The following is a 244205-nucleotide window of genomic DNA, read 5'->3' on the forward strand; positions in this document are numbered from 1 at the left end:
CACCGTATTTAAGCCACTAAAAATAAGAAAACAAAAAAAAGGGAGAATTCCATCACAGGGGGCTTTTTTCCCTTTAGTCTTTTCTCCCAGATGGTAATGATTAGTTGGATCGCCTGTGTGCACCTGTCACTGTTTATATGCATGTTCTACCTGCACGGATGTGTGGGGAACCTTCTGGAAGAGTCTGCTGAGGGACGCAGGGGATCCAATAGAGCCTTTGCTTGCAGGATCCATCCCTTGAGTCTCTGGTGTTGAGAATACAGCCATGGTGCTGGGGGACCCGAGAGCCCTCTGTGGCGCTGCATTGAGGGTGCCGAGAGGCTCAGAGCAGCAGCCCTGGTGGGTCCCTCCTTGGGGGTGGCCCGGCAGAGCAGCAGCCCTGGTGGGTCCCTCCTTGGGGGTGGCCCGGCAGAGCAGCAGCCCTGGTGGGTCCCTCCTTGGGGGTGGCCCGGCAGAGCAGCAGCCCTGGTGGGTTCCTCCTTGGGGGTGACCTGGCAGAACAGCAGCCCCAGAGGGTTCCTCCGGGAGGCCTTGGGGGCGGATCCCTCCTTGGGGGTGACCCGGCAGAGCAGCAGCCCTGGTGGGTCCCTCCTTGGGGGTGGCCCGGTGGAGCAGCAGCCCCAGAGGTCCCTCTGGGACGACCTTCACGGGGCCGTGTGGCTGACCTGGGGAGAAGAGTAGCAGGCTGGAGCCAGCTTGATGAAACACTGCATTAACAAGGTCGTGATTTGTTGGGATTTTTCCCCTTCTTGCACTAATAAGCACTGTTAACCTACTGGTCTAGAGTGCTTATATTTAATCATGCAGTGAGTGACACTGATTCTTTCCACCAGCCTGGAAGGCAGCTCTTAGGCCTGGTTTGTAGGTCAGGGAAGAGTCTGAGCTGTGAGTAAACACATTCAATCTGGCCAACATGCAGCAGGTGCCGCAACTAGGCGCGCTCTGCATGTCAGCACCCCACCTCGCCAGGCTAGGCCCCACCCAGCAGCGCGTCAGAGCTGCAGCAGCTCCTCCAGCCACCCACACTGCAGAATTCTGGGCTGTGGCCTTCGGAGTGGGAAGTGGAGGGGGAAAAGCAGTGCTGGAGTAAAAGTCACAGTTACAGACATGCACACCTGCATGCATGGGAGAGAGAGAGAGAGAGAAAGAGAGAGAGAGACGCATCCATCTACTGGTTCACTCCCTAGAAGGCTGCAATTTCTGGGCTGAAATTGAACCAGGCCAAAGGCAGGGGCCAGCAGTTTCTTCTGGGCCTCCCCTCTGGGTGCAGGGGCCCAAGGACTTGGGCCATCCTTCACTTCCTCCAGGTGGATTATCAGGGAGCTGGATCTGAAGTAGAGCAGCCAGGGCTCGAACCTGTGACTATAAGTGATGCCAGCACAGTAGGTGGTAGCTTAACTAGTTTTACCATAACACCAGCCCCAATTCCTCTCTTAAAACCTTTCAGTAGGGGTGAGTGCTGTGTACAGTGGGTACAGCTTATCCCTGGGATACCAGCATCCCATATGGGCACTGGTTCAAGTCCCAGCTGCTTCATTTCCTATCCAGCGCCCTGATAATCCACCTGGAAAAGCAGCTGAACATGGCCCCAAGTGTCTGGGTCCCTGCTTCCACTTGGGAGACGCGAATGAAGCTCCTGGCTTCTGGCTTTAGACTGACTTAGATCCAGCCAATTATAGTCACTTCAGGAGTGAACCAGTGGACGGAAGAGCTCTCTCTCTCTCTCTCTCTGAGAGTGTGTGTGTGTCAATATTTCTCTCTGTAATTTTGCCTTTCAAATATTTTTTGAAAAAGCTATCACTAAAATCACTCAATTGTCTACATGTCAAAGTGTTAAGTTGTGCCACTGCTTATGTGTAAGTATGTTTTCACTTGTAGGATTAGTAGACAAAGCATCATAGAACTTATTTTTATTTTCTTTCCCACTTTGTGTATTTCCTAAGTTATGACTAATAGAACAGTGGGATCTGAGGGTACGAGCCAGAGCACAGGAAACCTCACTGTGTCTATGTAGTTAATGTGGCTTTCACCTGCAACACAGCATTTTACAGCGACAGGGGAAACTCTGGTTTATAGGGAGGAGGCATTGGTTTGAAATGAGTGGAGTTCTGAGCCAGAGCCGTGCCAACCACAAGCCCCAGGTCTGAGCCCTGTATGTTACCACATGGATCGGGGGCCGGGTCGGAGGACAGACACCAGAGATCAGAGAGGGATGTGTGAGAAGCAGAGCCCAGGTTTGGAAAGTCAAGTTCACAAAACTGAGCAGGCCATCAGCGTGACTTGACACCTGCAAAGCTTCCAAGTAGGCAGGGTCAGGTGGAAACAGAGAAGAAGCAGCGATGGTCGTGCCAGGGTTCACGCTGATGCTCTTGGACAGGTGGGTGGCTCAAAGAGCTTGTGGATGAGTTCATTCAATCCTCAAGACACTAGGAAGGAAACTCAGTCCTCCCCACGGTACAGATGGGGTGAGTGAGGCAGGAATGGTTTAAGTAGGTTACTATGCTTCACAGGACTAGCAAGGAGCTGGGCCAGACACGAACCCCAGCCTGGAGGTGAATCAAAAAGCTTGTAGCAGACAGACTTCAAAGATAAGTTTAACATTGGGGGAAAATATACTCTTTGATATTCATGCATTTGAGGAATCTTCAAAAAAGTTCATGAAAAATGTGTATTATAGAAGTAAGTGTATAGATTTCTTTCTTTCTTTTTTTTTTTTTTTTTTTTTGGTATACAAATAACTTAGCTTTGAACTCCACTATTCACATGCCTTTTCAAGTGTCCTTCTACAAGGAGCACAGTCTGGGAGGGCAGGATGTCCCAAAGACCAAGGGAGAGAAAGGTACAGCTGTGTGTTAGAACAGGAGAGCTGGCTGTTGGCACCTGCTTCCCTAGGGGAATGACGTCATGGCAATCGGCCTAGGGGCAGGGACGGGGGAGGGTCCAGTTCTGGTCCTTCATTCCCCAGGAAGATGAAAGCTGGTGATGGATCCATTCTCAAGGACACGGGAGTCATGGGGGAGTCTAACTCGGGACAGATGCAGTGCAGAGGCTGGGGGAGTGTCAGGAAGACCCTCCACGCTGGGGTTGGAAGCCTGGCTCAGCCTGTCTGCAGTTCACAAACAAGGCGCTGCAGGAGTTTGAACAAACAGGAAGAAGCATCCCCTCTACTGCCTGTCTTCTGCTCCCTCCCCAGCCCAGCGAGGGGCCCTTCAACACTGAAGCCTTGAAGCCTGAGCAACCACAACCCACGCAAGCCCGCAAGCCATCCAGTGTGAGTGGTCCAGAGCCGAGCTCTGACTTGCTCATTCAGTGATGCCTGGGGGATGTGGGGACCTGAAAGGCTGGGGCAGGGCAGGAAGATGAACACAGCACAGAGCCCACGAGGGCAGGAGTGTGGAGAGACACCGAGAGTAACGGGAGAGCGGAGCACCCCAGGAACACACTGACACATTGGGGCAGTCCTGGTGCCACAGCATCTCGGCACAAGTGCTTACAGCCTGGCCATCCGTGCACAGAGCAGGCGCACTGCAGGGCCAGTGTGTGCCTGTCACTGTCCCTTCTTCCATCTCCACTTGCTCTTTCAGGATCCCCATTCCCACACCCTAACCTTAATCCTAACCTGCCCCTGCTTCCTCTTCTGCTGTGGGCTGCGTTCTCATGATGTCACTTCCCATTCACTCTCCAGCCTCAACTGGCTGCATCCACCCCCTCCCCATGAGGCATGCCCATGCAGAGCTGCCAGGGACGCCCGCAGCATGTCGACTGTCAGCAGTGCCCGCCGCATCCCAGGCAATGCCTGGAACTGGGGAACCCAGTGCCTCATCCATTGTCCCCAGGCTGTGCTCTGCAGAGGACAAAAACCCCAAGGCACAGCTGAACACTCAGTCTTTTTGAAAAGGTCAAACTCCCCCAGTGTAAGGATGCCCTGAATTTACCATCCTAGGAAAGTCGGCAGGTGCCAACCAGGCACGCAGCTCCCCTCAGCTCACAGGCTATCCTTGCACATCTTTTCAAACAAGACAGCCTGGGTACCACTTCATTCTCTGGTGCCGGGTTGGGGTTGGAGGCAGGACAGGAGATGCGATCTGACCACACATGCTCAAGGATGAAGTTGGACTGCTTCCCCCTGGACACTAAGGCAACTTAACATGGATTAAATTGGTCAACCTATGTAACATGAAAGCAATGAAACTCTTCGAGGAAAATAGAGTAAGTCTTCATGATTTAGGTAATGCTGTCTTAGCTACAACACCAACATCATGAACAAACAGATGCATTACAATTCATAAGTTAAAAATGCTTGTGCTGCAAAAAAGGAAATAAGGACATACAACATGTGAGAAAACATTTCAAAATCACATATCTGATGAAGACATTTGTATCCAGAACATGTAAGGAACTCTTACAACAAGAGCGATGAGATGTGCAAGTGGCTGATAAACATACACTGGGCATCAGGGAAATGTAACGAAACACAATCTGAATTTAATATACTCTACACATTTTAAAACATTCATTTATTTTTATTTATTATTTATTTTTATTTTATTTATTATTTATTTTTATTGGAAAGCCAGATTTAGAGAGAAGGAGAGACAGATTTTTCATTTGCTGGTTCACTCCCCAAGTGGCCCCAAGTGGCTGGAGCTGAGCTGATCAGAAGCCAGGAGCTTCTTGGCTTCTTCCGAGTCTCCCACACAGTGCAGGGTTCCAGGCCCTTGGGTCATCCTCCATTGCTTCTCCAAGTGACAAGCTGAGAGCTGGAAGGGAAGTGGAGCAGCTGAGATACAAACTGGTGCTTATGTGGGATCCTGGAGCATGCAAGGCAAGGACCTTAGCCACTAGGCTACCACGCCAGACCCTCTACACTAATTTGAGGGCTATAGTCAAAATGAAAGACGATGAGTATTGAAAAGGATACAGAGAAATTTGAGTCCTCATAAGGGGGTACAGAAACTTTGCAAAGCAATTTGGCAGATCGTCCAAATTGAGGATCCAGGAATTCGACTGCCGAGTGTGGGACCTTGGAAGGAGAAAAGTGACGCATGCTTGGACACACATGTTCAGACCAATGCTGTTGCTAAGAGCTTGAAAGCAGAAACCATAAAGGACCAACAACACAACGCAGCAGGTGCATGCAATGGGACACGGGCAAGGAGAAGGGGCTACACGTGCCACAGCAGAGGCCTCTGCCAGTGAAATGCCCGGAGAAAACCACGTGCTGTGTAATTCTGCTTACAGCCAATGCCCAGAGCAGGCACACCTACCAAGCACAGAACCCATCCGTGGTCTCCAGAGAATGACAGCTGGGGCAAATGGAGCCCATCAGCTCACGAGACGTCTATCTGGGGTGATGGAAATGTCCTAAAATGATGTCAGAGTTCCTGGTTCAAGTCCCAGCAACTTCACCTGGGAGGTCGTGAGGTGAAGGGCTGGGCCTCAGCTTGCAGGAGACCTGCCGCCCACAGGAGGGGCCAACACACCCCAGCTCATTAACTGCCACCCGCGGAGGCCTCCCCGGCAGCTGCTGAAGACCTCAGGATTGTGTTCCAGACCAGGTGCCATCTCCCACTCCTGGCACTGGCACAGCGCCCCTTGGCTCCTGACAGCTTGGCTCTGCTTCTCCTGCCCTGGTAAGCAGTCTGTCTTTCACGTGTGTGCCTGTTCACGAGTGGCCATGCGGCACCACCAGCAGTAATGAGATTCACAGGGGATACTCCTGTGAGAGATGTGGAAAACACTGGCTCTGAGAGAGCAAGCGAGTGTTCCACAGGGAGAGGTTCCACCTCCTGGCAGGTCCCTGAAGCAAGGTGGGCCCCAGTGCAAGTCCAGGAGCACCATGACAGAGACTGGGCACGAAGGCTGACTCCCTCAAGCCTCGGAGGTGAATTCTTGAGCTGGGCTGCAGCTACTGACAGCAGAGCAGGTGGGATGTGCCAGCAGGAAGAGCTGTGCACTGCAGAGCCATGCACTCAGCCAGCGACAAGCACAGTGTGCCAACTGTCCCAGGAAAGACCTTGGGCCTGCCATGATGGATGCAGGAGCTTTTCCAAATCTATTTCTGTCTGCTGGCCTTCTGCTGGGTGGCCTTTGCAATACCTCTAAGAACAAAGAAATTGGGATGGGGAGGGTGACATGGTAGGTCTTAGGACGGCCCTAAATGTTGCCTGCTGCAGGTCTAGCATCCCTTACCCTAAAGGCTTGGGGCCACAAGGGTTTTACCTCTGGGATTTCTTTCCCCCAAGATTTTTAGAATATTTGCATATTCATGATAAGAAAACTTGGAAGGCAACCTAAATCTAAACCAGAAATCCATTGCTGTCTCATCTCAAATGTACATATGCAGCCCAAAGGTAATTTTATACAATATTTTTAATAATTTTGTGCATGAACCAAAATTTCATGGTGTGGAATTCTCCCTCTGTAGGATCGTGTTGGCACCCCAAAGCTTTCAGATGCCGGAGCCTTTCTGGATTGCACATTTTATAATTAGGGATGCTCAGCCCGCACAATGACTTCAGCTGAGTGGGCGAGGCAGAGCGCAGGTGACTGACGTCAACAGGGTCAGCAGGGCGATTGCAGAAAAGCTGAGCAGTGCTGGGCTTCAGGGAGGAGCCAAGAGCTCAGTGGGCAGGAGGAGCAGCGGATCGCTGGCAGGTGCAGCTGGGGCGGCCACGGCAACACACCCTCGGTGGCGGGTGGAGGAGTGTCAGGCCCTCTCCAAGGTCATGGGCTGGCACCCTAAGCCTGCCATGATGGCTAAGCAGCCCTATGCCCTTTACGTGTCATTCTGCACCCCTGGCTGTAGCAAAGCCACTCTGTGTCTGTAGATTTGCCTACTGTGACGTTTCATATAAAAGGAATCACGTAATCCTGTGTGTGGTCACCTTGCTTTTTTCTCTTATTGTCTCCTTTCCCAAGCAAGGAGCAGAGCTTCATTCCTTCTCACTGAACACTGTTGCACAGCATGAATCCACGTCACTTTGTTTATTCATTCACGGGCAGGGAAGCTTTGGGTTCTTTCCGCAACACTCCGAACTGTTGATCTGAACCTGTGTTTGTATTTTTCTTGAGTCTAATCCTAGGAATAGAATGCTGGGATACATAGTATGCCTAACCTGCTGAGTGAATTCCAGACTGTTCTCCGAAGCAACCACACCGCATCCCACCCTCACCAGCAGTGGATGAGGGCTCCAGTTTCTGCGCATCCTCACCAGCATTTGTTGCTGTCCTTTCTAATGAGAAAACTAATACAAACAGGCCTTTACTCGCTTTGAAGTGACACCTCGCTTCAGTTGGATTTGCGCTCCTCATGGCTTGTTGTTGAGCATCCCATCATGTGCTTGGTGGTCACTGCCAAGCTTCTTAGAAGACGTGTCTACTCAGGTCCCTTGCACGTTTCTCTTGAGGTTCCGAGTGTGCACACACAGAGATCTCAGGCACACCACTTCACTCCACAAGCAGACGTTAAAACCCTAAACTTGAGCAAGCTTTTGAGTAGAAACAGATTACAGAAATTCCAGAAAAAAACCCAATCCTCCAAGTGGAGAAAGGCTAGCAGGGCCCAAGTACGTGAGCCATCTTCTTCCGCTGCTTTCCCAGGCACATGAGCAGGGAGGTGGACCCTGGGTGGGAGAGATGGGCTCCAAACTGATACTCTACTGCAGGATGCTGGAACTGCAGACAGCAGCTTTACCAGCTATGCCACTCTATCCCACCACCTTCTGAGTGCGTGATCTCCTCTTCGTGGCGGTGTTTAGTTCTAGCTTTCCAATGCCAGGAAAAGGACACAGGGAAGCCAGGGCAAAGCCGAGCTGCTGATGTTCAGGGAACCCTACTGGCTGCTCTGAATCTACATGGACTGGAAGGTTTCTACTCATTTAAAATTGCATGTGTCTGTTTGAGAATACTTATTTTCACTTTATTTGAAAAGCAGAAAGAGGAAAGAGAAGTAGAGAAAGGGGGAGGTAGAGAGCGTGAGTGAGCTCCCACATCTACAGCTTTACTCTCCAAATGGTCACACTGGCTAGGGCTTGGCCAGTTCAAATCCAGGAGCTGAAAACTCAATCTGGGACTCCCGTGTGTAAGCCAGGACCAAGAACCTGAGCCGTCGCCTGCTGCCTCTCAGACAGAGCAGCAGGAGGCTGGAAGCAGACCAGACTCCAGCCGATGCTCGGATGTGGGATGCAGGTACCCCGAGTGATGCCTTCACATTGCTTCCAACTCTCGGCCTGGCACATGCCCTGCGGAGGAATGCCAGCGTTCAGGTTGCCACATAGCTATCACTCACCACTGAACTGCACCTGAATGGTCCAGAGCAAAAGTTACTTCCCCTCCAAAGCTTTTTATAGCCTCAGAAGACCTTGAGAGTCCACATGGACCTAGGAGTTCTATTTAGCATGGCTGGGCTCTGTGCCCTTCACCCTGATGGCCCAGCTGGGGCACCCTCCAGGAGCAGAAGCTGTGAGCTTGTGTACCCAGTCTAGCTGTGTCTTTCCATCTCCCGCTTCCTGGGTGGCAGGCTGAGCGAGGGAACACAGTGTTGTCAGGCAGATGTCTTAGAGTACAGGAAAAGTAAAAAAGGAAGTGGGGAGTTTGACAGACCCAGAGCAGAATTAGCATGCGCCCCAGACTGGAGGCACCCCTGTTTGTTCTTCTGCCTGGAACCTTAGTCACTTTGCACAGACAAGACAGTCTGTGCAACTGTACCAGGATCGGGAAATGCAAAGGAAAACCATGGACTTGCATCCATTTTCCCAACTCAATGTGTCCCGGAGGCTTGTGCTGTGAAACACACCGTACTAGAATCGTAGCATTCGTGTAGGGCTGGGGAGGGGGAGGAGGAGAGAGCTGGGGCTACACAGAGTCACGGCTGCCCCGAAGACCTGGTCTCAAATGGCATGGATGCAGACGAGCCCCTGCAACTGTTAGGCACCCAACTTCCCTGGGGAGGAGAGTGCTCTTGGGTCATTCCCAGCAGCACGGCTCCTGGTAGGTTATCAGCACTGTGAAACCTGTTTCCTTATATGCAACACAGGAACAATAAAATTACCTAATTTATAGGACCATGAGGGTCCTTCAAAGAGGAGGCACAAAAATACGGTTAAAATAGAACTTTATTTTGGTCCAAATATTACTAAAAATCAATGCATTTTTTTTTTCTCATGTGCCTTTTTCTTGAACTTTCTGAAGACATCCTCAATAGGTACAGTTCCTGGGAGGCATCATCAAGGGAGTGGAAATGACTGTCAGAGCAATCTCTATAAATTGACTTTTTATCTTTGTATTGTGAAGCAAACAAACACAGAGACGAATTCCCTACCATAAGTATAGACACCCATGTGCCACCCTGGCAGCACCATCTGTGTCCCCCCGTTGGCCAGTGTTCCAGCCCAGTACCCAAGGACCGGCAGCAAGCTGCTCAAGTAAAGCAGGAGTCATTTCAGCCTGCAGTCTTGCAGCATCGCCACTGTGCACGGGCTGGGACCCACGGATGGAGCTGTCTTGTGACCTGGAGGCTGGCCAAGTACAGCCCGTGCCAGGGACAAGCGTGGGGCAGTGCTTGGCCAGCAGAGAGTGACTAGGGTCAACCTGGCATTGACGGCCAAGCGTCCTTCAAGGACATGTCTGGATGACACCAAGGAGCTCCCACGAAGCCCACCTGTTGCACTGGATTGTTCCCTTCCTCGTCGTCTCAGTGCCGTTAACATCAAGGCATCGAGGCTTAAACGAGCTCAGGAGCCGCATCCAGTGTAGACAGCACTTCCCATCATCTCCCCTTGCTCCTCCAGAGAGGGTAACTGAGCTGCATTCAAGATGACAGCTCATAATTCACCCTGTCTTACCACACCCTAAACACCATCTTCAACTCCTAAGAAAGGAATGAGGAATTAGAGACAGTATGCCATCTTCAGCATTTCGTGGCTTTGGCTCCACAGTGAAGAACTGTCATGGTGATGTTATCCGTTTGCATTGTGTAATACCCCGTATGCCTCAGAACGCTTCTTCTTGTCACTGAGATGCACGTTTGGTTGTCTCTGCGTTGCAGTGATCACACAGCACGTAGGTCTGTGCCTAAGAATGGTCCTGCTGGGTTCTAAGCCTGGACACAATGTGCCAAATCTGCCAAGTTGTGCCCCACATTGGTGGTAAGATTGACTTTCTCATCAGCAGCGTAGGCAAAGCTGCCCATCCTTGTCAAACTTTGTACTTTCCATGTAATTCTATGCCAGTATAAATGGTAATGTCTCATTGTGAATTTAATTTGCATTCCCCTAATCAGTCACACTATAGAGGGCATTTCACATGCTTGTTGCCATTTATTTCCTTTGGATGAAGTGATGATTTCAACCCTGTGCCCCTGGCTGGTCCAGCTCTTTTCCTGGTGGACCTGCGGGGATCCTTTCTGCAGCCTGGGGGAGGCACCTGCTGGTTACACCACCTGGGCCTTCCTGCTCAGCACTCAGCATCTCTCTTCACGCCATCTCGGGAGGACAAGCATTCCAGAATTTCAATGACCTTCCCTGTGGCTAGTGTTTTGTTTTCTTTGCATCCTGTTGAAGAAACACTTGTTCTGGGGCAGGCATCATGGCATGGCAGGTCAGCCTTAAGCTGTGATGCCAGCATCCCTTACCAGGCCTGGTTCAAGTCCAAGCTGTTCTACTTCTGATCCAGTTTCCTGCTAATGTGCCTGGGAAAGCAGCAGAAGACGGCCCAAGTCTTTGGGTCTCTGTACCCATGTAGGAGACCTCGAAGAAGGTCCAGGTTCCTGGCTTCGGCCCTGGCCCAATCCTAACCCTTGTAGCCATTTGGGGAGTAAACCCATGGATGGAAGAGTCTCCTAGTCTTTGTGTAATTTTGCCTTCAAATACAATTTAAAATAAAATGAAAGAAACAGCTTCTTATACTGAGGTATTCTACAGGAGGTTCTAGAAGCTTCAATGTTGTACATTTACTCTTAAAATTGACAGTTCCTTTTTTTCCCATGGGGCTGCCAAATGGATCCAGCATAATTTAAAAAAACCAACTATTTGTTGATCTGAAAAGCAGGATTATGGGTTAGAGGAGAGAGCAAGGTTGGTGCAGGTGACAGAGAGAGAGAGAGAGAGAGAGAGAGAGAGAGCGAGCTAGCTGCTGGTCCACTCCCCAAGGGCCCACAACCGCTGAGGCTGAGGACAGAACCGGGTCCTTCTGGGTCTCCCAAGTAGCGAGGAAGCCTGAGACGCGTCAGCAGGAAGCCGCATCAGAAGCAGAGTGTCAGGATTCAGACTCGGCATGCCCTATCCTTCCCGTACAGTACAACCTTCCACCCCAATTTCTTTCTTTTTTTTTTTTTTAAATACTTCCTCTGACCTACAAGATGCATTTGGATTTGGTGATAAATCTACCAACCAGATACGTGTGCTCTGTGTCTGGACCCTCCATTGTTGCAATGAGGTGGCCTGTCTCACGCTCTGAATTATTGCAACTCGTGAATGACCTTGGTACAGCACTTGCCCCCATCTTGCTCCCCAGGACTGACCTAGCTGGAAGCCCAGCTTTGGGGTGACAGGTTAGGCAGCCACATGCACACCATCCCCTGTGGGTGACAGTTAAATCCAGCTCCCTACTACTGCTCCTGGGAGTGCAGCTGGCTCCTGCCTTTGGCCTGGCCTGGCCTCGCCAAATCAAAAGTAAATTTTAAGAGGAGTGCTATTTAAGTAAGTCAGACTGAAGCTTCTAGAATCTCGCATAGAATACCTCAGTATGAGCAGCTACTTCCTCATTATGTTATTTATTTGAAGGCAGAGGTAGAAAAACCTATCTCCCCCGCCACTCTAATTCTGCCTTTCAAATATATCTTGTTCTTTTAAAAAAAAATGCCTTAGCTATTTCTTTATTTATTTTTAAATTTCCTTTACTCTTGTTTACTTAAAAATATATATAACTTGGGGCTGGCACAGTGGCCTAGTAAGTTAATCCTCTGCCTGCAGCACGGGCATCCTACATGGGCCCCAGTCCGTGTCCTGGCTGCTCCGCTTCGCAGCTGCTCCCTGCCTGCAGGCTGGGGAGCAGTGGGAGCGGCCAAAGCTGTAGGCTGCTGAACCCGCGTGGCAGACTGGAGCAAGCCCTGACTCCCAGCTTCGGATCAGCTCCACTCCGACCAGAGAAACCACTGGGAGAGTGAGCCAGCAGAAGCAAAGCCTCTGTCTCTCCTCTCTGTATAAAATCTGCTTTTGATATAAAAATAAACTAATATACACAATTATTTTGTATACTGAAATGATGTCAAACATATCTATGTATAGCTATGTGTATATATATATATATATATACATATATATATATACATAGATAAATATATTATATATAGAGAGAGAAATTTGAAAAGGCCAAGTGGTAATGAGGGAGACACACAGAGATCTTCCACCCACCAGCTCACTCCACACATGGCTACAGCAGCCACGGCTGGGCCAGCGTAAGGCTAAGAAACCTGAACTCCATCTGAATTCTCTACCTGGGGGCAGGGTCCAAGACATGTTAGCAGGGAGCTGGGTGAGAAGTACAATAGCCAGGACCTGAGCCAGCACTCAGATGTGGGACGTGAGTAACGGAAGTAGCTGAACTTGCTGCAACGCAACCTGGCTGCTGTCACTCCCTTATCTGACCATGAGAAACCTCTTACCCCCTCAGTGTATCAGTGGGTTGCATCTCTTGTGCCCCACGCACACAGGCGTTATTAACTTGGTGGCCAGTGAAGAATGCCTGGGCACTGTGGCTAAGCTGGCAGGAGCAGCATGTTGAGCAGTGCACACTGGCCCCACAGGCGACACACAAGCCTCTCCTGTCCCAGGCAGGAGGTGGACGGAGGTTATAGAACCTCTGGAAGACAGCTTTCAGTACTCTTGTAGCATCCTAAGCATGACAGTCTCTCACAACCCCTTCCTCTGCTTGGACACCTAACTGCATGGATACACCCCCGACCACCTCTGGTCTGCATCATCATTATTCCCAAGCACCTAAAGGGCCAGGAGTGTGGGCTCTTTCATTTGGGGTTAGTATTTAAGAAGGTGTTCTTTTTTTTTTTAATTTTATTTTAAATTCATTAATTACATTGTATTATGTGACACAGTTTCATAGGTACTGGGATTCTCCCCACCCCTCCCCAAACCCTCCCACCATCGTGGATTCCTCCACCTTGTTGCATAACCACAGTTCAAGTTCAGTTGAGATTCCCCCATTGCAAGCATATACCAAACATAGAGTCCAGCATCTTATTGTCCAGTCAAGTTCAACGGCTTCTTAGGTATACACTCTCTGGTCTGAAGACAGAGCCAGCAGACTATCATCCCGATCAATTAAAAGCTCCAACATACCATCAGCAAAAATTTACATCACCATGGAATTAATTGACATAGTAATGAGTAACCAATATGTTAAAACTAAATGCGAGTTCCCAGCCACCTTCTGTGACCACCTCATTGACATTTCAATTTTAGTTTATACACAACCTATAACATTCAAAACATAACAGGTTATACATAAGATCATATCATCTTAAATTAAGGCAAACATGTGGTATTTAACCTTTTGGGATTGGCTCATTTCCCTTAGCATTATGGTTTCCAGTTTGGCCCATTTGGCCACAAAGAACTGCATTTTGTTTTTTTTTAATAGCTGAGTAGTATTCCATGGAGTAGATGAACCATAGCTTTCTTATCCAATCCTCTGTTGATGGGCATTTTGGCTGCTTCCATGTTTTTGCAATTACTGATTGTGCTGCTATGAACATAGGAGTGCATGTTGGTTTCTCATAAAACAAGTGTTCTGGATATATTCCTAGGAGTGCTATTGCCGGGTCATACGGTATGTTGTATTTGAGTTGTTTGAATGTTCTCCATACTGATTTCCATAGAGGCTGTACCAGCCTGCAGCCCCACCAGCACTGGAGTAGGGTTCCCTTTTCCCCACAACCTCGCCAACAAGTGTTGTTGGTGCTTTTATTCATGTGGGCCAGTCTTACTGGCGTTAGGTTGTACCTCATTGATGTTTTAATTTGGATTTCCCTTATTGCCAGGGAACTTGAGCATGTTTTCATATGTTTATTTGCCATTTGGGTTTGTTCCTTTGTGAAGTTTTTGCCCATTTCCCATGCCCATTTCTTGAGTGGCTTGTTTGTTTTGACATTTTGGTTGTTTTGTAGCTCTTTGTATATTCTGGAGATCAGCCCTCTATCACCTATGTCGTGTGCGAAGATCTCCCATTCTGTGGGTTGCCTTTTTACTTTGTTGATTGTTTCTCTAGCTGTACAGAAGCTTCTTAGTTTGATGAGGTCCCACTTGTTTATTTTGGTCTTGATTTCTACTGCATTTGGAGTCTTTTTTAGGAAGTGAGAGCCTACCCCTAAGTGTTGCAGTGTGTTTCCAACATTTTCTTCCAAAAGTTTGAAGGTTTCTGGATGTAGGTTTAAATCTTTTATCCATTTAGATTCGATCTTGGTGTATGGTGAGAGATGTGGATCTATCTTTTTGTTTCTGCAGGCTATCAACCAGTTGTCCCAACAGCATTTATTGAACAGACCTTCCCATTTGCCTGGGTTGTCGTTTGTCTTTTTGTCAAAGATTATTTGGCTGTATTTGTGTGGGTTTCCTTCTGGTGTTTCTATTCTGCTCCATGGATCTTCTTCTCTATCTTTGTGCCAGTACCAGGCTGTTTTGATAACCACTGCCCTATAGTATGTCCATAGGTCTGGGACTGTGATTCCCCCTGCTAACTTCCTGTTCTTGAGAATGGTTCTAGCTATTCGTGGTTTTTTGTGTTTCCAGATGAACCTTTGAATCATTGTTTCCAGATCTGTGAAGAATGTTTTGGGCAATTTGATTGGGATTGCGTTGAATGTATATATTGCTTTTGGCAGTATAGACATTTTAATGATATTGATTTTACCTATCCAGGAGCATGGGATGTTACTCCATCTTTCTAGATCTTGTTCAATTTCTTTTTCAGTAGTTTGTAGTTTTCTTCAAATAGGTCTCCTACATTTTTGGTTAGGTTAATTCCCAGATACTTCATGCTTTCCTTTGTTACTTTGAATGGTATCTTGCTGGTTAGATCTTTTTCCAACTTGGGGCTGTTAGCATACACTATGGCTGTTGATTTTTGTTCATTAATTTTGTACCCTGCCACTCTACCGAACTCTCGTATAAGTTCTAGTAGTCTCTGTGTTGAGCCTTTTGGCTCTTCCATATAAAGAATCATGTCATCTGCATATAGTGAAAGCTTGACTTCTTCATTTCCCATTTGGATTCCTTTGATTTCTTTTTCTTGTCTTATGGCCTCAGCGAGTACCTCTAGAACTATGTTGAATAGCAGCGGAGAAAGCGGACATCCCTGTCTTGTTCCAGATCTCAGTGGGAAGGGTTCCAGTTTTTCTCCATTCAGTATGATGCTGGCATTGGGTTTTTCATATATTGCTTTGATTATGTTGTGGATTTTTCCATCTATGCCTACCTTGGTTAGAGTCTTTAGCAGGAAGTTGTGCTGAATTTTGTCGAAAGCTTTTTCTGCATCTATTGATACTATCATGTGATTCTTGTTTTTCAGTTTTTGGATGTGGTGTATCACATTTATGGATTTCCGAATGTTGAACCATCCCTGCATTCCAGGGATGAATCCTACTTGATCTGGATGAATGATCTGTCTGATGTGTTTTTGAATTCTGTTGGCTAGGATTTTGTTGAGAATCTTAGCATCAATGTTCATCAAAGAGATAGGTCTGTAGTTTTCTTTCTCTGTAGGATCTCTGCCCGGTTTTGGGATTAAGGTAATGTTGGCTTCATAGAATGAGTTTGGAAGGGTTGCTTCCTTTTCTATTGTTTTGAAGAGTTTGTAGAGGATTGGGGTTAGTTCTGTTTGGAATGTTTTGTAGAATTCTGTAGTGAAGCCGTCTGGGCCTGGGCTTTTCTTTGTTGGGAGGTCTTTAATCACTGATTCAATCTCTGCTTCAGTTATGGGTTTGTTCAGGTTGATTGTTGCCTCTGGGCTAAGTTTTGGCAGGTTGTGTGAGTCTAAGAACTTTTCCATTTTTGGTGGTCTTCTGATTTGTTGGAGTACAGTGCTTTGTAGTAATTTCTGATTATGTTCTTAATGGTTGTAATGTCTGTTGTTATGTTGCCTTTTTCATCTTTGATGCTGTTAATTCTTGCTTTCTCTTGTTTTTTCTTTGTCAGACGGGCCAGCGGGGTGTCTATTTTGTTTATCTTTTCAAAAAACCAGCTTTTTGATTCGTTGATTTTGTGTATGGTTTTTTTTATTTCTATCTGGTTGATTTCCTCCCTTGTTTTGATGATTTCTTGTTTCCTGTTGTGTGTGGGGCTCATCTGCTGCTGCTTCTCCAATTCCTGGAGGTGTGTGGTTAGTTCCTGTATTTGGCGACTTTCTTGGGTCTTGACATGAGCTCCAATTGCGATGAGTTTACCCCGTAGCACTGCTTTGGCAGTGTCCCACAAGTTTTGGAATGTTGTATCAGAGTTTTCATTGGTTTCCATAAATTTTTTGATCTCATCTTTAATTTCTTCCCTGACCCATTGTTCGTTTAATAGCATATTGTTCAACCTCCAAGAGTTTCTGTATTTCCTTGGGCATTTTGAATTGCTGATTTCCAGTTTCATTCCGTGGTGGTCTGAGAGGGTACATGGTATGATTCCTATCTTTTTGAAGTTATTTAGGTTTGCTTTGTGTCCTATCATGTGGTCGATCCTGGAGAAGGTGCCATGCACTGCTGAAAAAAATGTATAATCTGTGGTCTTAGGATAAAAAATTCTATAAATGTCTACCAAGTCTAGTTGTTCTAATGTTTGTACGAGCTCTGTTGTTTCTTTGTTGAGTTTTTGTTTTGTTGATCTGTCTATAGTTGTTAGCGGGGTGTTAAGATCGCCCACTATTATTGTGTGTGTATCTATGTCTCCCCTTAAGTCTGTAAGTAGTTGCTTCACGAAGCTAGGCGCATTGGAATTAGGTGCATATATGTTCACGATTGTAATTACTTCTTGATGGATCAGTCCCTTCACCAATATATAATGTCCTTCTCTGTCCTTTTTGATGTCTGTCAGCTTGAAGTCTAGGTCATCTGAGATTAGAACAGCTACGCCAGCCTTTTTTTCTCGTCCATTGGCATGAAATGTCTTTTTCCATCCTTTCACTTTAAATTTCTTACAGGATTTTCTGGTTAGATGTGTCTCTTGTAGGCAACATATAGTTGGGTGCTGTTTGATGATCCATTCCGTTAATCTATGCCTTTTGATTGGTGAGTTTAAGCCATTTGTGTTTAGAGATAATATTGAGAGGAATTGGTTTTGGGCTGCCATGAGTGTAAATGTGCAAGTGTGTATTTGCGACTATTAGAGTTTCTGATTGGTTGACTTTTCTTGTATGGATTTTAGTTGGGAGGTCTTCCCATTTGCCATCTTTGATTTTGGTTTGTATTTTTTCTTTCTGGGTTTAGCACCTTCCTGAGGAGATTTTCCAGAGCTGGTTTCGTGTTGATGTATTCTTCGAGTTTCTCTTTACTGTTGAAGTATTTGATTTCATTCTCAAATATAAATGAGAGCTTTGCTGGGTACATTATTCTTGGTTGGCAGTTGTTTTGTTTCAGGATTTGATAGGTTTTACCCCATTCTCTCCTTGCTTGGAGCGTTTCTTCTGATAGGTCGGCTGTGATCCTGATTTCCCTTCCCCTGAAAGTAATCTTATCCTTTTTTCTTACTTGTCTTAGAATGGTTTCCTTGTATTCACTTGAAGGTAGCTTGAGGACCACATGTCTGGGAGACAATTTGTTTGGGTCGTATCTACTGGGGGTTCTTTGTCCTTCCTGGATTTGTGCTGGATTTATATTTCCAATATTCTGGAAGTTCTCCTGTATTATCTCATTGAGCGCCCGTTGCAAGCCTGTCTCCTTTTCCACTCCTTCGGGAAGGCCTATTATTCTAATATTTGATTTTTTGAGGTTGTCTTTCATTTCCTGTATGGACCTATTGGCTTTCTCTAGATTTGTCTCCAACTGTTTGATGAGCTGCTGCCTTTCATTCTGATTGTCTTCCAATTCTGATATTCTGTCCTCTGCTGTGTTCATTCTGTTGGTTAGGCTTTCAATTTTGTGCTCTATATCGAGGATTCCCTTTTTGACTTGATTTATTTCTGCAGTGATATGGTTTTCGAATGCCTTAGACTCTTCCCAGCGCTTTTCACTCTCTCTGACGAATTTCATCATTAGCTTCTTAAAGTCCTTATCTGATAATTCCTCTATGTCTTCATCTTGCATCTCAGATATTGAGATTAGTTTTTGGTTGTATTGGGAGGGAGTGCTTGATCTTTCTTCTGGGTCATTGCTTTTTCTGATACTTCTCCTCATTGTGTTTTTGCTTCTTGTTGTTTTGAGATTTTAGCGGTGATTCAGCTGAGCTGGCTCTGGTTTGGGGTCTCCGGCTGAGCCCAGCAGGGCTTACTGCCTGAGTCACCAGCTGCTTTCAGGGTCTGTAGATCACAGCCCCGAGCTGGGTCAGGAGGCTTTGTGGGCCAGCCCTAGTGCCAGGCCCCTTCCCCTGTGGCTCCCTCTCAAAGGCAGTGCCCTACAGATTCACTCTGCTGAGCCGCGCCTGGGCTTTGGGTCACAAGGCTAATACAGCGGGGGTCTCTGCCTCAGTGCTGAGCCGAGACTCTCCTTCAGGGCTTGAGGTTAGCATAGCAAGGGCTCCTGCTGCTCGGAGCCTAAAATCCCCAACCCCGGCCTGTGCTGGGTTGGAAATCTCTGAGGCCCCAGTGCCAAACTCGGAAGCGCCGCTCCACTGAGGGCTGCAACACCACAGGCAGGTCTTTCCGAGCAGGCTCCTGCTGGGAAAACCTGTCTGGCCAGTTCAGCTGAGCCCGCTCTGGTCTGGCCTCTCCAGCTGAGCCCAGCTGGGGACTCAGCCCTGAAGAAGCCACTTCCTCAGCTGCACTCTCTCAAGGATGGAAGCGGATCTCTGAGAGGCACAGAGCCCTTTAGGTGAGAAGTGCCCCCACTAGTCTGCTCCTCTGCCCAGGACGTGAGGCCCTGTCGAGCGTTGCCCAGCCTCTGGGGCTCAGGGCGAGTCCAGCAACAGGATCCACTGACTCTCCCACAGCCAGTCCACAGCTCGGAGCCGATATGGGGATCTCTGAGCCCCAGTCCCACAGCGCTGCTCCTGTTCCCTCTGCACTCTCCCAGAGCCGCTGAGCAGCGGGTAGGCAAGCCTCTGGGAAATCTCCCCTGCTTTTCCTCCACTTCTGCAGGGATAATGCACCCAATGATCAGTCCAGTAGCCTCCTCTGGGGGCTCCTGCCTTCCAGGGGACTGGTGCCCCTGTCGGTGTGGGCGCCTATCCTTCCAGCCGCCTCTGTTTTCCCTGGGGCGGTTGAGCCTCTGCTGCCTTCCCCCTGCCTGGGATCGTGACTCACCAGGTTTCTCGCGGCATGCTGTATTTTCTTTCCTACTTTTTGCGGCTGTTCCTTCACGCTGTGTAGATCTTCTTGCTTTAGTGAACTCCAGTGACCTTCTCGCTCTTCTCCCTACAGTTTCGCGCCTCCTGGCCTGTTTCTCTGCTGGATCGGCTCCCCTCCTTCCCTACTCCACCCTACACCAGCTCTCTGCAGTGGGCCATCTTTTTCAGTCTTAAGAAGGTGTTCTAAAAACACAAAGGTACTGAAAGCAAGCTCCTGGCCACAGTGTCGGCACCATTCAAAGTGGATTCCCAGCTCTGGGTCTGTCTCCTGCTGCAAAGCTGGACATAAAATGACCAAGCCACTTCAGCTCAAGGTTGAATTCCATTCCAAGGCCTGGGTGGTCAGGCTAGGGAGAGGAGGGACAGGACTCTGGCAAATGCAGGCCAAGTTGAGCACATGGGGTGTGCCAGCCTGGCTTTCTGGCTTGGATGCCCATGGCAGGGCAGTGAGGAGAGCGGTCTTACTCTGCTCTCACAGTGCACAGGGAGCAGATGATGGACAGGGGCCCTGGTTACCCAGCCCTTGACCCAATCGCCTGCATTTGCAGGGAGGAACATGTGTGTGCCAGAGAACTTTGCAGCTGAGCCATGGGTACTGCCCAGCAGCAGCCTGGCTGGAAGGCTTGTCTGAGAGGAAAGGGGACCCTGCCGCAGGCCCCTCATCTTTGGGGCCCTCTGCGGTACAGCCTGGGAAGGAAGGGCAGGGCTCCGGTGGTGGTGCCCAGCAGCTACCCACTGACCTGGGCCTGCACATTTGCATTACCAAGCTATTACAGAAATGTCATTCACTTGGAATTCAGGGTTACACTGAAAGCACACAGCACCCTTGGCTGCATGACAATGACTACAGCCCAGTCAAGGTCCTCCCAGGAGAGACGAGACAGGAGAGGCTCTAGGGGGGGCGGTGGGGGGAGTTGAGCTTTTCTGCATGGCAAAATCTTTGAAGCATATGGAGGTCTCACCCAATCAAACTTGCTGCAAGACGCTGGCGGCGCTTCATTAGGTTGAGGCATAGCTGTTTTCCATTTACAATTGACTTGGTTTGAGGGCGCTTCAGGGACTGAACTTAATAGCTTCAATTTCCAACTTCCTTAACTGAAAGGCATAAATATGGCGACCGTGCCTCTGGACTCCGGAGCAGGTTTCAGGCAGCAGCGCCGCTCGGGGGTGATCAGCATGGTCTAGAGAAGCCCATGGCTTCATGCAGAAGTGTCGGAGACAGGAATGCTTTTGGGTTTAGATGCTGCTGACCCTCTCCCCTAAAACAAAGCCATTCACCTCCTTTTCTGGGGCCCTGGGAGCAACACGGACGCTGGCAGCGCCAGGCCAGGCTCCAGGTGGAACACACTGTTTCTGCTTCCGACATTGGCCGGGACGGAGGAGGAGGAAGTGGGTGGCTGGGCCTCTGGCTCCCAAGCCCCAGCGCCCTCCGGCTCTAGGTTTTGGAACATGGTGAACTTGATGGGTCCTCCAGTTGTCCCAAGCTTTGGCCACATTTCCCGGAAGAGACTCTATCAAATCAGTGGGGTGTGCCTCACTCTGGGGACTAGGGAAGAAAGCTGTTCAGTGCCCACTGTCATTAACTTAGCTAGCTTCTCATGAGCCAGGGGCTGTCCGAGGAGGAGCAGGCAGAGGCAGTGTCCTGGGGTGTGGGGAGGCTCACGGAGCCCCTCTAGCCTCTACCTCCTCCAATCAGAAGGGACAGGCTCATCTAAATCGGGATCACTCAAAGATGAAGTTTCAGGGCTGGCACTGTGGCACAGCTGGTAAAGCCTGTGCTGCCAGCATCCCACATCAGTGCCAGCTGAAGTTCTGGCTGCTTTGTTTCTGATCCAGTTCCCTGCTAATGTGCCTGGCAGAGCAGTGGATACGGGTCCGAGCGCTTGAGACCCTGTACCCACGTGGGAGACCCAGATGAAGCTCCTGGCTTGAGCCTGCCTAGTCCGTTATTGTGGCCATCGGGGAAGTGAACCAGCAGATGGAAGGCTTTTTGTCTTTCTGTAACCCTTTCAAATAATTAAATGAAACTTCTTAAAAACTGGTCCTTCATGTTGTCATGAGCCAATAATAAGAGGTCGGGATCAAAAGTTTCTGGGAGTAATATCCAGCCCTCAGTCTGAAGAACGAGCTTGTTTGAAAAGAAGAAAAAGAAACCCCTCTCTACTTCCTTCTAGGTCACGGTGGGGAGCCCCTAGCCCCGGGGTCACGCAGGGCTCACAGAATCATCTGGAAGGCCCTACCAAGGCAACTGCAGGCCGGACCCAAGATTCAGTCAATGTGCAGCACGCTGATTGTGAAGACATTAACTCTGTATAGCTCGTGTATGATTTTACAAATACCCAAAGGCCGAGAGAGAAAGGCTCCCTCATCCCTGACTCACATTTCAGCCACTGTTGCCCCTATGCCTTGTCCTGGGAGGAAGAGTCATGCCAATGCTGGGATTCTGAAGGTCACAGGGAGGAGGCAGGAGTGCACGCATGCGTCAGCTTGGGGTGACTGCGGCCAAGCACCACGGCAGGCCGTTACAGATCATGGTCTTTTGGCCCAAGGTCTAGGAGTGTTTGTAATGCCCTTGTTGCCAGCCAAGGCCTCAGGTGGCACAGAGAGATGGGCAATGCTGCAGCTCTCTCTGTGGGTCCCACCTGCCCCCACCACACCTTTTTTAAAGATTTATTTTTATTGGAAAACCAGACTTGAGACAGAAAGATCTTCCATCCACTGGCTCACTCCAGAAGTCAGGAGTTAGAAGCTCTGTCCAGGTCTCCCGTGAAGTGCAGGTCCCAAGGCCATCCGGGACTGCCTTCCCAGGCCAGGAGCATGGAACTGGGTGGGAAGTAGAGCGGCCAGGATACAAGCAGCACCCATATCGGATCCTAGAGTGTGCAAGGCAAGGATTAAGTCACTGAACCATCGTGCCAGGCCTGAATTTTTTTTATCTTAAAGACATATTTTCTATTTGAAATGCAGATTTACACGGAGAGGAGAGACAGAGGTCTTTTATCTGCTGGTTCACTCCCCAGATGGCCATAATGGCCGGAGCTGGGCTGATCTGAAGCTGAGAGCCAGGAGCCTCTTCTGGGTCTCCCATGAGTGTAGCAGCCCAATGACTTGTCTGTCCTCTACTGCTTTCTGAGACCATCAGCAGGAACCTGGATGGGAAGTGGAACCATCAGGATTTGAACCATCACTCAATATGGAATGCTGGCACTACACTTAGAGCCTTAGAATGCTATTTCCCATTCTGGCCCTCATACTTCCCTTATAAAATTTTGTATTTAAAACGCAGAGAGAAACAGAGATCTTCTATCTACTTGTTACTTCCCAAATGCCCAAACAGCAGGACCTGTGCCAGGATGAAGCTAGGAGTCCCAAACCCTAAACTCCCCATGCACTATCACTGCTGTTCCCAGGGTGTATCAACAGTTAACAGGAAGTTGGAACTGGAAGTGGAGGCAGCATTCAAACACACGCACTGGTGGGCTGCTCAGGCGTCCCAAGTGGTGTGAAAACCACGGCACCCAACGCCAGCCCTGTTGCTCCGGTTCTTACATGTCTGTCTCTGGCTCACAGAAACATGGTTCTCTGGCAAAGGCTTCTATAGCAGCATCCTGGAAAGTCTCATGCAAAGAGCTGCATGTTACAACTTCAAAAACACATATTAGAGAGAGAAAACTGCCGCCTGTTGGCTCACTCCCCAACGCCTGCACTGCCCATGGGGTTGCAGTCAGCCAGACATCAGGCCCTGGCCACGTCCTCAGGTGGGTGGCAGGGATCAGCTGCTTTCACTGTCATCTGTTTGCCTCCCAAGATGTGCACCTTCACAGGCAGCTGGAGTCAGGAGCCAAGACGTTCAAGGACATACACGGCTTCAGACTGTCGTAGAGAGTCCTGTTCACAGAGCAGCAGGCCATGACGTGAGGTTTTTAGCAGTCTGCATCTGCTTGCCACGATTAGCCAGTCCTCCCACAAACCATCAACAGTGGCAGGTTTTCTGTAATGTAGAGCTGACTTGCCAAAGAGGCGACTCTGTTCATCAGACATTGGTTGAAGCGGTAGCATCGGACCAGTTTCAAGCACTGTATCCTCTCGGCTTTGTGAGCTAACTGGCGACGAAGGGGTATTCTACTCAGTGGAGTCCCTGACAGGAATATTCCACTTCGTGAGCTCCATATAAGCCACAGCAGCCTCCCCAATCCAGACCTGCACTGCGCAAGCAACAGGAAGGCCTCCCACACGGCGGAAAAGGCATCTCCCACCCAGCCAATGCCCTCGGAGTGCTGTTCCTCTCCCCCTTTGGCGACATCACAGGGTGCAGACGCCCAGCCCAGTAGCCCGGTGCGTGGTGGCAGAAAGCTGACCCTTCCCCAGGGACTTCGCCAGCTCCACCTCATGCTCCCCAGAGCTGCGTTTCACTGCCAGCGGCAAGACTGGTAGTCTGGCACATGCCAAGCTCTTGGCTCTAAATTACAAAATGCAGCGGCACAGGAGGGAATCTGAGTTCGATGATTTGCAAACACTGCAGCAAGTCACTTTGTAAACATTTGTTTCTGTGTACCTGATTTCCCTGTTACCTGGCTGCCACTCTGATGGCGCCAACATGTGCTTCTCCCAAGGACTCCTTCATTCACACTGAACTCAGCTGCTTCTGCACCATTAAAACAAACTCGCACACACCCCAAACAAAAAGCCTTCATTAAACAGTAATCAGAGCGTCTCAGTAATTACCATAGGAGGGTCTCTCATGTCACTCAGTGTGAACATCAGGTCTACAGGTGTGTTCTCAAGTGTACACAAAGATGTCACTCGAATGCAGCCAACTCAGGCATGAGGACAAATTACAAGCTACCGTTAGGTGTTCTGGGCTGAAACCATCCCATGACAAGAAGCCCATCCGGACTTTCCCTAAACCAGACACTGGGCATGCTCTGGACTCCACAAATCAGTTCCCTGAGTAACCAGACAACCCCTTGGCTCCGATGGCCAGCCTGACCTGGTGCGGGAGGTGAGCCCGTGTACCCTTCGCCACCGCCATCTGTGTAAGAAGCGGTGGCTTGGCACGCAGGGGAGTAAGAATCCCTCAAAAGCATGTTCTACTTTTTAAAAAGGGTTTATCCGAAATAAACCAGGGCAAAGCCAGGAGCTGGGAAGTCCATCCCAGTCTCCCACACAAGTGGCAGGAACCCACGGACGTGGGCCGTCACCTGCTCCTCCTCCGGTGCATCAGGAGGCAAGCTGAGCAGGAATTCAATCCCACGCACCCCGATACGGGATGCAGGCATTCAGAGTGCTTAACCTGCACTGGCGGGAACTGAGAGATCCATTGGACAGGCGACACTTCCACAGCGTCTGCAGCTCATCTGTCCCCTTCCTCCAGGCATCTCTCCTGTGCAGCCACCGCACACCTGGCTCTTCACTGAGCTCCGAGGTGACCAGGCCCATGGTCAGGTGCTGGGGAGACTGCTACACACTCCCAGACAAAACTAAGGAATAACACTGAATAACTGGCAACATTTGACTTCTTTGCTAAATACATGATTTTTATTAAATAAGTAATATGTTCAGAATAAATTCAAAAGGAGCAAAGTATATTCCGGGAAAGGTGGTTCTGCTCCTCTCCATTCCCGGCACGGAAGGCAGTGGTGGAGGGAGCGGTTCTGCCAGTACCGGGTCTGGGAAACATCCCAGATCTTCCACAGCAGACACAATCCACGAGAGGGATAGGCTGGGCTGGGCAGGCTGGGCCATGGGGGCAAGTGCCCAGGTGGGCAGCAGCTCAGGACAGGAGGGCAGAGGATGGAGAGGCCTCATGCAGGAAGGGCGTGGCTCAGGAGGCAGCAAGAGAAAGAGTAGCACAGGAGCCAGGATGCCGTCTGAGGAAACAGACTCCGGGAGACGCTTCCCACCCAGGAGGAAGGCTGGCTGACCCCCGGGACCTGCTGCACCTGACAGTGGGGGATGTGGAGGCCCAAGGACTGGGCAGGAGGAGCATGCCAGAGACCGAGAAGGGGAGGCAGGGGTGATAGCTCAATTGGAAGCAGAGCTTCTGGGATGCTGGCACTGTGGGTGGGGGCTTCAGCTGCCCAGCACTGGCCCCTCAGGCCCTTTACAATCTCTGCAGACAGAGTGGGCAGGGCTGCCATACTCTCAGCCTTGCCCTTGTCTTCGTCCTCCCGTAAGCTAACCCTCTGCTCAGGGTCGTGAGCCCTGCCATCGCTCCCAGACAGCCGTCCTCTGGCCTTCGGGTCCGCGCTCATCCCCAGTACTCCTAGCCTTGCCTTCCCACTCCACTCCCCTCACCAGGCACAGCCCCGCACTTTCTGGGATGAAGAGCATGGTGGTGTAGCAGGAGCCTCGGGCTGGCAGTAGCAGCCTACATTTCCTAATGGAGTTTATTAGGTGGCAACGCACGTTCGTCCAAGCATGGCTGAGATAACTGCTTTTCACTTCACTGATTTTAGAGAAACGGTGAAACTGTCTCTAACCCGCATCGTTCCATGGCTTTGGCTTCCCCAGGGCTATCCAGAGTGTGAACTCAAACAGAGTGTGTAACTGTGGGAGGCCGGGCAGCAGGAGGGCCCATGGGCACAGTGACCTTCTTCCCGAGTGAGTGATGCAGGCTGCCAAGCAAAGCCCAAGGGCGGAGGTACAGGAAGTGGAGGTGCTGTTCTCCTACACCCGCTGCGAGGGTGCATGCTTGGGCTCAGTGCCCCCTGCTCCCACGCACAAAACAGCCAGGAGGCCCCCTGTGGGTCACCCAGTTCAGGCTTTTAATCTGTCAAAGAATAAAGCTTGGGTCACCACGACAGTGAGGGTGATCACACTGTTTTCCCATCAACCTTATCCTCTGGTGAACACAGAACGTTCCCCAAGAAATCAGCCAAGCTTGGGTATCTTTTCTGTTGCAGTAGTTGCAGTTGGGGAAGAGTTGAAGTGCTGAAAGTTGCTGCAGCCAGAGTCTACAAGCCAACAGGGTGTGGGTTGGGGCCCACAGGGCATGGGGTGGGGCCTAGAGAGCAGGGATAATGCATACCAGAAAGCAGGCCCTCTTTTCCCAAACAGGTGAACCAGACTGAGTGGGTTTTAGCAGTAAGATGCAGTAATCCAGTTGTAGGCTGCTTAAGGAAAGTTAGCAGGCTGAGCAGAGATGAGAGATTTAAAGACAGACGTCCGTATCCGTCTGTGCCTCGTTTTTAAATGCTCTGTCTTACAGAGCTGGCAGGCAGCTTTTACGTCTTAGAAATAATAATTGGGGCAATTTAAAATCTCTTTATCCTCATGAAGAACACATAACCTAATATACTGGAAATAATATTCTGAATGTTTCATGTCAACCGTGAGGAGTTGTTCCAGAAGAACTCAAGATTGATGAGAGTAAGTGGTCGAACAGAAAGCAGGATCGTCAGGAGGAAGAGTGTCCAGAGAACTTCCTGTCAGTGGCAGCCTCCAGAACAGTGCCCAGAGGCACGTGGCAGGCGCCTCTGCGGCTCCTGAGTGGAGTGGGCCTGGTGAGTGGGCTTACCAGAAAGGCACTACGCCGGAGCCAGCAGGGCACGGCCATGTGTAGGCAGTCTACCTTGCTCTCTGGGCCGAATGAAAGCCTAACACCGGTTGGACGGCCTGCCCGGAAAGGCCAGACAGCAGTGCACATGCGGACCAGGCAGAGCTGGGGTGGGATTGGGGGCTCACTCGTTCGGATGAACCTCACAAACAGCATGAGTGTAACGTGGTGCTCAAGGAGTACCAGGAAACACTGCAGGAGTGCTCCCTCTGGCCACCCCCCTGGAATCTTTCAATGCCACAGTTCACGCCACCCCCCTGGGATCTTCCAATGCCACAGTGCACAGCCACGCCTGTGAGCACAGGCCACAAGCCATTACTTCCCTCACTGCGTTATCACAGTGAGTTCAGGGGTCCTGTGCAAACACACCCACCACCATACCACACACCACTTAGTCTATTCTAAAATTTGGTTTTGATCTCATGAAAAGGTACACTTGGTCTAGCTGTGAACTTTACTGCCTGACTTCCCTGAGCCCCAGGGCTCTCGACTGTGAAATGGTAAAGGTAAACCCACCTCTATCTACATCTCAGGCTGCCATAAAAACCAGGGAGGAGAGCGGCTGTGCAATGACCTTGAAATCTTAAGAACTGCAGGAAGATAAGGTATGTCTGTCTCTTGGTTCTTGCCCATCACACTGCTGCCCATCTTGGGATAAAGGTTTTATGGATTCGTATCTTTAAGATTACCTTGTATTACACATTTCCTAATAAATGGATTGAAACAAATACCACCCCCTCCCCGCACTAGCTGGAACTTACTGATAAACGATTTTGCAGACTGGGGAGGGAGGGTGTTTGGAATCCTTAGCAATAATTTGATGCTTTTGGCTGATGCACTGCTTTTCAGTACAAGTAACGCAGCTGAAGAAGGAAGGTAAGAAAGGAAGCTTTTTTTTTTTTTAAAGATTTTTTATTATTATTATTATTATTGGAAAGCCGGATATACATAGAGGAGGAGAGACAGAGAGGAAGATCTTCCATCCGATGTTTCACTCCCCAAGTGAGCCGCAACGGGCCGGTACGCGCCGATCCGAAGCCGGGAACCAGGAACCTCTTCCAGGTCTCCCACGCGGGTGCAGGGTCCCAAAGCCTTGGGCTGTCCTCGACTGCTTTCCCAGGCCACAAGCAGGGAGCTGGATGGGAAGTGGAGCTGCCGGGATTAGAACCGGCGCCCATATGGGATCCCGGGGCTTTCAAGGCGAGGACTTTAGCCGCTAGGCCACGCCGCCGGGCCCAAGAAAGGAAGCTTTTACACACATGGAATCATTACATTATTCCAATTCACAAATGGCAAAGTCAAGGCCCCAAATCACAGAGCTGGTCTGGTGGGGGAAGGCTTGGATACAAACTAAACAGTGCCATTTCCTGAGGGGCTAACGCCCCTTCCCACAGAGGACAAGGACCAGGCCTTACCACGCAGACAGCACAGCTGCTTTGCCCCAGATTCCTCTGTCGTTTCCTGGAAACACACGCCACTGACGGATCTCACGAGGCCTGAGTTAGTGATGCACCCCACCCTAGGCAGGCAGAGTGGGTCCAACACTCCACGGGCTACTTCAGGCAGGCGACGGATCACAGAGGAAAGGGGGCGCTCACACACCAGCAGGGACTCGACTGCGTCCACCGGCTGACTACTCAGCTCCATCTCAACCAGAGACGCTATTACCAAGTGAGGACAGACGGGAGGTCAGCCTACAAATCCACAGTGCTGTGCCTGCTTCTTCAGACTCGAGGCTGGAGCTTGTTAAGAGCAGGTCAGAGCTGCTTTAGACAAATAAAATGCACTAACTGCATTAATAGTGCTGCCTCTAACGAAGACCTTTGAAGAATGCCCGGCTTCCTCCTAAGGACAAGTCCTGCTCTAAGTGAGGAACACGAGAAAAAGCCACAGGCTACCAGGCCTTTACAAATAACCCTTTTAATACATCTTGAGTATATTTTTTTCAAGAGTGTTACTGTTATTTTCTAGCTAGCCAGACAATACCAACCCTCTCATCAGATACTGAAAAGGTGTTAGAAATTTACTCTAAGTGGTATTATTATGACGACAGAAAATTAGACTGCAGAAAGACACGCTGTGTTAACTAAAACACTACATTAGTGGGGTGAGGTCAGTGCTGGGGCTCTTCAGCAGAGATTCCCGTCTCTCAACAACTGTCCACGATTCCTGTCTCTCAACAACCTACATCCAACCACTACAACAGCTAAATGACAGGCAATTATGTAACCTGGCAGGACGGGCAATTTGCATTAGGGTTTATCATTAGTTTTCTAAAGTATATAAATTAGAGAAAATCCAAATCCCGTGAGGACTGTACTATTCTGATCAGAAGGGTCAAGAGAAAAACGTGGTGGCTGTGGCACACGAAAGCAGTACGAATTCCTGTCCAAATCCTGTCTCTGCTGTCCCGTCCCTGGACCGGAGGACACAGCCGACCAGTCCACACGCTGAGCGCTGGGGGAGCTGCAGTTCTTTCAACCAGGCCCATGGAAGAATACCTGACCTTCATGGAGCCAAAGCTGTGTGTCTCCCAACGCAGATACTTCCTCTCTGCTGGCTTTGAATACTACTCTACAAACACACCCCTGAGAACACAACTGTCTGAGGACAAAATTTCAAGGCAAGTGGGAATGTGCGTTGAGTTCAGCAGTGCCTGTTGCAGATGGAGCTGAACACACGGAGACCACAGGCTCCTCCTCCAAGGCCCTGGAGGCAGCCACACCCTACCCAACTCCTTACAGCCCTTCTCAGTGATGATTGAATGCTTCCATCCAGCACGTTCACACACACTGGCCCAGGAAATCCTGCCCTTCAGCTCCACGGTCCGGGAGCCCTGCCCAGCCTGCCCGGCACACTCACCTGTTTGGCGTGATTGACACACTGCATGTAAAGGTTGGCCAAAGCAGAGCAGCTGAGCGTCTGGCGGCTGTTCTGGCGGTAGCACTGGAGAATTCTGGCCTGCAGGTCAGCACAGACTGGGTGATATTCATACCGCCTAAGGACACAAACAGAGACCACTCAGACAAAGGGCCTTGACTTAGAATACAGATCAAAGCTAGAGAACATATAAAACACTAAATAAGGTGCAAATGTTGCAGGTGCAGAAAAAACCAATCATTTTCTTCAGGACTTTAAAAAGGATATATCTAGACCTGGTGGTGGTAGCCTAGCAGCTAAAGTCTTCACCTTGCACACACCGGGATCCCGTATGGGTGCTGGTTCTAATCCCGGCAAACCCCGCTTCCCATCCAGCTCCCTGCTTGTGGCCTGGGAAAGCAGTTAAGGACGGCCCAAAGCTTTGAGACCCTGCACTTGCGTGGGAGATCTGGAAGAAGCTCCTGGCTCCTAGCTTCGGATCAGCGCAATTGTTGCCACTTGGGGAGTGAATCATTGGATGGAAGATCTTCCTCTCTGTCTCTTCTCTTCTCTATATCTGCCTTTTCAATAAAAAATAAATAAATCTTAAAAAAAAAGATATATCCAGGGCTTGGCATGGTAGCCTAGTGGCTTAAATCCTCTCCGTGCATGTGCCAGGATCCCATATGGGTGCCGGTTTAAGTCCCAGCTGCTCCACTTCCCATCCAGCTCCCTCCTTGCAGCTTGGGAAAGCAGTGGAGGATGGCCAAAGTCTTGGACCCTGCACCCTAGTTGGTGACCCAGTGGTTGGAAGATCTTTGTCTCTATATCTCCTTTTCTTTGTAAATCTGACTTTGCAATAAAAAAAATTTTTTTAAAGAGATATAAAAAATTATTTCCAGAATAAAGATGTATACAAGGTAAATTAATTTGATGAGATTGCATGTATGAACTGCCACCGTGAGTCACCTCGGGACACTGTAGCCCCAGCACGTGAATGGTGCCAGCTCTGTTCGGCTCGGTCGGCTGTGCCAGCACCTGTCAGGTGCAGCTCTTCTCTTCCCCCCAGGGACTGACGGCCTGGTTTTTCTCCCAATATTCACTGTCTAAGGTATCTCCTATTCTCACATCCTGATTCAAGCAATGACCTCCAACTCCTGATTCAAGCAATGACCTCCAACTCTGCGCTCGCATCGGACTACCGGCCAGTCTGTCCGCATCTCTCTCCACCACTTTCTAAGCAAAACACAAGGTCAACAAACAGAGTTCTTGCCTACCAGGCTCCTGCCCTCTCTTGTCCCTTCATTCCCTACCCAGAGCTGAGACCCTGAACCAGCAGTCTTCCCACTAACAGCACCAAACTGCGTTCTCTCCCTACCCTGCTTACAGAAACACGCTCATGTCTTCATGTCCGCCAGGCCTTCCTGCACTCATCACCATGCCTATGGACCTGGAAGACACTTTCTCACTGCAACCCTCACAGCGCTGAGCAGTTCTTGGCTCCCTCCAAGAGTCACCATTCCCTGTGGGACAGCCCTGCCACTGCCACCTGCCCTCTCGGATGAGCCTGGAATGCCATGCCAATCTGGTGGATCTGGGCAGCCATTGTGTACTGGAATACTGATGCCACAGACACTGCCCTGAACTCCCTGAGTCCTCGGCTTAAATAAAGACACTCTAGAGAAGCCAGACCATCAATGTACTGAATGAATACAAATGAGTGTTTAAAAATTCCCAGAGTGAAAATTTTCCTATTTATACTTTAAGGTCTCAGAATTTTAGATTGCTTCTCAGTGAATACACTATTCCAAAGATAAATGTTTCTAAAATGCTCACATTGTCCCACTTCAAAAATCATAATGGCAAGACAAAAATCACATAAATGAAGACAACAGAAAACAAAATATCTTTGCTAAAATAGCATGTGGAGTTGTATTAAAAGGACCACATACACACAGGGAAAATGAATGATAGTGACCTTTTTAATCTACAAGTTCTTATTTTTTTTAAATTAGCTTTGTTTGACGCAAGAATCTTCCTTCCTATCGGTTCATTTTATAAAATTTAAATTTGTTATTTCCATTGTAATCTTGAAATAGCATTATTTAAAATTTAATGGGTTCTATGAAAACCCCTGGAGGACACAGGGAATATTTCCCATCAATAAGGAAACCTTTGGGTGACGATCTGTCTCCTCGCTACTTTTATCCAACACACTAACCTAATGTATATTTAGCTAGAAGAGAAATGCAAGCCAAGTTACTGGTCCCTGAAGGATTTGATTTCCTCCGACCCACTAAAGAACAGAATGCAGGAAGAAGAAAGGAGGTCCACAAATTTTACATAAGTCTTTACTTTTTCATTCATTACCTTATTGTTCTGTCAAATACCTATGAAGAGAATTTAAATCCAATCCCAGAAGTTTCGATTCTTTTTAGGATTTCTAAGTTCAGATAGCTGGGAATTTTCTGGACACAGCTTTCCCTAATCCTCTCCGATGCACATCAGCATTTACAAGGGGTCAGCTGAGACAGAGGTGGTCGGGCAGTTGGCACTGACTGATTATACTAGGGCCCACACCTGGATAAAGACTGAATGAAATATGGTTAAGCGACAGGTGAGAGGAATCCAGTAAATCCTGCTTCCAAGGCCTCAGCGGATGGGCTGGGGAGAAGCAGAGGCTGGAATAAACCCGCCCACAGGAGGCCGTCCCCGCTGGCCCTGACACCGGGTGCAGCGGAAGGGCTGGAAGAATGAGCGCCCAGTGTTGTCCGTCAGAAACAAGACCTTTCCAGTGGGATCATTCCCTTCAGACCATGGACTTCTTCGAAAGACGTAATTTAAGTTGTAGGTGAGCATTAACCCTGAGATAATCTATTATTATGCAAGTTGAAGTCCATGAGTTATTTATGATTTGAAATGTGTCAAAATATACTTTTATCACCATGAATCCAAGCCACTCATTTCCAGGGCCCTTGATTTCTGGTCTGGCCGCTGGGGTACGTGTATGCGTGCACATGCAATCCCCCGGAATCCTTTTGTACACATTTCAACCTGTACTGATGATGGGATGGGCAGAGTAGGGGCAGAGCAGTGGAAATGAGCATAACTGCCCACCAGTTCCTGGAGTAGACTCCGGTACATTCTTCTTGGATTCATCTGTTAAAGACAATACCCTGCCTCGCTATTGATCTAGGATGCTTGCTATGCCGCCCTAATGCAGTATTTTCACACTGGGAAAATGCTAAACGAGATTACCAGCTAACATTAGCAGGCCATAAAGCACAAGCCATGGAAAAGGTTTCCACGACGTTTCCAAGATGTGTTATGGTAAACCCACCACACAGCCATGGAGTCAGCAACTGACTCACTGACTGCTCTCTTCTCAGCTGGGAGCAAATAACAGAAGGCAGAAATCAAGGCTCCTGTGAAGGGAAATTAAGTCTTCAGCTGCAGAGGAGTTTTCAACAATGTAACTGCACTGGATGTAAGGAAGGTTCTAAGTTAATGGTGAACTGCAGCTTTAACTGAACAATGAAACACACAGACCCAGAGAACTCAGAACAACGGTGGAGACGTAGCGGCTACACTAAAACTTGCTTAGCCAAAGCGAATTGGTAGAATACACTGACCTTTGAAAATACACATTGATCAAAAACAATTAAGAAAAAAAAATGCAGTTCTGTGATCACTTGAAATGACAGGACATTCAAGGGCCTACCGTGGGCATGGCTTTCTTTCTCTGTAAGATCTATTTTACTTCTTTCAAAGGTGGAGCTACAGAAAGAGGGAGAAACAAGACATATTCCATCTGATAGTTCATTCTTTTTCTTTTTTAAGCTTTATTTTATTTATTTTTATTGGAAAGTCAGATACACAGTGAGGAGGAGAAACAGAGAGGAAGATCACTCCCCAAGTGACCACGATGCCAGAGCTGAGCCGATCCAAAGCCAGGAGTCTGGGGCCTCTTCTGGGTCTCCCACATGGGTGCAGGATCCCAAGGTCTTGGGCCATCCTCGACTGCTCTCCCAGGCCAAAAGGAGGGAGCTGGATGGGAAGTGGGGCTGCCAGGATTAACCAGCGCCCATATGGGATCCCGGTGTATGCAAGGTGAGACTTTAGCTGCTAGGTGCCAGGTCTGACAGTTCGTTCTTCAAATAGTTGCAACAGCCGGGGTGGGGCTGGGCCAGTCTGGAGCAAGGAGCCAGTATCTGAATGCTTCATCCATGTCTCCAAGCACTTGGTGTGTCTTCTGCCACTTTTCCAGGCACATCAGTAGGGAACTGGGTCGCAAGTGAAGCAGCCAGGACTCAAACTGGCATCTGCATGGGATGCTGGCTTTGCAAGCCGCCACCAAGCCACTGAGCCACAAGGTTGGCCCATCTCTGTTTATTTCTTGTACTCCTCCTCTTGCTTCCCCTCCTCTTCCAAGCTCTAGCAGCCTGCTCGCCACAGAATCCTTCCCATCCCCAAAGGCTGCCGACAGCAGGTGGAGGCAGCATTCGCCCCAAAACTCTGACCTGAGCGCCAAATGAAAAGCAGCACATCCTGGCAAAGATTCTGCAGTTGGCAAAGCATTTTGGTGGCTTTGTTTACAGGGCATGGAAGCAAATAGATTCGTGATTTTTTTTTCACAAGTCCATTTTTTTTCTGACAAGTCCCATTGTAGAACTTGGGAAAAAGTGAGGAAAACGAACAAAAACTATACCACCATTTCTGAGATTTCCTTTGGAAACACTTGTTATAAACTGGGTTAAATACAGAACACTGAAGGTGAGTTTAGCAGAGTTCATAACTTACTCCTTAAAGCCCCAAATGCACTGCTAGAACAGCCGGTGACCATAAGCAGGAAGCTGGAGTGGAAACAGACCAGCTAGGACTTGAACCGGTGGCCACACGGGCTGTCAGCGGCACAGGAAGACACCGTGTCATGGCGGTGGCCTCTCGGAATAACTTCCACTTGATGCTCAGCCTTTACGATTTTCTCTTTTACTAGTGGCATTTGTAACCTCTCTACTGCTTTATTGGTTGAAATGTCCAAGAAAGAGAAAATCGAGAAATTGGTTCTGGCCAACAACCAGATTCGGAGGGCAGAGTGTTGCCCAGACGGGGAACACAGGAAGCAGTAAGAACGTGTGGGAAGGGGCAGCACTGAGGCATGACAGCCACTGTCTGCACATTAGCACTGGATATGGCTTATGCGGGGGTCGGTTCTGACCCAGCTCTCTGTAACGTGCCTGGGCAAGTGAAGAACAGCCCAAGTGCTTGGGCTCCTGCACCCACGTGGCCAGCTGGATGGGGCTCCTGCCTGACACCTGGCCTGGACTCAGGCACTGTGTTCAAGCACCCACGTGGCCAGCCGGATGGGGCTCATGCCTGACACCTGGCCTGGACTCAGGCACTGTGGTCAAGCACCCATGTGGCCAACTGGATGAGGCTCCTGCCTGAGGTCTTGTCTAGATTCAGCCACTGTGGTCAAGCCCCCACGTGGCCGACTAGATGAGGCTCCTGCCTGAGGTCTTGTCTGGACTCAGCCACTGTGGTCAAGCCCCCACGTGGCCGACTGGATGAGGCTCATGCCTGACGCCTTGTCTGGACTCAGCCACTGTGGCCACTTGGAGAGTGAACCAGATGACGGATGACCCCCATCTCTCCATTTCTTTCTTTAGCTTTCAAATAAAATAAAATATTTTTTGAAAAGGAAAGATATTGGGAAGCAGAATAATCTACCAGAATTAGAGGGGAATTCTGGAGGAAAGAGCGATAAGGAGTCAGGAACCAGAATTGCTCAGACAGAACAAAGGCAGAGGAGCTGTGCACTACGTCAACCCGAGATGGGGTCTCCAAAGAGTCTGATCCTGGGACCTGAAGGGATGTCACCCCTCTGCTCTGACCCCAGGGTCCCCAGAGTACATCACCCCCTCTGCTGCCCACACTTTTTGCAGGAGAATCCTCAGATTCAGAGGAAGCAGAACTGGATGGCAGCCAACACAGGTGATTCCAGAAACACCCGAGGCAAGGTACCAGACCTGGCAATCTCCTAGGGTTTTAGGCAACAGATGTTTGCAATGAACCTAAGATCTTCCATGCAAATTGAACCAAACACTAGACTGAGCCTTCTGGTGATCTTCGCAGAGCTGGGACACACTGCTGTTCTGCAAACACCATCCTACCACAGTCAGAATGCAGGCTAACAGATGCGGGCAGCCCTGCTTCAGGGGGCGGAGGCAGCATTCTACGTAGACATGTTTGAGGACACACATTCATGCAAAACTGCTAGTTTTAGGTGCTAAAAAGTTTTCTAAAAGAATTACTGTTTAGGATGGATTTTTTTCATGCCTGTTCTCAACTGGGGGCTGACGTTGGGGCTGAGAAGTCTGGTGAAATCCCATCTGTCCAAGCACAAGAACACGTCTCGGCACCCTTCCCCACTCCTACAGTGATCAAATGGAAGAGGGAGCTTCTCGTATCACCATGTCAAGAACAGCTTAACTTCGAAATCCTGAAACTTCACATATCGACGAGGACTGTGACATATTCTAAAAAAAAACTAGGTTAAGACTAAAATTTAAGCCTGTAGAGAAGCAGTGTGTTACATTATGTTACGTGATAACTCTTTTACACTACAGTTTAAAAGCAAGCTTCAAATTCCAGATACACATCGGAAGAAGCGTGTCTAGCTCTCTCAACAAGAATTGCCAATATATTTGTTTTCGTGACAAGTAAAAGTGGGGTGGGGAATTCGTTGTGCTGATTCGCCCTTTAAGTATCACAGGGCTAAAAATGAGTGAAGGGGGCTGCAGCCGGGAGTCTGCCTTGCACCTGTGTTTCAGTTGCTTACACACAGCCACTGCAAGGAGGAAGCGTACACCAGGCCATGCCAGAAAACCTCCACGGCACGAGGCTTCCTGGTGGAAAGAATGCCCCATGAACAGCACTATGGCGGGCAGTGCGGAGTGGGAGTGCAGGCCGTGCAGAGACGGGACACTATGTTCACCTCCCCCCAGGAGGAGAAAGGCATGCTTAGAAAGGTCAAGATGACACTGCCAGTGGAGGCATCAAAAAAACCACCCAGCGCCAGTGCTGGGCTCAACAGGCTCATCCTCGGCTGCAGCACCAGCATCCCATATGGTGCCGGTCTGGGTGCCTGCTGCTGCACTTCCCATCCAACTCCATGCTGGCCTGGGAAAGTAGCAGAGGATGGTTCAAGTCCCGGAGACACTGTACCTGTGCAGGAAACCCCAAGAAAGATCCTGGCTCTTGGTTTTGGATCAACTCAGCTGCGGATGTTGTGGTCATCTGGGGAGTGAACCAGTGGATAGAACATCTCTCTGTCTCTCCTTCTCGCTGTAAATCTGTCATAAAGAAAGGAAGGAAGGGAAGAAGGGAGGGAGGGAGGGAGGGAGGAATGGTCCAGCCAGAGCAGAAGGATGAGGAGGTCAAAAAGCAGCAGAATGTTGGGGACCAAGTGGTGTCCAAGCACTTGGGACATTAAAGAATGGGCTGGATATCAGGAGGCTCAGTTGGAAGTGACCCTGTACCCACCCCGTACACACACGAGTGGTGATCTGGCTTTTATGGCACCAAACAGAGAATCCCGAGCTTCATAGAGACAATAATGAAGGTGGAGGGCAGTCGGCAATGCATCCGTGTTTCACATCCCACCGACTCTGAGAAAGAGACTCTGAAACTGCTGAAGCTGCAGGCCAAGGCCTTGGTCGGAAACATGCAGATCTCAAAAGTCTAGAGGATTCCTCACCCATGAACTCCTTACAGGTTGGCCCCTGTCCTCCCTCTCCTCACTGCAGCTCCTGAAGCTGGGGTGAAGGTGGGTCTCAGCTGGCTCTCCTGTCTCCCGCTGCATGAGCTCAGGTTTCAACAGGCTCTTCCACAAAACACACAGGTCCCTGAAGCCAGGGACTAGACTCCTGATCCTCTTCCAGTGCCCTGAATTTGGAGAACTCCATCGCAAGCACTGACAGGAAACCTCTGGTTTATTCTTCCCATCTTCTCATCCATTCCAGACTCACCTTCCAATGTTAGCAGCAGTGAACCATTAGCTCAGCATCAGGCAGGGCGCGTGGGCTTCTGTGCTGTGATCGCCATGAGGCTGGCAGGTGTTCTTTGAAATGCCCTTCACCGCCAGCCTTCCCTGTGTCCCCTAGCATCCCTGGAGCCAAAGCTGGCAGCTCAAGTGGATGCCATTACTGCAGCCTCCAACCTGTCTTCCTGTTCTAAGCTGCCTCTCTTTCCTGCTCCCCAACATCAATTCCACTCAGACCAGAGGCCGGAAAGTGCCAACCTTTCTCCACAGTCAACCAGGATTCCTCCTCCTTCCTTTCCTTCACCTCCCAAGGGGACCCAAGTTCACTTCCCAAACTCCCCAAATTCCTCGTCTCCTCACGAGCTATCACCTTGTGGTGCCAGGTGGAAGTACCCATGGAAACTTGTACTAAACCCACTGTTTACCTATGCTGGCCCCAGAGTGATGCAGATGGTGACATTCGCAGGGCCATTTTTAAACACAATCTGGTACAAACCAGTACCCGACAGCCAGAGAGCACAGCGACATGTACTCCTAAGGCCAGCTCCCGGCTCGGGCTACAGAGGAAAGCATTCGCTGGGCTGATTTCATGTTTCACTTGTGAGAAACAAGAGCATGATCTACTGCAGTGGTAAGTGTCCACAGGAACTAAGTTCACGTCCAGAGGCTGAACACAGAGCTTTCTTACAGGGGCTCAACCAGCCACTGTGCACAGGACGCCTTGTATCCTCAAAACTCAGAATATTATAAATACCAACCTTCTCATTCCCTGGAAATCAGATGGCCTCTTTTGCATTCTGAAGATAGATATGTTTAAGGAAACAGAAAAGGAAAAGCAGAACTTCGAATTTTGAGTTGCCAATAAACTATATTTTAGCTCCAGCATTAAGCATTAATCATATATGGAACACTGTCTTTTCATACTTGATATCCCAGACACAGAATGCAAAGATTCAAAGAAAATACACTTTCAAAGAGTTTTATAGCTAACACATGTGAAATGTGTATCTGGTCACATTGTACACCCACACAGGAACTCCCCTAGACTACAAACTCCCCTGTTTTCTGTGTTGTTCTGGTTAACTGCAGTACTCAGTGTCAGCGTCCATGGAGTCTCTAGGTCCCAACACATCCCATCTCACCCTCTCATGCTACACAAATGGAACTAAAGCATCATGTAGAGGACAGGCAAGATTCAGAAACTGGCTTAACATCAGAGGCTACTGCTGAGACTAAAAGGAAGCAGACCAGGCATGAAGCAGACAAGCACGATGCATCTCCTGCCATGCGGAGCGGACGGTGCCCGAGTGTCCCCACGTGAAGGCGTGACGAGGCGCCAATGCAGGCCTCGCACTGCAGCTCGCAGTTCCCGTCTGGACTGGATTCCCCATGCTGAGCTCCACTAGCTTCACGCCTCCCTAAGGGTCCTGACTTGGCCCCATGAATCTAAGCCATGACAGAGTCCCCTACGGATGTCTGCCTCACTACCACGCCTTCACACAGATCCCCAGTGAGTGCTTCTGGAGAAAAACCACAAAACCAGGAAAATGGGAATGACTACAAATTCATACGTGGACACCAAATCCTTCCCCCAATGTCATCTCATTTTGGTTCAAATCACTTCCCCATTACTATGATTATTTATTCTGTCTTCAAATTTCTCAAAAATCTGACCCCATTAGTTCCCCTGTCACTCTAGGCCAATGACGCAAGCTATCTTTACTTTGGAGAAAATCCCTTTACACATACATGAATCCAACTCTGACATCCTCCCACACCATCTTCCAGTTTGATTCTTGCTGATTCTTGCATCTCCGATAGCTTTCTCAATCTGAGCATTCCTACCAGCACACCAGTGTTCTCCAGGAACTGTTTGCCATGATGAAATGACCAATGCAGTGGCCACACACATGGTTACTAATACATCACAGAAGACGCATTTTTAAGGTACATAATTTTAATACACTTCACTCTAAACAGTCACATATAGCTAGAGGCTACCAAGTTGTGGGTGTATGGTTCTACAGGCTAGGCCAGTCTGTGGCACATGCTGGCACGAGTGCTGCATTCCAGGACCAGGTTCAAGCCAGGTTGGCTTAGGTCTGCAACACCTGCCATTTCAAATGAAGGCTGGGGACGGGGGGCTGGTGGGGGTGAGCTGAGCCAGGCTGCAGTACCTGCCAGCAAACATCCCAGACCAGGGGTGAACCATGTCAGATGTGCTGCAGTACCTGCTGGCACACGCAAGACCCAGGCCTGGGACTGGGCCTGGTAGGGGAACACCAGGGACTCCCTTGTTAGGCCACTGCTTCCACTGGTGTGCATGAGAGCTGGGACCAGGGCTTGGGACTAGGGTTAGACTAGGCTGGGCTAGGCTGCTGCACCTGCTGGCACATATGAAAGCCAGAATGTGTGTGGGCTGGTGGGACTAGGCAATAGCACCCACTGACAAGTGCTGGGACTGGGTGTTAAGACATGTCAGGCTGGACTGCAGTACCCCCCGGCAAGGTGACAGGAACTGTGGGTACTCTACTGCAAGGCTACAGCTTCTGCTGTTGAGCACAGGAGCCAGAGCTGGGGTTGGAGTCGGGTGGATGAGGCGGTAGTACCTGTCGGCATTTCAGTGGGCCTGCTCTGGGGGTGGCTGGGCTGAGCTAGGCCATCACACCCATAACTGTGCATGAGAGCTGCTTGGGATGCAGGCAGGACTGGGCTAGGCCATAGGAGCACATGCCAGCAGATGCCAGCGCACGCCAAATTTGGGGCTGGGGCAGGCCTGCTGGGGGTTACTGGGGGTTGTCCTGACTTGGCTGTGATACCTGCTGGTATACATAAGGACTGGGCCTGTGGTGGGCTGGGGACAGTACTACCCAGGCAGCTGTATCCAGCGGTTATGTGCAATGGCTGGTGCAGGTGACAGATCAAATCTGACCCTGCACTGCTGATGGACACAAGAGTCAGCGGGAGGTCACTCCAGGGGAAGTTTCTTGGGGGGACATCCCCACTTGGATCATTGGACTTGATTCCCAGCCACAGGGATGTACTGGGACTGGGCCTCCTCAGCTGTGGAGGCCTGTGCAGTGGACAGCAGGCCCTGACGCACACAGGGACATGACAGCCAGCTCATCTAGGCTGGCGAGGGATGATGACTGCCTCATCAGAGGATGGAAAGCAGAACAGGTTAGACCACTCTCCTGGCCAAGCTTTGGGTAACAGCCTGGGAACACTTTCCTACATCAGGGTCTTGAAGGTGTCATCAAATGATTGCCCTCCATCCCCAGGTGTTCATGTAGTTTGACAGCAAGAGCGACCTCCTCCCCTTCGTGCTGGAGGAAAAAAAAAAAAAGGTAGGAAACATTTGTCCCACCTTCCTCCATCTCTCGAATCTCCCCATTTTAATCAATGGTCCACATGGGTGGGTATCCCTCTCAACTCTGTAAACAGTATTAAAAATAAAATAAAATAAATTTGAATGAGAAAAAGGCCAAAAAAAAAAAAAAAAGTAAGGCTCCAGCACACATGCTGTTCCAACAGCCACTGCTGCTTCCTCACTTTCCACCTGCACCCTGACGCTCGACACTCACCTGTCCAATGGAGCGGTTCAGCTCCTGCTACAGTCAGGGACCGGCCGGTGCATAAGTCCATGGACCGCTAACAGACACCTTACAGAACAGGCAGCGCATGTCAGTTCCAATGATGTGCCTCTTTTCAGGGAAGACTTTTCCTGGTCTCCACAGGCCTGAACCCACCTGCCTCTTCCTCGTGGCTCTCTGGCTCATCTAACAGCTCTCGTACTACTGGAGCTCATCAGGTCCTGGGCCTGGATCACTCTGTTCTCCCTCTCCAGAGGTTTCTCAAAGATTTTCACAGCTTTGCACGCCAACTGTGTCCCAGTAGCTAGCAGGTTTGTGTCTCCAGCCCAACTCTTGCATGTAATTCTAATCTTTCTTACCCATCAGCCTGGATGGACCCTGCAGGTGCCAGGGTATGACTTTTCATCGGTTTCCAGTGTCTCAGCTTGTTGTTCTCCAGGAAATGCTTAGCATACAGTAGGGTTTACTAAGTGGAGCTGCTATTATTATTCCAACTAGAACATTTCTGAAGGTTATTCTGGGACTTGTTTTCATCCTAATTCCAAAGGAAAATGGGTTTGTGCTTTCAACAAACCAAAGTATTAGAACATAACCCATCTGAGAGCTGGTGGGGGCTCCTGCAATCTGAAGCTGCCCACACAGTGTGCAGGTGGTGGCGAAAGAAGGTTGCTGAAAATGTTTTGGATAAAGGAGTCAAAGAGCTCTGCGCCTGCTACCAATCAAACCTTTAGCAGGAGGCAGATAATTAACATAAACCTGCCTTTTCTTCCCTCCGCACCAAGTTCTCAGGGGAGCCACTGTGCTTCCTGTGAATAAACGGAATTGAGTTAAAGTGATCACGCTGGGCACAGATCTGCCCACTGATGGGGGCATGGCTGCCACTTGCGACCAAGCAGGAAGGGGAACATGACAGAATGGATGGCAAGCTGCTTTAAATTGCTTTAATACCACCAACACCTGTCCAACACACGTTGGGCATTTGCAGAAGAATAAACAGCATGCAGTTAGAGTTCTCTCACCGTTAAGCCAGTACTCCTGCAGGCCAGAAGCTGGGTGAGGTTCAGGTTCTTTGCTGTCATAAATGTCGCTCTGTAAGGTCAGGCTGGCGGTCCTGAGCAGGGGGAAGAGAAGGGCCGGCGTGCCCTTTTGCTGTGAGGGAGTTCTTCCCCTCCTCCGCCCTGAGAGCTCTCAGTCCCAAGGATGTATCAGCAGAAACAAGAAGCGGGGCAGGCGTCGGGGTTCTCAGATCATTCCCTTTCCAAAGGTTCTAGATGGGCAGGTCATGACATAGGGAACAGGCCCTGCAGTCTGGTTCCCAAGCACAGATCAGGAAAAGCGGGTCAGAACATGCACTGCAAGGCTGGGTGCAGAGATCACCCCCATAGAGGCAGAGATGGCCTTGTCTGGGCTTGAGTGGTCTCTGCGAAGCATGGAGGCGTGCAGCCTGACACAGCAAAACCAAAGAGTGTTGAAAAGTCACTTGGCCAGCAGGAGTGGGGCCAAGGTTGTGATGCAGCGTGTTAAGCTGCTGCCCGCCACACTGGAGCCCCATGTGAGAGTCAGCTGAGTCCCAGACAAGCTGCTTCTGATCCAGCTCCCTGCCAACGCGCCGAGGAATGCAGCAGGAGGCGGTTCAGGCGCTCTGGCCCTGCCAACCACACGCAGGACCCAGATGGAGTTTTGGGCTCTTGGCTTTGCCTGGCGGCAGTCATTGAGAGAGTGACTAACAGATGAAAAATCACTTTCTCAGCCTTTCAAATAAATAAGTCTTTTACAAATATAAAATAGATTAATAATTACATATTACTTGATGCTATAAAGTGCTTGGAATATAGTTCTACTGTACCATGATCATTACATATATCATATAAAATGGCTATACAGGAGAACATATGAAAAACTTTATCAAAGTTTGTCAACATGAGGATAGTTTATGATACTAACTTCTATCAAATAATGTCAAATCCCTCACATTCAGATCTGTAATATGAACTACAAGCACCAACAGGGAGCTTGACAATACTACTTAACAACTGGAGCTTTTCTTATGTGCATCACTTAAGAATGGATTTATTCAAAATCTTATTTCCCTATTTTTTTTTAAAGATTTATTCATTTTATTACAGCCAGATATACACAGAGGAGGAGAGACAGAGAGGAAGATCTTCCGTCCGATGATTCACTCCCCAAGTGAGCCGCAACGGGCCGATGCGCGCTGATCTGAAGCCGGGAACCTGGAACCTCTTCCGGGTCTCCCACGCGGGTGCAGAGTCCCAATGCATTGGGCTGTCCTCAATTGCTTTCCCAGGCCACAAGCAGGGAGCTGGATGTGAAGTGGAGCTGCCGGGATTAGAACCGGCGCCCATATGGGATCCCGGGGCTTTCAAGGCGATGACTTTAGCCGCTAGGCCACGCCGCCGGACCCTTATTTCCCTATTTGTAAACATGAGATTGTATTTCAGAAATGTGCTGAAGGTAACTGTTTCTGCATGTATCACAAATGATAAGCAACATGCAATGTTAAGAGAGTTCCTTGTTTATTACAAAGGAACTGGCAGGTCAGACTGCACAGGAACAACAGTTTTCTAACCTGCGTTACCTCCTGTAGACGCCCAGGCAGTCAGCTCACCCGCTGCAGGAGCAGGAACGGGCTCTCCAGACACCCAGGCAGTCAGCTCACCCGCTGCAGGGGGAGGAACGGGCTCTCCAGACTCCCAGGCGGTCAGCTCACCCACTGCAGGGGAAGGAACAGGCTCTTCCTCTAGGAGTCTTTCCCTCTAATTCCCTCCCTCTCCTCTAGCTGAGGCAAAGTAAGGGGTGAACAGGCTTCTGGGTATGCAGGGAAAGCAAGAGCCAGAAGGTATAAGGGAGAAAGTCCGACTCTTGCTGCTTGTCATGGACAGGCGTCACCCATTGACCCCGAAGCCCCAGGCTGTGCCTGTCACACCCTCAGAGTCCTCTTCTACAAAGTATGGCAGCCAAGCTCCAGTACCAGCTGGAGTCAGGTCCTGAAACCAAGTGAACTGGCCTTCCCTTGCATGAAATTTGCCCTTAGCACTCAACTCGAACACTGGGTCATTCTGTGATGTTAAAATTCACAAGGGCCTGATTCTTTTCTAATACTGCCTCATATAAAAACCTAAGGTTTTGGAATGCCAAAAAGATGCAGGGTAGCACTCCATTCTAAACTTCATCTGTCTAAAAGGGAAGCAGAACACTCCCACACCCACTAGCTGTCCTGACAAGTGCCTTCCCCACACACTAACACGCTCACACATTTGGCTTCACTATTCATTGCACATGTTTTCCACAGAGCCCTTACTGACACCAGCTCCCATCCACCCTGCAGCATTTGGCACCCCAGAGCGGGGCTGCCTGAGCCCTGCCGCCCTGTTGTTGTGAGCCAAATGTGACTCTCCCCAGCTGCTGCCACATTCCCTCCTTTAGAGAAAGGGCTTGGCGGCTCACTCCAAGTCATTTCAGCATCCAAGGCCTTCCAGGCAGCGGGGGGCCACACCATGCAGCCCGCTTGGGCCAGGGCGTGTTCTGCAGCCAGCAACAGCCCAGGCCTGCTCCTGTTGCCTGCACTCTTTCATTTTGCTGTCTGTGAGGGGGCTATCAAGCTTACATGAAAGATCTCCCTAGATATAGAAGCTGACAGAAGAGCAGACAATGGCAACATTTCACCAGAATTTAATTAGAATAAATGGCACATTAATTCCTCAAAAATTGTTTATCTAAATGGAGGCAGGGGAGTGGGCAGTTATTTTAGCAGGGGTGGGGAACTGTTTTTTCGCCCAGGGCAATTTGGATATTTATTATATCATTCTCAGGCCCGTCTAAAATTATCAATTAAAAAATTAGCATGTTACTGATGAGTTGCATTTTGAGTTCTGCCTGTGGTTGCCTTGGCAGGGCCTTAACTGGCCTGCAGACTGGTTGCTCCTCTCCTTTAGAGGTTAAGATGCCTACGTCCCAGCTATGTCCCAGGGCTGCCCCTGTGGCAAAGCAAGCAAAGCCACTGCTTGCAATGCCGGCATCCCACACAGGTGCTGGGTTCAAATCCTGACTACCCCACTTCAGATCCAGCTCCCTGGTCAAGTGCCTGGGCAGTGAGCAGCAGATGGCCACAGCCATGGTAGCCCAGGCTCCTGGCTTTGACCTGGCTCAGTCCTGGCTGTGGAAGCCATTTCAGAAGTCAGTTGGTGGCAGATCTCTCTCAGTAACTGCCTTTAAACAAGCTTATAAATCAATCTTAAAGAAAGAAGAGAAGAGGGATGCTCAGGACCCACGTTGCAGTGCCAAGGTACCCATCCTGACTAGCTTCCTGCTGCTGAAGACAAGCCTGGAAGGCAGAGGGGAGCCAGCCAACCACATGGAGGACCAGAAGTGGTGTCCGACTTCGGTCTCCTGCTGGCTGCAGCACCCAGGGAGTGGCGCAGCACTCAGGAGCTCGCTGTGTTTGTGCCTGAACGTGAGCTGGGGACGCACTCAGCCAGGACCGACAGACCCAAGCTCCACAGCACAAAGGCATCCCCGTGTGCACCTGGGAACTAAAAGCATGGTGGCCACTTCCGTTGCGTGTGCTGCTAACCTACAGCTCTAGACAGAGTGCTGGTTGCGGCAGAGAGCCTTGCAGAGGGCACCACTCAGCTACTTTAGAGCGAGTTGAAAGATGCACGTCATTTTCATGGGGTCCCACGCTTTTAATTGGGGGCGGGGCACACTACCCATGGGATAAACAGAGATGCCGTCCCCCACAATTACATTTGCTTGAAGGAAAACACAGCTGTCTTTCCTGCATATTAAGATGCAACTGGAACCAGGGAGACCACACACAGATTTCAAAGGGAAGAGGTTTTACAGCAGAAAAGCCACTCTGCCACAGCAAAGTGCACAGATGCCAAGAAATGAAGGTGGTGATGATTATTCTCCTGGGGGACAAAAGTCCTATTGAGTGGAAGCTCCAGGTGCCTTTTCCAGGCGAGCCACCTGCTACTACTTGGCATTACTGCAGAGATCCAGGTACGAGCACAGCGCATTCCTCCCACCACGGGGGTGCTTGTGGCAGTGTGTGCACACACATGTGCCCTGAGGCCAAGCCAGCAGGGAACTGCTCTACTGCCACCTTGGGACAACTGACCATCAACTCGGCCACTCCACCGGGCCAGCAGCACCGTCAAGAGGAAGCCTTTGGGAAACACACTCCTTCCCACCAGCCGCCCCAGTGCTGTGGGTGGGGGGAGAATCAGTTCTGTGAAGGGGGCCTACCCCATCCAGAGTAGAAAATGTAGCGAGAAAGGATGATGACCCCAAATAGAGTTGTCAAGAAGGACAAGTGCGTCTCATAGCACTGCTGCTGCCAGGGCTGTTCCATATGACGTCTCCCTCACCAGGGACATTTGATAAATCAAAGGCAGCTTCTTGTGCAGCATGCCTGACAATAACAGTTAACACTAAACCTGAGCTCTTATCAATCTTTCTAAATGTGTCCATGATGCGGCAAGTCCGCTCCACATCACAGCGAGGCTGCCTCTAATGCAGGCAAGGTAGTGACCCGCTAGGTTAATGGGACTTGACAATCAGTACAGTTTTAATTGAGCCAGAAAAACAAATGGCTCTCTTCTCCTTTTCTTCAGGTGTACAGGAGTTTCCTCTGGGCCTTGCTCAGAAAATGTCCAGGGTGAAGCTGCGTGTGGACTCAGGTAGGCGACAAGGAAAAGTCCATGGGGAACATAGAGGTGTTCTTTTAGAAAAGGAAGACTTGCTATGACGTATTTCACTGACATTCTTGGTAGAGTGCTTCCTGTGTTCAGCTTCAACCAAAAAAATGCTACTTTGGTTTTTCAAAATACATAGATGTGTCTTGTATTAACAGAAAAATAAGTCCTCAAAAATGTCTCAAGTGCAAAAAGGTCTTAGGGACCAGTAAGGCTTCCCTGCCACTGCCACTACACTGCCATTTGACCTGGGAGGATTTCCAATTCATGACAAGCCTTGGTAACAAATTACACTTCCCACATTTTTCATTTGTTATAGTCCTAACTTTTCTATTGATACTGTCAAGAAGAAAGCCTGGCTTTTATTTGGCAATTAGCTAACATCCAATAAAATCAGCTCTTATGAATGCTTCATAATGAAGACCATTGACAGCCAGGTACGGCTGGACACAGAGGTGTCCACATGGTCCCGGCCTTTAATCTGCTGAATGAACCTTTGCTAGCATGCATTTCCCAATACAGCATGTGTGCTGGCTGCTGTGGGAAATCTATACGAGTGTAAAACACAATTTCTCCCCCCCAAATGGTTTCAACTCAACAGAGAATGGAGAAACCAAGACAGGAAGCAGATATGTGACCTCGGCCCGGCTCTGCAACTCCCAAGCATCTGCACATTGTCCCCATTTGTCAGCCAGTAGCTTGCCCCACTGTCCATTCAGCGCGATTTCGGGTTCCTTACAGAGAAGGCGTTAAGAGGCACACATGTTCTGTAACAGTTGGATTTAATGCGGTCAACAGAGCACCTACTAAGAGCACCACTGCCAAAAGATGGCGGGGATGCAGCTCGTGGCTCACAGGGTTCGTACTCCCAGGAGCTGATAAGGATTAGACTACACCAAGTGCTTGAGTTCCCTGAGACAGACAGACAGACAAAAAGAGAGAGAGGGAGAGAGAATGTGTGTGTGTTTAGTGGGAAGAGATGTGTCTAAAAGGACTTCAGAATTTATCAGGAGAAAGATGGGGGAGGTATGGTAATTGCTAGAAAGTGTGCTGTGTGGCCGCGGAGGCAGAGCGTGGCAAAGGCAGATGGCAAAGGCCGAGCAGGTGTCACACGCCACTTCCATACTGCAGCAGTAAGACCTAAGTTTTGGGTGTCTGTCCCGACTTCCCTGTCATGATTGATTAGACTCTGCCAGTTATTCAGCTGTGAAGCGGATGCCATTCTGTTTCCCATATCAGAGATCAGACTGATGGATGAGTATTTGTGATTGCAGGGCAAGGTTTCTTCTTTTTTCCCCCAACTACCAAACTTTGCAAATCAGGATTATCACAATATTGCAGCCAAGCCAAGTAAATATATACAGTTGGGAGCAGATGCTGATATAAGAAATGTAGCTAACATCTTCAAATCCGACTTTTGGAACATTACATTCATGAAAAAGCCTACCTTTAGTAAATGTGCTGCTCAAGTGAGCACAAAGCCTTACTTTTAAAAAGAGAATTGTTTTATTTATTTCATATTTGAATGGCAGAATGACAGACAGAGAGATCTTTTACCTGAAGATCTGATTCACTCTGCAAATGGCCTCAGTGACCAGGAGCTGCTCCCAGCTCTCCCAGATGGGTGCAGGGGCCCAAGGACCTGACCCATAGTCAGCTGTTTTCAAAGGCCATAAGCAGGGGGTTGGATCGGAAGTGCCACAGAGGGAAGCATAGTCTGCTATGCCACGTCGTTGGCCTCTGCCCTCTTTATAATGAGTAAAAGTTGCAAATCAGCTTAAAAATCCTAGCTACTCTAATAGAACAGTATCAGTGGTAGGTATCAAGATTCTATCCTCACTTCATGTGAAAATAGGATTCCACTAACTGCTAAAAACCATGTTGGGGGCAGGCTAGTAGCCTGGCAGTGAAGATGCTGCTGGGAGGCCACAGCTCTGCTCCCCATTCGAGTTCCGTGACAATGCCAGGGTGTGCTAGCTTACTCTAGTTCATTAGCTCTGCTGGCCAGCTCTCTGCCACCCACACTGGAGAAGCTCCCAGCTCCCAGATTTGGCGTGGCCCAACTATAGCTACTGTAAGTGTTTGGGGAGTGTATTAGCACATGGGAGCTGCACTGAAAAAATGAGCAACAACCAAAAAAAGGTTTGAAAAACCACAGGTGGTCTGAGGACAGGGAGGGAGGTGCGCCGGCCAAGGCTGTGCCTGGTGAGGCCACCAAAGCTTTCTGCTTCTTCCCTAAATGCAGAATGGAAGCAGACACAGTGTGCTGCCTCCTCCCTTCCTCGAAGTTTGGCTGTTGCCCCAGTCTCTTGCCTCCAAACAGTAACTGCAAACACACAGGTGTTAAAGAGGCTTTTGAAAAAGGACACTCACCCACAAGTGACGTTTTTATTTCTTGGAAACATTACGGCCCATAAGCTAAAAAACTGACTTCAGAACAAATTTTACAGTCTTGTCCATTACAGACTAGCGGTCCATAACTGTCTATAATTTCAAATTAACAGAAGCATTCTGAAGGTGTGACAAATATTAGATGATAATTCATTGTGAAGTGATAATAGCTTGTCTGAGCACAGCACTCTATATACATTTCTGACTGCATTACATAGATTTCATTTAGCATGGTAAAATAGAATTACTACTTTGAGCAATGTTGCAAACTGTTGGCTAACGATTTGACAGAAAGCAATTGTTAGGCCCAAGCATATTTTGTCAATTGCAATTTCATTGTTTTCAGGGATTATCCCGAAGGAAAAAAATACCCTGGCTTGAATGATGGGCAGGAATTAAAACAGTACCAAAACTCACTCAACTCGATGACCTTCCTAATGAGCTAACCACTGACAGCCCAGGGTGTGGTGAGCAAATGAAGTCATCTGATGTACTCCCACAGAACACCGCAGCTTGTCGAGGCCTCACAGGTGCAGGACGCCGTGTGCGTAGTGGGATGAGAGGCCTCACAGGTGCAGGACGCTGTGTGCGCAGTGGGATGAGAGGCCTCACAGGTGCAGGACGCTGTGTGCGCAGTGGGATGTGAGGCTCACAGGTGCAGGATGCTGTGTGCACAGTGGGAAGAGAGTGGGAGGGAGGAGAAGTACCTGCTGGAATGAATCAATCCACTGCATTAGCTGTGGACGTCCACACATGTTACTCCCCGTGAAAATCATGTGCTCACGACTGTTACCCGTCATGGCTACACTGACAGGACTAGAAAGACCGTAAGAAGCACTAATAAATTAAAACATTCAGACGAGCAAGAGCCACAAACATGAGAAAATGAGCACATTTTCTCAGAGTTGTTGCACCACATTTTCCTAAATCTACTTCCTAGATACTAGATCATACAAAAAGTGAACTGAACGGCATGAGGTACAAACAGATGGATCATTAATAAGAACAGATCAGCCTCTCTCGAAACGCGCTGCTTGTACATCTCCTAGGGATTCTGGCTCTAATGCACTCTCCAGAGCAACAAGCTCTTTTCTTCGCCTCATCAAGTTCTGAGCATGTATTTTTCATTTATCTTGTCACCAGTTAGGAGAGGTGAAGGTGTGTATACATTTTGGCTTTCAATCCCCCACCAAGTCAGCTTCTCCGTGCTTCAGCCTGCAACGCTCCGGAACAGGGATGCATTAACATTTCTGCAAAGGACAATTTTTTGCTCTGCAGTTTTTCCTGGAGTTAATGGAAAAAGTTCGACCACTAATCTTTTCAATTCACCTCGAGGGAATTACAAACTAGCAGCAAAAACTGTAGAGGTTTTCCCAAAGTGTAATATTTTTAAATTACACAAGTCAAAATTTTTTACAAAACAGGATTTCCTTTTAAAATATATAAGACAGAGGTGTGGGAGGCTAGAGTTTGATTCATACTGTGATGCAAACTAAACTTTTCTTTTAAAATTAATTTAGAATCAACCAGAAATGCGCAAGGACAGAGGGAGGAGAGGGGAGTGCTAGGGTGGGGGGAGAGGGGAGTTACAGGGGTGGGGGGAGATCAGGAGAGGGGAGTGCCAGGGGTGGTGGGAGAGGGGAGAGCTGAGATTCATTCACTGGCTCATTCCGCACATGACCACAAAGGACAGTGCTGTACCAGGCTGATCCAGGAGCACTGAACTGAATCCTGGTCTCCCATGTGGACACCAGGAAAAACCATCTCGAGTTGTCCCCTCTGCTTCCTGGCACACACAGCAGCAGGAAGCTGAATCAGAAGTGGAGCCGAGACGTGAGTCCAAGCACGTCTGGCGACATGGGTGTCGCCAGCACCATCTTAACTGTGCCAGACACCTGCCCCAGTAAAATTAATAAGCCTAAATAACCTGGACTCTGATCCCACCAGAGTCCTGGAGAAATTATGTAAGTAGCTATTTCCCCAATATTTTTATCTATTTTTAAAATAATTTAGTTTTATTTTTATTGGAAAAGCAGATTTATAGAGAGAAGGAGATACAGAAAGATCTTCCAACCACTGTTTCACTCCCCAAATGGCTGTTAACAGTTGGAGCAAAACCAATCCAAAGCCAGAAACCTCTTGTGGGTCACCCAAGTGCATGCAGGGTCCCAAGGCTTTGGGCCGTCTTCTACCTTCCCAGGCTACAAGCAGGGAGCTAGATGGGAAATGGAGCAGCCAGGACATGAACCAGCATCCATATGAAATTCTAGTGCCTGTAAGGTGAGGATTTAGCCATTGAGTTGTTGCCCTGGGCCCTTTATCTATGTTTTTAACACACAGCCCTATGAAGGATTTTTTATACACAGTAAATCAGCAAAAACAAGATCCGGAGGTTAAATGAACAGCTAGTGAGGAACAGAGAGGCAGACCAGCCAGAGGGTGCCCTGACAGTCCTAAGTACCAGTTCTTGAGACGCAATGTATGGGTTTCACTGTTGCTTGTTTTTGTTCTGTCAATAAAAGCAGCATTTGAAACAGTTTGAATACCTGTTGGTGGAGGAAGGCTCAATTAATTACTGCATACCAAAATGCCGTTGGAATACCATACAGCTCCTGAGAGGAATGCCGTGGCCCTAACGTGCCATTGGAATACAGCTCCTGAGAGGAACGCCGTGGCCCTAATGTGTTGACTGGGGGAGGCAGTCCACGACGAAAGGCAGTGGATGTAAACAGGGTATGGTCTCATAGTTTTGTAAAAATAAAGCAATATATATGTTTATTACATTTATATTCATTGAGATAAATGTGGAAGGTCAAACACCCCGTGCCTTGACATGCTTCTTGATGAAGGGGTGTTCTGTAGCAAGCAGAGAGAGGAAGAACTATAATTCCCTCATCAGAAAATACAAGACAAAATACTACTTCACCAATTCCTTCAAAATCTGTTAGTGTATATTAATTCCTTCTTATTTTCACTACATTAAATCTCTGGGAAGGCAAAAGCCGATCATAAAACTCAATGAGAAGAGAGAATACTTAGAGATGTTCATCTGATAATGTTAACATCATCAAGTAGACTGGCAAGAGAAATCTGACCTAGGATGTATAATATGGATTAAGGGTGCATTCAGAGCAATAAATGTGGAAAATAACTAAACACCCAGATAAAACATATCTGAATATATACTACACACAATTTGCCTCAAACACATTCTTTGCAACAGCATGCAGAATTCGGTGATACTTGAATGCTTAGGGGCCGCCATTCAAAGAAATGTTGAGTAGGAGCATACCAGGCAAAACAAAGACAAAGTTCCCCATGTTGAGCCAGTGTGAAAAGAGGGGGCTCTTTCCCCACGAACACCCTGACCAGCAAGTATTCCAAGAACTCTCCTCCTCAGCTCTTTGACTGAGGGAACTCTTTTCTTACAAGCTTTCATGGCCCTGAACAACTGATACAACAAGATAACACATACCTCTTTTTCTAAGTGCTATTACAATAATAATCAATGTTACAATAAGTTGTCATGATTAGCATAAATGCACAGAACATGCATGCATCCAACATCATACAAGACTTCTAGAAAAACAAAACAGCTGAACCTTCACACTCACAACTTTACTTCTTAAGATGTATCAGGTGTGATGGCTCAGTTGGCTAGCCTCTGCCCACACTGGCATCCCATACGGGTGCTGGTTTGTGTCCCGGATGTTCTGCTTCCCATCCAACTCCCTGCGAATGGCCTATGAAAGCAGCGGAGGATGAGCCAAAGCCTTGGGACCCAGTAACCACGTGGGAGACCCAGAGGAGGCTCCTGGTTCCTGACTTTGGATCAGCTCAGCTCTGTCTGTTGTGGCCATTTGGAAAGTGAACCAGCTGATGGAAGATCTATCTCTTCTCTCTGAAAATCTGCCTTTCCCCCCCCCCAAAAAAAAATTAAAAAGCATACATTTTTAAAGCAACAACAAACAGAAGTTCTTCAACTTTTGATACAAAGCTTCTTTACTGTTCCCATCTTCCACCTTCATTCCAAGCATTCCCGGGAGATTCAATTTTCTCTTCTCAGGTAGCAGTTCTTTTTCTTCTGACTTCAATAAAATCCCAAGACGGGACGATCCCGCTGCCAGTACCCTTGGCCTGCCGTCAGAGTCTCTCCAGGCTTCCCCCGTTGGCACCTTCACGTGAACACTCACTGCAGTCTAGTTACTCTGTACTCTCAACTTGCACAAACCATCTGCAATGCAGGAGTTAGGATTCTCATACCAGGTACCCACATCTCCACGGTAGAGCTGATAATCTCAAGGAGGGTTTGACTTTGCTTTTACAGAGTTATTTATTTTTATTGTAAACACAGATTTTTACAGAAAGATCTACAGAAATAAATCTACAGAAAGTTCTATAGAAAGCTCTTCTAACTGCTGGTTCCCTCATCAAAAGGCCACAATGGCCAGAGCCGAGCTGATCTAAAGCCAGGACCTTCCTTTGGGTCTCTCATGTTGGTACAGGTTCCATGGCTTTAGACCATCCCTGTTACCTTCCCAGGGCACAAGCAGGGAGCTGGATGGGAACACGAACCTGCACCCCTGTGGGATCTGAACACTTGCAGGAGCTGGATTAACCAACTGAGTGTGCTGGCCAGTGTCTCGACCACTGTTCTCCACTCCAGCATGCACAGCACCCACGGCCATTAATGAAAGCGTTGATGAATTTGATGTGGTTAACAAGAACTTAAGGAAAGCTCAAGAAAAACCATCACATTAATATCTTTACAGAAACAAACAGGTGCCACTGAGCTCTTCACTGGCAGGATTTCCTAAATGAAAAAGAACATCTAATCAGGAAAGCCAGTGAACGTGGTCTCGGAGAAAAGCCAATTACTCCAGCTCAAAGATTTTGATGATACGCCCAAACCAATACCCAATTAACCCAGCAGAAATCACAAATTAAATCATTTATTGACAAACATTTGGTTCATGACAACTAAGAATGTCTGAAAACTCTATTTTATAGCCAATCATGTTCCTTTCTTCTTCGTATCACCACCTTCTGTGTTTGAGAAACAGCAGCAGGAAAAGAGAAGGGCTGGTTGGTGAGCAGCACAGCCAGCGAGCGGTAATGGAGGCGCTAGGAATGCGGCTCAGGGAAGCCTGGGGCAGAGCTGGTGGCATCTGGGCTTGCTGCTTGCAAAGTAATGAGACTGTGTGAAGTGCTGGCACTCACTCTGATCGCTTCATCTTGTTCAAGAGCTCGGCTGGGGGAACAAAGGTGAGAGGCAATGACCTCCCACAAGAAACAGGAGGGGCTCAGGGGCTGGTCCTTCTCTCCTCCTTTTCAGAACGGATGCTTTCCTGGTTGGGGGCCCAGCAGAAAGCAGGCTGAGCACGCTTCTGCCATAGGAAACCTTGTGTCTGAATATGTCTACAGTAATTAGCATTGCATTTTTCATCCTGAAAGCAGGAACAGGTGTACGCTGCCTTCAAAATCTCAATTATAAACCACGAGGAATGCATCTCAAACACAGGCAATTTTCTGTAAATCTAGGCCACTTAGTGGCAAGATGGTGGATTTTGCAGTCTCTAGACAGATCTAGCTCCTAAACAGGTATGCGTGTGATCACAGGGACCAGAGGAAAAATGAGGAGCAAATGGCAGCGCAAAGGAAAAAAAAAGGAAAATTCCTACCACACCACAGCAGCCCTGGTCTTCTTTGTGTAAATACTATAATTAGTAAATAACAGAATTCTTTGTGCTTGCAAGAGCCTACAATGCATGTCTAACATACCCAAGAGGTGGCCCTGATCCTTGACGAAAGCAAGCCAGCAGCCAGACCACTGGTGGGCTTCTCGCCAGCTCCACCCAGAGATGCCAGCGGAGGTGACGTGTGAACTGCAGCCAAGAGAAAGAACTCTCCTTAATGAGCACTTCTGCCAACTTTCAAGGGACCCAACTGACTACCAGCACTTAGATAAACACTCTCACAAAGGCACCGCAGCATCTGAGCCAGGGCACGCACGCAGCAGAACTTCCAGCAGCCATGGGAGCAAGTTGGTGATACTTGGCTATGCTTCCACGCGGCAACATGGAGGGAAGGCCAAGATGCAAGCTTGCACAAGTTCTCAAGCCTTTTGCCAGGACTCAATAAATAGTAGGAGCAAGTTGCTAGGGTCAGAGCTCCTGTACACGCGCTTCCCTTAAAAACACTGCCTAAAAAATCCTTTGACCAAAAATAACTTTCCAACCAGTGCCAGGTCTCTCTAACAGAGAGTAAAGAGATAAATAATTTAATACGGGGAGTGGGCAGAAGGGAAGACGGGTCAGTAACACGAGCAAGATTTATTCCTCTTTTTCTGCTGTAGTAATAACACAGGGAGCAGCGACTTGGAGACAAGAGTTCCTATTTCTAAGGAAAAAATAAGATTATGGAAAGCACTAGAAAAGTCATGGTTTCTGAAGACTGATCCATACACTGAACAGATTTCCTAAGACAAATTACACTCATAAGCTGAGGACATTCAACAGTTAGGCTATTTTCCTTAATTAAAATTAATTTAATACAGAATTCAGGATGAGTGGGGTATAGTTAGCTAAAGAATGCACTAACCTGCTTTTCCCTCCAGCAGCCAGGCAGTGTAACTCTGGGGGAGCGCAGGCCCTTGGGCTGGGGACATGGGGTCCCTGTGGACGGCGCAGGCTGGGGCGAGTGGGGACCTGAGAGCTCATGTCCAAGTGAGGAATGAGTAATGAGAGACTTCCACAGACAGGGCAGCGTATTTGCAGGTAAGTGGGGGAGGGGAGGGTTGGGGGGGAAGAGGAGGTAACCTTTAAGGGTAAGACTTAAGTAGCAGCACACATGGGAGACCTGGGGGCTTACCCGATGGGATTAGATCACGCTACCCGCTAGCACGCAAGGGAACCACGTCTGGGGAAAGTGTCTGTGGGGGTTGGATGTGGACTCACCCCTGTGGAACTGCAATCTCTGTTGGCATGAGCAAGATCTGCGGCTGATGGGGGAGCTGATGGCGGAGGCCTGATGGGGGAGCTAAGGGGATGTCCCTGCTGGGTTGGGGTTCCCACTGGTGAGTGTAAGAGCCAGAATGTGGGCAGTGGTCTGGACTGGTTATGGCTGCATTGTGTCCCTTGACATGGGTGTGGCCTGGCTATGGGGAGTACCAGATTGAGCACCCACTGGTACTCGTGAGAGCAAGGGTGGATGTAGAATGGCTGGGCTAGGTCTCAGCTCCCGCTGAACTACATGAGAGCTGTGTCTGGGCGTGGGCCAGGTATGGCTGGGTTGTAACTCCCATGACTAACAACCAGAACAGATGTAGGCTGACTAGGCAAGGACATGCTCCTGCCAGGACAAGAGGTAGGCAGAGTCAGCCCGAGCCAAGGACCCACTGGTGTGAGCAAGATCTACTGTTTGGAAGAACCTGAGGAACTTGAGAAACTTCTTTTGGATGCAGTCCCTACAGGTGAGCACAAGAACCAAGGAAAGGAGCACCTCAGACCAGGTCAGGCTAGTTCAGAACATCCACTGGCAGATCCGAGAACCAAGACAGGGTACGGGATGGACCACAGGGTTGGACCACAACACTACCAGTGAACATTAGGGCCGGAACTGGGGGCTGGCTGGGCCAGGTCAGGCTGCGTCACCCACCAGCAGGAGCAGGCTGTACCTAGCCAGGCTGCAGCACCTGCTGGTGGATGCCAGGCCCATGAGCTCCAGGGACGGGGGTCCAGCAGGGCCCAGGTTACATAGCCTGATTCCTTGGGCCCATCTTTATGGTGGGTGCCAGGTCTGTGGGCCCTGGGGTGGGGAGTTGGGGTCACCTGTCCTGGGTCCTTAGGCTTGCCTGCGCAGTGGGTGCCGGGTCTGTGAGCTACAGGGCAGAGGTTCTGGCAGGGCCCTGGTTGCCTGGTCTGGGTCCTTGGGCTTGCCTGTGAGAACTGTCCTCCTCAGTGGATGGCAGGCCATGAAGCACATGGAGGATATTGCAGCCCACTGGGGCCTTCAGAGGACATCTAGCGCCATGGTGGAGGAGGGAGAGCAGAACTGGTTAGACAACTACCCCAGTCAGGCCATGACAGCAAAGATCTGGACAAGTGGAGACTATAAAGTCAACTGTGTCAGCCAATGGATACTGGAGGGGTTTCCTCAACCTTGGACTGGAGAGGCTGACAACATGTCAGGATTATCCAAACCATCCGGGCGGAATGCTCACCACACCACGACCTTGGGTTGATGTTGGGTGGCCATTCCCCATCTCTGGATGCTGGGACAGTTGGGAGGCTGGCTATGGCTTCTTCCTTTATCTCCTCCTCCCTTTCCCCAGAAACAGGAAGAATAGAAAATTTGGAAACAATGAAAAATAAAAAAGAAAGAAAAAGATTGCACTAATCTTACATGTTCAAATTGCATTTATAAATGTACATATCAGACCTGGCACAGCAGCCTAGCGGCTCAAGTCCTTGCCTTGCATGTGCTGGGATCCCACATGGTGTCCAGTTCATGTCCACATTGTACCACTTCCCTTCCAGCTCCCTGTCTGTGGCCTGGGAAAGTACTGGAGAATGGCCCAAAGCCTTGGGACCCTGCACTTGCATTGGAGACCTGGAAGAAGTTCCTGACCCCTGACTTCTAACTGGCTCAATCCAGGCCATTGCTTGGGGAGTGAACCAGCAGATGGAAGATCTTCCTCTCTGTCTTTCCTTATCTCTATAAATCTTCCTTTCCAACAAAAATAAAATACCTTTTTAAAAAAATGCTGTATCTGTAAGTATATTAGCAGGACCTCAGAAAGCCCACTGCTTCCTTTTCCATGAGGGGCCGCTCCATGCTCATCAGCCACTGTCCAATTTCTACTTCAACAGATTCACATACGGTCCCATTTTGTGCTTCTTTCTGCTTACCATAATAAAGTTTTGGAGCTGTAACTCTGTGTGTGTGTGTGTGTGTGTGTGTGTGAGAGAGAGAGAGAGAGAGAGAGACAGAGAGAGAGAGACAGAGAGACACAGACAGAGGCTGCTCCTGACTCAGCGCGGCCGATCGTGTTGTACTGAGCAGCGCACAGTCCTACTCCACCTCGTGCTACCATCTGTGTGGTTTCACATGTGAACCTGCACTGAATGTTCAGGTCTCCGTGTGGATGCACACTTCCCTGTTCTCTGACTAAATCACCACAACTGGAATTGCTGGATCACAGACCAAGTGCATATGCAGATTTTTAAGAAGGTACCAATATTTTTGTAAGAAGGTGACTTTGTATTTTACACACGAGAATTCTGACTTCTCCATATTTTTTGGTCAACTGATAGCGTCAGTCTTTCTTATTTTTAGCATTCCAAAGGCTTTAACTTGAATTATACTAACAGTTAGTGTACCTGGAACTCCTGCCTGTCTTTCACTCCTCCTGTCTTTCACTCATTTAAAAAATTATCTTACTAATGCCCTAAGATGAGCAGAACTTTTAAATTCTGTTCCAAGGGCCTGGAGCGATAGCTTAGCAGCTGAAGTCTTCACCTTGAACACGCCAGGATCCCATATGGGCACCAGTTCTAGTCCCGGCAGCCCCACTTCCCATCCAGGTCCTTGCCTGTGCCCTGGAAAAGCAGTCGAGGACGGCCCAAAGCCGTGGACCCTGCACCCGTGTGGGAGACCCGGAAGAGCTGCTGACTCCTGCTTGGCTCAGCTCTGGCCATTGCGCTCACTTGGCGCGTGAACCATCGGGTGGAAGATCTTCCTCTCTCTCTCCTCCTCTCTGTATATACGCATTTCCAATAAAAATAAATAAATATTTTTTAAAATTCTGTTTCAAGTTATCCTGTCTCCTATTTTGTATGCTAACTGCCTTAGGAGAAACTGAATGAGCCAGAAATAGGAATCCTTGATGAACAGAAGCCACAGGGGTGATGTGACCAGCATATACCCAAACAAGGGGGATCAGATGCTTAGTTAAGTGCAGACACTGTGGTTCAATGTGTGGGTCCGCAGGCACAGTGACTGGCCAGCCATATGTGATTGGACGGATGCAGGGAAGAGCTGCTGGCATTCTAAACGGGTTTACCAAATTCTGGAGTGAGAAAACCTAACTTGATATCACAATGGAGTTGAACCTATACAAATTCCCAGAGATTAACTTGAAGACTATCATTTCTGTGCACAAGTAAATTTATGAACACAATTTTTAATCATATTTGAGTCTCAACATACATGCTATAAATTTGATACAAAGAAGTTAAAAGTCTAACTGGACTGTTAACAATGCAGCAGAGTAGTCACAGATGAATGAATTCTAACTGGCCCTCCCCAGGTGTGTTTGAACTCCACCTGTAGCTGAGTGCACTCCAAAAGAGAAATAATGTTTTCTTGTTAGAAGCATTAAAGAAAAGCAAAAAAATTAACTTCAAAATGAACTTAAAAACAATAAACGCACTGGGAGCAGCAGGGTGGCACGTGGGGTCTGGATGCCGCCTGTGGGTACCAGCAACCTGTCTGCATGGCAGCTCATGGGGTCTGGATGCCACCTGTGGGCACCAGCATCCTGTCTGCATGGCAGCTCATGGGGCCTGGACGCCGCCTGTGGGCATCAGCATCCTGTCTGCGTGGCAGCTCATGGGGCCTGGACGCTGCCTGTGGGCACCAGCATCCTGTCTGCGTGGCAGCTCGTATCCCATCTGCTCCACTTATGATCTGGGTTCCCACTCACTGACCTGCACAAGCAAAATCTGGTGCAAGTACTCGGGTCCCTGCATCCACACAAGATGCAGACGAAGCTCCTGGCTTTGGTTTGGCCCAAATGGCCCGGGAATGGTGACCATCTGGCGAGTGAACCAGTGGTTAGAAGATCTCTCTTTTTGCCTCTTCATCTCTCTAATTATGGCCTTCAAATAAATAAACACATAAATCATCACCATCTTTTTAATGTGAAGGAAATCTAGTCAGAATCAGCCATAAGTGAAGCTCAGTAGTTACCAGTTAGAGATATCTTTTGGGAATAATGAGCCAGGCAGTTAATTACTCCAAAAAGCAAGGATCAATAAATTCCAAAACATCATGTACTGTACAACCCAAAATTTTATCTAAAATATCATGCTGCAAGGAAAGAAACAGGTTTTCATGTTGGCATAATTATCATTTTTCTAAAAGTATGCAATTATTATTTCATATAACCAAGTATTCTAGATTCTTAATGAATTGCATTGATTAAAGAGGAAAGTTCAATGCTATGTTCCTGTAGGGGAAACAGAAGGATCTGTTATCACATGGGAAGGAACCATGAACCTAAGGGCTGAAACCAGAATGGACTTGATGTTTTCCACGTCACATTCGGGCAGACAGCATTACTGTGAAACCAGCACAATGGCAGAGCTGAGCTCCTGGTCATGGATTTACAATCGAGTGCAGCTCCTGGGAGTGAACCTTTTCCAGCTAGCTCAGCACTAGGGAGCCATGACATGGCGCTGAAGGGGTGACAAGGTTGCCACGGTGACCCCTGATCTTGTCGCCACCTGCACAGGTTCACAAGATGGCTGCAGTTTGTGTTGCCATCTGAGTAACCGAGAGTAGTGTACGGTTTACAGCCCTGTTCCTGCCCTTGTTTCGGCTTTCTAGAGAACTCCAAATTGCTGTCACTGCTTCTCAGACTTCACTTCCAATACCATAGAAAATGGTAAGCAAACTGAGTACAGAGCTCGAGCCCAAAGAATTGAAGACACTGAAAACCTGGATGGGTCTAATTAGCAGGGCTCCATTCCTCCAGGGGGAATGGGTGGCATTAACCATCTAAGGTTTCCTTACAAGCAACATTCTAAACGTATAAGCAGCAGTAGTGGATTTCCAGGCAGTCTCACGTTCCTTGGTTTGTTACGCGAAGCTTGCTGGCTGGGGTTGAACACGCCAGTGATAAAACCATCTCTGACATACCTTAACCGCTACGTGTCCCGGGGCCGAGTGAGCAACAGCTTAAGACTAACTCTTAAAATAAGGATGAATGGCCATGCTAATTTCTTAACTTTAGACCGTTATAGCTTGCATGCCCTAAAGAGCATGGCAGTTATATTTTGAAGATGGATATATTTTATATTTTGCAGATGGAAGGTACAAGTCAAAGATAAAACGGCTGGCCTGAAGAAGCGTTTCAAGCAGATGAGCCCTCACCATTGGCTTGGCGCACACAGCACACTCTGCAACACCAACATCCTTCCCTTAATTCCAGAACACATGCACAAAATGGAGAACTCACACACGGAATACCATGGAGTCTGACACAGGTGAGTTGATCCTTGAAGAATAACCTTGAACTTCTAAAAAGGCAGCTGTAAAACAAGGCGCTCATGCACACTGGAGTTAGATTTTGCCTCTTCAATTCCCGAGTCTCTTCTTGAATAATCAAGACATCACTTGGCTCCGAGGACCACAGGGAGTAAAATGTCACACAGCAGCTGCTGTGCTTCCTGCTCAGAGAAAGGCCCAGTACAAAGGCAGAATTTAATTAGTAAAAGCCCAGATCCTTGCCCCAAGCCCAGTTCTTCCTGTAACTCAACATTCTTTTCTCCTTGTGTAAACTTTTCATTAGGAAGGAGATGTCTCCTTAATACAATACCTCCACTTACAATGGAACTGCTGGTAACCTAACTCCTGCATACAACAAGGCACCGTGTTCAAGTCATGTTTTTTTTTTTTAAGATTTATTCATTTTATTACAGCCAAATATACACAGAGGAGGAGAGACAGACAGGAAGATCTGTCCGATGTTTCACTCCCCAAGTGAGCCGCAATGGGCCGATGCGTGCTGATCCAATACCGGGAACCTGGAACCTCTTCCGGGTGTCCCACGTGGGTACAGTGTCCCAGTGCATTGGGCCATCCTCAACTGCTTTCTCAGGCCACAAGTAGGGAGCTGGATGGGAAGTGGAGCTGCCAGGATTAGAACCGGCACCCATATGGGATCCCGGGGATTTCAAGGAGAGGACTTTAGCCTCTACGCCACACCGCCAGGCCCTCAAATCATGTTTTAATACAATTTGTGCTGAGCAGAAACCAAGTCAACCTGGTCATTTAGAATTTGATCAATGTGACTTAGTGTCTCACTGAGATAAATCATTTGATCATTTCAAAATTGATCAATGAGAATCAGAGATAAAGCATTTATCATGTATATTTGGCATATTAGATCCATTCACACAGTACTAAAGCAGGTTATAAGTAGACATCAATAAGTGTTAGAGAAGATGTGCAGGGCCTCTGTCAGCTACAGATACGGATGCACAAACAAGGCCACATGTTCTTAATCCTACTGATAAGGCAAGTGACTCAGTGAGACAACCTGGCGCCAACAAGAAATTGCTGAAGCTCAACTTCAGAGTCCCTCTTAGAGACAGGGCAAAACTTCCTGGCTCAAACTTTTGAAATAACTCTTCACTAAAACTTTCAGCAGAAGGCCTGGTGCAGTGGCCTAGTGGCTAAAGTCCTCGCCTTGAACGCGCCAGTGATCCCATATGGGCACCGATTCTAATCCCGGCAGCTCCCCTTCCCATCCAGCTCCCTGCTTGTGGCCTGGGAAAGCAGTCGAGGACGGCCCAAAACTTTGGGACCTTGTACCCGTGTGGGAGACCTAGAGAAAGTTCCTGGCTCCCGGCTTTGGATCGGCGCAGCGCTGGCCGTTGTGGTCACTTGGGGAGTGAATCACCGGATGGAAGATCTTCCTTTCTGTCTCTTCTCCTCTCTGTATATCTGACTTTGTAATAGAATAAATAAATCTTTAAAAAAAAAAACTTTCAGCAGAAAGGGAAGTAACATAAATTTACCTGACTAAACTTCAAAAGAGTTTCAAGACTATTAATCAGAGTAAACTTTGCACTTGTGGCACAATTAGTTCTATTAATCTAATACTTCCAAATTGAAGTCACACTGACATCAGGCATACTGCCTTATGCATCTAACAGAATTATAAATTTGCCAGTCAAAATCTTATTTAATAGTTTTTACAGCCAATTAAGCAGGATCTTTAAATTCTGTTGCTTAGAATTGTCCATGAGTCACATGTGTAATTACAGAGAACATGAGAAACACCTGCTGATACCACTGGTCTCACTCTGTGCTTCAGAAACATGCTTGTAGGACAGCTGTTTAAAACACATATCCAGAAGACACGATCTGCCAGTCAAAGCCCAGTTTAAAGGGTAACAGAAAAAAAATTTAAGTACACACTAAGACATATACAACCTATTTTATATGAATAAATTTTGCATAGCACCCCTCAAATATGCCAGATCATCTAAGTATATCTACAGGGTAACTTTTTTTCGGCGGGGGGGAGGGATACTTTATAAGAACAACTAAGCTTCTCCCATGAGCCTAAACCTTCAAGTTCAGGTTCAACGACTTTGTTCAAGGATAAAAGCAAAAACTTCTAAACTCTGGCACACAAAGGTAAACTCATTTATGTAATTTCATAGACTTTGAAGGTACTGTGACTTTCAAAGAAACTGAAACCAAGTTGCCAAATTACACTTGTAATGCTTGAAAGCAGTCCCCACCTATTTTCAGATATGTCACTTTGCATACACATCTTACTTCTTGCATTTTTAAAGAACTTTTATGGAACAGAGATTGGCTCCATCATTAAAAAGACAGCATGGGATGGAAAGAGCAGTTGCCTTTACAATGGGTTTCATTTGTCCCGCTATTACAGTACAACATTGCTGCTAACACAGTTCAGAAGCCTTGGCTATTACAGCTGTATAGAGCGTGTTAGTCTTACAAGGACAGCCTCCTGCCCCTCAGCACTGTGGGACACTCCCTCTGCAGGTGCAGCCTCCTGCCCCTCAGCACTGTGGGACACTCCCTCTGCAGGTGCAGCCTCCTGCCCCTCAGCACTGTGGGACACTCCCTCTGCAGGTGCAGCCTCCTGCCCCTCAGCACTGTGGGACATTCCCTCTGCAGGTGCAGCCTCCTGCCCCTCAGCACTGTGGGACATTCCCTCTGCAGGTGCAGCCTCCTGCCCCTCAGCACTGTGGGACACTCCCTCTGCAGGTGCAGCCTCCTGCCCCTCAGCACTGTGGGATATTCCCTCTGCAGGTGCAGCCTCCTGCCCCTCAGCACTGTGGGACATTCCCTCTGCAGGTGCAGCCCCAGTCCACCCAGGGGATCTGGTTGGAAGCTGACGTGACACATGGCTGTATTGCGTTTTAGTAATTTTGGCCACATATGAAGTTCCACAGGGAAGAACTGGATCTAGTATCTTGTTTTAGGAATTAATAGCACCTAATTTTTATTCAAAAACAAACCCACAATTTTCTCCCAAGGTATGACATCATAGTTTGAGTTGAATAAAATGGTAAAAGCTGGACTCTTGAACATGTGCTTTGTGCGAGCCCTGCATAGGCACTGTCCATGACACCTTATGCAACGTGATCTGCACTAATTGCCTGTAAGGTAGAATATAGGTTAGGACAGAACATAATTCCATGAGCCTCAGCTGGAGCAAGATGCTAGTAACTCATAACTGGGATCCAGCACTGTAAGTTTCTGTATTACACAGAAAATAAGAGTGTCCCTCATCAGGCTCCTCAGGCGCCGTTACAGTGTGCTGGGTGAATCGGACATCACCGACACGGGTGAGCTGCGTTCCGGAAAGCCCACTGCAAAGCTTTGAGCAAAGTTCTTTTCTGTATAAAATTCAAAACATATCACTTAAAAACATTTTTTTTCTTTTTTTATTAATTATTATGCATTATGTGACAGTTTCATAGGCTCTGGGAATCCCCCCACCCTTCCCCACGGCCCTCCCCCCTGGTGGATTCCTCCACCTTGATGCAGTATTACAGCTCAAATTCAATCAAGATTCTTTCCTTGCAAACATATACCAAGCATAGAGTCCAGCTACTTATTGTCCAGATGGGTTGAACAGCTTCTTGGGGAGACCATTTCTGGTCCACAGTTAGAGCTGGTAGAATATCATCCCAGTCAATTAAGAGTCCCAATATAACATCAACAGCAATTTGTAACATTATGGAATTGACATGGCTTTGCGTAACCAGTATGTTAAAAACAAACAAACAAACAAACAAACAAACAAAATAACCAAAAAAACAAGTTCTTAACCACAACCTATGATTTGCTCATTGACAATTCAATTTTAGTTTGTATACAGGACCGGCTGCTATATACCTTAAAATGGCTATAAGGTACCATTCAGCTGTCTCGTGTCTATTTCATTTTAGTATTTAGCCATTTGGTGTGTTGAAGTATAATTTTGCTGATCTTGGCAGATTTTAGGATAATCTAGACTGGCTTGTAACTCTAACAAGACATTTGTCAACAATTAAGGTGCAGAACATTTTTTTGGGGGGGGGGTGTGCAGGAAAGTCCCCAACACCACGGTGAAGAGTGACTAATCTTCGTGTCCTACCCAGCAAGGCATGAGCCAATCCATGCCAGCTCTTTCCTGTCAGATTCCAAGCTCTACTTTTTGTTGTTTGTTTATTTATTTTAGGTTTTTTTAGTTTGTATGATTGTTTGTTTGCTATGAGGGGTTTTTGGAGCGATCCTGATGGTCATTGCAAGGGAGGGTGGGGGTCAGAGAAAGCTCTCCTCCCTGGTCCCGAAGGACGTTTATTGTTCTTCTGTTTCTGCGGACCGCTCAGGGCTTCTGGTTGTCTTTCCAATGACGTTGGTTTCTGCACGGTAATGTTTGGACTTCTTCCATCCCTAGCGGGAGCTCCAGTTGGGGGTGGGTGGCCTCAGAGTACTCGGCCTCCGAGGGCATCCAATTCCCTGTGGCCTCCTCGGCAGTTGGGATATAGTCCTTGTTGCTCATATTAATAGTTTGTGGTGAAGGTCTGGGAGTCTTCATGATTGGAATCTAGGCTTTCTCCTTGCCACCTGCTCCACCCTGGAGTGCCCCCCTGCTCCACGCACATGACCTCCTGTTAAGAGGTTGTCAGGATCGCACCCGATTCCCCCCACATGCACTGGTATAGTAGTTTTACTATTGTTTAGTGCCGCTTTGAGTCTGTTGTATATGAATTACCAGATTTGATCATGATAGGCTATATTGTACTTTTTCCTCACTCTTTTTATGGTCCTGAAAGGGTTCCCTGCACTCCCCCCCATTGCGGATTAACATAGTGTATTGAGGGTATAGTAGGTTTTACAGTTTTTTGATGTAGATCTTAAGTATTCTGACATTAATTGTTGGTTTATAGATTATATCACATTATCTTATTGTATTGGATACAGGTTATTAGAGATTGCAATAATATTACAATATACAGGTACTATCTTTCAGGTTGTCATCTTTTCATCTCAAATTAAGGCAAACATGTGGTATTTAACCTTTTGGGATTGGCTCATTTCTCTTAGCATGATGGATTCCAATCGGGCCCATTTGTCCACAAAAAACTGCATTTTGCTTTTTTTAATAGCTGAGTAGTATTCCATAGAGTAGATGAACCATAGCTTCCTTATCCAGTCTTCTATTGATGGACATTTTGGCTGCTTCCAGGTTTTTGCGATTGTAGATTGTGCTGCTATGAACATAGGCGTGCATGTTGGTTTCTTGTGTAGGAGATGTTTTGGATATATCCCTAGGAGTGCTGTTGCTGGATCATATGGCATGTTGATTTTCAGTTGTTTGAGTATTCGCCAAACGGATTCCCATAGAGGCTGTACCAGTCTGCAGTCCCACCAGCACTGGAGTAGGGTTCCCTTTTCCCCACATCCTCGCCAACAAGTGTTGGTGGTATTACGTATGTGTGCCATCCTTACTGGAGTTAGGTGGTACCTCAAGGTTGTCTTCATTTGGATTTCCCTCATTGCCAGGGAACTTGAGCATTTTTTCATATGCTTGTTTGCCATTTGGGTTTGTTAGTTTGTGAAATGTCTGCTCATTTCCCATGCCCATTTCTTGAGTGGCTTGTTTGTTTTGACATTTTGGTTGTTTTGTAGTTCTTTGTATATTCTGGAAATTAGCCCTCTGTCACCTAAGTCGTGCGCAAAGATCTTCTCCCATTCTGTGGGTTGCCTTTTTACTTTGTTGATTGTTTCTCTAGCTGTACAGAAGCTTCTTAGTTTGATGAGGTCCCAATTGTTTATTTTGGTCTTGATTTCTACTGCATCTGGAGTCTTTTTTAGGAAGTGAGGGCCTACCCCTAAGTGTTCCAGTGTGTTTCCAACATTTTCTTCCAAAAGTTTGAAGGTTTCTGGATATAGGTTTAGGCCTTTTATCCATTTAGAGCTGATCTTAGTGTATGGTGAGAGATGTGGGTCTTTTTGTTTCTGCAGGCTATCAACCAGTTGTCCCAACAGCATTTATTGAACAGACCTTCCCATTTGCTTGGATTGTTGTCTGTCTTTTTGTCAACGATTAATTGACTGTATCTATGTGGATTCCTGTCTGGTGTTTCTATTCTGCTCCATTGATCTTCCTCTCTATCTTTGTGCCAGTACCAGGCTGTTTTGATAACCACTGCTCTATAGTATGTCCAGAGGTCTGGAACTGTGATTCCCCCTGCTAACGTCCTGTTCTTCAGGATGGTTCTGGCTATTCGTGGTTTTTGGTGCTTCCAGACGAACTTTTGGATCATTGTTTCCAGTTCCATGAAGAATGTTTTGGGCAATTTGATTGGAATTGCATTGAATGTATATATCGCCTTTGGCAATATAGACATTTTAATGATATTGATTTTACCTATCCAGGAGCATGGGATGTTACTCCATCTTTTGAGGTCTTCTTCAATTTCTTTTTTAAGTGGTTTGTAGTTTTCCTCAAATAGGTCTCCTACATTTTTGGTTAGGTTAATTCCCAGATACTTCATACTTTTCTCTGTTATTTTGAATGGTATTTTGCTGGTTAGATCTTTTTCCAACTTGGGGCTGTTCGCATACACTATGGCTGTTGATTTTTGTTCATTAATTTTGTACCCTGCCACACTACCGAACTCTCGTATAAGTTCTAGGAGTCTCTGTGTTGAGCCTCTTGGCTCTTCTACATAAAGAATCATGTCATCTGTGTATGGTGAAAGTTTGACTTCTTCATTTCCCATTTGGATTCCTTTGATTTCTTTTTCTTGTCTTATGGCCTCAGCGAGTACCTCTAGGACTATGTTGAATAGCAGCGGAGAAAGTGGACATTCCTGTCTTGTTCCAGATCTCAGTGGGAAGGGTTCCAGTTTTTCTCCATTCAGTATGATGCTGGCGTTGGGTTTTCCATATATTGCTTTGATTATGTTGTGGATTTTTCCATCTATGCCTACTTTGGTTAGGGTTTTTAGCAGGAAGTTGTGTTGGATTTTGTCAAAAGCTTTTTCTGCGTCTATTGATACTATCATGTGATTCTTGTTTTTCAGTTTTTGGATGTGGTGTATCACATTTATGGATTTCCTTATGTTGAACCACCCCTGCATTCCAGGGATGAATCCTACTTGATCTGGATGAATGATCTGTGGGATGATTTTTTCAATTCTATTGGCTAGGATTTTGTTGAGTATCTTAGCATCAATGTTCATCAGAGAGATAGGTCTGTAGTTTTCTTTCTCTGTTGGGTCTCTGTCTGGTTTTGGGATTAAGGTAATGTTGGCTTCATAGAATGAGTTTGGAAGGGTTGCCTCTTTTTCTATTGTATTGAAGAGTTTGTAGAGGATTGGGGTTAGTTCCGTTCGGAATGTTTTGTAGAATTCTGTAGTGAAGCCGTCTGGACCGGGGCTTTTCTTTGTTGAGAGGTCTTTAATCACTGATTCAATCTCTACTTCAGTTATGGGTTTGTTCAGTTCGTTTGTTGCCTCTGGGTTAAGTTTTGGCAGGTGGTGTGAGTCTAAGAACTTTTCCATTTCTTGGTGGTCTTCTGATTTGTTGGAGTACAGTGCTTTGTGGTAATTTCTAATTATGTTCTTAATGGTTGCAATGTCTGTTGTTATGTTGCCTTTTTCATCTTTGATGCTGTTCTTGCTTTCTCTTGTTTTTTCTTTGTCAGACGGGCCAGCGGGGTGTCTATTTTGTTTATCTTCTCAAAAAACCAGCTTTTTGATTCATTGATTTTGTGTATGATTTTTTTAATTTCTATCTGGTTGATTTCCTCCCTTGTTTCGATGATTTCTTGTTTCTTGTTGTGTGTGGGGCTCATCTGCTGTTGCTTCTCCAATTCCTGGAGGTGTGTGGTTAGTTCCTGTATTTGGCGCCTCGCTTGGGCCTTGACATGAGCTCCAATTGTCATGAATTTACCCCATAGCACTGCTTTGGCTGTGTCCCACAAGTTTTGGAATGTTGTGTCAGAGTTTTCATTGGTTTCCATAAATTTTTTTATCTCATCTTTAATTTCTTCTCTGGCCCATTGTTCGTTCAATAGCATATTGTTCAACCTCCAAGAGTTTCTGTATTTCCTTGGGCATTTTGAATTGCTGATTTCCAGTTTCATTCCGTGGTGGTCTGAGAGGGTACATGGTATGATTCCTATCTTTTTGAAGTTACTTAGATTTGCTTTGTGTCCTATCATGTGGTCAATCCTGGAGAAGGTGCCATGTACTGCTGAAAAAAATGTATAATCTGTGGCCTTAGGATAAAAAGTTCTATAAATGTCAACCAAGTCCAGTTGTTCTATTGTTTGTATGAGCTCTGTTGTTTCTTTGTTGAGTTTTTGTTTTGTTGATCTGTCTATTGTTGTTAGTGGGGTGTTAAGATCACCCACTACTATTGTGTGCATATCTATGTCTCCCCTTAAGTCTGTAAGTAATTGCTTCACGTAGCTAGGCGCATTGGGATTTGGTGCATATATGTTCATGATGGTAATTGCTTCCTGATGGATCAATCCTCCAATATATAACGTCCTTCTCTGTCCTTTTTGATGTCTGTTAGCTTGAAGTCTATATCATCTGAAATTAGGACAGCTACCCCAGCCTTTTTCTCTCGTCCATTGGCGTGAAATATCTGTTTCCATCGCTTCACTTTAAATTTCTTAGAGGCTTTTCTGGTTAGATGTGTCTCTTGTAGGCAACAGATAGTTGGATCTTGTTTGATGATCCATTCCGTTAATCTGTGCCTTTTGATTGGTGAGTTTAGACCATTTGTGTTAAGAGTCAATATTGAGATGCTGCGATTTTGCCCTGCCATAAATATGTGTCTTTGTGGGTGTTGGTAACTGTGTAATTACCCCTCCTTGTGTGGACTTTAGTGGGGAGATCTTCCTGTTTGCCATCTTTGGTTGTGGTTTGCCCCTGTTTTTTCTGGATTTAGCACGTTTCTAAGGAGATTTTGAAGTGTTGGTTTTGTGCTGGCATATTCTTCAAGTTTCTCTTTGCTATGGAAGTATCTGATTTCATTCTCTAATTTAAATGAGATCTTTGCTGGGTACATTAATCTTGGTTGACAGTTGTTCTGTTTCAGGATTTGGAAGATCTTTGTCCATTCTCTCCTTGCTTGTAGGGTCTCTTCAGAGAAGTCAGCAGTGATTCTGATTGATTTTCCCCTATATGTGATCTTTTCTCTGCTTCGTACTTGTCTCAGGACTCTTTCCTTGTCCTCATTGGAGTGGAACTTGAGCACCATGTGTCTGGGTGAGGATCTCTTTGGATCATATCTATTGGGAGTTCTCTGTCCATCCTGGATTTGGGCTGGGTTCATGTTCCAAGTGTTTTGGAAGTTTTCCTGTATAATTTCGTTGAGCACCGTTTGCATTCCTGATTCTATTTCTGCTCCTTCGGGAAGTCCCATAATTCTGATATTAGATTTTCTTAGGTTGTCTTTCATCTCCTGAATGGTCTTATTGGCTTTGTTCAGACTTGTTTCTAGCTGTTTAATGAGCTGGGTGTGTTCATTTTGTGTGTCTTCGGTTTCAGAGATCCTCTTTTCTGCTGTATTTATTCTGTTAGTTAGGCTCTCAAGTTTGTGCTCTAAGTCAAGGATTTTGTTCTTGACTTGCTGTATTTCTGTGACTATGTGGTTCTTGAATTCCTTGAAGTCTTCCCAGTTCTTCTCATTGTCTCTGACAGCTTTTAACATTATTTTTTAAAATTCCTTGTCTGGTTGAGCTTCCATGTCTTCATCTCGTATCTCCGAAATAGATATCGGCTTTTGGTCTTTTTTTGGTGGGGTACTGGCTCTCTCATCCGAATCATTGCCTTTTCTGAAGTTTCTTCTCATTGCGTTATTGTTTCTTGTTGATTTCAGGGATGTATTCTCTGATTTGTTTATCTACAGTTTCTGGTCTTTGTGCAGTAGTTTGGAGTATGTGTGAGTTCGCTGCTTCCTTTAGGTTTACTTTTGAAGGAGAATTTCTTTGAGTTCTATTGGAGACGTTTGGTGAGGGGGGGGATAGCTATATCAACCCCTGAATGTCTATAACCCTCTGTAGCTTGGTTTCTCTAAGGTCTGTTGGTTAGACCTTTCGTCCTGTGTGCGTCTTCAGGGGTAGGGCTTAGTAGCAGCACTTTGTAGCTTCAGGGCTCCTTGTCTGTAGTTTTGGGGTGTATTTGGAAGACCCCTAGCATCCCTCAGGCCTGTGGGGGAGTATGTGTCAGGCCGTCGGGAGCTCTAGCTATGTGTATCTGAGCCACTGTTTCAGGGCCTGCAGTTGTGGAGCTGCCCATCCCTGGCCTGATGTGAAACTCAGATGCTGGTGTGCTGAGGGATTTGCATAGAGGGATTCCTCAGAGGAAATGAAGCTGCACTTCCCGCCTCCGGCGCCCACCTCTGTGGGGCCACAGGCATTCAGCAGTGAGAAGCTGTGCTGGCTTGCACCCCAGATGCTGTTGTTGTGCTGGGGTAGTTTTCCTAGGGGAATTGAAGAGGAACTGAAGAAGGAACTGAAGCAGCACTCCCCACTGCAGGCGCGCACTGCTGGTGGCCACCTCTGTGGAGCCTCGGGCATTTAGCAGTGAGAAGCTGCGCTGGCGCACACCCCAGAAGTTGTTGCTGCACCGAGGGGCTTCACCCAGGCAGATCCCTCAGAGCAACTGAAGCAGCACTCCCCGCCACAGGCGCTCGCTGCTGGCGCCCACCACTGGTGCCCGCCTCTGTGGGGCCACAGGCGTTCAGCAGTGAGAAGCTGTGCTGGCTTGCACCCCAGATGCTGTTGTTGTGCTGGGGTAGCTTTCCTGGGGGATCCCTCAGAGGAACTGAAGCAGCACTCCCCACTGCAGGCGCGCACTGCTGGTGGCCTCCTCTGTGGGGCCTCGGGCATTCAGCAGTGAGAAGCTGAGCTGGTGCGCACCCCAGTAGTTGTTGCTGCACCGAGGGGTTTCACCAAGGCAGATCCCTCAGAGGAACTGAAGCAGCACTCCCCGCCGCAGGCGCTCGCCACTGGTGCCTGCAGCTGGTGCCCTCCTATGTGGGGCCACGCGCTTTCAGCAGTGAGACGCTGTGCTGGTGCACCCCAGAAGTTGTTGTGCTATGTGGTCTGCCCAGCGATGTCCAGTAGAGAAAGTTAAGCTGCGCAAGTCTCCTGCACCTTACCACTGGGGGACCTGTAGGAGCTTTACGCCCTGGCTCCCACACAAGTTGGAGCGTTCAGTTCTCGCACAGCCTCAGACTGGGAGAATTCTGGGGGACCGGGAGCACTGAGCAGGGACAGTCTCCGTATAGTTCTCTCAGGGAGCGAAAAGCCCGAAAATCGGGGGGTTTTTTCACCTCTGGCGCACTCCACCTCTCTGGGTTCCTGTGCGTCCCGGTGCCACAAAGCCGCCAAGCTAGGTGCCTCCAGGGGCCCGTGTTGCTCAGAGCGCCAAGCAGTCTCACAGCTTTGGTTGCTGGAAGTTCTGCCAGGAGGGGAGGGGTCGCTGCTACTGGTGGGGGCCTTCACAAAAGGCAGCCCGTCCTGCTGTCTCCAGCTGCCCTGGGTCCTCTGGGCTTCCCGCTGTTGCGCCCCCTTCCTGGGATGACTCACCACTTTTTTTTTTTTTTTATATATATATATATATATATTTTTAATTTTATTTTAAATTCATTAATTACATTGTATTATGTGACACAGTTTCATAGGTACTGGGATTCTCCCCACCCCTCCCCAAACCCTCCCACCATGGTGGATTCCTCCACCTTGTTGCATAACCACAGTTCAAGTTCAGTTGAGATTCCCCCATTGCAAGCATATACCAAACATAGAGTCCAGCATCTTATTGTCCAGATAAGTTCAACGGCTTCTTAGGTATACACTCTCTGGTCTGAAGACAGAGCCAGCAGGCTATCATCCCGATCAATTAAAAGCTCCAACATACCATCAGCAAAAATTTACATCACCATGGAATTAATTGACATAGTAACGAGTAACCAATATGGTAAAAGTAAATGCGATTTCTTATCCACCTTCTGTGACCACCTCATTGACATTTCAATTTAGGTTTATACACAACATATAACATTCATAACATAACTTGTTATACATAACATCGTGTCATCTTAAATTAAGGCAAACATGTGGTATTTAACCTTTTGGGATTGGCTCATTTCCCTTAGCATTATGGTTTCCAGTTTGGCCCATTTGGCCACAAAGAACTGCATTTTGTTTTGTTTAATAGCTGAGTAGTATTCCATGGAGTAGATGAACCATAGCTTTCTTATCCAATCCTCTGTTGATGGGCATTTTGGTTGCTTCCATGTCTTTGCAATTACTGATTGTGCTGCTATGAGCATAGGAGTGCATGTTGGTTTCTCATAAAACAAGTGTTCTGGATATATTCCTAGGAGTGCTATTGCCGGGTCATACGGTATGTTGTATTTGAGTTGTTTGAATGTTCTCCATACTGATTTCCATAGAGGCTGTACCAGCCTGCAGCCCCACCAGCAGTGGAGTAGGGTTCCCTTTTCCCCGCAACCTTGCCAACAAGTGTTGTTGGTGCTTTTATTCATGTGGGCCAGTCTTACTGGCGTTAGGTGGTACCTCATTGATGTTTTAATTTGGATTTCCCTTATTGCCAGGGAACTTGAGCATTTTTTCATATGTTTATTTGCCATTTGGGTTTGTTCCTTTGTGAAGTGTTTGCCCATTTCCCGTGCCCATTTCTTGAGTGGCTTGTTTGTTTTGACATTTTGGTTGTTTTGTAGCTCTTTGTATATTCTGGAGATCAGCCCTCTATCACCTAAGTCGTGTGCAAAGATCTTCTCCCATTCTGTGGGTTGCCTTTTTACTTTGTTGATTGTTTCTCTAGCTGTACAGAAGCTTCTTAGTTTGATGAGGTCCCAATTGTTTATTTTGGTCTTGATTTCTACTGCATTTGGAGTCTTTTTTAGGAAGTGAGGGCCTACCCCTAAGTGTTCCAGTGTGTTTCCAACATTTTCTTCCAAAAGTTTGAAGGTTTCTGGATGTAGGTTTAAATCTTTTATCCATTTGGATTTGATCTTAGTATATGGTGAGAGATGTGGGTCTATCTTTTTGTTTCTGCAGGCTATCAACCAGTTGTCCCAACAGCATTTATTGAACAGACCTTCCCATTTGCCTGGGTTGTCGTTTGTCTTTTTGTCAAAGATTATTTGGCTGTATTTCTGTGGGTTCCCATCTGGTGTTTCTATTCTGCTCCATTGATCTTCTTCTCTATTTTTGTGCCAGTACCAGGCTGTTTTGATAACCACTGCCCTATAGTATGTCCAGAGGTCCGGAACTGTGATTCCCCCTGCTAACTTCCTGTTCTTGAGAATGGTTCTAGCTATTCGTGGTTTTTTGTGTTTCCAGATGAACCTTTGAATCATTGTTTCCAGGTCTGTGAAGAATGTTTTGGGCAATTTGATTGGGATTGCGTTGAATGTATATATTGCTTTTGGCAGTATAGACATTTTAATGATATTGATTTTACCTATCCAGGAGCATGGGATGTTACTCCATCTTTCTAGATCTTGTTCAATTTCTTTTTTAAGTAGTTTGTAGTTTTCCTCGAATAGGTCTCCTACATTTTTGGTTAGGTTAATTCCCAGATACTTCATGCTTTCCTTTGTTACTTTGAATGGTATCTTGCTGGTTAGATCTTTTTCCAACTTGGGGCTGTTAGCATACACTATGGCTGTTGATTTTTGCTCATTAATTTTGTACCCTGCCACTCTACCGAACTCTCGTATAAGTTCTAGTAGTCTCTGTGTTGAGCCTTTTGGCTCTTCCATATAAAGAATCATGTCATCTGCATATAGTGAAAGCTTGACTTCTTCATTTCCCATTTGGATTCCTTTGATTTCTTTTTCTTGTCTTATGGCCTCAGCGAGTACCTCTAGAACTATGTTGAATAGCAGCGGAGAAAGCGGACATCCCTGTCTTGTTCCAGATCTCAGTGGGAAGGGTTCCAGTTTTTCTCCATTCAGTATGATGCTGGCATTGGGTTTTTCATATATTGCTTTGATTATGTTGTGGATTTTTCCATCTATGCCTACCTTGGTTAGGGTCTTTAGCAGGAAGTTGTGCTGAATTTTGTCGAAAGCTTTTTCTGCATCTATTGATACTATCATGTGATTCTTGTTTTTCAGTTTTTGGATGTGGTGTATCACATTTATGGATTTGCGAATGTTGAACCATCCCTGCATTCCAGGGATGAATCCTACTTGATCTGGATGAATGATCTGTCTGATGTGTTTTTGAATTCTGTTGGCTAGGATTTTGTTGAGAATCTTAGCATCAATGTTCATCAAAGAGATAGGTCTGTAGTTTTCTTTCTCTGTAGGATCTCTGCCCGGTTTTGGGATTAAGGTAATGTTGGCTTCATAGAATGAGTTTGGAAGGGTTGCTTCCTTTTCTATTGTTTTGAAGAGTTTGTAGAGGATTGGAGTTAGTTCTGTTCGGAATGTTTTGTAGAATTCTGGAGTGAAGCCGTCTGGGCCTGGGCTTTTCTTTGTTGGGAGGTCTTTAATCACTGATTCAATCTCTGCTTCAGTTATGGGTTTGTTCAGGTTGATTGTTGCCTCTGGGCTAAGTTTTGGCAGGTTGTGTGAGTCTAAGAACTTTTCCATTTCTTGGTGGTCTTCTGATTTGTTGGAGTACAGTGCTTTGTAGTAATTTCTGATTATGTTCTTAATGGTTGTAATGTCTGTTGTTATGTTGCCTTTTTCATCTTTGATGCTGTTAATTCTTGCTTTCTCTTGTTTTTTCTTTGTCAGACGGGCCAGCGGGGTGTCTATTTTGTTTATCTTTTCAAAAAACCAGCTTTTTGATTCGTTGATTTTGTGTATGGTTTTTTTTTATTTCTATCTGGTTGATTTCCTCCCTTGTTTCGATGATTTCTTGTTTCCTGTTGTGTGTGGGGCTCATCTGCTGCTGCTTTTCCAATTCCTGGAGGTGTGTGGTTAGTTCCTGTATTTGGCGACTTTCTTGGGTCTTGACATGAGCTCCAATTGCGATGAGTTTACCCCGTAGCACTGCTTTGGCTGTGTCCCACAAGTTTTGGAATGTTGTATCAGAGTTTTCATTGGTTTCCATAATTTTTTTGATCTCATCTTTAATTTCTTCCCTGACCCATTGTTCGTTTAATAGCATATTGTTCAGCCTCCAAGAGTTTCTATATTTCCTGGGACATTTTGAATTGCTGATTTCCAGTTTCATTCCGTGGTGGTCTGAGAGGGTACATGGTATGATTCCTATCTTTTTGAAGTTATTTAGGTTTGCTTTGTGTCCTATCATGTGGTCGATCCTGGAGAAGGTGCCATGCACTGCTGAAAAAAATGTATAATCTGTGGTCTTAGGATAAAAAATTCTATAAATGTCTACCAAGTCTAGTTGTTCTAATGTTTGTACGAGCTCTGTTGTTTCTTTGTTGAGTTTTTGTTTTGTTGATCTGTCTATAGTTGTTAGTGGGGTGTTAAGATCACCCACTATTATTGTGTGTGTATCTATGTCTCCCCTTAAGTCTGTAAGTAGTTGCTTCACGAAGCTAGGCGCATTGGAATTAGGTGCATATATGTTCACGATTGTAATTACTTCTTGATGGATCAGTCCCTTCACCAATATATAATGTCCTTCTCTGTCCTTTTTGATGTCTGTCAGCTTGAAGTCTAGGTCATCTGAGATTAGAACAGCTACGCCAGCCTTTTTTTCTCGTCCATTGGCATGAAATGTCTTTTTCCATCCTTTCACTTTAAATTTCTTACAGGATTTTCTGGTTAGATGTGTCTCTTGTAGACAACATATAGTTGGGTGCTGTTTGATGATCCATTCCGTTAATCTATGCCTTTTGATTGGTGAGTTTAAGCCATTTGTGTTTAGAGATAATATTGAGAGGAATTGGTTTTGGGCTGCCATGAGTGTAAGTATGCAAGTGTGTATTTGCGACTATTAGAGTTCTTGATTGGTTGACTTTTCTTGTATGGATTTTAGTGGGGAGGTCTTCTCATTTGCCATCTTTGATTTTGGTTTGTATTTTTTCTTTCTGGGTTTAGCACCTTCCTGAGGAGATTTTCCAGAGCTGGTTTCGTGTTGATGTATTCTTCGAGTTTCTCTTTACTGTTGAAGTATTTGATTTCATTCTCAAATATAAATGAGAGCTTTGCTGGGTACATTATTCTTGGTTGGCAGTTGTTTTGTTTCAGGATTTGATAGGTTTTACCCCATTCTCTCCTTGCTTGGAGCGTTTCTTCTGATAGGTCGGCTGTGATCCTGATTTCCCTTCCCCTGAAAGTAATCTTATCCTTTTTTCTTACTTGTCTTAGAATGGTTTCCTTGTATTCACTTGAAGGTAGCTTGAGGACCACATGTCTGGGAGACGATTTGTTTGGGTCGTATCTCCTGGGGGTTCTTTGTCCTTCCTGGATTTGTGCTGGATTTATATTTCCAATATTCTGGAAGTTCTCCTGTATTATCTCATTGAGCACCCGTTGCAAGCCTGTCTCCTTTTCCACTCCTTCGGGAAGGCCTATTATTCTAATATTTGATTTTTTGAGGTTGTCTTTCATTTCCTGTATGGACCTATTGGCTTTCTCTAGATTTGTCTCCAACTGTTTGATGAGCTGCTGCCTTTCATTCTGATTGTCTTCCAATTCTGATATTCTGTCCTCTGCTGTGTTCATTCTGTTGGTTAGGCTTTCAATTTTGTGCTCTATATCGAGGATTCCCTTTTTGATTTGATTTATTTCTGCAGTGATATGGTTTTCGAATGCCTTAGACTCTTCCCAGCGCTTTTCACTCTCTCTGACGAATTTCATCATTAGCTTCTTAAAGTCCTTATCTGATAGTTCCTCTATGTCTTCATCTTGCATCTCAGATATTGAGATTAGTTTTTGGTTGTATTGGGAGGGAGTGCTTGATCTTTCCTCTGGGTCATTGCTTTTTCTGATACTTCTCCTCATTGTGTTTTTGCTTCTTGTTGTTTTGAGATTTTAGCGGTGATTCAGCTGAGCCGGCTCTGGTTTGGGGTCTCTGGCTGAGCCCAGCAGGGCTTACTGCCTGAGTCACCAGCTGCTTTCAGGGTCTGTAGATCACAGCCCTGAGCTGGGTCAGGAGGCTTTGTGGGCCAGCCCTAGTGCCAGGCCCCTTCCCCTGTGGCTCCCTCTCAAAGGCAGTGCCCTACAGATTCACTCTGCTGAGCCGCGCCTGGGCTTTGGGTCACAAGGCTAATACAGCGGGGGTCTCCGCCTCAGTGCTGAGCCGAGACTCTCCTTCAGGGCTTGAGGTTAGCACAGCAGGGGCTCCTGCTGCTCGGAGTCTAAAATCCCCAACCCCGGCCTGTGCTGGGCTGGAAATCTCCGCGGCCCCAGTGCCAAACTCGGAAGTGCTGCTCCGCTGAGGGCTGCAACACCGCAGGCAGGTCTTTCCCAGTGGGCTCCTGCTGGGAAAACCTGTCTGGCCAGTTCAGCTGAGCCCGCTACGGTCTGGCCTCTCTAGCTGAGCCCAGCTGGGGACTCTGCCCTGAAGAAGCCACTTCCTCAGCTGCACTCTCTCAAGGGTAGAAGCGGATCTCTGAGAGGCACAGAGCCCTTGAGGTGAGATGTGCCCCCACTAGTCTGCTCCTCTGCCCAGGACGTAAGGCCCTGTCGAGCGTTGCCCAGCCTCTGGGGCTCAGGGCTAGTCCAGCAACAGGATCCACTGACTCTCCCGCAGCCAGTCCACAGCTCAGAGCCGATATGGGGAATCTCTGAGCCCCAGTCCCACAGTGCTGCTCCTGTTCCCTCTGCACTCTCCCTCATCCGCTGAGCAGCCGGTAGGCAAGCCTCTGGGAAATCTCCCCTGCTTTTCCTCCACTTCTGCAGGGATGATGCACCCAATGATCAGTCCAGTAGCCTCCTCTGGGGGCTCCTGCCTTCCAGGGGACTGGTGCCCCTGTCGGTGTGGGCGCCTATCCTTCCAGCCGCCTCTGTTTTCCCTGGGGCGGTTGAGCCTCTGCCACCTTCCCCCTGCCTGGGATCGTGACTCACCAGGTTTCTCGCGGCGTGCTGTATTTTCTTTCCTACTTTTTGCGGCTGTTCCTTCACGCTGTGTAGATCTTCTTGCTTTAGTGAACTCCAGTGACCTTCTTGTTTTTCTCCCTACAGTTTCGCACCTCCTGGCCTGTTTCTCTGCTGGATCGGCTCCCCTCCTTCCCTACTCCACCCTACACCAGCTCTCTGCAGTCGGCCATCTTTTTCTCTCTCGACTCACCACGTTTTAACCGGGTCTTTGTGTTTCCTGCATTCCTTCTCTGGATTTCTTCCAAATTATGTGTTTCTTCTTGGATGCTCGATGTCCAGGGAGCTTCTGGCACTCCTTCCTGTGGTTCTTTAGTCCGCAGATCTCTCTCCAGCCGCGCCCTGTCTCTCCTTCAGCACTTCCCTTTCTATGCCCGTCCTCCCAGGTCGGCCATCTTCGGGACACTCTCTCCACTTAAAAACATTTTAATCAACATTAAACTAGTATTTAAAAAACACGTTGGGCCCGACGTGGCCTAGCGGCTAAAGTCCTCGCCTTGAACACCCCAGGATCCCATATGGGTGCCGGTTCTAATCCCAGCAGCTCCACTTCCCATCCAGTTCCCTACTTGTGGCCTGGGAAAGCAGTTGAGGATGGCCCAAAGCTTTGGGACCCTAGATCTTTCTCTCTGTCTCTCCTCCTCTCTGTATATCCGCCTTTCCAATAAAAATAAATAAATCTTCAAAAAAAAAAAAAAAACACACACACATTGCACTGCCACTTCAGTGTTACTCTTTTCAAATGTTTATAAGCAAGGATAAGGAAAAAAGCCAGAGCCCAAGGCAACCTTTCAATCACGCTTGTCACAACACCTTTTTTTTTTTTTTTTTTGCTTGTCTAATGTGCACATGTGTTGCTTACAGGGCTGACACAGTAGAATCACTTATACACCCAAGAAAATTCTGAATGATGCCTTCTTACCTAATGTGAGAACTGACAAAGAAATATGAAAGGCTGAGGGTCATGGACACTAATCCATCCATTACAAAGCATTCATTTAAACATCCTAAGATTAATAGAGAGCAATTTAACATCACCTTCATAATCCAGGGCAAGGAAAAGTCTATGACTTAAATACTCTCAAGGTGGATGTTAAGAAATGAAAACAGTTTAAACATGCTAAGATGGACACCAAATTTGGACATTCTTGTCATTTTACTGTACAAAAGTGAATGGTTTCTATAGGTTTCCACTAATACAGGTAGCAATTTAACATTACCTTCATAGTCAAGGTCAAGAAAGAATCTACGATTCATCCTCTCACAAAATGTGTGAGAAAATGAAAACATTTTAAGCATGAGAAGCCAGATATCTCAGCTTGGACACATCCATGGTTTTACCATATAATTCTATTAAAAGAGATAACAATTTAATGTCACCTTCACAATCAAGGGCATCCTACCTTTTATGTCATTCCGATTTAAAATTCTATTAGTATTGCCTTCCATTTTTCTTCAGTTAAGAAAATAAACTAAATGGCAACAAGCTTGTATCAAATATCTTTCTGTTCAGCAAGAGCAAATAACATGGCCAACATCTCGACCACTCAGAAGCTTTGCCGGCTGTTCTACAGTGTGATACAGCTAACTGTCTCTGGGTGTTCGTCCTGTGAAGTACTGTAACTGTTAAACTTACTTGAACTTGGCTTCCACCTCTTCAGCAGCTTTCTGATACTGTTCAGTGGTGACCTGGTAGAACTCTGCACTCTGTGAACAAAGAGGAACAAGGGCTTTACTCTCCAAGAGTACAAAACATGTGGCTGACTCCCACTTTCAAACAGTACATCCAATCTCGCTCTTTCAAGTAATTAAAGGATCTCTTGGTTAAGTGGCAGGGAGAGTTACAGAAATACACATTTAGATAAATAAACAGATTGTAATTACAGAGTAAACTTTCACAGCTATAAATCATCATTGTTTTATCCTTCTGAGAAAATTGTTAACATTTTTTTAAAAGATTACTTAGACCTACCTTACTTGGAATGCACTACAGCAAGATCAAAGAATGCTTGAGATCAAACAAAGAAATTCACACAATTCATGTTTGCCTATTATTTCATCAGTGTTCCAAAGAGGATATGAAAGGATCGTTTCTTTTACATAATGTATTTGTCCTGGGAGGGATTCTTTATGGAACAGAATTTATTCTAACAACTCCACCTGACAACAGCAGCACCAACATGTATAACAAATTATTTAATAGGAAAAGGTGGTAGATTTAGTTAATTTGCATAGAAAACAAATGTTTCCACTGTCCATGAGTGAACACCTAAACAAGGTAAGCCAAGTTGCAGTGGCAATGCCTTTTCTGGGGCAGCAAAATTAAACATTAACCACTCTGACAAACAACTCTGAGACAGTCTTCATGCAAGGGGTGGCTGAAATGTCCCTATGTGCCCTGAGACTCAGTGAAACATCCTGCAGAACACAAGGTGGTACAAAAGAATCCTGCGCAACAGTGGGCTATTGCGTGCCAGACTCCCTGATCACTCAGGCTCGTATGCATGGCCTGGGGTGGTTTCTTCTTTTAATGCATCATCATTGGCTGGTGAGAAAATGAAAATGAAACCCTCTTCACAGCACCGACCCCTTTGCCTTAACAGTCCGGGCTGCCCAGGGACAGTAATATCCAGGCTTCTTGGATGTAGATAAAATCAATAGCTATGTGATTAGCCAGCAGACAGGGTGGCTGAAGCCAGGGACAGGTCACCATCTGAGATGATGAATGGCTTTCTATCAACCCATAGTCCCCTACAATGCTAACATTTACTATAATCTTATTTGGACTACGATTTATCTTTCTTGCAGTTGATCAATAAAGATGAACAGAACAGTTGTAAGGATCGATTGTAATTTTTCATCATTTTCAAGCACAAAGGTGCATTTCTGACGCGAATAGTCTAAGTGTACTGTTTCTGTATTTTCTAAATCGCACTTTGAGTAATCAACCGCACTAGTCCATATGCAGAGGGGTCTTAATTCAGCTGCGGGTCTAAAGCTATCAAAACGCCACCTGTCGTCATGGCGGCTCTAACCTGGGGTTATTTCACACCTTCCTACCTACTGCATTTACAACGTGTTCTTTCCTTTAAAAGACACAGCAGTCTGGTTCAAGTTTTTTTCAGAACCCTTTTCACAAAAAGGACAGTTACTAATCTATCATTGATAATGAAGCGAAACTCCCAAATTACAAAGATGAATTGTCAAATGGGCATTATATTACTGAATTATCTATGAAAATGCTGGCAAACCACTAATGAGTTTTGATTAATACTTTTATTTCTTTTAAGCCCCAAGACTCTCGACAGTGGAAGGACACAGGGTGGAAGCACTGCTGGTTCAACTCTCCGACCTTGAGAAAGTCGCATCATCTCCCCAAGCTCGCCTTCCAGTGTGTCTAACTGGCGCAATACGCACATCAGCATCGAGCCAGCTTATCCCCACTCCAAGCTGCTGCAGAAAGCAACACAGACAAAAGAACTGGGAAAGTGGAGAGATGTTCTTGTAGAGTAAGACCAACAGTCAGATAGAATAATTTTAGAAGTAAATAACAACTTTAGAAAACTCCATTCTGGGTACCGATTCTAAATGTCCAAAAGTAAATATTAAATCCTACAATAATAAAGAAGCACAAAAGAATTCTGCCACAATGCAAATTCGTGAGGTCCCCTCTGCAATGCAATGGTCAATTCATGTAAAATATCACTGATTCTGTCAAAGTTTCCCTTCATTTCTGCAAGTGTTTCCTAATATTTGTGTATTTATTTTAAATAGATATTTAAAATAAGATTTAAGATTTGTGTATTTATTTTAAAAGAGAGAGGGAGGGAGATACAGAGAGAAGAATGTCCACCTGCTGGTTCACTCTGCAGATGGCCGCCACAGCCAGGCCTGGACCAGGCAGGAGCCAGAAGCCAGCAACTTCTTCCAGGTCTCCCATGTGGGTGCAGGGGCCCAGGCACTTGGGCGATTCATTAGCAAGTGGAACAGCACATAGGATACTGACATTGCGGGGGGAAGGGGGTAAAGGGGGCTTTACCTGGTATGCCCAAATCAGAACCCTCTGCAAATTTTCTTTAAGTGAAAAAAAATTTTAAGAGCCCCCCAAAACAAAAAACCCACACATGCCCTACCTGTTAACTTAGTATAAAGTTCTCAATTAAATTATAATCTATACTCCCACCATATGGACCAGTTTCATAAATTAACAAAGTCCCTAGGAGGCAGCACCATATAGCAAATACTGGAATAAGATCTGGAGTTGATAGTGTCTCTGTTATTAAAGCATTTGCTTACAAAATCCTAAGAACATTCATTCTTGGGATTCAGACTCTCAGGAAGCTTTGCATCTGACAAAGAAGAACAGACAAGTAGCAGTGGAAGGCCACCAATGCCAAGTGACCAACCATGGATTTGCAAAGCTGTGAAGGACACAGGTCAGGGAGATTCTAGAAGGACATCCAGTCTGGGTGTTGCCTGCAGTGACACCCTGGCCATACATCCTGGGGTAGAAAGAACCCCGCAGGAATGAAGCAAGTTGGTTTCAGGGCGGCCAGGAGATGCTTTGAGATAGGCACAAAGCTTCATCAATCTTTTCACATCCATCCACAAGTCTTTCTGCAGAAAAGACTCCCACGGTGTTCTGACCCTGTAACAGTTTATAATGACATTACTGTATACTCAGGCCTCAACGCCAACAATCTTCATCTACTCTATCATATAACCATGAAAGCTGTGAGTTGCACAGAGAAGCTTTTGTGCACAAAAATCTTCACAAAAGTAGGTTGCTATTTTGGGGAAAGCATAAATTCTGCACAGCCTGATTGAAAAGTATGGATCAGGAGGTAAACAAATGAAAACACAAAAGAGGGAAAATGATGAAGCTAGAGAGGTTGAACAGGAAGTCAGAGCCTGCCTTCCCCATCAGCTCTCGGCACTTGGGGTTGCCGACTCCACTCTGTGGGAACTCTTGGCACAAGGCACCCACCCACTGTTGGGAAGCGCAGGTGGCCAGGCTGCTGGCAAGGGGATGCAAAGAGGGCAAGCATCAAAGGTTCCAGATCTTTCCTTACATGTTTCCTAAGCTCCAGCTCCAGGTTTCCAGAGAATAGCCCCAAGGACTATCACACTGCTTAGTGAGACCTCCTTACAGACCAGTGGAACAAGTCTGTGTTTCCTGGAAAGACTCAGACCAAATCCCAAGGAAAAGGGAACATAAACTAACGTTTTGAAATAAAGGCCTCAGTGATTCTTAACAGACTAAAGTACCAAATTCCAGTCCCCTGCCTGTGGCCTGTGAAAGCAGTGGAGGATGGCCCAAAGCCTTGGGACCCTGTGTCCATGTGGGAGACCTGGAGGAGGCTCCTGGCCGACTGCTGCAGCTGCAGGTGCCCGTTCTGCTCTGAAGGAGAAAGAGGAACAAGCAGAGAGCAGCAGAGGCCTTCCGCACAGATGTGCACTGGCTTCTATGTGGCCAGAACTGTCATGCACCAACCCTGCTTCCATTAAGCCTGAGGAATGGACAAATGCTTCTAGAGAAAAGCGAAGGCAGGGGGGCTATGGAATGGGTGCTAAGGGGGTCAATTTATCGCCCCTGCCACAGTGGAGCAGAAGCACGCACAGAACATGGCTGGTTCTAGATGCATTACTCCCATGTTTCTCTCCGGTCTCCAACAGATTTGCAACCTGGGGTGAGTGGGAGATGAGTCCATGTGGTACTCTGAGATCCAGGAACAACGTTTTCAGTGCAGGGAGGAAGGGGGGCAGCAGCAGTGGGCTGCACCCCCACATTTCCTTGCTCTGGCTGTGGTCCATCTTTCTCAGTGTGTGAAACACTGGCATTTTCCATTTTCAGAATGTCTCCCTTTTCAAAGTATACATTAAAATGCACATGCACAGACACATGGTACTGCTAGATTGGAAAACTATCTGTCTCCAAGCTCTACATCAGAGCAAGAGCAAGCATGCTGTCTCACACACAGTTTCCTTGCAGCATGTTCTGGTTTTCAGTCTCATTCCTGCTCTGTTGGAGCTACTGCAACCATGCCTGTAGGCGCAGGGAAAAATCAAAAGCCAGGGGAATGTTAGTCCGCTAGCTTCTGGAAATTCTTAAAAAAAAAAATAATAAGGCTATTTGGAGATGAGGATGTGACCAGCTACCACACTGGCACAGAAGGCAGCTTGGAATCGTGCGACTCTCGCTCAAGGAGCACACGGGGATGTTAGCAGGAATGTCTGATTCAGGATGTAGAGACTAGTCACACAATCCACCCCAACACAGTGTCACCAGCTCCAACGTCAAAGTGTAGACACCACGGGCAACTAGCCTCTTCCTACCTTTCAGTAGCTACATTCAAAGCAATCTTATTTCTATTATTACTATATTTACTTTTTGTTGTTATAACACTCACCCAGGAACTAATGACACATGATTGGCCAGAAGTAAGTACATGTCCTCCAAGGTGCCAGTGAACTCTTGGAAACCCAAATTAAAGCTGTATTAATTGCAGCTCAGGTAAAATACTAAATCAAAAAGCCCTAAAGCAGTTATCAGGTGGCCAGAGAGCATCCTGTCTTTTTACAGAAAAATCCAGAATCAACAGAGTGGCCATACACTATAACAGCACTTTTACCGCACACATTTTTAAAGTTGTAGGTTTTTTGTTTTTTGATCTCTAATGGTCCAAATGCATTTCATGTAACAGTTTCAGCATTTCTTCAGAGAAAGCACTGTCCATGAGCAGCACAGCTACTAAGGCCCAGCTTCCTGTGCTCCTAGACGCTCTGAAGGCCGAGATGGAGGGTGAACCAGCACCTGAGGGTGGACCAGCACCTGTGCTCCCAGATACTCTGAAGGCCAACATGGAGGGTGGACCAGCACCTGAGGGTGGACCAGCACCTGAGGGTGGACCAGCACCTGAGGGTGGACCAGTACCTGTGCTCCTAGACACTCTGAAGGCCAAGAAGGGGCGTGGACCAGCAGCTGAGACTACACAGCACCTTGAACCTGCAATGCCAGCAGCTGCTCTCGGAGCACCAGCTCGACTTCAGGACCTCTTCCCCCGACCCAGCACCCTGCAATGTGCCTGGCAAGGGGGCTCAAGCAGTTGAGTGTCTGTTATCCACGGGGGCCCCCGATGGGAGTTCCTGGCACATCTGGGAAGTAAACTAGTGAATGAAACATCTCTCACTTTCTCTGTCATGCTTTCAAATAAGTAAATCATAAAATGAACATTAAAACAATCTTGCCAACACTGGTTCAGATCCCCAGTATATCAGATCCAGTATTCTGGTTCTAAAAGGAGTGGTATGAAGTGGTATGAAGTTATTTACAGTTGTTAACATCCAAGGAGGACCTTACAGGACACAGGAGAGAACAAGAGGTCCCTGGGGTTCTGGTGACTGTAACACCAGCATACCAGCTTCTGGTCTGTCACCTCTAGATCTCTCTGAATGAGAGGAAAAACTTTCTAATTTAAGCCATGCTAGTTTTATGACACATTCCAGGTAATCAGGACTAGTTCTCCTTTAAGCCCTGAGATGTTTGCTTTTCCTTCACCTCATGCAGAGCTCCAACAAAGTCAAATGCAGCGAGATGTGGGGAGCCTCTGAGCTTGACAGTAAGGTCCACCTCCACCTGTCAGACACCTCCCTCCTTCTCTGACAAGGAACGTACGGATGTAGAGAATTTTGCAGCCATGTTGGACTCCAACAAGCATCCAATCGTACCTCCTCTAAAAGTCACACCTCAAGAAGCCCCCATCGTCTCTCGGCTACCCTGGCAAAATTAATGAACTGCTTTCGTAACTGCCCTTTTGCTGCATCTCTGTTCTTTCTCACATAAACAAACAGGGCTATTCTGAGATTTTCCTAGCATTTCCAGTTCGGTTCCAGGAGCTTTAGAGACTTCACTAATTAGAGTTTGGGAGGTTTTATTTTCTCCCCTCACTTACTTTTCTAATTAGAACAGGAATCCTAAATACATCAGCAGCCTTGCCACTAAACAAGAATAACAGTTATATCAACTCATACCCCAACTTCTGCACCTGAACAATTTAAGTAAGCTCATGCGCCAACATCTTTGCATTCTAAATCTCATTTCTTCCTTCTACAAATAATGGACATTGTTCTGGACACTGGGTCAGGGACATGGGCTCAGATGCTGGGCAAGCAGGTGCATGGGCCTACTTCTATGGAGTTCCTGGTGTAATGGTGGGGAAAGACACACATTTAAAATCATGCCAATAAATTTACATAATCAATTAGGAAATAGCTGTGGTCTCACAGAACCACTGTATAAGTTTTTATTTCCAGGGAGTAGTTTTGCTAAGGTCTCGGAAGCTCTGTATTTCTCTGAAATATCTAACCCCCCCTTTCCCCAAGTTCTTAAGGGTAGCCATGACTTTGTTTCCTCATCTCTCTCAGACAATCCCAGCATCTTCTCAACTTCTCTGTACTTGTAAGTTTATTCTGATCCCGCTAGCAATAAGGGAGATTTCCATTTAAAGCATGTCATAAGGAGTTCTCAAAAGTATGAAAACAGCATATAGCAAAATACCTGTCCAAACAGGGGCTTTTACACAATGTTAAGCACACACACCTGCACACAGATGCCCAGAAAAGCTGAGGCGTGGCTGTTATCAAAGAGGTGTGTGAGCAGGAAAGAACCTCTGTAACGACTTAAGATCAAGAACTCGTACAAGTTTTACAAGAAAGCTAATTGTGCCTGGATTTCCATCAAGAATTCTGAGTTCCTTCTCACTTCTCCAGGTATTAGCTGGAAAGTGGCGATCCTTTCCACCCTTACTTCCTGTTTCCACGCAGCAAGGCATGTAATTTCCTTCTGTGTTACTCTGTTCTGTACCCACATCAGTAAAAGAACCTTAAATCCTGCTGTGTTTGCTATCCTCCCGGGGATGAGACGACGCTGCTGGGTATTTGCCTTCTGGACTGCCACGCTACACACCGGAGCCCTGGCTGCTGCTGATGGGGCTGCAGGCCTCCCCACTTCCTCCAGTGAGGTGAGGCAAAGCAATTTCACAGTTATCAGATGGGTTATCATGAGAATTTACCGTGATGTCTTGCAAGACCCAAGAGAAACCTTAAATTACTGCATGTCGCCAGCGCCAGAAGCTCTCATTCTCTTGCGGGCTGTGTGCTGTGACACAGTCACGCTCAGGGTCATAAGTCTTACACAGGAAGTGCTCAGGGAGGGGCTGCGTGCACATCCAACAGTGAACCTGCTGGATGACTTCATACAGAAACTGTCACAGCTGTACTGCCAACACACCTGTGGCTTGTGCCCCTTTTTACCCTAGCTGCTCTCACGTCATCTCCTGAGCAGAGGCATCTACAAGCCTCACCTGCTCAGGACAAATGCTGGTGCCAACCAACCGGCGCATGCAAGCCTCGGACCATCACTCCCCCGAGCAGTCAGGCAAACAGGGTCTCACTTACCAGCAATGCCGGCAGCTCTCCACATGTTCAGACTTCTCTCATAATCGGACAGATTTAGAACAGATGTTCACTTGGCTGATCTTGGCTTTACTCATTTACCCCTGTCCCGTCAGCCTCTGGCCAGGCTCACTCACAACGCACTGCCATCACTGAGTGGCAACAGGCCCAGCAGCAAGCCCTAGGGCTGCCAGGTGCAGGCCTCTGGAGGGACTGATTGGTAGAGGCAATGGCATGACCTGCAGGTAGCTGGCTTCATCGGCACGTCCTGTTAGTCTAAGAGAGTGCCACATGAGTGTGCCAAGGCCAGGGCCGACTGCTGTTAGACTGGCCATGTCCATTCTTCTGGCTGAAGATATTATTCTACCAGTCACAGGATGGAACATGCCAATGTGGAGGACTCTAACTGGGAGATGAGTCCTCTAGCTTATGTCCTTGGAACCCACACTGAGAAACTGAACAAGCCTGCTTACTTTCATCAGCGGGGAAGGAAGCGTGCAGCTCAGAGGACTACTGCGTGCAGCCACAAAGGGCCCGCTCCGAGGAAGCAGAATGTTAGGGAAGACCAGGGCTGCTGACAGAGGAGGGCAAGGCCAGGAAAGCTTGCCTGTGCCCTGCTTCTGTCTGGAACCTTCTCTCGGAAAACAGGACTGCGTCAGATGTCTTCAGTGAGACTTGCCAGGAATGGCTGAGAACAAGAGCTCATTCTAATTCAGAAAACCCACTTACAGGGAACTTACCTGAAAAATGGCACAAACCACTGAATTCTTTCATAGACAAAGCTGGTGCCTGTTCTCGGTGGCCCTGATTGAAGCTCTGTCTTCCAGCACTGCAGGGCCCAAGCAGCTCTCACACAGGGTGAGCGCCCTAAAGCAGCTCCGAGGTCTGGGGCACGCACCTCACTCCGGGGAAGATGCCCACAAGCTTCCAACTGAACTGGGCTCAGGCCTGATGAGAAGTTGATCTGACCATGCGCACAGGGCAAAGCAGTCTGGAGCATCCAAGGAGTACGCTATTGCTCGGCACAAATGTTACACAACACACATGTACACGATGTGCACTCGGCAGCGTGTGCTTCTACTGCATACACTTACACTTATGCTCAACCAGTCAAGACTGGCTGGAACACGGTCCTCCCAATCATGACAGCCCCTTCCATGGACCTCTATCTTGTCATCGCTTGTGTAAAGGCAAAACCTCAAAACAGAAGGCCTGATTTTCTAAGCAAATAATTCACCTAACAGAAAAGCTTGCTTTTACTACTCTCCTGCTGAGGGCAGGGGGAGGGATGGAGTGTGTAAGGTCTGGCATTTAATTTTACCCTTTTCAGACTGGCTTTAACTGTCAGCACACGGGGAATGGGCAACCCAGCATCTGCCAGCGTGAGCGCAACTTGGCACAATGTATGCTAAGGTGGCCAGCACAACAGCCCAACTGGCTTATCCTCTGCCTCTAAGCACTGGCAGCCCATGTGGGCACCAACTCCTGTCCCGGCAGCTCCGCCTCCCATCCAGCTTCCTGCTTGAGGCCTGGGAAAGCAGTAGAGGATGGCCCAGAGCCTTGGGACCCTGCACATGAGCTCTTGGCTTTGGATCAGCTCAGCTCTGGCCATTGTGACCTCTTGGGGAGTGAAACAAAACCAATTTATGGCAATGTGTTTCAAATGTCTCTCCGTCATGAACTTTGACTCAAATGCTGCATTTCTAGAAATTTCCAAAATAATCATGGATGATATGAAAATTAGTTAAAAATTTGCTCATCAAGACCTTCACGGATCATACAATAGAATGAGAGGAACTGTGTAAGGCTTCCTTGTTAATTTATTTATATAAGCTGTTATTTCTTTCTCTCTTGAAAAGAGAGGAAATGTTTCTCCTTTTTCTAAGTTTTAATCCTTGATGAATAGCTTTTAGAATAAGGTAAACAGGTACATGACAGTTTCTCCTCTAAGGCAAAAAGAATCAAACCCCAAAAGTCTGGCATTTCCACATCCTACAAAACACATCTACCCTGAGGTGCACAGAGATAAAAGAGTAGGGATTAATTCTAAAGTGATGGATGGGAGACAAATCTTCTCAAAATTAGAAAGGTTTAAAAACCTCTGAAATCATTCCGTCCTGTGTTAAGTGGGTCAAGGTCCATACTTGCTTCACTCAAACACTTTCTGACATTCAACTCCTGCAGAGCAAGGGACTAGAGGCTGAGGGTTATCGCAGGAGAAAAGGAAAAAGGAGAGAGTAGTTGTACGTCCCAATGCTTGTAAGGTAGAGATGGGGTGCCCCTATGGGAAGCGCTCTGTAGACCTCCCCTATAAACAGATGGGGTGCCCCTATGGAAAGTGCTCTGTCGAGTCTCCCTGACATCAGAGAACAGCTGAAAATTCTGGAGTCTGCTGGAGACCAGAGATACCCCACCCCTGCCTGATCAACAGCAAATGTTGTTACAAATCAATTAACAGTTTTATTACATTTGATTGTACCACGACAACCAAACAAGTAGAAGGTGGGGATAGGGGTTATTTTTTTCATTTTACCTGCCACAACTAGTTTGTTTAAACAAAGATACACACTTGCTTGGTGCTCCTACCAGTGTTCAACCCTAGAAGCTGTTAGGTCTTGAGATTCAAAAAATACCACTGTTTTTGAGGTCAGTGTGGTGGCATTTCGGACTAATCCCTCGCCCGCGATGCCAGCCTCCCAAACAGGCAAGGGTTTGCCACTTCTGTTCCAGCTTCCTTGCAATGGCCTGAGGAAGCAGAGGGGGCTGGCAGAAGCCCTTGGCTCCTGCATCCCCATGGAGACCCTGGAGAAGTGCCAGGCTGCAGCTGCAGCCCTGCTCAACTCCAACCCCACTTGAGCAGTGAACCAGAAGATGGAACATCTCTCTGTATCTATCTCTATAATTCTGACTTTCATGTAAAAAGAAATAAACCTTTAAAAAACACTTTCATTTCTTAAATGCCAAGCAGCGGTGGAGTCCCTGGCCCATGCACACTTTCCTGTGGCTCAGTAGCAGTCATCTAACAAGGAACCCCAATATTTAGCAGATGATGCACCTTTCTCAAACTTTAATTTCCCATCACAGATCTGGCCACAGCTCAAATGTTAATAACAATTGTGATAAGGTTCTCCTAAGTGCTAGCCATGCGTGTAACCTTGTACCAAAAAAAAAGAAAAAGTGAAAAAAATCAGACTTAATTTAAGGGTTAAAATTCTTAGTGGAAAATGATTTCCAAAGCGGCAAGAGAGGTCACCTGTCCATTCACAGGTCTGTTCGTCTTTCTGTGTTTCAGAGGAAAGGCCTTTTGAAAGGCTTGGCAGAGAAATACGCATGTGGACAGAGGCACAGTGAACGTCCTCCCGTTCAGAAGTAATGGTTCTCCTGCAGAAAGAGATCTGTGGAGGCGCTGCAAGGTGCACTCCTCATGCTGCCAAATACAGGGGAAGGACCCGCAGGGTCACCTGGGCCCAGCTGCTATCTGATGACCCATTAGCATTTTCCTGCATAGTGGCCTAGAGTCTATTGCCACCTAAGTTTCGCCTATGAACCCTGGAAATGCACTCATTCCTGTGGGACTGAAACACTGCGTTGTGTTTGAAAGAACAAAGTGGAGGGTGTGGAGCAGGAAGGAGCACAAGATAATTCTGGAAAGAACACAATAAGCAAGTTCCTTAGCTCTCGGAGAAATATTCATGAAAAGCTGTCCCTGAAACGGCTGCTACTCAATAGCCAGTCTCCGCCACGTGACTGCTGTGAGGCATGTTCTTAGAAAGATTCCACAAAGGACAGACAGACGTGGCTTCCTGGTGAGCTGCCACGACCCTCCTAGGGCACACTTCACTGCCTGCATCCTCATCAGTGCCACCCAGCATTCCACGGAGTGCAAGTCCACATCCTTCCAAACCAGACCCGTGACAACACCTCTGGTTAGCAGGGACAAAGCAAAGGGTCCCATTCTCCTCTTGGTGCAGGCAGCAGGGGCCACCCGCAGGCTTCAGGAAATGTCACATATGCTCCAGAGCAAAGATATGCTTGTACCTGAACCCAGCTTGGGGGAGAGAGACAGAAACTCTACTTCAGAAAAAGCCTAATAAAGAAAATAAAAGTGAAAAAACATACATGGGATCTGGCGTAGATAATATAAATTAGAGCCTGGAACCATATCCCCTCTCCTTGCACACACTCAAAGAAGCCACAGAGCCCAGCTGAATAAAGCCTGCAGCAACCAGGCTGTGTCTGAATCTTGGCTATTGCTCAGCATGGCGCAAAGGTACCCAGATCAAATCCACAGCAGCTGCAGGTGGACGGTGTGCGCTACGCTCTGGGTTCAGCGGGCATTCTCTTTGCCTCGTGAGCACCGCTCTCCAAACAGAGGCCACGTTATTAAGAAATCGTTTGTCATCTTAGATCGGACTGATCATTTGTTTCCCTGAATTCTTTTTCTCATCATTTACTCATTACACGCCTCCTCCTGATGGAAGTAGACATTTATTAGCTTCTGCATTTATTGTATTGGTAAACAGAAACATTCTGCTGCATTTCCTGGGAGTTCACTCATTCATCTATCGGATAAGAGACTGAAGGTTTCTACAGGGTAGAAAAATTAAAGTATCAGTCAAGCTGACAGGCAGGAGAATGAGAGCCTGTGCAACAAGCAGCTTGTCGAGCTTTCCGTTCAGTGAGGAGCTGCGAAGGTATTGCACCAAACTAGCACTTCATATATAACGCAAAAGGTAGGCTATTAGCTGGAGCCTAACATGCCAGAGGAGTAATACACACAGCACGGCAAAGCAGCTCCGACGCAAGGTTAGCTGCTATTTGAGACAGAAAAAACAGAAGCAAACGATCCCAGGATGCATCTACATACAGGAGCTAAGGTGAGGGCACAGTGCACGTTAAACCCATGAAACTGGAGCTAGCATAGGAAAAAAAATTCATTATCATTTTAATTTAGTTGAAAGCCTTAACTACATCAGAGAGAAAGATCTTCCACCTGCTGGTTCACTCCCAGGTGGAAGCCAGGCACCAGGAACTCCAGTAGAGTCAGGAGAGTGGCAGGGCCCAAGCACTTGGGTAATTTTCTGCACGGACCCCCTGTGGAAGACCCTGATGGAATTAGGGGCTCCTGCCTCCAGCACAAGCAAGCTCCGGCCAATACGACCATCTGCGGAGTAAAGCGATGGCTGGAAGATCTTTTTTCTCCTTCTCTGTCCTTCTAGCTTCCAGATGAATTAAATAAATCTTGGTCTCTCTAAGAAATTAGCTGTCCTCACAGACCCAGAGCCCAGAAAAGTCATTCAAGGGCTCCGTGAACGCGTCCCGTCCAAAGGGCTACAGCAAAATGGAGCAGGGCTTCCCGAGCAGGGGCGGCACGCGGGTCAGCAGTTCTGCATGCTAAGACCCCAGCCCTCAGCCAGGGCGCCAGAGCACACCCCCTGCTTGCCCCGGCCTTCACTTCTCAGGTGGACGGCTCATTCGAAAAGTCAAGGCGATAATGCACCAGAGTGCCATGGCAGGTGTTGTCTGCCCCTCAAGCAAGTCCTCTGGCACCTCTCCCCTCCCCCCTCCCCAGGGCTCCCGCCCGGCCTAACACTCTGGTACCAGCTTTCTATTCAACAGTGTGAACAGGCTGGTATTGTGCCAGGAAAGTTATACAAAGAAAGATCAATTATTAATGTTTAGTCTTCCTCAGAGGTTATACATTGGAAAATTCCAGCTCTCCTGATACAATTTTGTTTGCAATGCGTTCACAGCACTTTAGGGATAAGAAAGACTGCAAAGGTAATGCTAATATCTTCACAAATCAATGGCTCCTTTTACTTAAATGTTCACATGGACTTCCCTGCCCCCCGAAACAGCTCTTAAATCTGACCTGAGGACAGGCATGTCAGTCAGGTTGGTCTGCACACAGCTGTGCAGTGAGCACACAGCCTGAAGCCCCAGTGGACCAGCTGTGAGATGCGCAAGTCCGAGCCACCATCAGTGAATGCAGCCACGGAAGTGATGCAGCCAGACCCGGCAAGCTCACTCAAGGCCCTGCAACTGTCAAACTCCTCAAAGATTAATTCACACGCTCCTTGTTTCTGCAGTTACTGTCAGTGTAAAGCTACAGGACATCTCAATTAATATGTTTCTGATCCCAAATAATAAGGGTGCTAGTCTTACGCATTTGTGCTATCTTTTCTATAGCCAGCTTGGATAATGGGTAATACAGGTTCTTCACAGGTATGTCTCAGGTTAAACATTCCCACAGATTCCATCCCACAACACAGAGTAATTAGGTTTTCAATTTAGTCTCATCACTTATCTTACACAGGTATCGGTCTTTCTGAAACTGGGCTTATTTCTTAAAGAAAAAAATGATTTCAGGTGCTTCACTCTGCACGAGATATTCTAGGGCAAGACTGCAAAGATCCTTGCCACACAACTGCTTCCCTCAGTGCACACAGAATCTTCCAGAGTTCACCTGTGCTAACACCAACATTTAGGATCTGCGGCCTACGTGTTTCATATGGATTGTCTCGTTAAAGCCTCACAGTAACATCAGCAGGTTGGTAATATTATGCCCATTTCCCAGGTGAGGAACATGACATCCGAAGAGGTAGAATATACAACAGCTGGGGCCTGGCCAGGCGGAAGCCACAAGCCTAACACTCCACCTGAGTTTTCCGCTTGGGAAACGGGTCCAATCACCTGGGTCACTTTCCACTCTCTTCCGTGGCAGAGCCTCATCAGTGGTGCAGTTGGGGCTCAACCAGTGCTCACATGGAATGCCACCATCACAGGCAGTGGCCTAACCCGCTGCCAACACTGGCCCAGAGACAACAGTCTTAACAACTATAGCATAATGATGTCTAAACAGACATAGAAACCTGATCCGGGAGGAACTGTGAAAGGAGGTGGCATTTAGTCTTCAGTTAAATTTTATTAACTCACTTCAACCTACTATCATATTTTCTCATTTTAAAATTCCTAATCATATATATTACTTAGCTTACAATGGGGCATGTGTGACATATTTTATTAGATTTATAAAGTCCTCTGACAAATTAGAATTCATTTTAGTGGTCTTTCACTATTTTTGAAACAAAGTTTGAGCAGAACTCTTCCAGTGATCAGCAGAGAAGCTGCTAACATTCTTCTAAAAAAGGAGTGCTTGGTTTGGACAAAACAAGTTAGGTATGCAAAACAATATGAAAGCATTTCCACTTTTTGGGGGGTCATCTAAAATTTTTTTTTGACACTGTAGTTTTAATTTGACGTTTATCATTGGCACTGATTTTTAAATTGATGTGTTGGAAATCAGTATGCTTAATAGGTATCTGAACTTAGGAGGACAGCCCAGTGATGACTCGGGCTTAGGAGTCAAAGCTGGGAAGGGCCACACGAGCTTCCCCTAAGCTTGAGCCCACGGCTGGGCCTGGGCCACGTGAGCTGCACCCAAGCCTGAGCCCACGGCTGGGCCTGGGCCACGCGAGCTGTGCCCAGGTGCTGCTGCAACACACTCTCCACAGCCAAACAATCATCAGGAAGTCCCATCTTTCTATTTTAATGGTGGGGGCAGAGGCGTGGAAGGGACAAGAGTGTGCACTAGGAAAATAAAATCATGGAAGGGAACGCACTCCAATGTGAGAGAAGAAACACAACAAAACTACAGACTTGGTGCAAGTACTAGCTGTCCAGGCCTTGTGTGTCTGGACATGGAGCAGGCCAATGAAAGGCCCATGCAGGCGACGACAACCAGATGTGCCAACCTTGACGCCCTGGGGACAGGCTGACCACTTCCAACCCACAGGCACTGACGGGGGTCGGGCTTCCGCCTGAGTAACAACACAACATGACTGTGGCCAACTCCTGTGTCTTTAGCTACGGTGGGAATGTGGAATCCAAGAGCTCACCTCAGGTCCTTTGTGTCTAATGGAATCCCACCCCAAAACTGAAGCTCTCCAGGGAGCAGTGGAGAGCACCCAGTGCAGGATTACCTGGCTCCACCAATCAGGTAACCTTGGGACCCTGCACAAAGTGTATGGCAGCCCTGGGTCTCACTCTCCTCCCTCATAAAATGAGGGTTAAGAATCCTGCAGAGCTGGAAAGGTTAAATTAAAAAAAAAAAAAAAAAAAAAGCAGCCTTGCAGGGCTGGCAGAACTGGTAAGCTCATGACAAATGTTACTCTTCCTTTCAAACAGAAGGGTAGGATTATGAATGTTGACCGGGGGCTCGGAGGGGCTGCTGGGATGGAGAACACAGCCATGGGGAGCACCACGCACAGTCATTCGCTAAGAGATGCTCACAAAAACACTTCCATAGTCGCTCAAAGACTCACCTGTTTACTATTCTTAGAGAAGAAAAAAAGGGGGGATTAGAGCCACTCTTTAAATCAGAGCACCATTTGAACTCAACATAGAACTGATCTGCTAACACAGTACTGACCAAAATAAGTATCATCTGCCAGGCTTGGCAAGATCAACAGTGTATTTGAAAAGCAAACCTGGCACTTTCTGAAAAGACAGCAAAGAATACACCAGGGCAATACACAGCATGGTGTCAGTGCCAGAGGGCCGGGCAGCCAGGGAGCTGGGCAGCTAGGCCTGGCAGGACCGCCAGAGGGCAGCCAGGGGGCTGGGCAGCCAGGGCCCAGCAGGACCCGCCAGAAGGCAGCCAGGGCCTGACAGGACCCACCAGAGGGCCAGGCAGCTAGGGCTCAGCAGGACCCACCAGAGGGCCCAGCCAGGGCCTGGCAGGACCCTCCAGAGGGCCAGGCAGCTAGGGCTCAGCAGGACCCGCCAGGGGGCTAGGCAGCCAGGGCCCAGCAGGACCCGCCAGGAGGCTTTTCCCCAGTCACATGACAGGCAGGCTGGCTCACTGAGGGCCCTGTTTCAGCAACTTCCATCACAGCATCTCCAGCCCCACCCCATGCCCACCCTCTCCCCTTATCTCGAGCCCTTTTCTATATTGGTTATTGATCACCTTACATTAACAGATTGTTAACACCATGGAAAGAGGGACGGTGCTTCCTGTTGCGTCCCCTGGAGCCTAAAACGGAGTCTGCCACATTGCAGGTGCTTAATAAATATTTATGAGACTGAGCCTGGGTTACCCTAACGGTGACAAATAAAGCAAAGGAAATTACAAGGACACGTTGTAAGTCTCTTAAATTGTTACTAACAAACATAATAAGCTGTATGAAAAAATAATGAAAATATTGTTAAAAGTAATAATTCTTTTAAAAGTTTACAGCAATCCAAGCAAATTATTAAAGAGCACTATTAATCATAGATTGCAGCAAGAAACTGGTGAAGTTATTCTTGAAATCAAGGCAGTTCACAGAGAAACATACAAGATGTAAACAGCCTCTTCAGAGTTTTTGAAATTTCATTTGTTAGCTAAAATCTATAAACTCTTCACTACAAAATGTCAACAGATAATGGTTACTACAGTGGTAGGAATATGGTCAGTAAAAGCCAGAGAGTTGTTTTAAGTATTCTGTACACACAGGGATTTAGTGATTACTGATTTTAGAATAAATAAAGGATGAGAATAAGAGCTATAAGAACTGTTCAGCTATATGGATAAGCTTAAGAGAAGACATTTTCTCAAAAAAAAAAAAAAAGATTTTCTTTGAGTAACAGGGGAGTCAGAAGCACCGTATAAAATTGGAAGATTTTATAGTGCAGTGGGGGTATTCAAGGCATGACGTCACAGGCGTTTGGCCGTATTTTGTACCACTGAGAAAATGGGAATCAGAAACAAGTTAAAGCAGTAGCCGCGCTTTCCTCTTTACACTGTGGCACGATCCCAACTGAGCAAGTGGCTTTAAGCCCTGGAATACTCATCACTTCCAGTGTGACAAGTGACTGCTTTCATCATTAAAATACACTTTACCATTAGGAATTGAAAATACAATATACATGTATAAACATGCATTCATGTACATGCATAAACACACATGTATGCTTGCTTACACAGTGTAAATATGTAAACCAACTTAGACTCTACCAAATATTGTTTCTCATGTTTGAAGGTGGAAGCAATAGAGGGAACAGGCAGTCACAGAGAACTACCAAAAAGGAACTGAAGTTATATGAACAAGAGATCTGTGATCTCTCAAGGACATTTTAAAACAATTATTGTTTGCTGCATTTTAAGGCTGAAATAGTCATTTAACTTCAATTTAATAATTCCCCAATCGCAGAATGCCTATTGAAGAATTCAGTCCCAAAGGCGCAATCGGCAGAAAGGCAACAAGGCCTTGCGTGGCGTTTTCCTGAGCCGGCCGGCAGTATGCAGAGAGCCTAGCTTTACCATTCCAAGGACTTCGGTGCCCCTGCTCTTTGGCTAGTACTTTTAATTGACTCTTGCATATGTGGCACAAAATGATGGTACATGCCAGCTGATGGGATCTGCGTATGCAAAGCCCTGCCGTCATGTTCCAAAGCCACGGCCCCAGAGATATTTCCACCTCTCAGGACACAATCTAACGGGCTGCTTCTTTAACAGGAGAAACTGGGCCACACAGGGTCCGACTGCAAGGGCAGAGACCACCCGCCAAACACTCCTGGCATTCTCTCCTCGCTCTCCTGTCTCCAGGATGCAGGAACTGGTCCTTACCCATCTCCCACAGTGGCTCCTAGTTGCTGCCCCATACACCTCACTCCCCAGCCTCATCTGGGAACTGAGCTAATCTAAAGCCAGGAGCCCCGCGCCTCTTCCGGGTCTCCCTCGTGGGAGTAGGGTCCCTAAGCTTTGGACAGTCCTCTACTGCATTACCAGGCCACCAGCAGGGAGCTGGAATGAGGTAGAGAGGCCGGAAGACAAACCAGTGCTTACGTGGGATCCCGGCACATGCAAGGCAAGGATTTAGCCACGAAGCTACTGCGCTGGGCCCCTCTGTTCTTTGTATAAGCTAGGCTTATGTTCCCTCAAGTAAGTGCACCTAGTCTAGGAGGCAGCCTCTGTTCCAAAGAGAGGCCTTAGTGAGTGTCCCTTGCTGTCCCAATTACTACTCTGACCCCAACACAGGCTCCCGGACTGGAAGGGAAATCCACACAATTGAAATGCCATTTGTCAATAAAATGACGCACATTACAGAAACACAAACCATCTGAAAGACTGGACAGGCTTAAGCGCAGCTGGCTGGAAATTATTATTTCTGCATTACAAAGATAGTTTTACAGTGAACTAATGATGCTCTCCCTTTTGGCAAAATCCAATACAACATGTCAACGTAACGAAACAATGGAAAGATATTTCAAGTAGAATTCAACAAGCCTATTTGTCCATTCTTTTTTCTCAACAGGAAACCTCAAACAGCTGTGTAATTATCAACTTCCTAGACGTCACTATTAGCTGGTACCTTTCCTAATTTAATAAACCATAAATCCACAAATGATTTAGAATCTTATTTTAATTACACACACACAGTTTGTTACAAGGGCTATATTACAGATAAGGAATCTAAGTGCCAAACAGGTCACACAATCTTTCCTAGCAAAGAGAGCTGACAGCAGGAGCTCGTGAGGCCCAATCGGTAACCCCTCGGGCACATTCACATGCCCCTTGAGACTCTCCAGGGAGGCCGGGGCTCAGTCTTGGATGTGTTTCAGAATCAAAGAAAGCCAACTTCCTAAGAGTCTAAGATCTGGGATTTTTTTTTTTTTTAATCTTTTTAAAGGTTTATTTTACTTACAGTTAGAGAGAGAGCATGAGCGAGTGAGAGTGCACTGCCATCTGCTGGTTCACTCCCCAGGCCGAGGCTTCTGGGTCCTCTGTAAGTGCAGGGCCCCAAGGCCTTAGACCACCCTTCCCTGCATCAGAAGAGGATCCACAGGGACTCCAACCAGTGTCCACAGGGATGCTGGCACTGTAGGCAGGGGCTTCACTGCTTAAGCCACAACACCACATACACACACACACATGCACGCACACACACACACGGATTATTCTTAACTATCACATGATTATGAAATGGCCAAAGACAAGTTCTAGGAATGACTGCTTTACAAGCACTGGTGTTCTTTTCCTCGGTTAGAACAAATCAGATAGAGGGCTGCGGGAGAGGACGTCTAGCTCGGATCCCGAACCCAGTCCGCCATGTGCCCATGGCTCATGGCGGGCTGGGCCCGGACATGCCTGGGTGCGGGGCCTGCTTCCTTCTGGGGTGAGTACGCTGAGGGGGGAGGCCTCCGTGACTGGGCATGTCCGGGGCCCACCCGCCACCCTCATTGGGTGGTGAACGGGATTGGGGAGGGGCGCAACCTCGGGCCTGCAGGATTACACCTCCGGCTGCCAGAGGCGAGCCGAGGGCTGCGGGAGAGGACGTCTAGCTCGGATCCCGAACCCAGTCCGCCATGTGCCCATGGCTCATGGCGGGCTGGGCCCGGACATGCCTGGGTGCGGGGCCTGCTTCCTTCTGGGGTGAGTACGCCGAGGGGGGAGGCCTCCGTGACTGGGCATGTCCGGGGCCCACCCGCCACCCTCATTGGGTGGTGAACGGGATTGGGGAGGGGCGCAACCTCGGGCCTGCAGGATTACACCTCCGGCTGCCAGAGGCGAGCCGAGGGCTGCGGGAGAGGACGTCTAGCTCGAATCCCGAACCCAGTCCGCCATGTGCCCATGGCTCATGGCGGGCTGGGCCCGGACATGCCTGGGTGCGGGGCCTGCTTCCTTCTGGGGTGAGTACGCCGAGGGGGGAGGCCTCCGTGACTGGGCATGTCCGGGGCCCACCCGCCACCCTCATTGGGTGGTGAACGGGATTGGGGAGGGGCGCAACCTCGGGCCTGCAGGATTACACCTCCGGCTGCCAGAGGCGAGCCGAGGGCTGCGGGAGAGGACGTCTAGCTCGGATCCCGAACTCAGTCCGCCATGTGCCCATGGCTCATGGCGGGCTGGGCCCGGGCGGCCAGTGCGCCATTTGTCGCCAGGCTGAGCCTGCTGGCCGCCCGGCCGGGGAGCTCTGGGGTATTGGACGTCTGAATAGCTGCTGAGGTAGCTCTAGAGTGACCCCACTGTTTCTGGGATCTGAGTCAATCCTAAAGATTCCCAATACCAGCAACTCTTCCTTTGAAGAACTTCCAATCCCTTAATAATGCTGAGCTTTGAACACCTATCAAGTAAAAGATAAGCTCCGGCTTGTCTAGCAGGCTGGCACCTAATGGTCCTTGGAGCAACCACGTGCAGGTGTGTGATTTACGGCTAGGAACGGTCCCAATCTGGGAGGCCACAGCTGGGATGAGGTTCCCACCAAGGGGTGTATGTGCTGGACTGGGGGCTGCGTTCTATCTAGAAAACAGTTGCAGTCACCCGAGGCACTAGTGTGGGCTGGGATTGGATGCACCAGGCCGGTTCAGATCCCAGCACCATCTGGTGTTATGGAGAAACAGGGTAGATGTGGGACTGACTAGGCTGGGTCTCAATCCCCTTCTGAGCCATGTGTGAGCTGTATGTGGGTATGGACGAGCCATGGCTGGGCTGAAACATCCAACAACAAGAGTCAGAATGGGGTGAAAGCCAGCCAGGAAAAGCCACTGTTCCTGCTAGGACAGGAGGTGAACTGAGTAGGGTTGGCTCAAGAACCCCCTGGCAAGCGCAAAATCTGGCATTGGGAGGGGTTCTGATGGAGGAGCCTGGGCAACTCCTCTGGCAGGACACAGTCCCTGCAGGTAAGCGCGAGAAGCATGATTGGAAACAGCCCAGAATAGGCCATGGAAAGTTTCCCACTGGCATGCATTCGGCATGGGTCAGGAGCAGACCAGGCTGAATCAGTTCATGTCATCCTCTGGCAAATCCGATCACCAGAACAGAGTGTGGAATGGGCCGGGTTCGGTTGCGACAAAACCAGTACACATTATGGAACGCCAGGGCGTGGTTGCCTGTACTGGATATGAATGCAGCACCCATCCAGCACACGTGAGATCCAGGAAGGGAGGGGCAAAGCTGGCGGGGGGTTAAGGGGCTGGTCCCCTCGCTGGACAGCCACTCCCACTGGAGAGCGTGGGCTGGGATAGAGACAGACACGACTAAGCAAGGCTACAACACCTGTGCGCTGCATGTGGACTAGATCAGGGCCACAGCTTCAGCTGGCAGAAGCTGGCACTGGGGACTAATTCTGTCGAGTCAAATCACAGGACCACCTAAAGAGTGCATAAACCGGGACAGAGAGACCTGGGAGGGAAAAAGTGGGTTCCCCCTTCTTGGGTCACTATTCCCGTGGGAGGGCATGAAAACTAGGACGGGGGCTGGGATGGCTAGATAGAGAGGTACTCAACAATATCTGTGAGGGCTGGATGGTTGAGTTGGTTAGATAAAACTAAGCTTTAATACCCATTGACAAGTACCAGAGCCAAATGGGATGGGGGACAGATTGGTCTTCTGCTACACATACTGGCAAACCAGGATAGGGGGCGGTCTGGTGGGGGTTATTGTGGGTCGCCCCAACTAGGCTGCAGCTCCCACTGGTTGATGTAAGGGCCGAACCAGACTGGACTGCAACACCCATTGGTTCCAGTGCAACTCGGGACTGAAAACAGAACCAACCCAGCAATTGCAACCACCAGCTGATCAGGGTGATGGACTGTGCCGGGCCCTGTGCTTGCTAGAACACACAAGAAACTAATCTGGGAATACCTCAAAGTATCTTTGGAGATCTCCCCACTTGAACTGCTGGACTCAGAATTCTAACCAAGAAAAGACAGAAGACAGAATAGGACAATCATTCATCCCAGCTACATGTTGGCAGCGAAATATGGGACAAATGGGGACTTCATGATGGACCATATCAATCAGTGGACCACCTCATCGAGCGAAACTGGCAGTGACTCATAACTGGAGAACTATTAACTCCACTTGAGCACATATCTCAGAGCATGCCCCACATCCGGGACTTGGGGTGGGCGGGAAACCAGGTGGGGCTTCTCCCTCAATATCCCCCTTTACCTCAGATACATGATGGAAACAATATGGACATAATAGCATTGCCCACCTCCCTATCCCCCTGAACCTTTTTTTTTCTTTTTCTTGTTTTTCCTTCAACTATAGTTAACTATGTAAAGATTGTCAACAACAATACAATAAAATGGATAAAAAAAAAAGAACAAATCAGATAAGTTTCAGATAACTGAAAGTAAATTTTAGATAATTGAAAATCCAATTCATTCAGTCCAACAGTCAACTTTAATATGGCAAACATATATGTCCAAGACATCAACAGAGCTGGTGAAATCTTATCTGATTTTCACAAAACCTATGAAATGATAGTCAACAAATTATCACTTTAAATCCTCTCTGCATTACTGAGGAGGTCACCCCCATGCAAATCAGCCCTAAGTACCTTCACAGGAGATACTGGGTCACTTGCCCAGAACTGTGCGATGGGATAGTGAGAATAACAAAGACAGACAAACAGCACAGCCACCACACTCCTGCCAGCGACATAAAGCCCAGTTCAAGCCTGCAAGTTCCTGCGTCCTTGTTTTTAGAACATGCTTCTGGGACCAGAGCTGTGCGGCAGCGAGACAGCTGGCCCCTCCCCCGGCAGCCAGCACCCTGTCGGGGGCCAGTCCTGCTCCCCTTCTGCTTCAGCTCCCTGCTAACGCACTCAGGAAAGCCAGGCACTGGGGAAGCCTCGAGAAGCTCCCAGCTGCTGGCTGCAGCCAGGCCCAGCCCTGGGCATCACAGCAGCAGAGAGCCAAGTGGGATCAACCAGTGGGAGAAGATCCCTCCACTTCTCTATCTGTATAACTCTCTCAATTAATAAAATAAATATTTTTTTTTCTAAAGGAAAAGCATACTTCTCTATTGGGTGAATGTTAAAGTTCCAGGAAGAACATATTTCATTTCATTAACACATTATGCAAGTTGCTGTATCCATATTTGGGCAAGCCAATATTCAGGATAGGTTTTTTTTTTTTTTTTAAGATTTATTTATAGGAAAGGAAGAGTAACAGACAGAAAGAGAAGACAGAGAGAAGTCTCCCAATCACTGGTTCACAGCAGCCCACAGGCTTGGGCCGTCTTCCACGGCAGGCTTGCTACCAGGGAGCTGGAACAGAAGTGGAGCAGCGGGGACTCAAACTGGTGCCCATATGGGAAGCTGACGCGACAGGTGGCAGCTTTACCCATTCATTATACCACAGTGCCATTACTTCTCTCATTTTGTTGTCTGGCAAGGCATGGAAGCCCGAATTTCACAATTGCTGCCTCCATTTGGCCACTTCTAAAATGCTACTTCATTCAGAAAAGATCTGCATACTCACTCTTCACACCTAGCATAAAACTCATATTTTTATAAATGTAGTTGCTTTATATAATTGAACCTTTATTTAGACTGAAACCCTAACCTTTTTGTTCCTTGCTGACATTATTCCTTTGGGAAATGAGTCAGGGTCAAATCCAAATGGCACATAATGCAATTTTTAATGTACTCAGTGGTGAAATGGCAAGCTCTGTCTTTAATTATATACTATTGAATTTTAACAAATAGCCTGGGGGATGTCTGCCAAATTTCGACAATTTAGAGCATCCATGCCATGAGAACAGACAGCTGAAATCATTATGTGTTATTTTGTTGGAATTGCAGAAGCACTCATTGTAGTTCTTACAATTTCACCTTAGGGATAAAATTAAGAAACTTTTTCTCAACATATGGATTTGTCTACTCCAGGTGATGAGCCAGATGTTGTCTCTCCACTGCCTTGCCCTCTCCACACTCCCATTCCCACAGTCACAGAGAAGCCACCTTATGATTAAGTCCTAGATACAGGCAACAGAGACGGCATGAGCCAGTGTGAATACACTGTCCTGACTGGTGACTGCGTTCATCGCCGTGCCTACCACGCACAGCATCAGAGCTCATCGGTGCGAACATCGCCTCGGCGACTGGGCGGCTGGTTGGCTGGGTATGGCTTCTCCCCTCATCTCCCCCATCCCCTCCAGACACAGCAGAAGAAAAAGAAAATTTGGAAGCAATAGCCTCATCCACTTTCCCGTAACCTTCGATCCTTCATGCCCTGATCAACTAAGTAAGTATCATAAAAGAAAACTCACCTACTGAGTGGGCACCCCAGACACAGGGCAGAGGACTGTGCGAAGAGAAGGCCGGCTGGAGGATTGCCCAGGAGAACAAAGGCGGTGCCCAGGACAGGATCTGCACCAATGCAGCCACGACTGAGACTATTAACAACCAAAGGGGATTTAGTGCCTTAACCTAGGCCAGCTGAGGTCCAAACGGTTCCAGGATAGCAGAATCATCTTCGGTCTGAAACCAACGCATTTAAACAAGGATAAATTAGGTCTTGAGAAAGAAAGTGACAGTACACGTGCACTTGTGCAACTGCAGTCTGGCTTGTGGACATGCATATCCTGGGGTCCCGTGGCTCACAGTTCCAGCAGCAGGTGAGGCAGGAGGGGCTGCTGCGGCTCCTGGGCTTCAGCACTGCATCCAAGGTCTGCTCTTCACACTGCACCTCAGCCTCACAAACCGGACAGAGCTGACTTCCCTTATGACTCACCAGTCCGAAAGAGCTGTGGTGCAGGGGTGGCGGGCAACACAGTGGAAGAAGTCCTCCATCCACCGATGACCCCCCAAAGGGCCTGAGCAGACTGACGTCAGGGTCCTCTCGGTCTCCCACATGGAGACCAAGCACATGGGCGACCTTCTGTTTTCCCAGGTGCATCGGCAGGAAGCTGAACCAGAAGGGAGCAGCGGGCTCTCCAAGTGGTGCCCGTATTCCATGCTAGCACTGCGAACAGCATCCTTTCCTGATATGCCACAAGGCCGTCCTGTGGCTATTTATTGATTTGCTTATTCCACACTTTTCAAAAAAAGATTGATTCGAAACTCAGAGAAGCAGACATACAGAGACAGAGAATTTTCCATCCACTGGTTCACTTTCCAGACGGTCACAATAGCCAGGGCTCTGCCAGGCTGAGCTTCTCCTGGGCCTCCCAAACGGGTGCAGGGGCCCAAGCACTCTTCTGCTGCTTTCCAGAAGTGGAGCAGCCAGGGTTTGAGCAGCACCTGTATGGAATATTGGCATTACAGGCAATGGCTTGAACTGAAATGCCACAACACCAGCTCCTCACAGTGTTTGTATGATGTGCTTCTTTCTGCTGCACTCTGAAGAATACAACACAACCCACAAACTGTAAGAGCTCCCTGAGTCTCAGGCCCATGGCCCTACAGGCATACCAAACATGCTCTGTAATTTCTCTCTGAATCTGACTATTAAGTCAGCCTATTGCTATTTAGCTAAGAGCGGCCAACTACTAAAGCTGCTAAAGGAAGCTCGGTGAGAATCTACTACCTGACTAGTGCTCTAATGAAAAATATTCCATCATTACCTGCAGAACACCTTAAAAGGAGGAGACAGAAGGGCCAGGGAAATGTAACTGCATCCTAAACTGAAAGCCAAAACTCCTGGTGCCCAGATCACCCACTGCCATCAAAGGCTGGGGGAGAACTCGAGGCAAGGTGCCAGCCGGACAGCCTGCAGGACATTCTGCTAAACAGCAAGCAGCCCATCCTGACACGTGTTTATGACACATGGGTCTGTGAGCTTGGGTCCAGCACGGAGCAAGCCAGGATTCCAGTCTCAGAGCGTACACCAACAGTGCCCACCAGCAGTGCCCACCAGCAGTGCTGGAACCCTGCTCCCAGCCTTAAACTCCGGTCCTCAGCTTCTGCAGAAAGAACGGAACCACAGAGCCAGTGAGGGCTGGCCTTCACCCCCAGGCTGCCGTGCAGCGGCAAAGAGTGCGTTCCAAGCCAGGCAAGCCAAGCTTACAGCTGCTCAAACACAGCCAAGCCTACGGTTTGTGGGGCCAGGCCAGGCCCACAATGCTGTGTCTCAGGCTTGCGTCTTGGGAAGGCTTGGGGGAAGATTTTGAAAACTGGACAGAGATAATAAAATATTTATCTAATCTGATTCCTGTCTTTCTTTCAGAAAAGGACAGAAAATCCCTCTTGAGGCCCTAGGTGCTTGGTGGCACTCTGCTGATCCCTGAGGCCTGATTCTCTCAATAAAGAAAAAAGGAAAAAAATGGGGGGAGGGGTAGAGGGTAGAGGAAGGGGCATGTCTTCCTTTTGGGCTCACGGCCGGACACTGAATCCTGAAACACCATACTCCCATCACTTCTAATTTTTGGGAGGCAAATGCTGGGCAAGCCAAGCTTAGATCAGGAATATCTTCAAATACATAGACACGTGGCATAGTTCCCCCAAAGCCCCTTGGACTAAGCATTTTGAAGAGGAACCGAGGATCCCCACAGTCAGGATCCCAGCCATGTGCCCTTCGCTCCTTGCTAACTGTGGTGTTTGCTTGACCGGGGGCTGTGTGAGCTCGCAGGCCTCACAGCCTACGTGACAGATGGGCAGGCCTCGTAGGCTGAGCACTCCTCAGGAAGGAGGCCCGTGGTGTGCTGCTTGGACACGATCTGCTCTACCCCACAGCCCACCAGTCTGTACTATTGAAAAGTTGCTGGCTTAAAGTCCACCAATAGAAGCCTGACAACTTGCTCTTTTTATAAGTTAACAGTTAAACTGACCAATCATGACTGTAATGTGTGGAACTGGCCTGAAGTATATAAAAACCCTATGCTGTCCAACCTTGGGGCTGCCCAGCGCCAGTCCTGCTGGGCTGGGGGACAGCTGGGAGCCCAGACCAGCACGAATAAACTGCCCTTATGCGTTTGCATCAACTTCAGACTCCTGCTGGTTTCCAGGGATCTCAAAATCTGGGGACAACAGAATCAGAGCACAGAGGACATGGTCCTCCTGCAGTGGCTGTGAAATGGAGCTCACCCAGGGTGCCTGCAGGGTCCCAGGGCCTGGCAGCTCAGCTACTATATGATTCCATGACTTCTCTATCCAGAACACATGTCAGCAACTCAAAGGCTATCAGGGTGTCGAGCCAGTACCTGGCACACCTGTCCAGCACACGCAGGAATGGCCACCCCGTGCTTCTGACCAGCCTCTTGCTGCTACCGTGTCCGAGAAGCAGAATGCGATGACTCACGCACCCACCACCCACCTGGGATGCTCAGCCTGGCACAAACCCAACAGTGGCATGCACTACTGCTTCTCAACCCCAGCTCAGTCTTTGAGAAAGTAAGGGAGGGAGTGAGGAAAGGAGGGAGGGAGGAAGGAAGGAAGAGAAGAAAAAAGAGAAGAGAAGAAAAAGGAGGATGAACAAATGGACATAAAGAGATTTGGAAGGGTGCACAAATATCAATGATGCATTTGGATAAATTAATTAGTGTTTCCTAAAAGGAAGATGCTACATGTGCAGTTTGAGGTCATGACGGCATCTGTGTGCAGCTCACCAAAGAAGACTAACACATGTGCCTCTGAATGAATGGGGACTACTGAGAAGTCTGTCATACAGCCCTGCTCAAGTCTTGGTGAGCGCACTGGGATTGGGTTTTGACACACTGCTCTTGATCATTCAAACCCGCTGCACATGCCCCATTCAACTGCAGGTGCTTCTCATTTGACAGTGCTACTAGCTAATATCTGCAAATGTTGAAATGACCAAGTGCATTCTTGTACCATGTTGAAACAATGTCTCCTAGAGGCGCATCTGTCTCATGATCTGACCATAAACTAGGGCTGAGGGGCATTTTCCTAACACCAGTCCTGCAATTTTCTCTTAAAAAACTTAGTACTGGGCCCGGCAGCATGGCCTAGTGGCTAAAGTCCTTGCCTTGAGCGCCCCGGGATCCCATATGGGCGCCGGTTCTAATCCCGGCAGCTCCACTTCCCATCCAGCTCCCTGCTTGTGGCCTGAGAAAGCAGTCCAGGACGGCCCAAAGCTTTGGGACACTGCACCCGCGTGGGAGACCTGGAGGAGGTTCCAGGTTCCCGGCATCGGATCGGTGTGCACCGGCCCGTTGCGGCTCACTTGGGGAGTGAAACATCGGATGGAAGATCTTCCTCTCTGTCTCTCCTCCTCTCTGTACATCCGGCTTTCCAATAATAATAAATCTTTAAAAAAAAAAACAAAAAAAACTTATTACTCATGTCTTTTAATTTTATAGTCAGTAAAATAAGGAAATAAGCATGGGTTGGTCTGCCTAAAAGGAGTATACTTGAAACTTATAAATAAACAGGACATCAGAAAGCAAAGCAGTCACTAATTTTGAAGCTGAATGTGCAGGAAATGCCAAGGATTTAGCCCATCTTCAAACAGCGATTTCCTGGCTGTAGCATCTTCCCAATGGCAAGAAAAGATCACGAAGAAAGGGGACCATGCATCACTGTTCAAGCAAAACAGCCTGTCACCAGCCTCAAAATACACAGACTCATTAACAGTGGAATTAATTCTTGTGGACTTCACAGCACTTCCTCACTCCATCTTTCAGATGACATAGGATTTCTGAGAAGCCATCAGAGGGAGGGAAGCTAATGATTTCATTGTGTCGTCTATCGGAAGGTAAAGGCAGCGTGCAGAGGAGAGGAAGCACACAGGCACACCGCAGGCACTGCGGCATTTAGGATCCCTACAAGCACTCACAGAGAGGCCACCAGGCCTTTAGGATCCCTACAAGCACTCACAGAGAGGCCGCCCAGGCCTTAAGGATGGACATACATCAGCCGCGGGGCTACACTGCAAAGCACAGGGGTCCATTCCAAGCTCTGAATGGAGAAAAGAAGAGATCATTAAATCACAATTTTCATGCACAATTGGTACAAGTATTTCTTACCAACAGATTAATGCGAAAGCAAGATCCCAGAAGAAAGCTGCTCAGCAGAGAGAATGGTGGTTTAGTGCTGTGTAAATCTGATTTTCCTGAAAGCCCTGACACATCATAACAGTGAAATCCTATTTAGTGTAGCAGGCAGGATGGATAATGCTATTTAATACTTGGTGCACTGCGTGCCATCAGCTCACAGCTTTGTACTCAGGTTCTCATCATACCTTAAGGTTAATACTTCTTGACAGCCTCCATGGCAAATAGAGCCCCAAATTAAGTGCTGACCCCATGATTTGCAAATCTTTCCTCTAAACTTAGACATAGAAAACTGGCTCCAGCGAAGGAGATCATATTAATGGGATGCACTCTTCACAGCTCACCACCACCGCCACCAAGAGTCAGTCTCACATCCTTAAAGCCAGATTAAAAAGCAAGTCAAGGTTATCTAAACTACATTTTCCATTCAAAATTTCAGACAGGTTAACAGAAAAGCCAATTCCCTTGGAAGATTTATTGACAATGAAATGGGGCAGAAGGGTTGAACAGCCCTTCTTGCTCGTTACTTCTGGAATATCTGAGCAGACTTTAAGAAAGCGGATATGAGGAGAAAATGGGAACAGCCTAGTGGCACAGTGGGTAAAACTGCCCTCTGAGGAGCCAGCACTCCATAAGGGCGCAAATTTGAATCCCAGCTGCACCGCGTATGATCCAGATCTCAACTAATGGCCTGAGACACTCAGAAGAGGGCCGCTGTTTCCACATGGGTGGCCTGGAAGAAGCTCCTAGTTCCTGCCTTAGGCCTGGGCCTGCACTGGTTATTGAGAGCATATAGAAAATGAACCAGAGGATGGAAGATCTTTTTGTCTCCCTCTCTATAACTCAACTTTCAAACAATAAGCCTTAAAAAAAAAAAAACAAATTGAAAGTGAGTCAGTCTTTCCACCTAAATCATACATTGCTATACCAATTATATTAACAAAAGTGAGAGTAGGCCTTATAAATTTTTCTACCCAACAATTAACATCTATGCATTTATGTGAACTATCATTATCTGCTAATGATAAGAAATTGGGAGTAACTTGATGGACACGCTCCAAGTCCCTTTACAAAAGCCTCTCTTGCAATGACATTACAATTACAAGTGACACTCGCACCTGTTGCCTTCAGCACCCCAACCCGCGGTCCAGGGCACCTCAGCTCTGTGTGCAGCGCTCGTAACTACGGAAACCACAGGGCAGCTGCCCTGACTGCAACACGCTCAAAGGACACCACTCTGGAGGGTGACAAGTATAACCCGCGTGGGCACGTCCGCCAGCAAGGCACGCTGTCAACTACTGTGCTAAACTTGCTGCCTCACACAGAATGGTCAGCGGGAGCTGCCTACATGACCTAAAAGAAGGGACAGCTGTTTAGACAGCACCTCAGCAAGAAAATATCAAAGCGGCATTTCACTTGATACACTAAGTTGATTAAGTTATTTCCTTTTTCCTCCAAAAAGAATTGCTTGCATTTTATTCATCTCAGACTTCAGTGGTTTGTGATTCTATCCTGCATTCATCTCCTGAAAAGCTTTCATTTACTGAAATATTTTATCACAAAAGACTCCAGCTATAATAAAAATTCATAATGATTTCTCCCTAAGAATACACTGGACTGACAATAAGCTGTTCTGTTGTCATTTTCTCTTTGTTATCGTGGCTGGTGGTCTTTCTCCCCAAGCCTTGCACAAAGAACACCAAAACAAAAATACTAATTGATAAAGAAACAAAAAAGCCAATTAGTCATGCAGATGAGGCCAACATTTGATAATGCAATAGAAGATACAACACTTACCGGAAGTGAGCGACTTAACATTTGCTCATTTGATGTAAGCATGACCTCCAAACTTAATCAGCAAATCTCTCCTCACCGGTTCTCTCGCATCCCTTTCTTCCCTCAGTCTGGGCATTGCCCTCCTTTGAATTCTGCGGGATTCCTTGCAGTGTGGAAGCCAGGGGACTCCGCACACTGGTGGCAATGCCTGCTGTAAGCCTAGGCTGATCTGAACGCAGCGGTACTCCCAAACAAGCACTGGGCGCACCCTCAGCTCTGCTCCAGGGCCATCAGGGCGATCATGCCTCCCTTCATGGCTGAGCAACACAAGGCAAGAGCAAATCAACTCTCACAAGGAACACTGACCAAGCATCAAAGAGACCAGATCTTGGTGCGGCCTGCAGACAGAGTGGCCTTCACCCTGGGTGATCTGGGGAGAGCCCGGTAGGCCCTTCCTCCCTCCTCCTGAAGTAACTACACACACAAAACTCAGACCCTAACGAAATCAGCCCACAGTTTACTAAAGGTAAATGAAAGCTGGTTTTCTTTCTAGAAGATGGAATGAGAAGACTATCCTTTAGTAAAGGTTATCAAAGTGTGAGTGAATGAACAACTCAAAAACAATTCAATAGCTGCTGGAATGACTGCGAATGGAAAGAAGTATAACCAGGTATTCAAATAAATCTTAGGGTTATTGTACTGCAGGTGTTAGGTAGCTCCTTTTGTGAAGGGTCCCCGGGAAACAAAAATTCTGCTTTTGGGAAGGGGGAGAATAGGGGATAGTTACATATGTCTGAATGTTCATTATTTTCAGGTTATAAGATCTCATGAATTATGACATCAAGACTTCAAAAGTTGCATGAGAAGCCAGAATAACTTACTTCCCACAGAATTAATGCTACAATCAGTAGGACCTAGCCTTCCCCACAGCGTACCCACTTCATGTTAACACTGAACAGTGGCCATAAGCTCAGGGCTTGCGCCTGGCGCAGACTGACACGTGTAATGTTTTGGCTGTTCTGATATCTTGCTTGGCATTTTCACCTAAAGAATGGACAGACTCACGGGGTCACAAATGACCCTGAGCTAACTCATGGGAAGTGCCTAACACAACATGAATGCTCATTAGTGAACAAAATGCTGTTATAAATAATATCAAATTATTCACAACTAAACTGAACTTCCTCATAGGGCGTAAATTAAATGACTAATAAAGAGATATGAGACATCTTGGTGTAGATATGAACTGATGGTAGAGGCTTAGCCTGAGAGCAGCTGCTGTACCCCTACTGCGTGTACATTTAGGAAAGGAACAGGATGGACCCTGCCCTCAAAGAGGTTAGAGGAAAAAACGCCCAAATGCATCACAATTTACTATAAATAAAATGTGGCACCATAAAGAATAGTAGAAAGGGTTAAAATTTATATGCTGAATACATAGAAAAAATGGAGGAAGTAAAAAGGAATTCCTGGATGTATTTACAGAAAACTGCCTTAAACACCGCTCTGGCCTTCTCCCACCAAGCCCCCAAACAGGGATTAAAGTCCCTGAGGTCTCCTAAGTGTGCTCTCCCGGTCTCTTCCACCAAATCCAGGAATCAAGCACTCTCCAAGTAGCTGAGTAGTAAGTCACACACCTAAACTTGACACCTCCAGTCATTCTAAAATACAACAGCTTACTTTACTATTTATGATGATGCTATCTGATACATGATCAATTGTGGAATAAAGGTTTAAATTTGAAGAACTCTTCAGCTGGCTTGATGCTCAGTCAAGGGTTGTTGCTTTTGAATATTGGTTCTAAGGAGGACCAGACTGGCACCCTCTTAAATTATACTTATCCATTCTTCTAAGTTATTAACCACCTCTGATTCCTACTTGACTGGCCACTATCACTAACTGGCATGGCAAAGCCACATTCCTACCTGGGGAATCTGTGACTGACCAGGACAAACCTACAATGATCCAGGATGAGAAGACAGAACTAAACCCTCCAGCGATGCCCCTCTACCCACGAAGGATGGACCACCTGGGGTTTACAGCTTCACTGTTGCCTTTCACTGAACCAAGAGAGAGAGGTGTGTGCACAGATCTACTTTCCAACTGGGACAACCCAGTCGAGATAGGAAGACAGACAATTCTGCATCGTGCTATCTTACACTGTGGACCCTAACCTTTCAAACTGTGCAGACACCACACACGGCTAGACATCGCGCTTCTCACTGGCATCAGACGACAAGAAAAAAATCCCTTCACAATCTTTTGCACTAAGCCTACAAAATGCCTCCTCATTTGAGACTTACATGTCTCTTACATTCCTGGACAAAATCAAACAGGAAAAAACAATTGGCTTAGTGATTTTAGAAATGACAGTAACAAACAAAAGGAGACTTACAGAGAAAGGCAGGAGACTTGAGGCGCTGAATAATACACAATAAGTTTACAATTATTAGTATGTTCAGTCCTACAGTAAATACGATACTCTTTCAGGGTCTTCTCTGTGTGTAGTTGTCTAACCCATGAAGGTGACCCAGGAACAGAGTACCCTGAGATGACAGACATACAAAGAAAACACAACATATCAACATGCTGCAGAAGTTCAGGGTTTGTTGTCTTTACATTAGGGAATCACCGTCCAGCACTTACACATGAAAACTGCCTGCTCTCATCCCAAAGGGAGTGTTTAGTAGCTCAGGCATGGGCCATACCTGGCCCTTTACAGGGGGAAAAACAAAATCAAAAAACAACAACAAACCCTGCTGACCTTTTTTGTTAACCATTTTCCTCTAGGCCTGCCTATTCAACATCTCTACTTGCACATCTCAAGTGTTCAAAATTTATATCCAGATTCAGACCTCTGGTTTCCTCCACCACCCGCATCCTGTATCAGATATCAGCAGTCTGGAGACAAGGCGAAGACCGGGAGTCGCTCTGGGCCTTTCACCCACCTTCACCATCGGGAGCTCTGGAGGCTCTGTCTGAACCATCCACCACACTGCTTACCTGCAGAGCAGCCACTGTTTTCGGAATTAGTGCCATAATCTCTCACCAAGTTCCCCTTGCTTCAATGCTGCGGTCAGACGGCACTTTCGAACATGCCAACTAGCTTCAGGGCTCTGAGGAACTTGTGGGTCAACCAGGCCAGGCCTCTCCAGGGCCACTCCTCAAGGAGCCCTTCAACTGTCCCGCAACCACATACCCCTCCACCCTGGGAATGTCTTGTCCCCGCCACCTTATTGTACCATATTATCACAACCTAGCACACCAAGGCTCAATGGAATGGAAACGCCATGAGGACAGGTGTCCAGTCCATCTTCTCCAACCTCCAACACGCGACAGATGCTTAAGTAGAGACATTCATTTCTTACAGAGGCAGAGCAGCTGAGTTTTCACAATGGCGATACTTGTAAAGCCATTAAAACTTGATCATTTTTAAGAATGTCAGAAGTTATATCAATCTTTGGGGGGAAATTAAGGATAGAAATGAACTGTTCTGGAGGAAATGTAGTTTGGACATACTAGTAACAAAGACAAAACTTTGGGCAGTACTTGAGCAGTGGAACGGAATGCATGAATCAGTAACCCACACGACCATGACCAAAGCAGAAATGGAGTCGTGAACCTATAAACTCTTTTGCTTGGCTTCATCACAGCCTAGCTTCACAAGAAAAATCAGAGTTGTGATTTATTCTCTGTAAATAAATGCACAGGAGAGCACTGGGAATGGTAAGAGCAGAGAACAGCCATACCCTTTCCTCCAGTCTAGCCAGCTGCTCTTTGGAGAATGCATCCTGCTTCTTGATCACGCGGTCTTTCTCTTCCAGCTGCTTGGCCTAAGACAGAAAGGAGGAAGCCGCAAGATGAGCAAGGCACGAGTCAAGTCAACACTGACGAGGAGTGAGACAGAAAGCTCAGTCTAGGCGAATCAGGTCTCTAGCAGGGAAAACAGGAATATGATGATGACTGCTGTATTTAATATAAAGAAATGAAGCTGCATTGTATTTTACTGCCACTATCACAGCTGTGCCCTACTCTGTCCAAATGTATCTGGAAATGTCACAATACAACACGTGACAGTGTCATACTAAACTTCTCTAAGAATAACTTCTAGTATTAATATTTCACAAAACAAAAATTTGATTTTATTCTGGGCATACGCTAACATGGCTATAAAACGTCTTTGTCCACAACAAAAAAGCCTATTTCACATTTTTCACATAAACCCTTTGTTTGTGATGTCTCAAATTACTCAGTGAAATTTGCATATAATGACCTGCATTTGTTTAGTTCTCTTTAAGCAGCAACAGTCTAAGGGAAGGGGGAGGATCTAAACCACCCTAACTGTTGGCTTGAATAATTTAAAGAGTAAATAAAGATAATTCAGTAAGCCTTATTTAGTCACATTTCTAATCTACAAGATCAATTCTCTATAAATTAGAAACAAGTACCAAAATATTTTAGAAACTTAAAAAATTACAAAGATGGTTATTTATGAAAGATTTTTAAGATTCATAACTATATTCATAAAACTTGCACTATTTTGTTATGTGGAATTGCATGTTTAACTGAGTTATCTCTGATGTTCAGAGTTACAAAACCATTTCATTTGTTTTCTCTGTTCAGTCACTGCTGAATACCTGCATGGCTGTAATTACATGAAATAAAGCACATTTATTTTTGTGCCATGCACTAATATCACCAATTTTAAAGATTCACTCATGAACTGGTTCATTCCTCAAATGGCCACCAAGAGGTGGGGCTAAATGAGGCCGAAGACAGGGGCCAGGAATTCCACCCAGGGCTTCATCATAGTGGGTGTCAGGGGCCAAGGACTTAGGCCACCTTCGAGTGCCTTCCCAGAGCATCAGCAGGGAGCCGGGTGCAGCAGAAGCACATGGACATGGGATGCAGGTGTCTGCCAAGGAAATCAGCCAACTCTTCTACACTCTGACTCCAGACTCCGCACTAAGAACACTCTCCCTAAGCGATCAAGCAGTGGCTGGCTCAGCACACATCAGCCGAGTGTCCATGCAGCTACTCGGTTGACGGTGAACCCATTTCTACATTTTAGGTGGTTGTGTTGCTACTTATTTTGTCTTCAATATCCTGCAGCATGTTAAAAAAAAAAGTTAAGTAGTGATTTAACATATTGCTTTTTCCTATTATCACAGAGACATCTAACAGATACCATCCAAAACATGAAGGCAAGGCTGCGGTAACGGGTGGGGGTGGGCAGAGAGCCCGACCCTGTGCAGCTGAGGGCAGCAGTGCTGCTGCAGTGGGAGCTGCAGACGTCAGGGAAGCGTCCGCAGCCTTGGAAAGCGCACTGACAAACAGCCAACTGCAACACACCCACACGCAGTCCTCAGTCACCCGGTCGGCCAGGGATGCGAGCAAAGGTCTCCCAAAGCTCCGCACTTACACCCACAGCACAAACACAGCAGATGGAGAACCAAGGGCAAGGAAGAGCCTCCATGAAACAAAGTTTTATTTTAAAAAGTAACAAAAAGATGAAAAGAAATCTTACCATGCAATCATTTGAGCTGATTGCTTAACATATTAGCAATTTATAAAATAAATCTTAGGTCTCCTTCCTCTGCCCCTAAAAAGCCAGAAGAAAAGCCTGTAACACCCCAGGCTGAAATGGTATTTTAAAAGAAATATAAATAATAAACACATGACAAAAAAACAAGCTCTTAAGCAGTCAAATAATACAAATTACAGTAACATGTTTCCATTATCCATCCATCATATTGGCAAAAACATTAAAATAATAACAGGTAACATTGCTGAAGATACAGGAATACAACTTTTCCCATAGGCTGCTGGATGTAAACTGAACATTTTGCAAATCAAGTGACTAATGAATACTTAATGTATACACAGAAAGGCCCGGAGCGGTGGCCTAGCTAGGGTCCTCGCTTTGCACCCACCAGGATCCCACAAGTTCTAATCCCAGCAGCCTGTAGCCTGGGAAGGCAGTCGAGGACAGGCCAAAGTCTTGGCACCCTGCACCTGCGTGAGAGACACAGAGGAGGCTCCAGGCTCCTGGCTTCAGACAGGCACAGCTCTGACCTTTGTGGCCACTAGGAACCTCTTCCAGGTCTCCCATGTGGATGCAGGGTCCCAAGACTTTGGGCCATCCTCGACTGCTTTCCCACTCCACAAGCAGGGAGCTGGATGGGAAGTGGAGCTGCTGAGATTAGAACTGGTGCCCATATGGGATCCCCATGGGAGTAAGGCAAGGACTTTAGCTGCTAGGCTAAAGCATCAGGCCCTATAATACATTCTTAAGACTCAAATCACAAGGAAAAAGACAAGCCACCAAGGATCATCAATAAGTTCTGGTTTTTGGATGACAAATTGGGGGTGGGGGATGTTACTCGGAGGACAGGGACACAGAGGTTGACAACTGGTTACTGAGACATGAGCAACGGTGAAATGCCGGGCAGATGCAGCCGGCAGTTAGAAGATGCACAGTCAGACACAGTTCTTAAATGAAGTGTTTCTGTTTTCTATAAGGAATGATTATTTCTATATCTATAAGAAACATCAAACATTAGTATTACATGCTTTATACTTGACTATGAAATGGACATCCAACACAGTATAGAATCTGAAACAGTGGACTACTGAATTATCATTTTAACAATTCTATTTTTTTTTGTAAAAACAAATTGAACAGCTATGGGTAGCATGAAAATAATTTTACCTACCAGAACTGGCTGCCTTTCCCATTCAATGTAGGACATGACTTACCATTCTTAAAACACTTGTAGTAAAGAAAAAGTTTCCTTTGCTTCTAGCGTGAGCTAGAACAGTACTGAAAAGCAAAGAAATCATAATAGTTGTTCCATGATGGCTATTTAGAAAACACCTAGAAAACTCAACACAACCACTATATTGCTCAGCCTTACTGAGCGCCCTAGAAAAACTGTCAAATTTAAGTTCTAAAGAGCTGATTACAACCTAAGGGTGTACATAATCTTTTACTTTCCTAATATACATTCTTTAGAAAAATTTAAAGCAACATGTCCAAAGGTCAAACGTGCACATGGCAGAGCAAAGACAGGCAGCGCAAAGACCTGAGAGCTCCAAGGCTAACACCACAATCTCAGCTTGACTGCAAATCCAATCAATAGTTCAAGAAAAACAGAGCAAGAAGCATGGCCACAACACTTTAATGGCACAGTGCTCTGAAACAGTTAATGTGATGCTGGGCGGAAGAGTCACACCACATGAATCCTGAGGCTTCAATAAGCCTGGAGCACACTGACCGAGCTAATGGCAGCTGAGGACGCACAGTTACTTCCAGCTTAAGAAAAAGCAGCGACCCAACTGCAAGGGAATAAACTCCCTGGTAAAACTTTCCAACAGATGTATAGAAGCACCGTCAATGAAGAAATGGAAACAGATTGTAACATTATTTATTGTTATGGTAGAATCATTTCTTAGGAAAATGAAGGAGTCCTTGCCAAGTGGCGTTAATAAACAACGAACTATGTTCAAAGCTTTGCAGAGGGCTTTCCGGAGCGCAGCTCACCCGTGTCGGCGATGCCCGATTCACCCAGCACACTATAAAGGCGCCTGAGGAGCCTAACGAGGGATGATGCTCAGCCTCACTCACGCTAGTGCCCACTAACACTAGAGTCTTACACAGGTTGACAACTGATTACGGACAAAATGCATTCTCAGCAGACTTCTTCCTTTTACCTCTGAAACCAAATTCAGGCCCACAGGATGGATCAAGTCAGTTTTTGCTCTGCCATCCCCAGCAAATGCCAGGAACTGTGTTAACACTTTTCTTGGCATTTTTATAGTTAATAATTTCCTTGAACTGGCCAATTGAATATGCACTCTGCTACTGTGGGGTCTCTCTGCTATTCTCTTGAAATAAGAAAACAGAGGAAAAGATGGATGGTTTTTGAAGCAAAAGAAACAATAAATCCAACAATGACTGAACAGAAGAGGTGGTTGGAATATATAAATTTAAGCTAGAAAGCAACTGGGTGGTAGTTTTTCAGAAAGTTTCCAGAAGTTCTCCTTTAACCTTGGTACAAACTGTAGTACTTAGCAAAAGGAGCAAAATTAAATGCTAGATTAAATCGAGAGAATTTTACAAGCTTCCTTCTGTAACTTGAGGAGAGATGTTTTTAAACTATGTCTACTTCATTAGTTTTCTGGTTTAATTTCATAATTCAGAGTGTATTAGGACAATGGCATAACAGGAACCACACTGGCAAAGAGACCCCGCTCTCCACCTTGACCCTTTAAATCACCACAGGACCATGTGTTGGCACGACCCATCAACCACATTCCAAAAGGGCTTTCAGCTGTCATGCCCTCACCCTGCGTCGGGCGTGGTTCATTTCTGAAACATTTGACACTGACACTGGAGTTAAATCTCCACTGTAAGGCCTAACCTAACTATGGTGTAAAGAGATTAGATAGTGCCAACATGATGCAGTCTCTGTAACAAGATGCTAGGAGTTCCCTAAGAATGGGATAGGGATGAGGACACGCCCACTCCGGCTCCCAGGCTCACTATCTGTCAGCAAGAAGGCCACCTCCAGGACATCGAGCAAAAATACACCTTTGTGCTTTAGGATGAGCAGAAAGCAGATTGACAAAACATTTCTCATACATTTAATGAAATCTCCTGACATTGCTTTACAGCATTTATAATAGGCATCACCTCTCCTTTCTACTGGCTACTTCTCCATCGCTCCTGTCCTCACTTGCAAACACTGACAAGCAAAAGGCATGCCCTGCCCCACATGTCTGACTCAGCCAAGTCAGGACACACGGTGGATGAAGGGGACCACACCGAGGACAACAGCTGTGGGGAGGAGAGCTGCCACGGCAGACACTGTCATATTCCGTGTAAGTGGTAGGTTCCTGAGGCAGGTGCCGCTAGCAGGGGAGTTGTACACTCCAGGAGTGATGAGCAAGGTGTTGGAGAGTTACATTATTGCAGAAAGACATACAGAGAGGAAGATCTTTCATCTGCTGGTTCATTCCGCAAGTGGCCACAATGGCTGGAGCTGAGCTGATCTGAAGCTATGATCCAGGAGCTTCCTCTGGGTCTGCCACACAGGTGCAGGGTCCCAAGGCTTTGGCCCACCCTCCTCTGCCTTCCCAGGCGACAAGCAGGGAGCTGGATGGGAAGTGGAGCAGCTGGGACATTTACTGCCACTCATAAGGGACCCCGATGCATGCAAGGTGAGTACTTAGTCACTGAGCCATTGGCGGGTCTGCAAGCATTCTTGTTGGAAGCTCAGAATTGAAATCTCAATAGGCGGCCTGGCGGCATGGCCTAGCGGCTAAAGTCCTCGCCTTGAAAGCCCCGGGATCCCATATGGGCACCGGTTCTAATCCCGGCAGCTCCACTTCCCATCCAGCTCCCTGCTTGTGGCCTGGGAAAGCAGTTGAGGACGGCCCAATGCATTGGGACACTGCACCCGCGTGGGAGACCTGGAGGAGGTTCCAGGTTCCCGGCTTCGGATCGGCGTGCATCGGCCCGTTGCGGCTCACTTGGGGAGTGAATCATCGGACAGAAGATCTTCCTCTCTGTCTCTCCTCCTCTGTGTATATCTGGCTGTAATAAAATGAATAAATCTTTAAGAAAAAAAAAAAGAAATCTCAATAGGTAGACGAGGCCACGACGTGGGGTCCATTCATCAACAAGGATGTTTTACTGACTAGCACCTTAATGCTGGGAATGGGGTTTCATTAGTGAAAACAGTTCATTAATCAATGTGATACACATCAGATATGGGTTTTTTTCCCAGCAAGAAGCAAGTTATCAAGAGGAGATTACATGCTAGCTGCCATGATGTTTCGGGCACACGAGCAGGTGACCAGTATTCGACGGGACCGACGGCTGAACACCGAGCAGCAATGTGCAGAGATTTCTTGGAAATCTAGAAATCATCCTTCTCTCACGTGGAAATTGTCTGGGGACATCCCTGGCCTCCGCCTGCAGGACGCGGGCCCACCGCCCCCGCCTCTGGGGACATCCCTGGCCTCCGCCTGCAGGACGTGGGCCCACTGTGCCCCACCCTGAGCTGCTATAAGAGGACTGTCACTTGTCCCAGACCAATTAGAAGCAGCCGCATCTGCCTCAGGTGAATCTTTTCCACAAATAAAGCATTTTTAAGAGCAGACAGCTGGGACTGGGTTAGGTTTTACATAAGGGGCTGCATGAATCATGCTGTGCTTGGGGGCACACACAATATAATTTAATAAATGTCTGCACTGTAGAATTGGGCTTGGGGGCTGCTGGGAGGGTTGAACTGTGAAGGCATCACGTACAAAAAAGCCACAGGGTAGCTCGCTCCCATGGAAAGCAATGAATCATGTCCCAGGGAAAGAGAAAACTAGAAATTTCAGTTTCTTTATTCTTAAACTGCAGAACAGGAAAGCAAGATGTGCGTTTCTACAACTTTCTGTAAAACCCAAACCCAGGTCTGTATTACGATCTAAGCCCATTTCCCTCATGGTCAGCTCAGCCAGGACTGACGGCTCAGATGAACTGGAACTGGCTGATCAACATTTGTTCTGCGTGGGCAGTGACAATGCCACACCAGCTGTTAAATATTTGATACCTCATTCCAGAACACAGGGCAACCTGAGGTTCCATCGTAACTTACACAACTCATGCTACATGAAATATGCAATTTTCACAAGAATCTTCAACTGTAAGGTGCTGAGATATACCATGACCACTGCGATGTTCTAGGCTCCTCTTCCCACAACTGCTTAACACAAGAATACCCATCACGATCCTCCATGCGTAGGAAACGTGGTGCAAGTGCTGCAGCAAAAGCAAACTGAGCTGTTATGATTTCAGAGTTCTCCCAGAAATAGTTTTGTCTTTGCTAAAGGATGCCAGTTTCAGCTACCATAAGTTTATGAAAGACACAAAAGAATATAAAAATGCATCAAGCCTGAAAGCAAAGAGCATGTTCAATCAAATTCAGCAACAGGACGTAAAACGCAGCTCCAGCAGGGTTAAGTGCTAGAAAGGACTCTATGTCACTCAATCCTCAATGAGGTTGCGAAAGTCAAAGAATTACAAGTGAAAGACGGAAAAGGGCTCATACTCCATAAAGCCACTGCGTGATTCCATGGACTTCACTCTGCCGCAGCAAAGATGGCTGCTGTCTCCTGGCAAATACAGCTGTCTGGGCTCCCGGTCACAGCTACTGAGGTGCAGGTGGGGCAGGGGTGCTGAGCGTGAGGCCTTAGGCGATAAGGTGTAATTATATTAAAATCTCTCTCTCTTCTTGTTCCATAATACTGGGAATAAAACTTCCACTTCCAAGCACTTATGTATAATCTTGTTTTACCAGGGAGATTAGGAATCTTAGACGCACTCTGATACAAGAGTACTTACACTGCACTAACTGTGCCAAGGTATTTGGTGTCACTTCTCTGACAAATAAATTGGACAGCAACACAGAGACAATTACTGTGAAACTTCTAAATTCCTTTTCTTTTGTATTAACTTGTATTGGTTCAATTTAAATTTAATGTTCATTCACACTATTGGGACCAACTGGCCAATGTCTTCTCTTGTCACATGACCCAATTTATTTTACATGGAATCAGTAAGGCTCTCAGTTCCTTCTTATCTAAGTGAATTCTGCAAGGTTGGGAAGACATTTGGTTCTAGGATTCCCCATGAAAGCAACGTCCTCCCCTTCACTCTATTTCTTGCCACATTAGTTTGAAATGAAGAGAAGAACAATGTAAAATGACTAATTAAATATCTGCAGTTATTTTGGGCACTACTCAACACAAGGTTTTTTTTAAGATTTTCTTCAAGAGTTAATGAGATCATTCTAAAAATACCTTCGAAACCACCTGTTTCCCGTGTCAGTTCCAGTACACCGGTTGCAAATATTGACAGAGAATTAAAGCACAAGAGACTGCAGGGAATGCATGGGCAAGACGATGGCCAGGGGGCTAGAGCAGGCAGCAGGACCCCAGGCCAGTTGTGGGTGGATGGGGACAGCCAACAGCAGAGGGAGGGTAGGAGACCAGCACAGCTCTGACGAAACTGCAAAACCATGGCCAAGGCCAGGGCTCCACACGGCAGGCTCTCTCTCAAAGACTGAGCTGAAGGGTACATGCCCATGACTGCCCCGCGATCTGATCTGCTAATTAACCCGAAGCAAAATGATGACAACAAATTGAATGTCAACTTGCAGCTAGACAGAGATCTCCACCTGCAAGTTCGGAGTGGCGGTCTGCTTGTGGCTATCGATCCCCTTTAGAATCGGCTCTCTTAGCAGCAACACAACTTGATCTCTTCCTGTGTCAGAGGAAGAAACTACAGTGACAAAGCTTTGTGCCATCGAGGCTGCCAAGCCATGGACTGTGGCAGATCACTTAATATTCTTCGAAGATGAGCAGAACGGTATCTGCGATTTCCCTCTACAATCCACATTTGATGCATTACATGTACCACAACATTTCTTTCATTATCCACCTTGACTCTATTACACAGCAAGACCAGCACAAATTCAGAAGATGTGTGTGCTCTGACGAACTGCTTGGATGCAAAAGCACACGTTCAGGGTCATCTGGAACCACGCATGTGTGATACCTGCTTCCTGGGGCAGGCACCCATCGGCAGCAAGAGGCAGCAGGAGCACTGAGCTTACACCACTGCAACCGGGTCTGAGCCACAGTCCCTGCAGTGCTGGTGGGACTGAACACAACCCGGCAGGTTTACAAAGGTTAAGGCTGGGGTGAACAGAGCTGCTTCTCTCAAACAAGTTCAACTCTGTGCTACTAACCAGAGCACACTGTATCATTCTATAAATAAGAATAAGGCCAATAATTAATCATTACTGTTACTGTAATAGCTATTTCTCACAGCATTTTGGATCTCTTAAAAGGTTATCTTTGCTTTTTTTCTTTTTTGGAATGCTGGAAGACAGACGTATGCTCTCGTGAAGAAGGCATACACCTATGTCACACATAGGCACACGGTCACATGAAGGCATACACCCATGTCACACACAGACACATGCTCATGAGAAGGCATATACGCATGTCACACAGAGACACACACTCACATGAAGAAGGCATATACCCATGTCACACACAGACACACACTCACATAAAGAAGGCATACACCCATGTCACACACAGACACACACTCACATGAAGAAGGCATATACCCATGTCACACACAGACACACACTCACATGAAGAAGGCATATATGCATGTCACACAGAGACACACACTCACATGAAGAAGGCATACACCCATGTCACACACAGACACACACTCACATGAAGAAGGCATACACCCATGTCACACAGAGACACACACTCACATAAAGAAGGCATACACCCATGTCACACAGAGACACACACTCACATGAAGAAGGCATATACCCATGTCACACACAGACACACACTCACATGAAGAAGGCATATACGCATGTCACACAGAGACACACACTCACATGAAGAAGGCATACACCCATGTCACACACAGACACACACTCCCATGAAGAAGGCATACACCCATGTCACACACAGACACACACTCACATAAAGAAGGCATACACCCATGTCACACAGAGACACACACTCACATGAAGGCATGCATGCATGTCACACAGAGACACACACTCACATGAAGAAGGCAAGCACGCATGCCTGTGACCGTCCGTCTCGCTCACAAGGGGCAAGTCCTTGTCAGACCCACTCCCATCCAGGAGGAGCACTGCAGAGTGGTCACAGGTGTTTCAGACTATAAAGCAAACTGGCTGCATGAAAATATATTCCCTGAGAATAACAGATACATATGCTAAGCATAGCACAACCAAGGCAGTAAGAGAATTATTTCCACTGAAAGCTGTGGCTTGGTACTTAAAAAATTTTCAGTATTATCCTGCTATTCAATTTTATAAAATGTTGAATGATTTGTAATCTCTTGCCATTTGTCACCTTGCACAGAATATTCTAGGCTACAGTAAAGAATTAGTGCTTTTTCCAACTGAACTTTTGCTTTGAAAACTGTTTACTTTGAAAAATGGCTACCACCTAATATTAATCTGAAACTGAAAACAAGCAGTGTAATGACATTTAGCAAGTTAACACTCGTTTCGCCACATTCGTGAAAGAAGAAAAAAAGTGACATTTCATAATCAACAAAATATTTTTAAAATTTCTAAGAAACAGCTTTTTGTTTTACTACTACTAATGACATATGAGATTATTAAAAGCAGACCCTGTGGCCATGCAGTGTGACAAGCCCGGTTGAAGTGCTAAAGGAATCCTCTCCCAAGTCCCCTCACTTTTCTCCTTTCTTCTTCCTCCTTGCTATAAGATGAATACGGCAGTAACAGCGACATGATCAAGGGACAGCTGACAAGCAGCGGGGATGCTGGTAAAGAGACCGCCCCGCTGGTCTTGGCAACAGACCAGCTCTGCCCGGCTGGAGCTCTCTGTCACCTGAGAGAGCACACAGCCTCCAGAAAGGAAATGCAACATGCACCCATTAGTTGATTTATTGTTCCAATGGTTACTCTTGTACTTTGAGGAACTTGCCCAGTTTGGTCGGCAGAAGGGCCCAGCCTCCAGCTTACTCAGTTCTTGCAAAGCACACAGCCAGAATGGGAGCGTACTACACAATTCAATCCATTAGTGACTGGGGCACTCCCCATCCTGGAAAACATGAATCATGGGACATAGAACTACTAACATGTTGCGTTAAATGCTAAAGCAACCTGCCCATCGACGACAATCCCCAGACACTGGATCGGCAATGGTGGGTCACAGTGAAGCTCCTGCCTTTGTGTTTCATCCAGTGATTGGGAGCACCACTTTCACAGTTCAACCACGGGGAATCCAGTTCTGTCTACATGCTTTCCAAAAACTTACAAACCAGATCAAAGGCAACACAAGAGCTGTATGCACAAGCCCGAAATGGAAGGTCAGCCAGCACTGCCGGGGAACGGGAGGACTGGGTCAGATGAACTGAACCGTGAGAGCGGACAGACACAGCAAGGAAAGGGACAATAAAGAAAACCAAGCAGGAAGAAAGGAAGGGACAGGAAGTGTATGGATGGACCAGAGAAGGACTGAGATGTGGCCAGTGAGGAGGCAGCAGCGAGGCTGGCAGAAGGCAGCACTGTCTGGCAGGAGGTGTGCACTGCACCCTGTAGGCTGGGGGTGGGGGGCTTCAGGTTTCTGAGCATTGATAAAAACTGCACTATACGAAGATGAGTTTTGATAGGTGGAATTGATTAAAAGAGAGGAGGAATGCCAGTCAGGAAACCATTGAGGGAGCTGTCAAAGGAGTCAGGTGTAAGAACAGGAGCCACGGGCGGACCGCCAGGAGCACTTACGGAATGTCACAAGAAGTGAACGCAGAAACTCAGGAGCGGACAGCAAAGTGCACACCTGCAGACACAAGCCAGGCTCATCAATGGGGAAATGACCCAGAATCAACACACCAGCACTCCGCTGGCCGTCCGAGGAGCCTAAACTCGGACATCTGGGGACAACAACTTGTAGAAGCAATGGTTAACGAAAACCCAACAACCAGCAGCACTCTGGAGTTTGTAAAATTCTTCTGGTTTCAGACTATATCATTCAATTCTCAAAACAATGCTAAGACTCCAAGTCTCCAAGCTGTGCTTAGAATACTGCATGGCAGAGAAACAGCTAAATAAACTAACCCTGCCAAAACCGTGGTCCTGGTCACAGTGCAGCGTGCTCAGGGTCACAGAGGTGAGCAGAGCCGTGCACGTCCTAAGGCTGATGCAGCTCAAGACAGTTCTGCTTCAAAGCAGCAGCCCCTCTCCCACTGTCAACAGAGATGTGTCCCCGCCTTCTCCACTAGCACAGCACAGAGGCAGGAACAAGAATGCGGAAGTAAGCAGAGATTACACAGGGCAAATTTGCATGCAGGAGTAACATAAGCATAGAAATCACTGTAAAAGCAATAGTGAGCTCTAAATTCCTCCTTCCCCCAACCGAATGACCCTGGTCATGCCTGGAGGCACACAGCAGGCAGAGATGCCTCCCAGCAAGCCTTCCCTCCATCACCTATACTTGTCTACACTGCTCAGGTGCTTGAAGAAAAGGAGGGTTTAGCTAAAGGCACACCCTCTATTTTTCCACTTTCTTATATTTTGTAACTACTGGGACTTCAAGGAATACATTTTTGACAGAGAAAGAAGAGTAGGAAAAGGTATAATTTTGCAGTTCCCCTTTGAGTGTTTCCAATGTAAGACTCTGTTTCTAGATGGCTTTTGCTCCATCTCTCATTTCTTTTTTTTTTCATTTTTTTTATTATTTATTGTTTTTAATTCATTAATTACATTGTATTATGTAACACAGTTTCATAGGTACTTGGATTCTCCCCACCCCTCCCCAAACCCTCCCACCATTGTGGATTCCTCCACCTTGTTGCATAACCACAGCTCAAGTTCAGTTGAGATTCCCCCATTGCAAGCGTATACCAAACAGAGTCCAGCATCTTATTGTCCAGTCAAGTTCAACGGCTTCTTAGGTATACCTTTTCTGGTCTGAAGACAGAGCCAGCAGAGCATCATCCCAGTCAATTGAAAGCTCCAACATACCATCAGCACAAATTTACATCATTATGGAATTAACTGACATAGTAATGAGTAACCAATATGTTAAAAGTAAATGCGAGTTCCTAGCCACCTTCTGTGACCACCTCACTTACATTTCAATTTTAGTTTATACACAACATATAACATTCATAACATAACATGTTATACATAACAAAAAGGCTCCAAGGAGACAGCTTACTATTTCCATTCCTCTTGACCTGTCCTGCCCCCTCTAACTCTATCAAAGTGAACACAGCAGTGCATGACACACCAGAAAAGGGAGTAATTGCCTATGTTCCCAAGGGGTGGCCCAGGGAGGCCGTGCTAGTGCCGACGCTGCTCAGCTTCACTGCCCTCTACCCATGGAATCTAGTGCAGCTCCCATCACGGCACGTGGGCCAGCACTAGGAGCTGGCAGCTTGCTGGAGGACTCGCTAAGAGGAGAAAGAGGAGTACAAGGGGAAAGGGACTGCAGAATTAAGCCCCCAAAGCAGCACAGACCATGCCGGGCTGTAGGACCTGGAGGACACTGAGTTTCTGGGACATCGCACTCTCAGGAGGCACGCCCAGCACCTAACGAACACTGGAGCCCGTGCTGTGCTAGGGCAGGGAAAGCCACCATGTGCAACGCCAATATTATATACGGGTGCTGGTGCAAAGCCTGGCTGCTCCACTTCTGATCCAGCTCCCTGCTGGAAAAACAGTGGGAGATGGCCCAGGTAGCTGGGCCCCAGCCACCCAACCCAGGTGGGACACTGACATGAAGTCCTGACCCGTGGCTTTGACCTGGCTAAGCGATGGCCATTTCAGCCATCTGGAGGTTGAACCAGTGTCTGGAAGATCTCTCCTTCCCTCCCTCTCTTTCTCTCTCTGTAACTCTGCCTTTTAAAATAACTAAATAAATCTTAAAAAACAAACAAAAAAACAACACCAAAGTATCTAATAGAACATACCATCACCAAAGCGGGAAGAAAGGGCATAGTTCACAAGGTGGAATCACAGACTGACAGAGAAAAGACAAGAAAACATCCTGGCCCCAAGGAGCCAGGAGGGGCCTCGCCACTCCACCCCCAAACAGAACCAAGGGCCTCCCCAGAGCACCACGGAATACCTGTTGCCGTGACCTGTAGGCACAGATTGCTTCCTGATCCAGAGTTGAGAAAGTAGGGGTGTCCTGTGCCACTCAACCACCAGGATGCAGCTGGTAAAGGCAGAGGTTGACCGTGGACCCCAAAACAAGGGTCTAGAAATCCCTAACCAAGCGCAAGTGAAACCATCCTCATTTCCCTAAAAGTCCTGTGGGAAACCAAAGCGTGACCCAGGAACACATCAGAAGTGAACACATCAGAAGTGAAGTGGGAAAGCACAAGTGTACACATGTTGCTTAGTCCAGGAAGTTCATCTTGGGGCAACTGCCTGCTAATGCCCCAGCAAAGCTGAGCAGGGTGCTCCAAGTGCTTGGGCCTTTATACCCACATGGGAGACCCAGAAGAAGCTCCTGGGTCCTGGCTTCAGGCAGGCCCAGCCCTGGCCACTGCTGCCATTTGGGGAGCGAATGAGAAGATCTCTGTCTCTTACCTCTCTCTGTAACTCTGCCTTTCAAATAAATAAACACATCTCAAAAAAAACAAAAAACAAAAAACAAAAAAAAAAAACCAGAAACCCAGCTTCCAGTGGTTAAAGGTAAAGTAACATCAAGCATTTGGGCAATAAAGTGTAGGGAAATTAACATAACTCCAAGCTCAAGCTCCTTACTTTGAAGGAGCTTTGCAACTACTCACCAGGAGATATTGGGCAAATTCTTCAACCTTCCCTGGCCCTTAGCTTCCTCATCCCTAAAACACACTGTTAACTCCAACTCCTCCGTAAGGTTGCTACGATGCTAAATAAAACCAGTGTGTGACACACTCTATCCGCCCCCATTCGAGAAGCAGTCACCAGCATGGTGGCCAGCCAGTGCTGATCGAATGTCCACACACAGAGACAAGCTAAGCATCACAGCAAATAACACCATCAACCATGTCACACAAAGTCCTACGTCACCAATCAAACGCCAGCTCTGTCAAGGACAACGGGACAGAGGAAGCTGACGGCCCCATGAGAGTGCAGGGAACCCACTTGCTTCAGAGGTCTGGCTGCCCAGAGTTCAGCAACCCTGGGCACTTTTAAAAACCCGATTGAAGCAGCTGGAAGTCTAACAAAGAATCAACAAAGTTCCAAGTCATAATAAAGGATGCATGGAATTTAAAAGAAAGAGATATTACATCCATGGAGTCAGTGGGTCTTCCTTAGGGGAGGTGGACTCAGAGCTGGATCCAGGCGTGCGGGTCGCTGTTCACCCAGCAGATATGTGGAAGACGCAACACATGAAGACACAACGCTCTAGGGAGGAAGGACAGATGGCTCACGGTCCAATTTGACGTGAGCATCTGACTAGCTTCCCTCGCGTTGTCAAGTTAAGGGGCTGCCAGACAGTCTTCCAAGGGACCAACTTCTGACACGGAGGTAAGGCTTTCCTGGCACCTCATGCCGAGAGGAACAAGTGTGGAGACCGGAAGGCAGCAGGATTTGAGCTCAGAGGCACCCGCTGGATGAGGCACCCGCTGGACAGCAAGGTGACATCGCAGGGAAACAGGGAGGTGACATGGACAGCAGCGATCCCAGCATCTCAGAGATGCAGTTTTAAGGATTCCCCACAGCAAAAAGGCTAATTAATTTAGGCACAGCAGCCACTAAGGAAAGGGGTTGGCATGGTGGCTTATGTCGACGAATGCCTAACACGTCTCAAATATTCACAAATGCTAGGACAACCTCGGTGATCTAGCCCTGTGCTTAAAACTGCATTCATCGGGACTGACCTAAGAGCACTACAGGCTAATCTTCCGCCTGGAAGTGCTGCCATCCCACGGGGGCGCTGGTTCATGTCCCGGCAGCTCCACTTCCCATTCAGCTACCTGCCTGTGGCCTGGGAAAGCAGTGGAGGATAGCCCAGGGCCTTGGGACCCTGTACCCACATGAGAGACCCGGAAGAAGCTCCTAGCTCCTGGCTTCGGATTGGCTCAGCACCAGTCATTGCAGCCATTTGGGAAATGAAATAGTAGATGACAGGTTTTTCTTTTTGTCTCTCCATCTTCCTGTAAAACTGTATTTCCAATAAAAATAAATAAATATTTAAAAAATACATTGCATTCATCCAGGGTGTCCCAAAATTACCACTATTCTGAGTATAGTCAATAGGAAATTTGTTTTTCCATAGAATGGGGAAAATATTAAACAAAATCTGGTTTACTGCGATTAATTCAAAGAAATATTTAAAAAGAAAAAATCTTTCATATTCTGGACAAGTCTTCAAAATTCCTCAACTATAAATCTACAAGTAAGAGCAAGGGATACAGGTCCAAGTGTGTCCAAGAACGCAAGCGAGTACCTATCCATGAGTACACACATGCACTGGAGCCGGAGAGGATGGACTCTAAAGGATTCATGACCAGACAGATGAAATAAGTCCATTTAGAAACTGCAGGATGGATTCACTGACCAAACCGAAGGGAGAAAGAACTCCAGCAGAGACCCACACAGCTTTGAAGGCAGTTCATGGAAGAATGGCCTTCCAGAGAACATGGGGTCAGAAGGAGGCGCCCTTGCAGACAGCTGCCGTTATCTCCCCACGCAGACACTCTGCCCACGCAGACACTCTCCCCACGTAGACACTCTCTCCCCACGCACTCTCCCCACGCAGACACTCTGCCCACGCAGACACACTCTCCCCACGCAGACACACTCTCCCCACGCGGACACTCTCTCCCCACGCAGACACTCTCTCCCCACGCAGACACTATCTCCCCACGCAGACACTCTCCCCATGCACTCTCCCCACACAGAAACTCTCCCCACGCAGACACTCTCTCCCCACACAGACACTCTCCCCACGCAGAAACTCTCCCCACGTAGACACTCTCTCCCCACGCAGACAGCTGCCACTGTCTCCACTCTCATTCTTTCTCCTGCTGCTTCCTTTGGGACTTCTCACCACATGGCCCCCATCCTTCTACCTTCTTTGCTCATTTCTCCTTTCACGATTTTATTTCCTCACTCTGTTCTTGCCTTGGCTGAGCTAAGGTGTACACAGCGTTGGAACTATTAAGACGTTCCAAGGAAGTGAAGTTGAGCATGCACCCTAAGAATAGGATCAGAACCCTTCCCCTCATCACTTCACTTAGGACCTGATTACTTTCTGTCTGCAAATATGAGAGTACACTAAAGGTTTATGGAAATAAAACTAGGCTTATTTGGGGGCAAAAATATTGAAATGCATACAGGGTATTTTTTAAAAAGATTTATGCATTTTCATTGGGAAGTCAGATTTACAGAGAGGAGAGACAGTAAGAAAGATCATCCATCCACTGGTTCACTCCACAAGTGGCTGCAATAGTCGGAACCAAGCCAATCCAATGCCAAGCACCAGGTACCAGGAGCCAGGGGCTTCTTCCCAATCTCCCTTGTAGGTGCAAGGTCCCAAGGGAACTGGAAGGGAAGTGGAGCAGCCGGGATATGAACTGCTGCCCATATGGGATCCTGGTGCATACAAAGTGAGGACTTCAGTCACTAGACCACTGTGCAGGGCCCCTGCGTGTTCTACAATTCATATTTCCCATTAACTTTTTCAAAATCCCTCATAATTAGTAGCATTTCAGGGAAAAGACTCCTTACCTGAGTTAGCAAATACATTCTTAGCTTTTTTCATCTTTGCTCATGTTGATGCTTGTTAGTTTTTGAACCATTTATCTAATTTGAATGCTGCAATTATGGAAAACAAGAATGTTAAGGATACAGTATTGTGGTACTTGGTATAGAGATATAAACAGTAATTTTTCCCAAAAAGTAAAAAGTTTTAGTACAGAAAAATGCATCTACTTCTGATAATTCAACTAACAGAATTAACACTTAAGTGTGACAGTCCAGTGAACGGCCGTGCGTCTCCACTGAGGACGGATTTGCAAGAGTCTCTTAACAATAGATTGCCTATTTTTCCAGTAATTTCCCAACAATCTGATTAAACAGTAATTTTTATCTCTGAATTTCATGTTTTTATTCTGATTTGTAGCTTCTAAATTTATCGTCTATTCTTCCACTTTACATTCTAACTAGTTCAGCTGCTCTCCGGCCCAACATTACAGTGGCTTTTCAGAGTTAGAAATAATGGCTAAGGCACCTAGGAGAAGAGAACAGAAACTGCATTCCCAAACTTTACTGAGAAAACTCTTTCCACAGGAGTATATCATTCCTATCATTAGTGTTTATTTTCCTTAGAAGGAAAAAAGAAAAACTCAGAACGTAATTTAAAACAAAATCTAGATATACAGTGTATTTTGAGTATATTCAAATGTCACAGGTGGAATTCAAGTTCTTGAGTCCGCTGTTTTGAAAACTGAATCACTGTACATAACTGCAGAATTTTGTTCTTGGCTTGCCAGTTTATTACTCTAAATCTGGACAGAAGCTAAACAATTGTTCTATCCTCTTCCACAGAGAAGATTAACCAACAGAACTTCCTTCTGCCAGAACCGGTTCCCATCTTTAATCTAAATCCCTCCTGCTGAAATTGAATCCCTTAAAAAAATCCCATACGCTGATATAGCTGGAAAAGAGCCAGTGGTAATCCCCTGTGTCACCTGGGTACACACAGCAGGAAGAGGTAAGCTCCCAGCCTCTCCTCTTTGAACTAAATATCTGTATTATGAGCAAATATTTCTTCACTCAACCTATCAACCACAATGTGGGTCATTTCTGCAGTTCAAACTCTGAGTACTTTCAGTTCCTTTAATTCTGCAAATCAGTCTTATCACCTACAAAATGGGGCTTTTTCCTATCCTATTGTCATGCAAGAATCAAACTAAACATATGCCAAAAGGAACAGACTTTAACTTTAAAAAATCAGAGAGAGAGAGAGAGAGAGAGAGAGAGAGAGAGAGAGGAAGGAAGGAAGGAAAGAAGCAATTGACCATCTACCAACGAGACGAGTTCACGCCCCCAGATACCCACAACAGGGCTGGCTGGACCAAGACGGACCAAAGTCCATCCACTACTCCCCTATGGGCAGCAGGCATTCCAACACTCCAGCCACTCCCTGCCGCCTCTGTCCCTTGATCAGCAAGAGCAGGAAGCCACAGCAGAGGTGGAACTCCCATATGGATGCAAACATCCCAAGGGGGGCCCAAGTGACACCTTCATTGTTGCCACTGCCCACCACTCAGAAGCACTTGTCAAATAGGCCTGTTGGCACACAGAAAAGGTCAGAATGTTGGAAAGACATTGGGACCATGCATCTAGGGCTTCTACCAAGCTTCCTGGGTATATTCCTACACTGTACTAAAGCTAGTTGATGCTGTGACAAATTTCCAGTTTAATTCAAATAGAGACTGGTTTAGTTATTCCTAACAAGTTAAGATCTCATCCAGGATAGTATTTAAAACAATAACAACAACAAACTACAGCATTCCAAAATCCGGAGTGGGCTACAGGCAGAAGGATGGCAGGACTGGGCCGAGAGGACCCCCCAAACCCAGGTGTGCTCCTAACTAGGATGTGGGAATTTGGGAAATTCACTGAAGATAAGCTTCCCCATCAGTAAAGTAGAGGAACAGCTGAGCCCTCCTCCACGGACCCCGGGGCTGTTCAGGCAAAGCTCTGTCACAGAGCACGGATACACGCACACTGCCTGGTGCTCAGATGCTGCCACAGTCCGGATCAGTGAATACAAAACGGAAAACAACGAAAAACAGAAAAGATGCCTGTACTTTCCACATTAGGTGGCAAGAAAATATTAAGCAACAAATTGTGCAGGATGTGTGAATGAGCTCTCTCCATCGTGGCTCTACTGACTCCCCGAAATCTTTCAGAGCAATTATCTTGACAATTTCAGACAGTTTTTCTTGAAAGGTGAATGGGAACAAGACCCTCCCTGGCAACCTGAGAGCAGACTCACCTGCTCTTCCCCACTCACTCCTCAGCAATGCCAGATGTGGCCTACATCACATTCACCAGAATGGCCAAAGCATTCAGCTCATTTTTGATAGAAACGGAAACAGCTGGCACAATACTGAGTTACATTATCTAATAGTAATTTTTTAAAAACCTGACAAATCTGTTTGGAAGCAAACACTTGCCTTTTCCCAAGTGTGCGCTTCAACAGGTCAGGCAGACATGTCTGATGAGCCCTAAGGGGCCAAGAACATCACATAGGAAGGTTTAAGAGAAATGGAAAGCAGCTTTCTCCTTTAAGCAGAGTCTGTGGAGGTCAGATAAGACTTGATGTACCACCATCACCATCATCATCTTCACCCTAATCCTGTACCTTTAAGTTTACTCTTGGGAAAGCCCACAAAAACTTAAACCTTTTTTCTTAGCCAAATTATATGCTCCAAGACAAGATAACCAATTCCTTCCTGTCAGATACTTCCAATTAGTGTGCAAGGCCTGGCATCATGGCACAGCACATAAAGCCGCTGCCTATGATGGCATCATCAAATGTGGCCACCAGCTGTTTGTGCCCCAGCTGCACTACTTCCAAGCCACCTTCCTGTTAACGGCCTGGGAATGCAACGGAGGACAGCTGAAGAACCTGGGCCCTACCAATCCACCTGGGGCACCTGGACGAAGCCCTGGCTCCTGAACTGTGTTCTAGCATTATTACTAAAGGTGAGCAGATTACGGCTCCAATTATGACAAAGATCCAAGGGCTCACACTTATATATACATGAGCAAAGAGCTCAGCTATACTCCTAATGATGCTCTGACTTCACAAATTCCTTTTCTACCAAGGAATTCAAACCAATTATATATTCCTGAAATATATTCAGACTACTATTTTCCTCCAGGCTCTGAAATTTCATTTAAGAAATGTAATAAAAGTAAGTAAATTCCAAAGACTGGGACAAGTTTCAATATTCAGCCCCTGAAACAGTTCCTTCCCACGCCTCAGTCAGATTAATAACTGCCAAGTGTCTGCATGTTGAGGCCCTGCCACAGTAAACCTTTGATAAGCCCACTTCCTGCTCGGACGAGGTGCTGAAACGCAGTTTACAGGTAAACAAACTGCAATAAGGGAGAATGGGAGACTTGCTACTGAACAGAAACACACAACACACACGCACAACAAAAATCACAGACAAGGATTAGAATTCCGAGTGTCTGTCACCAGGACCTACAAGGGCTTCTTCCCATCAAGTCTGAGGGGATGTCACTAACTCGTCCAAAGTCTCATCTCCTAAAGAACATACAACTTAAACAAAGAACTTTATAGTCTCACAGGACATGAGAAATCCTTCCTCTACACCTCTGATCAGAGCAGAAAACACGCCTTCGCTCAGAGTAAAGCATATCCAGGGAGCCAGGCAAGAAAACGTGTGAGCGAAGCAAGGGAAGTCACTGTGTCCTGATGGGCACAGAAACAGCCAAAGGGCAGGCAGGTCCCGGGCACTGTGCCCAAGACAGGGGAGGGGGCTGGCCACTTCTCTACCAACCCAAAAACCTCGTCTGTGGCATTACACGTGACTTCTCCAAAGCATCATCAACACCATCCCCAAGAACGTCTGCTCATTAACTTCACCTCCTTGAAATCAAAGGTGCCAAAGAGAAAACCAGAGCTTCAACAACTGCCAATCACTGATGTGCACCAAGTCCCTAGCTTAATCTGCTTACTCAATTAAGTGGGTCTCAATACTGTATCTATGCTTCACTTAAAAATAAAAAGCAAACGCACTAGCAAGTACTACTGATATATTTTAACTCAGATCACATGCCAGTTATGACTTGGAAAGGCGTGAAGCCGTATTTGGATGTTCGAGTTCATAACAAATGGGTTGGCTAATGTTTAGGAAGTTTTCATTTAGTCTCAGGGTTCAGCTACGGTCAAGCTTTCCAACTTCACCTTGGGTTTAGTTATAAATAACTACACTAAATTTCAAGGATGTGCAAAGCTACCAATTCTTTCTTTTCTCAATCACAATCTTCCATCAAGATAAGGAAATGTTATGACAAAGTATCTTGTACCAACAAATCAACCATTCATGAATGTGCCAGTGTGAGAACCTCTGTGTAAGACCATGTGAACTCCTAGGAGTTTCACACACGCAACCTCAGAATGGCCGAGCAGGACAACCCTAACCAGAGCCACCGCGACCAGGACTTCAATATGATCGCGATGTCGTCCCCAAACAGGAACCAAGCATATCACTTTCAAATACACATCACAGCAGACACCGCCACAGTGACTTGATAACCACCTTATTACACTTCAAAAGCATCATTAAAAATTTCTTAAAGGGCCAGCATCGTGGCCTTATGGTGAAGCCTCCTCCGGCCCCACCCCTCCACAACACTGGAATCTCCTTGGACCAGAGCCAGAGTCGCAGCCTCAGCCACGTCACTTGAGATGCAGCCCCCAGTGAATGCATGCAGAAGTGCAGCAGACTGCTCAAGCACTTGGCCTCTGCCACCCCCGTGGGAGGCCGGCTGGGATGTCTCAGGGATTTATCAGGAGTACTTGCACAGGTGGCCACAGCCGGCCGGGCACTGTGAGCTGCCCTCCAGCCACTTCATGATGTGCTGCAAGTGGCCGCCATGGCTGCAGCCCTGGCACCACACGAACAGGCCCTTGACCACATGGTGGCGGACTGCGCATGTGCTGGCGCAGTGGTGGCACCTGTCACAGACCCAGCCGCGGCTGCTCATGGGTGGCTTGCAGTGGCTGCAGTTGACGTGCAGCATGGTGGAGGCCTGGTTGAGGCAGCTAATTGCCCGGCTGGTGCTCAGCTTGACCACCTCGTTGGACACGTTCCAGAGCCAGAAGCGCTGCAGCAGATCCACGTAGGATATGTACCAGTGCTCCTGTGTCTGCTCGTCGATGTCTTTGCGCACGCGCTAGCCCAGCACAATGAGCACGGACACGGCCATCTGCACGTCGCCCCCCCTCCACGTAGAAGTGCAGCATGTCCCGCACCAGCACCCCAAAGAAGTCGGGGGCCAGCCGGCTGTCGTACAGCGCGTGGGACACAGAGAGCAGCGAGAACGTGTCCTCAGGGGCCAGGGAGGCCGTGTTCGCCACGCTGCCGCTCACATGTGGGGACTCAGCCTTGTCCTGCAGCTGCTCTGGCGTGTCCACAATCTCGTGGCGCAGCGAGAAGGACTCCTGTGGCAGCACGTACTCGGGGTCCTCGGGGTGCGCGTGTTCGGCGTCCAGCAAGTACAGCTCCTCCTCGTTGCCCTCAGCATCACCTAGCAGATAGTCGGCCGGCACATCGCTGCTCTCAGTCTCCTTGTTGTCCTCATTGGTGAGCAGTGTGGCTGAGGAGTCAAGCAGGGCTGTGTCACTCCGGGCATCTCCCTTGCTGCGGTCCAGTCGTGTCTTGCTGCCCAGCCCCGGGGCCACATCTTTCAGGTTGAAACTGTTCAGGAGCGGCAGGCCACAGGTGCTGCTCTTGCCCGCGCTGTGGTTGACACTGGAGGCGGATACTGGCCCCGGGCTGCAGTAGATGATCCACAGCATGGTCCACGTCTGCGCCACCTGGTTGCGACCTAGCTCCCGCGCCACCTTGGCATTGTGGTCACAGAGCTGGGCCAGCGGCCGCCCAGCCAGAGCATAGCGCTCGGCCGTGTCCACAAATCAGTGCATGCCACCGGCTGCGGGCTCTGTCTCAAAGACGCTGAGGGCACTGGAGGCCAGGCCCGAGAAGGGCTCAGTGGGATCCAGCTTGCGCTTAAAGAAGATACGAGGGCGCCGGTCACTGGCATAGGACCTACGCCCCCCATCAGTGGTCACCAGGCTCTCCTTGGCAGCAAAGGCCAGGTCCCCAAAGAGACCGTAGCAGAGGCCCTCGGGGTTGGCGCACTCCACAGGTTGGCTGGCATCACGGAACAGGTGCTGGCACAGCGTGCTGTCCTTGGAGCCCGACAGCAGGAAGCACGGGTCGTGTGGGTGGCGCCAGGCGATGCCAGTAGTCACGTCACGGTGCTCCTCGAACATGGCGGCTGGCACAAAGCGGCGCTGCACATCCCACACATAGATGTTGTGGTCCACCATCATGGAGCAGGTGGCCAGGTGGTGGCGGAACTCAGGCCTCCACTTGACCTGGGCCAAGGAGGCGATGGTCTGCACGCAGTGCGGCTCCTTGGCCCGGGGCGTGCTCATGTCCCACACCTTCCCCATCTTGTCCCGCCCACCTGTGGCCAGCCAGCCCCTGTCCTCAGGATGCCAGTCACAGCAGAAGACGGGCCCGTTGTGGGCCATGAACATCCTCTCGCAGCGGTCTGGCCGCCGGATGTCCCACAGCTGCACGTTGCCGTTCTCGAAGGTGGATGCGAAGGTGAAGTAGTCGCGAATGCTGAACTGGACGTTGCGCACGCTCTCGGACTGTCCTGAGAAGGTGCTGACAGAGTCTTTGCGGCCCAAGTCAAAGCACTTCATGAAGCCATCCTGGGACCCGCTGAGCAGCACGTGGGCCTCTGTGGGGTGGAAGCAGACCTTGTTCACTGTACGCTTGTGCTCCGTGAACAGCTGGTCCTGCTTGTTGCGAGACAGCCGGCCCAGGTTCCACGTGACCACCACGCCGTTGGTGGCAGCCGTGGCCAGCAGGTTCTCATCCATTTGGTGCCAGACCACGTCAGCACAGCTGAGGTTGAGCGAGGGCTTACGGCCCACACGCAGGTTGAGCCTCTCCACGAAGCCCTCCTCCTCAATGGCATAGATCTTGAAGATGCTGCGGCCAGCCACCACCACCTGCGCTGCGTCCCGGCACACGCTGATGACGTTGGCCGGAGCGTTCAGGTGGCAGTGCATGGTGTGGCCCGTCAGCGTGCCGCCACCCAGGGCCGTGGTCACGCGGGACATCTTCTCCATGGCCGCACCCCGGGTGCCCCCTGGAGCTGGGCAGTCAGCTACAGAGGTTGGTCCCCATGTCACTCAGCCAGGCATTCGCTTAACTGTCAACCAACCCCAGCAGGGGGCCAGGCCCCAGTCCGCAGAAGTACAAGGAAGACAAGGGCTCAGGCGACAGAGACGTGGGGCTCCTGGCCTCATTAGCTGCATGATCTGGTCAGCAAAACCAAAGGATGGATGACCTGTTCCTCTTTGCGCTTGCCCCTCTCTGTCACTCTTACTTTCAAATCAACACAACAAACCTTTGAAAACAATTTTAGATTTAAAAATTCTCTAAAATTCTGCTTTTTATTTACTTAGGAACAGCAACACATACATTAACAGATGTTCTTCAAAAGTTGCATTGACATTTTAGTTGATTTTAAATGTCTATATATTTCAACGGAGTTGGATTGAATATGGCTATCCGTTTATAGATATATTTATGTGTGATCGGACACTTCAAACCTACTTTTTCCATATGGATTGGATGGATAAGATTAGATATAGATAGAAGTAAATATGCAAAATCTTCAGAGAGAAGAAAAAATGTTTAAATCCCATTTATACAATGATCAGATTTCTGGAACATGCAAGCAGTCAGAATACAGTACTGACTTTGAATAACAGAATTAAAAAATAACTCTTAGCACTCAGAGTACCAGAATACTTAAGTCTAACTTCAAATAAATGTTTTAGTGCACCTTAAGATCCTCATCCAATAAATCATATGTAAACTACGACAACAAATCAGGAACCAAGTTATAAATCCAAATAAACACACCTTTTCAAATATGTTTTATCAATGGGAAACAGACTATCCACTAGACAACTGACATTCGGCAGCATTTTTGGCCTTTGTAAAGTTTATCTAAACCCTTTCATCACCCTGAGAAATGGACACGCAGAAATTCAAATGGATTTAGAGAAAGAACAGAAAAGACAAAGCACAAAAATTAATGCAGAGATGAACTACTTAAATATTCATCAGCTCATGCAATAAATAAATACTCATCAGTCCTATGCAATAAGTGAATATTCATCAATCCATGCAATAAATAAATATTCATCAGTCCTTGCAATAACTGAATATTCATCAGTCCATGCAATAAATGAACGGGGTATTGCATTTCTGAAGAACAATGCAATCCTTTGCAGACAATAATGATAAACTATGGAATTCATCAAAACCATAGGAGTAACATTTGTTTTCTCAATTGTGCAGTAGAAAGCCAACGCAACTGGAGGCAAATGGCACCTTGACCACAGTTGGAGAAATCAGCAAAGAAGGCAAAAGGAGATCTCGGCATGGAGATGTGAGTCTTCACACAGGTGAGCACTGTGAACAGTGAGGGTGAGCGACAAGGAGGAGACCGAGTGAACCAGAAACACATAGCAGCTCCTGCGTAAATTCCAGGTCCTGAAAGGACCAGAGAGCGAGACTCCTGCTGCAAGCCATAGCTTTGCCTGCTCTCACGATGACACCACGACATCAATTCAGGAACCCCAGCAGGCAGGGCAACACAGATTCCAAATGAGCTCTGTTCTTTCTAACATCAGCCTGTCAACGTCTCCTAGCCCCAAGTCCACATCACTGCTCAATCCTCACCCAGTCGACCAGTACTTCAACATGAGGGTATAAACCACCTTCCAAAGCATTTCCAAAGATCTCACTGGTTTTTGGTCATAATAAAGAGTGAAAATACTTTTTTAACTGCTTTAAATTTAAAAAGGCCACTCAACTGCGCAATAGTCTAACAGCATTCTAACAAGACCAGAGTTCAGACTGTAGAGCAGACACTTTAAAATGAAGCTCTTCAAAGAACTCTCAACTCCATTTAAACAGAGACAAGTAATGTTTCCACACAAACCCATTCCTCTGGGATATACATCTTTAGGTATGTCTCATAAAGTGTATAAAATGCCAAATTCCCAGCTCTTTTACTCCCTTAAGACACATGACGCCTTCCGCATGCAGTAATGCCCAGCCGCCTGAGTGCCACACGCCTGCAGAGATCGAAAGCTGCAACAAATTCAAGCAGACCTCATCTCTCTAAGGTCCAGAACTCGAAGAACTGCCCCACACGGGGGTGAACCTGCATCCCTTTGATCGCCACTGGAACAGAAAAGCAAAATGACGTGCTCAAATGAAAACCCCTTTATAATGGATGAAAGAGGGGTATTCTTGCTTTGAATTCTATCTGTCCTGGAGAAAAGAATGGTGAAGATTCAGCGAGGAAAAATAAATTCTCAACACACAAAACAATCCTCAGGAGCTGAAAACAGCAATGGTGGCGTAGGGGGGAGAGAGCAGAGGTGAAGCACAGGATGTGGGAAGCTCACTGCCATTCCCAGGCGGAAGGAGAGACGAGAGAAGACTCTCTCAGTCAAGTTCAGTTCATTGTAAAACAAGCACGAGCCACATAAAGCCATGGACTAACCGCTATGGCTCACCTTGAAATGACAACTTCATCGCCATTCTCCAGTTGTAATTTGCTATTTCATAATATATACATAATTTTGTTTAGCTTAAATGGTAAAATCAAACTTAATTAAAATGTTTTGTTCACAGGGGACATTGTCTGCCTCCCATACTTACTCAGTTACCACCTCTGGACAGTAACATGAAATTTTTATTTAGTTTGTGCTTATTAATATAAAATTTAACTGTCACTGGTTATTTTCCACTTTGCCACAACCTACCAACACTTTATCCTACTAAGGAACTGTTTCAGTATCAACCCTTTTCTTTTCAAATTAACCAGGACGACTGAATCAATATTACAGGTCTACCGGCTTAATCTTCTTAAAGGGTAAAGAGTCAGTGTCACACAAAACCGGATACGAGTTCCACAGGAGGACACTGAGCTGGTCAACAACGAAGTGACTCGCCAACCGTGTGGTGGTCAGCACGTGCTCCCCACACACGTGTGTGCTCTGGACCCCTGACGAGTGCTGCAGGGCCCTAGCTGGCCCTCAAGCTCACTGGGGAAGCGGACAAAGAGAAACAGCAAGTGTCACAGGGACCACAGAATGCCAGCCAACACGCTCCCAACACATGGGGCAAAAGATGCAGGAGGATAATCGCAGACAGACATCAGAGCACGGAAGGGCGGGAGTGTGGGAGAGCCCTCCAACCACCTGCCAGTGCATCGGGGCAGTGGGCAGCAGCTTCAGAAAAAGGCCAGCGGTCGGGGAGCATCGCTGCTAAAGGGGAGAGCCTGAGAAGTCCCATTCTGGGGCTGCTGGGTTCAAGCTGGCACCAGAAGTGACAGTGAGGCTACAGCTGAGGAATGAGAAGGAATGCACAGATTTCAAAGCAATTTGCAAGAAGCAAATGAGACTGTGTATGCAAACACATCCCTCTAGCTGAACCTTTGATATGCAGGTATTATTGTTTTAGCAAAACCTCAGTATGCATCCTGGTTATTGAGAATCTCAGCTAATACAACAATATGACCAGAATCCAGAGTGGGGCCTGGTGCAATAGCCTAGTGGATAAATCCTCACCTTGCACACGCCAGGATCCCATATAGGCATCAGTTAGTGTCCCAAATGCTCCACATTCCATCCAGCTCCCTGCCTGTGGCCTGAGAAAGCAATGGAGAATGGCCCAAAGTCTTGGGACCCTGCACCTGCATGGACGATCTGGAAGAAGTTTCTGGTTCCTGGAATGCATCAGCAGCCACTTGAGTAGTGAACCAGCAGATGGAAGATCTTTCCCTCGTACATCTGCCTTTCCAACGAAGAGAACATTAAGTAGCCAAGTCATGAGAACTGTCCTCACACAGATTCCATACCAACCAATGCCTTCCTGAGTGGACCCAATCAGCAGGCCAGCGGCCTCTTCCTCAAGGCACTGCAGAGAGATCAGTTTCCCTGAAACCCTGAAATGGTCTACAAACTGCACTTGCTTCTGGGCCGTCCCTGGGCCGCTTTTACTCACCTCAGCGAAGCTTACTAGGAAAGTTCCTTCAGCTCCAGCACAGGTGCCCCAGTCCCCAGAGGCACTGTACTTGTTTCCAACTTGCTGACAGCCATTAACCAGACCCACCCGTAACATACACACGTGGACGCGGAACGATCCTCCCACATCTGTAAATGCAAGGTGGGCTGGTGCACCATGCCATTTGCAAGAAACCCCAGACCCCTCGAGTTTCCAACACTGTGCCACTTTCAACCTCTTACACGACCGTGTCTGGCAGCTGCTGCTAAGATGGATGGAAGCAACTGATAAAAAAAGTTTGAATTTCTAAGATAAGTGTTATTTTCTAAAAGTTGAAGACATTTAAAATTGCTCCATCACTTGCATATCAGACTCTTTATAACAGATATTCTCTATTTGAGGAATGTTCTTGAACTGGATGTCCACTTCTGCTGTCGGAAGCACTCGAGGGACAGAATCTCAGGGCTCATCGGCAGATCCCACCAGGGAGACAACTAACCTCACGGACAACCGATCCGGAAGACATTGCCATGACTGCATTCTAATGTGTTCTTTTTTTTTTTTTAAAGATTTATTTTATTTTTATTACAAAGTCAGATATACTGAGAGAAGAGAGAGAGAGAAAGTGGAGTCGCCGGGATTAGAACCAGCGGCCATATGGGATCAAGGCGAGGACCTTAGCCACCAGGCCACGCTGCCGAGCCCTCTAATGTGTTCTTTAAAAGAAAGTATCTCGGGGCTGGTGCACTGCACAACCAGCTAATCCTACAGTGCCAGCATCCTACAGTGGTGCTGGCTGGTAGGCCAGCTACTCCACTTCTGATCCAGCACCTAAGGGGAAGGCCTGGGAGAAGCTCCTTGTCCCAGATTGGGATCGGATCAGCTCAGCTCTGGTCACTGCAGCCACTTGGTCAGTGAACCAGCTCAAGGAACACTGCCTCACTCTATCTCTCCTTTTCTCTCTCTCCATAAAACCTGCCATCTGAATGAACAGCAAAATAATAATAATAAAGATGTATCTTTCCCAAGAAACAGTTTGATCTACCCCTAAAAATCAACAATATCCATAAATGGGAGGAATGTCTAATGTATTCATTTATTTATGTAAAAACACACTGACTCCTACAGTTGCAGAAGGATCCAGAGGGCCGCATCCATCCCATTTTATAGCAGTGGCTAGACTCTGCAAGTGAGCCCACGTCCAGCTTTCAGGGCCTTTGCCTGCACCCCGCACAGCATAGCGGCTGCAATGACAGGACGTCACGAGTGCCCTGTGAGAAACCAGGAGGGCGCCGAGCAAGTCTCACTCAGGTCTTTGGATCCTCAGCTCCCTGCATGCTGCTCGAGTCGCTGGTTTCCTGGTTTAGCAATAAACCAGAGTGGCAAATAGTTCAAATCAAAATGTGGTGTTCGGAGGTCTTCAAAGTTGGAATAATGTTTACGGTGTACCTCCTGTCTGACTTGCAATGCCCCATTTTCTAACCTGTGCACCTTCACAGAAAATCCACCTGCTGGACCCTAACAAGCAGGCCTCCATCTCGGGGCGCTTCTCTTCACTCAGGAGCCAGAACCCTGTGTCTGACAGAGTCCACTCTTTGGTCCTCTCCCGTCCCCCCAACATCCTCAACATCCCCAACAGGCGACAGCTACACCTGTTCTCCACCTTGCGAGCTTATCAAGTATTACCACACTGCCCTTGAACAACCTTCCGTTTCTCAGCACACTCCGAGAACCTGCACTCTCCCCTCACGAAGCCCTTTCATTCCAGCTGCTTTCTTCTTTTGGATACCAAACACATTTCAAATCTGTTTAAAAATCCCAGCTCACACTCTTACTGTTCTAAGAAATCGTGCCACTTTCTCTCCTCACTCACCCCATGACCTGAGCCCATCCCTCCTTCAACCCCCAGCATGTCTCAATGCTGTCTGTGCATGCGCCAATCTTCTGGACTGCAATTCACCACTCAGAAGCCAGATCGCCTCTGCACCCTCACGGGTGCCAGCACGTGGCAGGGCACTTCAACCCTGTGGGTCCCTGGCTGTGCCAGGGTCAGAGGGCACCCCACAGGCAAGCTCAGGCTCTCCTCATTGTGTCTTCTCAATAGCATGGCAAAGAGTCATTCTAAACACTGGGTTCTTCAGGGCCCACGCCAGATCATCTACAGGAAAACTCTTCAGAAAACCTGCACAGTGCAAACCAGAGATGGAGAGTTAAGTCATTTTCACAATGTTTGCTGAGAGTGACGCAAACCTTTCCTTCCGCAACAGAAACATTGTTGTAGAAAGGATGCAAAGCACAGTCCCCCAAACGAGCAGAGATAAAACGTTCCAGAGAACTGCTCCTGGTAATACCAGCTCTCCTAGGACACTGTGCTGCTTGAAATGCCCCTGAAACTCAAACTTCATCAAAGGAGTAAAACTTGAAATGCAGTATCCATCAGACTTTTGAGACTTCCAGTATTTGAGTAAACCGGCTTTTATCTTACACTCTGGCATTTTCCTAGGACTCCCCACTAGCATCACTGACCTGTCCAAGGGGCAAGAGCCTGCCTATGGTGCCTGACCACTGCCCACAGACGCACATGCGGCAGGTCTGCACCCGCCCCAGGAGCCTGCTGTGCAGCAGACGCGCATGCAGGTCTGCACCCGCCCAAGAGGAGCCCGCTGTGTAGCAGATGCTCATGCAGGCCTGCGCCAGCCCCTAGGAGCCCCCTATGCAGCTGACACTGGGAGCACAATGCAGCTGTACATGGCACCATGGAAGCGGGACAACAGCCACTGTGAGTGAGAAATACGGCAAAGTTTCCGTCGTAAACCCGGGGACTTGAGCCAATACAGAAAGTGCTCAATGAGGACTGGCTGGCCACATCTCAGGCCCACTAGGGATGTTCTGGAATATAGTTAACCTTTTAATTTTACTTTTAAAAGCAATAAACCTGTTGGTCAGACGGAAACCTAGCAGTCACAGCAGCTGCTCTATCAATCAATCCAACATGGCCTGGCGTCCCCAGCTGCCCTGACACCAATTAGGAGCTGCAATGGGGAGCTGCTGCTACCAGGTTACAGTTTTGCCAATTAGAGCACATCGTGGGTGAGCAGGCCTGACGCTGGTACTCGGGTCAGGAGATGGGCAGAAAGCACCTTGTGTAATGCGACATGAAAAGGAAGGACACTGCAGAGCAGCAAGACGGTGTGGAATCCAACAGCACACTTTATCGTGTACATGTCAAAGCCATGCCAGCACTGAGACAAAGCGACAAGGCCCTCCGCCTCCAGCCCAGACGGCAGGGCGCTGCTCACCGGCCTGCACAGCTCGGGGCCAACACATGGCAGTGCTGAAGGCGCCACCTCCAACCGCTCCTTTCAGTGGGGATGCACAAATCAGGGCGGCTCAGGCAGGGCCTTCACCTCAAAGGCAGCCACTGCACCGAAGTGCAGCAAGGACAGGATTTCACATCAGGCTCCTCGTTAGCACGCAAATCCTTTCTGGCTACATCTTCGCATTTTCGGCCTACAAAATTTGGGGAACCTTCCATTCATTCCACCTGAGACCTTCTTCTGAAACGCTGACTCACAGCTCAAACTTTGGAAAATATCCTAGGACCTCAAAAATCTTTCCCTTGAGTCCCTTCCCGGAGCCACGGCTCTGCTCTCAATTCCATGAAGATCACGTGGCTACGCAGAGCTCCTGGCTGACTCTATGGGCACCAACTTCTGAAAAGCTTCCAGACAAACCAGCAAGGCTAAGGCAGAAACTCCCCAGAAGCAAGTCTGGGACTGAAGGGCTCATGTTGTAATTCATGTGTAAAACCCAGGTCTTGACTCATGCCATAAATCTGCTAAGCCGATTCTAAGCTGCAAAAAAATGTGCTGAAGTTTAAAACGATCTGCTGGGCTGGCACTGTGGCGCAGTACTTCAGAACCTGGCAGCGTGCACCGGAGTACCCACTGAAAGTTCCAGCTGCTCCACTTCCAAGCCTGCTCCCTGTTCATGTGCCTGGAAAGACGGCAATACAACGCCCAGCTGCGTGGGCCTCTGTGACCCACGCAAGAGACAAGGATGAAGCTGCACACTTCTGACGTCAGACTGACCCAGGCTGGCTACTGCAAGCCTGGTTTTGAGAGATTTACTGTGCCCACCCTGAGAGCAGCCACAGGTGAGCATCACTACTTAGCACAGCCCTTCTCAGTCTATAATTTGTGTAGGGATCCACCTGGGATCTTGTTAACAGGCAAATTCTGCCTCGGTCGGTCTAAGCCAGGCTGGGGAGTCTGGATTTCCACTAAGGTCCCAGGCAATGCCGCAGCCACTGTTCCAAGAACCACTCTTAGTACTAGTCACAGAGGCATCATCCCTCGAGCTGCACATGGCTCAGAATTGAAACTGCTGTTCTCTGTCTCGGGACTGGGCTTACACATCAAGCATCTCTACGCAAGAGAAATTAATTACCCAAGGGATGGACCTGTAGCCCACCTGCATACATCAAATCACTCTATGCCACTGTTTCTCACATTGTTACTGCATTCTGAAACTCCCTCACTGGCAAATACACTCTCAGAGAGCAGAGATTCAGTTCTCATCGGAAGGGCAGACCTGGAACGGGGTCCAGGACAGAATGGACATTCAGCCCATGTCCGCTCATCAAGAAGGATTGGACCCTGTGCCAAGGCACACTGTACCAGTCCTAGCCACAGGTTCACTCCAGGCCAGTGCACACAGGGCAGCAACCCCTAGCCAGCCTTCCAGTGGGCAAATCTGCCTGACATGCACATGACCGACAAAATGATAATAAAATCGTCCTGTATCTTCCCAGCTTCTATGTACAACACATTTGGTACATTGTGTTCAGCGCAAGAAGGGGGGAAGAAGAACTAAAGAAAAAAACCCTTTTCTACTTCAGTTTCCTTCAACTGCTACAAGGATCCTGCTTGTCATGCAAAAAGTTCAGAAAGCAAGAGAAGCAGCCTCTGAAAGCCAGGTTCTGGCTGTAGCAGTGGAATCTAAACTCTACAGCCCCCCAAAGGACTATGATGAAACTCGCCCAGCACGGCAGCGCTCTCAGCTGTGCTCAGCATCCAATCCCTCACCAATGCCCACTGGCTAGACTAGTCAAGGGCTCACAACAGTAGAAGTGCAAGTACCTAAGGTGCCCAGGAGCAGAGTCAGCTGGTGGTGGTGGTCATGGCAGGAGGCGAGGACAGGGGGATGGGCGGTGGAGATGGGAAGTTGGCACCTGCCAGCACAAAGCCCAATTCCCCAAGGCTGGGACTGCTTCTCTGTGATTTCTCAAACTGCAGTCCCATTGGGAACTGCCAAATCATTTCAATGGGATGCAACTAGCATTTTTTAAATGAAAAGAGGATAAAAGAGAAAACAGAATAGGGCAATACATAACAGAATAAGTCATATATGGTATTGTCTGTTATGTATGAATAAATGAACGTGTATACAGTCATGATACCACATAATACTGTGAGCCAAATGTTGTTAAAATTTTATAAATATGTATCTATACCAACAGTTATTAGGCCTCATTCAGTGCCCATGCAGGAAAAATCAGTGTTCACCACTGTTTAAGACTCCCTATTTATACCCAAGAGGAATACAGCATGGCCGTGCAGAGCCTCAGCATGTGAGCGATGACTGGGGACTGTGGATAAATTACTTCGTTTTCCACCCCCCGTTATTCCCATTGTAGAACAATAATATCATCGCATGCTGCCATGCCGTTAATCCTGCATGTGGGCTGCGTAGTATAGCACCTGCATAAGGCAAGCATTCAATACATACGAGACCTAATTATCCACTCTGAAATGCCAATCTGACGTGCTCATTTCCCATTGAAGATGCCACTTTCACTTGTGATGGGGTTATGTCCTGATAAGCCTATCCTAAATTGAAAATATCATGAGTCAAAAATGCATTTAACCCACTTCACCTAGTGACCACCCTATCCCAGCAGTAGAAATCCTTCGCTCATGAGCAGGGGCTGACTGGCACCAACGATCACTGCCCAGCATCCTGAACAGAGGAGTCGGGAACTCTTGTGCGAGACTGTGACTGTTCCTTCAGTGACAACAGAGATGCTCATCTAATTCTGGAAGAAAAAGCTGGTCATGGCAAAAAGGATGAGAAGGGAGAGAGCAGGGCACTCACGGAGGCGCCACGGCCCGCAGCGAGGGAAGAACACAGGTCAGCAAAGGCACAAGTTCAAGTTTCACACTGGCAATGCTGAATTTCTTCCTACAGTTTGCTCTCCCTTGAAACAGCCTTTTCAATCTGGCCCCTAAGAGCAGGTAGGACCTTAATCTTGCCTTAGTTCCTGATCTTATTCAAACTGAGAGGAACCACCTGCTGTGTTTTTTTTTAATTTAATTTTTTAAAATTAGGAGCCCTGGAAAGTTGGACAGCCGCATTATTATTAAATCCATATCAAAAAAGGGATGTGAATAATTATTGCATTTGTTTTCCCAACTGGTCTTGCTGAAACATACTGAGGTTACTCTTGCCACCAGTGTCAGCACTGGCAAACACTCAGCTGGCTGGCACGCTTCAAGCTCCATCACTTGCAGTGAAACTCGCAGCTTGTATTAAGTTAAACATGGTGTGGTGGCCATTGTCAAGAAAATTGGAGCTGCTCAGGCATGAGAGAGTTAGTGATGCTATTTGTTTGGAAGCCTTGTGATTTAGTGTATCAGTAGCAATTGTTAAGCAAGTAATTAAACCATAAAGCCAAGCCCTGTGACTTTCAGTCTTTTCAAAGCAATACTCATTAAAATTCCAAGTACCATATACCTGGTTTCCTTCTAAACATGCTGGCAACACTTATGTTGTTGTCATTCAATCCAGTTGTGTGGTATATAAAAGCTAGATTATGGTCTTTATAAAAATGATATACTGCTCAACCACTCTGCTAAGAGTGAAAGGCAGAAAGGGAGAGCTCACAAGAGGTCAGGAATGAGAACTAGCCTTGCATTTGCTCACCTATATGGCTATCGTAGGCTTAACAACAACTCAAAAAGTCCTATACTTAGAAATCAAATACTGAAATAACCAGACTATTGTTCTTATACCCTTTGCCAAACACAAGAATGCATTATATAAATTTCCTCTAAGTGCCTTTAAAATTACAAGCAATTTAGTCTATGATTCACACACCACACTGACTGCATACAATTCTTTTTTACTTCACATCTCAATTATATCTTAATATTATGGGGGCTCTGAAATGCATTAAATAAAACACATTTCACAGACCTGTGGGAAACTAACAATACCACATGCATTTCAGAAGCAATTGGCCTGCATTATAAACTCATCCGGTGTCATCACCTGCCTCTCCACGCCCACTTGGAGCCACAGACAGCAGTTCTGATGAATCCTAGGATTGCCTGCAACTGGCAATTATCAGTGCTAGTTAATATAGTCCAATATCTATAAACAGCAATTTACTCGATATATAAGCCAGCTCTTGTAATTAGCGAAACACTGTTGCTGATTAAGATTTAATAAGATGGCTCGTATTGCTGCACTGTACAACATGTCTTTCATTAGTAAAGGACGCTCCACTTTCCAAAATACCTTATTACTGGAATGTGTTTTCTTTAAAAGCACACTGCCAAACAGAAAGGTAACTCACTGAGAAGTCTGGATAACTTTACCATGCCCCAGAGCTCCTATGGCACACCAGGAAGCACGTGGCGTGGTGGCTGAGTGGCCACTTGGGACCGCAGCATCCTACGTCTGTATGACAGCTCCTGGCTCCTCTGCTTTTACTCCAGCTTCCTGCTCATGTGTGTCCTGGGGGGCAGCATACAATGCCTCAAGCAGTGAGGTACCAACATCTGGACAGTGCGTCACATGACGGAAGATGTCTGTTTCCCTCTCTCTCTCCCACCTATCACTCTTTTTAATAATCTTAGCAGCTATCTTTAGAAATTTAAAGAAAATTTACATTGTCTTGGAGATCTGACAAACACAACTACTGCACTCACCTTTCTAATCATTAAATACTGAACGTTTGTATCTTCCATTTACATTGCTTTCTGAACACGTCAAGGTACTTCTATGTACAGAATCTCAGAAAATGATCGTGATGATTCTGTGAGGGTTGCACTATAACTCTGAATCCTCTTCCATTTACCAGACAGGCCAGGGCCCCTAGATGTCATGAGTCTTGATCAAGGACGCAAAGCTTGTAAGAACGAGGACATGCACTCTAGCTGCAGATTCCAAGTCAAGCCTGTAGCCTGGTTACAACTACTTCCAAAGTGCAGACTCCAAAGATAAGGAAAGATACACAGTCAGTATGCAAAAGCCATCTGGCATGTGATTTTAAATTTTTTAAATTATTGCAGAAAGAACACTTAAGTCACTATCCAGCCTACAAAGTTCTTGGTTAATTTACGATCAACCAGAGGACATCTCCACAAATAGCAGTCCTAGCAAACCTAACCAGTCTAGGGAAACATGCAAGCCACACGGTCACCAGAGTTACATCCTCATAGAAGCTTCCAGGAGTGTCCCCAGCCAGCAGCAGAGAACAGCAAAGAAAGTTCTCAGGACAGCCACTGGAATCTGTGAATCCTGGAGAAAAAACCAGTGTTCCAGTGGTGCCGTGAGGACCATGTGAGCGCTGGTCTTACAGGTAACGCAGTGGGGGGGTGGGTGTGCACACAGCCTGAGGACTGGGAGAAGCCGGCAGACAGTCTAGAACTTTCACAAAGAGAAGAGCGTTTGCTAAGGTCGTGAACAGAACCCAGCCAATGTCATGACCCTCAGTGCAGAGAAAATTCCCAGAAAAGACTGTGTTAGATGTCAAAAACTAATCAATGACTCCAAGCAGGAGGAGTCTGTGAAGGAAACAGGCCAACTTGAAGAAACAAAAAGGGGCAAATGGCAACGTCAATAGCTCATGGCAAAACAGCAGGACGACAAAGGCTGGCAGGACAGACACACGAGCTACCATCCATACGAACTGCCACCTTGACTTCTGTGGGGCCACTCACAGCCCCTGCGGACGCAGCCTGTTTTGAACAAAACTGTTAAATGCACAGCTCCATGAATGTATTGCAGGGAAAATTACAGCCGCCTCCTAGGAGCTGGTTATCTAAAAGGCGTGAGTGATAGAAGGGAAAACAGAATACATTTGTCACTCCCATTAGCAATATTAGTGCTAATGAGAAAGTACATGAACAAGGACACACGCCTTTTAATTTGAATGTGTTACAAATAAAGACTAGATTAGTCACAGCTACTCGGATTACATTTTAGCGCTTAACGCTGAAATACTGCATGAGGCAACGCTTATAGTGGTTTTGCAGCACAATTTCAGCTATTAAATTACAGTTTTCAAAGCATTTCACACTTTCCAGCTCACAGAGGAACTAGAAGTGGCTCCACATGTATGAGAGAGACCACTCAGGATTTTAGGTATAATTCAGTTCTCTGATATCTTCGTTGAAGAGCATTTTCTATGTAACTGGAAACTCCCTTTTGGACACCCTAGGTCCTGATGAAATTTTTAGCCAGCAGTAAGGGAACCCTTTCCACACGGTCTTCCACGTCCTTACCAGCCACTGGACAGGGAGTGGTGAAGTGAGTCATGGTTTCCTGTTTCATTTTATGGGTGAACCAAGGCCAACATTGGAAATGGTTACCACCAAATGCCTTGATACAGTTCCTGTTCGCATTGTCTCTCTTCCTTCAATGTCAGGCTTTGGAGCAGGTGCTGTGATGGCCGCCACTGGGCACATGCTGAGTTCCGAAGTTCAGTCCCAGGGTGGGAAGGCATGGCACAGGTTCACCAGGCCGAGGGGACAGAGTGAAGCAGATGGCTTACTGAGCAGTGTCCTTATCACCCAGGATGATGAGTACAGGGTCATTCCTACCTGCAGGTGCTGCTTTCAGTGCAAAGAGCAAAGGGGAAGCTGAGCCCTGAGACTTGGACATTCTAAGACCCAAGCAGCATTAGAACAAAGAAGCCACTCACTGAACAGACACGGCTCCAAGGACACTAAAGCCCACGGTAGTCAATCGCCCATGAGCTCTACCCTGAAGGATGACCTGTTTTCGTCCATTCTTTCATGTGCCACTACTGTACACAAGGGCAATCTAATTTTCTACTAAGAGCCAGTTTGGCATTCACAGGCCATACAAAACCATCAACTTAAATATTAGCCTGCTATCTATACTTACTGAAGCTCGAGTCTGCTGGCAGATGCCTTAGCAGGACCAGACTACATGAATCCTTGAGTCTCACCTGGCCGGACAATCTCCAGCTAAGCCTTACGCCCTAAGTGTTCAGACAGGAGGAAAAGGCTGTGGCAGGCAGCAGATCGCTGCAGAGTTGTTGAGGCAACTCTACGTTCTGTGTGGAGTTCCTATGCCTGCATAGGAAGTGGTGGAAATAAGCCATTAGAGTCACAATTCTAGGACTCAGAGCCATCCTCGAAAACAGTACTTGAGCCAAGACACAGCTTCATGCAAGCTGGTTCCCTAGAAGGCAGAAGCACACGTGTACATCATCCTCAACAGGTGACACTCCCTGGTGCTCACTGTCACCATGCTGCAGCTCACAGAAACGGCTTCCCCTGTCCTCACACAGCCCATGAGGGTCAGCCTCCATGCACAGCAAACATGGCTGTAGATCACACCATGACGTGGTCTTCTGACTTGAGATCCTTTGTCTCTTCAATCACAGCCTCCTTATTCTTTCTGTCCTTCCCAAGCACACATTCATTCTTCATCAACTCTCCATCTTCATCAATCAAAAGCTATCTTTTTGGAGATAGGGTTTCCTACATTTAGGCCCCAGAACCGAAAATACAATACAGTGCACCAGCCTAGGCCCAGCCCCTGAGACAGCTGGCAGACTCCCAGGAGAGGGACCCACCCAGGGAGGCACAGAACACAGTGAGACTGCTAACCGCTGCCCATGGCCTCCTGGCATGTAGCTGCAGAGTCCGTCTGTGGCTTGCCTGTCCTTGTTAACATGAACTAAAACCACCACAGTAACAGGATTTGACATGGAATAGAATCACAAACTAAAAAGCACTTCCATATATCTGTCTGATTTCTCAACTAACTCCTCCCAAGCAAGGACCTGTTAGAGTTTGAGTAAGACATGGCTCCTGAACTCATGGAGGACTTGAAATCCCAAAATCAGAGGTGGATGTCACTAAGAGGATGGAGACCTTCCCCATCTACCGGCAGCGGACTCTTGTAGTTGGGAACACGCCCTAGAAAAGCACTTCTCTCCAGGGCTGCTCCAAAGGACCTGAGCCAAGCCCAACAGCTCTTTCTTGGCATCCTGGCCCAACACGATTTCATTTCTCTGCTTGCACTCTTATCACGCCCTCATCAAAGGCCAAAGAATGGGACCACTCGATCCTGAACTTGAACCTTTAACACTATAAGCTACTTAAGTCCTTTCTGTAAGGTCAGTTTTGCCAAGTATTTTATTGTAATCATACACACATAAAACCTGACTAATGCAAGATCTGTACTGATCTGAAGATGAGAAGACTGGGCCCAAAGGTGTGGTGAGCAGTTAAACTGGGCAACACATCTCCCCAAGTCACAGGACCCCCTGCGATGCCTTCTCTGGATGTCTGTAATAACAAGGCCTACAGTCATTGGCTGGAAGCCATCAGCAGGCATCACCTCCTCCCTAATAAGGAGGTGAGGATGGGAGAAGGGAAAGGCACAGAGCATCCCACACAGGAAAAAAGGGAAAGTACAACTGCATACCCTGAAAGCACACTCTACTGTGACTAATGTGTCATTCTCAACAAAGAAAATGAACACAGGAGTTATTTATACTGCATAACAGTTTAATGGAGTATAAAATAGATTTTTTTTGCAGTTGGAAAAAGTTGTAGGGTTCTTCATGTTGCCATAGCCAGTGAGCATGTGTACTTCCCATCCAGACTTCTGACAGGAGCATCAATTTTCTAAATTGTTCTCTAACAACTACATGTTAAGAAAGGAAGAAAATTATTCACAGTGTTAGTAATTGCAATTCTCTGAAGATTCTAAAGAACCCAACTGCAATTTTACATTATTGAATCCAGTTGCCTTTATATATCAGAAGCATTTTCAGACAGCTTCTGAAATAGAAAGTACTCCATGAAGTACTGTGAATAGCTAGAAAGTGGTATTTGGTGGTCTAGGCCAATGTTACAACATGAAAATACTGCATTACAATATCTGTGAAACCTCATGAGAGAATTGGATGATGTAAATGTCCCTGTGAGAATTCACACATGTAATTCTCTCTGCTCATAACGAACCAGCAAAAGTTAGCTGGATCAAGTTCACAGGAGAACAAACCTACATTGTATAGTAACAGTGTCTATCATGAGGCACCTGATCAGCTGGCTGGGAGGGATCACCACTGACTCCAGAACATCCACGATGCACAAACAGTAAGTGGACTGGTAGCAAATACAATGAGAAGGACCCAAGCCAATAACAAGAGAGGGAAGCAGCAAGTAAGGGGATCAGCATAAAAACACCCTTTAAAACTCCTCCTGGGGAAGGCCCAACACCTACAGGCCATCAGGAACTCCTGGGGGAGCCCCAACACCTACAGGTCATCAGGAACTCCTCCTAGGGGGTAGAAGCCCAACACCTACAGGCCATCAGGAACTCCTGGGGGGGGAGGCCCAACACCTACAGGCCATCAGGAACTCCTGGGGGGGGGGAGGCCCAACACCTACAGGCCATCAGGAACTCCTCCTGGGGGAGGCCCAACACCTACAGGACATCAGGAACTCCTGGGGTGGGGCAACACCTACAGGACATCAGGAACTCCTCCTGGGGGGCAAACGCCCAACACCTACAGGCCATCTTCTGCTGCTTTCCTGATGCATTTAGTAGGAAGCTGCTCAGAAGCAGAGTCCTGATATGGGATGTAAATGCTGTAAGCAGTGGCTTACCCTGCTTTGCCAGCCCTAACAATAATACTACTATAAAGAGCAAGCCATCATTTGTGCAACATTTTCTTCAAGAAAGCTCAATCTCCTTTAATAAAAGTTTTCGTTAAACGAGAATTTGCCAGGAAAAGCTAAGCTACTTGGATATGTATGCTACTACCAATATGTGCATCAAAAGTACACAAAGATTTTCTGAATTAAATTTGAAAAAAATATATCACAATGCGCCTTTTCCTCTCTAAGGATTATTCAAATTCCCCTACCCACATCCCACCCAGTTCCCAGTGGAAGATGTCCCAAGTCCTGGAGCTCCTGCACCCACATGGGACACCCAGAAGAAGCTCCTGGCTTCTGGTTTTGGCCTGGCCAAGTGCTGCCCAGTAAAGCCATCTGCAGAGTAAACCAGAGGATGCAAGCTCTCTGCCTCTCCCCACCTGACCCTCCAGGTAACTCTTTTAAGCCAAAATAAATAAGTAAATCCTTAAAACTAAAACAGTGCTCCAGGCTCAGCATGATGCCTCAACCTGGAAGAAGCTCCTGGCTCCGGATCAGCTCAGCTGTGGCCATGGCAACCACTTTGGGAGTGAACTAGCAGATGGAAGATATCTTTGTCTCTCCTTCTCTTGTAAATCTGCATTTCCAGTAAAAATAAATAAATCTTAACAAAAATCATTAGTTTCATATTTCTGTTTTATAAATATACAGCGAGTGCAAAAAATGATATCAAAATGTATTCCAAAATGACAGTGTATTTTTACATAAATCTGGATTTCTGTTAAGTTCATAGCCTCTTTTATATGTTATCAAATGAATGGAGAGAAAAATGAATAAACAAACTGAATTACACTATTTATACAACATTTTTAATCTAAGAAAATTTCAAATTTTATTTTACTGAGCGTTTCCTGCTCAGATTCCCAGCAACCCCTATTCCGTCCTAAAGCACCACAGTACTGGCTTCACCGGTGTCTACCCTTGGAGAAGTGCGCCTGGACCGGGATCCCTGCTCCCGAAGCAGCACACTTCACCAGTGTCTGCCCTTAGAGAAGTGCGCCTGGACCAGGATCCCTGCTCCCGAAGCAGCACACTTGGACACATGAACTAACAAGTACTAACACTGCTCTCACGATGCCAGAGAACCCAGACAGGACTGCTGCCTTCTGCGTAAAATAAAGCAAGTAGACAAAAGAACATCTTAATGACTTTCTTATATATATGACTTATCTTTTATTAAGATTAAATAGTCATCAAAAATTGAAGAAAATAAACCATGCATCGCAAAGTACTTTCCCATTCCCTCACTCCCCTCCTCCCTCCCTCCTACATAAGAGCATGGATTGCATACAGCCTTTGGTGATGTGGGCTGTCTCTGCACTTGAAAATGCAGATCTGCATGAAGATGATGTATAAAACAAGCACTGAAACTTTTCTGGAATTTTCAAATGTTATACTCCAAAAAAGAAAGTCTATCACGTAGCAAGTTTATATAATTAAACATCAAGTGAAAGTTGATTTCCTACAGTGTTATGTCATTTTAATTACTACATTCCAAATATGATATTCAGTTATCACTAAAAAATTCTAAAATGACTGTGATCATAAAACACACGACTGACAGCAACCCCACGGACAGACACAGACGCAAGCACGGGAAAAGGTGGGTGCAGACAGAGTCAGGAGAAGAGGCAACACACAGAACCGGGTGGTCATGGCCAAATACTAAGCCTGGTTTTTCCACAACCATGCACAGTAAACTGAGAGTCAGAGCCTCTCCAGAAAAAAGAAAACTGATGCGCTGTGTTGTAGTCACTGAAAACATGACGCCAAGTTCATCACCCACGAGCCTTAGGCTGTTCCCCAAAGCCAAACACTCTCCGACCTATGGGGACTGATCACCACACTGTGGGACAAACAAGGAGACAATGAAGGAGGTAAGAGGACAGGAAGTGGAGGGAGGGGCAGAGAGGACCCACAGCGCGTTGCAACCAAGGCAGATCATCCAACAACTCTCATGAAGTTAGTCAACCAGCTGCAGACATTAACTGGTTGACATTAGCGTCTCTGTTGTGTTTACATAACCAACAATAACACCCAACACTTCAGAGAGGAAAACCAGCCACGAACGTTCAAATAACACACGTGTCAACTAGGCGTCGTGCAGCAATGGCTTCTTTCAGATCTTTTTCATCCATTACAGAACTGACAATTGATGTTCTCACAGTCAAAACTTTAAAATGGCAAAACAGATTCTAGACATTTTCTGCAATTAAAACTGGCTGCTTAGATACTGAGCGAGAGTGTCTTAGGATAATTCAGCTTTCACTTTCCCTTGAGAGAATCACATAAAAGACAGGTGAGCTGAATCCATGCAGTGTAATTAAAATCCCATTTGGTCCATTACTCCTTTTCAAAATTTATTTGAAGATTCTAGATTTTACTGACAACATTTTCAGCACCACAATATCTAGCAGAATTATCAAATTTGGCGTTTTAAAATGAGCACCTAATGAAAAAGTACGACTTTGAGTTGCAAAGGTGTTGTCAAGAAATGTTAAACATCTAAATACTTCTTAAAATTATCTTTTGGTCAGAAACCTCAAAAATCAGTGTAATGACATTAGTCTGGGCAAACGTTAACAGCCCTTAAAGCTCACCCTTCCTCAATGGGATCTTCAGTAAGATTCACACACACGTCCTAACTGCTGGATGCTAAGGACAGGTAGCTCTGACCAGCACAGTGAGGGCCAGTGACCTGTCCCATTCCACCTCCCCCAGGCCACTCTACATGCTGCCCACAACAAGGACGTGACACTTAGCTTCCATGGACCCTGTGGAAAGGAAGTGAACATAAACCCATACTACAACGATGTTTAAAACTGCGAGTTCAGAATTGGCCATTTAGCCTAGTGGTTATGACGGCCGAGTCTGACCCTGGAGTACCTGGGGCCCACTACAGCTCCAGCTTTAACCGCAGGTTCCCATGCTGCAGGCCCTGGGGGACAGTGCTAAGGGCTCCAGTGGTTAAACCTCCCCCAGTGCCCTGGAACACTGGGGCTGAGCTCCGAGCTTCCAGCTTCCGTCCCGCTTCACCCAGCTGTTGACAGCATTTGGGGAGTAACCAGCACAGAGACGAAGGTGGAATTTAACAAAATAAAATCACAATTTTAATCTTCTATGGGCCTAGCATAATGGTTCCAGAATGCAAAAACATAGCTATCCTCCAGAAGTGAAAAATAACTTCCCTCAGTTCAGCTTAAAAAATAATAACAATGGGGCCCGGCAGTGTGGCCTAGCAGCTAAAGTCCTCGCCTTGAAAGCCCCGGGATCCCATATGGGTGCCGGTTCTAATCCCAGCAGCTCCACTTCCCATCCAGCTCCCTGCTTGTGGCCTGGGAAAGCAGTTGAGGACGGCCCAATGCATTGGGACCCTGCACCCGCGTGGGAGACCCGGAAGAGGTTCCTGGTTCCTGGCTTTGGATCGGCGTGCACCGGCCCGTTGTGGCTCACTTGGGGAGTGAAACATCGGATGGAAGATCTTCCTCTCTGTCACTCCTCCTCTCTGTATATCCGGCTTTCCAATAATAATAAAATCTTTTAAAAAAATAATAACATAGCCAATGAATAAATGTCTTTATACAGTGTCAATAATTCAAACAAGAAAACTAATATTCTGATACTAGACTTTGAAAATCAAATTACTTTCTATTTAAAAAAAACATGTAAAAAACAAACACTACCTCTCCTAAAAGGTATGATGAGTGTTATGTGGAAATGGTAATATTGACGAGGTTACAAAAGTCATTTAGGAATGGCAACAGGATGGTTACAAGGGATACGGGACGGCAGAGGTTAAAAAATCCCCACAGACCACCAACCCAAGGCCCTCTTGGCTGCCACTGGTTCTCCACCTGCTCCTGGGATATCCAACCGCACACACCCCACCTGTTTCACACCCTTGCTGGACACAGTATGAAAAAGAAAAAAGTGCAGACTTTTTTAGCAAAGAGAGGAGGAGCATCTTTGCAAGTTAAGGTATAATTATTCAGATAACTGTATATGCAGCAAAAGTACAAATGGTTGTGCATGTTTAATAAGTAAGTAAAATCGGGCCCGGCGGCATGGCCTAGCGGCTAAAGTCCTCACCTTGAAAGCCCCGGGATCCCATATGGGCGCCGGTTCTAATCCCGGCAGCTCCACTTCCCATCCAGCTCCCTGCTTGTGGCCTGGGAAAGCAGTCGAGGACGGCCCAATGCATTGGGACACTGCACCCGCGTGGGAGACCCGGAGGAGGTTCCAGGTTCCTGGCTTCGGATCGGCGCGCATCAGCCCGTTGCGGCTCACTTGGGGAGTGAATCATCGGACGGAAGATCTTTCTCTCTGTCTCTCCTCCTCTGTGTATATCTGGCTGTAATAAAATGAATAAATCTTTAAAAAAAAAAAAGTAAGTAAAATCATTCTGCCTTTTGTTGAATAAGCCATTGCAAAAGCACTCATTTAAAGGGCTTTGCTCACCTACTATTTGACATTTCAGGAAAACGATGTGGCTTAACTTATTTCTTTGAAGATTTCTGCCTCCCAGAAAAATAAATAATATGCCTGATATTTTCCAGTATTATATAAAGATGGCATACATCCTACAAAACACCCTTCGTCTGCTGAGAAAACAATCACAATGATCCCACGACTGGACAGGACACGGAGTGGGCCAGCCAGCCAGCCAACAGGCAAGCACAGGACACGGAGTGGGCCAGTCAGCCAGCCAGCCAATCAACGGGCAAGCACAGGACACGGAGTAGGCCAGCCAGCCAGCCAACGGGCAAGCACAGGAAATGGAGTGGGCCAGTCAGCCAGCCAACGGGCAAGCACAGGAAATGGAGTGGGCCAGTCAGCCAGCCAGCCAGCCAACGGGCAAGCACAGGACACGGAGTGGGCCAGTCAGCCAGCCAGCCAATCAACGGGCAAGCACAGGACATGGAGTAGGCCAGCCAGCCAGCCAATGGGCAAGCACAGGAAATGGAGTGGGCCAGTCAGCCAACAGGCAAGCACAGGACAAGGAGTGGGCCAGTCAGCCAGCCAGCCAATCAACGGGCAAGCACAGGACACGGAGTGCGCCGGCCAGCCAACGGGCAATGCAAGCACCTGCCAGGCAAGGGCCTGTGTGCAAGACTGCTGCAAACAGGAACTTTTAGTATTTTTGTTGTTGTTGTTTATGTTTAGGTGGTTTTTTAACTTTGAATTTTTCTGTTTAATTAAGTATAACAGAATGCCTGAAAAGTCATTCTCAGGCATCGCATTCAGTGCTACCAACTGCACGACAGTGCACCAAGCTGCAACGTGGCTTCTCCATTTCATCAAAATGACATCTGACTGAATGAAAACCATTTGTCTACATTCAGAATTCTTCTTCTCTACAAGTCAATATTTTTCCTTGATGCATTCTAAATGCCCTGGTAGAAATTATTTGGAGAAGCCATTAAAGGTATGCTAATACTGAACTGTGACAGCTGCAGGCACCACAGCGATCTGTCACGGAGTGTTCCGGACCTGCACGGTCATTACTGCTGCCTCACTCCAGGCACGAGAACAGCAGGAACTCTCTCAGCCTAAAAGCCTGAGCTTTCCTCTTAGTCCAACCTCACGATCCCCTCTGCTTCTCGGCATGACAATTAGGAAAATCAGAAGTGGTGAAATGCTGTTCCAACACGCAACTGGAATTAAACCATGAAGAAGGTGGGGAAGGTCGCTCCATGTGCTTTGGGACTGACCTGTCTCCAACCCGAGATGCAACCTGTAGGCAAAGGAAGTCCTACCTTCTAGGAAAGGCTAGTTAGCCCTCGGTGCTGCACTGGATAGGAGGCCGGTATCCCACATGGGTGATGGTTCGAGTCCCGCATGCTCCCTGTTCATGTGCCCGGGAAGCTGCAGAAGATGGCCAAGGTGCTTGGGCCTCTCACCCACAGAGGAGGCCTGGACAAATGTGGCTCCTGGCTTTGGACCAGCAATGCTCTGGCTGTTGTGGCCATGTGTGGAGTGAGGCAGCAGGTGGAAGATCTCTTCCACTTTCTCTGTCTTTCCTTCTCTCTCTCTGCCTTTCAAATTAAACAAATAACTTCACAGAATATTTGTGGATCACCCAATTTGACGGGAACACTGATCCAGGCACTATGGAAAATACATCAAGAAACAATTCTGCATGTCACGAAATAGAGCAATTCCTTTTTACAAAGTGCTCATCTTTGTCTTGTCTCATTTTCCCCGACCAAGAGAACTGTAAGGGAACGCACCCTGATCACAAGATAGGGCAAGTCTAGGAGCTCCCATCTAAGGCTCCTTTCTCGCAAGACCAAACAATGAAGTGACAATAAGGCGGTGGGAGGAAGGAGGACATTTCCTCAAAAAAAAAAAAAAAGAAGAATGTGACTGTTACATGACATGCTTGACAATGAGTGTGGAGGAGGCTTGCAAGTACATAGGAGCAACTTGTCACCAGGAAATGGCCCTGCCAGCCTAGCACCAAGGGCCCCACGCCCAGCAGCAGGAGGCCAACGCCTGGCCCTCTGCACCTTGTTCAGCGCTTCCCAAGGCTGCTGAGCCTCTGCTTCCGAAACGCACATCCCCGGGGCGGCCCCAAGCCTCCGTGTGCCGTGGGGGTAGGTATTACCAACATCCTGAGAAGGGAACTCCAACAACTGGCCAGATTCCGTCCACTTTTTTCTCACCCGTGTTTGCTGTTGACAGAGACAACAAAGTTGGTGCAGAATTCACAACTTTAAAAGCTGGCTACAGATTTTATGAGTAAAGGATGAGAAGCGTAGCAAGGAATTAAACAATAAACAATTCTGTCCAGGAAGGTAATATCAAGCCAAAGGGATTTTTAACTACAGAGAGAAAAACACTCAAGCTGGCCCTGGAAGGGGAGATGAGAGCTTCACTTTCGGAGAAAATGCCATAAACTTATGCTATATAATTTTGCTGATCATAAGTGTCTGATAAAAAAATGTTATAATACCCTGGGCTCAAAAGTTTGTGCTAACAATTTGCCACCGGAGTGCAAATTATAGACGGCAGTAAAACCAAATGTTCATTACCCACGAGAAGATTTTAAACCCTCTCCTTTTTCAGTGGGAGCTGGCCCTAAGGCACTAAATAATAATGACGATGGGGAGGTGGCAATAAAATACCACCCGCTGGTAAGACCTTCCAAGTGTTCTCCAAAGGTACCTTAAAGCCATCCATAAAGCACAAGTTGACTATCCGTTATTTACTTACTTTAGAAGAAGGTGGTAATAAACTCAATGTTATATTTAATCTCTCACTTCATTATATCAACAGCTGCCCATTCTAGCCAGAGACAGGACTGCTTAAACGCAAGTCCTTCATTTACATGCAAAAATCCTACGAACTCTCGTCACCTACACTCTCCATCATGGAAACTCCTCAATAAAAGAACCTCTACAGAGTCCACTGTTCAACGTAAGCTTAAGTAGCCTTACCAAGGTGGTTGCCATCTTCTCGACTGCTAAGGCATCTACTCGGTCACCAGAGGCGTTCACACCGACTGCAGACCCTGGAGAGCCTATTCCCAGCGCGATCCTGGTCACCAGCCACTTGTAAGAATCTTAGGCGAGGGGTTCGGGCCTTGGGATTCGGGGGCAACTGCCGCTCCTCACAGTGTGGCGGCTGTGGGGGGTGCCCCTGCCGGGTCGGACCCAATGCTGGGGGCTCACGCCAAAGACACTGCCGCAAGGCAGTGAACGAGTCCTGAGCCTCATCCAGGACCCAAGAGAGCTCATTCCTCAGGGTAAGTGCACCATGTGGGAACTTGGGAACTGGCTTAAAATTCCTAGCTCCACCCAGCTGCTAATATCTGGCAGCTAGGTGAGTTTGGGAGGGGTTCGGGCCTTGGGATTCGGGGGCAACTGCCGCTCCTCACAGTGTGGCGGCTGTGGGGGGTGCCCCTGCTGGGTCGGACCCAATGCTGGGGGCTCACGCCAAAGACACTGCCGCAAGGCAGTGAACGAGTCCTGAGCCTCATCCAGGACCCAAGAGAGCTCATTCCTCAGGGTAAGTGCACCATGTGGGAACTTGGGAACTGGCTTAAAATTCCTAGCTCCACCCAGCTGCTAATATCTGGCAGCTAGGTGAGTTTGGGAGGGGTTCGGGCCTTGGGATTCGGGGGCAACTGCCGCTCCTCACAGTGTGGCGGCTGTGGGGGGTGCCCCTGCTGGGTCGGACCCAATGCTGGGGGCTCACGCCAAAGACACTGCCGCAAAGCAGTGAACGAGTCCTGAGCCTCATCCAGGGCGGCCAGTGCACCATGTGGTGCCAGGCTTTGCCTGCTGGCCGCCCGGCTGGGAAGCTCTGGGGTAATGGATGTCCGAATTGCTGCTTAGATAGCTCTAGGGTGACCCCACTGTTTCTGGGTTCTGAGTCAATCCTAAAGATTCCCAACGCCAGTAACTCTTCTTTTGGAGAACTTCTAATCACTCAATAATGCTGAGCTTTGAACACCTATAATGCAAAAGATAAACCCCGGATTGTCTAGCAGGATATTTTTTTGCCTGACATGATGTTGGTTCAGGAGACTGGTCACATTAGGCAGGTCCATAATTTTAACTAGCACTCTAGAACCTTATACTCGGGTGGACTCTGTGCAGGATGTGTGGGCCACACCCTGTAGAAAGTTTGGCCCCACTGGTAAACCTAAATTTTAGGTGGTTATGGACTAAGCTAGGTGTGACCAAGGAGCCTGCCATCAATCACAGGTAAAGGGATCCACCATAGACTGGACTGGGCAAGGCAGCAGCACCCAAATGTGCATCCTGAATAGGCTGTGGGGTGGGCCGGGCTGCAACATTCACCAGCTCATACAAGGCCAAATGGGAGGCCCGAGTACACCGGGCACTGGCCTAAAAACCAATGGCATGTATGTAAACTGGGTTTGGGAGTGGATCAAGTGAAGGTACTTGGGGAGCTCCCCTGGCGAGTCATAGCTCTCGCTGGTGAACATGCCGTCCAAATCTGGGGGTCAGACTAGCAGGGCATAGTAGCTCCAAAATGTGTAACTTGGTAATGGACCGTAATGTACTGGGCAGGACTGAACAAACCTTTGTTTACAAGCAAAACTAGAAACCAGCATGGAACACAGGTCATACCGAGCTAGGCTCTTGCACCTACTGGTCCCCAGAGCAACCACGGGCAGGTGCATGATTTACAGCTAGGAACAAGCCCAATCGGGGAGGTAACGGGACACCCTAACTAGGTTGAGGTTCCCACCAAGGGGCATATGTGCTAGAATTGGAGCTGCGTTCTATCTAGGAAACAGTTGCAGTCACCCGAGGCACTAGTGTGGGCTGGGATTGGATGCACCAGGCCAGTTCAGTTCCCAACACCATCTGGTGGCATGGAGAACCAAGGGGTAGATGTGGGACTGACTAGGCTGGGTCTCAACCCCCTACTGAGCCATGCGTGAGCTGTATGTGGGTATGGACGAGCCATGGCTGGGCTGAAACATCCAACAACAAGAACCAGAATGGGGTGAAAGCCAGCCAGGAAAAGCCACTGTTCCTGCTAGGGCAGGAGGTGAACTGAGTTGGGTTGGCTCAAGGACCCCCTGGCATGCGCAAAACCTGCCTTTGGGAGGGGATCTGATGGAGGAGCCTGGGCAACTCCTCTGGCAGGACACAGTCCCTGCAGGTAAGCGCAAGAAGCATGATAGGAAACAGTCCAGAATAGGCCATGGAAAGTTTCCCACTGGCACACATTCAGCATGGGTCAGGAGCAGACCAGGCTGAATCAGTCCGTATCACCCACTGGCAAATCCGATCACCAGATCAGAGTGTGGGATGAGCCGGGTTTGGTCGCGACAAAACCAGTACACATTATGGAATGCCAGGGCGTGGTTGCCTGTACTGGATATGAATGCAGCACCCGACCAGCACACATGAGATCCAGGAAGGAAGGGAGGGGCAGAACTGGCGGGGGGATTAAGGGGCTGGTTCCCTCGCCGGACAGCTACTCCCAATGGAGAGCGTGGGCTGGGATAGAGACAGACTAGACTATGCAAGGCTGCAACACCTGTGAGCTGCATGTGGACTAGATCAGGGAAAAGCCAGGCTGGGCTGATTATTCCTGCTGGTGCAAGCATAAATTAGAGTGGGTGAGGGATGTTTGGGCATAGCCGCAGAAGCTGGCACTGGGGACTAATTCTGTCAAGTCAAATCACAGAACCACCTAAAGAGTGCATAAACCGGTACAGAGAGACCTGGGAGGGAAAAAGTGGGTTCCCCCTTCTTGGGTCACTATTCCCGTGGGAGGGCATGAAGACTGGGACGGGGGCTGGGATGGCTAGATAGAGAGGCACTCAACAACACCCCGTGAGGGCTGGATGGTTGAGTTGGTTAGATAGAACTAAGCTTTAATACCCATTGACACGTACAAGAGCCAAATGGGATGAGGGACAGACTGGTCTTCTGCTACACATACTGGCAAACCAGGGTAGGGGGCGGGCCTGGTGGGGGTTATTGTGGGTCGCCCCGACTAGGCTGCAGCTCCCACTGGTTTGTGTGAGGGCCGAGTACGTGCTGGGCAGAACCAGACTGGACTGCAACACCCATTGGTTCCAGTGGAAATCAGGACTGAAAACAGAACCAACCCAGCAATTGCAACCACCAGCTGATCGTGGTGATGGACTGTGCCGGGCCCTGTGCTTGCTAGAGCATACAAGAAACTAGTCTGGGAATACCTCAAAGTTTCTTTGGAGATCTCCCTAATCGAACTGCTGGACTCAGAACTCTAATCAAGAAAAGACAGAAGACAGAGCAGATCAATCATTCATCTCAGCTATATGTTGGCAGCGATATATGGGGCAAACGGAGACTTTATGATGGACCATATCAATCAGTGGACGACCTCATCGAGTGAAAGTGGCAGCGATTCATAACCGGAGAACTATTAACACCACTCGAGCACATATCTCAGAGCATGCCCCACATACGGGACTCGGGGTGGGCGGGAAACCGGGTGGGGCTTCCCCCTCAATATCCCCCTTTACCTCAGATACAAGATGGAAACAATGTGGACATAATAGTATTACCCACTTCCCTATCCCCCTGAACCTTTTTTTTTTCTTTTCTTTTTCTTTCTTTAACTGTAATTAACTATGTAAAGATTGTCAACAACACAATAAAATAGATTATAAAAAAAAAAAAAATAGCTAACTTGACTTTGCGTTCCCGCCAGTAGTATCAGAGTTCTCTGGTTATTAACACATCTTTGCTAACCCTTGGAGTTGTTTTCTTCTTTTTGGGAATTTTTGCTGCAGCAAAATACTGGGTCCCATTTTACTTGTTTTTAAATTTGGTTGTTTGTTTTCTTCTATTGAGTTTTGTATATATTCTGCAAATAAATGTTTAATTAGGAAAAAAAAAAAAAAAAAAAAGAATCTTAGGCGAGGCTTCTCCCTCACCCAGCTGGGCTCCTCAGTTGACTTCGAAAGCCCTGGACCCACAGCTTCACCTTCCAGACTGCTCCTGAGAGAATTCCCCTTTCATTCTCCACTTGACACATCAGACCTAACTTTATACGATGCCATGGAAGTCGAGCAGAGGATTCCAACTGCCATCATACGAAGACTCGGACTGTTGGACAGCCCAGCCCCCTGGCGGTCCCTGCAGGCCTGCTCACACAACGCAGACAGCATGTTCACTCAGCAAGCATCCATGAGTTCCTACTCGGTGGAAACCAGGAATGGGAGCATAAGGAGGAACAAGAGTCTTTTCCCACCTGTGCAGCCCTGCCATGGACTCACAGCCTAAACAGAGGGTGGACACACACACACTTGACCAGACCCAGAGGTCATACATGGAGTGGCAATGTCTTGGTTTGCCTGCACCCTGCTAGTTCATCTGAATTGTCCCAAAGTAATTACTAATGCTCACCATTCAGTTCCCAGTTTGGATGATAAATTGCAGGGTTCCCCAAGTTGTAAAACACACAGACAAAGAGTGTGGGGAATAGGGAGAGGCCTGAAGAAACCAAGAAGGCTTTACAGAGAGCATGTTTACGTGGTTGCTCTGAATGAAAGGCACGCATGAAGCGTCTGGCATGAGAGGCGAGACTGGAAGCAGAGGGGCCATGACAGGCCGACGCACCAGCACCACGTGCCTGGTGTGCGACAGGGCCACTCGCGCTGTTCACCAACACAGAAAATACAGAAGACGCTCCAGGGGCCTTTCCCCTTCCTGACACAGCACCTGCCACAATCCACACAGCAGCAAGCACGTGTCCTGTTGGGCTGAGCAGACGGGACTGGCAACATTTTGTTCCCACTGTCTTATTAATACCTCTGCTGTTCAAGTGGAGCAGCGCCCTTTCCTGGACCCCGCAGTTGAGAAGAAGGGCATGCGCCAGAGCCATCAGAACCCAGAGCCATCAGAACCCAGGACCCTGGTCAAGCGAGTGACCAGGCCAGCACAGTGCCACCAGAGCTTCTCCAGGACCACCTGTGGCATCCCCGCACGTTCCGAGAGAAGCCCCACAGCTGCAGGTCCGGCCAGCAGAGCAGGGCAGCGAAGCGTGCCTCCCGTCATCCGCAGTGAGGTTCCCTTTGCCGGGCATAGTGGGACTCCTTTACGTCTCCATTTGGCTTTTTTGACCTCATTCCCATGAAGCATGATCCCATTAGCAGAGCACCTGTGACATGAGCACTCACTCCAGAACAGTCACAACGAACCAGAGGTGTTTCTCCTCTCAGTGACAAAGATGTCAAGGGGTGCAGAGCAGGAGCCATCAGTAAGAAGTCTCAAGGTCCCAAGCTGTAACACTACACGGTCTGCACCTCTGCACCTGCACGCCTGGAATGAGACTCTGTGTGTGTGTGGGGGGGGTGTGTGGGTGTGGTCGGGGTCATTCTTTGACCACTACTGCTCACTTCTCTTTTGCAAAGTGAAAGGACCACAGTTACAGCTGTGGACAAAGCAACCTTCTCCCCACCCTTGGGCAGTGAACATGCAGCTCTCTACAGCAAACTCGACTGCAAGGCACAAAGCACTTCTTTTTCACATAGGAAGTGGAGACAGTCCCACTCCTAGTCCACTTCTTAAGTCGACTGGGCCACACATCTGGTCAAACAGCACTCTAGCATTACTGTGAAGATCATATATGTTTTCAGACATGATTACCATTTAAATCAGTAGGCTTAGAGTAAACAGATTACCCCCAAAGAGTGAGTGGGCCTGTTAAAGAAGCTCTGGCCTATACTACTTGTTAAGGATAGAAGGCAGACCTTATTTAAGGGGTGCGTGGGTAGGCACACAGGGTCAGGCACCACGGCCACAGAGATGCTGCAGCAAAGCAGCGGGCCTGGGCACAGTGCCACCTCCAACAAGCAAACATGGAGAATTATAATCCAGGAGTAGGGCGGAGTCCAGCAGAGGGAAAATGAAATGACACATCAAGCAACGGGTTTTCCAGTAAAACCACCCTGATGGGATACCACTGGGAGCGGCACAGGGTGCTAGTCAGAGGGCCAGGGCAGGTGCTGGCCCCTACTCTGGGAGAGCAGGATGCTGCTCAAACTAACTCTCTAAGAACAAACAAAGAGATGCCAAGGTTGGCCTGGGCAGAGAAGCCTAAGCCCTGGACAAAAGACAAAGTGTTCCTTAGGCCTCCCACCACACTCACACTCAGGCCTGAGGTGCCTGAGTGAGTGAGCCTGCCTTCCGACCGCACGCACACTCGGGCCAGAGGTGCCTGAGTGAGCGAGCCTGCCTCCTACCACACTCACAGTAGGGCCTGAGGAGCCTGAGTGAGTGAGCCTGCCTCCCACCACACTCACACTCGGGCCTGAGGAGCCTGAGTGAGCGAGCCTGCCTCCCACCACACTCACACTCAGGCCTGAGGTGCCTGAGTGAGTGAGCCTGCCTCCCACCACACTCACACTCGGGCCTGAGGTGCCTGAGTGAGCGAGCCTGCCTCCCACCACACTCACACTCGGGCCTGAGGAGCCTGAGTGAGCGAGCCTGCCTCCCACCACACTCACACTCAGGACTGCCACACCAGCTCTTCCCCTACTCTCTAGTCCACCAGCCCCCACAATCAGAGAAAGTTGGTCTTCTTTCTCTCTCTCTCTCTCTCTCTCTCTCTCTCTCTCATCAACACACACACCTACTGGTTTGGTTTGTACAGAGAACCCTGAACAAAACAGATTTAGTTAATGCCAAATCCACTTATTTATACAGTGTATGGTTTTTCAAAATGCATTCAAAATCTTCCAATTCAATATCAAAGTTGTTCAAAATCAAATAGAAAACTAAAAAGGAATAATTATAATGTACTCTGCAGTTGCTAAGTGACACAAAATAAGATCAATATATTGAATTACAGTATCATTCAGTGAATGAACTATTTCTACTCCTTTAGGGAGTATCTGGTCTGTAGACTGTAAGAAGCCCACAAAAATCTTCTGGTCTGGCCCGGCAAGGCAACAACTTGAAATTCAATCAATCCATAGCACGCCAATTCTCAAGCTGATAATTTTTGCAAGGCCTGCAAATGGTGTTATCACATCCAAATGGCCCTTGGCAGAAAAAGGGCTCCACATCCCAGCTGCAGCTTAAGTCTAAGTACTTCAGGCATCAGTATTAGAGCATGTTCTTACCAATTCCTCCTTCCAAAATGAAAGTTTGTGAGAGCAAAGGATTCGGATGTTTTCATATTGGTTGGGTTTTACATTTTAGACAGAGCTAAGCTACACACTTTCATCCCCAACACAAAGACCGCAGTGCCTTGCAACTAACAGGTCCTCAATAAGTAACCATTGAAGAACTGAAGTCACAATGAAGTCCATGTACAAAAACACATCAACAGAGACACAAAGGATAAGGGTGAAGAAAGCAGGCATGCTCACTAAGCTACTGGCACGAGGCTGACAGGACACTGGGCACGAGGCAAGGGTATTGTTGCTGATCCCAAGTATAGTCTGATGTGATTCCAATCACAATGAGGTCTTGCGATGCCCGCCATCCCTCCCTGTACATCCTGACTGTTTTGCCTCCTGGAGAACCTCCCTTTATCATCTGGGAGAGATTACAGCAGAAGGAACTTGCTTCCTGTCTTCAAAATTAGGACATTCATCTTTGCACAACCACTGGAAGCTCTGGGGTGAAGGACTGGGCAGGTGGCGGGAAGGGTCGCTGTGAAAATTGGTAAGAAAACTACAGCACAACAGGAGAGACAAAGGATAGAAAGTGCCTTACACCAACACCAACACACCCCACAGCTATCACAACACACCGATACCCCTCTGGGTGCCTGGCTTCCCCAGCCTAGCGGCAGGCATAGTACAGTGGGTAAAGCTACTGTCCGCGATGCCTGCGTCCCTTCTGGACACCACTGCATGTTCTAGCTGTTCCACTTCCAACCCAGCTCCCTACTGATGGCCTAGGAAAAGCAGAAGATGACTCAAGTGCTGGGGTCAGATGCCCAAGTGGGAGACCCGGCAGAAGATTCTGGCTCCTGGCTTTGGCCTGGCCCAGCCCTGGCTGCAGTATGCCAGCAGGTAGAAGACACCTAGCTCAATTTCTCCCTCCCTCTTTCTGCAACTCAGCCTTTCAGATAAACAAGAAAAATTTTTTAAAAAATCATGTCAAACAGACAAAAAGGTCTATGTGTGGGGGATGAGTGAGGGGGTGGAGAAGAGGGGACGCCACTTCGGGTTAATAAAGTCTGTTTTGGGAAGATACAACGTGGCGGCAGCAGCAACTCACACTGCCACTCTGTCTCCACCTAGGGTGAGCTCCAGCCCCAGGCTGGGTTACACTCGCTCACATACAGGTGCTTTCCAACCTCCGCCAACAGCCCCGAGCTGTCACCAAGCACACACTGAGAGGTGCCCTCACCACAGTCACCTGTTCACCTGCGTGTGTCCTGACTCTGGCACATGGAGACACAGCTCCTCTGAGCTGCCAGGCTCCAGTACAGGCACATGGAGTGATTTCCAGCTACTTCACCACTATCCATCAGGTAACACCACAAGACTCTGCTCCCTGCCAGACAAAAAGCTAACTTCCCTCCCCCTTCCCCCACCATCAACACTGATGCATTCTGCAAACGCTGGCATGCCAAGACAAGATTACAAGCAACTCAAAGTTGAGAAGCGAGGCACAAACACGCCTCGGAGCAGACGTGAGCCACGCGCTGCCTTGGCAAGTGCCTCTCCCCCACAGCAGCCACCTTTGCTGCCACCAGAACTGACGGAGGCTTTTTCCACTTCAAGCCAAAGATTTCTGTCAAGGCAAATGTATCTGAACCGCACATATGCATTTGTTCCATGTAATTTACAAGGATGAAACCTGACGACTTCAACAGCCTGCCTTCGTTGTGTCACTCTGTGGGCCTGGTGTACAGGTAACCAAGCCTCACCCAAAAACACATTAGAGAGAGGCGAGAGGGGCGCGACAGGGAGAAGGGAGGGGAGTCGCTGACACTCTGCCGGAGCAGTCACACAGTGATGCCCGTGGCCTGCACCTGCGAGATGCTCCCCAGCCACAGAGCTCAGACATACAGCCTGCTTGGGAGAGCGTGTGACACAGAACTTGTTCTTTTCGATGCCTTAGAGTTGGAACCCAGCTGGTGTCTTTACAGGATCCCAAGATCCTTGTGCAAATCAAATAATCATCACCATCAGCTGGCACAAAGTGCAGACAGAAGATACGGCGGCCACTCGAGCGCTACCAATGGAACGGGGGCACAGCTCTCATCGTGTCTGTCCGCCTCTCATATAAACAAGAACTACAGTTCTAACTAAATCAATCACTATTTTAATGAATCACAGAAATAAGCAAAAATTCAGGTAGCTTTAAAGTGTGAGCCTTTGCGCTGGAAGGCGGCACCAACATCTAATCCCTCTTCCTCGGGGTCAGCTCAAAGTCACCAGCCTCTATTAGGTAGAGTTGACAAATTTATACAATCTATTTCTTAGATATGTGACCTGGTAGCATTGTGTGTGTAAGGACTACCATAATCAAGTTCATTAACACAGCTCTGCCTTCATCTGTAAGCAGCTACATTTCTGCAAGTATTCTTGCAGCAGATTCTACCTCTGAACAGCACCCTTGGCTCCAGGCCCATGTGCTGTGTTACATCTCCAGGACTTACCCTGAAGCATGCAGCCTTCGGCGCGTGTCTCCTAATTTCCTTCTGGTAACCTGTGGCGACTGCTTCTCTTCTCTCAGCTTTCAACAGTTCAGCTATTGCGGAGCCACACATAAGCAAGACCACACAGTCCTCGTGTCCCTGTGTCTGCCCTATTTCACTTAGCTCAACAATTCCAGGTTCTTTCACTCCGCTGCAAATTGAGAGGATTCAGTCATTTTTCCCCTGCCAAGTAGACCAATTTCTTTTAATTTGATGGTATGCATTTCAAAATATCAATTTAAGCCTATTTTACTACCAAATATGAGCTTGTAGTCCGAGCCAACATGCACACATTAGCTGACAGAACCCACCCTCTCCTTTCCCGGAAAGAGGCCCTTTCACTCTGACCCTTTCCACCCAGTCACTGCTACCAGCACCTACACCAAGACCTGTGCCTAAAGCATTTCTACTCATCATTCAATAACAAAAATCCGATTTAAGCAAGAAAATAGAAGCTTTCAACTTCATTTTTTTTGTCTTTTTTAATAACTAAAGAAAATTAAAATAGATGTGACACTTGGAATTGGTAAACTATTCATAAAAAATTACTTTAAGTGAATCCATGCTGACCGTTTCCTGTCTGATTCCAAGCTTTCCTTGTTGTTCTCTGTCTATTCTAGAGTTTTGCTTATTTGTTTGTTTTGAGGGGTTTCTGGAGCGATCCTGATGGTCATTGCTCCTAAAACTGTTCTGCACCTAAACTGTTGACTTATGACTTCTTAGAGTTATAAGCCAGTCTAGACTACCTGAAAAAAAAAAAGCCAAGTTCAGCAAAATTATGCTTCAATGCTATATAATGCTAAATACTAAAATTAAAATAGACATGAGACAGCTGAATAGTAATCTATAGCCATTTTAAGGTGTATAGAACCTGGTCATGTATAAACTAAAATTGAAATGTCAATGAAAGAGTCACAGCATGTGGTAAAGAACTTGCATTTTTTTAACATGTTGGTTACTCAATACTATGTCAATTAATTCCATAACATTATAAATTGTTATTGATGTTATGCCGGGGCTTTTAATTGATCGGGATGATACTCTGCCGGCTCTACCTTCAGATCAGGGATGGTCTCCCCAAGAAACAGTTGAACTTATCTGGACAATAAGATGCTGGACTTTATGCTTGGTATATGCTTGCAATGAAAGAATCTCAACTGAACTTGAACTGTGGTAATGCAACAAGGTGGAGGAATCCACCATGGGGGGAGAGTCTGGGGAGGTGTGGGGAGAATCCCAGTACCTATAAAACTGTGTCACATAATGCAATGTAATTAACAACAAAAAAAATTACTTTAGAAAAAGTTCATTTATAAACACAGAGAACTCTGCATTCTGTAAGAACTCCTGTATTTTTACATTTATTCATGCAGTGAAAGAAATGTGTATTAATGACCCCATCCTCATTTAAACAGATGGAAACAACAGACAGAGAGAAAAAGGAAGCCGTCCGCTGGAAATCACACAAAAAGTACCTGTAGGGGAAGGGAGGGAGAATGGCAAGGCGGCTATTTCAGATAAAATTATTGTTGGAAAAATCCTGTAAAAACATAAGAGAAGTATTGAATCACCGCCAGTGCTAAGTAGTACATCTGGGATGCCTGCTCCATCTTTCAAAAACAAGGGAGTGCTACAAGATGCTGCTAAAAGTATTTTTGCTCTGTCTTCAGACCAGAGAGGGTATACCTAAGAAGCCGTTGAACTTGACTGGACAATAAGATGTTGGACTCTATGTTTGGTATACGCTTGCAATGGGAGAATCTCAACTGAACTTGAGCTGTGGTTATGCAACAAGGTGGAGGAATCCACGATGGTGGGAGGGTTTGGGGAGGGGTGGGGAGAACCCAAGTACCTATGAAACTGTGTCACAATAAAATTTTTTTTATGAAAAAAAAAGTATTTTTGGTGCATGAAAACAAAATTTCCCGGGCAGTTACTTTTCCTTAACTCACCCACAGCAGTGACATCAGGCTCTATGTCCAAATGAAACTGCTTCTTTTGTCCAACCTACTTTCCTGCTTCAGAAAGTCGGCCACGACAGCACAAAGTCGTGGACTGCAGTGAGCACCATGTTCTCAACCGGATGGTGTCGTGTGCAAACCATATTTAAGACAGAAGTTTTTAGAGTGATTCCAATGGTTGACCCTACTATGTATCCCACATCAGGAGTGGGGAAAATTGCTATGAAAAACATATGGGAGAGCATTTGGCAAAATGGGAATCAACCTGAAATACAGACTACAATCTAAGCTGAGTTTCTGGGTGTTGACAAGTGTCCCCGGTTGGGAACACGCAGTGCCTTTCACTGACATCTTACGGGGAACAGCTAGAACGTCCGTAACAAATACACAGATACTGTGTTCCTAACACAACCCCAACCTCCTTACACGTGACAACTCTGCAGTGCTCTGTTCAGAGGAGAGGTCTGCCTTTACACGTTACTGCTCCTCCGAGGGCAAGGCCAGTGTCACCTGCACAAAGCAGGTCCTTTTGGAACTTCATCAACCACCTCTCAGTGTGACAAGACCACAGCAAATATTTTCTTGTGAACCTTAAGAAGCAGCTTTATGCATGGATACCACGGCACTTCATCCAATCAAGTGTCCTTTCTGATATAAGGATGAAAAAGCATGGGGCTGGGGGATTTAATACTGAAACTTACAACTTTGAAAACTTCGTAAACTCCAAACGGCAGAGGAAAACTTTTGCTCTAATCTGCGTTGCTTGGTAATCCTGGAGAGGGCTGTTGTGTTGTCACTTACTGGGGACGAACATCATGTGCATGACAATGCTTGATGGCCTTTTTAGTCTATGCCTGCAGTAACCCTGACTCTGCCCATGTGCAGGCCTGTGACAGCTCTCTCACCCTTCCTAATACCAGGGGTTGACTCACTACTGATCAAAAACAGAATCAACTCTGCTGAACTGTTTCCAAAGTAAGGTCACCTGTGCTCTGGAGCCCTGGCTCACGGTCTCAAAGACCATAGCTTCCACCATCTTTCCTTCTTTCACAGGAGTAACACATGTCCTCCCACATCAAGCACCTAAATAAAATCCTGCATTCGGAAGCTCCTGGCTAGATGAGCAGCAGGAAAAACCAACACCAACAGCCTTTGTCATGAGCAGCAGAGCTCAAGAGCTTCAAGACAGTAGCTGAAAACAAGATGAGCTTCCTTTTGGCTGCGGCAGTCTGGCTGTAGGCCACGGGTTAGCTGTGTCCCTGAGCCACATCGGTGACACACAGAGAGGAATGGAAGGATATACAAAAGGCTAGCCATATTAAATATAAAACAATGTTGAAATTCTTTTTCAAATTTATTCATTTTGCAAGACTTACAGAAACATAGATCTCCATTCACTGGTCCACTCCCCCACATGGCTGCAACACCTACTGCCGGGACCAGCTGAGGCCAGAAACTTGACAGGCGGCAGGGACCCACACAATTAGGCCAACTCTACCCTCCTGGCCCATTAGTACGGAGAAGGCTGAGAGCGAGGCAGCCAGCACATGAACCGATGCCCACAGTGGACGTCAGCATAGAGGTGGCTTCACCTGTTATGCCATGTCTATGCCAGTCTCAACGAAACGTTTAATTTCTAAGCAGAAAATACAAATTGAGATATTATACTTTCCAATGAAACCAGCCAGTCACACTGGCTGGTGCTCCTTCATGGTAAGAAGTAGGAATTAAATTTACAGCCAGTATTTGGAACAGCAAAGAATATTTAGACACACAACTAAGTATGAAATTCTATAACCATTTGTCATAAAAGATTGAAGAAGAGGGCCCGGCGGTGTGGCCTAGCGGCTAAAGTCCTCGCCTTGAACGCCCCGGGATCCCATATGGGCGCCGGTTCTAATCCCGGCAGCTCCACTTCCCATCCAGCTCCCTGCTTGTGGCCTGGGAAAGCAGTTGAGGACGGCCCAATGCATTGGGACACTGCACCCGCGTGGGAGACCTGGAAGAGGTTCCAGGTTCCAGGTTCCCGGCTTCGGATCGGCGCGTATCGGTCCGTTGCGGCTCACTTGGGGAGTGAACCATCGGATGGAAGATCTTCCTCTCTGTCTCTCCTCCTCTGTGTATATCTGGCTGTAATAAAATGAATAAATCTTTAAAAAAAAAAAAAGATTGAAGAAGAGGGTCCAAAAAAACACTACAAGTGTAATCTAATCAACAAATTTCTGTGGCAATGAAGACATCTGATAAGTTTGCCATAAGTAATCATAAATTATTGGTGCTTATCATTCCATTATAATTTTTTCTTTTTTTGGAAAATAGCTTGGTGCTGTCTGAGTGAATCATATTCTGCCTGGGGCTATGTAGCTTACCTCGAATTATTTCAGAATCATCTAAAATGTCTCATTTTTCTATTAAAATGATGAATGGGCTAAATGAGCTATGTAATAAATACTGCAGGTTTGTAAACAGGCTCTGGCTCTCCAGAGAATGGTGGCCTTATTTCATTTGGTAATTCTGCCCCTCGGTGTTTGCCGGAGGAGTCATCCTTAAACGGTTAGGAAGGAATGGAGGAGAGAGTCCCACTGGAAAAACAGTGAATGTATTTATGCTTAAGGAAATAACTCCAGGATGCAAGAAAACACACACACACACACACACACACACACACATACACACACACACCAGTAGTGCACCTGCAGCAACAAAGAACAATGATAAAAACTAAAGACATCAATGCTTTGTCCTGGAACTATACTGGCTGGCTGAACTCAAGCATACAGGAAGCAAAGTCTTGGAGGGCTTCTCCTATCACCTCTAGCTACAGAATCAACAACAGTTAACACAATGGCACCTGGAGACAGTGCTATACTGACACCTGCAACGCGGGCATTCCATTTCCAGGGTGCTGGTTTAAGTCCTGGATGAGCTACTTCCAACGCAGCTTCCGGCTAACGTGCTTGGAAAGGTAGTGGACAGTGCGTCTAAGTACTAAGGCTCCTGCTATTCACGTGAGAGAGCCATATGGAGCTCTCATGTCCCAAGCTCAACCTGGCCCAAACCCATCTCTTGCAGCCATCTAGGGAGTGAAGCAGAAGATAGAAGGTGTCTTCGCATCTCCCTCTCCAATACTCTTTCAAATAAATAAATCTCTTGTAAATGAATCCCAGATCTCATTCTCAGCATTAACATTGGGGAAACAAAATCTCTTATGCCAAAAACTGCTCAATTCCTTCACAACGCTAGAAATTCTATATTGAAATAGGAGTCTAAAGCAAGAGCTCAAAATCACTCCATTTTAGGCATTGAAAGCAAATGAAAGCTGACGGTGCACCCAAATGACCAGGGTTAGTGTCAAAAGAAGACAACCAGCATATGATCAAACTTCAAAATGCCCGAGAAAGAACCCAGGATAATCACTGTGGCACTGCAACATCACTCACCTGCCTGGCATCAAAGACACTGAAAGCCCAAGGGACTGCCCACACTCCCACACGCAGTCCTCAGTCCAGGCACCCTGGTGGTTGGTTCAAGAGGACCACCCTGGGCTGTCAGGGCCTTTGTGCTTGGGCTTCAACTTCCCTTAACTTGCTCATTCTGTCATGTTCCCCAAATTCAAAAGCTTTTTCTCTTTTACCATGAAATTTCAACTGTCACAGTTTGAAGCACAAACAAAACACAGAACTGAAAAGCACACGGCACGAAATTAATCAATTCTTCTTCGTGGGTGCTTCACTGGTACATTTTAGACAAAAGGGAAATCGGGGATAAAAAGCGACATTTTGGTGAAAAAGTCTCTTAAATTTGCAAAAACTATATTTCTGCATTTTCTCCCACCAGATTCTTTTACCAGCACTTCTGTGCCCCTGCAAGCCCTATGAGGTTTCCATACTCAAAAGCGAGAACTAAAGGAGAAAAACAAAAATGACCTTCCCCACAAACTTGACAAGAGACCTTTTGAGGAAAAACAAGGGGAGCTAAGCTATCTTCACGCCTGCAGCAATGAGCAGAACGTAGGCCATGAAGGAAGGGCAGGGAGGGGAGAGATGGAACGCTCTCGGGGGGCGGGGCTGACGAGCAAAGGGCTCCAGAAGGCTAGGACCTTCCCAGCCCTGCAGCAAAGGGCCCTGCTCAACACGCGCGTCTGGAGATACTCCACAAGGAGGGCTACGTTTTTCAATTCAGAATGAGAGAGCTGCTGACTCAGCAAACCTTACAGTTCTGGCAAGGCAATCTCCCAAATACTTCCCTCTCTTCTCTGTGCCCTCATTCAGGTTCTGCCCAAGCCAACTGGTCTCCACATTTCCTGATATCCCCTCATTACCAGGTCATTCAAGCCTCCCTGAGCATCCTTCTAGCCATTTCCCACAAACCTGTTTTATTTTATGTGTGAGTTTGTATGCCGGTTCACTCCCCCAAATGCCTGCCAGTGCTGGGGACAGGCCAAGCCAAAGCCAGCAGGTGGGAACTCCATCCCAGTCTCCCACATAACAGGGACCAAGTCCTGGATCTCTGCTGCCTCGGACGCATCAGCAGGAACCTGCATCACAAACGCAGTGGTGGGGGCCTGCAGGCACTACAACGGGGAACACAGACATCCCAGTGGTGACTAAAACACTGCCCCACAGGCTTCTTTTACACTTCAAACCAGATATTAGTAACACTAAACCAACAGTTTAATCTGAGAGAAAAAAGGAGTAATTAAAAAAATAAGCTGACTTGCAAAAATAATCAAATACTACCCAAAGTAAAAAATCAACAACTAAAAAAATAGAAAAACAACTCTAAAACCAAAACTCCAATGACATAGCAAATATCGGATTATGTGTAGAGTCCACAAGACACACAACACGCCAAACTGCATTAACTTTACAGGTTCTGGGTCCTGTCCTTTGAATCAGTCATCACTTTTTACCACACTGTTTTTCTGCTCCTAAGAAATGTACCTTTAATTTGAGTTTTATTAACCATTTTATTAGTGAATTGGTTCCATGAAATTCCAGATAATACCATCTGATTAAAAGACTGGCTCTACTCATTCCAGAAAGGAGACGCTGGCATGCCCCTCTAAAGTTGGGGGGACCCACAGTTTCCCAGTTCATGCCATTCTTCCAAAGGGAAAAGCACTTTGATGTGATCCTAGCTTAAAATTTCAATATCAGGGCCACTGCCCTTTCGAACTGCTCCAATAAAGGCAGATGTGGGCAGGGGAACAGGACACACAGCCATCTAAATACATCAGCTCTCACAACCAGGGAAAACTAGAGAGAGGTGATTTTTTTCTTTTTTTCCGCGAGTAGCCGTAGTACAAAGACCCAAACTCTAAAAGCTTTCAGGCACCAACATGACACTGCAAGCAAGCCATCACTTCCCACAGCTGCACCCCATACCAGAGACCAGGTTCTATTCCTCCACTCTGCTTCCAATCCAGCTTCCAGCTGCCATTACTTCCCATAGCTGCGTCTCTGCTTCCAATCCAGCTTCTGGCTGCTGCGCCTGAGAAAGCAGGACATGATGGCCAGGTAGGTACTGGATGCCTGCCATCCACGTGGGAAACCAGGATATAATTAGCAGCTTGTGGATTGAGCTCGGCCCAGAGCTGGCTACTGGATTCACCGATCAGCGATCCAGTAAATGGACGTTCTCAAGTTCTCAATTTCTCTCCCTTCACCCCCGCCCCATCACCAACACACACCCTGCCTTTCAAATAAATACACAGAACATATTTTTAAAGTATACATAGACACTGAAAACATCGCTTAAATTTACCTTTAGCCTATGGCTATGAGTCGTATATATGGCAACATAAATAAATATGTTTAGTCTTAGGTTCCATTACCAAGATTTTGTATTATTAACACACAAACACTCTAACATTTGAAGAAGAAAAATCCAACACACGACTGCTACCTAGGACTTCAGACAAGGGACACCAAACCTTGTTGAGTGGCAAACACATGTCAGACCCTTGGCCCCTTGCCACGGGTCTGCTTTAAGACACCTTTCTGACTATTTCTAATCTATGAAAGTCAACCTGGGCTTCTGGCAACCCGTAACACCTGTGCTAAATTAAAACCAATCACCGGATGCTGACCATCACTCACCAAAGTTCCAAAGTGAGCATGCAGAATGACGCCAACCTTAGAGGGGGCCAAAGGACCTGACCCCCACGGCAGGCTCACACAGCCCTTGTTCACACGGCCCACAGCTGCGCCAGAGGACAGCGGCACACAGGACCAACCACTGCAGCCGGGACAGAGCACAGCTCCCCGAGCACGGACGACAGGCGGAATTACAGCCACACCTACCTTCTGTCTTGTTTTTTCAGACTCTGTAGACTCTCTACAATATTTTTGAATTGCTTTAATAATTGAGGAAAATCCAGTGTTACAGATTCAACCAAAAAAGTAACAATACAAAAACATTTACTGGTATGGGAATTTTTACTATATAGTACAAATGTTTTAAGATATGAAGGCTAGCGTAAGAATTTTACAAAATACATAACCTTCATTTGTGCTTGAGGTTTATGTTTACAGCTTAAATACAAATATTGTATATAAACACAGTGAACAGGAATATAAAAAACAACAGCATGAATTTTTTCTAGATAGTGGTACTTTGTAATTTTAAATATTTTTATGTGGGGCCCGGCACAACGACTCAATGGCTAAGTCCCTTATTTTGCAAGTGCCAGGACCCTATACACGTGCCAGTTCATGTCCCAGCTGCTCCACTTTCCATCCAGCTCCCTGCTGATGGCCTTGGAAAGCAGTAGAGGACGGCCCACAGCCTTGACCTGTGCCCGCATGGGAGACCTGGAAGAGGCTACTGGCTCCCGGCTTCCGATTGGCTCAGCTCCAGCCATTACGGCCTTTTGGGGAATGAACCAGCAGATGGAGGATCTTTCTCTCTGTCTCTCCTTCTCTCCATAAATCTGGTCTGCCTTTACAATAAGAAAATTAAACTTGAGACAGCCAGGCTTACCACCACATACGTACGTACATGGGGTGAGCGGCTCACGGGCGGCTTCCTGATTTGCCAGAATCCTGGTTTGATGGCCCTCTTTTGGGATTGGGGGGGGGTTGTCCCAGGACTCTGAGAAGCAGATCTGGACCTCCTCAGCACGCCATGCGGCTGGAGTGGGGCAGGAGCTAGGAGGATCCAGGCGGAGGCCTGAGCGTCTCAACTCAGGTTCCCCGCCACAATTCCAGCCTAGCACAGCCAGGCTTACCCCCACGTACGTACGTACATGGGGTGAGCGGCTCGCGGGCGGCCAGTGCGCCATTTGGCGCCAGGCTGTGCCTGCTGGCTGCTCGGCCAGGAAATTCTGGAATTTGATTTCTTTGATATGCTACATGAGTCACTCCATGCTGAACCCACAGTTCTCTGAGAATGTGTATTAGTCCTTAAGATTCTCAATGGCAGTAAATCTTCCTCTGAAGAACCTGTAGTCACTTTATAGTGCAGATTACCAACACCAGTCCCTTCAAAAGCAAAATTCTGGGCTTGTCCAGCAGGATACCCCATTACCTGATAGGAGGAGGGATCAGCAGAGGGGTCACAAAAGGCAAGACTATGACATTGTCTGGCATTCGAGAACCATACTTGGGGCTAGAATGTGTAAGGTATGTGTGGACCAATCCCTGTGCAAACTCTGACCCCACTGGATGGTTTAGAAGGGCCAGTGGAGTCTATGCAGGAGGCATGACAGTCTATGGGGTGCGCTGGGCTGACCCAGAGCAACCTCTGGCATACTTAACACCGGCTGGGAATAGGCCTGGTTGGGGAGCTAGGGGGAGGCCCTGGCTGGGTGGAGTTTCCCACTAAGGGGTGCAGGAACTGGAAGGGGGCTGCGTTCTGGTCGGGTCACAGTTGTAATCCCTTGGCACAAACGTGGATTCGGACTTGACGCACCATGCCGGGTTAGACCGCAACACAGTTTGGTGCTCTGGAGGACCAGGGTAGATGTGGGATGGACTCGGCTAGGTTTCAACCCCAACTGAGCCATATATGAGCTATATGTGGGTATGGACGAGCCGTGGCTGGACTGAAACTCTCAACAGCAAGAACCAGAATTGGTTGAAGACTGGTGCTGGCCAAAGGACCTGCTGGTATGCGTGAAGCCTGACACCAGGAAGGGGTCTGATGGAGGAATCTGAACAGTTCCTCTGACAGGACACTGACCCTAGAAATAAATACAGGAAGTATGGAGGTAAAGAACCCAAAAGGGGCTTTGGTAAGTGACCCATTTGGCTCGGGTTGGGGGCAGACCAGGCTGAATCGGTTCACGTCATCCACTGGCAAATCCGAGCGCTGGAACTGTGTGGGGGCCTGGCCAGGTTTGGTTGCGATGAAAACAGTACAAAACACCAAATGCCAAGGTGAAATGTCCTGTGCCAATAGGGAATGCAGCACCCAACCAGCACACCTCCCACTGGTTTAGGTGAGGGACGAGTGTGTGATGGGCAGAGCCGGGAAGAGCTGCAATACTCATTGGTTCCAATGGAGGTCGGGGCTCAGAACAGAACCAACCCAGGGGTTACAACCACCAGCTGATTGGAGTGATGGATGATGGCGGGCACTGTGCTTACTAGTAGTGCATGTAGGAGCCTGGACTGGGAACACCTCAAAGTTTCTTTGGGGATTCCCCTGAACAAAATGGAGGAATCAAAACATTAACCAAGAAAAGATAGAAGATGGAGTAGATCAATCAACCACCTCAGCTATATGTTTGCAGCGAAAAACTGGACAAGGGGAAACTCTAAGATGGACTATGTCAATCAGTGGACTCTGCACCAGTCTCATCGTACCTGGATTGTTGCTGATGATATGTTGGAGCTTCTAATTGATCGAGGTGATGCTCTGCTGGCTCTGCCTTCAAACCTGAGAGGGCCTCCCTAAGAGGCCGTTGAACTTGACTGGACAAGTGGGATGCTGGACTCTGTATGGTGTGAGCTTTTAATTAGGGAATCTCAACGGAACTTGAGCTGTGGTTATGGATTAAGGTGAAGGAACTCACCATGGGGGAAGGGTTTGGGGTGAAGGGGGGAGAATCCCAGTACCTATGAAATTGTGTCATGTAATACAATGTAATTAATGAATAAATGAATAGAAAAAAATAAAAACATTAGACTGGATCAGCTTGAAAGTAAACTGTAGCAGGAAAAGAAAAGAGACATATCTTGTTTCTTGCTCTTATTATAAAAAAAAATTAAACTTGAAAAAAGAAATTTTGTATGTGTTTTCCGACATGTACCTAAAAATATGTTTATCTTCTGTCATAACAAGTCATAAGAATGAAGAGGGAAAAGTGCTAAATAAATTGGGAATTCTTTGGTATGCAAATTGCTCTATGCCAGTGGTCATGTGATAACACTCAAATATCTGAGAAAAGAAGGGACTCGAAGTCCGATATCATCTTACTGTGCAAATTCTACTTCTGTTCCCCAAGCGTTATCAAAACTCTATTTGTGCAGTATTACAGCAGATGAAACACATGATGCACAAATACTGAGACTGCCAACTATAGCAAATAACTCCAGAATCGATAAAGACACAAAAAATGTGCCCTGTCCATTTCCTAGGCTTAGCCAGCTAGACAGACACTAACAGACACGTAACAGTCAAGATACGGAAGATGGCAAGATAGACTGTTTTAATCAGTACATTAATATTTCAGATGCTGCTGAGCAAATATCTTTCTACTTTCCACATATTTACACTTTTGTAAGAAGTCTTCTCTTTTTGTACCTTGGCACACGTGTATTTATTGCTGTGTATGTGTGTGTCTGGAATTAAAGTTTCAGAGTTGCATTTGTCTCCATAAACTAAGGAAAGAAGACATTCCTATCTTCAGAAGACATGCAAGAGTTGAAACTTCAAGGTTAGAACGCAATGTGTGCACTTGGCCAGCACATATAAGCGCAGTGGAACATACAGAGATTAGCAGGACCCTGGCAGAACACAGCGTGAAGGCAAGACGTAAGGGAGACGGTGAGACGAATAACCGGATTCTCCTGCCCTCTGCTCCATGAGCACCAATTAGCCCTCTCTGTTCTAGTCTCCAATTTTCCACTTGGGAAACCTCAGTTGTGTGTAACAATCACCCTTTCACCCACGGAATTCACAACTGTTTCCACTTCCTCCAAAACCCTTTTCGGTTTAGATGCACAACAGCCGTGACTGTCAGCAGGTCGAATCACCACTGACTCCCTTAACTCTGAAACGCACCCCTTCCACGGCGGGCTTTGCTCGCACCGCTCCCCTTGGCTGTGGGTTCTGCAGTGTGCATTGCTGGTTGCATGGGCCAACGGGAAGCCTGCATATCTTTCTTGCTCTCTCAGCTCTCCAGAGCCCAGGTCAGTCCCTGGAGCCATGGGCTCACCACACACACTGACTTCCCTTTATTCTATTTCTACTTGGACATGGCTTAGGCTTCTGGAAGAAACACCCAGGGAGACAGGAGAGAAGAGCTCACAACAGCGATTTTGGAAAGAAGGTGGGACTCTCAAGCTTCCCAACACAAAGAAACAACAGATCTCCAGGAAGAGGAAAATGCCGACAATGCCGACCTGACCAGGACACACCGTGCCAAACGCTCACACCCATAAAAATGCACACCTACTACAATCTGAAAAACAGAAACTGCAAAAGAGTCCACCTGACCGATATGAATAAATCAGGCAAGAGCAAACACTGCAAGCTAATAAGGAACACCGACCCTTTCCGCATGAAGCTTTAACCGTGTCCAGCAGCTCCAGCAGGAGCATCAGGCAGCGCTCACAGCACTCGAGTTTTCAGGCAGAGGCAACAGCGCTGCCAGGAGGACTCAAGTTCCGGGTTCTGTCTGGGTTTCCAGGAAGGCTAGCCAAAAGACAAGCAGGCATGCTGCAGACATCAAACACAGGAACGCTTCGCCAAGTGCATCACGATGGAGACACGGTAGACAGGATATCAGGCAGCATCACAGACTGCATTTCAGGGCTGTGTGGCTGGCCTAACAGTTTTAAGATGCTACACTGTTGTCTGTGTTTGGTCCCTGGCTCCCACGCCCACTCCAGCTTGCCACTCGTGCTGCTGAGACATGGTGGGGACAGCTGCAAAGTCAGATTCCTGCCAGGCCCATTAGGAACCTGGATTGCTCCAGGTGGATACCTGGCTCTGGCCCCAGCTCCAGGCAGTGAATGAACAGGCGGAGAGCTCACTCTCACTGCCTCTCCCTTTTTCTGGCTACATCTCAGGAAGATGTACAGCACTGTGGGGAAGTGTTCATGCTGCCAAACGCCACCTAGAGCAGTACCCAAACTCCTAAACAGCAATAGTGCAGAGGGAGAAACAGCAGGACCAACCCTCCTTCTATCAGAGACCTATGGGTGTACTAAGAATGCTTCTGAGTAACAAAAACTTTACATGATCTTTTTTTGTTAATTAAAAAAGACATTTAAAAACAATTACATGTGCTCTTAAAAAGAAAAACAGTTCCTCTTCGGCCCTGCCTCAGCACTTTTCCCTCTCTAAGGCCTAGGGGGCACTTGATCAAACAAGCTTTACTCAACCTTTGCTGGTGTTTTCTTAGATTAACATCTGGTAGTTGCCAACAGGGAGAGAAGGCAGGCTGTGGCTCCAGAGGTTTCAAAGACAATAAAACCAAAAGCAGGACAGACACAAAGCAAACAAACAACCTTCATCCAGCAGGACTGGGGGGGAGGGTCTCCGTCATTTTCTGAGCTGTGTTTTATTTTTCTCCAGTGCTTCTGAAGTCACCTACCCGAGGGTCTCTAGTGGTTAATATTAACAAATCGTTGGCTACGTGTCAAAGGCAAACATCCAGACACACTAAGCAAAGAGAACAGCAAAGCACTGGCCACAGGAGCTTGGGTTTTTCCATGGATGCCCTGCCACCCCACAGCCTGGTGCTGAATGCCAGGTGCTTACCAGGTGCTTCGCCTTGGCACGCTCCTCCTCACTTGCCACCCTCTCACGGAGGATGGCCCTGGTCAGTTGCTCATTGGCAGCAGCCCGCTCTCGCTCCAGCTGTTTACTTTGCTTCAGTCTGAAAAGACAAGAAAGGCTTGGTTTACAAAGCACATCTGGTTAGTGAACATGAAATTCTGTGGAAATGAAAACCAGATTTAACAGAAAAAAAAAAACCTAGAATCTAAGACCATCACAGCCAAGAGCAAGCGAGCAAGTACCATGTTAATCACCACTGCATTAACCACCACTGTGTTAACCACCACCATGATAACCACCACCATGTTAACCACCACGATCACCACCACCACATATTAACAACCACGTTAACCACGTTAACCACCACTGTGTTAATCACCACCACGTTAACCACGACCACATTAACCACCACATTAACCACATTAACCATGTTAACCACCATGTTAACCACGTTAATCGTGTTAATCACCACCACCACACTAACCACCACTGTGTTAAATACCACCACATTCACCACCACCACGATAACCACCACCCTGTTAACCACCACTGCGTTAAGCACCACGCTAACCACTACCCTGTTAACCACCACTGCGTTAAGCACCATGCTAGCCACCACATTAACCACCACCACGTTAACCACCATATTAACCACCACCACGTTAACCACCACCGTGCTACCCACCACCACCACACTAACACCATGTGCTAACCACTACCATATTAACCACCACTGTGACCTCCACTGGAGCTGCCACACACACTGGCAAGGGCCTTCCACTGAAGGCTGAGCATATGGAACTCCATCCAGCTCCTCTTCTCAACACCTGAAGTCCACACCCCACCCACCACCGGTGCCTCTCCTGAAACTTGAAGCCCTAAAGCTCATTAACAAGCCCTTTCCAATCACGGATATTTGAAGGCAACCATCATCATGCCCTCCAAACCATGCCAGGCCGTGAAGACACAGCAGTGAACAAGTGAGACAGGACCCTCTCCTCAGAGAATCATGCACAACAGGAGAGAGACAGTTCAAAGAGTTAAAAACTCAATAATGCCCTTCTTTCTTCACATAGGGCTGACATGCAAGTGTGGCTACGCCTCCCAGTAGCAGAGCCCTCCGGGGAGGACAGACTCCAATTTGTCCCTTAGCTCCTAAACAGAATGGATCACACAATCTAGCAAAAATTAGGCAGCAGAATTTAGCTCCTTGGATCTGCACACCATACTACTCATATTAATGGACCCTAAGATTGTAACAAGTGTATCAGTAACCTCATGACACAAACAGATCGTATTAAGCTACAATCCACTGGAACCTCTCATAGTATGTGATTTTAAAAAAATCGCTCTGGCACTAGCTTTTGCCAGAGAGCTGGCACATAAAGGCATTCCGGAATCACTGAATGAGAGAACATTTCAGTCTAATCTCACGGACAAAGGTTTTCTGATTGTCTTTCCTTCTTTGGCAGAATAACCGTTCTATACCATCAGAAACCCAAAGCTATAAGCTGTCCTGCTGAAAGAAACGGGGGAAATTGTTACACTGGTGTCAGGAAGACTCGGGGTGAAATCGTGTGTGACTGATGAGCACGTAATTCTTCTCAGTACCAATGTCGAAGTTTAGTTTCACAAAGACTCTTGAAAAGAACAAAGGAAGATAAGACATTTCTATAACTAGCATTAAGTTACCATATCATATTGAAACTTCAGAATTCTCAGAAATCAACTACAACAAATGAAATCATCAGATTAAGTGTACCCCAAAATTGTGATCCCCAAAGTCGTGGTTATTTAAAAAATAGAAACAAATTAAAACCTGTACTTCAAAACCCTAACCACCACATTCACCACCACCACGTTAAACACCATATTAACCACCACCACGTTAACCACCACTGTGCTACCCACCACCACCACACTAACACCACGTGCTAACCACTACCATATTAACCACCACTGTGACCTTAGGAAAGTTTCTAAGCAAAAAGTACAATCACATGTACATACAACAATTTTGTGTATTTCTAAAGGGCCATATAATAAATTCAGCAATTATCAGTGATGCCAGCACATTGACTACGAAACACAAGATGAACAGCCCATAAACAAGCAGCACCAGGTTAACTGTGAGGGAAGCCACCACCCCACACAACTCCTGATCCAGCCACCAGCCAGCTGCTCCTCTGCAGGTGAGCCTGACGCACGCTAAAGCCAAAACCCAAAGTCCTCCATTAGCAAAAGTGCTTGTACCCAACAAACCCTAGAGACATGCAAAAGAGAAGCGGGCATCAAAAGTAAGATGGGCTGGGCAAAGCCACCAGTGGGATGCTGGCATCCATGCAGGCATCGGTTCAACTCCCACCTTCGGCGCTTCTGACCCAGCTCCCTGCTAATGAGGGAAAGCAGCAGAAGATGGTCCAGGGGCTTGGCCCAAGCCACCCGGGTAGCAGACCACGGGGAACCTCCTCACTCCTGGCCTCGGCTAGGCGAAGCCCTGGCTGCTGTGCCCACCAGAGGAATGAATGCACACATAGAAAACCTTTTCTTTTTTTCAGATTAAAAAAATCTTTTTTTAAAAAAAGAGGATATTGTAATTAATAAAGTTATTGCATTTGATTTCAAAACTAGGCATTAAAAGCAATTTTTACCTGCAAGAACATTATTCAATTTTAGAGATATTAACTAAAATAACAAAATTATTATCATTTGTCCATCACCTCCCAAGGGCCAAGCTCTATGCTAGTCATTTTACACACATAAACATTCATAAAAAATGATATTATTTCATGAACATAAAATGAAACCTATCTTTCGCCATATCAGTGTAAAAAGTATACAGCATTGCTTATTTTAATAACAGCATTTTAATTGCATTTACTCATGAGTACAAATGGAGTTTTAAGTGACTCCACTTTTTAAAATATGGAGTCGGGGCTGAGTATTGAGCTCAGCACCTGAGAGGCCCGACTCAATGCTTAGGCTCAATATGAGAGCGCCTGGCTTTGCGCAGCAGCTCCGGCTCCTCCTGCCACATTCCCCCAAGGCAGACCCCAGCAACAACATTCAGCAGGGTGGGTTCCTGCCTCTCACAGAGAAGACACGGGTGAAGTTCCCACCTCCTGTTCCCCTGACCAGCTCCAGCTAGCACACTTTGTTCTCCTTCTCTCTCCCAAATAGGTAACATTAAAAAACATAGGCACTAGCGCCCAGGCTCAACAGGCTAATCCTCCACCTTCAAGTATCAGCATCATAGATAGGTGCCAGTTCATGTCCCAGCTGCTTCACTTCCCATGCGGCTCCCTGCTTCATTCATTATCTCCAAGGACTGCTGAAATTGAAGACTGACTCTAGTCTTCCCATACCTCTTTCTTCCTTGTCCATTCAGTTATGAATTTCACATGCACAAGGACTTGATCCATTTCTGGTCCCTGTCCCATGTCCAGTCATGTCGTCAGTGTACACCACAAAACAGGGACTCAGACACCTGCTGACTGTGTGCAAACACAAATGAACCTGCATGTTTCCAGTCACAGACAAAACAAACGACCAAGCCTGCAGGAACCAAGAAGCCACTTGGGAGAGCACTTGTCCCAGGAGGGCCTAGCTACCATGTCGCTGTGGGGGGTGTACATGTGACATAGCCCTAGCCCACCTCCATAACCCACAGCCAAAGGGTCCCCAACCCTGCAGGTCTGCACGACACGGACCCCTCGCTGCATCTTCAGACTCTCAAAGTTACAGAACAGACACGGATGCAAACCAAGTCAAAATACCACTTGCTTTTCTTAGAAAATTTTATGATTATTTTCATTTAGTCTTACCAGAAGGACCATACAAATTCTTCAACAGTTTTTTTTAAAGAAATGTCTGAAAATATGAAAAAACTTATGTTTTGCACAAAGGTTGTTTAAGAAACACAACACTGAACTGGTCGGCCCAGGACAAACTCTCCTATCAGTAACTTGGCCCTAAACATAGGCGCCTCAGTTTTCACAGCTTGAAAATGTAAAGGTTTAACTATGTAATTGCAAGGTCTGTTGCACGTACACCACATGTAAGCCTATGATTTCCCAATCCATAAAAATCCTTGAGAAAGATGATAACAAGGGAAAAACTCAAAGATTAAAATATAATTTCTATATTTTATACTGTTAGCAATTTCCACTCAATGGGAATATATATTTCTATTGTGATGCTTGAATTTCCCATTCCTTAACAAAACTATACACTAAATAAGAGCAACTAGGACTCGTTCAATATGGTAATTATTTGTGACAAGACAAGCAATACTTCAATCACTGAGAAGGGAATCTAGAGCAAGAGTGGCTGGCGTCAAGGCCCCTCCAGCACCTACGCAAACACTGCTCCAGTCTCAGCGCTCTGCCATAGCGCCTGAGCAAGGGCAGTGGATGGCCTACCTACGCCCCTGGGCCACTGCCACCCATGAGGGACATGGGATGGAGTCCAGGCTCCTGGCTCTGACCCCTATAGCCAACTAGGACTGAGCCAGCAGACAGCAGCACTCTCTCCCTTTCCCTTCCTCCCTAACTCTGCCTTTCAAATAAATAAACAAATCTGTTTTCTTAAAGTCCATAGAAACACAAATGAGAAGTGTATTTAAACATGCAGATCAAGAGACACTCCCTGCTCTTGGGAAGCTTACTTATCGATCACAAATGATGGGTGCATTTTTTCAAGTGAAGTTGCCATGAAACCACATGGTCAGGGCTGGGTGTGACCTGCCACCAAGGGACACCGACCGAGGCACACGGGAGGCACACGGAAGGAGAGGCTCAGAGCGGAGAGCAAGCCTGTCCAGGGCCAGATGCCCTTTGAAGCCAAGAAGGGCCACAAGGGCTCTCGGCCACCTCACAAAGGACTCAGCTTTCGTTCAAGCTATTCTGGAGAGCAGAGTTCAGATAAACGGTAGATTCATTCAGCTTTCGTTTTTGTCCAGGGTCTTCAGAACCCAAAGTAACAGATTGGAAATTTACAACTTCTGCTGTGGTCCCACTTCTCCCCCACACTGGACCCTCCAGAAAATTCATTTAGGGCAATATCTTCCTCAAGTTAAGTTTCTTCCTTCACCAGTTCATGTGAACCACCAACAGTTTGGGGAAAAAAAACTGGTTATCTTTTCAGAAGCTCACAACTTTCAACAGGGAACAAAGAGCTTCCTGTCTAGGCTCCAGATTCCCCTCAAGTGACTCAACTCAGTGGCCATCTGTGAAAGAGACAGGTCCACCAGTTCTTCTCCTTGTTTGGGCCTCGCATGACCCCTCTGAACGTGCCCGCCCCAGTGGCACCCCTTGGGCACGCACACACGCACACACACACACACACACACACACACACACACACAGAAAGGACAACGAGACCCTCACAGGTTTGAAATATAGCCAAGTGAAAAAGAAGGTAGGAAATAAAGTAAGTCTTCCATTATTTGTTCGGGTCCCAAAGATTCAAGAGTTATCTCAGGAAAAAACTCAACTCCCCAAGTGCTTCAGTGAACACATTCCCACCTTTGTTTACCAGCCATTCTCCACTTATTATTTCAGAACCCCTGTTCTAATATTATTCCACATTAAGCCCTTGATTTAGGTTTCATTTAAATTTCCTTTTTTTTAAATACATGTCTCTCCTCATTGAACTTCTCTGGGGTTTTAAGCAAAGAAGCAGGAGTTTAGTGTAAACTTTCCTTGTTTGCATTAAGTAATTGCATAGCTTGCCTAAGCTTAATGAAGCAAATGCCAGCCACCGATGTCCTTCCACCCGAGCCCTGCCATACTCGCTCTCTTTCTTCAGTGTATCCCCAATCAAGGCAGAGACTCACACCCCAGCACCATAATCTCCCACAGTGGATATCACTGCATAGCCGCTCCAGTGCAGGGGGAGGGCAGAGAGCAGCTCCCCACACATGTTCAGCTCTCACAGACAGCTGGTGTAAAACCTAGTGCAAAAACCAGCTGGTATCATTTTATCCTGAAGAATCTAAAGATTTTAAGAAAGTGGGAAAGGAAATTTAAGGATAACTAGAGCGAGGCATTTTCCTAGACTGAACTTCATTATCATTCATGAAGGAGGAACTGCTCTCTCCATTTTTAACCTGGAAAAAGACAAAGACACGAGCAGTAGTGTCAAACAGCCCCATCCTATTTCCAGAGCAATGTTTCAAAAACCCAAAACACTGTACAGTTTCCTGTATACTACTCACCTTTCTGGTCATACAAGGACAATCCTCAAAGCCTGTACTATTTGTAGGGAGTGTAAAAGAAACTCTTTAATTGAGTTTGATGGTAGCAAGTGCAAGGACCTGCCAGAGTCTAGGTGGCTAGCAGCTCTTTTCCACTGGGGCTTGGCTTTCAATGGCCCGGATGTTTCCCTGGAGCTGGACAGCGCTCAACCAGCCACTCACACACACGCAGGTCTAGCTTCATGTGTTGAAATATAAGTCATTCCAGACAACTCTAATTGCTTTTAACTTAATGGGGAAGGCCATTACACTACTGCAAGGAAGTTGGTAAAAAACTCAGATAACGGGTGAGAATAAATGCAAAACTACGACTGGCTGAATCAAGTGATTTGACTAGATGATGCATCTGAAGCTGAACTGTGGCCACTACACACAGACAATATCTACATGACACTTCAGAGAGGCTGTTTAAAACTCTGGAGAAGAAAATGAGCAAGTGCAATCTCCAAAGTCATTTAACGCTAATGATGACTTTTATTTGAATGCATCATGCTCTGTCAAACCCTGCTGAACTAGTATTCAAAATACTGTTTACTACTCATTTTTTAAACAGAAAAGCTGAGCTGGGCAATCCAATGAACTAATTATCAGACTGTTAGAAATAACAGCAGAATAAGCATACAGCATTCTATTAATAAGACTTCACAAAAATAAAAGCATACAGCAAGCTTAACACTGCTCAGCTCTAATTATTTCCGAAAGGAAATACGCTGGACTGAGGCTTTACAACAGACACGTGACTGCAACTGCAGACTAACACAGCTAAAGACATCTACAATCGCCGCATGTGTCACTTCCAAAGTGCCAGGGAGAGTTCAAGCACAGCTCCACTGACTAGGTCCCTCCATTTCAGCTGAGCAGCTGAGGCAGAGACAGACACAGTGCACAGAGACTTCAGGCTGAGTCATCTAACCACGGTCACAACAGAAAAGCAATGGTAGGACAGGCAGGACCGGCTAGGCAGCCTGAGCTTAGAACCTGCCACCTCAACAAGAACGCACACGTGCACACACACGCACCTGCTACTACAGGGAACAAGCACTTCAAAAGGTTCCTAGAAAAGGAAATTAAAGATAGATTTTTATTGTGGTGCCAAAAACACTGAAATCACGCAGTTCTCGCACAGTCTGCATGTTCCGTGAACTTTTCGAGGGTTCCGCTCACACAGCGTGAGAACATAGGTGGCATGGGGTGAGAACTGCGCCTGCAGAACCCTCTGCCCCAACCACTAAACAGTGCCTATCTCTCGACAGGTAGCCAATAAACATTTTAGGAAGAATATAGAGTATGAGCTTATTTTCGTAAACAATATGGAATACAGTATTTTTCAATTTAGCAATGTATTCTTTATAAAATGTTACTTTCGCAATAAGCAGCACTGTCTTAGAAAGCAGAGTGGTTTGCAAGCTAAAGCCATGGTCCTTCATCACCAGTAAGACCTGATTCTCACAGTAACCAGGAGGACATTGATCGGGACCATTTGTATTTGCCAACATCATTTAAATGGCACTCAGAATTGCACAATCAAGGTTTCCTTTCTTTCCTCAAGAACATTTAAAAAGTGAGTTCAATTACACACGGACATTTTGTCACAGTCCAGACATCTCCCTACACTGCTTGAGTATAAGGCAGGATGAGAATTCAGTCCGCACACCCGTAAGTGGGCTGACCCACCTGGACAGTATCTGAGATGGCGCCATGTCCTGGTCCAGGGGTTTGGCTCATACCCACACATCTTGGAATATCCTCTACCCAAAGTCCTACTTAAGTCCTCACCTCAACACCAACACCACTCTGCCTCCCAAACACTCGCTCCAACTGCACTGAAAAATACATTTTGGCTTAAATATACTCCAACTCCAGTTCTCACGTTAATGTCACCACAACCATGACTTTGCCCCTGCACCGGTCTTACTCAGGAATTCATGATCAAATCCCCCAGAGCACCCTTGTGTTCCTTTAGCAGAACAACACAACCTTTCTTGGGTCTCAACTGAACATGTAGAGGCATCTTAAGTCAAGATAACCCATGTGTCCTCTTACAGTATCCATCAATCACAAAGCTACGAATAAAGCACAATAATGGTGGGAGAGAAGCCTTAAGGGCAAGCTAGAGAGAAGCTGCTTCTTACAGGCTGTGGGCAGGAAATGCCACAGAAGAAGGTACTTCCTATACCCTGTGCCTAGCACGCCCCGACAGCACACTCAGTGGACAGAAGGTACTTCCTATAACCTGTTCCCAGCACACCCCAACAGCATCCTCAGTGGACAGAAGGTATTTCCTATACCCTGTGCCCAGCACGCCCCGACAGCATCCTCAGTGGACAGGAGATACTTCCTATACCCTGTGCCCAGCACGCCCTGACAGCATCCTCAGTGGACAGAAGGTACTTCCTATACCCTGTGCGCAGCACCCTCCGGCAGCATCCTCAGTGGATGGACACCTGCCCTGGATGCTGTCCTCACATTTCCTTCTGTTTGCTATGTCTGTGCCAATCCATTCATGGTTAGTTTTCATTATCATGCAAATAAATTACTTCAGCAACATTTCACATAAGTTATATGTAACTCTGTGGGTATGTTAAAAAAAATTGGCAGCCATGATCTTTAAATGGGTAATTGCACTCTCTCGATTACTCCAGTACAACTGGAATACTTGACGTATCGCTTTTATTTTATACCATATTTACTCTTAATTTTACTTTATTGTTTTTTTCCCATTTCTTTGTTTTCCTGGATATATTACATTATCATCCATTTTCCTCCCCAAGTCCCACAAAAGATCTATGTACTTTTTTTATGCAATTAGTAGCTGCTTCCTATCTGAACACTCATACTTTTTTTTCCCTATCACTGTTTAAAAACACATTTCCCTCTACTACCCACCTAAACCCAGAGAGAGGAAATCATGTCAGGCCTTTGCTTTATCCCTAACCCAACCCTGAGCTGAGCCTCCCATGCTCTGAACTCTTCAGGGGCTCTGCTCCAATCCTGCAATCTTCACTGGCACTGCTATTCGACATTCTCAGTCCAACCTCCAAGTTCGCAATTGCGAATGCATCTCTCCTCCACCTCCCTTCACATGGAGATCTCAGCTCTTAAGTCTTCTCTTTTCAGGTGTTCTCCCCAGATGGGCTCTGGTGTCAAGACACTCAGCCACGAAACTCCGCTCTGCCCCCTTTAGTAGGCCTGGGGTGAGCTGCCAACTCATTTTCCTTTGCAGCTGGGTCCCTGCTGGATTCTGCCAACAACGGTGCCCGAGGGAGAACTTGAGGCTGGAGAAGAAAAAGGGACACCCAGTCCCAGTCTCAGGGCTACCGTCAGACTGGCTGTCTCACACCAGCAGAAGCAGCCACTCAATCCAGCCTGCAAGTTTTTGCAGCTTGCACCCAGCACCCCACTCCCCAACCCTAACACCCTCCAGAAATCTGAGCCTCACGCCCCAGCCCTCTCCTGGGCATTACAGCCAGGAGGTCTCTCCTCCATACTTGGCATATGAAAATTCCTACCTGTTGCCCATGTTGCAGGTGGAGGTGGCCGCTCTTTCCTGCCAGCCCCACCTATGGATGCCACCCTCAGCCACACATGCCAATGGAGCCCAGAAGCATGCCTGCTGCACATTTAGAAGTCCCTGGATTTGGAAGAATTACTTTGTATTGATTCTACTTGCACATCTGAGATAAAACTGGACACAATTAACAGAAATCGCTTCACCTATTTCTTTTCACTTTTGACATGGCAACCAGAAAACCAACCACACACAGCCCACACGGTTTCTTTTACACAGCAGCTCCTTAGTTAGGTTTTTGGTTCGTTTTTGCTTTCTTCAGCTTTGTAAATGCCTCATCAATTATTCTTTCATTAAATCCTCCATGTAAAACTAATGTCTTTTGTCTCCTTACCAGGTTCAGCCTGCTAGCTGTTCACATTAATAAGTTCTCTAAATCCCTCATTTTCACCCTGACTGGGGAATAAGAGCGCACCCCACGTTGGAGCTTTCTCGCTCTCTCGAAACTATTACGGCATCCTCTGGCCTCCAGTCTGGTACAAGAAAAGGCCTAAACCATGATAATCCTGCTTCCTTTATAAATTGGCTGCTCTTTCTGTCTGGGGGCTTATAAGATTTTCTCTCTAGCCTTAGAAATTTTTTCTCTTTATCCTTCAGGAAATTTAGCAACCTAGGACTAGGTGTGTGTCTCCCCATCAATCCATCCTAGGATCAAGAGTCTTCTTAGCTTGGGCCCGGCGGCGTGGCCTAGCGGCTGGAGTCCTCGCCTTGAAAGCCCCGGGATCCCATATGGGCGCCGGTTCTAATCCCGGCAGCTCCACTTCCCATCCAGCTCCCTGCTTGTGGCCTGGGAAAGCAGTCGAGGACGGCCCAAAGCTTTGGGACCCTGCACCTGCGTGGGAGACCCGGAAGAGGTTCCTGGTTCCCGGCATCGGATTGGCGCGCACCGGCCCGTTGCAGCTCACTTGGGGAGTGAAACATCGGATGGAAGATCTTCCTCTCTGTCTCTCCTCCTCTGTGTATATCCGGCTTTCCAATAATAATAAAATCTTTAAAAAAAAAAAAAAAGAAAAAAAAAGAGTCTTCTTAGCTTGCACAGCACAACCTGTCTTCAACTCTGTAAAACACTTTACATCATTTAATTATCACCTCTTGGCTAGCTCTTCCCTTTATCTCCTGGAATTTACTGCATAACACAGTTTTTCCCCCTACTCCCTAATGTCTATGAAATCAAGAAGCATCTTAAACTTGACGGTCACTTAAATCAAGTGACAACGGTTGTTGATGCCATCGAAGCACCACTGAGACCCAGCAAGCTAGTGGAAGTGGGCGCCTCCCTGCCCTCACGCTCTGGCCCTTCCAGCCGGTAGTCCATCTGTCAGGCTTCCCTGAGGTGGGCGAACCCACTCAAGACGAGGCAGCCTCCAAGGTGGCCAAGAAGCTGGCAGCCCCTGGAAGGAGGAACGGACACAAATGTGTCTATTCCAGTCTCCCCAAGCCCCACTCACCCTGCCAGCTGAAAAGCAAAAGGAAGGCAGAAGGCCCCCGCAGTGGCATTCACACAGACTGGTGCCTGTGTGCTCCTGCCGTCCACTCATACTCAGCCAAGGTCTCACGCCATTCATCAGACACTTCCTTCAGAGAAGCAGCAATAATTATACTAGACCCGAATGGACCAGATGGTAGGGCTCTTCAAGCCGCCAACTCCCTGGGATCATCTTCAAAATTTATGTCCTTTTTTTAATCAAAGAGTTAAATAAAGAATTTGAGGTAGAGTTAATAAAAAGTGTTGATTATGACAACCTAGGGCAGTGTACGTTAAGTCTAAAGGGAATAATTTCACCATATCATCTTTTACTATAAAGAAGTCTTGGAGGTTTGGTGCATGAGTGAAGATGTGCAGGGTGCAGGGAAGAGTGGTGTAATGCTGTAGTGCTTTGAGCCACCATCTGCACTGCAGGCATGCCATGAGCACCAGTTCAAGTCCTGGCTGCTCTTCTTCCAATCTAGCTCGCTATGAATGTGCCCGAGGAGGCAGAGGGTGCCAGCACCAACACCCTCTTAGGAGACCCAGCGAGTCCGTGGCTTCCGGCCTGGTCCTGATCCAACCCCGGCCACGGGAGCCACTGAGAGGAAACCAGTAGATACAAGATACACATACAGTGTTACACACACAGAGATGCTAGGAAACTGGCTTCAGCTTACTGAGTCCAGCCACTACATTCTCTCTCTCTCTCTCTCTCTCTCTCTCTCTCTCTCTCTCACACACACACACACACACACACACACACAGTTTAAAAAGAAGAAACCACAAAAACCTCATAGTGCCCCCTGTGCTCTATGGCCTTTCTGAATACACAGCATGAAAAGCATTAACACTAAAACACAATCAAAAAAAAAGCAATTTTATGCATGACCAGAACAGCTGGTTTTGTATCTCAATTAACAACAATTAGACTTAACAGATGGGCAGGTCTTATATAATGAAGGAATAGAGACTGGCTGTTTTTTCAGAACACTGCTGATTAAATATTGCACAGCTGATGTGCAGCATCAAGCTCCAGAGAGCGCACCCATCCTACAGGGCTGGGAAAGGACACGGCCGAATGCCTTTCAGGTCAAGCCCATCTGACGGAAGTGCCTAACGGCACTGTAGCAGAGAACAGAACAAAAGCCCTTCAAAGGAACGTGCAGAGTAAAATCAATTCTGGTCTCAAACACTGTTGGAAACCCTCTCCAATGAGAGGATAAATGCCTTCAAGAATCAAATTTTATCTGGCTGGGTATAATCGCAGTTATTACTGACTAGTTAAAACTGGCCTTAGAAAAGAAATTCAATCTCATTTCTGAATATGAGCCCCATTTCTGAATAATGATGGCCTTTTTTTATGCTACAACTCCTTCAAAATCTTAAAAGAAACATGAAGAGCTGAAGTGCCTATGCCTTAGCCCAAGCTCACCTTCCTGTTAAACGTCACAGTGGTGAGGAATGGGGTGATGGGAGGTGAATACTGGCTGCAATGGTCAGGTGCCCCCTACACACATGGTGCAGCGCCAGGCTGAGGCTCAGCTGGAGGCAGTGGTCATGGTGCCCCTACACACATGGTGTAGCACCAGGCTGAGACTCAGCTGGAGGCAGTGTTCAGGTGCCCCCTACACACATGGTGCAGCACCAGGCTGAGGCTCAGCTGCAGGCAGTGGTCACGGTGCCCCCTACACACATGGTGCAGTGCCAGGCTGAGGCTCAGCTGGAGGCAGTGGTCAGGTGCCCCTACACACATGGTGCAGCGCCAGGCTAAGGCTTAGCTGCAGCTCCTGATCCAGCTTCCTGCTAATGCACAGCCCTGGAGGCACCAGGTAGTGGTTCAAGGGAGTGGATCTCTGCCACCCAGGCAGAACATGCAGACTGGATGTTGCCTTGGTCTGCCCAGGACACTGAGCTGGTTCCACGCCACCGTCTCCTCAGACAGCAGTATTGGATTTCCATGCTCCTTGACACTATCCATCAGCTAAAGCACACACCTTGGCAGGCGTTTTACTTCTAGTATTCCCTATGAAATCACGCTAAAGGAAACAAATTCTAATAAAAACACATTGATTTGAAAGTTCCACAAAACAATATGCTTGGCTTCATTTTCTTTCATTTTCAACGTTAACGTGAGGCAAGATGGCAGAAATGTGCTTAGAAAGAACCACCCCCCCAAAAAAAAAGCAAAGAGAGAACAAAAGGGAGAAACTCGTGTCATTTTACCTGTTATCATTTTAGTGTAACTGCTGCTCATTCCCCTCTTGGTATCTTCTTAAACACTCTACTGAAGTATGATTGATATATGAAGAGCCCTATGCATTCAAGGTACAGAACCCCTTGAGTTTGGGAAACAAGGAAATACCCCTGAAAGCATCCCCAGCATCAAAGCCACTGACGTCAACCTCACTGAAGCTGCTCGTGCCCTCAGTACTGCTGTCTTGGGGTCTTAGGAGCAATCCCCTCTTCACCGGCTCACAGGACACAACACAGTAAGACCAGACACAGCTACCACCCTACAGCCTCACTTGATATTTTCTATCTGAACGTGTAAAACATTTACATATCTAAAGAAATAAGAAATATTATTCAGAACCTACATCAAAAGCCAATGAATTTACCCAAAAACAAAACACAATTAAAAAGGCATTTTTACAAAGCTAACACATAGACCATAGAATAGAGGATGACATCATGAGACATATCTCAAGTATCTAGACCTCCCCCTTTTTATGAGCCAATGAGAGAGAGCAAGAGAGCCCCATCCACTGGTTCACACCAAAATGCCTGTGATGGCAGAGGCTAGACTGGGTGAAGCCCAGAACCAGCAACAGCCACAGAAGTGGCTTGGACCCACCGACGTGAGCCACCTCCTGCTCCTCCCAACCCGTGTGAGCGGGAGGCTGGTCTCAGCACTGGGACTGGGACTCAATCAGGCACCCCGCAGGGGGACACGGGCTCCAGGCCCCTAGAGGAACCCAGCAGAACACATCATCGGGTTCATTCTAGAAGGCAGTAAGCCCATGTGATTCTTTCCAATTCCACTTGTTTTCTTTGCTTTTTTAGTATCAGTGACATTAACATAAAACTTAGGCCTTTCAAATGAAAAATGAATAACATTCTCCTACCAATAATATCATATGTAATAGCTACATTTATCAAGCACCTCCTCTTGCCAAGGATGTTAAGCAGTGTTTTATATACATTGTTTCATTCGCCCCTCATAAACACCCAGAGTAGCTGCAATTCCCCTTCCAGAGCTAAAGATGTCCAAGTTCAGAGGGTAAATAAATTGCTCAAATCCCACAGGAATGTACATGGTAGAATTTGTTTTCTAGATTTATGGCCCCAAAACTACAATGCGGTCACTACGCACTACACGATCTTGTAAGAACATCAAAACTAAAATGCTTTATGGTCTGACTCCAATACCGACGGGCACACCCAGGCCCCACCCTTCCTAACAGTGCCTCCGTGTAGGGCAAGGGCGGGGGGTGCCAACCTCCTTAAGCAACACAAGCGCAACAAGTGGCAAATTCGATGACAGCCCGCACCCCCTTTCTCCACTCGCAGGTTCTGCAGAGCCGCTCCAAACAGCGCAGAGCCGCATGCCGAGCGGCCTCAAGTGCGGAAGTGGAGGAGGCAAGATTAAAACTGAACGATCATGACTACACAGCGCTGTGAATGACACCTCGTGAAAGGTGAGAGGTTACTGTTAGGGAGGACTACCGCTGCTGACAAGGTCACAAACGGACACAGAGGTTGTTCTGTGAAGGTCCCGGTGGCCACATGGCCTCCTAACTGGAGAAGTTCCAGAGGCAGTGATCTGTCCCCACCTGCTCACACATCAGACACGTGGACTTTGCAGCCACAGGGCCAGAAACAAGGACGCTGCCATGCTGGGGAAGTGTGCATCAGGCTTCTCGAGTAGGGAAGAAACCTCTGCAGGGCGTAAGTGCAGCAAGCAGGAGGCACTGGAAGATGAACACTCTAAAAACCACGCCCGGCACACTGCAGTACATGCTACCCACTGTATAGAAACGAAAAAGCTGCAAAACGACCAGGCAAAGAGCAATGCAGGACCAACACAGCTCTGTCTGCACCATGCTACCAACCATTTCTAAACTTCAGCTCCACAACAGGCCTGAGCAGCTGAGGCTTTTTAATTATGCAATATTAGTCATTGACACAGTGCTCAAATCCCACACAGCAAGAACCATGTTAGCTAAACTAACAGAATGAATAATTTAACTCTGAGCCAGCAGGAATCCATGGTGCCACCTTCATTATTCACAGAAAGTGTCACAGCAATGAGGAGACAACAAGTCTCTGGAACAATTCTTGAGCAGCCTCAGTGTCCCAAGAGCCTTCACCTCCAGGAACGCCGCGGGGATCAGTACCAGGGGATCCTCACCCTCACCTCATTCCTAGAACAGAGGAGGGAAAGGAACGCACACAGGTGAAGTGCTTTTTGGTTAATGTCTAGATTTTTAATGTCACCTTTTAAAAGTTGACCAAGTATCTCTATAATCAGAAAAAAAGACAAACTCCGTTCAGCATAACATTTTACTCATTGATGAAAGCGATTTTTAGCATTTACCGCATTCTGAGAACAGCATACAAAGCACTATACGCTTCTTAAAACAAACTCATATGATCCTGCTGCGAACACATCATCCCCTTATACATCACAGCCCGCATGTTTCAAATCTCCCTCCTCTCACCAGAGCAGCACCTAACAATTACTTGACAAATAATTTTAAAAATCAAGGTGCTTTAAAAAGGTATGCTGTTTTACTCTAATGTCTAAGTTCTTAGGGTGGAGCTGTGGGCATCAGGCTAGGCCACGTCACGCAGTGCCGGCCACCCACTTGAGCACCAGATCGAGCCCTGGCTGCTCTACTCCAACCCGGCTCCCTGTTAGCAGCCCGGGACAGCACTCCAAGACAGCCCCGGAGCCCACATGAGCAACCCAGTCAGAGTCCACAACCTAGCTTCAGGCTGAACCACAGCCATTCTGGGAGTGAGCCAGCACAAAGAGCTGTATCTCTCACCCCTCTCTTTTCCCGTGTGTGTGTGATTCTGCCCACCAACAGATATAAATATATAGAAACATTTATAGTTGTATATATTTGTTATATAAATATATTAAATTATATATATTTTAAAGCATAAAATTATATGAGTATATACATTTATGTTTACAAATGTATACCCATATAAATATATGCATACATATGTGTATTTTTCATGATATGGTTCCATACACAGAGATTTCCCCCTCACTCCCCCATTTTCCCCTATTTTCTACCATGTTAGTAATTTTTCCTTTCAGATGAATAAATATTACAGACACACACACGCTCTTCCGCAAGGGCTACATTCAATGGCACACCCTCACCAGTTACTCAGCCTGCACCCATGGAGCCTGTATTTACCTGCTGCCTCATGCCCCTGACCCTTGGGTGCTACATGCCCTTCAACCTGTAAACGGGAATTCTCAGAGCTCTGTCTTTGTGCAGGACACCGGCAGTGTCTTTGTTCCAGAGCCTCAGCAAGATCAGCAGAATAATGGGATTTCCATTCACACTGTCATCTACAGCCAAACAGCTGGGGCCCTCCCGGTGACACAGGACAGCTGTGCTGTGTTAGCGAGGGTCTCCCGGCTCTGGCAAACGATGCATGTGTGTCTGTACATGTACAGTTTACACATGTATAGTTTGTGTGGTATGGCTTGTGTGTATATATACATGCATGGTTTTTAGATGTGTATATATAAATATATAGTGTATTATGTACATATATATACATGTATAGTTTGTGTGTATATATGCATGTATCATTTACATTTATGTGTACATATATTTTAAATAAATATACTATAAATATTTTTATACTTATACACACACACACACATCAGAAAGGCCTCAATATACAAGAATCAACCATTCAGCACCAGTACCAATTCCAAAACCTATGTCAAATGAAAGGAATACTTTTCAACATTTTCAAGGTTATGTTCTTCTTAAATTACTTGTAAATCTGTTGGGGAAGAAAGGCCGTCACATCTTATTCCTCCCACTCAGCACTTCAGACGCAGACACAGGTGCACCCTGGGAGAAAGACAAGCAACAGTCCTTTCCAAGTGGAAAAAGTTCAGCTGGCGTCCCTTAGCTTAGTGGCCTCCATGTTCCTTAAACACAGTAAAATGAGAGCAAATGAAAAATGGTACATGTAGGAGAGGTTTTTCACTCTATGCAACCAGGGAACAACTAATTCTGAGATGGATGGATGGATGGATGGATAAACAGGTAGATGGAAAATGGGTGGATGGAAGGAGCAATGCACATCATATCTATACTGTGCTAAGCTCTCTACCTGCAAGGCCCATTTAATCCTACAAACAGCCCTGAAGATGCTCTTGCATGGCAAGCTCCACGACCCACCCCGCTCCTTGCAGATGAAGCACCTGAGTCCCTCACTGCCAAGTCAGGAACCCTGTGCTCTCAGACTGGTACCTCCAAGGCCAGAGGCGACACTGAGCACCCCGACACCTGCCGTCACACTCACTGGTGGCTCAGAGGAAGAACCCTATAGGAAGGAGAGCTGCATTCAGAGCCAAATGAGCGGCTGCAGGAGTGTCATGGGGGGGGCGAGTCCAAACAAAAGTCACAGAACACTTAATATCTTGTAATTCCATTTCCCAAAAACACTTTGAAGACCTTTTGCACATGTTATCTTATTTAACCACTGGAAAATATACTACTCTGATTTTCAAACTGAGAAAACCCAGACAGAGGGGTGAGCTGCCTACTTGAGATGACAGCTTACAAAGGCTAAGGACAATGCCAGCAGTCAACCCTGAGCCTCATGGGCTTTTCTCCTCATTTTTTAGGCAGATTTGATTTTAGTATAACAGTAAAAATCCATTATGATTAGGCTTTCCTAGTGTCAAAATAATTTTATTTGTAGTACCTATTAGTTCATAAAGAATATGTTCTAAATACAGATAACTTGAATAAAGGTAAGTACTGCAAAAAAACAACAAAAGACGATTAAACTACAACACGCTTCCACCTCTAATTCATCCGCAGCTTGCTGTAACAGAATCAACTCGGAAGGAGACTGCTACTTCAACAGGGACACATTCACAAGTCCTTTCTCCTTTCAAGTAGCTTCAGAACCCTTACCAACTGCTCTTCCGCTGAATGCCACATAATGACCATCTCCTGAAATGCTAACATACAATATATTCATTTCAGCAGTAAATGTTGCAATGATATTAACATTCATTTAAACAGTGACTGAACAAGAATAAAAATGAGCGAGTGACATTCTGATACAGTTCCATTTCTTTTCAGGGTGAGATGAAACGACCAAATTATTGAAAAATAAAACAAACATTTGAATTCCTAAAACAGACACTGTGGGGGGGAGGGGGGCATACGTAGGGTGTGTCTGTGTGTGCGTGTCTGTGTGTGTGTGTGTCTGTGTGTGTGTCTGTGCGTGTCTGTGTGTGTGTCTGTGTGTGTGTGTTGTGTGTGTGTCTCTGTGTCTCTCTGTGTGTGTCTCTGTGTGTGTCTGTGCGTGTCTGTGTGTGTGTCTGTGTGTAAGGAAATGCAGTAGACAAGAGGCAAGCAGCCAAGGAGGAAATCCAGACAGTTCAGGAAATACTGAATCCTAAACACATTCAGCAAGATGAGCCTCAGAGGGCACGCTCTCGGGCAGGGTGAGTGTCCCAAGGATGGCGTGCGACACCCACCACTGTCCATCCTGTGAAAGTTTCCAGAGCTCAAGCAAAGAGCTTTAGGACTGTGTGCTTTAGAAACGACCTTGTGGTGCAAACTGGACCTCTCCGGCTCTGAGTATGCCCAGGAGAAAACAAAGTAGACCGTTTGCTTCTGAAATTAACAATTACGACTGCCACAGTGGTCCCTTTAGAAATATGTATCTCTGCAGGACACACAAAACTAAACTCCAAAATGTGGGAAGTAAAGAAATGATTGCCATTATCCTTCCCATCTGGTGGTGAAAAAGCAGCACGTGGCTGAAAGTATCAGCTTTACTTTTTGTCCCTTTCCTTGACAATGCACTGAACACGACATAGCTGTCATGTTCAAATTTACAGGATGTTCTGGGTCGAACCTGCTGCAGCTCGAAGCTTTCAGTGCAGCTTTTGCCTAAAGTCACCTTTAGACAGCCATTGTTGGGTACTCCCCGGCCTGCAAACACACCTAAGATCAATACAGACCAAGAGGTGTAAAAATAGATAAACATGGACATTTGACACTACCTTTATAAATCAATTTACCTCTAATTCTTTTAAAACCTCAGGCACACTGAAAATTATTTTCATCAAGATCTACATTAGAAAATCAATACTTCTGGACCTGAAGCATACCTCAAAGATTTAATATGAGAATTAATGTGCTCCTGGGAAAGAACCATCAAAACAAAACCAGACACATCAATGTTCCCACCATCCTATCCATCACTCGCCCACAGAGAGGACTAGAGCCTTGGAAGTTGATGACAAGTAGAACTGAAGGCGACAGTGAGCTTTGAATTCACAGGTGCCCTGTAAGCATCTAAACTATCTAAACTAAGATTGAAATAAATGAATGAATAAAACTGTCCTGCCTGGCGGTGAGGTGAACCACTGTCTGAGAAATGAGAAATGAGCTATGTCTAAAAAGAGGACAAGAGAAACACACTGACGGCATTGGTACATACAAACAGCAGATGAGACAACATGAGCAGAGAGGCAATCGGGAGGAGGAATAGTTTTGAAATCTGGGAGTAGAAAAAAAATCAAAAGAAATTTGGGGGCCAGCACTGTGTCACAGTAAGTTAAGTCTCAGCCTGTGGCGCGAGCATTCCATACGGGTGCCCTGGCTGCTCCATGCTGCCCAAGCTCTCTGCTGACAGCCTGGTAGAGCAGGGTAGGATGGCTCAAGTCCTTGGCTCCCTGCAGCCACGTGGGAGACCCAAAAGAAGCTCCTGGCTTCAGACCTGCCCAGCTCCAACCACTGCTGCCATCTGCAGAGTGACTCCGTGACTGGAAGATCTGCCTCTGCTCTTTCTGCAAATCTGCCTTTCATTTCAAAAAATAAAATGAATCTTAAAACAAGGGGGGAGGAGGGAGAACAAACTTTTTGAACTTTATGCTTTGCAATAAAGAGAAAAAATTCAAGTGCTATTTTTTCTAATGCAATTTTCTTTCCACTGGTTCAGCGGAGTCTGATCATGATTACAAGGCCAGCAACAAAACAACACATCGGGAGCTGCTGGATGACTGCGTCCCATCTCATCATCAGGTTTATAACTATGGGGGAGTTTACTGAAGAGATGAAAAGTTAGAGAAGTTGTTATGGTCATAATAATTACTTTATTATTGAAAACAGCATATTCAGTTTATGGGTTCATTGCAATTTTAATATATAGTTGATCTTTGTAACAAGACTAGCAGAAAAGTAGTATGTAGAATTTTTACAGTAGCTTCAATTTTCAAAAACAGCATTGAGTTCAAGTAAACGGATATTTACCCATGCTCAACTGACAGACACCAAGACTAAAACTCAGGTTTCCCCTGATTCCCAACTCTGAATTCCTGTTAGCTAATGTTTCTCCAACCTCCCAAATGTTATTTGTGCATATCCACTGTACTCACCCACACAAAGTGAGGTCAGAGTGAAGAACAGGTGCCACTCGAAGTGCACCCACACTCCACAGAGAGAGTGAACAAAGAACCACACTCGTGCACCTGCTCTGACTTTGGCAGTGGTCTGGTGTGAAAACTGCAGCCTTGTGGTCCCCTCCAGCTAACGTTCTTAGGTACTAGGAATACGTGAAGTGTGGGGTGATGACAGAACACAGAAAAGCAGACAAGCCTACAAGAGCAGACCATCAGGCAAGGGAGAAACCTAGAGGAAGAGCGCAGGAGCAGCACCCAGAAGGTCCGACTGAAGTACTCTGGTGTCTCATGGACGCAGCAAACAGCAGAAAACCACACCACACACCAGTAGCCATCACCCTCTGCCACACACTACAGCAAGCAGAGCCAGTGCTAAGAAAAAGTCTCGGGGTTAGACTCGTGCAGCACAGTGCCAGCATCCCCTCTGGGCCCAGGTTCAAGTCTCAGCTGCTGAGCCAGCCCCTGCTAATGCACCTAGGAAAAGCAAGATGGCTGAGTGCTTGCAGCCCTACACCGTGGCTCGTGGCTCGTGGCTCCTGGCTCCAGAGCAGCCCAACTGCAGCCACTGTGGCCATCTGGGGAGTGAACCAGTGCACGGACGATCTTTGTCTCTCACTCTTTTTCCCTCTCTGTAACTCTGCCTTTCAAATAAAAATTTTAAAAAATAAATAGAGGGCCCAGCGGCGTGGCCTAGCAGCTAAAGTCCTCGCCTTGAACGCCCCAGGATCCCATATGGGCGCCGGTTCTAATCCCGGCAGCTCCACTTCCCATCCAGCTCCCTGCTTGTGGCCTGGGAAAGCAGTCGAGGACGGCCTAAAGCTTTGGGACCCTGCACCCACGTGGGAGACCTGGAGGAGGTTCCAGGTTCCCGGCTTCGGATCGGCACAGCGCCAGCCATTGCGCTCACTTGGGGAGTGAATCATCAGACGGAGGATCTTCCTCTCTGTCTCTCCTCCTCTCTGTATATCTGACTTTGTAATAAGAATAAATAAATCTTAAAACAAAACATAAATAGATAGATAAATTAAAAAGCTAGTTCTCACAGAATGCTGATACACTGCTGAGGTTTCACCACTGCTGTGGATACAATGGTGCTACAGCATGTAAAGACACAACGGCGGAGAACAACGGGCAAGGCTGCCCTGTTGGCACTGCACCCTGGACCTCCACCCGCCCCGGCACGGCATCACTGCCCAGCCCACATCCCCCTGTGACTGTATCACTACCCAGCCCACCATCTCCACTGTGACCGCATCACTGCCCAGCCGACCACCCCCAACTGCATCACCCAGCCTGCCATCCCCTCGCCCCCGACTGCATCACTGCCTGGCCCACCGTCCCCACCTCTCTGCATCCCGGTCTTCTGATTCTTTTTGCTTCTTGACTACTGCACTTGCCCTTTCAAAGTGCCCTCTAATTCATTACAAACTTTCTTGAAGTTCTATCTGGCTTCTCAACATGAGTTATCAGATGTCCCATAAACAACAAGACTATTACATTAAAACCAGAGCCTATGAAACTGTCACATAATGCAAAATAATTAACAATAAAAAAAAAGCCTAAAAAAAAAAAAAAGAATGGATAAAGGCAGGCGGAGGACCAAAGGTCAAGGGGGGAACCTTGGACTTCATGCTAAATCTAGTGAAAAGCTATTAGACTGCTTTCAGCAAAGAAATCAACAGGAATCAAAGTACATTTAATACAGCACACTAATGATGCTTCATGAAAAACAACCTGAAGGAAGAGAATGGCCCTGTAGGTGCATCGGCCACAGCACAGAGAGAAACCATAACGGCTTGGACTAAGATTTGTCAACCTGGAAAAACAAAGACTTTGGACTAAATGACTCAGTAACAGCAGGCTTGCACTGTGGCATATTGAGCGAGACCATCAGCCTATAGACCAAGGTGCCATTAGCACTCCCCAGACTTTGTCATGTGTGGCATAGGAGCAAGAAATACAATACTGGGCCCAGCCTAGTGGCTGAAGTCCTCACCTTGCACTTGCTGGGTTCACATCCCGGCGACCCCATTTCCCATTAGCTCCCTGCTTGTGGCCTGGGAAAGCAGTCAAGGACAGCCCCAAGCTTTGGGACACTGCAGCTGCGCAGGAGACCTGGAAAAAGCTCCCAGCTCCTGGCTTCAGATCAGCTCAGCTCCAGCCGTTGTGGCCATTTGGGGAGTGAACCAGTGAATGGAAGATCTTCCTCTCTGTCTCTCTGCCTCTCTGTATATATGACTTTCCAATGAAAAACAAACAAATATTTTTTAAAAAAAAAACACCACCTCTCAACAGCCAAGAGTCACTGGTTCAGAATAGGTATGGATGGAAAGGTTGAGATGTAATGTAAAATGCTATCTGGTAAGTCAAGGGTAGTCAGACCAGAGAGGGCCTACCCAATAAGTAGTTGGACTTGACTGGACTATAAGATGTTGGACTCTATGCTTGGCATATACTTGCAAAGAGGGAATTTCAACTGAACTTGAACTATGGTTATGCAACAAGGTGGAGAAACCCACCATGGGGGGAGGGTGGGGGGAGAATCCCAGATTCTATGTAATTACAACACAATGCAATTAATGAATAAATTTAATAAAAAATTTAAAAAAAGAAAGTCAAGGGCAGGTCCTGTGACACAGCATGTTAAGCAATAGACTGCCCACATGTAATGTCAGAGTGCTGGTCCGGGTCCCAGCTACTCTGCTTCTGATCCAGCTCTCTCATCATGCACTTGGGAGACAGATGAAGGCTCAAGAGCTTGGGTCCCTGCCATCAACATGGGACACTGGGTTGTGGTTCCTGGCTCTGAGTTTCAGCCTGGCCCACTGGAGGAGGCAATCACTAGAAGGAAGACTCTTCATCTCCTATCCCACCTCCCACCACTTAGACTTTTCAAATTGAATAAATAAATCTTTTCTGTCTTGAAATAAAATAGGGGCTGATGTGGTATGGCCACTTAAGCCTATGATACTAGCATTCAACATCAGTGTGCCAGTTCAAGTGGTGGCTGCCTTACGTTCAAATCTAGCTCCCTGCCAACGTACCTCAAAAGCCAGTGCCAGAGAGCCCATGTGCCTGAACCTCTGCCACTGGCACAGGGCATCCTGACTCAGGGAAGGGCCAGCCTCCTGCGTGGAGAGGCTCCCCGGTGGGCACGGGCACCCTGACAGAGGGTCAGCCCCCTGCGTGGAGAGGCCCCACCACAGGCACGGGCACCCTGACAGAGGGCCAGCCTCCTGCATGGAGGGCCAGTCCCAGCTGCTGTGTCCATGCAGGGAACAAATCAGTGTACAGCAGCTAGCTTGCCCACTCACTCGCTTTCTCTTTCCTCTCTTCACTTACTCTGTCACTGTGCCATGCTAACAAATTAATCTTTAAATATAATACAATAAAATCAAAGCAGAGACAACAGGGCAAACTGGTTGGTGGGGGGGGAACAGTAGGAACACAAAGGCATGAGGAAAGATTGAAGGCAATCAGTGAGCAGAAGTTAGTCACCACCTTCAGTATCTCCAGAAGGAACTTTCTTCCAATACAAACCTATGTGGGAGCTACAGAAATGACCTAACTTGGATAAAATTCACTAGAATAACAGTTCAGACTCCTTTAATTCTATGAAAACTGAATTGAACAGTTGATAGGTCTATTCATAAACAGATGAATAATTTCTAACATATTACAGTAAAATCCACTGAAATAATCACCCTCACCCAGCATGACAGTATTTTGACAGTTTTACTCAAAGCTATAGCCATGTGGATTAAAAAAAAAAAAAAAAAAAAGCAGAAACTCCTTTCATTGGCAAATTTCTTCTGCAACTAAATTATTTATTGAGCTCCATAGTGAAGACCTAACTGCCCATGTTGAAACCTATAAAACAGAAACTCCATTAACCACTTTGCCAGAAGCCCAGATGGAGTTCAGAAAGGCAACAGGTAAGATCCCGCAATGCCAGAACATGGCCTAGCTTTAGAAATGTGGTCTGGCACAGCAAGGCTGGTACGGCTTCTGCTGGGGCCAGCGTTGTGTAGCAGAGTCAGCATCCCATATGGGTAACAGTTCAAGTCCTGGCATTCCATTCCCAACCCAGCCCCCTGCAAAAGCACTAAAGGAGGGTGCAATATTTGGACTCCTAGAAGATCCTGGTTCCTGGTTTCAGACAGTTCAGTTCTAGGTGTAAACACCATTTGCAGAGTGAATCATAGATGGACGATATTCCTCCCTCCTCCCAGCTCAACACTCTGCCTTTAAAATAAATAAATAAATCTTTAAGATGTACATGTGTTTATACACAGAGACACACACATACCCCATGGCTTCCCCTCCCCGCGTGCCTAGCTCAGACCTTTGCAGCCACATGATTATAAGCCAGTGGCCTTCTCTCTCTTCCCGCAGCAGTATCTCCAAAGGGCTTAGTCCAGAGTTCAGGAACTGCCTCCTGAAGCATTGGGACAATCCAAGGGCAACAAGTGCCAATGGCTGAGACCCAGTCCAGGGACCAAACAAGTGTACACACAGAATCAGCTGACAGCATCACATGGCACTGCTGCTGACGACAGCTCATTATCATTCAGAATGCAACTCTTTCTGCAGAAAGACCTCTTAAATGATACTATCAGACCTTAGTCTACTAGGTCCATGCAGGCTGTCAAAGGAAGATCACGATGTATGACTACATAGGAAAAAAGTCACACAACATTATTCAATCACATTTCATTAAAAAAAAAACCTGACACTGTTAAAAGTACAATTTCCACGGGGAGGGGGAGGGTGGTGACTACAGAGTGCTCCCATGGAGACAGAAAAAGGAGACATCTACCAAAGGGATGACTTTAGAGTGCTCCCGTGGGCAAAGAAGGAGCAGACATCTACCAAGGGGATGACTGTAGAGTGCTCCCGTGGACACAGAAGGAGCAGACATCTACCAAGGGGATGACTGTAGAGTGCTCCCGTGGACACAGAAGGAGCAAACATCTACCAAGGGGATTACTGTAGAGTACTCCCGTGGACACAGTAGGAGGGGCAGACATCTACCAAGAAACACGCACGCACACACATACACACTTTGGAGAAGGTATTTTCTCTTCACTGAAATTAGTGCTATGGGATGGTTAAGTCCACAAACTACCAAGATGTCATTTCAAATCTAAGAACAGGGACCTGCCTTGTGGTATAGTGGATTAAGCTGCCACCTGTGATACTGGCATCCATAGGAGCCTGGAGTCCTGGCTGCTGCACTTCCAACCCACTCCCTGTCAACATGCCTGGGAAAGCAGGGAGAACGACCCAACACCTGGACCCCCGGAGTCTGCAGGAGACTCGAGTTGAGTTGCAGGCTCTGTCTTCATCCGCAGCATCACTGTCATTTGGGGAGTAAGGCACAGAATAGAAGATCACTCCCCACCCGTCCACCCCACTCTCTTTCTGTAACTCTGCCTTTGACAAAAAGCGAATACTGCCCTACAACAGTGCTGCAAAGGTAAATGAGTTCAACTAAGGGAACTGTTAGAACAGTGCTCTGCACCAAGTGAGGAGAAAACAGGAACCTTTCGCTTCACTTGGGCATGCAGGCTTTCTGGAAGACAGTCTATGACTTCCAGTACATATCGGCCACAACCGCGGGCAAAGACTTCATCAAAGGTCAAAGTCATCTGTTTCTGAATTGAAATGGGACACATATGAGTACGGATTATTCAATAAAATATTTGGCACAAATTCAAGATGACCTATTCTTGTTTTAATAGTTTTCTCCAAGCAACAAGAGGAAGAGAGGGGTCCTTACATTAGGAGGAGAATGTGCCAGTGTCTGGAAATTTACACTCAGTTTACAACTATGCTGCCAGCACTCCTCTGCAATTCAAGGCTCCTCTGGCAAAACCATTAAGGTCAAGAGAAGAATGGAGCATTTGTCTGTATTTCCTCAGTGTTTCTAATATGAGCTGCTCCCCCCAAAAAAGTCCACTCACACTCAACAACAGCATTCCCACCAGAGTATTAGCAGCTTAGAGTACCTTACAGCCGAGTCTTCCAACTTTCCCCACCCTGCACATGCAATGCTCCCACACACACACATCCTGCCTGGATCGTTCTGGACAATGGAAAAACTTCCAGAAGTACCACTATGACAACAGAACTGAGAACCCAGTTCCCAGAGACTTCTCCATGCAGCAACAACACTGGCACCAATGACGTCAAACGCCACGCCCCCGAGAGGACACTGCGCATCCGGCCACGGGCACAAGCAGCCAGCAAAGTCACAGGCTCCCGTGGCATGTGACTCTGCTTTTCCAGGTCTGATAGTCATACTATGTAGTAAAGATAGTTGCTCAGAGTTCAAGGCAGGATTCCACAACAGCATAGCAGCAACAGGAAAGAAAACTGGATTTAGAAAAAGATGTGACTAAAACACAGACTGGATAATCCAGCCTTCTATAAGCTTTGGCTATAGAAAAGTAGTTGTCTCTATTAAAAATAGAAAAGTGCCACTTAACGAAAAAAGATGAAAGGAGCAGATGGCGCCAGATTCCAGTACGTAACACAGACACGGCTCTCCGAGCATCTTCCAGCAGAAATTACTGAGTGGTTAGCGTGCGCTCTTCCTGTTGCAGTCAGAACTGGGAGGGCCTGGCTTTAAAGCAGAAGGAAACATTCAAGTGTACGAAACAACAGCAATGCACTAAGTGTAGGGGTGGGAGGAAGGCAGACCTAAAATGCAGTTAGCAAGAACAACCAAACAGGATTTTTAACCTACAGAAGGATGACTGTCATGTTGGAGCTGATCAAAGACCAGCAAACCAACGCTACCTCCTAGGGAGCCAGCTGCTTGGCAACAGACTCCTGTTACAGCAGGTGGCATGGGTGGAGCTCAGGGCGTGAGCGGAGCATCAATGCAGAGGTACCACTCAACTCCTGGGATCACTGCACTTGCCAATATTTGCAAACGAGAAGTGAAACTCATTTGTGTCACTTCTGACTGCTATGGAACACTGACAGTCCACCAATCCCTTCAGGTCCCTGCCAAGCTACACTTTCATGACGAGCCCTGACAAATCTTAGTTATGTACAGTACTTTCCTCCCTGGAACTGTGGGGTTTTTTCCTAAATTATGATATACCTAGAAATTACATGTAGGCTGAAGGCATGTAATTTTCCTAACAACTGTGTAATTTGTGCCTGTGACAGGAAAATGGTGTTCAACACTGTGCTACATTAAAACAAAGACGTGTAAGGTGAGTGTCTACAGTCTCTGGGTAAGGTCTGGCTTCAGAGCATAATTTAATCACTCCGTGTTTATGTTAATGTGGTACAGAACATATATATATATATATATATATATATATATATACACATATATATACACACACACACACACACATATATATACACACACACACATATATATATATATATAAAAAACAGCATTTCCTTAAAAAAAAAAAGCTTCTAAGGAAAAGGGTAAGACTTTCCGGCCCTACTACTCGCTCAGCAGAACAGACATTCGTGAGAGCTCCCTGCACACACTAGGCAAACAGCCCTCCGCGGCACTGACCTTGACCACACTGGTCTACGTCGGGTCTCCCACTGCTCTCCATCTTCCTCTCAGTCTTCACCTCCAATGGCCGGAAATACCAAATCATAAAAGTCAAGACAAATTATATGTAACAAATTGAAACAAGATACCATTCCTATAAACTGCTCCACTACTGTGAAAAACTAAAAATATACCAATAGGTGTAAGCCCTACTGGATGACCTCAGCAGTGACATAACGAAAAACACTACGCAAAACCCAAATAGAAGCATATGCCTAAATAAACCACAAATTAAACCAAATCAATGATTTTAACTTTGACAACTCTAATGTACATTTTTTTCCAAAATACCTGAACAGGAAGAAGGTGGGGAAGTCTCAATGGATCTTCATTTAAAACAGCAAGGCTGATGCACAGCCAGTGCCAACACAGAGCAATAGCAGGTTGTGGCTTTTTGAAGAAAGGTTATTAAACACGCAGACACTCTCACTTGCCTTACAGCTAAAGAGGCGAAATTCAAATGCCAAAGATCAGAAGTCAGAGTAGGCACATTTTTCTTGCTGTCAGAGACTGACTTTTGGCAGTAGGGCACAGAAGAGAAGTAAGTCACATTTTAGAAGTCTGTACTCAAAACCTGCAGCACCTTACACCCTGGCCACACGGGTCTGCTATAACCACAGCACAACCCAGTCAGCTGGGAGAGCATCACTCAAAGCAGGCTGGCTGATGGCCTCTGCAGTGGCCTCTTGGTACACTTTGCTACCTGTTTTGATATGCCAAACTAAGATTGCAAGTCAAACAGATCCATTGCAGTGTGCAGACTCAGGTATCCCATCAAAGGGGGTAAATCTATGATAACCTGAACTGGCAGTTCATGAACAAAGCTACAAAATGAGAATGCAACCTGTGTAGTCCTGGAACTTAGGAACAGGCGGCCCAGTGGGAAGCATCCCATAAGGCAACTTGAGCTACGCCCTGGAAGCATCAGATTCAGGGAGTTGACAGTTAAAGGAGCCGACACAAGTTGCCTCGTGCTACCTTCAGATCAAATGGTGTGTGCAACAGCACCAGTCGGGGCTGCTGAAATCAAGCTTCTTTTTCACTAGAGGAAAAGACAAGGTAAGCCACTCAGGAAGTCGCTCCAATCGAACAGATTTTATGGGCTGGAGTGGATAGATACAGCCTGCGTTTCGTCAAGCTCAGCACAGACGCTTTTTCCACACTTGCGCACGCCTGAGAGCATCTTGGGATTGTTGTGTGCCAGGCGGCAGGCCTGCCGCAGTTGTCATAGCTCTCACGTGAGCATCAAGCTCTGTGGAACTTATGTCAGCAGCCTGGAAAAAGCCTAGGGACAACAGAAGAGCAATCCTTGAAGGAATGCTGTGTTGCCAAGACCCTGGGTCCAGAAGTGAGGGCGAAGAGGTAAAGCCAGTGTGAACTGGCCTAAAGATGCCAACCCCGGGCTTCTCACTCGGGGCCTGGAACAGGTAAGTCAGACAGCTCTTCTCTCGGGGGACTGGGAGGAGCTGTCCTGTGGATTACAGAATGTTGGACGGCCTTCCGGGCCTCCGCCATCGCTGCTGCTGCCACCTGACAAGCTGTGACAGCCTCGTTAAATGTGCCTGCGGGACCAGAATCTTCCCTAGCTGGGAACTATTGTCTCCATCGATTTATTCTGCTTACTTTTTCCTTTTATGAGTACATAAGGGATATATGGCTTTGGAAAGTCCAAAATCAGTCTTAACGAGCCATGTCAAGAAAGTCCCAAGAGATAAACTATTGTGTTAAAACTTGTGGCCAATTTTTTCTTGGTGAGACCGCAAACATACTCAAATTTTGTCAAAACCAACAGCACCTTCAATTCAACACAATTCAGCCTCTTTCACTCATTCTGCCCTGCCAGCCTCCTCTTCAATCTGAGTCACTCACTCCTTTCCCTGCCAGGGGTTTCTCATCTTCCTTTTGATCTTTTAGGGATATCTAACGTGCTTATTAAGATTCCCTTGCTTCCTATGTCAACTCAAGCTTTAGTCTTCAACCAAAGGAGTTCACAAGGTCCCTATGTAAAGTGCCCTTAGAGCAGACGGGGAGCACTCGCTCTGCCACCACGTACGCCAGCCTGGCAGGAACTGGGTTGCTCCTGTTCCCCCTGCTTGCACAGGAGTTAGGGGGGGTCACAGATGGAACAAGAATCAGCCAAACCGTGTGATGTGTCACAGATGATCTGACAAGGTGACAAGGGAAATAAATATTCTACAAGTGGAGAATTACAACAGAAATTAGTTTCAGAGTCCTTTTCCAAAAAGCTCGTTCAAAACTCCCAGACATATATATGTGCCCACGGCCCAAGTCTAAACGCTTGCCAGCTGGCACACGGTCCTATGTACATTCGGGGTGAAAGGGAAAACGTGCAAAGCAGGGCAAGGCCACCTGATGCCCAGTGGCGGGGGAACCAACCTCTCAACTGCCTCCCAGTCTCCTCACATGCAGCAACAGCCACAATGGTGTGTGAATCTATCACTGGAGAAAACTGCTCTACAAAGGCTGCATGTAAAGCCTCCTCAATGGCTTTCTAAAGATTCTTCTCTGGGAGGAAAAGAACAAGAAAGAAAGAAAACCCAGCTATTGATTCTCGTAGGAACAATCACACAGAGGAACACGAGACTTCTCCCCAAGCCTTGGCAGCTGGAAAGTTTGCATCTAGGGGGCCTCAAGCAAAACACCTCTTCGTTTCTAAGAAAAAAAAAATTATAATATAAAGACTGCACCCTCCCTGGCTTGCCTTAAAGGCAACACAAAATAAATTCTTTATCAATAGTCATTTGTCCAGGTTACCGCTAGGCTGCCAACCCCATTCCACAAGAGATAGAAAATTAGATCTCACCGGAACCTTCTATCCATCTCATCTGCCCTTACCCTTTCATGGACCAGGGCGGGGCAGAAGCGAGCTGAATGACCAAGACGAGGGAAACACACTGCAGAGTCTAACGAAAGACTGCAGCATACAGACAGAAGACGAAGACAAAAACCTGGGCGAAATGCATGCCAAACAGGTCCGAGGGCTCAGCCAGAACTCCATATTAAACCAAAATATAAGTAAATATTACAAAATTTGACAAGTAATTTTACCACAGCACACCACAGCAAGTTATCCTTGCTTCTTAATGAAAATCATCTGAAATTTTTTTTAATATTCAAACTTCACTGCCTAATTATATACTCCATCAACCTAACCCAATTAAATAATTATAAAGTGCTATGTGGAAAACACTGAAATATACACATACGTTGTGGGTAGCACTACCCCAAGCCTTAACCCTTCTCTGTTTCTTGAGAAAACTGTGGCTTAATCTAACACACATTCTCATCCATGTATTTTGTAGAACATAAGAATTAGCTTAAGTAGACTGTCGAAAGAGAAGAAATATTAGGGAACCTTTTCCAAAGCCCTCTTTGTAGAGCTGAAACAGCACAGGTCTGAAGAGACCGCAGTAAACGCTGAAGTCTGTCCTACGGCCCGAGGACCACAACCCACTGGTAACGGTCCTTTCTGTCTGCTCCCTCAAGGCCCGGGAAGCGCGTCCTGGGACACAGGGCCTCGTTGGGCGCTCACAGCACGGGACGCTCACCTGACCACCGATCCTAGCACTGTGCATTACATGCAAATCTCACCAACAGCACAGATGGGAAACGCTGCACAATCTTGGATTCAAATGCATTCACATATTTTTATGAATAAGTACACACTTTACATCTCTAAAAAACTGTATTTTTTCAAGAACGAAAAGTCTGTGCTGTTTTTTGCTCATTGTTTTATTTCAGTTTAAGGCTCTCTGAAGCTCCGGATTCACCTATTTGGATCGGCACCTAAGGATGTACTTAACTTGCTACTTCCGTAATTCATCTGGCAGCCCTGAGAATGGTCATTTGCTTTGCTCTCCACATCTGACTGTTAACAAAACACTCCACCAGCATCCTCTCCAGCTGTTACCAGCAGCACTGGGAATCACGACATCAAAATGGAAGCCTACATGGAGGGTGGCCGAATGTCCGTGAGGATGGGAACACAGTACATTTGATTTTCAACCTCGCAGAATACTGAAACATCTTAGATCTTTTTGTAAGCAAACATTGAACTAATTAGTCAATTCTTAATCCAGGTACCAGCATGGCATATGGTATTCAGCATAAGCTATAATGATGTTTATTTTAACACCATGTAAGACAATATCATTTTCAATCAGATACTTCTGTGGTTGGATTAAGAAATTCCCAGAGTGCTCAAGAACTATTTCTCACACAGGCCCGGCACGGTGGCCTAGCGGCTAAAGTCCTCGCCTTGAGCATGCCGGGATCCCATGTGGGCACTGGTTCTAATCCCGGCAGCTCCACTTCCCATCCAGCTCCCTTCCTTTGGCCTGGGAAAGCAGTTGAGGACGGCCCAAGACTTTGGGACCCTGCATCCATGTTGCAGACCTGGAGGAGTCTCCTGGTTCCCGGCATCAGATCAGCGCAGCACCGGGCACTGTGGTGACTTGGGGAGTGAATCATCGGACGGAAGATCTTCCTCTCTGTCTCTCCTCCTCTCTGTGTATCTGACTTTGTAATAAAAATAAATCTAAAAAAAAAAAGAACTATTTCTCACAAAGGATGCAGGGCTCAGTATTTAAGTAAGTACTGCACTCGAGACACAATGCTAATTACAACAGAGTGGATAAGCACAAGCCAAAACCAGAAATGACATGCATGCTCGTCACATTCTAAAATTCATCCACACAACAGCAATGAGTTCTCTAACAACGTTTGGCAAATACAAGTCCAAGCAAAAGCTCTCCTGAACACCATGAAGCTCACCATCTCTGATGTTCAGCCTCCTTCCTGGCTTGTTCCGACGCCAGCTCCTCAGCGACTCTCCTCTTCAATTCTTCATCAGAAACTGGAATCAGGAAAGAACAACGGGGGACAAGGTAAGAGACTCGCTCAACACAAAGGCAGACACATCCTCGGGGAATGAGGCTGAGGCCAGACCCAGGCAAGCCCTGCCAGGCGGTCAGCAACTCCCTGGAACCTCCTCAGCTCCACAGACAAGACAGATTAGTGCACTTCAGGAGAAATTGAACCAAGAGTTCCCTGGCGACCTAGAAACTTCCACACCTGCCAAAATTTATAATAAGCTCAAGGAGCTGCTCTCTGCCCGGTGGGGACCAAACCACTAAGCACAGATTCTCTCAGATGATGTCCTAACCTTAAAGTCTGACAATTATGTGCAAGGCAGGGACAAAGTGCAATGAAGGAACTTTAAAGAAGAAAACGATACTGAAATCCTCTCATTTCAATAACCACTAGGTTAACAAAACCATTGGTTACAGAAACCATACACATTTGTTTTTTCCATCATTTATGGGGGAAAAGGCACTCCCATGAGACTTGAAAACATGCTTTGTGGAATATATGCCATTCAGATTCAAGTGTCAACAAGTGGAGAGAAGGAGAGAACAGAGCTGAAAACAGCCAGGGCTTTCTAAACGCTGCCAGCTGGATTGAAAGCCTGGTTTTTCTCCAATCAGAAGGCTGCAAATGAGATATTTTGTAAAGATTCTTATAGCTATCATGGGGGACAAGTTTAACACACTTTCCTTGGGGTCTTCAATAAGACATAAGCAGACTCTGTCTTCTCCATTTGAAACCCACAACCCAAAACGATGACCAGGAGGGAGGATCAGTAACACACACAGAGCCCGAGTCTCCCTGCGAGCCTCCTCAAGGAAAACCAGGTGTTATCGGATTACCCCATCGTTACGTAGTAATACATCGGAAATTAATTAGAATATGCAAAATTTTTAAATGTTTAGCCAATGAATAACAACAAAGAAGACATGAACATTCATAAACATATTGTCTCTTAGCTGTGGACTGTCAGAGAGCAAGTTAGCATGTCTTTAAGTCCTCCCAGAGACCACTGTAATTTTCTTCCCAACAGTCAATGTATCTCAATGCACAAAAACACCCGCATTTTGTCAATTACAGAAGCTACAAGGTGACCATAAAACGTGCAGGAAAAAAGCAAGTAGAGCAATTTCTTGTTTGTACCAAGCACGGCCTTCACTCCTCACTGGAAGGCATTAATGACAATAAAATAGCTATATGGTTAAAGCAGCTTTTGATTCCTAACAAACTTCTGTTTGCTTCTTTTCACTAAACATTCTAAGCAAACGTTTCAATTAGTACAAGGAATCTTCTTTATTGAATGTCTATGATTTGTTTTTTTTGCTTTATTTTGCTCTATTTAAATGAAAGGCAAGGACAGAAGTGAGGGCAACGGAACCTCTTGTGCGTGGACTCACCCGCTGAGGTCCACAGAAGCCGAGACAGCATCACAAGCCTGGTGTCCTACAGGGGCAGGGACCTAACACGAACCACCACCTGCCACCCTCCCAGGGAGCTGAATCCCAGGCAGAGCCAGGCGTGCAGGCGCGTCATCTGCTATGCTCAGCGCTGGGCCAAAATCCAGCCTGTCTAGGAATCTTGTAATCCTCCATCTAAATTTCTGAGCTATAAAATCAAAGAACTCCAGGGCTTCTATTCAGGTACTTGATGCTGCTAGGTACTCTTGGGAACTGTGTATTCCAGAGTCTCATTCCTCAGAGAAAGTGTAGCACAAATTTAAGATACTTCACCTGTCTTCAGTGTTACATTAGTTAGAACCAAATTTTCATATTTTCCAGAAACTGATGAAGGGAGGGGTGAGGACAGGTGCTGGGATGGCGACCAGAAGTGACACCAAGCCCTAAGAGACCAACTTCCTCTGCAAGCTTCCCACACCTTCATTTCTTCTGCATGGCCCTTCCCCTGCACCGCTTCCCAGCACAGTACTGTGAGAACAGCCTCTGCACGGCCCTTCCCCTGCACCGCTTCCCAGCACAGTACTGTGAGAACAGCCTCTGCACGGCCCTTCCCCTGCACCGCTTACCAGCACACAGTACTGTGAGAACAGCCTCTGCACGGCCCTTCCCCTGCACCACTTACCAGCACACAGTACTGTGAAAACAGCCTCTGCATGGCCCTGGGGAATTTCTCGGGGGTAGAGCTGGTGTTCTGTGTGCTGGCTGGGGTTCCAGCTGCCCTGCCCGAGTTGCCTGCTGGTGTACCTTGAAGGGCAGTGGAGGATGGCCCAGGCCCTTGGAACCCTGCACCCACAACTTCAAAGGAAGTTCCTGGCTCCAGGATGGCCCAGCCCAACCATGGTGGACATTTGGGGAGTGAACCAGCAAGTGGAAAATCTCACTATGTCTTTTCTTCTCACTCTGTAAGTCTATTTTTCAAATAAACAGGAAAATGTTTTCTAAGAAGTGGAGGTTAGGGTTAGTTTTTACTGTAACTAATACGGCCCATTTTCAAAAGACTGTGTACTTAATTTTAATTTGAGAAGCAGAGGTAGTGGTAGGGATTCCCAGTTGCTTCTTATTTAAATAATTATTTATTTTCATTGCAAAGTCAGATATACAGAGAGGAAGATCTTCCATCTATTAATTCACTCCCCAAGTGGCTGCATTGGCCAGAGCCAAGCCAATCCGAAGCCAGGAGCCAGGAACCTACTCCAGGTCTCCCACGTGAGTGGAGGGTCCCAAGGCTTTAGGCTGTCCTCCACTGCTTTCCTAGGCCCCAAGCAGAGAGCTGGATGGGAAGTGGAGCAACCAGGAAATGAACTGGTGTCCAAATGGTGCATGCAAGACAAGGACTTCATCCACTAGGCTACTGTGCCGGGCTCCCCAATTACTTAACTCCCTAAACGCTCACAATAACCGGTTGGGCCTGGTCAAAGCCCCCACTGTCTCATGTGGGTGTCAAGGACTCAGTCACTTGAGCCATCACTGTTGCCTCCTGCAGTCTACATTAGCAGGAAGCTGGAATTAGGAGTCCGAGCTGGTATGGCATATGGGCAGCCCATAAACTCCTCCACCAGAGACCCAGCCTTGAAAGGCCTAGGTGGGGGTGGCCAGGGAAGTGGTCCAGACCTAGGGGACTTGAGGCATCTGCTTAAGGAAATAGATCCCCACAGGGGATTCAGAGTCCTGGGTCCCTGGAGGTCCACTTGACTGAGGGTCTAGAGGGGGCCAGTTCGGTAATTCGAGGGCTTGGGGACACCAAAGCAAGCAGAACCCATATCCAGCCCTGACACGGTGTGGAATTGCAGGACAAGTCTGACTGCCCCTGACCAGGAGGGTTCCCAGGGCTGTGGTAGGTGGGCAAGAGGTGGGCGTGTGCAGTGTGGGACCCTGCAGGGAATGGGGGAAGCCCACCCCTGAACCTCCAGTCCCCCTGTCCTCAGGTAGGGTCTCTCTGCCTTCTTCCTTTGTGTCCCAGCAGGGGTCTCCTGCAGGGAGGGGAGTGAGAGTGGGCTCTGCCTTGGATCCAAATTGTTGGATCCAAATGCCAGGGCAGTTCACAGTGGGAAGTGCCCTGAGTGAGGTTTCCCGGCTCATGAATCAGCAAGCAAGGTCTGAAAAGGATGCCCTGTCCTGGGAACCAACACGGGACTGAATTCAGGGAGCTGCATGCCCCTGTGCCCAGGGCTCCTGTGCTCCGGCCAGCACCTCCACACTGTACAGCTACAGGCAGGTGGGGTCCAGGACAGAGGCTGAGCCCCGCTCAGTCCTCATTCACAGGAGGATCTCCAAGTGATGGTGACATGGTAACAGCACCCCCTAGTACCCCTAACTCATCCCAGAGCTGACTTGCAGTCAGATCCAGACCCCTGGCTGCCTCCTTGGAGCCCAGGGCAGCAGGCAGAGCAGGGCCTCACTACTCCCCTGCCCATCCTCCAGCTGGCGTCCAAGACCCACTGTGGGCTCTGAGTCATCCAGTCAACGTTAGCAGGGTGGAAAGCCCTGAGGGGCTGAGGGTTTGGGAGGTGCTGGTAGAGGGTGGGGACCCACATGAGGGTCTCTCCACGTGGGAAGCAACATTCCTCTTCACGGGCTATGCCAGTCCTGTTCCCACTGCTGAGAGGCTTAGCATGAAACAACAGGAGCTGGATCAGGGTGCCTGGGCACCTCACTGAGGTGTTCTTAGGAAAGCAAGCCCTGAACCTCAGAGCCACCACAGGCAGGCACGGCCTGAGCCCAGCCCCAAACAGCACTCTGGAATTTGAGGAGCAAAACATGGTTCCAATCAACATGAGACTGAGCCCATGTCCCACGCCAAACCAAAGTCCTGGGTACTCCTCCTGGAGGGCGTGTCCACCAAGGGCAACCACAGACACACCCTCACTGCCCCACAGGGCCTGAGACTGGTGGCTGTCAGAGGATCAGGGGCTGGGGGAGGTATGGGGGGGCTGTGGGAGCAGTGACGGGGCTGTGGGAGGAGTGGGGTGTGGGAGGAGTGGGGTGTGGGAAGAGTGGGGGGCTGTGAGAGTAGTGGGGGACTGTAGAGTGCGGACTGAGAATCTTGGGGGTTGTAGGAGGAATGGAGGCTGTGGAAGAACTGGAGGCTGTGTGAGGATTGTGGGACTACGGGAAGAGTGGGGGACTGTGGGTGGGGTGGGTGGCTTGGGAGGAGTGGGGCGGTAGGAGGGCCCAGGGGCTGGGCCTGTTAGCATGTGGACCAAGGACTCAGTCTGGAGGCACCTCTCCCTTGTGGGATTGGGCAGGCACCATCCTGTCTCTCAAGGCCAGAACTGCCTTGACTACAGCCCCACCCTGTCCTATGAGAGCCGCACAGATCTGCCTTCCTGTCCAAGGCTCCCGGCCTTGTGACCAGCACCACCCTGCCTTCGATCAGAAGCAAACTTGGCTCACTCCCAGTTTGCCTGTTACCACATGAGACATTTCACGTTCCTGTCCGAGGTGACGGTGGTGCTGCCCGCTGCCTGGCTGTGCCCAAGCAGACAGAGCCCAGTCCTCATCCCACTTCCTGCAGGGCCCCCGGTCCACCCCTGCTCTAGGGCTCTGTGAACCCCAGTGGGGCCCTGACATAGCTTACCCTGGGACAGGATCCCCTGCCCAGCCTTCTCTCTCCCACCAGGCAGGACACGCCCTTGAAAACCTCAAGGCCTTTTTAAGTCCTGGCCCTGCCATTTCCAACTCAAGGCTTGGCCTCCCCAACCCACCAGTGAGTGCTGTGTCTGTGTGAGTTCCTGGGCAGCAGGCAGAGATCATGGGACCCATCAGAGTCACCACCGCTTGAGGGGCAGTACCAGTCCTGAGCCCAAAGGGCAGCCCTCATTCTGAGCCCCAAGGGCAGCACTGGTCCTGAGCCCCAAGGGTAATGCTGTCCCTGAGTCTCAAGTGTAGCCCCTGGAGGCTGTGTGGGAAAGGCAAGCTCACCCTCTCCCTTGGCACCTGCTTGGCCACTTATGTCACTGCTGGTGGCGTGGCCACACAGTCACTGCTTGTTACATGGCAACAAAAGGGTCTCCTGTGGCTCTCCAGCCAGCCCCCTACAGGGAGAGTCTTGGTCCAATCAAGTCGGCTTGTTCTCACAGAGCTTCGTAGGTCTCCGTTGAGGACACTCATAGATTAAAAACAGGAACAACGCAGGTGAGAGTCAGTATCGTCCAGACTCCTGAGGTCTGAAGAAACTTAGGCCATCTCACGCCGTGCGTTTCATATGGGATTGTGTTCCTGGGCTGCTATCTTTCTGGACTTCTAAAACACATACACCCCACATACCACACACCCCTCCCCACATGTCTCACACACACACACACACACTACATAGCACACACACACACACACACACTACATAGCACACACACACACACATACCACATAACACACAGTCCCAGCACAGCTTCGCCCCTGGCTTAAAGACTGTCTTACTCACGGTACACAGACAAAGTGGGAGTTGGGCAGGGCACTCTAGGACCAGAGCCTGGGAGCAGCTTGAGGGGCCAGAGACCCCTGGCTTGCCCTTCACAGTCAGGAACGTAGGCAGAGCTGCCCACCTCCCACCATAGGCCACAATGCAGAGAGCCTTGGCAGTCCTCCCCGCAGCTCCAGGAGGTTTGATTTGAAGCAAACTCTGAGCCGGCTTTCCATGGCTCCTCAAGCCTGCTCAGCACATTTCATAGGAGAAAGCAGGATTGTTTCTGGAAACACTGTGAAAGCAAAGGTCATCAGAAAAGAATGTCATGGCTCCCTCCAGGCCAAGCCCCACCCCAGCCAGCCTACTAGGTCTCCCCAGAGTGGCACAAAACTATCCTGCAGTTGCCCCTTTCTCTGAGTTCCCTCCAGTCACACTTCCAGCACCCCTAGACCTCCAAGGACACTCTTGCCCAGGTCACCGGTGGGCTCCAGGGAAGCTCAGCTCCCAGCCTGCCCTCTTCAGAAGCTAGACTCGCCCTGTAGCCTGAGCCTTCCAGGATGCCCTCCTTGTAACAATCACCACGGATTTAAAGCAAATGCATCAAGACTACATTTCTGTGACTAGAGAAGTCTCTCTGATCCACAGCACAGTTTTGGGAAGCAGACGTCCACTTAGGGTGTCGTGGGACCAAACAAGGGGTCAGCCAGGGCCCAGCTCCCTGGGGCCCTGTGCAGAAATCACTTCTGCCATGTCCAGGTCCCAGGGTGGACCTCCTCATCCCGACTCTGCTGATCCTGCGTTCTGCCCATGAGGACACACTGGGCTGGGCACTCTCGCCGGAATCCTGTCATGGCAGGGACCTGGGGTTAGGGATGGGCTGCCTGAGGTGGTTAATCTACTGATGAGCCCTCTCTCTCATGTGCACCTCAAGAAAGAGTGGAGCCCATAACAACACGGAGGAAAGTCCACATGAGAGTCTCACTCCCACCCAGTCCCCCATTCTCCCATTCCAGAGAAGAACGTGTGAGACTCTGGCCAAAGCTCATGCTGCTACCTGATGCTCCTTCCCAGCAAGCCTGCCCCAGAACCCATGTCAGGGCAGCTCAGACATTCCCATTCACAAAGCAGAGAGAAAGTACTCACCAGTGTGAAGCAGCCTCAAAATCCAGCTCAGGACACATGATGTGTTTTTAAGGATGGCCCCCTATGGGCTCACAACCCTGCCCTTGAAGCCTCTGCACCCTCAGCTGCATTTGCAGCTAGCAGGCCCTCAGCCTGTCCCTCCTGCCCTCAGCTGCAATTGCAGGTAGGAACCCTCAGCCTGTCCCTCTTGCCCTCAGCTGCATTTGCAGTTAGGAACCCTCAGCCTGTCCCTCCTGTCCTCAGGTGCATTTGCAGCTAGCAGGCCCTCAGCACATCCTCTCTGGACTGTCCTGGTGCAGCAGGATGCCCCAGCTTTGCTCTCACCCTTCTGTCCCAGCAGCATTCTGCTGAAGCAATATTCTCAGTTACTCATGGAACTTCCATGTGACCATGTGTGTTCACAGGGTCCACAGGAGGGGCTCCTCATGCCTTCCCAGGAGGAGTTGACCTCCGTCTTTGGCATTTGCTAAGCCAAACAAGGGGCTTCTTCAGTGATTGGCTGTCATTCCAAGGTGATTGTTTCCAGGGCACACACATGTACACATGTGCTCATGTGTGACACAGAACTCTGCACATGCACACACTACAGGCCCCATGGATGTCCCAACCCACACATATCACACATGGTCATGAGGCCATACACAACACAACACAGAGGCATGTTTTCACCACGCACAGAGACACATCCTACAGGCCATACACATAGGAACACTTTGCCATGTCTGGATCTTGCCTAAACAGATATGAGGAGTCACCCAAGCCAGATCTGAGAGATGGGAGCTTGAACGAGGAACAGGGTGGAAATAGTAGGAAAATAAAGGCCCCAAGACAAAATGAACCCAGGACCAGATGCCCTCCCTCCACCCTGGCAGCCATGGAACACAGGAAACAGCACAAGGTCCTGCAGCTCACTGCCCCTGGTGTGGACATGGCTGTGATCATGTCCTGCCTTGACCACCTAAGCACACAACAGGGCCTCTGGACAGTGACTGCTGGGTGACACAGGCAATCTGGCCCAGACTGTGTGCTGTGCTATCCACTGCAGGGCAGAGTGGCCCACTGTGATAGCCGCCTTGCTGTGGTTTTTCAGCTAGTGCTACAGAAGACAGGGTGGGGCCCTGGCTTCCTGCTGCAGTGACCACTGGGAGAGCAGGAGTGGCTGGGCAGTCCTGGGGCAAGGCCCCACCCTTGCACGACCTGGACCTCAGGAAGAGAATGGAAGGCAGCAACCACAGATGGGGCTTGGAGCTACCATCACACGGAGCGTTCGCACTGGGAGCTGACAAAGGGAGGACCTGGTGCCAAACACTAAGGTGCCAAAAATAACCAAGAAATAAAAGAATAACTCAGAAAGCAGAAAGCACACCTCCACTCAGGGCAGAGCGTGTTCCCAGTGAGGTGTCTGAGAAGAGAGCTGTAGAAGCTGGGATGCTTGGTGGTAGAGTCAGGAGCTCACTGGGGCACAAAGGGTTAGTCTCTGAGGTTGCTCAGCCTATAAGAACGAGCCGACCGCTGTCTGAAGCAGAAAAGGCCAATGCCCCAGGAGGACAACTCCACCCAGCAGTCGGGAGACCCAGCTCATAGGGCCAGGTCGGGGCCACAGGCGCCCTTTGCAGTTCTGGCAAGGCCTCACATCCATTTCTGCCACAGTGGGCTTAGCTCTATGCATTCAGTGTCTGCCATCCTGTCATGAAGGAAGCGTGGAGGGGAGGGGGACAATGCATAGAGGTGTGCCAAGAGGGAAGTGTAGTGCATGGGGGCCAGTCTGAGCTGTCTCCCCTGCCCACCATGCGGGTGGCTGCCAGCTTGGTGGGCTGAAGCTGCATACCCTGCCTCGCCCCTGCCTGCTAGGCCAGGCCCTGGATAGACCCTGCAGCCCTGGATCCCCACTCTGTGTGGAAACCTGAGGCCCTGGTCTCTGCTGGGCACCTACATTCTTGATGTGCACTGGGCCTGGCCACTCTGAGCAAGCAAAGCGTCTTTGGAGGTTGTGGTCCTGCTGTCAGTTTGCAAGAGGCCTTGTGGCCAACACAGTTCTGTCTACTCTGGCAGGAAAGGCCATGGATGCTCAAGAGTGGCAGCTCCAGTCAGACCCTCACTCTGCTCAGGGTTTTGCTAACAGTGAGCCCAGGAACCCCAAGTGGGCCTGGGGCCACTTCCTGGTCCCACAGGGGCTCCTCATGTCGTTCAAAATCACCCATTAACAATGTGAGAACATAATATAGTGTCTGACATATTATAACACTATAGGAGGGTAGTTCCAAAACTGAGGAATTAAAGGACAAGTTTATTTTGATGCAAACAAAATTGAAACTTTAAAATGTGTGCATAGTTTTCTCATACACATTTTCCACAATCTTTTGGTAGAGACCTTGTTTGAGTTCAAAAGTTAACATTCTTCTTTTTGAAGAAATGATTATTTGTTTCTTATTTGACAGAATGAGCATGAGAGAGAGGAAAGAGACAGAGAGGGAAATCTTCCATCTCTTACTCACCCCTTGAGTGACTATGATGACCAGGGCTAGGGCTAGAACCTGCAGTTCCACCAGGGTCTCCCACGTTGGGGCAGGAACCCAAGTACTGGAGTTACCACTGCTGCCTTCCCAATTAACTAGTGGGGAACTGGATCGGAAGCAAAGCAGTAGGGACCTGAACTGTGCACGGTGACGGGCAGGAGAGGCCTGACCAAAGGCCAACCCTCTCAGGGAGGAAGCAGGCAACCTCTTTGGTAAATGATTCTGGGAAAGGTGGGTCCTGAGGCAGCAGCCAGGGCCTTACCTTGCACCGCATCAGTTCAGAGTGGACGTCAGGCTCAGAGTCTATGCAAGAAAGAGTCAAGGAAGTGTTCTGGAACGTCAGTCAGGGTGGAGACTCTGAGTTCGACCCAGACACAGGCAGCAAAAGCAAAAACTGGCAAGTGGGATGATATCACACTGACAGCTTCTCTGGGGGAGAGGAACACTCAGGGGTGCTTTCTAGAGTGCGATTTATCCAATCAGGTGGAGGCCAAAGGAACAGCCAAGTTCAAATAGGGAGTCGCAGCTCAGAATCCTGGTCAGGATGGTCATCACCAAAACCACAGAACCCACTGAGTGCTGGCAAGGTTGTGAAGAAGGGGGCCTTGACACAGTGTTACAGGAGCTTCTTGGAGAACTGGCAGCAGAGTCGGCCGTAACTAGCCATCCTGCCTTGAGTCCACACAAAATGAGCTGAGTCAGTCTGTAGAGCAGTCACTGCACTTCATGTTGCTCACTGCATCTTCATGTTTTCCGCAAGAACGGGGTCACTCAGAGGAAGGCCCACAAAGCCATCTGCCCCATAAGGCCGTCCACTTCAGAGGCTCATTGCTCACTTGCCCTCACCCTCCTCTGACAAAGAAAGAATGGAAGCCCCCTACCCCCACCACACCCCAGGCCAGCTCCTAAGCAAACCAGTCAAGGCTCGGAGTAGGGAGGGCTCCCAGGGAGGTCAGGAGCAGCCACTGCATGGAGAAGGACATGGCCTCCAGTTGCCATGGCATCAGCGCCTCATGGGGTCAGCACCCGGAGGTTTGTGTTGTTTGAACACATACGTGTTGTACCACCAGGGGGAGCCCAGCTACCCAAACAGCTGGCTCAGATCCCTACCCAGGCCCAGACAGCCACTTCCCTCCCTCAGGGCTGGGCAGAGCAAGCCTCAAGACAGTGTGCCTTGTTCCTAGCTGCCTCTGTTTCACAAATAGGGGAGAGGAGCTGTCAGTGCACTTGAGCATTGGGGATGTCATCTTTCAGGCCGGGAACCTGTGCAGCAAACCCTAAGCCATCAAGATGGTCATCTCCTGATTTCTAGGGGCATTGCTTCAAGGACTCAGTGAAAACGTCAAAGATACGGATGCTCCCAACCCTCACCCTAAACCTAACCCTAGCCTGAACCCCTAATCCTAACCTTAAACTTAAGCCAAACCAGAATCCAATACCTAACCCTAACCCTAACCTAACCCATACCCTAAATGATACTCTAACCCGTACCCCAACCCCAACCCTAACACAAACACATGACTCTAACCTGAACCCCTAAACTTAACCCTAAGCCAAAACAGAACCTAAAACCTAACCTGTACCCTAATCCTAACCCTAAACCTAACCCATACCTAACCCTAGAACTAAACCTAACCCATACCTTGTACTTGAACCCTACCCTGTACCCTAACTCTAACCCATATGTGTATCCATACCCTAATCTGTACCCTTTGCATAAACTTTACCCCAACTCTTACAGATACTCTAACCTTAACCCATACCTTAAAACTAACCCTAAGCCATACCCGTACCCATACCCAAACCCGGACCCTAACCCGGATCCAAACCTAAACCCAAACCCTAACTCTAACCCTAACAAGAACCCCAACCCTTTCCTGAACCCTGAATCCTAAACTTAACCCTTAACCTAATCCTAACCTATACTCCAACCCTAACCCATACCCTAACCAAACCTGAACCCTAAATCTAACCCCTAAGCCTAACCCATACCCTAACCCCAACCCGTATTCTTACCCTAAACCTAACCCTACAGATACCCTAACCCATACCATAACCCTAACCCGATCCCATACACTAACTGTAACCCTAACCCTCACCCAAACCAGTACCCTAACCCTCACCCTAACCATTAAACCTAATCCTAGACCTAACCCTAACCCATAACCTAACCCTAAACCTAATTCGTACTATAACCTTAACCCTAACCCCTAACACTAACCCACACCTGTACCAGTAACCCTAATCCTAACCTTTTTCCTTACCTGTACCCTAACACTAACCCTAACCTCCAGGTGGAGGAGGAGGTGGAGGATCACAAAGACATCCAGTGATGTTCCTGTGGGGCCATTACTCTATTCAGTGTTATTCAATGTATACTGTAAGTTAAATCAAATTGAGTCAGCCAACAACTATTGAATGCTTACTAATATATAAGGCAGGACAAACAAAACCATACAAATAGCCAGTCTCCTGAATAGAGTGGACCTCATCAATTGACAGACATTTACAATACTTTACTAATGGAAACAAAGATCATCATGTACTTGTGACTGGTTGTCAATGGCTGTAAAGTTGTTCTTGGAGTTTGAAATGCTGGGTTCTATGCCCAGTTCCCCAAATATTTGTTCTGCAGCTTTTTGGTTAACCTTATGAAGTCACACACCTGACATGTGTCAGTGATGTCCTATGCTTTTAGGATCTTCCACCTGCAAATTATGTTACACTTTAATTCTTTTAATACCTGTCAAGTGTGGAGGTCATTGCTGCTGCACTAAATTATCTGTATGCTATTGCTGCTATGGTTCTCAATCAAGATACTTGAAAACAGGAGAGTGGCCTTTTATCTTGGTGTGTAAAACACCCTCGTCCCACCCTGGAGCACATAGGGTTGATGCCTGGACTTACTCCTCATTCTAGTTTCCTTCTAATTCACGCTCTGAATGTGGAATTAATGGCAGCCTGGATTGAGAGCCTAGCATCCGGCTTAGGCGTGGCACAACCCTGGCCATTGCAGGCATTCGGGGAGTGAAACAGCAGACAGAGGCTATCTGTCTCTATCTCCCTCAAAAGAAATACTTGAAAACAAAACCAAGGGGTCAGTGCTGTGTTGCAGCAGGTTAAGGTGCTACCTGCGATGCCAGCATCCCAAATAGATACTGGTTTGAATCGCAGCTCTTCCACTTCCTGTCCAGCTTTCTGCTAATGGACCTGGGAAAGCCATAGAGGATAGCCTAAGTACCTCAGCCCCTGAACCCATGTGAGAAACCTGGATGAAGCTCCTGGCTTCAGCCTGGCCTACCTCTGACCATTGCTGACATTTGAGGATGGAAGTTTTCTCTCTCCCCCACCCCCTCCTCTCATTTCTCCTTCTCCCTCTGTAACTTTCCTTTTCAAATGACAAATAAACCTTTTTTCTTTTTTTTTTTTAAAGATCTATTCATTTTTATTGGAAAGCCGGATATACAGAGAGGAGGAGAGACAGAGAGGAAGATCTTCCATCCGATGTTTCACTCCCCAAGTGACCCGCAACAGGCCAGTGTGCACCAATCCGAAGCCGGGAACCAGGAACTTCCTCAGGGTCTCCCACGCGGGTGCAGTGTCCCAAAGCATTAGGCCATCCTCGACTGCTTTCCCAGACCACAAGCAGGGAGCTGGATGGGAAGTGGAACTGCCGGGATTAGAACCGGCGCCCATATGGGATCCCGGAGCGTTCAAGGCAAGGACTTTAGCCGCTAGGCCACGCTGCCGGGCCCTTTGTGCCACTTATTTTATTTTTATTTTTATTTTTATTTTTATTACAAAGTCAGATATACTGAGAGTGAGAGGAGGAGCGATAGAGAGGAAGTGGAGCTGCCGGGATTAGAACCAGCAGCCATATGGGATCAAGGCGAGGACCTTAGCCACTAGGCCATGCCTCCGAGCCCAACAAGTAAACCTTTTTTAAGAGCCCTTTGCATCACCTATTTCTTCACTCAATAGGTGTGTATTGCATGTTTATAACTGTAGATCAAGGGGAAGCAACAGTAAGCAGCACGGACAAGGCTGTTGCCCAAATGGAGTTCATGTTCTGGAGGAGACCAGGGTATAGGATTGTATACTACAAGATTTTTATGTGCTATGTATGAAGGAAGAAAAGCAGAATCACTAGGACGGGGGCTGGGATGGCTAGATAGAGAGGCACTCAACAACATCTGTGAGGGCTGGATGGTTGAGTTGATTAGATAGAACTAAGCTTTAATACCCATTGACGGGTACCAGAGCCAAATGGGATGGGGGACAGACGGGTCTACTGCTACACATACTGGCAAACCAGGGTGGGGGGCGGGCTTGGTGGGGGTTAATGTGGGTCGCCCCGACTAGGCTGCAGCTCCCACTGGTTGATGTAAGGGCCGAACCAGACTGGACTGCAACACCCATTGGTTCCAGTGCAACTCAGGACTGAAAACAGAACCAACCCAGCAGTTGCAACCACCAGCTGATCGTGGTGATGGACTGTGCCGGGCCCTGTGCTTGCTAGAACATACAAAAAACTAATCTGGGAATACCTCAAAGTATCTTTGGAGATCTCCCTAATCGAACTGCTGGACTCAGAACTCTAACCAAAAAAAGACAGAAGACAGAACGGGACAGTCATTCATCTCAGCTATATGTTGGCAGCAAATTATGGGGCAAACGGAGACTTTATGATGGACCATATCAATCAGTGGACGACCTCATCGAGCGAAACTGGCAGCAGTTCGTAACTAGAGAACTATTAACACCACTTGGGCACATATTTTGGAGCATGCCCCACATCCGGGACTTGGGGTGGGCGGGAAACCGGGTGCGGCTTCTCCCTCAATGTCCCCCTTTACCTCAGATGCAGGATGGAAACAATATGGACATAATGGCATTGCCCACTTTCCTATCCCCCTGAACCTTTCTTTTCCTTTTTCCTTTTTTTTTTCTTTTTTCCTTTAACTGTAATTAACTATGTAAAGATTGTCAACAATACAATAATAAAAAAAATAAAACAAAAACAAAACAAAACAAAACAAAACAAAACAAAAAAAAAAAAGCAGAATCACTTCCTAGAGAGCGCCGAATGACCATATTGTGGAAGAGCAATTGAAGATTGAAGATACTTTGAGAAGATGACATGTGAGCAGAGAGCTAAGTGAAGAGAATGTTTATTAAATCTTTGGAGTGACACACATCCCCATAGCTTTGAGAATGGTGGGAATAGCCACCTGCCTTATTTTATATCTTTGGACAGAAGCAGACAATGGACAAAGGTTATGAACAATATTTATTTCAGTGGTGTCAAGTACATTTTTGAGTATCCTATCTACAATGGACTGACTCCAAAACTTAGGAACCAGGATAAAGATGTGTGTTTCTTCTTTTACAGATAGCTGTAGAAAGTGGGACTTCCGTGTTTGGTCTATAAACATTGAGTTAGTGGAAGCAACAGAATAACATATTAAATTTTAAGACCTGTAATTTAGTTCAGTTAAACAAGTATTTATTGAATCTGCATCAAACAATCCAAGCCAAGTTCTATGTTAAACACTGTGCACACAAAATAGCTAAAGTATGTTTCCTGCCCTGGAGGACCTTATAGTTTAGTGGGAAAGACAGGCTTGTGACCAGATGCTGTTAGTCCAGTATGGGTCACTCACTGAATTGCAGTGATGTGAGCAGTGGTCTGTAACAGGTGGCATGCTCTCTTTTCACATCTGGACTTACAAAAGATATTTAAGTTATGCTCTCCCTAAACAGAAAATACTGTATGATCCAAATTTGAGGGTAAAAGTTTGCATGTGTTTAATAATGTGCTTTAAGACATGTTTCTAAATGCATCTTCTGAGATTTCCCTTGTCTAATACAAAGGCAATTTGTACACTAAATGGACAAGTGTTTTCTGAAAAGTCTGTCCATGACATTAGTTTGTTGTTAGGGAAATGCTGGTTAAAACAGCAGAGTAAGATAATAAGTGTATTCCCCACAGCCTTGAGTTCTCATATAGGCAAACTATTCTTCTGTCCTCACTAGTTTAGTCTACTGTATTCTCTGTGTAGTTAGAATAGCTTTCCCATCACAGTCCAAGAAGCTCTTTTGGGAGGGTCACCAAAAATTTTCCCTACTTTCTTGCCACTTGGTGCACTATTGGAGAGTAAACATTTGATCGAAATGATCAAAGTGAAGTTTCCATGGCTTAACAAGACTCATCACATTTTAGGTTTCATTTTTACCCAGTAGAAGACTCCTAAACACACATGAACTTGAGTGGCTTGTCTCTCAGGCTGATACATGAGTTTCTTGTTTGCAAAACCGAAGGAAGCAAAAAAATAAATAAATAAAAAAGGCACTGCCTGCCTTCTCTCCCAATTCTATGCCAGCCTTCCTGCTAAGCGATGTGTGTGCATCCAAGCCAACATTCCAGCCTGAATCTGAACCTGAACATAGACCCTAAAACCAAACACAAATCCCAACCTGAACCTTAATACTAAAACCAAACACTAATCAGAACCCGACTCTGAACTCAAACCCAGACCCTAAAACCAAACACTAATCTGAACCAGAATCCAAACCCTGAACCCCTATCCTGAACCCAGAAACCAGAACCCAAACCCAGACCTCAATCAGAACCAAATCCACTATCCTAAGCCAGAACCCAGAACCTGAAACAAAACCCCTATCGCAATCCCGAACCCCAAGCCACGGAACTCCCAGAAGGGTCGCACTTGGGGCATCCTTCACAGGTGTGTTAGGAAGCTTGATTGTGAGCTGAGCCCAACACTCCCAACCCCAGGCAAACTCACAGCAGGTAGGGCCCTTTGTTCCCTGAGGACCCATGCCTGAGATGCTCAGAAATCAGCCCTGGGCTGGCAGGAGTCCAAGAAGAAGCTGTCAGGTTTCCAGGAATTAGCTCTTCTTGTTTCATAGGAACACTTACCAGGCGACGGGGGCAGATGGGGAGTCTTGGGCAGAAAAGTTGCACTCTAGCAGTCATCCTCCTCGGGTACTGAGGTCTGCAGTGGCCGCCGTGGCCTCCTCCAGCTGCAGCAGCAGCTCTGGGTGCTGTGATGAGAATGCACCAGTGTCCACACTCTGGAAGTCAGGGTAAGAGATGACAGAGGTCAGCACCTCTGCAAGGCGGCTGATGTCTAACGCAGCCGTCCGGTGGCTCAGCCTGGTGCTCCTTCTGCCCCCTGTCCCAGAACAAGGAGCCTGCTTTCAGTGATTACCTTGAGGAAACGGTAAAACTTCAGTTTCATGATGATCTGAACCAGAACGAGAGGCTGGTAAGCCTATGGTCACTACTAAAGACAATGCAGGATCCTATTGTAGGCCCATTGAGTAGACACACTGAGAGAAAAGGTAGCAACCCATGGAGTCCAAGCCAAGAGCCTGTGAGCCTTCTGAGGATAGGCAGCTGGCCCTGACACTCAGCTGGCCCCGGATTAACCCTCACATGCGCCTGATGATTGCCTGCCTTTTGGGCCTTACAGACACACCCTCTGCAGAATGGTGGACTACTGACACAGCACCCTCTCATACCCTGAGTCAAGTCCTGCAAGCTTCAACTCCTTCCATGCCCCCAGTCCAGTCCAGCAAGCCTCAGGCCTGACATGAACCCTTCCCTCACACCTGTCCAGTTCCAGCAACCCTTGGCCATGAAGCAACCTTCCATGCTCCTAGTCCAGTTCCAGAAAGCCTCTGCCCAGCCTCCTGGGTCCCCTGGTAGTGGTGGTGCCAGGCTGGTGCCAGGTTGGTATGGAATCCCTCTACTTCCTGATCTCCAGCTGCATGGCACAGAGCTCCTGTTGCAGAAAGTGTCACATGAATGCCAGGTTGCAGCCATTGACTCAGTTATGCTTGGTGGAGATGGTGTCATCTTGGAGGGTCCAGGCAGTGATCCACAAGTCTGCTATAGGTGTCCCAGGTGGTATGAGCCACATTGGAACATACCCGGAAGCTAAGATCATCTTGGTCCATTGCTACCCAGATGAGCCCAGGGCAGGAGTAGGGCCCAGGGGTGGGGTGGTGGTACCAGTCACTGTCTCTGGTACCCTGCCCCCTGCCCTGCTTCTTCAGGCAGTCACTAGGAGACATGACAGGGGCTATAGTCAGCAAGAGCAAACAGTGCAGGTTGTGGGTGGGTGGGTAGGGCAGGTTTAGGGTAAGGGTTAATGATAGGGTTAGGAATAGGGCAGGGTTAAGGTTAGTGATAGGGTTAGATATAGGGCAAATTTAGGATTAGGGTTAGTGACAGGACAGGGTGCAGCTGCCTCACCAGACCTTGCACCTGATAGTGCCACCTGCTGGACACAAATAGCATCGATCCGGACTACTGGGTCATCTCAAGGGGGGACTACAGTGCTGATGCATGGGGTGCAAGTGAGCATCCCAGAGCATGGAAGAGGGGAGGTCACATCATAGGGCAGGACACTGTGACCATCCCAGAGACTCAGCTTGTCAGAGCCACTATACAGACCATCTATGAGTGTTACTACACTCTATGGACATCACATCCATGTTACAGCCAGCACATGGACCAGCTGTGGGTATTATTACACTGTGTGTAAGTCACATCAATGTATCACACCAAAAACTGAAAGTTTTCAACAACGATTGTGCTCTGAACATCATTTCTTTTTCAGATTTATTCTATTTTATTTGAAAGGCAGAGTTATAGAAAGAACGGGACAGAGAGACCTTCTACCTGCTGGCTCACTCCCTAAATGCCCGAGCTGAGGCGATCTGAAGCCAGGAGACAAATGGCCAATTGCTTTCTGCAAATGGGTCTCCCGCATGGGTTTAGGAAACCAAGGCTTGAGCCATCCTGTACTGCTTCCCCAAGCACTAGAGCAGGGAGCTGGTCCAAAAAGAGAGCCGCTGAGACACAAACCAGCACCTACATGGATGCCAAGTCTGCAGGTAGTGGTCTAGTCCACTACAACCACAGTGCCTGGCCCGCCATCCATTTAGCTTTAGGAAGAATGGAAGTGTTTAGTTCTAAAACACAGATGGATTTGAATGACTGAGCAAGAGCAAGAGGCAGCCGGTGGACTCTGCAGATGGTTACAACTGTTGGGGCTCGGCCAGGCCAAAGTTCAGAGGGGTCTCCAGTTCTGGTGCAGGCACAGGCTCTAGGACCACTTTAGGCTGCCTTCTCAGGCCATGACAGGAAGCCCCAGGGACACCAACAGGGACACAGAAAGGCCTAAGCAGACGTTTTTGTGTCCAGGATCAGATACAGCATCTCACACTTCCCGGGGCGGGGTCCAGGTGGGAAGGATCCCAGGCAGGAGAACCACCTCTGGCTTCCCTCCCTGAGCAGCTGCGGAGCTGGGCTAGATGCCTGAGGAGGGCTTGGCTTACATGTCAGGCAGTTTCCCATTTTACCTTAAGACGTACTGGCAATGGGACTTCCTGTCATGTATGACAGACCTCAGAGACCCAGTGTGTCCACTTTGTCTCTTGGCACAACTTCTCCAACATGGGACCCCAGAAAATCTGAAAGCGGGAGCCCAGTACCTGAAGGAGCGGAAGTCGGTCTGCAGGCCTCCTCCCACCCAAGGCTCCTTCAGGCGCCTCCCACCAGCCGTCTTTCCAACTCCCATTTTCTAGCCACCTAACTCCCCTGGGCAAGTGGTGGTGCCAGGCTGGCATGGCTGCACTGCAGGCTGCCCTGGTGGAACTGGGCTTTGCAGAGGAGGTGGCTGTGTGGCGGCTGGGCAGCAAGCATCTCCTCAGCAAGGTGGGTGGGCGGTCGGTGTGCCTGGGTGCTGCCTGGCTGCCGGGGCCCAGGCCCTTGGTATGTGCGGTCCGCGTCTGCACGCTCACTTTGCTGCTGCAGGTGTACACACCACTTCCTGACCATGAGGATGCCTTCCACTATGGCCTCTTCCTCTTCTGCTACCTGGAGCCGTTGTGCTGTGCTGGCCGGCGAGGTGCTTCCTCCCTGGACCCTTCCCAGCCACGCCCGCCCCAAACCCCAACTTTTGGTTTAGGCAGTTGGGACCAGTGGTATGGGTGTCCATGGCTCTTTGATGTTTGTGATTTGACAGCCAGTCTTGTTTCTGCTTAGTTAGCCCAAGAGTCCACTCAGTCACACGTGCCAGATAAAATTCAGCTTCTGGATTTTAAATTTCATTTATTCAAAGGCAGAGAGGGAGTGAAAAAATTTCCTGTGTTGCTTCTCACCCCAAATGTCCACACCAGCTTAGGGCTAAGCTGAAACCAGGACAGGTCCTTACATGGTGGGGTCTAGTGCTGGTACCCACAAGGTCACCTAATGCTGGTCCCAAGGTCCTCACTTAGTCTCCTGGTGCTGGTCCCAAGGTTCCCACATGGTTCCCTGGTGCTGGTCCCCACATCGTCCCCTAGTGTTGGTCCCCACATGGTAGGGACTAGTGCTGGTAGCCACATGGTCCCATAGTGCTAGAGGTATCACCCCACCTTGCAGTTGCCTTAGCAGGGAGCTGAACAGGGTTGGAGTTCCTAGTCCCCATCTGACATGGGAGTGACCTAAGATCTACCTTATGGATATTAAAACTGTCTTATTGTTTCAAAATCTCCCTGCTGAAAATAAGCTCCCCCAAAGAAAAACTTTTTTTCTCTTTCTAAAATAAGGATCTCTAATGTGAATTAGAGGCTTAAATATTTGAACCTTAGCCCTAACCCTAAGCCATAACCTTAACCCTAACCCAAAACCCCTAACCTTAATACTAGCATTAACCCCTAACCCGAACAAGGACTTGAACCCAAACCTTAACCCAAATCCTAACCCTAACCCAAACCTGAACCCTAACCTTATCCCCTAAATCTAACCTGAACCTTAACTGGGCCTGAACCCAAGCCCTAACACGAACCCAAAGCCTATTTCGAACCTGAACCCAAACCCGAACCCTAACCCTAACCCCAATCCTAACAACCTGAACCTGAACCTCAAACCTAACTCTAACCCTCTGTGGCACAGAGCATTCCTGGGAACCCCAGGCTCAGTACATCACATAGTGAAAAGCACTACAGCGTCACAGGCCAAGCTGGACCATGTAGCTCCTGTGACCCTGTCATATTAGCCTAACCAATGTCCTGAAGTCACGGGGCAGATGGGTCCTACTCCCAAACCCTTTGAAGTAGGAGTGATGACCTTGGCAAACTCAGGACCGTCTGCTGTATGGCCCCCTTCCTCAATGTATAGTCACGGTCTTGCTCTGCTGTGGGTGGTGATACATATACAATCTAGAATCAGACACAGCCAACACGGATCCCTTTAGCACACAGGCTTGTGGGGGCAATTCAATGTTCCAATACCATCAAGGTACCACTCACACCAAGAGAGAAAAGCACTAGGAGGATACTTCTCTGCACCCAACAAGCAATATACAGACTCAGATTAGCCTGCCACCAGGAGCCACATGCAGTGTGTTCATCAGCAATTGTGACACACGGAACACACCAAGCCACAAACTGATACAACAACATACGAAGTCACAGACCGTGACACACAAAACATGCTAAGATACAAATCATGACACACAAGTTGTTTCCATGTATTGTAGTGGTCATCACGCTCGTCTAATAAATCAAGACACACACAGCATGCTAAGTCACAAACTGTGATGCACAGCGCATCTAAGCCACAAACAGTGACACATAGGGCATGCTAAGCCACAAAACGAATTAAGTAAACTCTAGAAAACCAAAATATCACATTATCATCCCTCGCCAAAATGGAGTACAACTACAAGTTATTACAACAG

General features: G+C 47.4%; 2 protein-coding genes across 2 annotated transcripts; both read right to left on the reverse strand.

Moving 5' to 3' along the window:
• Nucleotides 1-29148: 29148 nt before the first annotated feature.
• Nucleotides 29149-224359, reverse strand: LOC105942496 (MICOS complex subunit Mic19). The gene is given in 7 exon segments (XM_058670556.1): nt 29149-29238; nt 29917-30052; nt 81637-81707; nt 116703-116786; nt 189453-189570; nt 222839-222920; nt 224329-224359. Coding segments are annotated over 7 exon segments (612 nt in total).
• Nucleotides 139098-141567, reverse strand: LOC101535199 (GATOR complex protein WDR24-like). Its single transcript, XM_036492788.2, is given in 2 exon segments — nt 139098-139532; nt 139534-141567. Coding segments are annotated over 2 exon segments (2361 nt in total). The 5' UTR covers nt 141460-141567.
• Nucleotides 224360-244205: the final 19846 nt, after the last annotated feature.

Source organism: Ochotona princeps, chromosome 12 (assembly GCF_030435755.1).
Source record: "Ochotona princeps isolate mOchPri1 chromosome 12, mOchPri1.hap1, whole genome shotgun sequence".
Classification (NCBI taxonomy): domain Eukaryota; kingdom Metazoa; phylum Chordata; class Mammalia; order Lagomorpha; family Ochotonidae; genus Ochotona; species Ochotona princeps.